The 211981-nt window shown below is 26.5% G+C and overlaps 29 protein-coding genes across 61 annotated transcripts; 12 read left to right on the top strand and 17 right to left on the bottom strand.

The window, feature by feature from the left end:
* Positions 1-7741: 7741 nt before the first annotated feature.
* LOC105259033 (FAD synthase) lies at positions 7742-11156 on the bottom strand. Its single transcript, XM_011270715.3, has 9 exons — positions 10964-11156; positions 10783-10877; positions 10539-10662; positions 10204-10460; positions 10004-10146; positions 9536-9739; positions 9265-9453; positions 8914-9170; positions 7742-8679 (listed from the first exon to the last, which is right to left on the bottom strand). The coding sequence occupies exons 1-8, from the start codon at positions 11070-11072 to the stop codon at positions 8921-8923; spliced, it is 1371 nt and encodes a 456-aa protein (XP_011269017.1). The 5' UTR covers positions 11073-11156; the 3' UTR covers positions 7742-8679; positions 8914-8920.
* A 1650-nt stretch (positions 11157-12806) lies between these two features.
* On the bottom strand, positions 12807-14347 carry LOC105259031 (sugar transporter SWEET1). Its single transcript, XM_011270712.3, has 4 exons — positions 14079-14347; positions 13605-13682; positions 13229-13511; positions 12807-13051 (listed from the first exon to the last, which is right to left on the bottom strand). Exons 1-4 carry the CDS (start codon positions 14153-14155, stop codon positions 12833-12835), a joined length of 657 nt encoding a protein of 218 aa, XP_011269014.1. The 5' UTR covers positions 14156-14347; the 3' UTR covers positions 12807-12832.
* A 43-nt stretch (positions 14348-14390) lies between these two features.
* Positions 14391-16063, top strand: LOC105259032 (hypothetical protein). 2 transcript variants are annotated; one of them, XM_011270714.3, is made up of 4 exons: positions 14391-14506; positions 15018-15294; positions 15370-15639; positions 15725-16063. In XM_011270714.3, the coding sequence occupies exons 2-4, from the start codon at positions 15083-15085 to the stop codon at positions 15933-15935; spliced, it is 693 nt and encodes a 230-aa protein (XP_011269016.1). In that variant the 5' UTR covers positions 14391-14506; positions 15018-15082; the 3' UTR covers positions 15936-16063. The 2 variants fall into 2 exon arrangements, with proteins under 2 accessions (XP_011269016.1, XP_011269015.1); XM_011270713.3 differs by having other exon boundaries at positions 14398-14506; positions 15018-15297; positions 15725-16018.
* A 1138-nt stretch (positions 16064-17201) lies between these two features.
* On the top strand, positions 17202-19065 carry LOC105259030 (ubiA prenyltransferase domain-containing protein 1 homolog). 3 transcript variants are annotated; one of them, XM_020029946.2, is made up of 3 exons: positions 17202-17461; positions 17548-17712; positions 17905-19065. In XM_020029946.2, exon 3 carries the CDS (start codon positions 17920-17922, stop codon positions 18895-18897), a length of 978 nt encoding a protein of 325 aa, XP_019885505.1. In that variant the 5' UTR covers positions 17202-17461; positions 17548-17712; positions 17905-17919; the 3' UTR covers positions 18898-19065. The 3 variants fall into 3 exon arrangements, with proteins under 3 accessions (XP_019885505.1, XP_011269012.1, XP_019885504.1); XM_011270710.3 differs by lacking the exon at positions 17548-17712 and having other exon boundaries at positions 17204-17461; positions 17905-19064; XM_020029945.2 differs by lacking the exons at positions 17202-17461; positions 17548-17712 and adding an exon at positions 17734-17813.
* A 2713-nt stretch (positions 19066-21778) lies between these two features.
* LOC105259029 (Protein xmas-2) lies at positions 21779-27302 on the bottom strand. The gene is made up of 4 exons (XM_011270709.2): positions 27231-27302; positions 23089-27141; positions 22525-22806; positions 21779-22410 (listed from the first exon to the last, which is right to left on the bottom strand). The coding sequence occupies exons 2-4, from the start codon at positions 27120-27122 to the stop codon at positions 21828-21830; spliced, it is 4899 nt and encodes a 1632-aa protein (XP_011269011.1). The 5' UTR covers positions 27123-27141; positions 27231-27302; the 3' UTR covers positions 21779-21827.
* Positions 27303-28700: 1398 nt separating this feature from the next.
* Positions 28701-29956, bottom strand: LOC105259028 (solute carrier family 35 member B1). Its single transcript, XM_011270708.3, has 2 exons — positions 29389-29956; positions 28701-29298 (listed from the first exon to the last, which is right to left on the bottom strand). Exons 1-2 carry the CDS (start codon positions 29773-29775, stop codon positions 28741-28743), a joined length of 945 nt encoding a protein of 314 aa, XP_011269010.1. The 5' UTR covers positions 29776-29956; the 3' UTR covers positions 28701-28740.
* A 2793-nt stretch (positions 29957-32749) lies between these two features.
* On the top strand, positions 32750-43203 carry LOC105259026 (BAG family molecular chaperone regulator 3). Of its 4 annotated transcripts, XM_011270702.3 has the most exons (11): positions 33075-33148; positions 33537-33681; positions 36917-37039; positions 37168-37367; positions 37648-37857; positions 40567-40735; positions 41337-41403; positions 41480-41639; positions 41729-41866; positions 42653-42766; positions 42853-43203. In XM_011270702.3, exons 1-11 carry the CDS (start codon positions 33075-33077, stop codon positions 43073-43075), a joined length of 1623 nt encoding a protein of 540 aa, XP_011269004.1. In that variant the 3' UTR covers positions 43076-43203. The 4 variants fall into 4 exon arrangements, with proteins under 4 accessions (XP_011269005.1, XP_011269008.1, XP_011269006.1 ...); XM_011270703.3 differs by lacking the exon at positions 36917-37039 and having other exon boundaries at positions 32750-33148; XM_011270706.3 differs by lacking the exon at positions 37648-37857 and having other exon boundaries at positions 32750-33148.
* Positions 43204-50287: 7084 nt separating this feature from the next.
* Positions 50288-51933, bottom strand: LOC105259025 (multifunctional methyltransferase subunit TRM112-like protein). Its single transcript, XM_011270701.3, has 3 exons — positions 51753-51933; positions 50631-50732; positions 50288-50513 (listed from the first exon to the last, which is right to left on the bottom strand). Exons 1-3 carry the CDS (start codon positions 51828-51830, stop codon positions 50319-50321), a joined length of 375 nt encoding a protein of 124 aa, XP_011269003.1. The 5' UTR covers positions 51831-51933; the 3' UTR covers positions 50288-50318.
* A 637-nt stretch (positions 51934-52570) lies between these two features.
* On the top strand, positions 52571-58443 carry LOC105259024 (collagen type IV alpha-3-binding protein). Its single transcript, XM_011270699.3, has 8 exons — positions 52571-53126; positions 53253-53372; positions 53977-54214; positions 54776-55059; positions 56113-56280; positions 56630-57061; positions 57486-57618; positions 57826-58443. The coding sequence occupies exons 1-8, from the start codon at positions 52854-52856 to the stop codon at positions 57951-57953; spliced, it is 1776 nt and encodes a 591-aa protein (XP_011269001.1). The 5' UTR covers positions 52571-52853; the 3' UTR covers positions 57954-58443.
* A 1689-nt stretch (positions 58444-60132) lies between these two features.
* LOC105259023 (actin-related protein 2) lies at positions 60133-64241 on the bottom strand. 5 transcript variants are annotated; one of them, XM_011270695.3, is made up of 8 exons: positions 63826-63873; positions 63580-63690; positions 62659-62676; positions 61980-62059; positions 61738-61873; positions 61282-61641; positions 60562-60840; positions 60133-60486 (listed from the first exon to the last, which is right to left on the bottom strand). In XM_011270695.3, exons 1-8 carry the CDS (start codon positions 63871-63873, stop codon positions 60316-60318), a joined length of 1203 nt encoding a protein of 400 aa, XP_011268997.1. In that variant the 3' UTR covers positions 60133-60315. The 5 variants fall into 5 exon arrangements, with proteins under 5 accessions (XP_011268997.1, XP_011269000.1, XP_011268998.1 ...); XM_011270698.2 differs by having other exon boundaries at positions 60316-60486; positions 63580-63703; positions 63826-64239; XM_011270696.3 differs by lacking the exon at positions 62659-62676 and adding an exon at positions 63130-63147 and having other exon boundaries at positions 60316-60486; positions 63826-64239.
* A 791-nt stretch (positions 64242-65032) lies between these two features.
* LOC105259022 lies at positions 65033-68687 on the bottom strand. Of its 3 annotated transcripts, XM_025415424.1 has the most exons (9): positions 68537-68686; positions 67406-67606; positions 67070-67328; positions 66710-66832; positions 66124-66285; positions 65830-66018; positions 65528-65721; positions 65323-65423; positions 65033-65198 (listed from the first exon to the last, which is right to left on the bottom strand). In XM_025415424.1, coding segments are annotated over exons 1-9 (1239 nt in total). In that variant the 5' UTR covers positions 68539-68686; the 3' UTR covers positions 65033-65190. The 3 variants fall into 3 exon arrangements, with proteins under 3 accessions (XP_025271209.1, XP_025271207.1, XP_025271208.1); XM_025415422.1 differs by lacking the exon at positions 65033-65198 and having other exon boundaries at positions 65215-65423; positions 68537-68687; XM_025415423.1 differs by lacking the exons at positions 65033-65198; positions 68537-68686 and adding an exon at positions 68379-68408 and having other exon boundaries at positions 65215-65423.
* Positions 68688-73364: 4677 nt separating this feature from the next.
* LOC105259021 (zinc finger protein 585B) lies at positions 73365-77801 on the bottom strand. 2 transcript variants are annotated; one of them, XM_011270691.3, is made up of 3 exons: positions 77203-77801; positions 75474-75857; positions 73365-75347 (listed from the first exon to the last, which is right to left on the bottom strand). In XM_011270691.3, exons 1-3 carry the CDS (start codon positions 77341-77343, stop codon positions 73728-73730), a joined length of 2145 nt encoding a protein of 714 aa, XP_011268993.1. In that variant the 5' UTR covers positions 77344-77801; the 3' UTR covers positions 73365-73727. The 2 variants fall into 2 exon arrangements, with proteins under 2 accessions (XP_011268993.1, XP_011268994.1); XM_011270692.3 differs by lacking the exon at positions 77203-77801 and having other exon boundaries at positions 75474-75671; positions 75758-75845.
* A 1490-nt stretch (positions 77802-79291) lies between these two features.
* LOC112639939 (HIG1 domain family member 1A, mitochondrial-like) lies at positions 79292-81025 on the bottom strand. 2 transcript variants are annotated; one of them, XM_025415427.1, is made up of 3 exons: positions 80618-80741; positions 79641-79758; positions 79292-79530 (listed from the first exon to the last, which is right to left on the bottom strand). In XM_025415427.1, exons 2-3 carry the CDS (start codon positions 79729-79731, stop codon positions 79343-79345), a joined length of 279 nt encoding a protein of 92 aa, XP_025271212.1. In that variant the 5' UTR covers positions 79732-79758; positions 80618-80741; the 3' UTR covers positions 79292-79342. The 2 variants fall into 2 exon arrangements, with proteins under 2 accessions (XP_025271212.1, XP_025271211.1); XM_025415426.1 differs by lacking the exon at positions 80618-80741 and adding an exon at positions 80769-81025 and having other exon boundaries at positions 79294-79530.
* Positions 81026-81399: 374 nt separating this feature from the next.
* On the top strand, positions 81400-83688 carry LOC105259020 (alkaline ceramidase). The gene is made up of 4 exons (XM_011270690.3): positions 81400-81955; positions 82613-82769; positions 82880-83117; positions 83258-83688. Exons 1-4 carry the CDS (start codon positions 81863-81865, stop codon positions 83577-83579), a joined length of 810 nt encoding a protein of 269 aa, XP_011268992.2. The 5' UTR covers positions 81400-81862; the 3' UTR covers positions 83580-83688.
* A 1320-nt stretch (positions 83689-85008) lies between these two features.
* On the bottom strand, positions 85009-86289 carry LOC105259019 (6-pyruvoyl tetrahydrobiopterin synthase). The gene is made up of 3 exons (XM_011270689.3): positions 86128-86289; positions 85648-85727; positions 85009-85339 (listed from the first exon to the last, which is right to left on the bottom strand). Exons 1-3 carry the CDS (start codon positions 86205-86207, stop codon positions 85044-85046), a joined length of 456 nt encoding a protein of 151 aa, XP_011268991.1. The 5' UTR covers positions 86208-86289; the 3' UTR covers positions 85009-85043.
* A 3219-nt stretch (positions 86290-89508) lies between these two features.
* On the bottom strand, positions 89509-92499 carry LOC105259018 (alpha-soluble NSF attachment protein). Of its 2 annotated transcripts, XM_011270688.3 has the most exons (6): positions 92437-92499; positions 92159-92353; positions 91385-91581; positions 90990-91255; positions 90712-90885; positions 90430-90579 (listed from the first exon to the last, which is right to left on the bottom strand). In XM_011270688.3, exons 2-6 carry the CDS (start codon positions 92248-92250, stop codon positions 90430-90432), a joined length of 879 nt encoding a protein of 292 aa, XP_011268990.1. In that variant the 5' UTR covers positions 92251-92353; positions 92437-92499. The 2 variants fall into 2 exon arrangements, with proteins under 2 accessions (XP_025271194.1, XP_011268990.1); XM_025415409.1 differs by lacking the exon at positions 92437-92499 and having other exon boundaries at positions 89509-90579; positions 92159-92426.
* A 1076-nt stretch (positions 92500-93575) lies between these two features.
* On the top strand, positions 93576-97781 carry LOC105259102 (meiosis-specific with OB domain-containing protein). Of its 2 annotated transcripts, XM_025415369.1 has the most exons (8): positions 93576-93696; positions 94427-94558; positions 95018-95286; positions 95530-95752; positions 96133-96249; positions 96885-97047; positions 97137-97344; positions 97584-97781. In XM_025415369.1, the coding sequence occupies exons 1-8, from the start codon at positions 93576-93578 to the stop codon at positions 97755-97757; spliced, it is 1407 nt and encodes a 468-aa protein (XP_025271154.1). In that variant the 3' UTR covers positions 97758-97781. The 2 variants fall into 2 exon arrangements, with proteins under 2 accessions (XP_025271154.1, XP_025271155.1); XM_025415370.1 differs by lacking the exon at positions 97584-97781 and having other exon boundaries at positions 96885-96956; positions 97137-97268.
* Positions 97782-98699: 918 nt separating this feature from the next.
* Positions 98700-100590, top strand: LOC105259017 (formylglycine-generating enzyme). Of its 2 annotated transcripts, none has more exons than XM_011270686.2 (5): positions 98700-99446; positions 99551-99722; positions 99840-100023; positions 100208-100382; positions 100484-100590. In XM_011270686.2, the coding sequence occupies exons 1-4, from the start codon at positions 98915-98917 to the stop codon at positions 100361-100363; spliced, it is 1044 nt and encodes a 347-aa protein (XP_011268988.1). In that variant the 5' UTR covers positions 98700-98914; the 3' UTR covers positions 100364-100382; positions 100484-100590. The 2 variants fall into 2 exon arrangements, with proteins under 2 accessions (XP_011268988.1, XP_011268986.1); XM_011270684.2 differs by having other exon boundaries at positions 100481-100590.
* A 547-nt stretch (positions 100591-101137) lies between these two features.
* On the top strand, positions 101138-101953 carry LOC105259101 (uncharacterized protein C9orf85 homolog). Its single transcript, XM_011270841.2, has 2 exons — positions 101138-101608; positions 101730-101953. Exons 1-2 carry the CDS (start codon positions 101173-101175, stop codon positions 101951-101953), a joined length of 660 nt encoding a protein of 219 aa, XP_011269143.1. The 5' UTR covers positions 101138-101172.
* Positions 101954-103964: 2011 nt separating this feature from the next.
* Positions 103965-107186, bottom strand: LOC105259015 (potential E3 ubiquitin-protein ligase ariadne-2). 5 transcript variants are annotated; one of them, XM_011270682.3, is made up of 8 exons: positions 106710-106862; positions 105832-106345; positions 105510-105741; positions 105324-105441; positions 105018-105242; positions 104723-104935; positions 104503-104652; positions 103965-104108 (listed from the first exon to the last, which is right to left on the bottom strand). In XM_011270682.3, the coding sequence occupies exons 1-8, from the start codon at positions 106710-106712 to the stop codon at positions 104070-104072; spliced, it is 1494 nt and encodes a 497-aa protein (XP_011268984.1). In that variant the 5' UTR covers positions 106713-106862; the 3' UTR covers positions 103965-104069. The 5 variants fall into 5 exon arrangements, with proteins under 5 accessions (XP_011268984.1, XP_011268983.1, XP_011268982.1 ...); XM_011270681.3 differs by lacking the exons at positions 103965-104108; positions 106710-106862 and adding exons at positions 104232-104342; positions 107132-107186; XM_011270680.3 differs by lacking the exons at positions 103965-104108; positions 106710-106862 and adding exons at positions 104232-104342; positions 106878-107124.
* A 715-nt stretch (positions 107187-107901) lies between these two features.
* On the bottom strand, positions 107902-108955 carry LOC105259014 (transmembrane protein 70 homolog, mitochondrial). Its single transcript, XM_011270678.3, has 3 exons — positions 108721-108955; positions 108205-108564; positions 107902-108135 (listed from the first exon to the last, which is right to left on the bottom strand). The coding sequence occupies exons 1-3, from the start codon at positions 108826-108828 to the stop codon at positions 107902-107904; spliced, it is 702 nt and encodes a 233-aa protein (XP_011268980.1). The 5' UTR covers positions 108829-108955.
* Positions 108956-109398: 443 nt separating this feature from the next.
* Positions 109399-124576, bottom strand: LOC105259013 (ankyrin repeat domain-containing protein 12). Of its 5 annotated transcripts, none has more exons than XM_011270672.3 (8): positions 123975-124576; positions 121574-121861; positions 116424-116551; positions 115262-115768; positions 114612-115129; positions 113089-113629; positions 112218-112670; positions 109399-111595 (listed from the first exon to the last, which is right to left on the bottom strand). In XM_011270672.3, the coding sequence occupies exons 1-8, from the start codon at positions 124096-124098 to the stop codon at positions 111416-111418; spliced, it is 2739 nt and encodes a 912-aa protein (XP_011268974.1). In that variant the 5' UTR covers positions 124099-124576; the 3' UTR covers positions 109399-111415. The 5 variants fall into 5 exon arrangements, with proteins under 5 accessions (XP_011268974.1, XP_011268975.1, XP_011268978.1 ...); XM_011270673.3 differs by having other exon boundaries at positions 121574-121852; positions 123975-124575; XM_011270676.3 differs by lacking the exons at positions 121574-121861; positions 123975-124576 and adding an exon at positions 118509-118823.
* Positions 124577-132797: 8221 nt separating this feature from the next.
* LOC105259011 lies at positions 132798-166024 on the bottom strand. Of its 6 annotated transcripts, XM_025415392.1 has the most exons (15): positions 157612-158809; positions 154502-154507; positions 153847-154388; positions 146141-146204; positions 145327-145583; positions 142100-142163; positions 140925-141020; positions 138674-138774; positions 138429-138560; positions 137757-137930; positions 135796-137691; positions 134874-135012; positions 134521-134643; positions 134066-134458; positions 132798-133013 (listed from the first exon to the last, which is right to left on the bottom strand). In XM_025415392.1, exons 3-15 carry the CDS (start codon positions 154057-154059, stop codon positions 132970-132972), a joined length of 3696 nt encoding a protein of 1231 aa, XP_025271177.1. In that variant the 5' UTR covers positions 154060-154388; positions 154502-154507; positions 157612-158809; the 3' UTR covers positions 132798-132969. The 6 variants fall into 6 exon arrangements, with proteins under 6 accessions (XP_025271177.1, XP_011268969.1, XP_011268967.1 ...); XM_011270667.3 differs by lacking the exon at positions 154502-154507 and having other exon boundaries at positions 134022-134458; positions 157612-158810; XM_011270665.3 differs by lacking the exon at positions 154502-154507.
* Positions 166025-166765: 741 nt separating this feature from the next.
* On the bottom strand, positions 166766-171564 carry LOC105259006 (lanC-like protein 2). The gene is made up of 10 exons (XM_025415395.1): positions 171500-171564; positions 170124-170357; positions 169828-170007; positions 169598-169749; positions 169000-169147; positions 168774-168914; positions 168406-168588; positions 168186-168332; positions 167805-167907; positions 166766-167093 (listed from the first exon to the last, which is right to left on the bottom strand). Exons 2-10 carry the CDS (start codon positions 170205-170207, stop codon positions 167005-167007), a joined length of 1227 nt encoding a protein of 408 aa, XP_025271180.1. The 5' UTR covers positions 170208-170357; positions 171500-171564; the 3' UTR covers positions 166766-167004.
* LOC105259007 (putative tRNA pseudouridine synthase Pus10) lies at positions 170899-174471 on the top strand. 2 transcript variants are annotated; one of them, XM_025415394.1, is made up of 8 exons: positions 170899-171210; positions 171847-172057; positions 172309-172413; positions 172473-172777; positions 172915-173120; positions 173202-173327; positions 173429-173621; positions 173825-174471. In XM_025415394.1, the coding sequence occupies exons 2-8, from the start codon at positions 171914-171916 to the stop codon at positions 174252-174254; spliced, it is 1509 nt and encodes a 502-aa protein (XP_025271179.1). In that variant the 5' UTR covers positions 170899-171210; positions 171847-171913; the 3' UTR covers positions 174255-174471. The 2 variants fall into 2 exon arrangements, with proteins under 2 accessions (XP_025271179.1, XP_011268962.1); XM_011270660.3 differs by lacking the exon at positions 170899-171210 and having other exon boundaries at positions 171698-172057.
* Positions 174472-175034: 563 nt separating this feature from the next.
* Positions 175035-177729, top strand: LOC105259008 (chitinase domain-containing protein 1). The gene is given in 8 exon segments (XM_011270661.3): positions 175035-175499; positions 175501-175533; positions 175611-175763; positions 175862-176042; positions 176138-176247; positions 176384-176538; positions 176836-177168; positions 177273-177729. Coding segments are annotated over 8 exon segments (1140 nt in total). The 5' UTR covers positions 175035-175466; the 3' UTR covers positions 177415-177729.
* On the bottom strand, positions 177549-184365 carry LOC105259009 (estradiol 17-beta-dehydrogenase 11). Its single transcript, XM_020029944.2, has 8 exons — positions 184350-184365; positions 180890-181138; positions 179608-179732; positions 179142-179252; positions 178903-179064; positions 178637-178725; positions 178216-178332; positions 177549-177711 (listed from the first exon to the last, which is right to left on the bottom strand). The coding sequence occupies exons 2-8, from the start codon at positions 181128-181130 to the stop codon at positions 177567-177569; spliced, it is 990 nt and encodes a 329-aa protein (XP_019885503.1). The 5' UTR covers positions 181131-181138; positions 184350-184365; the 3' UTR covers positions 177549-177566.
* Positions 184366-190248: 5883 nt separating this feature from the next.
* On the top strand, positions 190249-204214 carry LOC105259010 (epidermal retinol dehydrogenase 2). Of its 2 annotated transcripts, none has more exons than XM_011270664.3 (8): positions 190249-190355; positions 192767-193206; positions 197621-197745; positions 198673-198783; positions 201707-201868; positions 202039-202121; positions 202921-203037; positions 203100-204214. In XM_011270664.3, the coding sequence occupies exons 2-8, from the start codon at positions 192978-192980 to the stop codon at positions 203302-203304; spliced, it is 1032 nt and encodes a 343-aa protein (XP_011268966.1). In that variant the 5' UTR covers positions 190249-190355; positions 192767-192977; the 3' UTR covers positions 203305-204214. The 2 variants fall into 2 exon arrangements, with proteins under 2 accessions (XP_011268966.1, XP_011268965.1); XM_011270663.3 differs by having other exon boundaries at positions 190249-190445.
* Positions 204215-205894: 1680 nt separating this feature from the next.
* Positions 205895-206739, top strand: LOC112639936 (phosphatidylinositol 4-phosphate 5-kinase 7-like). The gene is made up of 3 exons (XM_025415396.1): positions 205895-206046; positions 206148-206232; positions 206335-206739. The coding sequence occupies exons 1-3, from the start codon at positions 205911-205913 to the stop codon at positions 206561-206563; spliced, it is 450 nt and encodes a 149-aa protein (XP_025271181.1). The 5' UTR covers positions 205895-205910; the 3' UTR covers positions 206564-206739.
* Positions 206740-211981: the final 5242 nt, after the last annotated feature.

Below are 211981 nucleotides of genomic sequence, written 5' to 3'. Positions count from 1 at the left end.
GATATTTTTCCCAAGTATTATTTCAAAATTCTAGATAAACAGAATATTTGAAAGATTTTTCTGGCGTAATTTTAATAAATAATATTTTTATATTGTATGCGTTTTTCTCTAATACTTTTTTTATTCATACAAAATAAAAACACAGAGCCACTTAAAGTCTTTCAAGTGTTAGATTTGTACATGTATTGAAGAAAATTAAATAACTTTTGTAACGTAAACATTTCCACTTATACAACTTTTTTATATTTTTATCACTAAAAATTACAATAAAGAATATGTACCGTATATTCAATATTTTAAGACAATGAATATATAAATGAAAACAGATATATATTTATATTTATATTTTAAATTGCACTTTAATAGTTATTATCGAATCTATAAAATAATTATAAATAAATTGTATTAATAATTGCATTAATAAATTAATTTGCATCACATTCAAATTTATGAAATTATTGTCTTTAAACTAATATTGCGAGCAAATTGTTGTATAATTACAAATTGAATAATTTAAATCGTTTTCTTTTTTCTGTTGTTTCCATCCATATCATCATGTATCTCTTGTAATATCTTCCATCCTATCAGATTATATATAAATTGTTTCCAACAAGCCAAACTTTACCAGCATATTCTACGCAGTATATATTATATAAACATAAATCCATAAATGCTTTACAAATTACAGAGGCCAAAGGTCTCAATTTTAAAAATATCTTACATTTGATAATATCTTTATTATTAACGTGCATGCAAGTTTAATCTTAAAATTACTTGTCATTATAAATCGTAATATTATGGCTATATGGACCCTAATTATATATAACATAATGATACATCATCATTATTAAATTCATAATCAGACAAATTATTCACATTCTTCATCTCCATTAATCATTTAGTGATTGATGTTAATTATTGTCGCTAATTGTTGGAATTCTTGATCAACTTAATATAAATCAATGTCTATATATGGTGTCCTAAAATAGTTAAATATAATTCACGAATCGAAATATTATAACAGAAAAATTGTAGAAAAATTAAGTAATAAAAGTATTTGTAATTTTTTATTAATATTATTAATTATTTTTTATTATTATTTATATTTATTTTTATTATTATTAAGTAGTTTTTTAAATAAAAATTTAAAGCTAGTCACACGCACTATATTCAGACGTCTAATCGTATGAGTCATACTAGTATTAAAAAAGTTTATTCAAAATAAAAATATATATGCGTATAGGAGGAATCCCATGCCAAAGTGAGCAACTTTTTTCCGTTGATGTTGTAAATTTAATGAGCTTGTGGAAGTATTCAAGTGGTAGTATTCAATGATACAAGTAGTAATTTGTGCATCATATCAAGTCTCTGTGTTTGATTATTAAAAGCTATCAAAGGCATTCTTCAAGTGACATTGATATACGATAAAATCTCCAATAACTTCGATTTATAGATTTTTACACATATAGTTATAAAGCTTAAGAAACATGTACTTTCTGACTCAAAATGCCTTTTATAGATGAATGATTTGTTCCGGGTCAAAATACGATTAAAAATATATTTAAAGGAATTTTTATTTTTTTTACAGATCAGGATAATTTTTTTTAAATATGATTAAACTTTATATTCTTTCATAACTTAAAATATCGGTTTAGCATTATTGAAGAGTGCAGGGTCATGCCAGCATTTTATGTAAATGTGCATGTTTTTCTTGCTTTTTATGCTATAGCGATTCTATTTATCTCTACATCATTACAGATATGCAAACAACATTTTCGCATGAAAATAATGCAAGTATTTTCTGTCCTCTTGATAAAATTCCGTACTGCGTTCTTTTTATTAGGCGCACTAACAAATTTATAACACGTATAAACAAAATTTTATGTTTGTATTACTTGCTCCGCATTGCGAATGTTGTTGAATTTACTGTTGTGATCGTCTTATAATACTATTTAAAATAAGTGACAATGATTATTAAATTTATTAATTTATTAATTTATTACTAAATTTTAAACTATGTTTAAAAAAATATTATCTCGATAATCTGAAAAAAATTTCAATATTTTTTTCAACATAATCATATTTTGATTCAAAATCACTCATCGAAAAAAGACATTTTGAGGAAAAAAGTACTTCTTTTAGGCTTCCTACATAAATATTTTTCTATATTTTTAAAAATAAAAATCTGTTTATATATAAACCTATATTATAAACGATTTTATCGATTGCTGTACGCCAACGTCGCTTGATGGAATGTCTATGATAGCTTGACAATCACGAGAGATCTGATATGATGCACAATTATTTGAGCCATTGAATACTGCTCTTCCTGCCACAAGATTATTAAATTCAATGACATCGACGAAAGAAAATTGCTCATTTGGCGTGGAAAATACTCGATAATTATATATAAAATATATCTTTTTTTCTCTTGTATAATCTTTATCTCTCCATATGTATAAAAAGAATAATATGTACATATTAAAAATATAATTAAAATAGTAATGTACATTATCTTTTATATATGTATAAACATTTTATATATAATTATACATATTTTTATATTTAATTATATACAAACTTTTTTCCGAGATTAGTAATGCATATACAATTCAACTATCTAATAAATAGGTAATTGTAATTGACTAACTTAATCTTAATTTTTTAATTTTTATGTCTTAAGAAATGTTTGAAATAAAAAATTGCAAGTACTTCAATAGCTAATTTTTTGAAAAATTGCAAATATTTTTAATAATTAATATTTCTATTATAGTATTTTAATTTATAAATTTTGGAAAACATCCTATGTAATATTAATTACTATCCTATATAATACTAAATTTTATTACGTGGGGAGAAAGAAAGAGAAGAAGAGAAACAGACATAAAAAATATTATGTTAACTGAATTTAAATCTTTATTAGCCAAATTCATTTTATCATCAAACAACTCTTATCATATGGATCATATCATGAATTATTTGTTGGACATTATTTTGGAAGAGACTACAGAAGTGAACGGATCTATAAAAAACAGAAAAATGAGAGATTAATAATCGTAAAAGTCTATGTCTTCTAAGAGCCATAAAGCTGCAGGCAATATTCTTCCATGGGTTCTTTCTATACCCATCGCGCTCTTTCCATCCTCTACCTTACCTCAACCATCTACAACTCCTTCAGAAACTCACCCTCCTTCCAAACCTCTCTTCCTCTCATCGTAACCTATCAAGCTTTCTATCCACCCTGTCTTGTTTCTCTTTGTATTAGGTATACATCGTTGTACATATGTCTGTGTTCTTATATATATTTGGTGCTATCTCTCTTTCTCTTCATTTTTTTCAGTATTTATCGCTTTCTTCTGATTTTATTTCTCTTCTTACTATATTATTTTTTTTTATTTACGGTGATCTTACTTTTAATTATAAATAAGAAGAGAGAAGGGAAGAAGAAAAAAAGAAAAGAAAAAGGAAGGCAAGTAGAGAAAAGAAAGGAAAAAATAGATAAAGCAAGAAAAATGTAAAAAGAGAATGAAAAAGAGAAAGAAGAAAGAAAAAGAAAGAAAAGAGCAAAAAAGTAAAACGAAAAAAATAAGAGGATGGAAAGAAGGGAAAATAAAGGGAGAAAATAAATAGAAATGTTAGGAAAAGAATAGGAAGGAGAAGAGAAGCGAAAGAGGAAAAAAGAAAAAAACAAGAAGGAGAAGAGGAAAAAAGATGCTAGAGATGGAAGAAAAAAAAGAAAACAAAAAATCGTGGATAGTAGAGACAGAAAGAGAAAAGAAAAATCAGAGAAAAAAAAAGAAAAAAAGAAACATAAGAAACGTAAGAAAAAAGGCAATATTGAGGAAGAAAGGAGAGATGAAAAGGAAAGATGAATGAGGAGGACAGAAACGAGAGACAGAAAAGAGGGAATAGGAAGAAAAGATAAAGAAAAAGAGAGAAATAAAAAGAAAGGAAAGGAGAGAAAAAGAAGAAAAATGAAAGAGAAAGGGAATAAAGGGGGGAAGTAAAAAAAATGAAAGACAAGATAAAAAGAGAGGAAAGAAAAGAGAGAAAAAGAGGAAAGAAGAAGAGAGAGAAAGAGAAAAAGTAATTGCCAGTGCTGGTTATTGCAATTTGAAGGCGTCCCGTTGTTTCCGTATTCTTCCCAGAACGCGCCGCTTCATCTCTACCCATCGCGTCCTGCTCCCATCCCACTTTAGCACCCCGTGGGGGTACCTACCCGGGGGAATCAATAACCGACGTGGAAGCGCACGGGGGGTATAGTGGCAGAGCAGAGAATCGCAGGATTGTGGGGTTGAGGGTGGCACGCGGAGCAGTGGAGCTTGGCTCCGCCTCCGGCACGCGACCAGCACGCGACCATCGTCACCATCGTCGTACCTCGTCTCGCCTCGCTTCACCTCGTCTCGTCTCGTCGCCTCACCACCGCCATTCGTGTGGCCACCACCCCTGACCCGGATCCTTTGCTTCCCTTGATGTCTCTTCCTCTCGCTTGTTCTCTAATGACGTGTCATGTTTTTCTTCTATCCTCAGATGAACGTTTCAAAGTCCTTACTATTTGCGTTCTTAGACAGCGAAGTCATCTTTCATTATTGTCATACTTTTCGGCAGAGATAGACGGATTAGACAAAATTGAAAATTTCATAAAATTTGGACGATCAATATTGGTATAGTGACAAGCAATCAAGACGAAATAAAATTTCTCACGTAAATATAAGAAGTGTTATCTCACATTATTTATGTCTAGATTGCGTCTTACGTGTAAATTTTCAAAAAAAGAGATACAATTCTTGTTACTTAACATTATCATATTTTGCCTAAAAAATGCAAGAATTATTTTTCTAATTGTTTTCAATTAGCAATTTGTTATTATTTTTTCTACGTGTAAATATTAAAAGAATATACATGGACATATTTTACATGTATATATATTTATAATAGTAATATATATTTATGTTAATATATATATATATATATATATATATATATATATATATATTGTTTTTTACGAGGTGTGTAATCTGTTATGTTACACGTAAAATTATAAATAAAATTCTGCTTTAAACTTTGTCACGATTTATATATGGATCTTCTAGATCTAATAATCATTTAAAAGATTAATATATTATACACACAAGAATGGTTGATAAAAAATTCTTATACTAATTAATTTCTTGTATTATTATGAATAATTAATTTATTATTATGATTGATTTATTGCATGTCGATGATGAAAATTTGCGTAAAAGGAATTGAACTTGTTATGAAAATTTTTTTTAATGTTTTTATATTCGCAGATAAATTAACACATTATTAAATGATGATTAGTGAGAAATCATTGAGCATCATGTACGAAGGAAATTGGTTGATGATTACGCAAAGACGAGTAATAATAACGTGTAATACTACGTTCCATTTGGCCATCACAATGTTTGCGAGTACCACCTGTCTTTGTTTAACTTTCAGTGACCAACAAAGATGATATAATCCTACAAGCGTTACGATCGCCAAGTGGAACGTAGTCTAAGCGAAGGAGGGAAGGCAAGTGGGAAAATAGGTAGCGGTGAAGAGGGGATAAGAGTGGTAGAAAGGAATCGATAACAGCATGGCACGCGATCAAACCTTCGACTTGACTAAATCGCGTTCAAACCAATTATACTTAAATCCTCGCGCATTTGCTTCTATCAATTGTTTCAATGAAAGTACTTCTGTCTGAGCAAATTTTAATTTGCGCGTTGTAATATTTTCAATTATTATTAAACAATGCGAAGATTGTTTCGATTATACTTATCGATAATGATTCATCATAATTTTTTGATGCAATAATTAATCTCACATCCGCTCACTATTCGCTCGATTTTTTTTTATTGTAATAATTTTTAATTATACGATATTATCACTTAAGATTATTATTATCACTCAAGATAAAAATTTTCGAAATTAATATACATTAAATCAATTAAAATTAATTTTAACATTTTTTTATGATGAAGACAAAAGAAGAAATATCATATATAATATACACTAATATCTGTTTTATATAAAATTTAAGATAAATAAGCAAATAGTTGGATATTCTATATCATAAAGGCATGATAAATATAAAAATGAGCATGATAAATATAAAAATGTAAGCACTAAGGAAATCAATCAATCATAGTCAACATGTATTCATAGATCGATAATAAGACGCAGTAAGCAAATAAAAAAATATCGACTCGCTTACTATCTGTGTATTTTTATATGCCTTTTATATCTTTACACTTGTTTGCAATATTCTAACTAATTATAAAATAAAGCAGAGATAAAAGAAATATGTCTAATAATACTTTCTTTCTCTCATTCACGCCTATGAAATTATTAATTATGTTTTTCCTCTCTTTTTATCTATATTTCAGGCTACATCAAGGCTCGATTTATTGATATTTTATCTGTTATCTGAGATCATTGTTAGTATAATTGATCTAAAGTTTCAAAATATAAATTCTAAAGTATGCAATTTTTAAGTATTATTATATAATGCGGAATCCAAGAAAAGAATAACATATAATTATCTTTCACTCTCGCTCCTCCTACCTCCCCGCGCGCAATCTGTCATTTCATACAAGTGGATATGCCATATTTTTCACACATATATATATATATATATATATATATATATATATATATATATATACGTTACTAAACATACGATCAGATAAACTTTTGATAGATAGGCAATATGCACACGTATCATAGAAAATTTATGAAATCTAAATTTTCCAAGTACGTGTAAGCGCATCCGCATGTTCTCCATATCGCGTGGAAAGCTTATTCACCGAGATCAACGCTGGTAATATATATTCTGAGAAAAATCTCCGTGTTCGGAATATTGTAAATAGCATCAAAATATTCAAGCATTCGACATGAAAGTGTTCGTTACATTCATACATACTTATAAGTTTCTTTTCTTCTTTCTTTCTCTGGTATATTATATTATATTATATTTTGAGATAAATAAACGAATAAACGGCTCGACAGTTGCTCTAAAATTTGTCTGATGAAAGAGCGCAAAATGATAAAGAATAATTAGCAAAATTTGTTGAAATATTGAAGGGATTATTATTGGATTAGACATGGACTTTGGTTGGCTTAGATGAAAAGCTTAGCTGATGTATAATAGCAACTATCGCATCACACGAGGCTTGAAGAGAATCGCGAGAAACTCGAAGTTGGTCTGACTCATAGTTATCAAGATAGAGTATTTTAGCTAATATGAATAAGATATGAGAATAAAAGTTTAAAATAAAAGCCATAATTGAATTAAAAAAAGACTTATAAAAGTAAATGAATTATTTAAAAAATCTTGAATTATTTTATTATTTCTTGAATTACCGAGTCAAGAATAATGAAATAATGAATAAGTTATTAGATACAGTAATAAGTAGATAAATAATTATGTAATATATATACACATACACATACATACAAATTGTAAATCTCAAGAGATGCTAAATTTTAATTGAATAATGTAAATTTCAAAAAATAAATTTATTTTCACATTTTTTGACACATGTAAAAAAAGTATCAATTAAAATTTATAAAACACTCGATTATATATATATATATATATATATATATATATATATATATATATATACATACACACATACATGCATACACACATACATACATAGACACACACACACACAGATATATATATATATATATATATATATATATATATATATATATAATTTCACCTCTCTGCTCATAAAATTTTCCCTTCTCTTCATCTTTTGTCCGCCTACGCAAACGCGAGCACAGAGAATCCGCGAGAGGAAATGTGCAAAAGAGGGGAGAGCTAGTCGAGAGTAAGTGAGTGGTTGGGTGGTTGCTTGAGTGATGGTGGCAAGGGCGAGGGAAGAAGAACAGAGGACTATTGAATCGGAAAGAAAAATACAGTCGCAAATCAAACAGAAAACACATTCTTTTTATACCTATTTTGCGTAAATATTTGTTCTGGAAATATACATTCGTTCCCTTTCTTCTATCTCCAGTACTATCTCGGCATCTCTTTTCTCATTCTGAATATGTACTGCGACGTCTATGCATATGCGCACGCATATATATTAATGCATATTTTACCATTTATCGTTAGAAAGATGTTTTGCATAAAATTATTAATTTTTTACTTTCGTTGTTTCTATGAAACACAAATGATGCCAACAAAATACAAGCTTGAATAAAATGGATTGGGCACTCGCGATGTAACGTGATAGTCATCAATAAAATACCGTAACTTGTTCTATTTTTAAAGCTCTGACAAATAAGAGTGGAAATAATTTAACTCGGAATGAAATTTCAAAAGAATGGAACAAAAATGATAAAAGAGTAATGGAAGAGGCTAAGGATGTTTCTCTTTCCAACCAGCCGGCTTTTCTTCGACTGAAAAATGTGTAATACGAGCTTGTAGTTCGCTCATACCCTCGCGAGATACCTCAGTTTCACCCCACCCCCCCACAATTCTCCCATTCCCTTTTCCTACTTCTCTTTTCCATGTACATTCCAGTTTCGCTCGGATGGCTAAGCAGACATATCGAAAATGCACGTAGACAATACTAAGTTGCTTTTATTCACGTGCATCGTTCTTGCGAATATTATATGATATCCGGTCAGAGACATTTTCAAATTTCGGAAATTCTGAAATCAGATTCATAATATGATTTAATATTTGCTATTAGCGACGTGCAACTCGCACGATGCTCTTATATCATGCTACTAAATTTCGATTACGAGTTGTGTCCCATATATATTTATTATTATATCATTATCGTAATTTTTCTGGATTATGTAACTTGATTAATCATATTTCTGATTATATCGCTCATATATTTTAATTTTTTTTACAGTATTTAAAATATAATTCCCTCTTACCATTTTTTTAAGCCGCCGATTTATATGGCAGATACAAAGACGAAGCTAAAACCCATAAATCTTCGTTTGTCCACTTATGTAAAAGATTACAGATTTGCAATTGGTCATTATTCATGTTAGAATTATAGTTAACTTCATTTTTTTCAACTTCTTTGATTTTGCCGATTAATAGCGTTCGTAACTGCGGTTGCATAAATATTAATTTATCTATCCTTTTATCAGGCGCAGCTTCCACAATATACATTGCTAAATTATATCTAGGAAATACATAATTCAATTTTTATCAAAAATAAAAATGCAGTTATTGTATAATATTGATTTAAATGTTAATTAGATGTTTTCGATTATTACTTATCAATCATTTCCTCGATGAATTCTTCTAGATCAGTTGATTGTTTCTCTTTAAAGTAAACCACTTGTAACTTTTTATTATTGATATGTAACTGAGTTTTACATATGTAAGCAAGATGAATAATGATACTTGATTCTATATTACCATCAATATGTATTGAAACGTGGTTGAAATTCTGATACAATTGTCTATGCACATTTTCATGGAAATTGTTATTCAATGTAACATTATAATATACTTAGATTTAAAATGTATATCAATTTTCTTTACCTAAGCTTTTCGAGCGATTGCTCGTAAATCGATGGACGTAAACAACTTTGAAGAAATTTATTATACTTTGTAATACAATCTATATGTGGCGTCCGGTCAAAATCTACGAAAATATCTGCAGGATTTAACTTGTAGAATCTTTGTTTTGCTTTTTGGACATTGCTTTCATTATCACTCTCTATAGTCACGAACGCTTTAAAATATCTATAATATATCTTATGTTTGTACTTCATTAATATTTCAAAATAAAAATATCTCTCACTAAGAGTTTTGTTAAAAATATACTAGCTTAAATCTATATAAAAAAATATTATATTTATTTGACACATCTATTATATTTTTTAAATTCTAAAAATTAGTCAATATATTTAATATTTCTAAAAATTAATCAATATATTCTTAATATTGAAATATAAAAATAAAATTTTAATGGCTTTATTTATAGTATAATTTTCTATCCTGTATTACCTGCAATTGTTCACAGGATAAGAACCAAAAGTAACATTGGGAAATTCTTTTACTACAGTTGATAAAGCATTTACAAATATATGTTCCCTAGCATTAATAAATAATTCCTCTTTTATGAATTTCTTACTTATTGATAGCAATTCCTAAAACAAATATAAATTAAGAAAAAATTTTTCAATAGTTTTCATTAAAACATTTACCTGATACAAGCTTTGGAAGGACTTTTCAAAAAATACAGGTGAGCCAGGAAAAACATATACATTTTCTAATACAACATATGGATAAGTATTTGGTTTGTCTGTGCTTGGATTCAAACCAAACTTTAAAGATGCTTTCTGAGGAATTTGAGCCATTTTATAAGCGAGGGATGAAGGATCATTAATCCCAAATTGATATTTTATTATATCAACTAATTTGGGATGATAATGTAATTTATCATTGAAAGCTTTAGCAAGACCTATATAAATTATGATACATTAAAATATTTGTACGTAATTGTAATACATTATTATATTTATTTAAATATAATAGTCACCTTCATATGTAACATCATCATGTGTTGGTCCAATTCCACCTGATGTTATGACATAGGTATATTTGTTGGAGATATCTCTAATCTCTTTTGAAATTTCTTCAATATTATCACCTATAACAGAGATCTACAAAAAACAGATTGCTCATATTATAAATTGCTCATATGAAAAATAAATCCTCTTCTGTATATTACAACATTTATAAAATATATCTGATAATATGTTGCAGAAGATTAAATTTGTTACCTTTTTCACTTTAATACCACATTTATATAATAGATTACACATGTAATATGAATTTGTATCTTTTACTTGTCCTTTCAATATTTCATCTCCGATAACTAGAAATGTATAAATGTCATTAGTGAATAATTGTTAAAATGTCAATATTAATGCAGTAATGTTATTATTCTTTTTATATATTCACCTATTATTCCTGCTGTAGGATGATTTACAGTTGTTGCATAAAACTTTGATGACACTTGTGCACACATTATACGTTTTACACGAATGCATAAACACTGGATACTTAACATTATAATTTATTGGCGAGTATTTAATTTGACTAAATTTCAACTTAAATTTCAACAAAAATACGCTTCATTAATATTTTTTTGCAAGAAAATAGATTTAAAAAGTAAAAATGTCGCGTGATAAAACTATACAAAAAATGTTATAAAAAATACAATACAATATGATATATATAATAATAAATAAATATATATATATATATATATATATATAATATATATATAAAATGATAAAAAATTGTATGAAAAGTTATTAAATGTTGAAAATGCTATGCTTCTAAAGGTTAGGAAATCTATTACATTAATGAAATACTGATGTTATAAGCATGCGCAGCATGTCATTCAATATTCTATACTTATATTGAATTTGAATGTACGCCAGGTGTCATTCATAGACATAAGTAGTATAGTATATCTAGACTGGGTCTTTATTGAAAGAGTAAGGATAGAGATGCACATAGAAAAGTAATTCATTTTCTATAGACAAATCGCACGCGCGAGATGTTCCTCTACTTACCGTGACTTATCGCTAGATGGCGAAACATGACAAAATTTTCCGGCATTTAAATTTGCCACCATTTTATTCTGAATAAAAAAAAAAGATATTTAAATTTTTATTATGAATGGTAAAGCCTGAATGAACAGATTCTAAGAGAAAATCCAAGATTAATAATTCTTTTCAGTTTAATTTTTAATATCAATACAATAAATAACAAGAGATTTAGGATATTAAAAATAAATTATTTAAATTGAGCGGAAATGAAAAATTGTCAAATGAGAAACTATTCACTTATATGTTCCTATTTGAGACAAAAGTAAAAATTTAACCTTTGTATAAAAATATATAACAAATATTAGATCTAGAGTTTCATGAATAAAATATAATTTGTTTTATTTATTTATCTTGTTATTTAATTACCTTGAATTAAATAATTATAGTTCTATATGAGATATAACTATGATGATTATGTTATATAATAATATTATTTGGGATATTCTTTCATAAGATCTGATGGAATGTTTTAATGGAAACTAATTTTCTGCTTATTGCATATTTTTGCTAATGTTGAAATATTTTCAATATTGCATAAATATTCATTAATGTATGTGTTTTATTTAGTACAGAAAACATATGTTTATCAACATATGTTTATCAACTTCATTATCAAATGCTAACATTTCTATGCGAGATATTGTCTTTGTTTTAATTTTTTTACGTTATATCAGAAATATCTGATGAAAACTTTACAAGAACGAATATTAAATAATATTGATTTGCAATTTTATTTCAATTTCTGTCTTATAAATAAAACTTAGATTTAAAACATATTTTAGGTTAATATAAATTCATAAGTTCATAAAATAGAATTTAAAAACGATCAAACCTATAGTGAAAATGCTATTGGACTTGTGAAGGTATAAATAAAAAAATATCAAAATTAATAAAGTCAAAAATTTAAGGATTTACTGTATAAATATATATAAAAAAACTTATTTATAATGTAAGAGACATGAACTTAGTATAGGAATAAAATAAAATAAAGATACATACAACCTTATGTGACAAAAGTTATTCATTTATATTTAATTATTTATATAACGGATCTACTGAATAATATATATCTTTAATGTTTAACTGTTTTTAACAATTTCTTATCATATTTTATATATATCATTTAATTGATATATTTTAATTGATTTTTATTGATGTATCTTTTATAGCATTAATATTATTAATTTTCAAAGTAGAAATTATAATAAATATTCTATATAAAATAGGAGGCTTGATCTGTTCGTTTACTTGGATAAATCAAAAACAACGAAAGTTGAAAACCTGATAATACACAGCCCATAAAATTTGGTATTTGTATAAATTGATCACCAAGTAAACATCCATATGCAAACCACTGACAAGACACTATCATAGAAGCTATTATGATTGGAAATGGCAAGCTCTCTGTGCTTTTTACTTTTATTACTTGTACCTATAATAAAATTATAGATTTATTACCATTTTAAAGTTTATATTCTAAATAAATATATAGTATTTAAAACAAAATGAGAATTTTGAATGAATATAAATAATAGAGTTTTATTACTTAATATATTTAATTAGAGATTTTAAAAATGTGAATAAAAAGATTTTATTCCTCTGTACTTACAAGTGAAATCATTGGAGATGCAAAAAATAATACTGTCAGACTGCAACTAAGAAATCCTATATGTTTTGCAGCCAAAACTTTATCTTCTTGATAAATACTATAGAAATATATAAGTAAAACAAAGCATATTGCTACTATAAACTGTTTTACAATAGTCGGTCCCTTTACACTGTACAAGATATAAATTATCATATAGCATATTTGTAATACTGTCCCAAAAATATTTACAGATACAATAAACAAGTCTCCAATAAGTACTCCATATCGTAGCCATAAACTACAACTGTAATAATAAATATATAATTAAAAATTTATTTTGCACACACACACACAGTTGCATAGAAAAATATATATCAATTCTTTTCATTATACATACGACATAAAGCATGTTATAAAGGCCAAACATGAGCTATCTCCAGTTGTACCATTTCTGATATACTTCTTGCACACTAAACTATAAAGAAATTTGTACTATGTTACTATAATATTTGTACTATGTTATTATATCTTAAGATCAGATAACAATAATGCTGTTAAATATTTATAATTACTAATTGAAATTTAATAAAATGCACAGTGTAAATTACATCAAGTAAAAAAAATATAAAAAATATATATAATTGTGTAAAAAACATGAAAAAATGTATAAATACACAGCTTGTTAAAAGACCATTAAATTATACAACAATCATAGATTGATAGCAATATGTAACAATATGGTTAAACACATTTTCAAGCAGAAAAAAAATAAATCATTAATAAAATAAATTCAGCAAAAGAAGCGATTGTAAATTTAATATGATGAGAATATAAATATTAAAGTTATGCATATATGTATTGTATTACTTACACGCCAGCCAGAAATTGTAAAACCGTAAAAATTGAAGCGGATAATGCAAGAACATCTTTAGTCTCCATTAAAGTCATAATTTATAATACGCATTTCACATTGGTTATCATTTGATTATCTCACTTCAAGATTTATTTTGCGCTCGGTTGTGTTCAACACCTGCATCCTGATCATAGATCATAGATTGGAATAGTGAGAGAAACTTATAGATATATTTCTCATGGACCAAATCTATGAAATGGACGAGTATTTTTCCCAGATTTGTGTATTGAATTTTGCGACACCCGGTATGATATTTTGCCAACCCAGAAAATGGCCAAGTCTGACAATGAATCTTAATTTATGTGAGACGCATTAGATACTGAAATTGAGATAATTTCATTATCATTTCAGCACTATTGCATACATACATGACACTGACAATAAGTGTAAAGAGTGCAATATATTTTAAATTATATTTTATAATACGTTATTAATTTACAATTAGTTGAAATTATTCAATACTATTCGTTATTAAATTTATGATCGCTTTTTTACTTAAGGATTTGAGTGATTTGTACTTTCTCTTTGTTTCAAAATGTATTTAATTGTGTGTTTGTTACATATTCATTGGCTATCAATCTAAATTAAATGTCATAATTTTTTTAATTTTTAAATATTAAGCTGTATGTTTATACATTTTTTATTTTTTTTTTACATAATTATATATTTTCTTTTTATTACTTGATATAATTTCGTGATTGTACACTTTATTAAATTTTCATCAGTAATTATAAATATATTTCTTAGTATCATTATCTATTATTTGACTTTTTATTTAAGTTATTGTAATAATATAGCAATAATTTTGAATATTTAAATTATTAGATTTTGAGTGTTAGATAAAATTGAAAAATTTTTTTAATACAATGTTTTATATTAATCTTTATTGCATTGCAGAAAAATTATCAAAAAATATTGTATTAATTTGCCTTATGTATAGCAGTACTAGCATTTTATAAAAAATGGAAAAATTACGTTCCTTGAATAGGGTAGTTGATATATCTGAACCGATATTGGCAGAGGATAGTACATTTTCTATACAAGCATTATCATTAAGTGCAATATTAGAACAATTGGATAAAAATGCTACACATCACGATTATCTTGTTGCCTTACTGTTTGTTTTATTAGCAGAATCTGGATTTTCCATATCATCCACTTCTAACACTTTAAAGTGGTAATATAAATTTATATAAAATACAAAATAACTCTCTTTAGCAATCTGAATTAATATGCATGTTATTTATAGGGAGAAGAATACAAGATTAGTTTATATACCTACAAATTGGAAATTGGCAGAAACAGGGATATATGAAGTATATTTCGTATTGCGTGATTTTGAAAATATTCAATCAAAATTTATTGCAGTACCTTATGGTGATAAAATAATAATTAATATATTCCCGTGCGTGGAAGAGAAAAAGACTTATAGCATGATTATTCAGACATTAAAGTATGTGAATCCATGCACAAATAATCCATGTTTCCGATATCTGAATCTCAGAGAAATATCACATAGGTATGTGTGTGTGTATAAAGAATATATAATTTTATCTATTATGTAATATTTATTTAAAAAATGTAATGTATTCAAAATTTGTTAGGTTTAAAAACAAATTAACCATACCTCTGAGGACAGATATATTAACAGCATCATGTTGGACAGGTTTTGCCAGTCTTCAGTGCTTGCCAATAGAGTTACTATGCAAAATTGTAGCTATGTTACATTCATTAGATATGCAGCATCTGGCAGCATGTTCCAAAAAGTTTTATAATGTTTGCTTAGATTTATTATCGATGGATAAAGATTGTTAAGTTGGAAAAACATTACATTTTTACTTATGAATGCCTAAAAAAAACCTTGTCAGTCTTGGATTATTAACAAAAAAATATATATATATCTATATATTTATTATATATATCTATATGTATTGCTGCCTACAATTATCCACATTTTGCTAAATTTTGTTTCTTTTAGGTTTTAAACCAAGAAATTAAGATATTTTCTAAGATGCATTTTATATATTATAAAAATCCTGCAATTTTTTCATCATTTTTGCAAATACACAATCTTTATCTTGTCATATTTGTTCAATACTACATGTGAATATGTACATCCTATATGAAAAAAGGCATGTAACGCTTGAATTGTTGCCGTTTTTCCGCGATGCCGATTGGTTCCTTTATTGCGCTCAATTCATGTTGTGAGCAGCTGTCATTTGCGATTATTACAAATTTTGACAGCTTGTGTGACAGTGAGAAATGTATATATAATAAAGGGGAATAAATGGCGCGCGCGAAGCGCGCGCTTTGCGTTGTCTAGTATATATATAATTGATTTTATATAAATATATTTATGTATATTAAATTATATGAGAATTATTAACAGACACCTTTATGACAATCTTAATCTTGACATATGTAGAAAGGAAAATACACTGATATATTTACTTAATATTTGCTTATGATAGTTTCATAATTTTAGTTTTTGAAATGTTGATGTACATATCAAAAATATATCTTGCAAGTATATGTTACTATTCAATAATATTATTAGTATTCAATAAATCTAATAAATCATCTTTATTGAAAATAATTTTTCGATTTGAGAAAAAAAACGGCTTTTTCTATTATACATACAATTTTATTCTGGTGATATAATTTTCTCATAGACAATTTTTTCATTAAAAAAAGCATTAACACATTCATAAAAATCAAGTTTTCCCTTGAACATGAATTCTGCTAATAACTTACATCTTTATTGCATATATCAAATCAGAGAGTATTCGTATTTCCTATCACGTTTATATTTACATTATATATACAATATTATTATTTATATTATATTTATATTATTTATTTTTTGTATTGTAAGAATTAAAGCTCATATCAGACTGCTATTGAAAATATTGAGATTAAAGATTTGAAAAAATTGAAATTTGACGAATCAGGACAAAGAAATTTTAGTTCCTTTTGTTCTGATGGGTCAAATCAGAATCTAATCTTTAATGTTCAATTTTCAGTATAATAGTTTGATGTAGGCTTTACGATACAGGCATTTTTATGCAGAATGTAACTAGAAGCAGCTAAAAAGACCAGAATAAACCCAACACCGAACAGATTTAACATGTCCGAATAGGTGCGAACGTTAGAGAAAGTGAAGAAAAAAAGAATAATTCGATTCATATCTACTTCATGATGCTGATTAAACGGATGCTGATGTGTTCCTCGTATAATAAATAATTCTACGATGAACCAATATCGAGGAGTGATACATTTTAATTACCGCAGAGAACATCTTAACCTGTCTTCGTCTGTATCTATCTCGAAAAAGTTCCCAGGTGAGCTTTCGTAGTATAACTTCTATTAAAGAAACTACTCATTTTGTTATTTTATAAATTTGTCTATTTATGCCGTCTCATTTCAGTTTTTATTACCTACATTAATTTTTTTTTGTACAAGAATTTAATTATGCAAGAGTTACGTAAAAACGTATGTGTTAGCGTACGTGTTAAACTAGGATACCGTTAAGTACAATATACCGGATGTATTTTCTCTTTGAATAATATATAATTAAACAATTTATCAATTGGTAATTATTTTTAATATAAAATGTATAATTTTGACAGTTAATTTATAAAGGATGTGTATTATTAATGCCAACACATTGATGATAAGATGATATCTTTTCTCGTAAGAAAAATCAATTTAAAAAAAGGAGTTAAAAAATTGTTATTATCCTTAATAACACATTGTAGCTTATATAAAATAACATTATTTCTAGTGTCGCACACAAAATATGATGTCCAATGGCATTTGGAACCCAACTAAACAAATCGAAGATAACTCTATGGCGAATAATGTACATCATTCGACATCATCAGCTTTGGATTCTCCGCTTATGAAGTTGTCTTCATATTTTCTGGCGGTTCGACCATGGTCACTGAGCGCATCGCTAATGCCAACGCTTCTCGGATCTGCGCTTGCATATCGACTGACAGGTCTAGCAAGTTTCAGTTGGATATCATTGATCGTTATTGTGTTCACGGTACTTTGTGTACATGGTGCTGGTAATGTAGTGAATACCTATTTTGACTATGAGAAAGGTGTTGATAGTCGGCAAAGCGACGATAGAATATTAGTAGATCATTTATTGTCTAAAGATGAATTGGTCTCATTGGGAGCTCTTTTATATACAGTGGGCTCTTTGGGATTTGTCTTATTGACAGCTATTTCCCCTGCCAAGATGGAACACTTGGCTCTTGTATACTTCGCAGGTTTATCTTCTTCTTTTCTCTATACAGGAAGTATAGGATTTAAATACATTGCTTTGGGCGATGTACTTGTCTTAATCATATTTGGTCCAGTCTCAGTTCTATTCGCATTTATGGCACAAACTGGTTACGGTGAATTACAGACGATTTATTACGCTGTACCGCTCGCATTAAACACTGAAGCTATTTTACATAGCAACAACACAAGAGATATGGAGAGCGACAAAAAGGCAGGAATCGTGACATTAGCGATTTTGATAGGTCATACCACGTCCCATGTTTTGTATGCTTTTCTACTATTTACACCATATATAATTCTCATAGTACTGGCATTAAAATATTCAATATGGTTTTTACTACCAGTAATCACTCTGCCGACCGCCTTTAAAATAGAAAAAGATTTCCGAAATCCGTATAAAATTCAAAATGTGCCTAAACGAACAGCCAGATTAAACATGTTTTTAGGTATTTTGTACGTTATCGCTTGCCTGCTTGTGGCTTAACTTCCTCCCTTATAAATTATTTATAAAATTGTGACATTAATCCTGGGTTACTTTTATTTAATAATTTACTAATATTTCGGCAAAATATCAAATTTGCAATTTTATTTACTAATATACAATCGACATAACACTCTCTATCATTTTATAATACTATTTGCTACTACTATCATATAATATAACTACTATTATAATTTATGTAATTTTTTTTAATCATAAAAATCCAGGATTGATGTTACTAATGATAAATCAGAATTCATTAATGTATACATCAGCAGCTAATAAATTTTGTAATTTTATTGCAAAATCTCTCTGAATCCTTGCAAATAATGCAATTATTTTCAAATTATAATTAGCCTAAAAAAATCATTATTATTAAAGATATTTTACCACAAGTACAAATCAATTTATAGGATTTTGAATACGCATATGCGTTTGTCACAAAATTAGATCTGTGTGATATCTTGAATATTATTTTATAGTATATATTGTTATATGATCTTTTGTGATATGATAAACAAAATTCGCAAATATTACAATTTTAAAAAATGGAAGATACTACTTATTTAATTTTTGTTTCCAACATTTAGATCCTCGTAAGTCAATTAATTTTTTTATAAGAATCTTCCAAAATTTAAGTTTTTTTAAAATAAATTCGTCTAAAGATTCCATTCAATTACCTCTGATAAATACGCTAAAATAAGCAAATTTTGCAAATTTTGTTACATAAGTATGTGTAAGATATGTACACATACTTTGTTATAACTTTAAATATGTTTGCATATTATTTTACATGTACTTAACATATATACGTACATACATTCATACATATATTCGCACATAGCGATTCACACATAGAAAGAAAAATTAATGTTAACAAATGATATCAGTGGCTACACTTTCACATTATGAGACAAAAAGTTCATATAAACATATATTTAATATCATATCTGCGTATATCGACATGTATGAAAATATGTGGCAATTTATTAATTCGAATATTATTTACATATTATTTACATAATGTCAAAAATAATAATTGTATTTATATTGCACTACACTCAATTCAACCAATCGATATCGAGGAGGGTTATTTAATGCAAATTATCAGTTTTTGTATCTTATGTTTTTGTAATTACATTGCAAATTAAAATTTATTACAGTAAACTTTATCTGAAATGAACTGAAGAGAGTGTAATTTTGGTATTTTTTGTTTTATCCGAAATTAATTTGTAAGAAGTCTGTTTTCAAATATTTGTATCATGAAAATTATTGACATCGTTATAAAAAAAAATCGATTTAACCAAATGATCTACTGTTAAGAGAACATACAGTGGTTTTAAAACATCCTGTATATGAGAGAAAGAGAGAGCGTGTGTATGTGTGTTGTGTGTTGCGCGCGCGCATGTATAAATGTAACAGTGATATATTACAATATCACTTATAACTATTTAACATGATATATATACATATGTTTTGTACTGACACGGTATATTATATATTTTCATGACATATATAATTTAATATTGTATGATTTAATTTATTTTTTAAACAAAAATTAAACTTTTTATTTCATAATAATTCAAACACATGTACATGTATATGTATCGATAATGCAGCATATTTTTGTGTTAAACATAGAATTATTTTATATTTATTAAATAGATTTTTCTTCCTTCTCTTTATTTCCCTTTTCACTTCCATCCTTTTTTTCTTTTCTTTTTCTAATTGTGAATGAATTAAAAATAGAGAGAAATCAAAGATTTCTAATTTATACTTTTACCTAGATCTATCTCAATTCAATTAATTGATCAAGTTTAAACATAAAATAATTAAATATAAAACATTAAATATAAAACAATTATATAAACATAAAAAAAATTTGATTTTAAAAATCTGAAGAAACACATTTATAAAAAATTGATTTAAGTACTCAGAATTTTTCATATTGCATTTAAATATGCAAAAATTGTTATACAAATTTTCTTACAGAAAATAAAAATTGTTATATATACATATATCCTGTATATAACATTATATTAGTAGATTAAATTTTATATTATATAAATTATTTGATCTCAATTTATTGAAAGTTATACAATTTTTTATTAATATATTAAATATCTCTTTGGAGTCATTTATTTCTACGAAATTAAATATTTTATCATACACCATATGCAATAAAATTGTCATATCAGGAATATCTATATAACGTGAATCAAAGATATATAAATATACGAAAAAAAAGAGTAAATTTATGAATCTAGATTAATAAAACATTTTTTTAATTTTATGCTCTTTCTCTCTTGTTTTTTCTCTACTGTCCCAGTTTCTCCTCGATTTTACCAGAATATTTATGAATTTTTTTTTCTATTTTCTCTATGAGAATTTGCGGAAGAATTTGTACAATATCAAATGACAATACTTTTCAGATTATAGAGAAGCGATGTTTTATTAAAAATATCTCCTGTAATTCTATGAATTATATATTGTATGAAATAATTAAATTATGAAAAATAAATAACCAAATATATATAACATTTATATGCGATACACAGTACTTTCCTGTTTGTTTAATAATTTAATGATATTTAAATAAAGTTATATAGTTGATTTTTTCGAACATTTTATTTACATATTTAAATATTATATATATATATACACATACACACACACACACACACACACACACACACACACACATATATATATATATATATATATATATATATATATATATATATATAAGGATATATTTAACTAGAAATTAATTACAGTTCTAATCTACAATTCTAAAATCTAGCATATAACTCATATGTAAATATAATTATTATATTGTGTATGTGTATGCACATTACGTATATAATATAAAACTTACAAAGTTAAAATACATTATAAATTATGTCACATATAATTGAATGGGAGAAAAAAAATCACATATGTTTCTTTTCCAAGTTCTCTTCATCAAATAAGGCATTCTTCAGTCTTTCTTCCAATAATGTATTCTCTAGTTGTTGTATTTGCAAGCGATTTTCTATCTCTTTAGACACAGAGTGTATTTCTATGACTTGAGCTTTGGTACTTTCACAAAATTCTGCTAATGAACCAAATTTCTCATCTAGTACATTATCATGTAAATCGTTTGCCGATTTATTGAGTTTCTTCCTTTTTACCATCGGTTCACTTGATATGCTATTATCATCAATATCTAATTCATGTGACAGAAATTTTGTTAGTACATTAGATTTAAACCACCATGGTAACGTTTGGAAATGTTTAATGTGATTTCTATTATAAATGACTATTTGATCTTCTTTTAAAAGACGTACTTTTTCTTTAATCATATATAGTAGTACGTGTACAAAATTAGATAGCTGCAAACTTCCCGAAGTGAGATATGAATTACTTAATATATCAAAAAATATAATGTTACAATTTGAATCAGATAGTACTTGTCTACAATACTTTGTAATATATCGTCGTAAGTCTTGTATATCTGTTATTGGCCATGGTGCACTGAAATAAGAAAATAAATATACAAATATTAAAATATTAAAAGAAACAATACAATGATTTTTAATGTATATGTAGATGTATTAATTAATATTACAACATAGATTTTATACTCACTTCCATGATGGTAATATAAAACTATTCATTGTAGTCTCTAGTTCTGCCCTATATTCATCTTGTTTCCAAGATTCGTCGAAATATTCATAACTGCATGGCATTATATTATTATTTTTAAGGAACTTTTTTAACTCGGGTGCAAAATTTGTATATAACATAGATTCTGGGTCTAAAACTATGTCTATCAAATGATTTACAGCTTCATTGTGCAAATCAATTATAAAATTGGGATTTGTTAATGCATTTGACAATTGTTTATTAAACATAGCATCACCCAATATCCTGTATATAAATAATAATAATTAGATAATAATGAAATACACACATGCACACAATACATATTATACAGAGTGTTTATTTAAATTTTGTAGAAAATAATTTCTGGTTTTCGAAATATTGTTATTCAAAATTCTAAATAAAGAGAATATTTAAAAAATGTTTATGATGTAATAATTTTCTAAGTTTTTTTTATTGTATACATTTTCTAATGCTTTCAATCCAGAGAATAGATACCTTATATATATATAACATGAAATATAAAAAAATTGAGAAAAAAGGAATTACCTTAACCATAACTCTTCTGACAAATAATTGTTGTACATATTAGACAAATAATCCATGTCCAATGGATTTGGTGGCGATTTGTTCATTGTCAACCATAAAATTATACTTTGTATCAAATTTAAAATAACTTTTGTAGATAGCTCTTTCTTGTACATAATCGTATATTCCAGTATATAACCAGATTCCAAGAAAGATTCCAAGACAGAGACAATATCCTCATTCTGAATTTTCAAATTTCCATCACCCAAGATTATAAAAGCGAGCGGCATAGGCATCAGCTTGTGTCTTGATAATACCGTTTTTGTTAAACGTTTAGCAACAAATTCATAATTTTCCGAAGCATCAGCAATAAATAGAAGCGCATCAGTACCGATTAAGTTATGCTCACTAATAAAACCTTCGAGGTGTCTTATGCATACATGTAAAGTTTCATAGGGATTTGGTCGATAAACTTTTAGAATAGGATCCATTGTAAAATCTTCAGGATACAAGTACTCATTTATCACTTTTTTATAATGCCATAAGACCGTTCTATTGCTCAAGTCCGGCCAGGAGATCACCAATTTCCAAAATATATTAGTCAAAGGACTAATATCCAATAATCGTAAATTCTCTTTAATACCAGCATACACGATAACTTCGATTGGCGCAAGAGTTTCCGTACTGATTGTGTCTTCCAATTGACGTTGTTTTTCGTGCATATTTTGTATCACTACTTCCTGTTCTTTGGAATATAACATTTTTGCATTTTCCTCCACAGATTGCTTCTGCAACCAGACTGGTGTGCTTTCTAATGCTTCTCTCTGTCGTTTTTTTTTCAATACATACTGTTTCCAAGCATTGAAACATTTGACAATTACTCGATTTTTAATTCTTGATAACATGGCTTGTAACTTCTGCTGATTTTTAATTTCTGCAGTTAATATTGCATCACACATTTCATAAATAACTTCGCCGGTCATATCAAAGAGAATTTTCTCGCTTAATGTATCATACATTTTTATCCTTTCAATGTTCTCCTTTGCAATGGTAGAGCAAAATTCATGTGCGATTTCCTCATATAAGCTGTTGTAAATTTCTTCCGATTGCTCTTTGATTTGTTGCATTTTTCTCGTATACTCCAACTTTTCCAGTTTTTCTTTCTCACCCTTCAACATTTGTACATCTTGGATCTTCTGTTCTTCCTTAAAAGTTTGTACCTCTATTATCTTATTCCCATCACTTGCATTTGTTGAAATTGGTGTAAGAAAATAATTATTAGTGAAAACTGAAGACGTAATATTTTCAGTAAAAATATTTTCTGATCTTATTCCCTCTGAAGCGATTTTTTTATTTATAGCTGTTGCAAAAGACACAGCAGGTTCTACATTACGCGATATTTCCAATTGCTTTGAAAATGTAGTAGAATTGTTTGTAAACATATTATTATTACTAAAAATATTGCTAACAAAAATTTCAGACTGTTTATTTTCAGTCTTAGTGTTTTCTTGATGCATTATGCCGGTTACCACATTTTCATTATTAAATTGTTTATCAAAAGCTATTTTCATTTGTGCAGTTGATTCACATGAAGATTGAGGTTTATACTCAAATATATTTGATATTTTTGGTTTAATTTCACTGGTTGTGTTTGATGTCATTTGGAAAACATTCGATGTGATTGATTCGGAAGCCGATATAAAGTTAGATGTACTTGATACATTATTCATACTAGCTGACGGTTTTTTAATTTGCATAGGATGAACGTCCTTTATGGCTTTCGGATTTTTGTCTCGGATTAATGGCATCTTTTTCGTTTTTCTCTCTGTGAATTCATATGAATGTTCATATTCGTGTTCTATAGAAGAGGTATCAATATTTTGATCCGTGGCGTTGATAGATTCAGGCATCAAATATCCGTGTGCGTCAAAGCTATCATGCGGTTTATGGTTCTTGTAAGTCTTTTCTGGCATTTTACCACCAGCAATACATTGTCCAATACTGAAATTTAAATAGAGTCTCTTAGATTCTATTAGATTATAAGCTCTACCCTGTTGTATACTCGCTGCGGGCATGCTAAAGTTCTGACGATTTAAGAGAATGTGCAACTCATCATTCGATAAGTTCAGGCCTATTCGTTCGCAGAAATATTTAACTTCATTCTCATTTTCGAAGCCAAGGATATCTATTAATTCGTACAACGGAAAAGCTGTCGAAGTACTTCTACAATACGCCTTCAACATTATCGAAAAAGCTTTCAATCTAACTTGATTGAAATATCTTAATAAGATACAAGCGTTCAAGTAAGTCGTCTCTCGAACGAGCTTAAAAAATTTGTAGTAATTATTCGAATCCAGTGCAAAGTATATATTGATTGCAAACTGAATTTCTGGTGAATTTTGCACAGATTTTGGTAATTGTTGCAGATCATATAGAAAATTACCATTGTTTAAATTTAATAAAACAATGTATGCTCTGAATTCTGATTCGTTTTCACAAGTAATACCTTTTACTCTTAAATCGTCGTACATATATTTCAAGGTCTGCAGACATTTCGTTAAATTTTCCGTATTGATTTTCTTGTCAAATACAGATGCGTCTTCTGCGCAAAGTCTCTCTGAACAGACTATGTGAAATCTAGCGCATTGTTCGATCAATTCCACGCTTTCTATGCAACACAGTTCTTGTTGTGTAATATCCTTTCTAATCCCTCTTGTTCTATCCCATAAAAAATGATACCATTCTGCCAGATTTGTGTTTTCTTGCTCACAGAGATCCATTATCTCGTGAAGCAAATAGCTCATAGTCATTTTCAATGATTTCACTGGCCTTAATTCATGGGGCATAGGTTCCTCTTGATCCGCGGAAGATCTTGAATATTGTTTTATAGCTGTCATGTGATTTATTTTGTATTCATTTCCCTCTAGCTGTTCATATGACGCGATTTGTCTCTGCGATTCGCGCATAAGACGTTCTTTTTCTGGACACATATCTGGGCAAGTTCCACTAGTTACTTTAGCTGTTGCAAGTGAAGCTGGTTTGACTCGTTTTAATCTCATGAGACGATCTCTAGCTTCTAAAATCTTGTATTTGTCTTCAGTTGTAAGAGCAACTTGATGTATGATATTTTGTAACTCTTCGATAGAAGTATTAGGTAAAGGTTTAATTATCTGACTTTCATTATCAAGTTTTTCAACCTTTCCAACAATTTTCTCAAGTTTGATTGCTGTTTTCTCATGTGATAATACTGTTTTCCCTAAAGGTGCTCTGACTTTTAATGAAAATAATGTGCCTGTATTATCAGATACTTTAGAAAGAATCTCCTTGTCAGAATGTAAATTATACTCTAAATTTGTCATGGCTTCTAATTCTGATTTAATCTCGTCGTCGGGCGCTTTAAGCAGATTTGTCACTATATTTTTATGTGGAATTTTCCTTTTAGCTGGCATTTTCGACGATTCCAATTTTGTCCATTCTACATGGAACTTCTCACCCATGTAATCGCTACTGCCATAATATGCAGCATTTGCCTCCTGTTTCGTTGTATAGATTACTATGATTGTGCATTTCTTTGGACGAATAGTTATTTTCACTATATTTCCAAATTTTATGAAATATTCTTTTGCTGCCGTTTTAGTCAGCAAAGTTTTTGGAACATTGGTACATGTTATTGAATTGTTTATATTAATTTTGGTATGTGATCTGGAATTCTTTTTCAACTGTTCAAATGCTCCTGTATCCTTAAGAGCACTAGTAAACATATTAAATGTGGGTTTATATGTGGATCTAGAAATTCTTGGTTTATATCTATTGAATTTATTGCCTTGTGGACCTTTATCATAACCTTTATCATACTGCAGTAATGTAGGTACAGCAAAGGTAAATACATTCTTCTGATTGGAATGAGTATCAGGACCATAATCTAATTCTACATCGAAATTAACAATTCTTGAAGGATGAGATATATTACTTGGTTTTGAAAATACAAAGCGATTAGAGACCGTGTTCGCTTCGGAAATGTCTTCCACATCCATTTGATCCATTTGGCCAAACATTTTACTTTATCTTAATTTTCTGCAACATATATAAATGTCATCAAATAAAATTATCTCTGTCAAAAAAAGAAATTGAGTATCTTAGAATTCAATTAAATATATATTTACCTTTAATATTTATTCATAACACGTATAGACAAACTGTTGAATATATATATATCTCAAGATAATTATAATAAATGTGCCTTTTTGTCTGTAATTAATTTAAAATATTTATATAATTAATTTAAACTTAGCAATTAAATCTATTTTTTTTTAACTGAATAATATTTATCACCTGGTAAGATAATATATCCAGTTTATTTTGCTCAGTATATAAAATCTATAACATAGACGTACTAAATACGTAGATGGACCTTTCTTGTTCTTTTTTTACGATAAGAGTGATGGTAGTATCTTTATCGTACGACGAAATAATCAATTGGTTATTAGATAGAGAATTTCTAGGGTTCCGAAAATTCCTTGCAATAACAGCCAATCAAAGCACTACAAATGAAATATCACTAGATACGTCCGAAATATTATCTCTGAAATAAAATAACCTTTTAATTACCAATCAAGATAAAAGAAGCAAAAATATTTTCGTCCTGATTGGTCAAGTCAATACTACTTGATTAATCAGTTAAAAATGTTTCATATTTTTATGTATTATTGTATTTGTAATTATTTACATTTTTAGATTCATTATATCTACAATATATAATATGCAAATTAACATATAAATTATTAATATAGAAATTCCGTATAGCTCTTTAGTCTGTTTTCTGTTTTGTTTATTTTACTATTTGAAAATAGGAGTCTCTTTGCAAATTTTATTTTCTTAATAATATATATATATTTATTGTTATAGTACATATAGTATATAATTATAGTTTTATTATATAGTATTATATAATCATAGTTTCATTATTTAGTTTTTATATTATGTAATACATAATTATAGTTTAACATTTATAATTAAATATTTTATATTATAAAATATATAAATAATAATGCACAAAAAATTAATATCATTTCAATATGTAATGTAAAGAATCTTATATATATAAATGATTTCTTGTTTCTGACATTACAATTTAATATGAAGAATTAAAAAAGCCTTATTATCAAATTATACAATTTATTAAGTAACAGAAATATTGTTTTCAATATTATAATGATTCTTTAATTCATAAACTATTAATAGATAAAATAAAAAAAATTATTCAAAATATTGTAAGATATGCATCTATTTATTTAACATATTTGATATTAGACATTAATTTTTTATGCAAAAAATTATTTATATTTTCAAAAATTTTCCATAAAAATTCTTATACAAAATTATTCTTATCACTTACGAAAATGTAAATGAAGAAAGATAACAATTCCATTTTACTATCAATTAATATATAAATGTATTTGTATATTTATAAATTCTAATATATATGTTCTGGAGTATTTTTAATATACACATATATATGATGAATGTGAAAATATGTGCGTGTATATATATATAATTTATATATGTATACATATGTATATTAGTTCAGTAAACTAAATTGGAAGTATGGATTTAAACAATTATCTAAATAAATATTGAAATAATTATCACAATTTATCTTGCAGAGTACTTTTCTTATCTACCATACATAGCATCCAAAAATAAACCCGAGAATACTATAAATGTACTTAACCATTGTCTAGGCGAAAGATTATTGCCAAAAATTAATATAGAACCTAACACGGTGAAAAATTTCCTAGTAGTGGTTATAATCGAACACGGTAACGGACCAAAGTCAACCACTGTCAGAAATATGAAATATTGTCCAAATGCACCAGCTAGAGAAAATGTCATTATATGCCATATAGTAAAGGGATATCGTTGCAGAAAATGAATGAAATCAAAGAGCTCTCCAGAAATAACAATAACTATGCCACTAAAAATAACAGACCAAAGGTTCATGTTAAGCATCATATGACCCGATTTTGACTTATATTCCGCTCTCATTCGCTCCTGTATTGCACTTGTTATTCCATCCATTGTTAGCGATAGTAGCAACAATAATTCTCCAAATAATTCTCCTGACAGGTATGATTCTGACTGCTTCTTAGAGACAGTGCCATCTTTATACATAAATAACGCAACTCCAATGACAATCAAAAAAATAAATAAGTATTTCCTAACTGGATATATCTGTAAAAGAAAAACGTGACATTTAGAGACAGCGGAAAATTTGATAAATATATAAGAAACTTTTGTATATCAAAAAAATGTCAAACGAACTCTTCTCCCTAACAGGACACCGAGTATCATCACAGGTATAGGCTTGCCAGCTTTGCCGATCACCTGCGTTGGATAACTGACAAATCGCAATGCCATATTACTGCAAACCATAGCAAGTAGATATGTCAGAGCTGACAGGACATAGTACAATGTTGATGTATCATCCTCGCCCTGTCTCATCACTGTCAGTAGAATAAATTTAGCGAATACATAGTTCACCAGGCATTGGACGAAAACCAATGCAAACATATATGTAAATTTCTCTCGGTTCTCTTTGTCGCCGTATTGCCCGCGCGTGATTTTTTCTTGCAACATGCCGAAATAGAAATAACACACAAATATACCGGCCGCGCAGAAAAGTAGCTTGGAATGCTTGTTAATGGGCATTATATTTTTTTTTATCTTCACGGATATAATATCATGCAACTAAGCCGCTTTATCGCTCGATCCACGTGTGCGATGTCCTCGTTGTTTTGACGGCGCGAACACACGACATTTAATTGTAACGTGGCGGGCAACGATAGGACGTAAGAAAAGTTAGGATGTTTATATCACATAATATATAAATTATATAGACCACAGATTTTTATATCACAGAGGCCTGTCATAGTGTCCCTAGAAGATCTTCTAGGGACACTAACCTGTCACAAAGATGCATTACCGACGATGTACTAAAGACGGCTGTGGATAAATTTTCACCGAATGGGCTCGATGGATAATTGAAAAAAACAATGACATTACCAACAGCGTTTTGATTTTACCAAAAATAAAATGGCGAAATGGAGAAAACATTTTATCATATTCTTACGAGTCTTCTTATTAGTGTGAAATAATAATAAATATTCATAATTAATGAAAATTTATGAAAATTGCGACATCAGAGAGAGAAATAAATGTAATTAAAAACAATCCACTCATTATTTTTTGAGAACAATACATCTAACAGCAAAATATCTGACATTCGCTCGAGGGATATAAATATATATACATACATATAGTATATCATTTATATTGAGAGCATTTTATATATTGCTTGTCCTTTTTTCATTTTCTCGATAACGATTCGTATCGTATCCTAATCCTATCATATCGTATCGTATTATCATTATCATATTGTATCCTAATAGGATTAAGAGCAATCGTTTTATATTGGATATAATTACCGAAAACTATTAAACATTTAGTTCCGATAAGTGACCGACGTCGTCTCTTTTGAAATGATTTATTTGTTAATTTTCGATAAAATATAATGTAATAATCGTTAAACTAATGACGGAGCAATAGGGAGCAATTAGAGAGCAATCGTTTTATATCGAATATAATTGCCGAAAACTATTAGAAATATGTTTTTCAGTGAAAATGATAAATTTTACGTTTTTTGGAAATATTAAAAAAACTATTAGTTTTAAAAGGGAGGCAATTGTAGATTCAGACGGCGCAATTAAGGAGCAATCGTTTGAGTTATAATTGTGCACATTACATGTTATCTTCTGACAACATTGGTGGATACTGATTTCATAGTTCCACGTTTTTAATGTGCATAAAGGGCGTATCGCTTTCAGGAATCATCTAAAAGTGGGCGATACCCCTCAGTCGTATCTCTGGTGTGAATAAAGCGGCCTTTTCATTGACGCTACTTTTTAGCGTCAATGAAATTGCACCTAACAGTTGGCAGCCCTACGAGATAGGCTGTGCAGCACTGCGCGTATATAAAATAAATTTGAAATCGCTTCTAGCCTAACCATCTTCATGCGATCGACTTTATTTGAATTGCACGGCATCGCATCGAATTATGATGCGGCGCCGATTTGTTCGAACGTAATTCGGGACATCGCGATGCTGTATAAGCGTCGAATGAGCACGAATTGTCACGCAAATATGATAAATCTACTCACCGTTCACCGGCTGTTCCACAGGCCGCTCCACTCGCTCGCCTCGGGACGTCCAATTCCGATCTTGATGCACACGATATCATCAACGCGAACGCGCGACACTTTATTCGACACTCCCGATATTCGCTCGCATCCGATAATCATCATCAAGGGCGCAAATAACGCGACGCAACTTCGCTCCATCTTCGCGATCGCGCTATCACTGAACTGTGAAAAACAGCTGTCGCGCACTTTCACCGACATATTATGAAAGTCGCGCGATCATCCTTGGACACTTTCGACGCTCTTTCACTCGCGATATTCGTTTAAAAACGGTTAAAAGACGCGAAAAATGCGGACGTACGACGATCCGCGTAACTGCGTATGACTCCGATTCACGTATGACGCGTATGACGTAGTAGCACGCGCTAACATGGCGGCCGAACCAGTGCGCATTCATTTCTGCGCACTGGTTCGGCCGCCATGTTAGCGCGTGACTGCTACGTCATACGCGTCACTGCTACGTCATACGCGTCATACGTGAATCGGAGTCATACGCAGTTACACGGATCGTCGTAGGTCCGCATTTTTCGCGTCTTTTAACCGTTTTTAAACGAATATCGCGAGTGAAAGAGCGTCGAAAGTGTCCAAGGATGATCGCGCGACTTTCATAATATGTCGGTGAAAGTGCGCGACAGCTATTTTTCACAGTTCAGTGATAGCGCGATCGCGAAGATGGAGCGAAGTCGCGTCGCGTTATTTGCGCCCTTGATGATGATTATCGGATGCGAGCGAATATCGGGAGTGTCGAATAAAGTGTCGCGCGTTCGCGTTGATGATATCGTGTGCATCAAGATCGGAATTGGACGTCCCGAGGCGAGCGAGTGGAGCGGCCTGTGGAACAGCCGGTGAACAGTGAGTAGATTTATCATATTTGCGTGACAATTCGTGCTCATTCGACGCTTATACAGCATCGCGATGTCCCGAATTACGTTCGAACAAATCGGCGCCGCATCATAATTCGATGCGATGTCGTGCAATTCAAATAAAGTCGATCGCATGAAGATGGTTAGGCTAGAAGCGATTTCAAATTTATTTTATATACGCCCAGTGCTGCACAGCCTATCTCGTAGGGCTGCCAACTGTTAAGGTGCAATTTCATTGACGCTAAAAAGTAGCGTCAATGAAAAGGCCGCTTTACACACTGAAAAAGTTGAAACTGTTTGAACTTTATTTTGGGTGCTTTCCATTTAGCAACACAAGTCGACACAAGTGTCATTCTATCTTTGGGTCTGTTCTTTTCAGCTGCACTGCTGCACTAGTGCAATTAGTTAGAGTGAAAGAAAACATGTTTGTCTCTTTCTAACTTATTGCACTAGTGCAGCAGTACAGCTGAAAAGAACAGACCCCTTGTTTATTGTTATTCATTGAAAAAAGATAGAATGACGCTTGTGTCGACTTATGTCGCTAAATGGAAAGCACCATTTATTGACGCCATATCTAGAGAAAGTCTAGTGATTTTAATTTGCCGCTGGTTTCTAGCGTCAATGAAATTGCACCTTAAGTTCTTTGGTGGCATTTACATAAACGTAGAAGCGTCAAATCAAACGTAGTTGAATATGTCGTAGACTTCGTTCGGTTTAATTTGTTTTAATTAATTCGCCGCTCAAACGTAAGATCGAGTAAACTTTGGCGCGTAATTAACAATCAGAGAGGAAAGTCTCCTTAGGAAAAATCTCCTTAATATAAAGGAAAAATCTCCTTAATATCATCGCCGCAAATATATATATATATATACCAAAACACATTGGAAAAATGGCGGAGCAGAGTGACAGAAGTCAATTACCGCCCGGTTGGGAATGCAGATATGACATTCGTAGTGGTCGTCCGTACGTATAACAGAATATATATACGATTTTTTATTAGCAAAAAATTCATATAAAGGTCTTAAGATCAAAATCTCGTATCGGTACCAATAATTCATGTTTTTCTAACGTAAAGTACATAGCTTGCATATACGTATATAAAGCATAGATATTTAAAAATTTTAAAAATTAGCATTTTTTTCAAAGATAGATAAATTGTTAACATATTTGTTGTAAAAATAGCGCACATTTATGAAGATGACATTTTGCCTATTAATTGACACATTTTGAGTTCAAGGAGATTTTGTCTTGCGTTAAGTACACTTATCTAAAAATATTTATCGAAAATCGATATGTATAGTATTTCTTAATGTAAGTAATTAAATATAGTTGATATGTTGATGTTTTGTAGATATTTTATAAATCATTTCAATCGCACCACAACATGGGAAGATCCAAGAGTAAGGTACTGGCAGTATTCTCAGTATATTCAATCTCAGAATTCAATGGCTCTGAGTTCAGCTACTACTACTACTTCTCAAGATATTCCTATGCAGGTCAGTTAACAACAATATTGAGAATTAATTAATGTTACTTTTAAAGCTGTTATCATTATTATAACTATTATCGTATTATTTTTTTTATAAATATATAAATTTTATATATGTAAATAGAGGACAAATAACTTTATTGCAATTTTTTTAATAAATAATATTTAAATTATTTTTTAAATTGTTTTAAATTAATTTTATCATTACTCGATATATCTCAGATATATTTAATTTATTCAATTGCCATAATTTCTAAGCAAAGAAATATACCAGTAAAAAGTGCTGAAAGTAATACTACATGTATATGAAAGCTATAAGTCTTCTTTAAAATTCCTAGTTCCTTATTGATATTGAATATTATTATTATTATTATTATTATTTATATTATTATCATTATCATATTATATAATTTTAATTTTTAAACTTATATTGTTTTTTTTGCAAAGAACTTGACTTTAAAAATCATTTAATATATAAATCATTTTTTTGTTTACTTTGAGAACTTGTTTTTTATGTCAGCAATTACAGTTTTAAAATCGAAATATTTAGATTTTTTTATTTTATGGAATATTTTCTTTTCTTTTTTGACTACTTTTCCAAGAATTGAAATGTAATTTTAATGAAGAAACTTTGATTTTTATTTACATTTTATTACATTGTTAATAATGTATCTATTTCTTCATAAGAAATATATATAATTGTGCGATATGTTTCTGCCTTAACTTGATGGAAACTATGAATGTAAATTGCCCGTCTTCGTTTGAAGCGTGCGAAATCGCGTACTTTCGTCACTGAAAAGAGCGTGAAATAAATAAATTAGGATTTCCCTGTCTAAGTGTTCTTACTAATATTAAGTTGGTGGGACTCATTGTGTTTCGGCTGATTATTCGTACATGAATGATCGTAGTTCATATCTTGGAAGGAATTCGAGTGAGGAATTCAATGCAAGGAAGAGGGAATCACAATTGTGTATTATAATTTTCGACCAATTATACATATATATCATGCGGAATATCATGCTTCTTGTATGATTGTAGAAGAACAGGCAAGAAATAGATTAAGAAATTCGCTCATCTCGCGAATCGTTCGCTAACGACCGAAATATTTTATCATGATATGACTATAAAATAATCGCATTGATTTTAAAAAATTTATTTGTATGCCAAACTATCTCCAGAAATAGTACTGTTTATAAAGCTTCAAGTTAGATCTATCAATTGTAAAAGTTTCATTATTGTATACATATCTATGAATCATAAAATATGTCGATTAAAAAATCGATAAAAATTTAATGTCATCACGAAATATTAAAAAAGTTTTTAGGATAATCGCTAATAAGATTTATCCCTTTGATTACCTGCTCATTCACTTGATTTAGCATTCTGTTTCTGTTTCTAAAAATCTTTTGAAAATTCCAGTGAAAAAAATTCATGATAACAGCATTCTAGTGATTCAAGGGATTGCAACTCCTTGAAATAATTTTAAAAGAGGACTTCTAGAAACCAATCAATAATTTGCCCTGTATCGATAAGACATATTTTGAAAAAATAAATTTGTCTTTGTTTTATACAGCTTTAATTCGGTTATTTTATAGCCACATCTCCTATGATTCGTTTTTGTTATATTATTATTCTTTGTAATTTCCATTTGCTTTTCTTTGAACATTGTGGATAACAATTTTATTTTATTAATCCTTTAAAATCATATATGGTTCATTTTGATCTTACCGTTATTTTAACAATAGTATATCACAAGTCTTAATCAATAATAAAAATTTACTTAAAATTTATTTTTTAATATGATCATTTTCTACAGATGTCAAGGAATATATATAAATTTTTGTAGATTTTTTTCAAGCACTTTCAAGCATCTTGAGACAGCTAAAATTGCGACAAGACATTGTGATCCATATGTGACCAGAAACGAAACAAAAAAAATGTGTGATATACAAGAATTAATAATATTCAAGAACTTGCATATTGTTTCCGTTCCTTGCACTTTCCTCGTTTTTTCACATTTCTATTTCCATATTATTTTTACACTACTTCCACACTGCTTTTGCATCCTTTTCGTTTCCGCACTGCTTTTACGTTTTCGCATTATCTGTGTAATATTTCCACAACGTTTCCCCCTTTGCACTGATTTCATATCATTTTTTGTATCATTTCTGTAAGTTTCTATATCATTTCCATATTTCTTTTGCACCGTTTCTGTATTGCTTTTGCAACTGCTTTCATATTTGCACATTCTGCATTTGCATATACACTTTCATCAGCTTTTCGCATTCACATCCCCGTTTCCTCCGCACATATATATGTACATAGTATTCCAGATTATTCCTAAAAGCATCGCTCAATTTTGCATAGAAAATCTTTAAAACATTTATTAGGCTTTTATTAGGCTTTTAAGTTTAATAATTTATAAGTCATTTAATAATAACTAGAAAAATATAATTTTTCGTTAATTTCTAGCAACGATATATAAATTTATGTGTGTATATGTGCGCGTGTGTATGCATATAGTATAGGTGTCGATGTGTGTAAATTTCCATTCTTACAATTAACATTATTTAGGATCAACGACATATTAGCCCGCTGTCAATATAGTGTGATGTCATATTATGCTTAGTTTTGATTTAATTTCTGTTGACATATTGTGTCAATACGCAATATTCAAATTTTATTATTTTATACCAAGGAAGTTTTATTTAATTTTTGTAAAATTTAGATTAAAAAAATATTGTTATCCACATTACAATAGATTTTTTCATTAATGTGTGATTACTCAAATAACGTCTCAAGAATTAAATTTAATGAATTAATATCAAGTAACATTTTTTGTAATGTTGTTACTTACAATATTTATTATTCAAGAAAAAATACATATAAAACATTTTTCAATTTTTATAATAAATATAAATTAATTTAATATATTAAACAAGAGGGTTTTTTTAAATATATTCGACTTTATTTTATTACTGTGAAAGCTAATTATATGAGATAGAAATATGAAACAATAACAATAAATTATTATAATGTTATTATCTAAAAAATAGAATTTTTAATACATTACCATATCTTTGATTTACATCTATGTAATTATGTTGTCTGTTTTATATGTACAAAAATTTCCTATCTCGCACTTAAATTACATCATATCTTGTCACACTTTAAATGTATGTATTCTTGTAATACACACGCTGCATTTGGATAACGCACAAAAATATACCACAAATAAATAGACTGGAGGAAGCGGAAGTGGTGGGCACTTAAGTTATGTAGGTGGTCATAGAGCTCCGCAAATTTATCCGACACCGTCCCCTTATCATAATCCACAACTAGCATTTTTACCTCCCAGTGCACAGGTAAGTAGATATTTATATTGGACCAACCTCTCATTCTCATGAATCATGCATGCATTTATCAGTAAATTATTAATCATAATTTATAATATAATCTGTAACATAATCTCTTTCAATTGTTGTATGTGCAGGAGCTGAAAACACCACTATCATTGAAATCTACCAGTGCAGTAACAACTCGGTTCGGTGATTTAACTTTAGAATCCCCGACTCCAATAAGAAATACAGAGACAAGCTTTACTCAAAACTCCGACTCTGAATCACAAGTGGCAAAAATCAACGCTGTATTTCCAACAGTTTCTGATACACATATTCGTCTTTTACTGAAAAAGTAAGTTTCTTATGCAATTATCTATTAGCAAAATTTTCCATCTGAAATTTAATACTTATATTTAGTACATTTTCATGTCCATAATAAACATTAATATCAATAGTATGAACATGGAAATATGAAATATCAAAATACTAATATTTTAACATAAAACTACCATGTATAGACGAAATTGTAAATATTTCAAGTACATTGGTTGTTTATCCAAGTCCTCAGCTACTATTTCCCTTAATTAGCACTATACAGACTTAGTGCTAAGTCGACAGCCAATGTCTTTCAGATACCATAACAGAGCAGCTTTGGTCATGAGTGCCCTTCAAGTGGAAAAGAATCCTCTTTGCGCCCCAGGACCATGTACGCCTGTAGGAGTGCATTCAAATTATACAATTCCGAGATGGCGTCTACCAGCTCATGCTATACATGCAGCACTAACATTGAGTCCGCCTCGCGGAGTTCGGCCAGCCCCTAACTCCCCAAAAATGAAACTTAGGTTTAATTACATATTCATAATTTCAGTTTCTCATCACCCAGTCTGGATGCTAAATGTTGATATCGTATCTTGTGATAATTTGAAAAAAATATCAGACAAGAAGTATTGTTTTTTTTTGCATTGTTGATATTATTGTCTAGTATATTTCATACATATATATGTGTGTATGTATATATATATATATATATATATATATATATATATATATGTGCATATATACACACGATATTACAATGGAATTTCATAATAGTGCACTTTGAAATAGCACACATTTCTTTTATATGTGCTAGATAATGAGTAATCATGAATGAAAATAACAATTCAACTGTGCAGCAATACATATATCAATAGGTTTCTCCTAGCAGTGTACTTAAAAGGACATATTCGTACAAGTTTCGTATGATTCTGAATTTTACAAAAGTGGGAATAATGTCGTTAAAATATTTCAAAGCTCCGTACAGTATGCTATTATGAAGTTCCATTGTATTAATATTATATAGTGATAGCATGTATGAAATCATAGATATCCTTGAATTATTTTTAGATATTAATTGAAATGCAAACTTTATAGTAGATTAGCCGATTTTTCAATAATTTATGTTATGCACGATAGCAAATATTAATATTAAATAATAATTTACGACAAATTATCCTTATCAATATTGCTATTTTTAATTTGTTATTATCTTACTGTTTTTAAGAAAAAAATTTGAAAAATATTTTATTATATTCATCAATATGCAATTTTAAATATATTTATTATTCTGATTTTATTTTAATTTTTAGTTATTTTTTTCTCTAACTTATATGTAGTACATAGATATTAAATTTTTGTTACTTAGAATAGTTTGATTTGTGTTTTATATTACATATTTTTATCTGTTATTTATATTTTGTTTATTATTTATTTATATTAAATATTATATTTGTCTATTATTTATTTATATTAAATATTATTGTTTTGTATTGTTACAGTTAGATATCTTATAAAAGGAATAAAAGAGTTTTTGCATGCATCTTTTTAATGTTATATCATTTATTATAATAAAATAGAATTATGCATATTTACAAATATATGCCATACACACACACACGCACACGCGCACACACACACACACACACACACACACACACATACATACATATATCTTATTTTATTTCTGAAACATCCTTTTTACGTAATATGACATTAAATAATTTATATAATATATAATAATATAATACACATATAATACATAATATTTTTAATATAATATTTTTTATATAAAATGTGTCGACTCAAAAATTATTTTATATATAGGATGAGAATTTTTTTTCTCTATAAAAATCTAAAAACATCAGTCTTAGCGGAAATTAATTTACGTAAATATTGTATAGTTTTAATAGAGATTTAATTTGAATAAAGTTGTATTGCATAATTAAATTTTTTTCATATATATAATTAAAATATTTGAATTATGCAATATATTATAAATGATCCTATTTAAACTGCAATTTATCTGAAATCATTTTCGCTAAATCAAATTAAAATCTAGAAGAAAACTAGAATAAAATAGTTACAAAGCTGTTGAAATTTAGTTGTGTGCTCCGTCCTATATATACATATATGTATAACATGCTCCAAAATTTCTTGGTTAAAATATTATAGCAAGAAAGTTATTGAAAAATAAAATAATAAAAGTATTGCTACTTTTTATTCTAAGTAACAGTTTTTGAGATATAAAAATTTAAAACTGGCCAATCGCAGATTATGATTAGATAATCTATTGCTAAGATAATAAATGTAACATAACTAAAAAAGAATCGCCTGTCTTTAAAATATTTCAATTTTGTTAATGTCATAATGAAAAGTATTTACATCCGTTTCTATTGTTTGTACGCTATAGCAACAGTATAATATTTATACAATTTGCAAGTCATTAAATATAATTAATGACATTTTATTCGTTGCGTTCTTATTTATTCGCAGTGCATTCATTAAATTACAAATCAATACTGTGCATTGTACATTATCATATGGTAATATTGCAGAAAACGCGCATATAATTTTTTACTTAACATCAATAAATGTGTAAAATGCATAACTGTTGAGTCTATCGTGTGCGTGATTCATGAAATAGTGTTTTAACATAGTCTGTGATTGAACAGCTTTAAACTCTTCCACCTGAAAAATAGCTGCTTGAAAAACAAGTATAAATACTTTTATATAACTATTTAATTTTTCTTATTTGCTATAAGATTTTAACTAATTTTTAAAATTTTTGAGATATCTTATATAAACAAAAAAACTCATTTATTCTAAAATGAGATAAAATTCAAGCATGATAGTATATGTGCATGTATATTATATCCTAAAAAAGTTTAAATAATGATAACTATAGAATAGTTAATCGTTAATTACAATAAAGACAATTTTTACTACATATTTATTTTTAGATATCAGTTGAACATATATTTCAAGTAAAATTAATTATTAATTCTTTATGTATGTTATTAATTTACTAATCTGATGTATACACAAATTATATTTAAATAAGATTATATTAAATCATCTATTTATTTAATATGATGAAAGTTATAATTTGCATATTATAAAAAAAATATATTAAATATATATGATATATACATGCATCATGTTTGTATGTTACGTACACAATGATAACATAATTATATTGAATATTTATATATGTTTGTGAAATATGTGTACAGGTACCTGAAAAGTATATTTCCAAAAGTGGACGAAACAATATTATTGGATATATTAGAACAGAGCGATAATAATGTGCAAAAGGCTTCTGAAAAACTAATTGATTTAGGATATGAAAAACGAAATACTTTTCCTGCCAAGGCTGTAGCAAAAAAGAAAGAAGAGGAAAAGGTAATAAATTTTATGTCATATATAACATATATGCTACACACTGTCTTTCTAATAAAAAAAAATAAATAAATGTTAATAAATAATATATTAACTAATGAAACTACTTCTAATGATTTTGATCTTGATATATATTGTTAAGCTTTTATTAATCTTTAAAAGCAATTGCTCGTTATTTATTAACAAATAAAAATGCATGCAACAGAATAAGCTTATAATGAAAAATTCAAGATCACAATTTATAAGGATATTACTATATTACATATTTATATCAATTTTTGAGATCTTTAAACAGCTTATATAAAGGCTTATATATCTGCCTAAATGTGTTTATATGTATGTACATACGTGTGTGTTAATAGGTAACGATATTTTTATAAACTGTATTATTTTTTATTGTCAGTTTATGTTCAAGCTATTTTTTCACATTTTTTGCATTTTGCACTTTTATTTATAATTTTTTAATAAACAATGAGTGACAATTAAAATTTATTGAAATTTAGTCAATTAGTTCTGATCTGATAATATATGTAAAATCAAGATCATTATAATTAGCTCTATTAATCAACATGATTACCAAAATAAATGAAATTTGTTTTTATAGACAACCAATGAGCAAACTGCACCTACACCACCTCCACGCATGAAAAGTTTAGAAGAAAAGAATTTATGTATGTATTCTACAATTTATATTTCTTTTTTTTACTTATTGATATAAGTATATCATATGAAAAATATATATTATAGTGAAAAAGCGCTTAATGGAAAAATATAAAATGGTACCAGATCGAGTAGTAATGCTTGCCATGGATAGTGTAGATTATGATGAAGAAAGAGCAATACATATATTAGATATAGTAGTAGCAGAGGAAGCTAATCGTCCACTATGTACTTCTAGTAGTCAAAGGTAATATTTTTACAATAATATATTCCGAACTGTATGTCTATATAGATTTCTATTTTCTTTTCTTATTCTGTTCATATGAAATATTGCAGCAGTAAAAGTAATGAACGAAAAGATAGTCCACCAGTAATGGAAGCTATAAAATTGACTGTTTCTCCGATTAAAAAACTTAATAAAGAAGCAGAGACTGAAAAGTCGAAACGGTCCAAAAATAAGACTGAAATACCAAAGTAAGGCACATTGGTTTAATTATGTCTAAAATATTACTATCTTGAGAGAGATATTTTTTCCATTGATTAATTCTGTGAAGTCGTATTCTTATGCTTCAACTTTGACAGATTGTAATTGGTCATACAATCGGGAGGAATAGTGATTTTGCATGAAAAAGATAAATTCAAAATATATAGAATAAAATTTTTTATATACAAGATTTTACTTTAAAAAACAATTTTGAATATTCTATTGCATTATAATAATATACAAGTGATTTATTTTTTATAATAATGATACACAAGTATTAAACATTGGAAAAAAATTTAATTAAACATTTGAAAAAAAATACACAACATGAAGAAAACATATACTTATACATAAAGATAACAGATATTTATAGAAATTTAATGCAAAAGATAGTTGTATTTGTAATAAAATAAGTAATATTATAATAATTTTTTTGTAAATTGATGAAACAAAATTTTTGAAAACATCTTTTCTTGTTGTATATTCTTGAATCTCTCGATATTGACAATCTTTATAAATACAAATGCTAATAGAGGTAATGTACAGTGAATCTAAAATTTTAATACATGTGTGTCTAATCAAAGTTGATTTTTTTTCTTTTTCAAAATAAAGCCTCAGATAAAAAAATTTTATTCTATATCTTCAACTTATTTTTTCATGCTTCTGCATGAATCACTTCCTTTCTGGTTCTACTACAAGTTATAAAACACCTTATAACATTTTATTAATATTATGTATAATATACTTTAGTAATAGTGTTTTTTATGTATTCTTAGAGTTTCACGTGGAACTAGTACTACAGAGGACAAAGAATATAAATCCCCATATTTAATAAAACCAATCGGATCAAACTCTGATTTAGTAAAAGGAGCAAATAATGATCTATTATTGTATGTTAAAAATATTATTTAAAATCTAGTATAACTATTTATCTTATGTAAAATATTTTTAGATATTAAAAAAACAAAAATTTTAGGCCAGATTATGCGCCATGGTCAGGGCCAGATGGAAGTTTGCTGTCCAAACAACCATTTTCAAGATCACTCGCGATAGGACATGATGCGACTTTACTTTCTACAAATAATTGCCTCGCTAAAGGTCCGCAATCTGAATTACGAAAAGGACCACTAAGAGGATTGGCTCAAGGTTCCATTTATTCACAAAGGAATGTAGCTAATACAGAGAGTCGTGGTAAATGAAATATGTGCAATTGTTTTTCTTAATATATTTTTACATCTACTAAATAGTTAAACATATTAGATTTTAATTTGGTGACAATTGTACAATTGTTTTGTTTTTGGGATTATGTATATAATTATGATTTGCATTATTGAGACATGTAATCTATTAATTTTTATGTTATAGATTTAGAATGTTTTCTTAATTTAATCATTAAGAAATCGTGCACGCGTAAGATATTTTTTATTAAATCATAATTTTGTTTAAAAAAATATTATATATGTTTAATATGTCCAAAAAATTTCAAAATATGATATTGATTTGAGATGTTATAATGTCTCACGCGCGTGATGCTGTACAAAATAGAATTTTTTCCAGATTTTTTCGAATTGTGAACGAATTAATACTTATAGATTTTTGGAACAACTAATTACGAATTTAAGATCAAAATTAGAAAATTTAAAATAGTAAATCCTGTATGACTATCCTAAATAATTTTTGTAGCCTTAATTTTACAGTAGAGTCTCATTAATTTTGATCCTAGGAGCAAAAGGAGTGGAAAATTTTTGAAAAATATACATTAAAAGATATATCTTCAGTGCAAAGCTACTCAATCGTTATGTAGATGTGTACGAATTTATTAAAACTATATATAAAATGCATGTGCCTAGTGGGCCCATTATGATATAAAAAGAATAAGATTTATGAAAGTACATATGAAGAGGGAAAATTAATGGGCTTAACTAAATTTAAGAAGACTCTACTGTATATATGTGTCGCGCGATCTGTATCAAACTTGGTATTTATAAGTTTCTAGGTATTAAATAAATTGGTATATAATTCGGCTCTATGTATTTTAAACAACATAATAATTTAGTATCGAGCACTAAGAGCCCATAAACGCGGATGGCAATGCGTAAATTTTTACGAACATTAATTGTTCGCGAAAAAATTTTTAAGACATATGCACATATGCCAGGTTATAGATTCTCTTGGTTTGAGACTTCTATAACAACCCCTTTTTACCCCCCTGGAGAGATGTAGACAGGAAAAATATCGGAGCGAAGTCGCTGAATCGGGAATCGAACCCGAGTCTTTCGCTTGCCGGGCGACTGCTCTTACCACTGAGCTATTCAGCCCCACACCGATACTTCTCCTGTACGTTTTTATTAATCGGTGGAAATAATGAGAACACGATAATTAGCTCAACGTGTAGTTCTAAATAAATTGGTATATAATTCGGCTCTATGTATTTTAAACAACATAATAATTTAGTATCGAGCACTAAGAGCCCATAAACGCGGATGGCAATGCGTAAATTTTTACGAACATTAATTGTTCGCGAAAAAATTTTTAAGACATATGCACATATGCCATGTAAAATTTTTTCGCGAACAATTAATGTTCGTAAAAATTTACGCATTGCCATCCGCGTTTATGGGCTCTTAGTGCTCGATACTAAATTATTATGTTGTTTCTAGGTATTCATAGATTTTCATTGATTATAAATCATAGATCAAAATTACAAAAAAGTAACAAATTTAATATCGGATCAACAATTTTGTAGATCTGCAATTTTTAAATTTGTAATTTTAATCTAAGATTTATAGTCAACAACTTCTATAAAACCTATAAATACCAAGTTTATTGCAGATCATTATGTCATAGACATAATAAGAATAGATAGAAGACTATAGATAGATGTTTCACATGTTTTGATGATGAAAGCAAAAAGAAAGAGATAAAAAAAGAGAAAATATATTTAATAATTTGTAGAATGATTAGCTCGCATGATTAGATATTTAATTCTAATTATTTTCTCTCTCTCTTTCTCTTCTTCCCTCCCTCTCCCTCTCTCTTTTTAATTGTTATTGAAGAGAAATGGAACATGTTTTTTTTCCTTCTTTTATATATTCTATTTCAATTACATTAATCTTCACTCTATTCTTATATGTCTATGATATGTATACAAAAATTAATGATCATTGATATTGGATCTGCCATTTTAAATCTTATAATTCAAACTTAGATATATCTAATCAATCAACAATCTTAAAAATCTCTTGCTTAATTATGCATGAGTTAAGAGAAATTTCTTTTTTTGCAATTAAAAATGTTACAATATCTTTGTGACTCTTTAAAAGTTAACAAAGATTTATTTTATTGATAATTTACACACACATACACATACATATACATATATACATACATACATACATGCATATATATATTATATATATATATATATATATATATATATATATATATATGGATAATGTACACACACACACTATATATATATATATATATATATATATATATATATATATATAGTTTAATAAATTAACATATACTTATTATGACTATAAAACCATAATAAACAAATCTACTTTTTTAACTTTTCGAAACTTAATTCATACTTTATTGCATGAATTATTTATTTCTAATATACTATAAATGAGATTTTTGTGACATTAATGATACACATGGACATATATAAACTGTAATGCATTTCGATTTTATCATTGATACGATTTATCGCATTGAAAATAAACAATTCATATATAAATGCAATCATGTTGTAACTATAGGCTTATGTCAATGTCAAATGAATGTTTATACGACATGAAATTTAAAAAAATGCGACAGTTTATACTTCAATAACAAAATATCTAATCTTTTATATCTCTCTAATCTCTTAGTATAATATCGTATTTTCAGTTAAGAATGAAAACTTTGCAAATAATGGCATGTAAGATTTTGATTCTTTATGTATAAATATTGTATAATGTGCATCTATAGATGTTAATTATTAACATTATTACTGACATATATATGTATATGTTATGTTGCGCGCGCGTGTAGTATATGTAAATTTTTTGTCATTTTATGCAAAAATAATATTTATCATAATGTATTTTCTTTGCCAGTTGATACGTGATTTCAAGAAAATGTTAAAAGACTAAAAAAATATCCTATTTTTATTCATCAATACTTTTTATATTATTAATTGTTGTTTATTAACATGAGACAATTTAAATGTTTTAATATTTGATTCCTAAAGCAAGAATAAATAGATATATTAACAGTATTAGTATAACTCATAAATAGCTGACAACAATGAACAAAAAAACAATTATTGGAATCATTTTGTTCTTTGTCCATATAATAAGATATAAGATTAGATTTTTCTTTTTAACATCTTTTAAATTTAAAAAACACAAAAAATGATTACATACTTATGCCTATTTTAGTTTCTCTATTTTAAATGCTATGATTAGAGTTAGATTCACGATACATTAAGTATTTCTACATTTATATTTCTACAATTAAAAAAAATTATAGCTATCACATAAAATAATCAATGTATATATTTATAACAAACAAACAGCAACTAATTGAAATAAATTGAGACTAAAAGAAAACCTGTAAAGAGAGATGATCGTGAACGCCCAGTTTCAATTTATATTTTGCTTATTTTATAGAGACATTTATTTTTTGCGTTTTTATGACGGATTTTACAACTTTGATTGACTAATCTTGATTGGCTTTAAATTCTTCTTTCTAATTAAGCTAATAGAAATAGATATTATATTTCTAATCTCATTAGTTACAGCTGCACTTTTATATCTATCTGTGACAGAAACTTAAATATGAAATAGATACATATAAAATAACTAGAAAAATATCGATATTACATATCTTATATGATATCGCTATAGTTCTGTTATTCCATGACAACAAATGATGTTGTATTTTCTGCTGTATTTTTATACTATTATTATGACACTATTATGAGACATTTGTTCTACTGCATTTCTACTGCATTTCTATCGTCATAATGTGCTTGCAGATAAACCCAATCTTTCATTATCTAATTTATACTCCATAATATTGTGTTATATTTATTATATGTTAGTTATTTTTATTGCCCGAGATATTATCAATGCTCAAATTCTTTTCTTATCCCAGCAAATTCTGTTCAATTTTTGTGATACTTTTCTAGTACGTTATGACATAAAGTCTGTTCATTTGCTGCATTTTTGCCAGTTTATTAAAATGGCAGATACTCGACGAGCAGAATTATTAAAAAATTCTGTTATAATATATAATATAGTATAACATAATATATAGTATATAATTCAAAATACATACTCTTAACAGATTTAATTATTTGAATAAACCATTTCGAAATCATTTTCCTTTGAATCTATAAGAATATGCAATAAATTGTGAATTGCAATTTAAAAATGTCATAGTGACTTTGATACGATTCTGATACCCATATCCAAAATCAAAGCTCATCATTTTATATCTGCATTAAAACTAAACAATTTGATCAAAAATATTTTTTATAAAAACACTTCATTTTTTAATTGTTTCTTAGCTCGAAATAAATTACCTTACAAGTGTGTATCTCTTATTATCTCTAATAGACGTGTTTTATAGAAAAAAGATAAAAGTCATTTGATTTTTTGAGTAGGATTTTGTGCATCAACATGATTTTCTTAGATGTGTGCTTCCAAAAATTTAATATTATATTTTATTATCTTTTTATATTAATATTTTTTTAAATTTGATATATTTTTGTTCTTTTTTTAATTAAATTTTCTTCGTCATTCATTATATATATAAAAATATTAAAATAGTATTTGTAAATAGTAATATTTTGTACAGTATTTACTTTCTGATCACTTTATTTTATTACTTTTCTACACCTAATAATAAATTTAATTAATTGATAAGAATGAGTAATTGTGTGTTCGTAATAATTGTTCTGAATAAACATGCATCTTGCAAATGCAATGTTACATTTGTATGAAGATAGAATAATGAATCGATTTTATTTATTATTCTGTGGAAAATTTAATAATACTTTAGTAAGAATGAATATTTTACAAGATATATTACATATATTATCTCATTGTTAAATTACAAAATATCTCAAGTTATTGGTTTTTGATGATTCTAAATAATTTTATATTTAGACAGTTAAAAAATCAGTTCATATAAAAAAATATAATTTTGAGAACTTTTTAAAAAAATAAAGAATCGAAAAATAATTCCTATATGATAGTTTTTAAAAATATATATCTTAATATTAATAAATTTCTTAATAGCACATATACATTTTTTTTAGCTATAACTATAATAAGTCATATTCAGAATGAAAATTTTTAGTAAAATTTAAAAGCAAACATATGTATTAAACTATATTTTCATGAAGTGTAGATACATGTGAAAAAAATTCCATTAAATGGATATTTATTATGATATATTTAGAAATATATATTTTATAAGCTTGAAGTATAAAAAATAAAATAAATGGAGATATAAAAAAACTGGCATATCTAAAGCAACATAAAATTTCCATAGATTAATATGCAGAACAGGCATATACATAACTAAAAAATGCAAAAGGAGAGGTTTCTAATAATAAACTATAATAAGAACATTATTTATATATGCTGTAGTAAAATTTTAAAGTAATAAAAATATTTTCATAGCTCAATTCAGGAATAATCCAGTCTCCATTAATACTTAAAAGTAAAAAGATTAATAATAGATGGGCTGTGGCTGAAATGTTAGAGCTATTTTTATAGCTTTTTGACTTTTGAAAATAAATCGCAAAATAATATATTTTGATTATATTTTAAGGATTGCTATTGGTATAGAAGACTAATATATACAAGTCTTTGGCATAGATTGCACATGTCTTTTGATAATATTAGTAATTTTTAATTATTGTAAAAGTACCTTTTGAAATATATTTGTTTATATAAATACTACTTCATAAGAAAATATTATTTAATAACATCAGAAAGATTTGCGCATTTATAAAAATTAAAAAAAAATAGTAATGATGACATTTTTATAATATATTTTAAGAGGTATCTTAATTTTTATAATTCATTTTATAAGAATTTCATAAATGTCCTATAAAAAAATTTAATTAAATGAACGGAAACTAAGTTTCTAACATTTATTTCACACATACAAATTAAATTTCATAAAAAATTCTGTGCATAAATGCCATATTTTGTGCTACTATGTATGAATCTTAAAATTAATCTCAAAAGTATATTCTTGTATTAATTAATTAATCATATTCCTTACATATTTCCTACATATAACATACAAACATAACTGTCTACTTAATAATGAAAATTTAAACTACTAATTTCAGGATAATTGTATTATATGTATAAATATTTTGATCAATACTTATGTGTATAAATATTTTTTGTGTATCAATATATTAATCTCTAATATCCAAGAATATATATTAGATATTTTATTCCACTTATATTTTAGTATATTTCACTGTAATATTACTAACATTGTTTGTGCTATGCTTTATAACTGTGAAAAAATTATTGTATCAAAATGTTACATTTGTAGAAGTTTACTCTGATAATGGAGTAGAAAATACTCGAGCAAATTATATAAGTAGCAATATAAAGATAATGTAAATGAAAGCTGTTATATGTTAAGTATAAAAAATAATATAAGTTTTATCTTATTGTCGCTAAGACATATCTGTGCAATAAAGTATCTGTAATCATATTATACATTCGATAATATAATTTAAATCTCAAATAGTATATTTGAATAATGCACTGCATGTTTGCGATTAATTTTTTCCCTCTCTTAATCTTAAGATGTAGCTAGAAATTTATTTCTCTATTTATCCTTTAAGAAAAGTTTAGATAAAATATACAATTCAATGCCAACGTTAATCTTATTTTTTGAGCGCAATACAGATTTAAAATTTCACTTTCAATTTATAATATGAAATGTATGAATAAAGAAATATGAGAAAACTAATTTATTTTAAGGTATTACACACAAATTATTAGGTAATAAATTCATATAATTTTTCATTTTTATATATATTTTATACATCATAATTCAGTTTGACTGTAATGAACTAAAAAGTTTGACAAAAAAGAATATTATACATTTATGTGATTCTTCTAGCTAAATGGTAATTATTTTGAAGTTATTCGAACTCGTAAAAACCCTTTGTATGCATATATGTAAATATATAAATTTAATATATTTATTACACACATGCACATGTACAAGATATACCTAATTTTTATCTTCAACTATTAACAATTTTATATTAATACAAAAGAGCAAATAAAAAAATTAACTATTAAAAGTATATATAATATATTTAAATAAATGTAATTTCTTAATAATTGTATTTAAAGAAAGTGACAAATAATATTATTAGAAATTATTTGGTTTTATTATTTAAATTTCATCTTCATTTAGAAGCATGTTTGGAATGCCATCATTGATAGGAAATTTTCTACCAGATTCTGGACACAATAGATCTCCATTTATAACTTCAACTTCCAACAGAACATGGTGAACTTTTTTTAGAAAGTCGTCATTCGACTCGAAGTCTTCTATTAAAATCTGAGGTAATTCCCCGACATGTCCTATCTGTAATAAAACTTATGTGAATATATTACCAAACATTTTATTCAATATTTTTTTGTGTATGCATGTGCAAATGTTTGTGAAAAAGCTGTGTGTAAATATATGAGAAGGTAAATTTACGCTCTCTGCAGCTTTCCACAGCACTGTCCAATCTAGTTTTGGGATTATCCTAGCAATATATTCTGGATTGAAATCTACTTCAGATACTCTGATGTCTTTGGCCTACAAATTAAAAATATGTTTTTATAAAACATTTATGCGGAAATGTCATGATGAAAACATACAAGTATATGACAATGGTATTGGTTATAATTAGTCAGATTAATAGACTTTATTCCTAAGTATAATTATATATACATTATATATACATTTTTAATATTAAAAGAGTTATTTTAATTATAATTAAATCATGATTATTTAATGAAAGATAGTATTTTTAAGTTAAAATAAATTTTATAATACAGATATGTATTTAATGCAGATAGAGACAAGCTTTAAAATATTTTCTTTGAGTATTATTTGCAATTTTGCACAGAAACTGATTAATCTTCCTGTGTATTTTTATTATAAATTTTGATTTTTTTGTTTTATAAAAAATTAAAAAAAGAAATGGGAATAACTTAAAAATAAATAATTTATAAAAAATATTATAATAAAAAAATAAGCTCTGTTATTGTTATTGTTGATATAAAACAAAAATATTTTTTAAGTGCAAAGATTTAATATAAATTAAAAACATTCTAACCTTGTCATTTGTAGTCAAAAATTTGTAATCAAAAATTACATTAACAATGTTTATATTCTTAAGGATAATAAATAACAATTCAATGTTATCTAAATAGTAAAATTGAAATATATATATATATATATATATATATATATATATATATATACACGTTATGTTATATATTTTTAAATTTTTAAACATTATTGTTTATAATTGAATATTTTTCTTTATTTTTTTTACACGAGTAATAGTCCATTTGAGATACAGAATTGAGATACGCAAAATTAAATTTAGGACATCAGATAAATTCATTAGTTAAAACAAGAGTTATAAGTCAGTTAAAACATTGATAAAATAATTTTTTATTTTATTTTCTTTAGATCATTATCAATATGAAGCTTATTAACTTCTTATTCACTATAATCAATAATTAAATATCTATTCTGAGACTGAAACTTTGCGAGCGTGAGTTGTAATCTTTTTTTAAATATAATTAAAAGCATAACATAACTTACGATAATTCTGAGAGGATAGCCGACTGTCACACCTCTTATAGCCCTGGACGTCAACATATTATGTGTGAGAAGCTTCATGTTTTCCTATAATAAAAAGCCTTTTCATTAAAGAAATAAAACGATAACATACAGCTCATACAATAAGCGCGTGTATATAAAGTTAGATTGGGTTACATTAGGTTAGGTTAGGTTAATTCATAGACGTATAAAGGCCATTCTACAATGGCCGCAGCATAAGGTGTAAGGCATAAAGGCTGTAGCACACACTTTCCATAAGACATAACAGTAAGCTTTCGACCAATCGCGTTGCTCAATTTGGCCGTCCTTAACCAAATTGAGCAACGCGATTGGTCGAAACCTTACTGTTATGTCTTATGGAAAGTGTGTGCTATAGCCTTAAGACTCAAAAAATTGACCAATCACAGTCGAGTATTCTCTTAATACTCGACTGTGATTGGTCAATTTCTTGAGTCTTACGCCTTACAACCTTATGCTATGGCCATGTAGAATGACCTTAAAATACATACATGGACATTCGCTGCCGATAAAAACAAGAGAGGGTGCGCATAAAATTGGTCCTCGATTTTCTTTCATCATCGTTTGTTCATTTTAGCTAGAATTTTTTGTTTTTCTCTGTCTTTCTCTTTAACGTTTAAAAATTTATGTGAATGTATACATGTATCTTTCTAAATGATTCGCTTGAGTGTGAAAACGTTTGATTGACCAATCAGACAACAAAGATTTGGATTGACCAATCAACACTTCAATTTTATACAAGCTTTAATTACACACCGTAGTACAAGAAATTCAGCTATAAGAGGAACAAATTGATACTGTGTTTGATAAGAAGTGTTTTACGTATAGGTTATGTAGAAAAATTGTCATCGGAAACGATGTTTTGAGATATTTTATTTTGTCGCGATTATTTAGTGGTCATCGCGGATTCGCCGCCGCCGACGTAAAACTATCATATCAAGAAACGTGATTACGCACGATTGTAGCTCCGATTGTTCGCTTCTTTCCAGCAATGTCAAGAAGTGTGCCCGTAAATAAACGTGAATCGTCGTGAGTGATAATCGTGTAATTGAGATAGAGATAAGAATGGCCGATGAGGTGATGGAAACGTTACGGGGCCTCACTAACGAGGACACCGAGTGCATCGTAGATGCCGAGGTCGACGACGACGACGAGGATTCCGATGGGGTCGTAGTTCCAGAACTTCAGGGTACATTATCCAAATGGACAAATTACATACATGGCTGGCAAACTAGATTTATTGTACTCAAAGATGGTACTTTGTCTTATTACAAATCTGAGCAGGACAGCGGATTTGGATGTCGTGGCTCAATTAGTCTGTATAAAGCTAATATCAAGGTAAGATAATTGCACGTGTAATAGTTTTTTCTCTCTCTTTTTATCAAATGTAATAGCATATACATTGTTGTGATATATTTAATTTATTAAATTAATGAATCTGTACTAAGTTATTTGTTTTACTAGGCACATCAATTTGATGAATGCAGATTTGATGTGTCCGTAAACGACTGCTTAGTTTGGTATTTAAGGGCAAGCAGTCCAGAGGAAAAACAGCGATGGGTAGATGTTTTAAAATCATACAAGGTAATTATTTTAAATATTACAATATGTATTTATTTACTTTATTTATTTATTGTATATTATTTTTTATTTATATTATTTATTTATATTTATTTTTAAATAATTTATAAAATATGATTTCAAATATATATATTTTTTATATATATTAATATGTGTTTCTCTAGAGATTTGAAAATTAAATTTATTAATTAAAAAAAAATAGAATTAATATATAGAATTATATAGAATTATATATAATATTTAGTATATAATTTTTTTTAATACATTTTTATTTTGAAAATAACTTGAAAAATCCCTAATAAATGATAAATCCTAATAAATATAAAGAAATCATATGGTTCCATTAGAAAAAAAAAATAATAATCATCAAATTTCAGGAAAACATCTCATATGAACAAAATTGTATAGAGCATGTTTTGATTAAGTTACTCTCTTAAAATTTTACAACTATTGTCCAAAATATTTTTCTATTTTCTATTGTTTTCTAGATACTTTGTGGGATATTTAACACAAAGCACAATGTATATATAATGCAATTAATAATATATTTTTATATTAAAAGTTAAATTAATTTTTTATATTTTTATATAAAATTTTTATATTAAAGTCGGAATCCGGTTATGGAAGTGAAAATAGCCTCAAACGACATGGTAGTGCCATTTCGCTTGTATCAAATACACAATCGACAACGAGCGCTGGTAGTTTTACTAAGCGTGGCATTAGAGGACTGAAAGAAAAGTTAGCTGAAATTGAAACTTTCAGAGACATTCTAATCAAGCAGATCGATACTCTGCAGAAATATTTTGATAACTGTGCAGAAAATGTCAAGAATACTTCCAAAAAAGGTAATAATTTTTATTTTGTATGAAAAGATCTTTTTTTTTTAATTTTATGTTCAACAAATTTATAAAGAGAAAAGAACACAGTCGATATATTTCGTTTCCGAGATTTAGTATTTTAATTTCAGAAAATTCAAAGAATAAAAATATATATTTAATTAAATTTATATTTAGATATATAAATTTGAAAAATTTATACTTGTATAGACATTTACAAATACTATTTTTATCAGATTTGTTAAAATTTGTAAAATTGATTTTTAAAATTATGTATAAATTATATAATATATTCTCATCTACACACACAAAATACCTTTCTACAGAACCATAAGATAAGAATAAGCTTATCAAGATTAAATAAACTGCAATACTCAAATAAGGAATAGATATATATTGATTTAGGAGACCTATCAATTTTTATATCTTTACAGTATTTATAGCTCTAGTATTCTTAAATATATATATGTATGAGAGATTTATGATCATATATATAATTTTAATATCTTTATCATGAAACATATAGAAAAAAGCTTTAAGATATTTTATTAAACCTTATAAAAATTCCAGAAAAGAAAATTGAGACAATGTTTAATCCAGCCGAACAGTCAGTAGATTTTAAAGGAGAAGCAATAACATTTAAAGCCACCAGTGAAGGAGTGTTAGCAACTTTACAACATTGCGTTGAATTAATGATACAGCGAGAGGATGCATGGCGTCGCAGATGGGAAAAAGAAATCGAAAAAAGACGAAAATTACAAGAACTTTATAAAGCTCTGAAAGATCAAGTTGCCATGCATCATAACGACTCTCCCAGACCCAGAGTTCTTATTCATGGAGGTCCTGACTATGAAGTAAGTTTTTTTTTTAATCATAATCTCATTTGTTATGTAGAATTTTTATTTTATAAAGTTCCTATTTTAGAATATTTATATGTACATATATGTTATATTTCAAGTTATACATATGTACATATGTAAATATGTACATATGTACATATTTAAATATGTACATATGTACATATTTAATTCCTGCTATGTTTTACTATAACTATTGTACTTTATTATCTGTTATCATTCAAACATAAGCACCAAAATATTTTTTATATTTTTTTTCTGTATATTAGAAAATCGAATATTATATCTTTTTTCTTAAATTATTTCAACTATCACATTAATTTTTTATCATTCATTCCACGAATATAGTAAATATATTTATAGTTATTTATTTATGATAAATTTTTCTGACCATGATATAGTCTAAACATAATATCCATTTAGAAATTTAGAATTAAATTTAGAAAGAATAATAAAATTGCAAAATGAAAGTTTCTGAAAAATTAAATGATAAAAGTGTCATTTTTACTACTATTTTCTATGAAATAGTTTTTGAGATATAAGAGAGTTTGAAGCCGGTTAATCATAAGCTAGATAGTCGTTTGTGCGTGAGTCTTTCTCACATATGCATTAATATTAGTAATGCATGATAGTGGCGTATATGATTCACGAACAGGCGATTATCTGAACGTATTCTCTAATTTATTTCAAATTATTATATCTAAGAAATTATTGCTAGAAATAAAAAATTGAAAATATTTTTATTGCTTAATTTTTCAAAATCTGTCTTGTTATAATATTTTGATTTATGAATTTCAAGGTATTCTATATAGATCAGAAATTTAATGGCATATTTTTTAAGTATCTCTCACTATCTCTCTCTATCAATCGATCTTTCCTTAACAAAAATTAAATTTATTTTTTTTAAATATGCAATTACTTATAAAATATTTATTTTAGCATATTGTAATACGAAATATATAATATCTTGTAAAATATTCATTTTTTAATGATTTTAATATTTTTATATATAAAATAACGAAATTAAATTTGTTTTATTAACTTTTTAAGGAAGGTCCGCATAGCGCTCTTTGCGATGAAGAATTTTATGATGCTGTCGAGACAGGTCTGGACAAAATTGAAGAAGAAAATCAATTAAGGAATCGCTTGAAACAAAAATCTGTTTCAATTTTAACATCTCCCACTATAACAGCATCTTCACACAAGCTATGGCCTGAGGTAATTACAGTATTTAAAAACGGAGACAAATATTTCTAGAAACATCATCATTATAATCATGTCTCAAAATTACATACATTTGACTTTCATCAATTTTTCTATCAATTCGAAAAACTTTAATTTTGTTGAGAAATGCAGTTACAAACTATTAATAATTACAATTATAATTACAATTATAATTAAATGACAATTATATGCAAAGTTTAAAATATAAAGTATTAAAATATAAAATAATTTTTCCTTAATAATATGAATTCTTAATATGTAATATTAATTGTTTATTATTCATACGTATGTTGCATATACTCTTTGTGACCATATTTTTCGATTTTTTACTACCAATTTATAGATAGAGAAGATTACCATGGAGCAACTCCATTATGCTCGACTCGGCGTAGGTGGAGCAGGCGGATGGCAATTATTCGCTGAAGATGGTGATATGCGAATGTATCGGCGAGAGGAAGAGGCTGACGGATTAGTCGTAGATCCTCTCAAAGCATGTCATGTCGTTAAAGGACTGACCGGTCACGAAGTTTGTAAAATATTTTTCAGTCCCGAATACAGAAGTGGATGGGAAGCCACTTTAGAGGACATGACAATCATCGAAAACATTTCCAAGGATACGCTATTATTTTTGCAAACGCACAAACGTATTTGGCCAGCGAGTCAACGAGATGCGTTGTTTTGGTCGCACATACGTCGAGTATCGGATGATCAGGATCGTGACGCTCATGATCTATGGATAGTCTGCAATCATAGTACTGAACATCCCGATTACCCGGTACATAATACGCTTAATACAAAAAGGATCTAACGAGATAAGTATGATAAAATTGCTTCAAGAAATAATCTGAATCATCTGAAAGTAAATATAATGGATAAATGTATTATACAATCTTTTAGCTCTCTAGCTTTTAGCTTATTTGATGCATTCCTTCATGTATTTTCTTATTTTATTTCATTTTGTCCAACTAATTACGAAATACAAAATAATTCAGTTTTTCAAACGAATCACTTTAATAATAAAGAACTGAAAGATTGTATAATGCATTTATCTACTACTTTAAGATGAATAATATGTTTAGATTATCCTCTGAAGTAATTTTATATCTTATTGAGATATACTTATTCCGCTAGATTGTTTTATTTCTTAAAATAAATTATTTTTAAATTTACATAGTTATTAAGTGAAATTATTATTTTAGCCAAATGCAGGTAAATGTGTGAGAGTTTATTTAACGGTTTGTCTCGTTTGTCAAACCTTTATCGATCCTCCAAAAGACGAAGAGGAAATAAAGAGAGAGAATATTACATGTAAAATAACATACTGTTCAGTTGGTAAGTATTAATTGAATCTTTTTGTAAGTTACTTATGTACATTTAATATAAAACGCTTAAATATACTTATATATCTTTGTTTCCTTATTCAAATTGTTATATAAGAATACTATCTATACTTCTGCTCATTTCTCATTCTCCTTTTCTTTCTTTCTCACTCTCTTTCTTCTTTCTTTATATGAATAAATTTTTTTATTTGAATTTTAGTAAATCCGGGTGGATGGGCCCCAGCATCTGTTTTACGGGCCGTTTACAAAAGAGAATATCCAAAGTTCCTGAAGCGGTTCACTAATTTTTGTATCGATCAGTGCAAAAACAAACCAATCACATTCTGAATGTGATTAATAAAAAATGAAAATCTTTCGTGTTTTCCATCCAATTCCTTATTCACTATCTCAAAGTGTCTTCACGTGATTACTATAAAACAGTTTGTATTTAGTATACATACTGTAAGAATTGCAGAATGATTATTATACAACGTAAGTGAAAGTTTTGTATATCACTTTTGTCTTTTTTTTTTATTATTTGCTTGAGATAATTGACTTATATATAACTTATGAATGGGAAAGATAAATTGTTATAATAAATATTGAAAGCCATTTAGAATATAAATGAGTGTATATAGCAATTGTATACACTTAATAAGCAACTTGATGAAGCGCTACAATGAAGCACGCATGATTAGCACTGTTTGCTGATTATCTTTTCCTCTTCCAATAAGCCTATTATTTGTTACACAGTATTTTATCCAACTGTGTGTACAAATTTTAATCGAGAATTAAATACACAAATCTCGTTACATATATCTAATTAAATGCTGAATTGTATATTATAGATTATATTATTATTTTTAGTTATACATAAATATGTGTGTACATTGCTATGCGATATAAAAATCACTTGGAAAAACTTATATATATAATAAAGACTGTTCTAGATTTATTGCAAAATAACAATCGTTTCCATATCATACCGGATGTTAATTAATTTCGTTTTGCTTTTTTATAATAAGAACTGTTTTAAACACACAGATAGAATATTCTTTTTGTAAAATAAACTTTTCTTTATCAATCACAAGCAAGTTCTCTAAAAAAACTTTTATATTATGTATACATGAAATATTCTCATTTTCTAATTTATACAATCAAACTTTTATTCGAGATACTTTTTCGTTTAATGCATATTTTTCAAAAATTATTTTCAAATGATATTATGTAACTCACATTATGTGTATAATAATAAAAATAATAATACATTAAAATAATGAATAATAAATTTTTAATTTTAAAAACTTATTAATATATTTTATCAATTCTAATCATTTTAATTTTTTGCCAAATCACAGTACTACTATTGTATGATTATAATTTTCATTCGTAAAAAGTACTACAAATTACAAATTGTATTTAATTAAGCTACTGTATTGTATTTAAGTTGTCCTATTGTTACTGTCTATCGAAGAGTCTCCTATTCCTCGATAATTTAACGACAAAATTCATTATTCTATCGATATTTTAATTTTTTGTCGCTTTTTAAAATCATAAAATACGACTCTTCATTACAATGTTGATATGAATATGACACGTAACGATAGTGACATCATCGTCTAAAATCTTACATATTTCATGTATGTGTGTAAGTAATAAGGATAATAAAGTATAATGATATAACAGAAATTTATAAAATTACAGACCTGTTTATATATATATGTACGTATACATAAGATGCAAAAATAAACATATACAAATATAAAAAAAATATACGAAATTTTAACTTTACGGTTTTATATATAATTATATATAATAATTTTTTATATATTATTATATATAATAAAAAATAATATATCTTAGTAGATTCCATATAGGTTCAATTAATTTCAAACATTTTGATTAACAACAGACATTCTCTTTCCTTACGTTACAGATTCATGTATAAAGAGTAACAAAATAACGACTTAAAATATAAAATCGCACATTAATTATGTTCGCAGTAACATGTGTTACCACAATAAAAAGATAGTACCTTACATTGAATATATAATTGTTTTTACAATTTTAATTATATTTACACTTTTTAAAGAAAAATTCGATAAATAAAGGAAGAGAAATAAGATCATTAGATATATTATATAAAAAAGAGAAATATATTAATCGCTATTTTGAATATTTATTCGAGAAATGCACATTAAGTGTGATGTTTTATTTGGTTGGCAAAATATTTTAATTGAATATAGTTGTTTGAGAAATTAATATAGTCCTTTGTATTAAATTAATGCTTAATATTTATATATTCAATAATTAAATTGGAATTAAAAACACATACAACAATGCAACAGTATAGAAAAAATGTTAAAAAAAGACATTATTGTGAGATAAATATGTGGATATGAATAAAAGTTCAGGAATCATTACAAGAATTAAATAAAAAAATTTATTGTGTGAAACCATAGTATATTTTATATATTTCAATTATTTTATCTATTTATTTGAAATTGCATCATATACTTAAAAAAAAAATAAAAAAGTCTGTCTTTTTAAATGCCTCGTTTTTTTTACAATTATGCAATAAATCATTTGCATAAAACTGCTCTGTAAGATCAGCTCTCACAAATAATATATATTTTAGATGTAAACATTTGATAAAAAAAAACATATGATCATGTAAAAAATTTTGTAATCTACTTTACAATGATTTTCTTCATGATTCGTAAGAGCCTAATTTTTTTAATACACTGAGACCCTTTTCTTCATATTCTTCACGCGTTATCCATACAGAATCTCGATCCTTTGTTATTTCTGCTAGTACAGCACCACCCATGAAAACCATGTCTTTACGTCGAGGTGAGTCTTCAATTTTTATTTTAAATTTCTGGGAAAAAATGCATAAAATATAAATATTCGCAATATGTACATTTATATAAATTTTTCTTAAATATGCATTTACATTCAATTTAGTTATATCATTTTTTAGCACTCTTTGAAGATAAAGTTGCTTAATTTCTCGTTCAAGCCTCGACGGAAGCCCTGGATACATTGTACTACCTCCACTCAGAACAATATGTTTGTACAGCTCGCTTCTAATATCGATATCAGCTGCTTGAATTGTGCTAAACACCAACTCAGCTATACCTTGTGCTTCGACATTAATTAAGTGCGGTTGGAAGAGTGCTTCCGGTGCCGCGAATCTCTCACCCCCTACTTTTATCACACGTCCATCAGGAAGCTGAAAATACAATGATTTGTACACCTTAATTCAATATATGTGTGTATGTATATTTATGTGAAATTAGCCACATATAGGATGGGACATTTAAATGTTACAAAGTATTTTCTCCAAAACTTGATGTCGTACAAAAAAATGTTTCAGATCAAATTTATAAAGATTTGAGAAAAAATTAATTGATAACTTTTCGATTATCTTATTTCAATATTTTTATATATAAAATAATGAAAGGAATCAATTAAAAGGAATCAAATAAAAAGAAAAGAATTGTTAAAAAAAATATGTAGCTGGTCGTTCGCAAGTTATATATTTGTGCGACGTTAAGTTTTGAAGAAGAACGCCATATAACATTTTAAATGCTCTTTCTATCCTGTATATAAAATATTAATAAAACTGTATACTGTGTATATATGTGCACACAATACATAATAATGTACCTACAGTATAGGATTCTACCAATACAGTGGTTTCAAGAGCTAGCTTTTCTTCAGTTTCTATATTGTAACCGATATAACACAATTTCTCCTTCAACATTCTAACTGTCTCAAAGTCGGCCGAGTGATTAAATGCATAACCGCGTAGCAACAGCAATTTAATTAGATACATTGTAATGTCGCGTCCGGCTATATCCAGTCGTCTGGTCAAATGTGGCAGAGCATACTCCTCAAACACAGGACAAATGTGCGTAACACCATCACCAGAATCTACGACGACACCGCTAATCAGTCCTTGAGCATATAATGTCAATACTGCCTGAATTGCAATGTATGTTCCAGCAAAACCATACTTTTCAAACATCACCTGAAATCATTGCATGAATACTAAACTTCAATCATATAAATTAATTTTTAATAATTTACAATTTTATTTTTATTAACTTTAGAATTACGATATTACCTCGATCATTTTTTCTCGATTCGTGATAGGATTCATTGGTGGTTCGGTTAATAAAATCTTACATTCTCTAGGATTAATATTCATCTTCTCCTTGCCAAATGTATAATCCCACACATGACACATATCCTCCCAATTTCTATTAATCATATATATTTCAATAATTTTCATATTAAATATGTTATAATTCATATTAAGAGAATTTAATTATATAAGAATATAATATTAAGAGTATAATTATATACCTAACAATTCCATTTTGCATAGGATAACTTATTTCTAACATAGAACGAAGTTTACTCGCTTCATCGCCAACCATCAAATCCTGTGACAATAATATATGTAATAATTAGAATTCTACATATATTATGTATTATGTCCATTGTTTATTTAAAAAAATTAGTTTTAGTGTCAACTGTCATATGATATATTGTATATTTTCTAACAAATATAGAAATTTTAAATAATTATATAAAACTGATTAGCTAAATGTTCAAAAATAATTAATAAATTTGTCTTTTTTATTAGATAATAAACTTCATATAATTTCTAATATTATATTAGACTTTATTTTATTAAATCTTGTAACAAAAAAAATAAACAAAAATATTTAGTTATTGTCCTATATCACAATTTATAGAATTTTATTTTTATAAAGTATTATGATTAATATAATAACTATAATGTATTATATAGTGTACTGAGAAAATCAAGCTACAGAATTCATATCTGAAAAATATTATTTTTAATTTTATTGTTATTAAATTAGGTCCCTCATATATGTATATTTTTAAAAAGTTGGTCTATCAGATTATTTAAGCACACTATTCCAATGTATATATATTTACAATCCAAAGCAACTTCATTAAAACATTAAAGTTATTTAAAAAACAAATAAAAAGCATAAAAATACAATAAACTTACAGGCATGTTAAGCACATCCTATGTGAGAGCAAATATAAACACACAAATACATTAGATAATTATAAAAAGCATGACACATATACAATATATATTCACATATACAAATTACATTTAATTGATAAGTATATAAGTATATATAAATTATAGATATATTGCATGTTATCAAAACATATAATATTTATGTCAATAAAGAACTTTTAAAATTCCGTATTAGAAAAACACATATATGCTGCATGGATTTCAAATGTAAAAGCAATCTATTTAAAAATATTGCAAAACAAAATAATTCCCCTATGAATTTATCTTATATTTCAAGTACTTATTTCTTTCTAGAATTTGTTAGTAAAAATTATTAGCATTTTACAAACTATTTTATTTGCATCACAGTAGACAAATATATAGATTATTTTTAATCAAATTTAAACATTCTGATGAAAGTGTGCAGAATGCAATATTATGTAATAGACTTACACGAATGCAATATTCTTGCTGAAAATATAATTGTTCTTATTAATTATATCTAAATAATAATTAAACACACTCTAATTTAAACCAGAAAATTATATTATTTTTAAAAACTGTTAGCATTAAACATTTTAATTTATAATTTGGTAATTGATAAATTTTAGTGATAAACATGGTTTTTATTTTCCATGTAATTTTATAAATTATAGTTAAAACTACAATTTATATTTATCAATCTAATTGTATAGATAAGTATTATTTATTATATTAAAAACAATGTTGATAAGAAATAATATTCATTACATCAAAAAATTATAGCTATTATAATTTTACAGCATTTATTAAGACAAAGTTGTGATTACAGCATTTATTAAGACAGAGTTGTGATTGCCTTATGTTTTTTCAATATTTTATCTAATGATATCAATGCTATAAATATAAAATAAATCAATATACCTTTACATCAATATCACCAATTTTATTGACAGCTCTGATTATGGGTCGTCCGACAATAGATGGAAATATATGAGCTGGAAAATTTGCACCGGCATATCCACATTTGACAAACTACAATTAAAAACTACATCAATGTTCAAGACATAAATTATTTCATCCAATACATGAAGGAGTTTGAAACATCTTTTGCTTATATCAGCATAAGAAACTTTTCACAAGGAAAAAAAAGAGAAGAACAAGCCTTACCCCAGTACCATTATCGCAAACAATAATCTTCCTCCCCTTGCTGTCCATCTCGATATATTATTCCTTCAAATAATATTTCTTTCCTCCTTTTAAATTGTTGTCTCATATCACCCGCTCCATCAAAGTGATTAATATCTGCGGATATTAGGGCGTTACCGACGAGTGTGACTAAACGGCAAATGCAATTTCGATAAAATTATCGTTGTTTTGTATCACAATCTGGGACTTGTGCAAAAGCACTCTGCGCGAAGCAAATTCAAGGTGCAACAAATTTTTTGTCGTTGAATTTACTTGCTACGGTTAACGACATTGAGCTCTATAACATGCTTTTTTTTATTCTTCTACTATCTTTTACGATTTGGGTTGGCACCAGTTGACACCGAAAGCAAAGCAAGGTCCAATCTCGCTGCCACTATGACATACTAAAGTGTGTTCGAAAATTTAGTCCTAGGAGTAGCTTTCGATTGACTAATCAGGATAAAAGAAACAAAAATTTCTTGCATCTGATTGGTCGATCAAATGCTACTCTACTTCAAGGAGTAAAGAGTTTTCGTAAAAAAGATACTTATATATGAATCACTATCTTTATTAATTCGCTCACTGGTTGATACTATAGTAGTTATAAGTATAGTTTCCGTATGTTCGATTTGGTTTTCAATTTGGAGTAATAAGTATGCGCTCAGTAATTATTGGTTCAACTGGAGCAATGATTGGTTACAATTTTGTACAATGGTCTTAAATACATAAATTTAATTATAAACAATTCTCATTTTCATATAATATATAGTAATAGTTTGAATATTTAAATAAAAATAATATAATACAGCACATGTTGAGCTTAATATCCATTTTATATATTACATCAAATTTTGTTTTTTTAAGTTGACCTTTAACTATGCATCAATATTAATAATATTGTACATAATAATATATATTATTTAATTTTTTTGTTAACAAAAACAATAGTAACAAATGAAAAGCAAAATTCCACAAATATAGTAAATACTACACATATAATTAAAACACAATAATTAAAAAATGTAGAAAGTAGTAATTAATATTGAAAGTAAAATAATAATATCACAATATAATAATTGTAATATTAAATTGCAGGTATTCAAATATAGCAAGATATCAAGAACAAATTTCATACTACTTTATATAGATTATTTATAATATATATTATAATAATTTGTTACATGCAGACTTATATAAAAACAGCAAATAGTGCATTTCACTTCTGTTTAAATAAGTCATACTTAGACAAAATTATTTGCATCTAGAAAATAGTTTGAACACTATAAATTTTAATCTTGAAGCATAAGAGAGAGACGTATGTGTACAAATATCAGTACTTTTTAAGTATTAATTGTCTATAAATAAAGTATTAATAAATATTCATTAATTCCTAATATAATACATATAATCTTAACTATGTCTCATCAAAAGACGAAACAACCTTAACATTAGTTTTTTGTGATTTAAAAGATTCAATACCATCCTTTGTTACAGAAGTACCAGTTACATCCAAGTATTCCAATCTCGATGCATTTAAAGCCAAATGGATAAGACTCGAATTTGTTACACGTGGATAATTTCTAAAAATAAATAAAAAATAAATATCTGTAAAATTGTTCTTTCTCTTCTTATTTTTGTTTTAAATTCTAACTTTTAGTATTTTTTATAATCAATTAGAACTTACCTAACAACTAATATTTTAAGATTTGGATTGTTAGATATTCGTCTATTTTCTTGTAATATTATCATTCCTTGTGGAGAGCTATTTATCACTTTTCTATCACAAGAATCACTTCCAAGCGCACAAATTGCTCTATCCGATATTAAACATCGTTGAAATCCATTATTGTCAAAAGCAAATACATCCTCGATTAAAAACTATAATAAAAATATATTTTTAACAATAAAAAAATATTTTTACAGCATATTAAATTCAAGAAAAAAAAATTAATTTTTGTAATTATAAATTAGCTTTCTGCAGAATACCTGTGCCAGATTATTATCTTCAAATATTGGTAATTGCAAAACTTGTCGTTGCTGCTGTTGCATTATTTCAAGATGCTCTTCATTTCTTAATGTAGAAGGACATTCCAAATAAAGATGTGTCAAAGTTTTAGTGCTGCTAAAACAACCGACCTCGCTATCCCCGAGCGCCGTATCCCGTAAATCTAAAATCTAACATAATATATAAAACATTTTATGATATTTATTTGACGAGACTAGAGATAGAAATAGTAATGAAAATAATATAAATAATCCAAGTAAAAAAATATATCATACCTCCAATGTTTTAAATCCAAATCTAGTTGCTAAACTAGCATATGCAACACATTCGCCTAGACGATGACATGAATTCAATCTAAGTTCCTTAAGTTTGGGTATTTTGCTGATAACTAGTAAGGAATGTGGCGTAAACCATTGACAATTACTTAAAATTAAACACTAAAAATAATATTTAATGTATAAGTAATAATGATTAGTATATGTAGAGAGATTGTAATAATATAAGAAAACAAACAACAAATATATATAATAATAATAATAAAAGAAATAAATGTATATCTATTATAATATGTATATCTATTCATCATTTTCTAAAGTTATATTTCATAGATAGTGTAAATCAATTAAAATTAAAAAGATAAATAATTTGTTATATATATGCTTATTATAAACATTAAATAATATATTTTACAATTATCAACATTAATATAAAATACATAGTCCTATATAATATATAGAACAATTAATTTGTACAATAATAATTCATGTGATATATATGTAAATATAAAAAGATATGAAAGATATGTAAATATAAAAAAATTAATAAACAAAAAAATTGATATCTATTAAAATATCAACTTACTGTCAAATTTGGCATGTGTAAATCCATTTTAAAAAAATAAGATTTATTACTTTGTAGATAATCCACTTGGCAACCTTCTAATGAAAGCTTTTCAATAGTACATGGAAAATCTGTTATTTGAATCTATAAAAATTGTATTATAATAGATTTATTAAATATTCTTTTACAGCATAGAGAAAAAGAGAAAAAGAAGGAAAAAGAGAAAGAGGAAAAAAAGGAAGGAAAAGATATACTATAATATGTTATATCTATATTTTTAAAATATATTTTAAAATAAAATTTACTATATATTAATATATTTAATATATTTTTAAAAATATAGATATAACATATTATAGAAACTTTTATATTAAAATGTACCTTATCTCCATTGATATAATATTCTTCAATGATCAATTCTTTAAGTTGATTGCATAGTGTCTTTACATTTTCAAAAAACCTTTGTGTAAGAGCTGAACATTTGCCATGGAAATTGCCATGTATTGCCAAACTCATTGTTATTGGTTGCAGGAACTTCATGTACCGGTTTAAATCATTTAGAAACATTGGTTTTGTTCGAAAGTCTACTTTTCTCCATAGAGTTCTATCTTGCGTTAACTGTGCAAGTCTGTGACAACATCTATATAATCAAAAGAAAAATTAATTATAGTATGAAAATACTAAGAAATATAATATACAAGTAAATATAAAACTTACAAACTGACTGCCATGAGATCTTGTGGATATAAATATTTCAATATATTGAGTAAAACATCATCTGAAAATTCAAGTATATTTGGAGATGTTACTCTATCTAAATTTGTAGTTTCTTCAAATTTTATACGTTTTGTATCCTTGCTACTGGATGGTTCAGGAGATAAAGATTTACTGCGTTTTATCTTCATTTTTCTTCTGCGCCTACAAGAAACAAGAAAAAGGAAGGAAAAGATAAATTGTCCCATAAAAAAATTCAAAAGTTTAAACACATATAAATCATTGTTATAACTAAAAAAAATTGTATTTTTTATAAATATTTTATAAATATTGATTTCTTTTTATGAAGAAGTTATACTATTTATACATGACAAATAATACTTGCACAAATTAAAAGAGTTATATTATAGAAAAATTAAGCTAATCAAAGCTACTTTTTCTTTACATAAACAAAAAACTAAACAAAAAAATTTAGTTTACTAAGCAGATTGAATTTAACTTCTAAATATTTTCTTATTTGAAATCCAGAGCTTATGTGAAAAATTTCTACCTACTATATGTACAAATAATATTTTTTTATTTTTTTCAATTACATTTTTCCATAAAAGCAATTATATCTTTATTGTCTTGTATAAGATATCTAATAAATATTATAAATAAAAATTGAGAATGTCTTTATTTTCTCTAAACTGTAATATCAATGTGAAAAGCTTTTGTAAATTTATGAAACAACAAAGTATGTGACAGATTTGTTGGCATACACCTTCTAGATCCAGAATTTTGTTATGTAAATGCAATTGCAAGTGAAACTAATTTGGTTTAAATATATATTTAAAATAAGAACTTTGTTTACAATATCTAAAATACAACATATAATATAAATGAAAATTATAGTATGCAACGAAAATATAACCACAAAGTGTTACTCGATAAATAGATTTTCACGTACACCATATATAAATTCTCATATTCTTACCTTGCGAACTTATTAATAATAATGACAAAAATGTGAATTGACGCTTACAATAAAATATCACTTACAAAATCAATTCTTATAATTCATATAACACGATTGATAAGAAAAATCATACATATACGTAGAAAAGTGTATATACTGACTGTGTATATACTAACATTTCTCATAACACAGAATATCGAGGATGAGACATGGGCATGGGGTGCTTTCATTTACTAACACAAGTCGACACAACCTGCTGCCTAGTGTCATTTCTTCCGTTGCCATCCGTGGCTGTCAGATCTTTTGAATTTTCCTTTCTTTATAAGGGGCTCTCTGAAGATAGAATATTATTTTTTTACTTAATTTTAAAAAACTAGAACGTTACAAGACGCGCCCTATATATATTTAATTCTTCCTATTATGTAATATAAGAGAAAATATATATATATATATATATATATTATATATATGCACATAACATCTATAATATATTAAATAAATAATTCTATATATATTATTTATATATATAATTACATACATATGTAGGAAAAGGACGAGTTATTATAATTGTTAAACTTGTCATATTTGATCGCTATCACCACCAGCACTATTGATTTAAAATTTAATAAACAAATTTGAAATTTTAATAGAAATTATTAAATATTATTTTTACTTAGCAAATTTTAACAAATACTATTTATTTAATAAATTTTACGAAAGCCCGTACAGAGAGAATACAGAAAAATTTTAGATATATTATAAAACAATTTCCTAGGAAGATTGCAATATGCAAATCCATTGTGAAATATTGCTGTACAAGGTTTAATGATGTCCGAGTAATAGCAGTATTTATTCAAAATTTAAGTATTATTGTATTACTGTATTACTATTATGTTTTTTTAGAAATAGTAAGTTAATAATGATATTGTTTAAAGCTCATACAGCACAGACATTGCTGCTACATTGCAGCAATATTGCAATGCAACAACACTGGTTTGCACTGTGAGAGATGATTAATGGGACAAAAGGTGTGATATTATCAACGACATGCCAATACTTAAAACAATGGTGTTTAATTCTTTATTAATTCAAAAATGAAAGAATATCACCAATGAAATGCTAAATAATGATGGAATATAAAAATGGAATAGGATTAATGGAATTACTTAGCATACATACTACACATACATTTAAGTTTCAAGTAAAATGTTCAAGATTAGAATATAAAATTTATATCCATCTTTTTCAATAAATATGAAGATGAATTATACATATTTAACAACTACAATTTATCTAAAATGAAATCCTCCTTTGTTATCAATATAACTGTATGTGCTATCTTTTTGATAAGATTCTTAGAAGAGAATAAAATAAAATTCCTTTAAAATTCAAAGAAATTTTAAATTAATACAGGCATGTTTTGCAGAAAATACCATTATTAGAAATAGTATGTTAATAAAATTTAATAAAATTTTCTTGCATCTTATCTGGACTGCGTTATATACATTATTGTACATCTATATACTTTTAACACACACCCAAGTCTAGGTGAGATATAAAGATACAGTCTTGAATTCATCATTTCTGTTTTAATACGTACAAGGACTATATTGCACAAAAAAATCTAAATAAAATTCTTCATCAGAAATATTTATGAAATTATCATCATGCTATCCGGGTTATAATCCATACAGCATAAAATATTGCACCAATATTATTAATATTGTTGTAACATTGCAATGTTGTCGCAATATTATTGTCTGCAATGTTCTGTGCTGTATGGGAACACAAAAACTATTGGTTTCGATAATTTTATAATAGAATTTATGATTCTATTTTATCTCTAGACTATACTATTAATATATTGCACTGAAGTTTTGAAACATCTTGCATACATAAAGAAATACTTAGTTTTACATAAATCATTACATTTAAATTTAAGATTCTTTTTAGTAATTCTTATTTTAACGAAATTTATAAAATTTTCTCAAATATAAAATACATATTTAAAATCTATATAAAATATATTTTTTCTACACTGTTACAGCAATAGTAAAGAGAAACCCTAACAACACGCATGTCCAAAAGATGTCCAGAGATCATCGAGAGGACATCCAGAGGACATAAAATATCCTTTGGTTGTCCTCCAGATATTCTATGGACGTCTTTTGGACATGTATGTTATTAGGGAAAGTGGGAAAGGAAAAAGGCAAGGAAGAAAAAGAGAGGAAGAATGAGAAAGGAGGGAAATAGAGGAATAGAAAAAGTGCACGTACAAATAATTAATATGTTTAATATCTATAAATTTTCCCATTTCACGATATTAATTTAAAAATATTATGGATATATATTTGCATTTCTCTCTCATATCTTTTATTAAATATAATTCCCAACTCATGAGAACATTTAATTATTCTATCAGACAATGGCAATCTTTTTTTCTTAAAATGTGTTTCCAAGAAATATGGCTCGCAAGATTCTCCAAGAACTACATATATTTTACATATATGTTTAATATATATAAATATAAAATAATTATCCAATACCAAATATTAAAAAATTTATTTCTCTAAAGAAATTTAAAAATTATGATATGTATGGATTTGACCTATTCACATAGTATTTTTAATCTTAAAAATAAATAAATGTTAAAATAAATGTTAAATAAATGTTAAAAAAGTGTTTAGAAAATAGAAATTAGAAAGGAGAGACAGTGATAGGAAAGTACAGATATTGCTTAATTATTACTTATCACATATCAACAAATATGAGAATGGGATAAAAAACACAAATTGCTCTTTTTTTACAGTAGCATACTGAAAATCTAATAAATTATGTATATTTATATTTACATATATATTTTTCCCAGAGACCATGCTATGGCACATATTTTTATTAATTAATAATTAAAGCCAAAAAAATAATATCTTGCAAATTATTAATACATACATACATACACACACACACGCGCGCGCGCGCACGCACGCACGCATGTACATTTTCTCTCTCTCTCTCTCTCTCTCTCTCTCTCTCACACACACACACACACACACACACACACACACACACACTCACACACTCACTCACTCACTCTCTCTCTCTCTCTCTCTCACACACACACATACATACACACACACACACACACACACACACACACACTCACTCACTCACTCACTCACTCACTCACTCACTCACTCACTCACTCACTCACTCACTCACTCACTCACTCACTCACTCACTCACTCACATATATATATATATATATATATATATATATGTGTGTGTGTGTGTGTGTGTGTGTGTGTGTGTGTGTGTGTGTGTGTATAATGTTCAAGATATATATATCCAATTTCTTGTTTCACAATACAATTAACTTAGAACAAGTTTTCAGTCCTATCTTATATTCTTTATATATATTTATATTTAATAATTGTTTTTCTATTTTTTATATAAATATAAATAATTTTATATAAACATAATATAAATTTCTTTGGTCTTATTTTTTGTCCTGTATTCGAGAAGTATACATAAGAAAATCATGTTTCTGTTTCTATAACATCTCAAGGCTCCTATGTCCTCATACTATATATAAGTATTATTAATTTGCAAGATGCTATATTGAATTATGTTATTGCAAATTGTATAATGTAATTTTTTTGTGAAATACATCGAAATATAAAGTTTGTTGAACGATCATTTGTATTCAATAATATAGATTAGTAAAATACGCCGAAAATTAAAATTTATTTCCACTGAAAATATAATTCAAATTTATTTCCACTGAAAATATAGTTCAAATATATTTGAGTTCAATATATTCAAATATATTTTGTGATCATCTATTAATGTAGGATAATACAAAAGAGAATTTTTAATGTATTTTACTAATCCTTACTATCAAACACGAGTGATTCAAAGAAATTTAATTATCTCGAGAAATGCACTGCACAAGAAAAAATTTATACAATTTCTCACTGCAATATCATATGATTGCAGATGTCAATATGACTGCTCTCAGGACATAAAAGCCTTAAAACATTTAAGATGGCAATTATTGGTCTAATAAATATAAATTTTATAAAGCTGTTACAATCGAGAATCTGTTACACATAATGACAGTAAGACTTTCATAACTTGGTCCTCAATATAACTCGATACTTTTCTGCACACATATTTTAATAATGCTAATGTCATGTGACGTCATGTCATTTTTGTCATAATAAATAGATCATATATGGCGCGTGTAGACGTACTTATGATTAATTTCGCATGCAAATACATATAGGTATGTAATTTAACAGTTTCATGTTGCCTTTGCGCATTACTATTTTTTTCCAGAAATTTCTAATCCTATACTCGAAAAGTTATGAAAGTCTTACTGTAATTGAGAATTGGTACATCACGAGTTGATTAAATCTTCACATATATATATATAGTCTGCATAACAAAATAACGAAATTGAATTTTTAAAACATTAGCACATCAAAATTGTAAGCTAGTTTAAATCTTACTATAGAATTATGTTTATGTCTTAAAATTAATAATTCACATTAATTTCTATTATTAGAAGTATTAAAAGTATAACTCTTTCTTTATAATTGTTGATTTGTGATAAATTCCATATTCTTTCTAAGAAGTATATCCAATATCTTATAAAAAGATAAAAATCCTTAGTCCTTAGTCTATTTATTTTAACTATATTTTGTAATTCTTTTCTTTTTTTTCTTTAAAGTTTGAGAACATGTATCGATATATTCAAAAAATACAAAAAAAATGTAAATATAAATGTAAGTTAAAATAAGCAAATTTTTATATCAATTATGATTTGTCTTTGTTTCCCATCTTCTCAAAAATGCTATCAAAAAGCTTTCGTTGAAAAGATAGAGTTTGTGTACCAGCAAAATTTCGAAACTCAAAGTAGATTATAATGTCCAATATACCATTTTAAAAAATCAATCTCATTATTTTGACAACAGGCTATATAAATATTAATAATATTAATAGTATTAATACTTTTAAAATGTTATTACAAGTGAGCATTTGTTTCAAAACTATAGCTTGCATTCTATACAACTACTATTTGTTACATGTTTTGTTGGCATGATATATTTACATCATCATATCGAGCAAGCATTCTTAAACCTTTCAACAGATCTATCTTCTGTGCAATGTGTACACACTTAAAATGTTTAATTTATCAGAATAGCCATTTTGATTCTCATTCCTGTAATATTAAACCGTTCATTCAAGAGCAAAACCATATAAGAAAATAGTTTAGCGCGTCAAAGTTTCTCTTGCTTATACAACCACGATCTTATGATTATTACCATTTGGCAAGAGAACATAATAGACACGCTTTCCCTTATCTCATTGAAACTCTTGTATATTAGTATGATACTGACTGTTAGTAAATGACCCATTAGTCTGTTCATTCCGTTCAATAACACTTTGCATTTCAACAGTTGATTCATTACTAGATTGTCCATTATTTAAATGTCCAGTATTATTAACATTATTTGTCACTACATTCACATTATTTGCAGTATCCGCTTGTTGTGATTGTTGTTGCTGATGCCCATTTAAATTATTTTGTGCAGAATTATTGTTTTTTGATCTATGTCTAAGTTTATGTGCAGTAAGATATTGTTTTACAGAGTATGCTTTGTGGCATATATCGCATTTATATGGCAATGGATCTGGACAATTTACATCGTCTGTGAGAGTTGCTGCATGAGTAGTTAAATGCATCATATAATAATGTTTTATAATGAAAGATTTGCCACAAGTTTCGCAAATATAAGGACCAGCTACACCATGCGTTTTTCGATGTTTATGGAGATTATCTTTGCGCGAAAAACTTTTGCCGCACATGTCACATTCGTGCATTTTTTGTCCGGTATGAGATACTGAATGTCTAACCAAGTGTTCTTTACGGCTAAATGCTTTTGCACACGTTGTGCACACATATGGTCGCTCACCAGTATGCAATTTCCGATGTTGAAAGAGATGTTCTTTTCGTTTGAATGGTTTACTACAAATGTCACAACTAAAAGAATTAACATTAGTTTGTAAAGAATCATCTTTGCTTCTAGCATCTGATGGTTCATTTATAAGTATTTCAACACTACAATTATGGTTGCTCATTTGAGTCAATGAGGAAAAACTTTTACCGCAATCGCGGCAGATAGTATTTTTTGTAGTCTGCGAGAGTACTTGAGGATTTACGGTGATTAAAGATGCTGGTTCTGATCCTGATCTAAGCCTCAGAAATTCTCTAATCTGATCAATTGAATTACGAGACATTCCATCATCAGATGAAGTTTTTGTAAATTCTTTAAAATCTTTTATATCATCTCGTACTGCTGTTGGTGTTGTCAGTGTATTTTCTTTAAAACCCAAGTTTAAAAATACTTCTGGCGTTGCTTGTACTGTAGTATAAGTTTGTACACCTGAGTTAGGAGATTCATCTTTTTGGACTTCAGATTGTATTTTCTGTATGACTTGCTGATTAGGTTCTATGTCCGTCTCGGTTTTGAGAACTACATTATTATTTTGATGTACAACTGGTGTCTCTTGTTTCACCGAGAATTCTTGTTGTGTTATAATTTGTGCTTGCTGCTTCTCAAGTTGCTGAAGTTGTCTGTGCTGTTTCTCAAATTCGCGTTGTTGCCTTTGTAATTGTTGAAGCTGCTGTGATATCTGTCCCTGCATTTGTTGATTAACTTGGCTTTGATTCTGAGATAATTGTCCTGCTTGGTTCAATTGCTGAGAAATTGGTCTTTGGGATTGCACTTGCTGATTTATTTGACTATGATTCTGTATTTGGTTCTGCGCTTGTTGGATCGCAGGAGATTGATTCTGCTGCTCACCAATTTGATTTTGCGCTTCATTTGATTGCTGCGATACTTGAGATGTCTGCTGTTGGTAACTATAATGAGTCTCTGCTGTAGCTTCAACAACAGCTGCTGCCATACCACCTGGTTGCATCTAAATTCAACATTATAATATTTTATTATTTCTGATACAGTAATATTTTAAAATAAATATATGAAGAATATTTTTAAAAAATGTATTACATTTAATGTTAGAATATTATTAAGATTTATTACAGACCTGCATAGCACATTTGTATTGCTGTACTCTAGCTTGAACTCCACTGATGATTTGTATATTAGAAGCATTTATATTGCTAACTACAACAGGTTGTTGATGTTGTTGTATTTGTTGATCATTTATTACTTGACTTCTCGGTGACGTTGACACCTTTTCCATTGACTTAAGAATTTCATCCTCTGGTGTTGATGATCTTTCCTTTTCGATATTTTTTACATAAACTTTTCCTTCTTTCAAAAAATCTTCGGACAAATGAAGCGAAGTAAGATAAGACTCCAACATACCCTCGGCATTGACTACAGTTTCCCGAAATTCTATAAAATTTTCCAGCTTTTTGACACATTCGTGGCATACAATTTTTGGTAATGAGTCATTCTCCATAACCTTAAACAAATGCAATCAATTAATATGTGTTTGTAAAAAGGAAAAATTACTATAAATATTTATATAATATTTATATAATTAGATTTATACATCTATATAATATATATGTGCAGATATTTTATTTTAATTTTTTCGCGATAATTAAACATATAATCAAACATTGATTTATACGTATTAATTATATATTAAATAATTTTTAAAAAGTCTTAATAATTTTAAAACTTCATGTGTGTGTATCTATAAATATATTCATGTAATTTGTTATCAAATGAATATTTTATTCATATAAATTAATTTGTTATATATTTGAATTTTCAATATTTTGCATTATTTATAACTTATATAAATAGTGGTAAAATATATTCTTTTTATATTTTAAATAAAATATGTATCACAAATACAAATAGTAAGATGACAGATAATTGAATAATTTCCATACAAGTAAGTCATATTTATACAATAAATAAAATAAAATTAATGTAGCAAATCTAAAAAGTAAAAGTTTACAACTATATATTAGTATACACACAATATAAAATTTAAATTTTATATTATTCATCATATTGATATATTAATATATAATTATTTTTACATAAAAATTTTATATCATTGATAAATAAATAAAAACCAAGATCTTATAATTTAGTAGATAATCAAGCATTGTGTATATTCTTATATTGTTAATTAAATAATATTTATTATATGATATTCAATTCTCATATATATAAATGCATATATACATCAAATATCAATTTAATTGCGAAAAACTATGTAGAATGTATTAATTGTTAGTTTTATTTCCTAAAAACAACAAATTTTAACATTATTTTCACAAATTAGTCTATTATATTGTATCACTCTGCAGATAATATATTAGATAAATCATGCTTTATTATTTTAAATCTTATCAATTTCAAGAGAGATTTTTTCTTATAATAAATAAGAGAGATAATCTTACTATAAATGTATATATATAATAATGCTGTGCATGTATTAAAATGCTACATTAAGTAGAAATTTATGGATATATTAATCATGTAATTCTTTATAATTGAATTACATTAGTCTACTGTTGTTTACTGATTTTCAGATAAATGTGATTTTCATGAACTAAACCGTGTATGGCTCTCGCTTTTTCTCTCTTTCTCTTATTCCGGTAGTATCTCCCCCCACCCCTAAAAAAAGAAAAAAACAAATCTCAAATATCTCTCGTAAATTCTTCGAATGTCTTCTCGACTCTTGCGTTACTTGCGAACACATGTCGAATTAAAAATCGAGCTCGACAGGCAGAAATCGAGAATGCCCGAAACTGTTTGACGTCAGGAGCGAGAGAATGCACGCTTACTTGTATCGCCAAATACGTCTGTATTTTCGTCTGCAATTGTCGTCTGCGTCCCTCCTCGCGAAATATATACATCTTGTTACCCTCGCTGTTGGTACACAATCGGCAAAGCTCGTAATAATTCACCTTGCGGTATCCTGACATCGTTTTTCCCGCGACAAACACACGGATCGCGGCCGCGACCGTAGAACAATCGCGAAACGAGAGGGAGAAGGCTCTTTAGCGTCGATCAGCGGCGGTAAACACACGCGCAAAACCGTCACCACCCCCGCTGCCACCGTCGCCGTCGTCGTCGCCGTCGTCGCCGTCGTCGCCGTCGTCGTCGCCGTCGCCGACGCTGTCACCGCGATCGCTACTGCCACGATATCGCTTGATATCACTGCTTTTGCATCAGCATCGCTGACCATTCTGTTCCGCGCGTCAGACAAAATGATAGCAATCACTGCTGATATTGTATACCACTCATTTCTCTCTCTCTTTCTTTCTAATGCGCGATATATATATAAGGTGTTCTTAGAGTATCCATCTATTTTGCTGAAATTATCACAATTATTTTGGAATTTACCGATACTGCTCATTCGAATTTATTATGTATATGTATATTATAGATACAGGGTGGTTCTAAAGTGATCATTTATTTCAGAAATTGTAAATTATTAAAAATTATTTTGATGAATTTACCGATATGTACACACACCGCTCATTTGTATGCGTGCATACAAGGTGTTCTTAAAAAGACCACTATCTATTTTGTTGAAATTAGAGGTGTTTAAAAAAATTATTATACTGGCATAATAATATGTCCGTAATACAGGAATGATAAAAATTACTTTATATATATAAATATTATTTCGTAAAAATAAATAGTTATCTTAGGAACACCTTGTATATATAATTTCTTTTCGATATTTAATTATATTCTAGATTTCTTTATAGCTGCACTGACATTGGCAAATTCAACACAAAATTTAATGAACGTGCAAAAATACAGTTAGAAATAAAAAATGCAGAAATAAATGGCTGAATTTGCTCATAATTTTTATAGCGAATTCGATCATTCCCGTAATATACTTCACTAGTGCATATTAAGATTGTTATACGAGAAATATTTAAACGCCTTGACACGATATATAAATTCTCTGATAATGATATAATTAATGTACTCATATATTTTATTAAAGATGACGATATATCGATCATTATTAAAATTGGATTTAACTTTAGAACGTCTATATTATCTTTTTTATGCACTAGTGCGAGCGATTCCGACGCACACAAATTTACTATTAGAATTATATGATTTTTTTGAAAAAAATCACGCTTTCATGATACATGCGTGAATATACGTTCTATAATTTTTACAATTCAAATCATTATAAGATGAAAACAAATAAAATATATAGTTTAATGTAACACCAATAAGAATAAAATTAAAATTTTAAAAGACTCGAATCTAATATTTGATTTTTTAGATTGTAGTGATCCACAAATGTATCAAATGATGGGGAAATAGAAAAATATCACATAAGATTAATTTTTTTTTATTTTTTTTTTCACTTTTAAGAAAGGCATATTAAATTATTGCTCTTATTATTGCTCCTTTTCAATATAGTAATTAATATAATAAACATTAAATGCAATTTTAATAACAAATTTCAATTGACAAAATTTCCAAGTATATAACTGATCATTTTTAATTGAATCTTTTCATGCATAAAACATCAAAAATAATCTTTCTATCCATATTAACAAAATATCATAAATTTTAATCTTTGATAAGTTAATCAACATTTTATCGAAATAACTTTTAGTAATGTATTATCAAATATGAAGCATAAAGTGTTTTAAATAAAATTAATAATTTGTGTGGTTGAAATAAAGGTGCAATTTGTATGTATAATATTGTGTGTATGCACATATACCATAGTATTACATACATAATATTGTATATACACACATACTATACTATTATATATATATATATTACATATTTTCATAATTGCTATTATATATATATATATATATACACATATATAAATATACATATATCTCTACATATATATCTATATATATATATATATATGTATATAAAATTTGTCATTCCATATATAGAAGACAATTTGACTATAAACAATCTCTAACATTATGGTTCATTTTCATCATGCAAAACGTGTTTTCTTATCATATGGTAAGCCATTCCTATTGTCAAGCAAGCTATTGCTGTTCCTTGTGCAGCAACTCGTAGTTGTATCAGATACATCTGTGTAGATATCTTCCTGTTCTTGAAAGCATAAGCACCATAGCCACAGATACCCGTCAAACCTATTAAGCCTATTTAAAAAACAATATATATATATATATATATATATATATTTATATAATTTATATTAATGATGTACATGTTATTTATATCTTTACATGTTTTATATATGCATACATACTTGCTACAAGAAATGGTGATTTCCGACCTTTTTCTAATAGTTTGTCTGACAATGTTTGATCCGTATATATATCGTCATCATTAGTGGCCATTTTTGAAAAAATTCAGTTTCCGTTAACCTGAAAAGTAATTGATTTTAAAAATCATTCACTTGATTGCAAAAATTGCATATTAGATTAAATATTTTGAGATTTGACTTCTAGCAAAGCTTATCTTTAAAAAAAAAAAAAAAAAATATATATATATATATATATATATATATATATATATATATATATACATTTACTACTTCTACTCAATTAATTAAATTATAAAAGATAATTTAATAAAATTGAGAACAAAATATAGATTTCTATTTGTATAGATTTTTCTTGTATATCAATATTAATGCACTATAAACAATTAATAACTGTGCATAAATTATCCTTTAAATAAATAAATTCAATTTTGTCATTATATCAGTATTTCATCATCTCCTTGATTACACATATCTCATTGTTAATATATTTAATTTTATTTACTTTTCTTTCTTTTTATATATATGTATAAAAATTGCACACTTATGTGTAAAATATATTATTACATTATATTATTATAGAAATTTAAAATTTATATATATATATATATATATATATATATACACCTGCTCTTATCTAATTCAAGGTCATGACAAAGATCATAGTTCTGTCTTTGTTTTTTTTTCTTTTTTCGACATACAGTGTATAATTAAAATTGATATATAATAATTATTCGCCAACAATAGGTAAAATTGATATCATTTAATTATAAAGCTATAAGTTATTCAAATTGTATTTATCTCAATATTACTGAGATATCTAACCTAAATTCAAATCTAAATTCTTTTAAAAAAAGGACCTATAAAAGTAGAAATTCTCATAACAATCAAAATCCTTCAATAATTCGCATAAATTTTCTCTTAATTTTGTCATATCGAATTTATCGCACTTTGAATCATACCAATATATTAAATATAATTATCGGCGACTACACATTCTTTCTCATTTGTTAATTTACTATATATTCTATCAATGTATTTTTGACAATTCTCTTCGTATAAATAATAAAATCTCCGACAGCTCCTATCGATCGTTAATTACATTCTGCTCACCTTCATATACTCGGTAGAACGTAGAGCATCAATAAAAATGATGTATTCAAAAATCTCAAGTATAGGCTGCGTTCTGTAAAACACATATGTGCGCAGGATGGCGTATGTATCGCGCATATATACGTATCTGTGCGCATACGTGCTTTACGAAACGCAGCTGTAATTACGAAGATTTGTTCTCTGTAACTGAATTTTCTCGTTAGTCAAGAAGAAGAACTGAACCTTTTGCATTAGTGTACATTAAAAATGTTTGCGCTAGATACATATTTGCACATGGAAAGAAAGAGAGGAAGAACAAAAAGTGCAAGTGCTTTCAGCTACAGAGAACATATACAGGAGAGATCTAAATTCTTTGTCCTGATTGGTTAAACGCCATTCTACTTGGAAATACTACCCGCGAGATAAAGATTTTAGTGGCCAATCAGGACAAAGTATTGAAGCTCTCTTTGTTCTGATTGGTCAATTCCATGCTACTATTTCTGAACGCAACTCTTCCAATAAATTTCCGAACACAATCTATGTTTTATATATTCCATGCTACGAAGCTGCCAGATCTCCGCCGCAAGCAATATGCAACACCTTGTGGAGGGGATAACGGGGATGTAGCGTAACATACGTGTGAGCTCCGAACTCACACGTACGTTACGTTCACATCCTCGTTATCCCCTCCACAAGGTGTTGTATGTTGCTTGCGGCGGAGATCTGGCAGCTTTGTGCTACGATAAAATCTGTTCAACCACAAACATTTATTGACACGTGAATTAATCATGAAGATATTTATCTCTCCCTTTATAATGTAAAAGTAACGAGAACAGCTGGTATTTGTGTTTAGACCACCATAAGATCACCGTTTTCCAGAATGATATGTGATATTAAATTAGAAAGAGTGACTTCGAATAACAAACACATCTTTGTATTCTTTCCACGTCATTTTGAGTATGAATCACTCAATGTACGTATGTATGATTACACGACAATGCCTATTGTTTGAGCATTGAAAATGATCTCGTGAGAAATCAAATTGAATCACGTGAAAAGCTTAAGCAATTAAGCCTTAGAGAATCGAGACTTCGTTTTTCAAACGATTTTCAAAAATGTGGAAACCCTTCGAAGCTGGCAGTTCTCCGGTGGACTGGTGTGAGGGAAATTACAGTATTTCACCCAGCATCGCCGAATTTATGAATACAGTTCGTATATATTTATATATTTGATATACATAACTCAAAATTACAAGTCAAATACATGTACCTATCGATGTCACATCAGATCTATTCTGTAAATTTTAATGCATGCATATAACTATAATAAATTTATTTTACATATAACTAAAATCCTATATACCTACTATATACCTTGTAATTATAATAACATATGCATTAATGTTACAGAATAAATGTCAATAATTTGTTATATTATCTCTATATATGCATTGGTATTTACAAATATTACATACATACAAGTTATTTATATCAAAAAGTAATTTATTCTTTAAAAAAATTTAAAATGTTACTTAAAAATTTCAATTTAACAGAATGTTCTACTTTTATATATTAAATATGATTCTCTCTCCCTCTCTCTCTCTTTCTCTCTTTTGTAGAACTGTGTAGATGTTTTTGGAGAAAACCAAAATTTATATTATTATTAAATGGCAATTATAATTGAATTAGATATAAATAAATATTATAGAAGTATGAAAAGATCATGTTTTTACTCTTATTGAGGATTGTCATAATAAAAGAAGCATGGTTTCATTGGTTGTAAGATCAAATTGTCATAAAAGAAGCATGATGTCACTGGTTGTAAGATCAAATTGGTTGTTCACCATTTAACTTTTTATTTTTTAGTTCAGTAATGTGGTCTTCCTGTTACTTCCACCTGTGCTCATGCACTTATTTAGAGATTATGGTCGCTTTGTGAATCCTGGGATTCATATAATTTGGTTCTTATTAATGATAGTGGGACTTAGTAGTGCATATTTTCATGCTACTTTGTCCTTAATTGGTAAGAATCATGAATATATTGATTAATAATTAAGAAATAATGATCCATACTGTAGTTACTATTAAAATAATGTTGGGTTAATTATTGTTGGAAAAATTTATATATAATAGGTCAACTTTTGGACGAATTAGCTATTTTGTGGGTATATATGGCAGGATTTTGCATGTTCTTTCCAAGAAGATATTTTCCAAATATCTTTCGTAACGATAGAAAGCTTTTTTCTATATGTGCAACATTACCGACTTTGATTGCTACTGGTTTGGGTATACTACATCCAGCTGTAAATGCTTTCGCGTTGATGAGTTTGGGTATACCGGCGTTCGGATTTCTGATCATAGAACTAAAAAGGTAATTTAAATAGAAATTTATTAACATAAATATCAATATAGAAATAAATATGTTAGATTATATATATATATATATATATATATATATATATATATATATATAGAATTATACAAATTTTAACAGTCTTATAAATTTTAAAGGACTACATCGATAAGAGTATACAGGCTGGGGCTGCGATGTGGTGCCATGTGGATATTATCGGTGACTTGTTGGTTAAACGATCGTTTATTTTGTGATACATGGCTAAATCTTAATTTTCCTTATCTCCATGCGCTGTGGCATCTGTTTATCTTTATTGCAAGTTACACTGCGGCGGGGCTATTTGCATATTTTGCCGTACAGGATGAAAAGCCGCAACAATTGCCAGTACTTAAATATTGGCCCAGAGATGATTTCGAACTCGGTATACCGTACGTGACTATTCGAAGTTATATGAAATTAAACTACAATTCGAATATATAGCTCTTTTTGTAAAGGCTTTTAGACTAGGCAACTAAAACTATAATGCATTATTATTACAATGAGTTTTTGAGTTTTATACGGTATGAAATATACATATATATGGTTTTGCAATTTATATAAATGTTTATTTTTTAAAAATTAAAGTTAATTTTTTTAAAATATTTTGTAAAAGTAAGTTCTCTCGTTTTACAGAATCACATAAGAATGATGCTAGGGATTAAATACATTATGAAAAATTTTAAAAATAAACATGTACAAAAATACAGTGATATTAAACATTTAAAAAAAGCTTAAAAGTAATAATATTATGATTCATTAAATAAGTATGTGATATTTAATTTGAAAATATATGAGATATAATTTGAAATGAATTTATAATGTAGAATTAAAAAATTATTTATTACATTATTTATTATAATACTTTGAATCTATTTCTTATTGATTTAACAAATCAATTTCTTATTGATTTAACATGTTGAATGAGTGAGTCTCAGAAACTAATAAGTAAATTATTTTTTTTGTAATATTCTAATGAATATTTCTATTTAGAAGTTAATTTTTTCTCTTAGTGATATTATATGTATACAGATGGTAAGATAAGATATCCCTCTTACAAAACAGATCTTATAAAAAAAGCAAATCTAAACCAGATCTTATAAAAAATTTATAAAATATGACATTTATATATTATAACAGATTGTTTTAAGTTGTAGGCAATGTCATTATGTATTTCTGCATATAGATATTGACACTCACAAACAAAATTTCTTCACATGATTTTTAAATGTTAAAAAAATCGATTTTTATTATACGATTATGTATATTAGCAAATTAAAAATAATAGATTGATTATATTGTGATATGTGTAGTCTTGTTAAACTTTTTTACAAAGGACTATTTTTATATGTTGTCTAATCGTTACTTAAAAATGCAGTGTGCAATTTATATTTTAAATACCTATAATGTGAAAATATATAGCATAGATATATTCAACTTACACATGTAATAAATTATATATATGTATGTGTTAAAATTCCTGAATGTATAATAATGTGTGTGTATGTGTGTGCATATATATACACATAGAAAGAGAGCGTGTATATACACATACATATAAATAATATACTCATGATTTTATAGTTATCTACAATTTGAGACTGTATTTATATATGTGCAATAATAAAAAGATATTACGAATAAATAGTTTTCTAGTCATATTGTATATGATATATATGTATATTTATATACTAACTGAGTGAAATTACAATAAAATAGGGATGTGTATATTAACATCTGTATGTTTTACAGCATATAATTTATATATGTACAATAATTTTATTTTATTTTTTTTTGTATCTTATTAAATAAAAATTTAAAAATTTAAAAATATATAAACTTGTATAAATGATATAATTAAAAATCGGAAGATTTTTTATCACATTCGCATTTAAAATATATAACATTTTATTCATTTTCATCATACTCGCCTCTGAAGTACATAACATTTTTGTCAGTTTCGTGGACCTTGACTTCATAAAGTAATTTTGGGTTGGACATATGTTTCTTCAACTGCTCAAAAATGTAAACAGCAATATTTTCAGTGGTAGATATTGTGTTGTTTGTAAAATGTTCTACTTGTTTATCTATATTTTTATGATCCATTTCATCTATCACCACTTTCTGCATGCATTCTTTTAAATCTGATAAATTAAGAACCATGCCTGTTGATGGATCTATGGGTCCGCGGACGGTTACTTCCACTGTAAATGAAACTTAATTAAGTTTCTCAAGAAATCTCAATTTGATATCTAAATGTTAAAATTTATTTAATATAAGAAAGAAGAAAAGGGGAGTTAAGAAAAGAATTCAAAAACTATAATATCTAATCACATTCCACATCATAAGTATTTGCTATCCTTTTCTTGCAAATTTCATATTTATGTATTAAATAATAATGTACTTAAATTTTATTTTAAAGTTATATAACAATTTAATTTATACTTAATGGGAGTATTACTATATGTTTTTCTTAAATACCTTATATAATAAGTTAATAAGTGAAATGTACCTGTATAATTATGTCCATGTCCATAAATGTTATTGCATTTCCCATACACTCTAGCATTATCGTATTCATTTAAAAATGGGCTAAAATATGTTAGAATATTTGAAATTAGTTTAAAGTCCCTCATAGAAAACAATATTTTCTATTTATAAATTCTTCAATCAATTTCAAGTCATTTTATTTTAGGAATAGTTTGAACTTTAACTATATGAATTTTAGTAGAAATTTAACATGTTCTGTGATAGTTAATTAGCAAATCAAGATTATTTATTAAACAAAATATTTCTTATATGTGAAATAGATATGAAATATACAAGCATCATCTTTAATTCTGTTATTATATATTACACTGTATATGTATATATTATATTATTAAATATATTTTCTAATAATACTATTGCACTTATATATTATACCTAGAGCTGTGTGTGTTAGACGTCTAATATAATATATAAAAATCCATTTATTTATTTACTTTCATACCTATTCAAACGATGACAGCAAGATATGTGTTCTTTTCGCGTTAAATAAGCGATTGGTTTTTTCTTAGAGGAAGAATCCATTTTACAACAAGAATATGGAATGTAGATATTATTAAAGGAATGACAGATAAATTAACTTTGGAGATTGGAGAATTGATATTGGAGTCCTCGCGCGGTGACAATACAAAGCTTCAGTTTTAGAATTACCAACAGAGAAAGAATAAAATTTATAGAAATTTAATTTAAAAAAATAAAAAATATAATATAAATTAAAGAAATAAATTTTATTCATAAATGTCTACATATCAAATCTCTAACATATCAGACATTTTGTCTGAAACATTTTTACCTTTTGTACTCGATCTTCGATTTTTGGATAGTATTTTAAAGAGAAGAGGGAAGATTTGGTCTTGAATTTTAAAGTAATTCCTCAGGATCATATAAAGTAGCTGATATTTTTTAAATATTTAGATATATTTTTTATAGATATACTTTATATCTCGTATAAATGTAGAACTCTATGCATATATATATATGCGTATATATATATTTTGTTATAAAAAATAAATTTTCTAGTTTTTATAATTTTGTAGTTCTAAAATAAGCAAAAACAAATTTAAAATTTCGGAAATGCTTATTTAAGTGCTTCGTAATTTATTTGAAACAAAAGTGTATAGATAGTAAAATAAAAAGATATTTTTTTCAAAATCAAGTAATCTGAAATATTTTTTTTTGTAAAATGTATATTTTACACTTAGGGAAACAAATTACTATAATTTTATTAATATACTAGTTTTATATATAAAGCACAAGAATTTTTTTTATATTAGAATTACATTTATATATAAATTATACATATTTTGCTTACATGTGCAACGTTATCTATTTAATTATAGAAGTTATCTATTTAATTATAGAAAAAATCGACAGATTAAATATTAATATATCCAAGTATTAATACATAACAAAAAATGTGTTATCAAAATATTAAATATGTATGTGATATATTACTGATTAAATTCTTTGATAATCTATATTATGTGGAATAATGAATCATGCAAGTGTAATTGTTTGCAAAAACTAAACTGATGTTTCAGCTTTTTAACATTATATTATTTTAATAACAACCCAACAAATTTTAAACAATATATGTGTTTTTCTAATAAATATCGTAATGGCTTATTATATATTGTTTGATTCAGAATGTAAGTATAGAGAAAGTGGAAACAATTAATATTAATGTGCTGATTGTGCTAAGTAAACATATTCCTTGAGATTCGACCAGACTTATTCGCTCCAGAATGAAAAATTCAATGATACTTAAAACGTAAAACAAAGGTACGATATATAAGCAAATTTACAAGATAGAAGCATTATTAACTGTACAAGGTATAACTAGATAAATTTCGATGTATACGATAATCAATCTTCAATTTTTTGTTATTTACAAAAGCGTGCTTACTTAGCGCAAATTACATTAATGCATATAATGGTGCATTGATATTATTAAATCCTGAATAAAGCAACATATAATGTTAAGCAAAGCATGTAAACTATAAATGTAAAATGCATTAGCGATTATAAACTAGTAAATTTTTTTAGCAATAACAATGCATGCATATATATATATATATATATATATATATATATATATATATATATATACCTATATTACATTTTAATTAAAGTATCACCTATCTCATATAAGTTCTTACATTAAAACTACACAAAGATTTTTCATATATTGCTTCCATCTTGTTTCTTTCAGAAAATAATGTACACTATGTGTGTAGAGTTTGAAATTTTTATTATATGTAGCCCCCTTTTATCTCTTGATAAGTATACATATGTTTTGTATGCTAATGCATGTTTCATTATTCATATACATGTAAATAGTTCTACCTATTTCTAATTAACAGCAGAAATTTATTATATATCCTTGAAATATGTATATTGTATTAATATATGATGTGTCTACATAAAATGCAAGATTTTCAATGCAACAATTGTTAAACCAATTTTGGGTGTTATGTTTTCGAGCGTTCCACTAAATAATACATATGCTTGTGTGTACTTTGAAACTACTTTGACAATAATATCGAAGCTTTTATAACATTATGTCAATGTTCTATACTTTTTATAAATATCGTAATAAAATCAATGAATTTTATCATAGCTTGTTGTAAAATTATTGATTATATTATAAAAATGGAAATATCAAAAAAATTATAAAAATATTAAATAATGTAAAAAGATATAAAGAAAAATCTACATTCAAATCTATATCAAATTGTTGCAGTATTCCAACTATAAATATATTTCATATTTTCTATCGATTTCCCTTTTGCTAGATATTTATCTCTATAAGCAAAAAATAGATTAGATTGGATAACACTATATTATTACAGAAAAGTATACACTTTTCGTATCATTGGAAAAAAATATATATCATATCTGCTAATAATATGGCCAATTCAAATTATGTACAAGTTGTAAATTTAGATATATATATAATAGAAAATTTATATATATATATATATATATATATATATAATATATATAAAAGCATTCAAAGTAAAATAAATATAAAACAAAAAATCAGAGGAAAAGAAATAAATAAGTATAAAAAAGGAAAAAATAGAAAAAATAAAATATGCAGTTAGATATATATTAAACATGTTACTTTGATACTTTGGCAGTGCAAGAGTGACAAATAATATCATGTTTTATCATACTTCCTTCACTCTAAAATATGTGAAAAAAACATAACAGTTTTTATAAAGAAACAGAAATAGTTATTTTTTTAATAAATATAATTATATACATTCAAAGTAACATATACAATACTTGCTCTTTGCTATTAAATAAAGAAAAAATATATAATTTGAGAAACTTTTCGTTGTAAAATTATCTAAAAGCTGAAAAAAGTAAATAAGAAATTTATTAATATTTATTGATCTAATATATATATATATGTTATTTATAGTTGCACACTGTAATTTTAAATTTAAAAGACAATAACCTGCTATATATATAATGCTGATTAAAGTAATAAAAATATCAATTTAAAGAGAAATAAAGTGTGTGTGTGTGTGTGTGTGTATGTGTGTGTATATATATGTATATACACATATAATTATAACATTAATTATATAGATAAGCCTCGGGGTGTTTACGACAATTAATCGGATCTTTGATCAGACTGAACAGTGGTACTCAGCGATAGATAGCTTTCTAAATTTCCCTAGACTAATCCGGATGATGTGTCTCTGAAGTAATCGAATTAGATTAACAACTTAGTCTTATTTTATAGAAAACATCTTATTCCAGTAAAATACATTTGTTTATTAATATATATTTGATAAATAAAGATATATTAATTAAAAGAATAATAAAGTATCTTCTATAATTTCTTATGATGTTTTTCACAATTTTTTCGATCAGCTCGACCGCAATTTCTTTCGATGACTGTTAATCTAGTTCGATTACTTCAGAGACACATCATTGATCCGGATTAGTCTAGGGAAATTTAGGAAGTCTATCGCTGAGTACTACTGCTCAGTCCGATCAGAGATCCGATTAATTGTCGTAAACACCCTGTATATTGAAAACAAAAGATTGAAACATACATACACACACATACAATACTGATCAAAAATATTGTATCACTTATAAAAACAGAGAAGTTGTTATTTTAATTAATAAACACATATTGTAGCATGAACTTGGAAGAGAATCCGATAAATCAGATCTATTAATAAAAAATTATAGCATTTACAAATACGCTGGAATCAAATATCACAACGTTAAAATAACTTATCAAGAATGTGTGGTAATATTGAAAGCAAAGGAAGGCTATTTATAAAAATAAAAAATTTTATATTTGTTATATGTTTTAATTTTTTGTCACAATTAAAAGAAGCATAAAATAACAGTAATAAAATCTAATTTGGCAATATTTATATAATGGTAATGTGTTTTTATGATGGATGTAATATTTTTGACCAGTATGTATACACACATATGTATAAAGATATTGGGATGTTCAAAATAATTATCCCCTATATTCTTGTAGACTATAATATTCCACAATTTCGTGGATGGACATAAAGATTTAAAAAAATGTTTACATAAATAATGAAAATTGTCGAGAATGATTATAGCCCAAAAAGATGATATAATGTGTGAGCCATTATATAAAAATGATACTATAGTTTTCATTGAAAGCAGGACGCGACTCAAAAACAAATCTATGTTGAAGTAATATTGTTGCCAGAAAATAACAAATATAAGAAACAACTGATCAGCGTAGATCCGGATTATCGTGAATTTGCTTTTTTATACGTAATAATACTGTTGTATACCACTGATCCAATCTTGAAATTGAATCATATTCCTTAACAGCTTCTGTATAACCTTCAAGATTTTGATCTTCCAAATGTTCTATCAATGTCTGCAAATATACAATAATCATAAATTATTAAGTAAAATATAAATATAAATAAATAAATAAATGTGTGTGTGTACACACACACACACACACACACAAAATATCAATTGATAATTCAGAGACACAAAAGATTACCTTTATTAATTTATATTCTCTAGAATCTTGGAAAGCTGGGTACTGTTCTTGATAACGCTCAATTGCATGTTGGGCATTTAATGAGTCGACGCACAAATGACACAATGCAGCACGGAAGAAATATTCCTTAGCACTATATTTGAGTAAAGAACTTTCTAATGATGCAGATGCAACCTGTTAAATAAATAAGCTTTAAACATTTAAAGTTTATATCAAGTTTACTAAAACTAGAATATTTTCACTAATTTTTTACTACTATAAATATCTCAGGTTTTTACCTGCTCATAGATCTGAATAGCTTTATCATAATTTTCAAGTTGAGCGGCGTATTGTGCAACTTTAAGAAGACACTTATTTGCTGAGGAATTACTTTCTTCACCACGGAAATAATCTGCAGCTTGCTCGTAATGATGTACTGCACGTTCCAAATCGACTGCATCACTTTCGTAAATTTCAGCTATACTTTGATGATGCTTTGCTGCCATTGTGAAACGGCCCATGTCGGTATAAATTTCAATGGCTTTTAACAAACAACTGATCGCTTCTGTAAAGACAGAAACACAAGGATATAAACTTATTATCTTGTTTATTATATACAATATATCTTAAAACATTATTTATACTAAACTTCTTACTAATTAAAAATATTCCTATAAAAAAATTATCATTATACCATTTGTATCCGATTTTTTGAAACAATTGGCAGCATCTACATAATTATTAGCTGCATCATGACGGCCACCTGCTTTTGCATGTAAATCTCCCGCACTGTAAAATGCCTTTCCCGCCGAATTCCATTTTTTTGCCATCTTGAACATATTCGCTGCTCGTTGGTAACATTCTACTGCCTCTTCAACTTTTGATGAGCTTCTGTAAAAGTTTTTAAACGTTGATTTATCAATCTCTTAGGCCTGGTTGCACCAATGTTATTTTAGCTTTAAGCGAGACTTAAATATATGTCTACTTTTATCTTTCTTTCTAAATAAATAAAGACACATATATTTATATATTAAGTTTCTCTTAAAGCTAAAATAATATTGGTGCAACTGGGCCTTAGGGCCATTCTACAATGAGTTATTAATCGATTATTTTTTAAATAATCGATTATGATTAGTCAAGCTGCTTATGACTAGTGATTAATGACTCATTGTAGAATGGACCTTATAACAAAAAGGGTCCTTGTTTCCTATGCAGAACAAAAATATCGTTTATAGATATATACATGTGATACGTATTGACATATACATATATATAATACATACATGTACAGAAATCACATTATAAGAGGTGATCGAAATTTAAATAGTAATATATAATTATTCGTTGAAATAAGAAATTTCTCGCGACTTGCGATAGAATAATGCGCTAGAATAACGTAAAATCGTGAGAAAGCGAGATTTATACGCTCCCAATGAAATGAGTATGAGTGATAAATCGATCAGCTTACCCGAACAGTGCGCCAAAGAAGCCTTTCGACGATGACAGCTTTTTCTCGGCCTCTGCCACCAATTGCAATGCCTTCTGCTCACTATCGGCCATGACGACGTCGCCGAATTCTCGTGGGTTTTTTCAGAAGTCTCGGCTCATCAACTGTGCACTTGCTAAATCTCAACTCCGAATCTCTCTTTATCGCGAGACGTCACTAAAACCGAAAATACGACGAATCGTCAGTGCATCGAGCATCATCACCGTCAGGGTCGCCAATCTGCCAACGAAAATACTTACCTACGTCGAACCTCTCTGGTCGAACAGCGCATTCAAGATTGACACTGCGCATTGAAATCACTGTGTGACCGGAGCTCTATAGTCTTTGATTATATGAATCAGAGAGAAGACTGAGAGGTGTCATGGCCTACTTTTAGGTGATCCCTGAAAGCGATACTCCCTCTATGGATATTGAAAGTGGGCATGAACTATAAAACTAGTGCCCATGAATATTCTCAGAGGATAATATATAATGAGCACAATTTCTGGTTTTGTTCCGTGCTATGTGCACGAAATGCCGGTAGCACCAGTGCTATATAACAAGATATTTATGTATGTAAATTGATAGCAAATAAATTATTCAATCGCGAAAGATACTGTAATATTCAAAAATGAAATAAATATTTTTCTATATTCATTGTCATATTTATATCTTTTTATTTATAAAACACAAAATGCCTGCTGTGAGATAAAAACATTTTTCGTATTTCTAAATCTTCTTAATTAGCAGTAAACTGATCTTTGATATTTATCAATAATTTTTTTAATTTTTTAAAAATTATTGATAAATATCAAAGATCAGTTTACTGCTAATTAAGATGATTTAGAAATACGATTAAAAATATTTTTATCCCACAGCAGGCATTTTGTGTTTTATAAATAAAAAGATATAAATATGGCAATGAATATAGAAAAATATTTATTTCATCTTTGAATATTACAGTATCTTTAGCGATTGAATAATTTATTTGCTATCAATTTACATACATAAATATCTTGTTACTGATGGTGCTACCGGCATTTCGTGCACATAGCACGGAACAAAACCAGAAATTGTGCTCATTATATATTATCCTCTGAGAATATTCATGGAACTAATTTTGTAGTTCATGCCCACTTTCAATATCCATAGAGGGAGTATCGCTTTCAGGGATCACCTAAAAGTAGACCATGACACCTCTCAGTCTTCTCTTTGTATGATATTTAAAAAGGATCTATTCAAAGATATATCAATAATAATATTTCTGTAATGAAATTCAGCAGTTGGTAACATTAGAAGCAATTTAATTTTGTATGCTTTGAGTCACGCGCACAAAAATTTTTCATTTAACGAATTTTTTACTTTATTTCGAATCGATAAGGTTGTTGATCGCGTGACGATGTCTTTTTTATACAGGCAGGAAATAAAATCGCTACAGGAAGGAATGCCAAATACGTTTATAATCGGCATAATTATACATAGTGCAAATGTAAAAACGTTTATTGCCACTCAAGCAAAATGTATGTATTCACATATATACAGTTTTTTCCTATTTTATTTAGATTAACTTATGATCGATATGATAAAAAATTATAAAAATAATGCATTCAATTTACAGAAATATCAAATATTAAAGAGAATTCACGTAATTATCTTCGAAAAATAGAAAACATTTTTTTTTATATTAAATTATTACTATTTATCTATTTATCTTATTTTGATGAATTGAATAAATTGCATGTTTATCGAATTTCTTTTTAAATGAAAAGTTTTATTTTTTAGATAAAATAAAAAATAAGAGAGGTTTTATTCCTTACAAGAATAAAGGATTATATCTATAATGTATATATTAATATATAAAATATATCTATATTATATTTTTTCTGTATATTCTTTATATATGTACAAGAAAAATATTAATGAGAATAATTGAAAAATAATTAGAAGAATAACTTCTGTCTTGTTTTTTTTAAAGTAAAATTTGAAGATTAAAATTTGAAGAAAGTAAAAGAAAAATAGTTTATATGTATATAATCATATACAAATTTTATTTCTTATTTCTTCAAATTTTACTTTAAAAAAACGATATGAAAATTCTTTTCCTAATTGTTTCTTAATTATTCTTATTTTTTTCTTGCCTATACGGACATAAATTATATAGAAGCAAGAAAAAATTTTATATATATGTATATATTTATATTTGATTATATGAACTTTATTTTCGAACTTTTATTTTACCGATTCTTGCAGTTAACAGAGGTGAACGTAGCGTGTGGACATTTACTTTACGGGATACAGAAGAAGATTTTATTAATGTCACAGTATGGGGTAGTACAGAATTTGTAAAAAAAATATCGTCCACATTTAATATCGGATCTGTAGGTACGTAAATATATATATATATTACAAAGTTTACTTTAAAAAAATACTATTTTTCTAAATACTATTTTATTATTTTTTCTCTATATATAGATACAGATTGTATAAGAAAAAAAAACATATATAATCATATTTTATATATAATTATATATACCCTAACAGGTATCCCGATCTCCTATGGATATCCTTTGGATATCTTTCGGACATGTGTGCTGTTAGGGTATATATATATATATATATATATATATATATGTGGTCCTTTTTTCTAAGTTTATATAATATTATACATTTTAAATATTTTCGGAAATTTATTTAAAATATAAATTGTATTTAATTATCATGTAAATTATTATCATAATAATAATTTTAATATGGCTATATTAATTTTTATAATTAAAATAGAATTGTGATATTTTTTTAATATAAACAAATCTTATGTTAATAAGATTATTTGTTTTACAGTGGAAGTGATAAGTGCAAAAATCATGAAACGCCAGCCTAATGATAAAAATGAATTATTCGTACCATCGGTAACCAGTCCTTTCACTCTAATCGTAAACGAAGGTACAGCTCTGATACATAATCACGATGCGCCTACTCGTGAACAATATAAAAACTTGCTAATGCGACCTGTCAAAAGTGTGACTTTCGCGAAAAACTTGAAAGATGTTTTGGATAATATCGATGCTTTATGTAATCGCTCAGTTGATCTTCTCGTCGTCGTCACGTTTGTAAGTTTTATAAATAATATTAATTATTAAATTGTATTATATTTCTTAAACTAATAACAAATAATTTATTTAATGACGATTATTAATAAATAAATAAATAAATAAGTGTATTTGTAATATGAAAACTGTAAGTATTTTTTATTAAAATAATATTAATGTTAAAGTTTCACTTTATCAATAAAACCATTGTCTTTATACTCATATAAATATTAATTTGTATCTATTAATTAAATTATATTGTAGATCGGCGATACACGTAATATAATAACTCGGATTGGACGAGCTTTAACATGTCGCAGTTTCGAAGTCACAGATGGATCGACGGATAATACAGTATCGTTGATATTATGGGACAAGGATTGGGTGGAGAGATCCGCTTTATGGGAACCGAAACAAACGATATTATTCTTGGTTGACGTTCGCATTGCATACGATGAATATAAAAAGAAAATGGCATTAAGTATTTGTATGTTGAAGATCTAACATTTTTTTAACTCAAATTTTATACAATCTTTTAAAATTCTATATGAATATGTATATTATTAGATATATATATATTAATAATATATATATATATATATATATATTATAATATATATATTATTAGACATTTATAGTGATATATATATATATATATATATATATATATATATACATATGTATATATATCACATTAGATATATCACAACACATTAAAATTATTTATAAATAGATAATTTTAAAAATATTTAGATAAAATTTAACATAACTAAATATATATTTGTACAATAGTATGCATCGCTAATCAATGTATAAACGAAAGAAATTATTATTATATTTGCTACATTATTTTTATTGTACATACAGCAAGAAGAACGCTAATTACAGAATGTCCGGATGTACCTCAAGCCGCAAGCATTATAAGTGCGATACAGCATTATGATCCTGATTCCATATGCAGTGACTCGTTCACTATTCCAAATCGTAAGAACAGCAATCAATTTATATTGAGTTTAATATATTTTTAATGTAAAAATAACTTTACAATGTATTTATATAGACTTATATATCATTTAAATTTTAATATGTTTGCTACTGTATTTTTAAAATGCACATGAAAACCATCTGCTCCATACAGAGATATATTTTAAGTTTTATTTGATAAAACAAATATTTTTAATAATATATAAAAAATTAATTATTAAAAAATTATTGTTGTCACACATATGTAACATATAATAGTGTTTGTGATTACTTATAAACATTTATACTAATCTGATTTTTAGTAATTAAATGATTATAAGTATTAAAACTATTTAAAATATATTATATATAAACGGTTACGCTGATGCTATAATATTGGCGTAAATTAGCTTATACGATTTTAAGTTAATATTATAGTTAATTATATAGCTATGCTATTAAATCATTAATGGAAGCCTGCAAATGTAAAGCATCTCAATTTTATGTATATTTGCATAAATTATTTTATATTGTATAATAAGTATGGTAATGATAAAAATGTGTCTTTTTCTTTAATTATGAACATAAAATTTGCGCAATTAATTTTTGTGTAATTTTGTTATTATTAATTTATATTATTAATTGTATATTAATAGCAAACACTATCACGACTGTAATGACAATACAACAAATCACGGAGAAGTTACAGAAAAATTCGAATATGGAAGGTGAGAGATTTCAATTCGCAACAATTGTGAAAGCTTCGGTGACTGAAATGAATTTGGATGGTTTACTTAAAGATTTGATATCTATAAAATGGTATTTTAATATATCATAAGATTCCATTCATAAGATAACAGTAATTTAAAAAATCGACAATACTATCACATTTACTACTATATTTTTAGCGCTCTATGTAAAAAGATTGTTCCGGATGTGAAAGAGTCTTGTATGAATTTGAATTGCCCATCAGGCAACGGAATCCAGGCACCACTAAATACCGTAAAATTTAACATAAAAATCAATTTGAAGGATGACACTGGATATCTCATCGGATGTCGTTTGACTGGTGATATTGCAGAGCGAGTTGTTGGATGTACAGTTGATGAATTTAAGGTAATCAATTTAAATTAATTAATGTTAAAAACAGTTGTTTCCAACTATATTCATACAAAATGTGATAATTCTTAATTTTTTTTATTAATTAAAGGACAGTAAAAGAAATAAATTGAATTAAAATTAAAGCATATATAAAATAATTATGTATGATTTCTAAATATTTTAATTTTTTGTATTCGTCTTAGCTTTAAAATTGTTTTAATACAGTATAAAAAAAGAAATTATTATTATTATAGGCAATGACAGTAGAAGAACGCGCTAAATTGAAATGGTCATATTTATTAGAAGAGTGCAACATTCGTCTGCATATTATCGGGTCGACATCTGCCTTTCCATATGTTTTATATAACATTTTATCTATTCAACATTGTCTCGACGAGGCAACTGAACAACTTATGCTTGAAGTTTAAACATTAATATATCTTCTTTTAGTTGCTCCGATTTGATATAAATAATTCGTCATAATTTGTGATAAAGATTACACACATTACTGTGTATAACTCTTCATTTTATATACTTAAGATTATTAATATGATTTCATTTAATATGATTTTATTTATTTGTTATAATATTTGTTCATTTGTTTATTACTTATTTAATACATGTATAAAATTTATTCGTACAATTGTTTTATCTACATTTATCATTTAAATAATAAGTTAAATTTATGTGTCAAGTATATATAAATGCATACGCATATATATATATATATATATATATATATATATATATATATATGTATATATAAAGATAAAAGAAAATTACAAATAAATTCCAATTTAAAAAATATATTTTGTTTATATTTTTATTATATATAGTTTCAACGTAATAGTATAAATTTAATGTTATATGTCACAAAAAATTGACAAAGAAGTCAACAAATTGAATTTTATAATGATAAAAAAAGGAAATAAATACATTATAATATTATACAAATATTATACTTTATAGTTTATAATATAATTACTGTTTCTTGCATTCTAAAATTTAATTTTTAATAGTTTATGTGAAAAAAGTTCATGTAAACATTATATAGATACGTAAACAAATTATGTAATTTTGAAGCTAAGTGAACTACGAAAAAAACTCATCCTATTGTAGGTAAATAAATCTTTGCATATGATAAAACAGTAATTTGATGTAAACAAAGCGTTTATTTTATTATTTTTAACAGCTATAAGATCTATAAATTTTCAATAATAAAATTGGATAAGCTCAAATATTGAGATGATTAAAATAATTGATGTAATTATAATATATTTAATGCAGTCAAAACGGTCGATAATGTCGATCTTCAATTATCCTCGGATCAATTATCATTGAATCATATGATGGTGACGCAAATTTTAATGACTTCATTCACTGCACCACTGATATACCAGTTCAGTGACTGCAGCACCTTGCATTGCATCTTGTCCTTGACGTTATCTTGTTGATAATTTAATCAAAAGTTTTATCGTTACTGCCAGCTGCTTACGTTTTTTCCTAATGAAAAGAAATCCATAAAAAAAGAAAGAAAAACAAAAGTCTATTGAATCAAAAGTGCAATATCTCGTCTTCCAAAAAAATGACACTCTTTTATTATGTTTACAAAATACAAATAATAATCGGATATTATTACTTATGTGTAAATGCTTTAAAAAATAACAGTGGCTGTCAATGCGGAAACAGATTGAATCGTCAGGCAATTTTCAATCCGCAAGCAGGATATTGTGTCATAGATAATTCTAAATTTGATGCGATTGACATAAACGAGGAGAAAACGAAAAAAATGATTAAGATAAATGCTGGGACATATTTTATAGGAACGAATAATCCAGTTATTGTAGCTGATGGGGAAGGACCAAAACGTGAAGTGATATTAGATAGTTTTTATATAGACAAATTCGAAGTAAGTAATGAAGAGTTTGCAACTTTTGTAAAAAACACTGGATATGTAACGGAAGCAGAAAATTTTGGAGATTCTTTTGTCTTTGAAGATCTTTTAACACAAGATATGAAAAACAAAATCACCAAAACAGTTGCACAAGCTCCTTGGTGGATGCCTGTGAAACAAGCTTCATGGCAACATCCAGAAGGACCTGATTCAAATATCACTTGTAAGTATAAAAGAAAGAAAAATTTGAACATTTTGTTTATTGAATTTTTATAGGATTCATAATACTGTCTTTATTAATCTAATTATTAATTAGAAAATATTTAGACAGAATGGACCATCCTGTTATTCATGTCTCCTGGAATGATGCAATTGCTTATTGTAACTGGATGAAAAAGAGATTGCCAACTGAAGCAGAATGGGAAGTCGCATGTCGTGGTGGACTTACAGATAGGCTATACCCTTGGGGAAATAAATTTATGCCAAACAATCAGCACAAGTAAACTTTTTAAATTTCTATTTACAAATATTATATTATTCACATATATCATTGTGTATATGGATCTTTTATTCTAATAATACATAATAAAAAATTTGTTTTATTCTTATCTTGTAGAGCCAATATTTGGCAAGGCAATTTTCCTACAAAAAACACTGAAAAAGATGGGTACAAAGGTACATCGCCAGTTACAATGTTTCCACAAAATAAATATGGTTTACATAATATTGTTGGAAATGTTTGGGAATGGACAGCTGATTGGTGGATAACAAGGCATTCAAGTGATCAACAAACAAATCCTGTAAATAATATGATATAATAAAAAAATTTATAAGTGTGATATGATATATAAAGATTTATTAAGTTTATGTAATAAGTTTTTTTATAATGAAGTATACATATGTATATGATATGTATATGATATGCAGGATTTGTATTGTGAAATAGTTTTTATATGTATTGTGTTTTATTTATTATATTTTTAGGTTGGTCCATCTAGTGGTAATGATAAAGTAAAAAAAGGTGGCTCTTATCTTTGTCACAAGAGTTATTGCTATAGATATAGATGTGCTGCACGTAGTCAAAATACACCTGATACATCAGCTGGGAACTTAGGCTTTAGATGTGCTACATCAGCATAACTAAAATAAGGAACTTTCTGTAATTATTGTTTTTTCCTTTTTTAAAAACCTGTAATTTATTTAATTTTCACATAATTAATATGTATTTCTTGTATTTCTCTTTCTTATATTTTTAAGAAGAAACTTCTAGATAGTGGGCAAATTGTTTTTGAAGCTTGGAAAATTCTAAGGCATAAGTGACATTTGCCTGATAACTTTCCATCTGAAATTATATATCCATAAATTTATCTGATAATGATTATTTACTTATCACATGATATTTTTATGTTTTTTCTCTTATACTTTCGAATGATAACTTGTAATTTAATCTTCTTCCCGCCTAAACACTTAAAGCTGTCAAACTGATAGACATGAAATAACGTTATTGGTTCTTTCGTGAATTAGTAAGTTCATTTAGTGACTTATACTCGATGTTCATTGGTCCAAATTGGGTTTTGTTATGCACGCATGTACAGCATGTCAATTTATGTGCGATAGCCTTTATGTTGACTGTACAAAGCAAAAGATTCTTAACCTCATATCAAGCATGTTAAAAATTGAATTTTTATAATTTTTATTTAAGAATACGGTAAATAATCAAACATTTTTTAATGTTTATTTTTTATATATAATTATCTTTTTACTGCTCAATTACTTTTTATAAGAATGTTAAACATGATTTGAATGCTAAAATAGAAAATAGATATTTAATATATTAGTTTAATGTTATTTTTTTATATTTGCAGATATTAAAATTATTATTCATAATTTATAAAGAAGAGTTTCATATATTATTTTCAATCTTTAAAAAATATTAAAATACATGAAACATGAGTTGTCAAAAAGGAAATACTAGTCGATCAAGGTCTCAGAAATATCAGAATCATACAGCTTTCAAAAATAATTTGCATGATAACTCTAAGAAAATAAAGTTTATTAATAATATTGAAGTCGCCAATGTTTGTGAACGCTGTAAAAAGATAATAGAATGGAAGATCAAGTATAAGAAATACAAAGCACTTAAAGCTCCAGTAAAATGCATAAAGTGTGAACAAAAAGCTGTGAAACACTCTTATCATAATATCTGCTTACCTTGTGCCAAGCAGAACGAAATTTGCCCAAAATGTGGAAAGAAGAAAGAAATTGTAGAAGGAAAACCTAGTAAAGAAGAACAAATTAAATTGGATGAAGAATTTAAAATAATTTTAAAAACAATGTCAGAGAGAAAACGAAGAACATTTTTACGTTACATGAATCAACAATTGAGTATGTATTTTATATCTTGAGTGTTAAATTATTTAATAGAAAATCTAATTTTTACATAAATAATAATATATGAAAATAATATAGTTCCAAACATATAATTTTTATCCCATTTTATTTTTAGCAAAAAACACAAAAAATAATAATAAACAACATATGTCTGGATTAGATATAGATACAAATGGAGATGATAGAGAAAATAAAAGTGAGGATAAAATAGATCTCAAAAGAAGAGAAGATTTACTAACAAAACTGAAATCATTAGCTTTTACAGAAGAGGAAAATGATTTTGATAGTGATAGTGATATTGAAAGTGAAGATAATAGTTCTAATAATGATATCGATTGATTATGTAATAAAAATTTTATTACAATTTTTTAATAAAAAACAATTTTTTGAATTTTTATTGAAATTTAATCATATTAAAAAGGAATTAAATGAATAATATTTCAATATATGATATAGTATTATTTCAATATGATTTCATTATAATTTCCATCAGAGATGTTATATATAGTTATAATATACATTAAAAAATATCTTTCTTTAAAAAACAACTTTAAAAAAAGTAAATTTCTCAAAATTGTAATATAATGCAGCAATTTGGAAATCAAAATCTTATTTAGCATCAAAAACTATACAAAGACTACTTTTTTTCTTTTTTTGTCTCATGTTAGTTGTTCAAACAATATTATTCTCAGACAACAATTTGTGTGCAGTCGTATATATTTTCTGCAAGAAACAGGCTAAATATAAATATTTATACTTAATATGTAATCTTTATTTAACGGGATTCATGTATTCAGACACACGAATATATATACACACATCACACTTTAGTATAAAATTAAATTTTCTCTTAAGGTTCTTCACTGTAGCCATATTAACTTATGATATCAAAAGCAAAAACTATTTTTCCTGCAAGATTTATCAAAATTAACTTTTTAAAGCTTATAATTCTTAATAGCTATTTATATTTGAGAATATGGATTAGAAAAATATGTCAAAGATCTCTTTTCCTTTTTAATTCATAAATTAATAAATAATTATAAAATAACTGTATCTTGAACAACCATTATAAGGTCAATTTAACTAAAAATATAGAATACAGACAATTCATTATTTATTTATTACGCAGGATAATAAAAAAGAGCTTTCAATGTATCTTATTAAATTATCAAACATGAATGATAACATTAAAAAAAATTTATTTATTTTGAAATATTTTGGAAAAAAAAATTCATGTAATTTATCGCTTTTAATATAATCACATTCAATATTTAATATTCGATGTTAATAAGAAATCAGGGGTCTTAATAAATAATAAATAAAATTATAAATTCAATAAATTTTGTTTGGATTTATATGTGATTATTATTATTAATATTAATTTACAAACATTTTAATATTCTTATACAATAGTGATTACTTCCCATTGCACATTTGAGAAGTTATACATATAAAGAGAGACAAATATTTGTGAGACTGTTTTCTCATTCAATTGTCTTCTGATTCTCGAAAATCATCTTATCATCACATTATTCTACTTTGTGCAGCAACTTTTTTAGTTGCATGCAATTTCAATTTCTTTAAAAAGTTTTCATTTTTCTTATTGTGACAAACATAATTATCTTATAATATTCCAGAATCTGTAGAATTTTAATATTCTGGCTTTTGGATAATCATCTATTTCTTTGCATTTATAATGGGGTAAAAGTTATAATAGTACAGTAAATCCTATTTCCCTTTTTTTAAATAGCTTAAAAAATGTAAGTTCAATTACAGCTAGATGTGTCACAGATATCTTTGATCGTTGCACATGTATTCCTTAAAATCTAATTTAATAAAAAACATGTCGCATCCCTCTTTATTTATCTTCACATACACATTTACTTTTATCATTATGTACACAGCAAATTGGTACCATCATTTCTTGGCACCGGAGTACTTAAATTAGGCGTTTCTTTTTTAATCATTGGGCACATGAACATACTTTAAATATTAACAATACTTTGAATAAAATTTGGAAAAAGGCAAACAGCAGTGAAGACATATGATTTTCTGATTGATTGATACTTTCTATGATTTTTTTTCAATGATTTTTATCAAAGTGCATTATTAGCATTAAATGTATTTTACTACTACTGAATATGAAATCAGAAAAGAAAGAGAACATTTTAAAAAAGTTGTTTTTTGTTTTGGAAGATATTTTTAAATCCACATTGTAAAAAAAAAATACACATCAAAATATTGATAACTCAATGATATGATTAATATTTTCCTCATTGATTTTACCTATGTGAAATAATATTATTAGAATTTAAGTGAAGATGTAATATCTTGTAGTAATCTTAATTATGATTAATTATTTTAGTGAAACCCGAAAACATTTTTTGACAAATCAATGCTAATATACAATGACATTTTTGATAATTCTTAGATTTTCATAATTTTTCTATTTAAATTATGATGTAAAGCACGTGACATCATTTTCTATATCGATCTAAGAGAAAAAAAATCACACTTTTTTAATAATCGTTATAGTTATACTTCACATTGTCTTATTATAAATATAAAACAAAAATATTCTCATAACTATGATCCATAATTATGATCATTTTTTATTTATGTATGATGTAACAAATTTTTTTTATATTGTAGAAATATTTTATATTAAACAATTCTACACAATTTAAAATTTTGTGGCACTGTGCGTATATAGAGTGTAAGATAGGATCTGTAATATAAAGTGTGCATATGTAAGCGCACAGGTATGTTTTGCACCTTGCAATCAGATAGATAGATAGCACTTGAAATAAAAAAGATCACTGTAATCCAATTTTGTTAGATTTTATAGATTGAGACTGGAAACAAAATTAGTATTCAGATAATTATACCTCGAGGAAATCCTTCAGTAAAGTAACACGACGCTTTTCCGCAATATCCATTTGATTTTCTAGATCTCCCCGATCTGTTGTTTCGGCTCGTTCAATTTTCCACGAAAGATTCTCTATTTCTGCCTCTAATTGAGCTTGTTGATACTCGAACTATTATTAGGATAATTCAGCTCTCAGTTTTTATCATAATCGTATCATATCATTTATTGAGAGTTCTTACCAATTCTTTCCGTGGACTGGATTCCATATAATAAGCGTATGGATATGTATATTGCAAAGTGTAACGGCAACGCGCTAAGAGTGATGCTGCCTCGAAAAGATGTTGCCAATCTATCCATGTGCCACTTGCATTCATCACTTTATTATTGATTCTCATCTTTATACCCTCTAATGTTTGCTCCTCCAATTTTAACGATTTGCTGTGATTCTCCCACTGACCAAACATAAACACAACATTTATAAAATATCAAGATGAAATAAAGTTTGAGAGAGAACGCTCGTTATGTGAAATTTACTCGCTCATAATAATGAAGATATTTCTTGAGAGCTTCCCTCGCTTGCGCATGAACGCTTTCATGTGCGATGTTTGGATTTTCTTTGTATCGTGAACACTCGTAATATTCGCTACCATGTGCTTTCCAATCTCCAAGGCACATCCAGCAGAAATCATGTTTACAGTTGTAACATTGCATGTGGTTGCAGCCACCATTTTTTTCTATACAGATATGACATTTTGGACACTGAAAAATAATTTTACAATTGAGTGTTTTCTACATTTCTACATTTTTTGACATTGTAAAATCATTTGTTTGAATACTCACATCTTTGGTATGAGCACTAATATAATTAGCTGTCTCGGAATCATCTGCACATTTTGTCAACCATTTTTTAATTGTATTGCAATCGGTTGGTGCATGGTAATCCATACCACATCGGAAGCTAAAATTATGACGCGTTTTTATTGCTCAATATGATAAATTATGCATATAATATATCTATTTATTTACCAAAATATAGTTTTGCATGATGAACACATGACTCGTTTTGCTCGTTGTTCCTTTGAACGCAAAACTATTTGGCAATTTGGACCAGGACAAAATCGTAATTGTGGATGAGATTTGACATAATCACAAAAGGCAAATTGCTGATATCTTTCCCTCATGTTAGGCTTAGCGAGTAAAGAAAGAACAAAGTCTTCTGGAGCTAAAACATCGCAATCTTGTGCCATGCAACTTATACCTATACAAGAAAAGAAAATCGATAAATCTTGACAAAAATTAGAATTTGACTTGCATAATATAAATGACAATAAATTGTGATATTACTTACTGGTAGATATACCTTGAGTTATTTGTACTTCAAAATGCATACACCAACAGTCTTTGCAAAATGAATGTCCACATGTAAGTGTAGAAAACCTATCTGCAGGAGAAATCGTAACACAAACAGAACACAGACCACCTTTCTGACTTTTTGATCCTGGCACTTGTTCCAGAGTAGGTTTAATTTTTGAATTAATCAATAAACTGGAAGCATTGCTACGGTACTTTGTGACAATATCTTGTAACGCCCAATTATGTGCATGTAACAATACTTTGGCTAGGGATGGCGTTATATGAAGGCTATTACTTAATACTTCTACACTCTCATTCAACAGTCGCTCTACCTCTTCGACTCGCAAACAGTCACAAACTGCATATTCTGGATCTCTTCTATTTTGTTCAGGATCCACATCGTTATCCACTTCTCCACCCCATGGCTGAATATTGTAATAATCTTCATAACCCGGATCACCACAATCGGAGTCCGAACAATCCATTTCACTGTCATTTTCACTCGACATCTGTATGGAAAATATTTTGCTCGTAGTGAAACTTGGTAAATCTTATCATATAATTAAACATTAAACATCGCTATGCTAATATCTTAAATATTACACAAAAATAAATATTGACAGGGTCATCTTTAAGCTAAATTCAACTTGGATAAAATGATATTATGAAAATTTATCAAGAAGTTAAAAGGAACGATTGGATGTTACAAAAAAAAATACAAGAGAGTAATTATTCATATATGATAATATATACGATATTGCGTTATAATGCTTATAAGCAAAACTAAAATACAATGTGTTGCTCTAAACGTATCCCTGGCATTTCGCTCATAAGGAAAAAGTTTTTGGGGATTTGTGCACATGATTGGCCCACCATTTACACGTCTTAGCGGGCCTAGGAAGCAATTCCTCGAAAGTTTTTTCTCGCTAAACCCTTTAACTTTGACAAACAATGCCACGATGCGGTACAAAATATGAAACGATCGCGTGGTAACAATTGCAGACAGTTCGTCAGACAGGGATCGTTTCGCAAGCGACCCACCTTTGGTCGGCTAGGCCTTCCCGATTATCAAGAGGAATGCATTTATGCGCGTATCTCGATTCTGCGAGACGTTCGTGTGCGCGGCTGTCAAAAGAGCTCTTTCGAGTCTCTTTTTATATCCTTCTTTTCGTAAAATTGGACTTGCACCGGGTTAATGGTATATCGAGGGCCTACCCACACGACCATAAACAAGTGAAACAGCATATGGTGCTGCGTACACACACAACACACACACACACATCATATATACATACATTGACGCAGCCTATTTTTCGACGAGTGGAGGACGCGGAGGATTTACGTTAAGATAGGGGGATATGATGAGAGGGGGGAGAGAGGATACCAACACTTTGATGTGCGTCGACGCACTCGGAACACTATCCACCAATCACAAATCCAACCGAGCTTATCCGAAAATGATTCCTTCCCTCTTCGATTTGAAAATGGAATCTACTTCATTATAATTTTTCCATAGTTTTGACTGTAATTTTTTATTTTCTAAGGAGATTTAATCATCAGCAACGTTGATTAATTTATTCATAATTGTATATGGTCATCTGTTTAACACATCTTTCCTAAACGCTGCCTAATTTTCTGCTGCTACACATTTATATATACATATGAAGGTTAAAAAAAAAAATTTATGAAATGCAAATTAATGTATATCTACTAATAAACATATTTTTCTCCATTTTTTTTCTTATTTCTATCTATAATACACACTGATACAATTTGTAAAATCTGGAATTCTAATATCTTAAACTTTATACCATACATACAAGTATTTAATATAGTTTGCAATGCAAATAAAATTAAAAATTTGTGATATTTTGTTTCTAATGCTGACAAATTCACATGTTTTGCATTACCATTAACCATTCTGATATTCTGTATTTTTTAGTACACAATTTTAGTATATTATATAAATACTTTTTTAATTAGGTTGTAAGAAATAAATTGTAATTATAAATTTTTCATGCAAAAATCTGAGGAATAAATAAAAGTATATCTTTAAATATCATAATTATTTTTTATTTATATGATCTTTATATTCAGCATCCATTGTAACTGTTTGATTAAGGGTATTCTTATTGTTTAATTTCAAATCTACTGGCTTATCATATCCCATTATTCGTATATAATGAGTAGAATCATAGAAAAATTTTTGTTCTAAAAATAAAGGAATACCTTTTATAATACAACTTGTGAACATGCCAGTTACACTTGGTACTACTACATCATTTGGTGTAAATACAAGCTGAAATATAATTTATATTATATTATCCAAGATATTATAGATTATATCATATATATAATTTATAAATACCTCTTTTGTTTGAACAAATAAATTATAAGTGTTTGCAATATATTTATCTTCTTTTGCATCGTAATACAAGTGTGTCACATATTTTTTTGTTATTATATGTATTAATAAAGGAGTAGTTATAGTCAAGAATCCAATAAAAGCAAATATTCCTAAAACAGCTCCAGTATTACCACTTTCTATAGCTTTTGAATAAAGAAATGGCTGAGCCAATAAACCACCAGTGGATGTCAATAATGAAAAAATTTTTAGAGTTTTAATTTGTCCTGTTAAAGTTCCATAATAAATTTCAGTTTTTCCGACAGAATTTTCCTGGTAATTGTTTGTTGACAAATATTTCACATTATATGCTGCAGAAAACTTCTATAAAATCATAAATTTAGATTAATATGAGAAAATCATTTCCATTATAATAACTACTTCATTTTTATAAAATTTGATAAAAAATCTTAGAAATAAATACACACATTTTAATTTATTAAATATACATGTATATTTACGGATTTACTAATTTCTAACCTCAACGGTGCAATCATTATACATAATATAGATTAGAGCACGTCTCAAATTACCAAAATTTTCAAAGAAAAATCTTTTTTGAGCACAAACACTTAAAATTAATGCCATATTCAAAAAATATAAAGCAACGTATTTATATATTATATTTTACAACTTTTATATGTACATTATATCTATCAACGAACTCTTATTTTACTGGATCACAACAATAAATCTGTTCGAGTGCACGCTCCCTAAAAGTTTCTGCATTTAAAACGAGATAAATATATATTTGAGTGTGAAAAAGAAAGAGAAAGGAGGAGCTTTGAGTGTAGAAAGTGCAAATAACGCGAACAAACCTTATTAGGCTATGGTAAATATTGTACAGTAGTGACACTTCATTGTTTTCGATAGAATATTTTAATGCGCATGCGTTAGTTTAGCTGAATATACGCGGCCTATTCAAACAAGTTTGGCATAGACGCATGAAGCTCGTCTCAAATTATATATTAAAAATGAAAATTGAAATTAAAAGTTGATATCAGGACAAAGAAATAAAGATCATAATTTAAAATTAATTCATCATAATGTCTATCATATCTATATGACAGATCTGAGCACGCGAATTTTAGGCAATATCATTGAACTTTGATTACTTATAATTAAAAAACTATTGATAATATATTTCGATAATATATATCGTATTAGGTTTTTTTATTCTATCTTCAAAATACATGATTAAAGTATTATACAGTAATTTTTGAGACATCTTGTTTTCAAATAGCTAAATCTGCTAGATGTATCAAAAAATGTGCTCTACATATTATGTTAGCAGAGTTCTGGCAACAATCAAGCATGGTTGTCTGTTATTCAATTTATCATAAAAAAAAATAATAATCGTATCTTCGGTTGCTTGCAATCTCTATCAGCTAAATGATTATATTTTGCAGACTGCTTACAGATTGCTTATTAACTCCACCATAATAACAGCAATTTCTTAATATTGCCATTACACTAATAATAGTACATTAAAAATAGTACACTAATAATTTCTGTTAAAGTACTAATATTTAAAAAAACTTATCAGCTTATCAAGAGGCTTATATTTTACATATGCTTTTAGTAAAAAAAATTTAACAAGTATCTTGTTTGAAAACACATTCAAATTATAGAATTTTATTTATCTTTTTTATATCATACCAAAGTCGCACATGTCACACTGGTCTATTTTGACGCGATAACTGAGAAAGCAATACTAGTTTTCAAGCCTAATGGGCACCTGTACTTTATCAATGTTTGAATACATATTTTTCAATCTGTTATATTTATCTATTCATATTTATTATAAATCAATATTAAAACACAATTTTTAGTTACAATTCATATATATGTATAAATGAGCATATACAAATATAATATTTATAAAAAATGAATATTTACTAGACTTGTTGTACTGCTTTCTATTACAAGAGACTTAAAAACTCTTCGAATTAAATAGAATAACACACTTCGACTGATTGTTATTGATGTTTCATTGGCGCAATAAAAAGAGAGATACATCATTCTTATTCTTTCTTATTTAACATTAGCTTCCAGCGATTACAATTCTATATGTATAGTATATTGATTTGTACTTGCACAAATGCTACATTTACATACACTGTGCAAGAGATGAGTGATAAAAGATATTGTAATTATTTTTTTTCGTCAAGCAATTAATATAAAACTACGGGAATCTTCGAATGATTTGTATTTAATTAGTTGCACATTATTACAGATCTAATAACATATTTAACATTTTTTTATTTTCAGAAAAATTAAATTTTCTGATTTTGAAACTTTTTTGATATTTTTTTTACATAGAAGTGTGGTATAAAATTGAATTTTATAATTTAGCTCTTGTAATAAATAAAATGAGTTTTTAATCAAGTGCACTTTGATCTGCGGCCAGCTATACGTCGTTTACCAATTAGCGAATTATTTTGATCTCTTTAAAAAAAAAATTTATGCACATGTAATATATGTACACTATGCTGATTATAAATATCACACAATTATAATACAGTTCTCTCTTTTAATTGTAAAATAAAAATGATATTTCATAATTTATAGCTATTATATAGTCTCAGATTTTCAGTCTTCATAGTTGACCTTTAAAAACATATGTAGCAAAGCCGCATCGTCAAAGATAGTATATATGATCACTACAAATTTATTAATATTTTGACTACTCCTAATTTAATGAAAAATTCAAGGCACATGAATATTTTTTTTCCATACAAGTAAATTGATGTTATTCTATTTTAATTGTCTCAACTATATAAAATGAAAGAGTATTCTTCTAAATTTTTGGCATAGTGTAGTCTAATCTCACTGATATTGTCAAAAGTTAAACTGCAAATATAAAGCTATATGTCTATTTAAAAAAAATCTTACTAATTCCAATTTTAGCCTCTTTTAATTCTTCTTTCTGTTTAAAATCAAAATCTTGATTTAAGTGCAATGATTTATTAATTTACCCATCTTTTGAAGGAATTTGTTTCAATCACAATATTGTAGAATTACATATGTGTTCGCATTTCTGTTGTGTCATGAAAATTAGTTTACAGTGCATACATTAATAGAGATCACAGATTAAAATTATCTTTGAAGTTGTTTCAAAGACATGAAAAATGAATAGCTCAAATACCAGTTTAAATTGTATGGATATTGTACACTAAGCTGGTAACAAATCGAAATCGTCTGAAACATGTACCATTGGAACATGAACATCTTCTATTTGAGGAGTCACTTTGGATTCACAGAGCCCCACTTCTTTCAATTTCCATTCCCAATGCATTTGTTGAACAGCATGTAATGATTCTGCTTCATTATGATGTCTCAGCAACATACCTTCCTAAAATTAACTATTGATTACAAACAAAAATAAAAGCAAAAATAAAATACATATACTAAAATTTGATTTCTGTTTTGGGGTAGCAAAGGATAGAAGGCAAAAGAAAATATAAAATGGCCTTCTGGAATGTGATAAGGCTTGGAAAGGGCTAAAGAAAGGGATTTTTAAAGAGAAGCGAAGAATTAAGATATAATGATAATGTGTGGTTAGTGAAAATATGATTAGAAGAGAAAAAGTAAAACCAGATTGTTCAAACCAAAGAGAGAGGAAGAGATGGAATTAAAAGGAGTGAACATATGTGGCGAAGTAGACTCGAGAGAGCTCCTGAAGTCCATGCTATCCGAGTTGTGCTTATTTTATTGAGATATTTATCTTATATTCAAGTTTTTATCATGGATAGATATAAATATTGCATAGCTACTGAAATTAAAAGTGGAAAATTTGATTTTATTAATTTAATTTTTGTTAAAAAATTTTATTAGAGGAATCAGAAGTTAGTTTTAGTGAAATCGTAATGAAAAGGGATCAATTTATTGATATATAATTCATTACTATTTTAAAATAGATGTGATTTCATTATAATTTCTGTAAACTATTTCCATCAGGATATTTCATTCTTTACCTTAATTTTTTCCCATTTGTCATCTACATCTTGAAGCCAGCTTAAGAATAATCTACCATTGTATCTACTCCTTGCATTTCTATCTTTTTCTTCCTGTTCGGGAGTGATGACGTTATAAACTTCTTCGTCTTTGAGAATTGTACAAACAGAAAAGGGAAGAGACTGATTAGCAAGCGCTCTAGCTGCTCTACCGTGAACTCTAAGGATTTCCTGTTCCACTGACAAAACTAATTTCTCTTTTTCAACCACATGTTGCATTCTAAGACGATATCGCTCTTTTTCTTGTTCAATGTATAAATCTTTCATAGCTCCATGCAAACCAGCTGGTGGGTTAACATTTGGCTCTTTTGCATTACTAGCTAATACATATGTACAGCGATTCATCAAATAATCCTTAAAACCCTGAGGAGGTTTTGGTTGAACAGGAAATAAGCTCTTTCGTCTTCTTTCAATCTGTAATAAATATTAAAAATTTGTGTACTGAACTCTATAATTTTTTACATATCAGGAGCAATTTTTTCATTTTTTCTTTTTTTAGCTATTCACATTCTAATACATATATTTGGAATGAAAATCTATGTGCAATCAAATGAAGAAGTGAATGAAAGATAAATCATATGTAAATATTTTCATTTTATGATGTATAGGCAAATGACAAATGTGCAGAAGTAATAAAAAAGCAAAAAGAAATAAATTTACAAAAGTTTAATTAGTAAAGAATAAGAAGTAATGATATAAAAAAATATGAAAGTATTTTTTAAGCCAATATAAATATAATTAATTATAATTAACTTTAAAAAAAACATAATAAGATAAAAATATTAAATGAGCTCGATAAAAGTTTACATTAAAAATTTGAGCAATTTTTTACCTGCTTTCTAATATTAAGGTATAATTGATAACAATTAGTAATTGGTTGATCATGTGGATGAATTTCTGGTCCCGTATTAATTGCTTCAGCTGCTTCACTGGCAGCAGCTGTAGCCGCAGCTTGTTGTGCTTCTTTGTTAGGTTTCATTTTTCTCTTTCTAGGATGAAGTTCTACAGTTGGTGCCGGTGTACCGGCATTAGACATCGTAGAGGAGGTAGTTACCGAGATATTCTCCAAATTTTCTGTACTATTATCTTTTTGATTTTTTCCTGTACCATCCATATTTTTATCCAACTTCTCCACGGTTGTATTAGATTTTGAGACAGTCCCTACATTTGTCGATTCCGACGAAGTAGCTTTATTAACATCAGATCCAATTATTTCAGGTGTTGGAGAATGATGTCTTTGTTGCGGTGAGGAATTATTCGAACGATCCATGGAAGTATTAATTGGTAATGGCGACGAATTGGAATAATTTCCATTACCTGACGAAGGAGCGGTTTCTTTTGACGCTGTGGAACCATTACTACCATTTCCAGTTCTGCAATAATATGATTTGTGAGAATTGTTTATAACTAAATAACCAATTATAACTTTTTTTTATTATGTACTGATTACATATATATCTATTTTGTTCCAGTCAATATAATTTGTTTCATAATATTTAAACCAAAGTTGATAATAAATTTAATCAAAGTTGCATAAATAAAAAGATATAAGTTATTTTATTAAGAAAAATATATGAAAATTTAATATTTAATATAGAAGAATTTAGTATTAATTTATATTTATTTATTTATTTATATTATTAAATTTATACTGATAAATTTAATAGTATAAATAAATTTATAAATAAATTATAAATATATTTATAACAAATAATTATATTTAAAATTACAATAAAGAATTTTATTTTATACGATTAAAAAATAGCATATTACAATGATTTAACTACGTTTAGTAACTATGCACATTGCACTTATTTCATTTTATTGATAGTCAAATTTTTATCAAGTTTGACATTTAATTATTACTATAAAATCAAATCAATGTGTTGATTTATTTTGTGTTCTTTAAAAAATATAACAATTAAATAATATAATGTTTCAATGAATTATTTGGAATGTATGTTTTCCATTAACACCTATTTACACAAAATATTTCGCGAAAAAAAGATAATATATACAAAAGCTAATATAAGATAAGATAGATAAAATAGATAAGATAAAATCTATATCTTAGAATAAAAGATAATATAGATATGTGTATGTGCGCGTATTTTTATATAAATTAATTTAAAATTAAAATAAAATTATTTTTATATAAATACATATATACATACATACGTATATACATATATATACATATACATAAGCGCTTCCTTCTATGGCTGCGTTCCAAAATTCACTGCTAGTACTGAAAATCTATAGTTTACGTGACGTACACTATAGATTTTCAGTACTGGCAGTGAATTTTGGAACACAGCCTATATTTAAAAATATATAAATTAGCAATATTCCTACCTATGTGAACTTCTCAATACTCTTTGATGATGTGTTGATCTTTCCTCTCCATGTAAAGTTGTAGCAAAATCCTTCTTATCTTCCCCTTTTGTATTAGTGCCACTTTCTGTAGGACTAGTTGTTCCACTAGCTGACTGATTTTGGTCTTTTTCAGTTGAATCGTTGCTGTTCGAGCTAGCAACTACATAAGGTAATTGATGACTTCTATTTGCAATATTTTTACCGTTTCTATTGCCTTGCTCTTGTTCTGATGCCGTACTTTGTGGAATAACTATCTTCAGAGGTGGTACTTTAGGAGCAATATTAGAATCGGAACACTTTGATCGATCTTCTTCGCCATCAGATTCAAGTGCTGGGATACTAGTTTTCACATTCGTCGAATTAGAAGTATTCAAAGGTTTTGGGCTACTGGCCATTGAAGAAGTACTAGGACTCTTTCTATCTGCATTGATAGAACTCGTATTTTGACTTCCTTTGCCGGACGTCACTCCAGATCCTTGTTTACCTGATTTAACACACTGTAAATAAATTATATATTATTATATGATTATCATTTATATACATATCATATATATATATATATATATATATATATATATATATATATATATATCGCCATAAAAAGTATGTGATCAAATAATACCAATTACCTTTTCTCCAGCACTAACAGCATTCCTATTGATATTTTGCCTTCCTAATGTGTTATTCTTTGCGGTCTCTTTCACGTTCTCGGAATCTTTTCGTTTCTTCCGACGATTTTCCTCATCTTGCTCTTCCGCATTATCGCTCTCAAAGGTACGCTTCGATGATGGCGACATTGAAGCAGTCGAGACTTCATCAGAAGTTAATGGCGTCGTTATTGCTTCATTTGCAGATATTGATGAACCACTGGCAGTGGATGCATTATTATCACTACTGTGGTTATTCTGACCATTTGAAGATTTACCGCCACCATCCTTATCTTTGTCTGGATTAGGATTCGGAGATGAGCTTGCGCCTCTCACCGGTGTCGGTTCTTTCGAGCTCTTAAACTCGTATATGTCACCGCTATCAGTAGATGGTGCATTGCCGGATGTGCTAGTACCTGAAACTGCATTTGCGCTTGTTGACGATGTATTGGCTGGTGTCTTCGCCGAAGTCTCCATGGAGCTTTGACCCTGCATTATTTATTAATAAAATTTTTTATTAGAATTAATATACAAATAAAATTTAAAAATTATGATTGTTAAATCTGTTATTTTTTAACGAATATTTCTTTTATAAATTTTTAATATTAAGACGCTGATAAATAAACTGCAGATTAAAATTGGCTTAATATAACATTCATTTTATATTACATAAAAAATATAATTTGATGTATATTTGTATTTTTAAAGATAATCCTAGAAAAAAGTATTTAGACATTTAGTTATTTATTATTCTTATATTAGAATTAATAATATTAAATAGTAGACACAAAAGCTACAGTTTAAAAAATTATATGAAGCCAATATAATATTTTATACTTTTAAACAGCTCTTCTATTTAATTAATAGCTGAAGCTATATAAAATTCCATCGTTTCAACAACACTTCTAATAAATAAATAAATAAATATATATATGTATATATATATATATATATTTATTTATTTATTTATTTATTATGCAAAAAAATATCAATGAATGTGCTGATTAAATATTAGACAATAATTAACGATTAATATGAATATTGCAAGATTATATTATCTTTCTTGAAATTAATTTTTTTTATATTATCTATCAATCAATTTATATCAATATCAATCAATTTATACAATCGTTAGTATATATACCTGTGTACTCATGATGCCCTGACGGGAATTTGATGCCCCTTTCTTTTCATCCCTCGCTCCTCGCACCTGGTTAAGTCGAAGCGTCACCCTCGGCGAGCTTCCAGACTGCCCAGTTCCCGATCTATCGACTGCAAAAAGAACAAAATATTAATTATCAAGCAAATAATAATTATATATCATAAAACAAATTTTCGCATAAATAATACAAACATAACATTTTCACAATGTTATATAAAAAAGAAATACGAGAAAAAAGAGAGACATAGATGTGAAAAAAAAAGGGAAAAGAGAATAGAAAAAAATTCAGAGGAAAATATTCTATAGTTACAATTATTAACAGAGAACTATTATGTTTTAATCTCTTCATTTTAAGCAATTCATGTGAATTTAGAATATAAATGTATGAATAAAATGTTATATACAAAAAATATGATATAACTGAAATTATGATAATTTCCATATGTTTGCACAGCTTTAGCAATAATTAATTTAAAAATCCATATATTAGAAATAAAATATCAAAAATATTAAGTTCTCAGCACAGGATTTGAAAATTGTAGCAATACTATTTTTATTATATTATATAAGAAAAATATATCAAAAGTTTAATAATTTATCTTCTCTAAATTATATATTATAATATTGCTTTTTTAAATTATCATCTTTCTTAAAATTTATTCTTTTATTTATAAGAACTCTACGTGCAAGTTTTTTAAGTGTTACTAAAGTAATTATAATTATATATTAATTAATAGGTCGAAAAATAATGTAAACATAATAAAATAATATAAAAATTATCCAAAATGTCTTATTTTATTTTATATTTCTTGTTTCAAATGCAAATTGTTCTATTATTTATGAAACAATAATGATGTGATAATAACCATATTGTTCAAATCTTTATGAAACTTTATATAATTACAGAATATTTTTATGTGTATGATATTGTAATTATTACTGAATAAATATAGTCTTTTATATTAATGCAGCGATTGTGAGATTGTCTGAGAGCATAAACAAGCACAGTTAACAAGACATTATCAAAATCAAAGTAATCGAGTTTTTTTTATCAATATAGTTTTTACCGATAGCAGCAAAATAAATATATATATCGCTAAAAGTACATAGCATCGTTATATAAATCATTAATCAGCGTATGATAAAATGCGTTATAATAAGAATTAAAGCTGAATGAGATATCTCTTTGTAAAAAGCTATGCTACTTTCTCTTACAATATTATCGACATGAGAATCACAAGAAATTAACATATCATTTAAACTAAAGCTATTAAAGATACCGTCCAGAGGATATATGTCACGGATAAGTTTCTTTCGTATGCTAAAGGCGTCAAATTGCGCTGCTGCGTCTAACACGTGTACAATTAATTCCTGGAATAATGCCGAGATTATTCTGAATACTACAATCACAAAAAAATGTCTTATTGCCAATTGTGTTGTTTTAATTAAATAGACATAACAATTATTTTAATATAATTAATTTTTTTGTAACAAAAAATGTAAAATATATATAAAATAAAAAATATAAAAAATATAAAATAAACAATTTTGGAAGAATAAAACACAATTTTTTTAAATTTTGAATATTGAATAATTTGAATATGTATATAAAATTAATATTATATATATGTGTGTGATATAAAATTAAATTATTAATTATTTAAGTGTGTATATAAAATTAATATTATTTATATGTATAAGTGTATATGTATGTGCATAACCATTACAGAACTCACTAAACAGCACTCTTAATCGTTGATGAAAGTTGTAAATCCTATCCGCAATCTGGATCATTTATCTAATTATCTTATTATTATCTTATATGATTCGTGAGAAAATTTATATTCACTTTTCACATAATTGCTCGTCCATATTCGTGCGAGTATCACTCTAAGTCACATAATATTCATTTACATTGAGCTCCGAAAACATACACGTGACTGAGTGTCAAAAGATTGATGGATATCGCATACAATAGTTTAAATCGATGAATCAATGCTCGATCGTAGCGCGGATTTCGCAACGATACGCGATAAGACGATCGTTAGGTACCAAGCATATTCGTACACTTGCCAATGCAAGACGTGTTATTTCACTATCGTTGAGTTTAGACCTCTTCTGGAGGTACGATCACCCTACTGGTGTCGATGGACGCAACCAAACGGGTCCCACGTACTTGCCAGTCAGCATTCTCCCTCTCCCTGATTCTTCCTCCTCTACCTATCCTTCCTCCTTCCTCGATTCGTGTGTTTTCTTTCTCTTCTTATCCAATGCTACTCTTCTTCTTACATGCTATTTGCATCTTTGTATTATCTCATTTCTTCTTGTCCTCGCCACTTAAGGCTAGAAAGTAGGCTTCTCCAAACTTTACCTTCAATTTAAGTATTGAGGCTAACGTAACAGCGACACACGATGATTGTGAAATAAATCGAAGATATATACCAAGCCACATGATCGATTTATTGTCGAGAATCGTGGTTGTTTCCTTTTTCGTAATTATTATGGGAGCACCCAGAAAAAGAATACCTCAGATCTTGGTCAACGATTCAATCAAATTCTTAGTATGTTTAATCGATAGCTTAGGCCTCTCAATTACAGAATTAGAAAAAAATATATTATTGCTCTATGTATATTGAGAACAAAGATATTAAAATGTTTATTAACAAAGATATTAGAGTGCTAATGTCTCATATTAAAATGTCTCATATTAAAATATTAATTTAAAATATTCATTTAAAATATATACCTTGGAAGGAGAAACATTGTAAAAATAGTCTCTAAATCGGTCTCTAACGGATGATGCAGTTTCTATCTCTATAATATGTTCTGTCTCTTTAAATATCTATTTCTTTATCTCTCCAATGTAGAAATAGAAACAGCATCGCCTCCTAGCAACAATCTTTCTCGAGGTCAGTGGATGAAATTCTTACTTATGCGCCTTCTAATATATTATATATGTGTACTGCAATATCTTTAATTAATCATCGCTCGTTTCTGTATCGTATGCTATTATTATCGATTTGTACATCGATTGTTCGTATACTCTTACTAAATGTATTAATCCTATTATTTTTATTAACGTCAGAGAAAAGAGGATATTGCGATATTCAAGTAGCATAAAATCTAATCAAATATTTCGTATATCGATTTTTTGATACAGAATATCAGTTGATATCACAACAACATATTAATATTTTTATATATAAATATGTATGTAATATTAAGAAGACATCAATACTAAATATTTCCAGTAATATCTAAGTAATGTCGTTAATTAATTGTGATTCTATTGATAAAACTAGTTAATAGATAATAAAAACTCCGAACTCTTTCCATATCCCGAACGTCAAGGTAACACATCTTGCTAAAAATAATCGGGATATATTTTACACTTTTTAATATAAATATATAATTTGTTAATACACACTTTAGAAAAAAAGTTCATATATATAATTATATATAAAATATGCACATACATATATCTTGTCTTTTTCTTGGACAGTTTTTGTCCGTATATAACAAACAAAAAAAATTCTATTATTACATAACATGTGTACAAATTTAAAATTATCTTTTTGTCTCTAATAGTCACTTACTTCTCTACATGTGTAGTTTTTATGATATATGTATGCTCAAGTCATTGTTTAGTAATCAACGTTTTTATTTGTGGAGTTAAATTGCTGATCTGTGGTCTTAGGTCAAGTATTATAAAGTAATATGATAATAATTGTTGGAGTCATTTTCTCGAAATTAATAAACGTCATTGAATTTAATTCTATATATAGAAAAAATCAAATAAAGAACAATATTCAAAGAAATATTTGTAGACAAAATTTTCTTAAATTTTAGTTTGAAGTTTTTCTTAATTTTTAGTATATTAAACTTGGAATTATACATAAAACCTTAATTTTATTATCATTGAACATCTTATTCAATATATAATATTTAAAATAAATAAATAATTAATTGAATTGAATAAATTAATTTTAACATTGATTAATTTATTAACAAATATTGAAATAAATTTATTAATTCAACATTTACTTTCGAACATTATATTATGTTTAGAATTAGAAAAGATCTATCATTGGATAAATTAGATCTTTAATTATATAATTTTTGCAATATAAACCCATGTATGTTTTTCTTGTAAATTATATAATATTAACTCTATTGAACTATTTGAATTATATTTGAATTATATTGAGACTCTTCATTAGAGAACATATCTTATTTGTTCTATACAATTATATTAATATATATACAAATACTTAAATAAAATACATAATCATGCATTTTATTTAATAAAATAATTTTAATGTTATATAAATAATAAAAAATATAATAATTAAGAAAAATTTAAATTTTATAACCTGTATAATTTTCCCACACAGTTAGTTTATATAAATATTTATGATTTTTATTTGTCACATATGCTTTAATATATACATTTAAATATTAGTGAGATTATGTATTTGGTCGAAATTAGTTAGTTTCCTTAATTAAAAAAGAAACATTATTGAGTTTCTTAATTAGGAAATTATATTTTGTAAATTGTCTTCATAGAATTTTAAATGTTAGTGTATATTACATAAAATAATTTTAACATCAATTATAAACAATCCATAAGTAACTCTAATGCTCTAATGAAATAAATTCCACATGTTTATTGCATAAAGATTAACCATTAAAACATTAAAATTGAGATGTTAAATTATATACATACACATACATACATGCATATATATATATATATATATATATATATATATATATATATATAGAGAGAGAGAGAGAGAGAGAGAGAGAGAATAAAAATTATTATTTATTTTTATTTATTGATATTTTATATCTTTCTTACTCTCTTGATTTTGCCAATCTTAATCCCTTATCTTTATAACTTTACTCGTATCTATAATCATGTTAATAACAAGATTATATAGGAACTTTCGTCATTTTTGCAAAGATATGAAGAAAAGGAAAAAGCTCCGGAACAAAGGTCTGTATTAATCGCAATTTGTATATTTTCCTTTCATTTTGTTGTTCTAAAAATTTCCTTTTTCTCATACAGACAGTACGAACAAAATGAAAAAATCTTTAGTTTTTGGAAAAAGAGGGAGAAATTTTTTTACCTTTATTTTGTGGTGGTGTCCTCCGCATCTCACAGGAGGCTCCACTATCGTCAGCAACGTGCGATGCAGCGGCTGCGGTATTTCCGGCTGCGCGTTGCTGCTGTTGCTGTTGGTACTGCGTGTGGTATTGATAAGAGAGCGGTTGCTGCTCCTCTTGTTCGCTCGACGGCGCTGCTGCTGCTGCTGTCGCTGTTGTTGCCCCTGGTGTGCTCGTCTCGGAAGGAGAGCACGGTTTGTCGAGAGTAGTCGTTGCACTCTTGTCGGGTAAACCAGCGGTGCCTGCAACGTCTGTTCCTATGAATGAATTCGAAAAAGGGCCTCCGCGTAGCGAGTTTCTCCGGGGAGGGGGTCTCTCCCACGGAATAGCCGAGCGTCGTTGACGTTTACGAGCGCTTACGATATGGCGGATCTATCGGGTGCCCTTTAACGTGGCACAATGGCGTATCGGCATAAGGTTAGGACACCGTTTCTCATTGATCGATTCGCTTAACGGCATCGACACGATATAAATGTCGAGCAAATGTCGATTTCTGACAATTTCAACGATTTTCTTCTCGACAATTCGACGAAGAGGTTTGTTCTCAGTGCGAATCCATAGCTCCGACGAAGGCTGAATCACTTTGCGCTATCATCGCAGCCATCAATCCCGTCCGTGGAATTGCACGGGTTCCACGTGTGCGCTTCGATCTGTCATTTTCCGGAGGAGTCTTACGATTGTCAATCGATTGACGATTTAATTGGCGGAAGTCGATCGAATGACACGAACACCGTGGAAATATCGCGATATTCGATGATGATAGATCGTCGTGTCGATAAATGCATATAATGTATATATCAAAATTCGGGGCCAGTGATACGGCTCCTTCGTTCCACGCGCATTCGATCGATGTCACAATCACTCTTCCCCCCCTCCCCCCTAAAGGCTACCCCTTTCCCCCTACCCCCGGCCACGCTAGTGGCCGTATGTCATCGACGTTACGGCGAATCGAATCTTCCTCTTGACTCTTGCGAAAACTAACGAGAAAATCGCCATGCGACGCGGGGGAAAATTCAACGCGGGTTACAGGACGTACGGCGACATTTGACGATTCGTCGATTCGGGATAAGTCCGTGACATGAAACGCGTCGCGATTCCGATACGCACGCGAACGCGGCCTCTCGCAAACTGATGGCCATGTTGCTCGTGCGGTGCACGATGACGCTCGATTCGGGCAGCAGACACTGCCTTTTTCCGCCTCCCCTCCTCACCGCGAATCGCGATGCTGCTGTGTCGCACGCGCACGTCGAGGCACAGCAGGTTTCTGTCGCGAAACGTGCGCCGTCTAATCAATTTTATCTTGTTATTAGTGCAGGATTATTAATATAGGATTACGCAAAAAAATTTGATCAATATTATTCGAATATATAATAATTATATAATTTATATATATTTATAAATATTTATAAAATATATATTTTTTTCTTTTAACAAAAATAATATATAAATATATATTATATAAATATTATTAAAAAATATAAAAGTAATATATAAATATATATTAATTATATTAATTACATAAATATTATTAATCGAATATATAATAATATATATTCGAATAATATATATATTATTCGAATTTTTTTGCATAATCCTATATTAATCAGAAAAAAAAAACATTTTTTTCTTTAATTAATTTATGCAGTATTTTCTTATAAAATATATAGTTATTAATAATAAAATTACATGCCAGGTGAGTTATTATTATAATCGAGACTAGCTCCAAGTGCTACGGAACAATAATATTATTAGAACTTCATTTAAAAAGTATGCAAATTTTAAAAATGCTCTACTGTAAAATTTACACAAAGTAACTTGTACGTTTTTTCCGTGGAATTTTCGCACGTCAATAGCGTAGCTTTAACATTTGTTTCCTCTCTTTCAAGGTTGGACATTTACTCGTAAATACTTTCTACGCTACGCGTAAACTATATAAACCCTAATTAACATGACATTTATATCAACATTGAAATCATTCACGAAATATAGCTTATCAAAGATGTTTTGTTTACGTTATGCACGGCTTAAACACAACAATGAGAAGAATTTAGATATTTTATGACGTCGCGCGAAAAAATCAACAAAGCATTTAAAGAACTGGACTTCATACTATAATAAAAGAAAATAAATATATATTATATTACATAAATATATTACATATATTATACATTGTTTCCTTGCGTTTTAAATTGACGTTTAATTTGCAATAGCTTACACAGCTTACGTGAAAAAAGTCCACGTAAATAAACATGACGCAGACGATACAAACAATTGGTGTAACCGTAATTTTGAAATCTATCTTCGCTCGCGCACAACCCCGCTCCCTTCCCTTCTCGCTCTCATTCTCATTCATCTATTCCTTACCTGACACCATTTCCTGAGATGTCATTTGCAAAAGTAGCGCGAGCTGCTGCCGTTCGGACATCCGCGCTGGGTAACCGCGGAAACGACTGTTACCGCCTGCGGGCATTCCGTCCTCATAATTCATATAACACGCAGCACGGAAAACGTGGACGTAAAGCGCGAGGGACGGGCATGGAACGCGCGCACTTGCACCAGAGGATGCACGGACAGGACTACGAACGTAGGCTACGGATGCATTCGCGTTGTACGCGCTGGGAAACCGCCACGAGCGAGGATAACCTTAAAAGTGCGCGGTCGGTTCACTATTTTCCCTATCTTGACCCACCGAGTTCGCGTGAACGCGCACGGAATCATCACAACAACGGCACGGCTACGACGAGCGCGATGATAATGACGCAGTCGCGAATGCCGCGGCAATCGTGGCCGTTAATCGTGCACATCGCGCCCGAGACGAGATCGCTCGCGTAGCGCGCACTTCCGTAACTGTCACTCGTCGGGCCGATGCTTTGATCTCGCGATGCGACATGTGCGCGGGCTCTCGGCTTTGAAAACGAGATTCGCAACACTGACTCTAGGACACGGTGCACAATATGACGCAACACACGCGTTAACGTATATTTTGCTTCCGTGCGTTGGCATGACTGCGTCGCGTCAGAAAAATTCAACATGGCGGGACATTCGAATGCGTCATGTCGATCGGTGCAAGAAATTTTATTTGTTAAAATTTATTTCACTCTTTTACTTATTTATTTATTTATTTATTCATAAATTTCATTTTATTATTAATATAGGATTATTAACATAGGATTACGCAAAAAAATTTGAATAATATTATTCGAATATATATTATTATATATAATAATGTAAAATTATTATATAATTATTATATAATTGTATATAATAATTATATAATAATTTATATATATTTAAAAATATTTATAAAATATATTTTTATTTATTTTTCATTGATTTATTATTATATATAATATTTATCTATTTTTTCATTAAAATTTATTATTTATTTTTCGTTTATTTATTAAAACTTATTTTTTTATTTATTTATTAAAATTTACTGCTTATATTTATGTGAGATTGACGAGTATGATTTGTATACATATATATGTTTGCTTATTGATTCTTGCAATATGACATATTTGAAGCCAAAAGAATCAATATAATACGTCACTATCAATTGCGCATTCGACATAATTGCTATTGTATTAATTTGTTCATTTGCATTATCGTATATTAAATAAATTCAATGTAGTATAAATATAGTATTTAAATTGCGTAGACATTTATTGTACATATATTTGTTTTCTGTGATCAGTTACATGAACTTGCGGTGTAAAAAAAATTTCACATTCGGGGAATATTATTTACATATAAAACAATAACAGTAAGAACCAAAATTATTTATTGTTTATGTCTTTTTAAAATATTTCAAAACATTAGTAACAATATTAAAAATGTACATATATAACAAAACATTATTTTGTTTATTATTTCGAAATATCAACAAATAAGGTACCAATTCTAACATATTACATATGATTTATAATCACTATAAAAAAATAATTATTATTCCAGAGTTTTACATGTATGTGTGAGGACTTATTTTACATAAAGATCTGTTTTGTGAGATTAACTCATTTGTAGACGATATATGTCATTATAAGTATAATTTATGAAGAAGTTTATAGTAATTAAATGATTATATTATATACGAGGACTATACAAAAGAAAAATCAGTCCAATATTATTACGTTCACCTAAATAAAGAAAAATATAGATGTTCGAAGTGACATCCAAAAAGATGTTTACATTATTTATTACATATTATACTCATACGACAAGCATGGCTATATAATAATATTATAAATATAAATTACAATGAGATTTCATTATAATGCATGTCAATAAAACGCTATTTTCAACATAATAAAATTCAATTGAATCCTAATCAAGTTCCTGTATGATAGCTCGATAATTCAGTATAACGAAATTTCACAATTTGGATCTTATTATTACATTTCATTATTCTTTTACATTTCTCTGGAAATACAATCACAATTTTGAAAATTGTATACGATACGTAGTATTTGAAAATCGGAAGAGGAAAAATATGTTTTTTTCGAAGATCTTTTGTTTGTCTATTCATTTTTCTCAAAAACATCAATTATTAAGCCTTAGTAGAGCAATGAGGTAATTCGACAAAAGGGAACATGTATGTTATTCTACAGGTGCAATAAATTTTTCAAAAAGTGTTTGGACAGCGTGGTCATGTATAGAAATATTGAGAAGTTGTGTTTGTTCCAGGTAAGCTTAAGTCAATTATAATTTTCACAAAAAGTTTCTTGTTTAGTCCCATTTGCTTGGTCTATTTGATAAAGATAAGTTCCTTAAGAAGTTATATATTAAATTAATTTGTGAATTAAATTTCCTTGTTTTTTCTTGTTTTAATATTTGTAATGATGTATAGCGCATATGTGTATACCTTTTTTTATAAAATCAAAAAAGTAGGAAATTTTATGCTAATCTATTAACGTTTTATAATGTTTATTATCACGCAAGTATCACGTGTCCTGTAATAGATTGTAAAAACATAATTATTCATTTTGGATGTTCCAGCCATAGGAAATATCGATATATATTCATCATATGTGCATTATTAAAAAGATGTGACATCGTAAAATAAGTTAGTTCTAATAAAAAAAAAAAAAAATAAAATATATACAAAGTGTTGTTTGCTTGAATTACTGGATCGAGATTTTAGAAAATCAACAAGAAAAAGATTCTGCTAGTGTTCGCAAATATTCTTTGAAAATCTATAAAGTCGACATAGATATCGATAATTATTTTTGATTAATTGTAAAACTTATATTTGATATTTTTTATCCTTCCTACGAATTCCTATAAGACTTATTGTTAGTAATATATTATTTACTTTACTTTCGGGGATTATCTGACATGAGTACGACAGATTATAACAGTACGTGAAGTATTAATAAACTGCGAACGAGATGAAAGTCTAATTCGCTCTTTGTGCTTTTGAATGTAAATAACAATATCAAAATTCGGTGCAGATAATAATTCCAATAACGTACAAATATCATTAAAAATTCTGAATTCACATTAGCTATCGTATTTAAGGACAAAGGCAGTTTAATAATATTTATATTGAAAATATGTTCACGCATTAATACAATTTTTGTTATACATTATACGCATCTTGTAGCTTTTGATTTATTTTAATTCACGTACTATAAATCTACGTATGGCAACTGTCAATAATAAATAATAATTATATAATTAAACAACATTTTGCTAACTAATTAACTCGAAGATAAACCGCACATAGCGTATATGTATATCATTATAATTGCTATCTAATCGTAAAAACGTCTACTTATTTGAACATTGTTATAATTATAACAACGACGACAATGATAATGATGATAACAATGCTGATGATTACGGAATTATGAATGATAATAAAAGTAGTAATAGTATAACAACTTTATTGTTGCTATTATGGTTGTTATTTTTAGCATTATTACTATTTTATTATTGTTTTATTATTATTATTATTATTATTATTATTATTATTATTATTATTATTATTATTATTATTATTTGTCAGGTTTTTGCTCGTCAGGTCCATCCTGTGACTTCTGAATTCACAGAATAGACGTAAGCAATATCCTGTAATAGAATCTCGCACCATAAAAATTATTCACCTTGATGGAAATATTCTGTTGAAATTATAATAAATCACTTGAAGATGCAAATAAAAATGACTAAATTAATTTAAACATTATATTGTTGTAAAATTGTAAAATTTTATTAAAGATTGCGAAATTTTCAAAGAATATTTAATTGAAATTTATTAAAACACCATGAAAATTAATAAAGTTATTGGATAACTTTTAGAATAAAACTAAAGAGAACAAAAAAATATATAAAAAAACTTTACAATACAATAACAACAAATTTGTAATATATTATAAATTAGTGTATAAAATTTAATATATAATATTACATATTAATATTACAATCTAATATATATTAATATTTTGATTTCTACTGAACTGTTATAACTATTGTAATATATATAACTGTTAGAACTATTATACTAGTTTTTAAATGTAAGAAGCAATAAAAATCTTTAAAGCAAAATTAAATTAATGTATTATGTTAAAATGTAGTTCTGTACTGCATTAAAAATAAAATGTAATAAAATATATACATTTATAGTTTTTATTAACTTTTAAAATTAATTTTAATTAATTTTTAAAATAATTAGCAGAAATTATTAGTATCAGTAATTAATCATATCATAAACTATAATATAATATTATTTTTATTTATTGTTAATCATTTTTAATAGGAAGCAAAATGTTTCTAATTGCTTTTATAATATTTGATTGTAAGATTGTAATAGAATATAATTGATTGTAATTAATTTATAAAATCGAAGTTTAACCAAATCTTATTTGTCATAAATTTAAATTATATTCTTTTTTTTGTGCAGAAATTATATATAATCAGAGTTGGGAAATAATGTTGTTATCGTTATAGTTACTTTTTGGATAATTATAATTTCTAAAGTAAAATATTTCCATCAAGAAGCCTACGTAGAAATTTAAAAACAGTCCAACATCGAATGAATATCATGCCAATAATGTTATTAAAATCAGACAAGTAGAAATTCTTTATAATAGTGCATTCACAATAATTATTTTCTGATTAATTGCGTAAAATTAATAAAAAAATTTATAAAATTATTTTAATATTCTGAGTACCTTCTATATAGAGTTTAAGTCAAATATTAAGATATGATAAATATAGAATAATTATATTTTTTATCTTCGTTATTCATGCTTTCTTCACGGATTTTATTTAACATATTAGAAGCTTGAATACGAGATAGTAGTGATATGCCATATAAATGAAAAAAACTATTAATACTATTGGCATAGCACTGCAATATTATCTTGCATTGGAAATTGTTTTTTAAATTGAAATATTATAAACCCGATTGTTAATCGATATTTTAGTTAATAAATATCGAGAACAAAATTGAATACAAATAGCTTAAAGCAACGTGCTTTATGATGTATCAAATCAAGGTTGGACCCATTTAACTCAACAATTTCTACATAGAAAATCTTCTCGTGCAATTATTATTATTATTATTATTATTTAACTAATTTTTATTTTACATTATATATTACTGTTCTCTCGTGGAATGCTTGTTTATTTTTATAATTGATTTTTATAATTGATAAGATATTAAAGAAAACCACTTTTTCGAATATATTTATTTTAGATTCAACTAAATAGTCTCTGCTTTTGGTATTTTAAATTATTATTCTCGATTTAAAAATAAAATAATAATAATAATCTTTGATTAATTTTCGTATATATACGTTCAATGTAAATATATGTAATATATATGATTATTAAATTATGAAAAGATCAATGTCAAAGATTAATTTATAAATTTAACATTAAAACATGTATCGCGAGTCATTAATTAATGGCCTGATGTTATTCTGCTGTAAATCTCTCGAAAATCGTAATTTTTGCCTAGCTGTGAGCAAATGTTATTTCGTTTTTTTTCAATCTACGTCTCTTTCAGCATATAAGTATATAGCGGCGAATGTCCTCTACCAGTCTTTTTTCCTTCTCCATTCATAAGCATTTTATTATTAAAAAATCGTCATATTATAAATTCTATGCATATGACCATATTTTTCCCTCTCTCTTTTTATCTTTTAGTGAGCTTGATTACTAAATTTAATATGAACCATGGTTAAATATATTTTGTTTTCTGAATATCGCATTCTGAATAACTTTCATGTATGTGGCACAAATAGAGAAATGTAAAGTTTACCTTGGTGGGTTTTTTACTTCTCCCACACGGACACATGAATTGCAAGGAAGACATTAGCATATAATTCTTATACAGTATATAATGCTTATATAATATCTCAATATATGAGATACATTTCATGAGAGTTTTTAACATAAAAAGAATAAACGATTTATATAAATATATGATCTATGTTACTTTGTTTCTAAATTATAGTTAATTTTATGTTTTAATAAATTCATGAAATATTTTATTTTGTGAATTATATTAAATGACTTCATTAAAATGTTTACAATGCTTTATATTTTATATACAACTTTGAATGATGGAAAGTATTTACCTTTACATAATCAGATTTAAAAATCTTCCAACTGACATATATACATATATATATATATATATATATATATATATATATATATATATATATATTGTCAAAGTTATGTCTTTGAATAAGATCTCCGCAAAAGTCATTGTTTATTGTTTATTATAAAATTTTAAATAAATGGAAATCATGCAAAAGGAGACTTAAACATAAATTGATAATGAAAAAATTGCAAATCTATGAAACCATGAAATTATACATATATTTTATAAGTTTATAAGTTTTTATTTTTTATTCATTAAAAAATACTTTAATAATCAACTTTTATTTTTTTAATAATTTTTTTAACAACAATATATGAGCAATAGCTAAAATCGTATCAATATTAATTCTTAAGATTATGGTTTAGACAACATATGTCAATCGGAAATTTTTCGGACTTGTGTGATTATGTAAAGGTAAATATTCATTGGAAAAGCATCCCAGATAGTAAAATGCTAGCAGTGTCAACAGTCAATTATGATTTCTTAATATGTTGTGTCCTTATTAAATTGAGTTTCTGACAACATGGCTTGCTGATAAAGTATAATAAATGTAAGAAAAATCAACCGTTGTGCCTATTATTATATTATAACAGCAAAGTCTGTCGACAAAGAGGCAGGAAAAATCAAGCAGAAATCGACATGCTAGCATAATGATGTGAATAAAACTGCGACGACCTGTCAAACACAAATAACAGAAATGCATCAGAAATTGAAGAAAGTGTACGTCGTGATATAACGGTAAAAAAAATTAACAAAAAATTAAAACATCTAATACTATTAACAAGAAATTAAAACATCTAATACTATTAAATTCATATAACATATAGATATAACAAAATTGAATATTACAAATATTTTTATATAATTTTTATCAAAATTTTTAAAAAATCATTAATTATTTATAATTTTCCATTCATAAATATAACTTGTAATAAAACATATGATTATGTCGTAATTTTATCTTATATAGTACAAATATTGACCTAAATTAAATAAGGTCAAATAAAAATAATTAAATATTTAAACAATTAATTTATTTAATTCTAAAAATCAGGATTTTACTTATATAAAACCTTAATTCTTATTTCTTAAATAGGCAGAGAATTTTTCATTGATCCACATTCGGCTTTTAATAAATTCCCAGATAACATTCCTTGCGCGCAAAGTTTGCGCGTCTTATGTATATAAACTGTGTACGCGGTTTGCGTGAGTTTTGCCCGCAAGTTGGTTAAGCTCATGTACACCAGCGAATCACATGCAAATGGATACCATATGCTAGCGTTTTGCGTACATATCGCTTATTGAGTTCACGCGCAAAATGTGCTAGCGTTTTACTACCGCTATGACGACGCACTGGGATAGGGTTTTGCTTGCGCGATATGAACCATATTTGTGCGCGACTTGCTAGATATTTACGCGCAAAATGTTTTCTGGGTTAATATTCTAAAGTGTGATTTCTAATTATATTCTATCAGCATGCCATAATATTATGTCATACTTATAATTAATTTTGGTTTATTTTTTGTTGAAATATTGTGTGCCACAATGAATGTGCAATGCTCAAATTATTTTTATACTAGCAAGTTCCATTCAGCTTTTTTTTACATAATGCACAGTACATTATATATCATGATAATAGGATTTGCTCATATTCTGTTTCATTTCTACCGATATCAGCTAAAACAGCAGAATATACTTGACTATTGTTAGAATTTTGTCAATATAATATAAACAAATTTGTAATATGCGCTTAGCAAATTTAACTATCTGGAATAATTTATTGAAGTACCGAATACTTTTCTATCATTTTTTTTAATTTTTGAAATAATATATAGTAAAAATTTCCAACAAATATTTAAGATTTACGAATAAATAAAATCATAGATGAAATGTTTGCAGGCTCTAAATCAAATACATACAAGACATTCATTTTGAGCATTTATAAACATAAATAAAATATAAATTATTTTGAATATAACAAATAATTATAATTTGGAAACGAAATAAATCAGACTATATGTTTATCTGAGATTCTTTTCTTGTTTTTCAATGAATCTATTCTTAAAGTATGTCTTATATATTAAGATATACTTCATATATTTCTTCATTGATTTATATTGACTACATGATTTAATATCTTGATGTTCTGCAAAGTAGAGTCTCCTTAAATTTGACCCCTTTAATTTTGGTACTCCTCCGCGAATATTTTCGCGAATATTAATATTACGTCCGTTTATAGACGAATTACACATGCAGATAAAAGTTCGCAATTTCTTTCGCAATTGCAAATACACATCGATTGAATAGATTATATAGTGGAAGTAATATTTATTTTTCAAGAATTTTTTGTCTCTATTTCGTCAAAGGGCCAAAATTAACGAGATTTTACTATATATTAATATAAGTTTGCAACATTTCCTCGATTAATAATAAAAAGTAAAACTGATTAATTTCGATTTGTATAGTATAGGCAAGAATATGCTGTTGCAATTATATAAATCCTCTTAACCAGAGGTTTGAGATTCAAATTAGTTTATCGTCATCGTAATGTATCTAACAATTAAAACCATCGAAAATATAATTACAATATTTATTCGTTTATGTTCACAATCGATGAAAAAATCTTCAATATCGATAATCTTGAAATTCAGTCATCAATCGTCACTGATATTATCCCTGATAACTCAAGGAAAAATTGTTGTCAATGTTTACTAGTATCATGGACGGTCCTCATGTTTCTACAGAATGCTAAAGCCGCCACAGGCTAGATCTATGTGGTGCCGATGTTGATCCTATAGCAAACAAGCAAAAATTTTATCAGATCGATTTTAAAAATAATATTCTGCTATTATCACAATCCTTATACATACAGGATTTGTTTAATATATATACATTACGATTTTATTGTCATTCTAATGATGAAAGTAGATAAAAAAATGCGGCATGTATAAATACATTTAGATAATACAACGTACAATTAAAAATTTTGAAAGTTACATTTTTGTAATTTTTCAGTTAAATTTTTATTTCTCTCACAAGGAAAGAATCGGAATTGTCCCAGTTTTAATGAGCTTTGTATATATTATAAATAAATATCTATTAATGAAGTCAGGTTCCCATGAGATTTTGATCTTGATATATATCAAAATCATGATTCTAAGTAATTTCCAAAAAATTTTTGTTTATTTTTATTAAAAAATTATAAATAAGTAAAACTTGTAAAAATAAAGTTTAAACGTAAATTGTTAATAAAACACAGTTTATAAGCAGTCACTGCTATTCATAAACATATGCATTTTATAAACATATGCACGTACGTGTAAAGTTATTCAAAATCAAGACCTTGACAACATATATCATGATCAAAATTATTGAAATTGCTTTCATTCCGACATATCAAGAATTTATAGAAACATAATCTTTTCATTTGCTGGAATATCAAATATGTCCAAAATAGTCGAAATTGTTCAAAAAAATTGTTCATTGATCACTTTGACTCCTTAACAAGGCTACCAGATTGCATACGCTGCGTCCAGCGGCGACACGATATGTATCCCCATCACTTTCACGGACACAAAAGCATAAGCGCTCGTTAAACGTTAGATACTTTTGTATTCGAAAGTAGTGGGGATACAAATCGTGCCGCCGGTGGACACAGCGTGTGCAATCTGGTAGCCTTGACCCTTAATGAGTATTTATTTATATTAAAATTATGTTTCTCGAATATAGTTATTTTTTATGAAACAGAAAAAAATAATACAATAAAAAATGACGTGTATTTTTGGAAAACGTATTTGTACCCGTTCATATTACGATATCCTCCTTTATCTATGGTTGTACCGACCAGCATGTGAAACAGCCACCATTTCTATGGGTAGAGATCCTCTTCGTTTGACAAGCGTTTCGGGGACAGGATCGCGCTTTCCTGTTTCTCTCTTCCACTTGAGCCATGTGCCATTATCGTTTCCGTCAGTGGATTCCCCGGTGAACATTTCTGGACCCCCACTACTTCGTCTTTTCAAAATCTTCTTGCGGCTTCGTGATTTGTTATTTACGCTATTTCTACTGAACATATCGTGGCGTAACTCGGATATGTCTGCTGGTACTGACCCTCGTCTCGGGGAAAACATTCCAGAAACGCTGCTGTCAAATAATTTACTAATGCCATTGTTGTTGCTGTTATTAGTATTATTGTTGTTATTATTATTGTTGTTGATTGAAAAGCTTTCACGATCGCCTAAAATAATTCAATGTAAAATTATATTTTTGTTTTATGATATTATTAAAAGATATACTTACTAGTTAAAGTCAAGACATTTCCAAAAAGATTTCCCAATGCGATCTCTTGCGGAAGACTAGCTCTTCTTAGGGCCAAAAAATTGTTTTCTCGAGGTCCTAAAGCGAGCCGATTACAACCTCCGACTAACATATAAAGAAAAATATATTTATGTACCATATTCTATATAAGTATAGAAATATTACAAATTTATATTACAAATTTAGGTTTGATTTCTCTCTTCAATTAAAGTAGTTATAAACTGAATAAATGATCATATTTGTCTTTAGATACACCAAATATAACGAGCAAAAAAAAAAAAAAAAAAATATATATATATATATATATATATATATATATATATATATATATATACCTTGATGTCTAGTCATGTCTGACGGGACAGATCCACGTCTACAATTATGATCAATTTTGGTAGGTACAGAAGTTGGAGTAGAATCCTCGAATTTCGATAGAAGACCGACCGGAGCTGATCCGCGCCTTCTTGCCCATCCCTGAGAAAATGTTATTACAATATAAATATTAATAATATAAAATGGATATTGATAATATAAAAGACAAAAATATTGAAGGAGAGAATAGAAAAAAATATAACTATTAATCTTAGCTATACTATATCAGCACAATATTTTAAAATCGTAAATCAGATAGTTTGATTGAGAGAAGTAGTTAATGTAAAGGTATGATGGCAGATTGACAGTAGAAACTGAATAATCTTAGCTATTTAATCGATAATAATAACTCTTGTAACAAATTTGTAATGATATTTGTCTTTCTAATGATAATTTGTAGGAGATACTTGACAAGATCTATTCAAACAATCTTGGCTATGTATATTCGATAAATTAAACATAAATATACATATCTATGAAAAAACTATATTTAACTATATATTTATATATTGAATATTCCTTTTTTGACTTATCGATTAATAAATGGTACAAATTTTAGTCAATTATAATCAATTTCTACATAAAATAGATAGAATAGGTAGAATAGATTGAATTTAACGATAAACAATTAAGAAACGAATATATGTTAAATAAACGTGTACATGTATTAATTAATGAATAATAATTAAGAAGACAATATTCGACATATTTTACAAATCTATACTATTGAATATAAATGACACATTTAAAAAATATAAAGCATGTAAAGAATATAAAATATATATGAAACTATGTGATTTATTTCAATAAAAAATTTACATTTTTTAGCAATATAACTATATAGTGTAGTCAGAAATCTTTGAAAATAAATCATTTTTATATTACCTGACTTCCTCTACGGGACAACGCTAGTGTTTTGATGAAATCGTCATTTGTACGAGGATCAACATTTTCCTTCATCTGCGCATCAGAATTCAATTTCACGATCTTCGAATTCTTTTCTTTCGTGCAATCCAATTCCCTTTTACTGCCAATAATAACAGCTTCGTTATTTGAATCATCAATATTTTTCTTTGGCTCACTACTACTATCACTCGATGAAGACACACTATGATTACGAGGCGGTGAATCGGGAGGACTACCGATAAAGAACACTTTATGAGTGCTAAACTCAGAAGACACTGGTATTGTGGTGTATCGTCTACCTGCATGGTCGATCATTGTTCTATACTCTGTGATAGGGGTTGAATATCTTCGTGGCTCTTGATCAAATGCACTTTTAGCCGATGAAGTACATTGATCTAATTTTTTAGATGATAATGTAGTCCGTAGTTCTTGAACCATTAATTTTGCACTATGACGATTAAGTTTGACATTGCAATCCGAATTCAGTTTAGGTTTCACAATAGACATATCAGAAACATTGTTCTTATCACCGTGTGAGCCCGTTAACGTAGCATAGAACACCTGCGTGGAATCAGAATCTTGAGCAGAAGAAGATCTTTTGCGTCGATGTTTAGAAAAAGAATCATCGGTGCGTATAGTTTGCATAGAATGACGGCGCTCTGAGCTGAGAGCATGCTTTTGTTTAATCGTATTCGACAAAGTAGAGCCTCTTCTTTTGGTATCTACCGTTAGTAATTTTTGGGAGACTTTCAAGGTATCGGATTTCTTTTGGTAGCATGTATCAGGATCATGCAAAGATGGTGGTGAACAACATTGGCCGCTTGAACACGATTTACTCTTCGTAGGAGTTGAACAACTGGAAGAACTGTCGGCTTCTATTAAAATTTGAGTGTAACATTGTGACATCTCCGCGGTTGCAGACATATATCTTGTTCTTGTATATGGTTGCAACGGAGGGAAGGTCTGTTGCCGTGTGAGTTGCTTAATTTGTGCATTGGGTTGTTCATCCGATTGCAAAACTGTATTTAATTTTGATGCCTCGGTACTGCTGGTAATACTGGCTATACTCGTCTCTGGTAAGAGATCCTCCGCACTAACTGGTCTTTCACTAGCGCTAACATTCGATGATCCAGCTATGCTGCTTTTGGAGGATAACAAAGAGAACGAGCTTGGCTCCAACAGACTTTGATTTTCTAATTTCTGGAAGGAACTCTTTACTTTGATTTGTTCAGTCGGTAGACTCTCTCTCCTAGAGGTCTGACGTAAAGGTATACTCAATGGTTTCGATATACTTAGAGGTACAGAATGACGTCTACCAACGCGATCGAGTCCAATTCGTCCTGGCAGCGTTGGCATTCGCGTTGTTTGTGCGTAAGCGGCTGGTATTAATAAATCGATACTGCCTGAATCATCATTGGCAGCTGTTTCATCGTCTGAACTTATAGCGCCTTCAGGTTCATCCAGTTCAGAAATTTCGATTTCTGTTTGTTCACGGTCCACTGTCTCTTGATTGATTAATGCCTCCCATTTTTTTTGATTCGTCTTCAAGTATTCCATTAATGATACACTTAGGCCATCGCCAAGAAAACGGTGCCATTCCATATAAAGAGGAGTGACGACGTGCTTAAAGAAACCAGCCTGAATCTTTGGAATACTAGTGGTGTGTCGATCGCACAATGGTGTTACCGGGAGATTTAGACGACGCTCGTAATCGCCCTGTCTGAAGAATTCCTCGCAAACTTTGTAAGACCATTTTCTTGATATATCCCACGGTCTACAAGGGTTGGAAATATCGGCGCACTTTAGAGCAATTTGCAAAATAAAATGACGATCTTCCGCGCGTTTCATCTCGAGTGAATTATTGCTTAAATAATCCTGTAACATGCAACAAGATGATTAATTCAGTTAATCAAAATGGAAACTGATTTAATGGATCTTACCCTAAAACGTGTAAGAAACTCCTGTTGTCTCGTAATATCTGTTGCTAAAATCAATGAACTGATATGCCGTTGAAGTTCCGGTCTCACGTCGGCCGGTAATTCTGCCGAAACTCCGCTGTCTAAGAGACATCCTATAGCTGATCTCCAGTGATGATTTTCGAGAACAGAAGTATTCTGAAAATAGTCAAGCTTTTATTTATACTAGTAAAAACTTCAAGATTGGGCAAAACATGATCATTTTATCTCTCTCTTTGTTTCTTTTTCTTTTCCTTATTCTCCTTTTCCCCTTTCCCTCTTTTTATCTCTATCGAGGACGGTATTTGCGTTTTATTATATAAGATTATATATAATAATATAATTATAACCTTATAATCTTGTTTTTTTCCTTATTTTTTTATTTTTTAAACAAATATATAATAAAATGAAAATATATATATTCTAAATAATATTAGCAATATCATTTTGTAAATATAATATATAAATATAATATATAATTCTCACATCTGAGATAAATAATAGAATTAATTTTGTTCAATAGGATGGATATAATATTCGGTATATTTAGTATATCAAATAGAAAGAATATATCTTAGCTAAACAAGATATAGTTATTTGATTGTTATTTTTAAATCTTTAATTATTTATGTAATAATTTATTGAAAATACTTCTACCTGATAGAGTGCAGCTAAATGATTACTCGTTGCAACCAAAAATGGCTGATTGACACCAGGATGATCTAAGTCATGTGTTACAGCCGCTATCAAGGAAGCCATAATTTCTAAACTGGTTAGATGAGGTTTAATCTGCAAATTTATAACTTTCAGTTACATTCTATTTCATTGAAGAATAAAATTATCAAATGTCTAAATAATATCCGTTTACACTTGTCTGTGAATCTACAAATATAAGTAATTACCTTTTCTTCTTGGAGAAAACAATGCATTGCTTGAGTGACATCTGTGGCATGTATACTGTTGTGGTAAGGATTTGTACTGTGATAACCCTCCTCGATAAAAGCTTCAATTAAATAATTGCATAAATTATTTTAACAGAACAATCAATATTTTCAAAGAACTTCACTTATTTTTGTTTTATTTTTATATTTTATCTTTTTAATTTTTCTCTTAATTATATCTTATCTCTCTTAATCTATTCTTAAAAAAGACTTAAAATTATTGTATAATTGAAAATATTAAAGATAATTTCGAAAATATCGAAAATTATTATTTTCAGTGTCGAATAGTTTTTTTGCTATGATGATTTCATGAATTGTTATCGAGTATTTTAAAGAGAAGAGTTTAATATATTTTTGAAGAATAAAAGAAATTATAATATATTTTTTAAAAATATACAATAATATGTTCAATATTATTATATATTTTAACAGTTCAAAATTGTTCACTCTGCAGTAAATAATTTTACTGCAGAGTGATTTTGTTAGGTATAAATTTTATATCAAATCTTCATAACATGAAAAAGATCATAACATATTTATTTTAAATGATATTGTCTTAAATTATCCAGTTAGAATTATCCAGTCAAAATCTATTTGAACATTTTACCATTTGTCTGTTCAAATTATTGTCATTCAAGAAGGTTACAAATTTGGTGCACTATTATTATCATTAGTCAGTAGATTGGCGGCGGAAATCAAACAGATTTGTTAATTTGACTTGATGCCAATTGATGGTAGAAATCGGACAGGATGACTGTTACGATATGTTTAGGCTGTACCTCCTTTTACTATATATATCGCTGTTTATTATTTGAAGCTTTCATAAATACTGATTTACTATTCTATTTAAATGACTAGAAACAGCAAATCCTGTTCGGTTCTACCATCAGATTATATTTATTAAATTTTTAATCAAATTTGCATAATTATTTTTAAAACAAATAACTTATATTTAAAATATGTTATATTCTTGTATTTGTATGTTGATAGTATATGTTTGTTTCAGTAGTTACTTTTGTTTCAATATTCGTATTTCGATTAACTTCGTTATCCTCGTCGCTTATCAAGAATATACTTACCTATTTTGAGAAATCTATTAATAAATATTAAATCATTTATTCTATTTTTCCACTTATTATTAAATAAAAATAAGAAAAAGGGGGATGCTGATATGAATCTAATGTTAAACTTAATAAAAAATAAATTATAAATTTAAAATCTAATTTACTTATTCTTATTTGTGTATTTCGAAAAATAATTCTTTTTCAAATGAAAATATTTGATAGAAGAAAATTGAAATATATCTTATCGGCATTGGTCACACATTTTTTAACTTTAAATGTTTTTTGCTTTTTCTTTGGTTTAATTGAAAAGACAATATAGGAAAATAACAAAGTGCAAACTCTGTCGTAAATTTTTATTTTTTATAAATAAAAATATAAAAAAACAATAATAAATGAAAAATATAATAATAACTAAAAATATCTAACTAGTAATATATTTATAAAATAAGCCATGTTTGTATCCATTATACAAATATAGTGCTTCGTGCAAAGCTAAAATTAGATAAATTGTATTTATGACATTGCGTGCGTTGTATATTATTGATTGTGCAATACAATTGATAGCATAACTTCATTTTAATAATAAATGATCTTGTTTACAACACGAAGTGAACACAATATTTCTTGCCAATATTGAAAAAAAAAATTAAATAGACTTATATAGACTTATTATATATTATATAATAATATATATCGTATATTGTGTATTAAATAATCTTTTTGAGTACAAGAGAGTCAAAATTGAATACAAATTTGAACAAAAAAGCCTTATGTTAATATTTATATTCTGCATATATTTAATATCCATTTGTATTGAACATTCAATATTGAAACTAACATAAATAATACGAAATTGTTGAAGAATATTGCATATTATACTATATTTTATATTCATTTAGATATTTGAATATTTTAAGAATGTCAAAGTATCAAACTTTACCATTAAAATTACAGTAAAAATCGATAAGTATATATTGCAACATATGATATATAACATTATGGTACATTTATAATCTTATATCACTTTATAAACACTTTGTGTAATACATTTCTGGATATTTTTCGTTCATATTAATGCTTCAGATTTGATTAATACGTAAATTATTAAAATTTTATAATTTTAAAATAATTATAATCCCTATACTTACCGAATAATTTCCACACTGTTACAACATCTAAGCTGAAATATTGTAAAAGCCCATACCAATGAAAGAGATGGACACATAATACTGGCAACGAACGACCTGGAAATCAAATTAAAATAAAAAATTATGACGAATATAGATACAAATAAAATAATATACAAATAAAATAATTCATTTGTATTCATGTACATGTTTTCACACTTTATTTTATCATATCTTATAGTATATTTATAGTTAATACTAATTATCGTATTTTACTTTGACTAATTTGTTTTAATTTATTTTTTATCACATTGAACATAATATTCCTATAAAAGGGTAATTTCTCGTAGATAAAAGCTATAATAATTCCATAGTAAGTTTCCATAATAAGTTTCCATACAATTTTAGATTATTTTTGACATATTAAGAAGATTTAAAATAGATCGAAAATAATTCTCTATTATTATATTTGCCCGTAATAGAAATTTGGCCACGAGATAGATGCGTTGTAGCGGTAAATGAAAAAGTTATATAACCCGATTACTATATATATTTTATATAATGTCGGTGTGTTTCTGCCATTTCATGATAACAAACCATATTGCGTTTCTACTGTTTTTGTTATCTTTTAAAACAGCAGTTCAATTTTTTTAAATGTGGTCGACCTATTCTTATTTTAACATACATATAATATATTAACAATAGAAATATATCTTTTATTATTTCTGTAATATTCTACATTTACTTTTAAGAAATTCTAGATTATTTTTGAATGAAATTTCTATGAACTATATTTATATAATATTTTTTTCTTAAGTCTATTCATATAGAATATACTAATATATAGTTTTGTTATTATTGAGTAATTTTTCGAAAAAAAACGTTCTATAATAATTATGCATATTTATAAATGCAGATTAATTTTAATTTATTCTTATCTAAGATTAAATTTATAGATTTTTCCACGAATGCATTCCTAGGAATGCATAAAAATATATCGCAGAAATTAAACAAATGCACAGAAAAATATTTCAAGTGTGTATCATTATTGTAAAATATTTATCGTTTATTTTAAACAAAGTCAAATAAGAAAAAGTAAAAAATATAATTTTACAATCTAAAATAATATAAATTAAATGTTTCATGTATCGTTAGGAAGAAATTTGCACACAATAAATGATTCTCATAATACTTACCACCTGTTACTGTTTCTAATGTGAAAGCGTTAAATCGCCAATTTCCAGCCCTTTGTAAGACGCACTGTAACACACATTACAAATTCGAATGTAATAAATCGAGTATAATGGATGTAACATTGTCTGAAGATAATATTTAATAAGTATTTATTTTATATAATTATATTTTAATAAGTTACTAAGTAACTTATTAAAATATAATTATATAGTAATAAGTATAATTATATAGTAAGTAATAAGTATATTATACTTAATAAATAAAAAAATATGAAAAATAGATATTTAATAAAATTATATTAAGAAATAAAAGAATGTTTCGTTTTTTTTATGTTTGAATATTTCTCTCTCTTTCTCTTTTTCATCCTTTCTCTAAAAAAAAGAATTTTACAGAATGCAGCGAAATTTTGAGCAAATGACTTTGAATAGCTCTGAATTTAGTGACCGACTAAGTTCTTTATGTGCGAGTTTACAGTTAATTTTAATAGATTTAAGGTAAAAATTTTGTGCGAGGTCACTGTGAATACACTGAAATTCACTTCTTTTCAGTATCATATGATAAGAATGCGAATAAATGTGATTTTTTGCGGGCAACCAGAGAGCCTCAGGTATATAAAGCACTCAGGTCATCTAATTATGCACTCAAAATTAAAAATTATCTCTAATACGTGTTATGTCTTGCTGACTCCTTTATTCTGCAGAATATTGCAACATTGATCGTCCATTAGTAATAAAACATAAAAAAAGTTATTAATAAATTCTCTTGCAACATGATAGTTCTCTAACTCATTTTACAATCCATCGATAAAGAATTCAATACTTTAAGTTCGACCAATTTAATTTCGTTACAGGCCATATCTTATTTTTTTTTTAACTTTAAAATTTTAAATGGACATCTATTTTGAATAGGATATTCTTGTAGCTAATATCAAAATCTTTCTAAATTAACTATAAAATTGATTATGAAATTAACACTATAATAAAGATCTTGTTCCATGAAGTATTTTTTGAGTTATAAGATTTGAAAATTATAGTATGGCTTATTACAATAGTATTATTCAAGGTGTACCAAAAATTATTCGGTCAGATTTATCTCTTGTATGTGTGTATGTATGATAGAAAAGAAATCAGGACCCATCACTCGTACAATATTTAATAATTTTAAACTCCTTTTCTATTTACATGTGAATATGACGGACAGGTCCAGAAAGAATTTAAATATTGCTAATTATTTTATCAGATTGATGTCCTTCTACTGTTTGACAGTGCGCTAAGCGAATGAAAATGCATATTTAAAAACTTCCGATATATAATATAATTTGAAACATCACTGTAAATATCCTGTCTTTCAATTTCAAATCTTTCATTCATCGAAGTTTTCAGGTTTTCTCTCTTAGATTTTTTCAATTCTTCAAATATTCCCAGTAGAAAAAGAAAGTTCTAGAGAGTTCATGTCAGGAAATTTCGTCATTCAATCGTACCTCTTTTATAGATCCATTATCTTTTTCAGTTAAACCATTTTTAACCCGTTTTGAATTTAAAAAAATAAATATCAACATAAGAATTAATAAAATCTTTGAATCTTCAAATCGGATAAGAAAGATTGAAAACTGTTTCTACTTATAATGAAATAATGGATAATACATAAATTTTTATGATTATTTTATATCTTACAGATATTAGCGGGTCACTCATATATGTGTATATATATATATATTTACATATATGTATATGTGTGTATGCATGCGTGCACATATATGTGTACAAGTTATTCCATTTTACTTTACTCAGACGAATTATACAAAGCTTCAAAAAAATACGAAAATAATTTTTTAAATCAAAATTGTTTGGTTTTAAAAGAAAAAAGAAATAGTGAACTTGATTTGATCCAAAATTAAATCAAGTTCACTCTCTCTTTTTTTTTAACCAAACGACAAATTGATTATTGAGGTCAATTTTATTTTCTTAAATAGAAAATTTTTTTCTACTTTTTCTTGTTAATTAGTTAAATGAATATTTATTGTCTCTTAACATTTTTATCTTAAAAGTAAATATTTTATTTTAAAAACTAATGACTTAATTAGGCACTGTACATAAGTTTAACGACTACCGTAAAATACTTATCGCATTTCGATAGTTTCCGTAAACTGAATAATTTTCAAAACTTATAAAAGGATAAATCAAATCAAGCATTTTTTATAAAAGATTTAATTTTAAGTTTTTATCTTTCTTTTTTTTTTGGTTTTCATATATTTTCATCAATTTGAACAATTTTTTTATTATCCTAGCATTAATAATGTCAGGTACTGATTATATTTCACAAAAGATTATAGATATATATTAATTTGCATTGCTGATAAATATTTGGTAATTACCAATTGACAGCACGACAGCACTTTATGCATAGCGATATCCCGAAAAAAGACATACAGATCATAAAATTATTATAAAATGTATTCAAAAAACAAGATCTGTACATCTAAAACAACGTCCTTCATAAATTTCTAAAACAACATCCTTTGTCAAATTTCTTCTATTTAGGGAATCGAATTAAGAGATATTGCAATGAATTCTCATCAAAGTGTTAGATAAATTAAACTTTATAATATACTACATACAACTATATCACGATATTTGAGAAGCCTCAAATTTCATCTAAAACACATTACTTTGCATCAAAAATTAAATAATGATGATTATCTTCATAAAATGCGTGTTTGTTTATGGGCTCGTCGAAAAATGAATCAGGACCTAAATTCTTTTTCTAAATGAAATTTCTTAATTTTTATTGCATATTTTTATAGATGACATCAAAATGTTTTTATTATAAGTCATTTTCTTTATGAAATATTTATGAGTCCGAGACAAAGTTCAAAACTTTCAAACTCTTACATATAATGGTTCTGTAGTAATAAATAACTTAAAAGTTTCAAGATTAACGAAATAAAAAAATATTTAGAAAATGTGCACACAAATATAAAGAAAATGACAATAAAAAAATATTTAAAATGTATATTTAAAATATACATATTTGATTAAAATAATTATCTAAAAAAATTAAAAAAAAAACATGTTTGATATTAATGATTATAATATTTTTGTAACCTTGAGAGAAACAATAAATACATATGTATACATATGTATATATACAAATATATATGTATACATATATAATAGATAAAAACATATGTTTTAAAAAAACATTTTTATTTGATTTTAATATAAATCACCTGTACTAGTCCGTGGAAAATATCGTCTAGCATGCCAGGTTCTTGACTTAAGGATCTAGTGGTAAGCTTCTTACGCCGTCTCTTGTGTACTGTCAAAAATCGACCAGTTTGCCTAGGTCTGCATTGATTGAGGTTCAAGTTTTCCAGCAGAATTCGGTCCGAATCAGATAAATGCCTGAATATAGCTTCCCTTGTAGATCCATCACGGATTTTTGATAATGTGACCGATGTGCCAGAATCACTGCATAAGCTGCTATCTATAAAATAATAAACATTTTCGATATCTTCGCAAACAAAAAATTATTTTTTCAAACAATATAAGGATTTGAATAAAAATTTCTTTCGTACATATATATATATATATATCCCGATCTTTTAAATTATTTTACTATTTTTAAGAAATATAAATTATACATGTATATAATTACAAGTATAAAATAAAAATATATAATTATAAAAATAATAAATAACTATAAATTAATATGTCATTAAAAGTATATATTTATGAATAAAAAAATTTAACACTATATGCTTCTATATTTTTTTATTTTCACTGAATGATTATAATTTTATAAGTTTTTAGTAATTTATTAGAAATTGAAAAATGCTATAGCATTAAATCTTTGTATACAAATAAAGTAAAATAAAATAAAATGTGATATAAAAACAAATATAAATAATATCTATTAAATTAATATATAAAAAATATAATATAAAAAATATAATATAAAATAATATAATACAATATAATATAAAAAATTAATATATAAAAATTAATATATAAAAAATTTAAAACAGATAAATAATTGCTCACCAAAGATACGCACGAACATCACATTTTGCTGCTCGTTGTCTATCGCTATTTCAGCAGTCCGTCCCTATAATAATGATAAGCAAAGAATTAGCTTTCATTGTAATTATTATAAGTGCAAATTGTTAATAAGAATATACACTGTTATATTACATTATATAATTTATTATTCATTATATTATTACTGTGTATAGATTACAAAATAAGTAAAGTGAAATGACACTTTATAATTAAATTTTTGTTTACTCAAATGAAACATTACAAATATTAGATTAAATGACATATTTTTTATTGATTTATTTATTATATGAAACAAGAAATATTTTTAGAACTAAAATTGAGAAAAAAAGTAAATTGAAATGGAATAATTGGAAATTAAATCGAAATAGGTAATTATATTAAATGGAATAACAAGACTTGCATGTATGAAAACTATCATGTATACGAGAAAAAATGCAATTACTTACAGATATACATAAAAATTGCGATTAAGAAACAGTGACTTTTTTCAGTAAAAATTTTTTTATTATTATATGTCCTATTAAATAGTATTTGAATATATATTTTTTTCACGGAAACAATATATATAGAACATATATACGGAAACTACTTATTTCAAATAAAATAAAAAAATATTAATTAAAATATTTTTAAAAAACTGAAAAAATTATTATTTTAAATAATATTTGATAATATTTTAGATAGTGTTATTTTCAATCTTGCATAACTATTTTAAAAATATTATATTAAATAAATAATAACTAATAAAGAAAATGAAAAAATAGCAAGAGAGAAATTCGTATTTATTTATAAAAAATAACTCTTGTTTATAAATTATATTACAAAAACAATTAATATATAAATTCAGATTATATGTATGTAAAATCTGAACAAGAATGGATTTGCATATATTATTATTACTTTTATTTAATTATTGTTTTCACTTCAATTACTCGTTAAACAAATTATAAGATCATGAAATATAGAATTTTCCTTTTTTGGTAATTTTTACACATTATGTGAAACGAGTTCTATTTTACATCATTCAGTGCTTTTGCTGCAAAGTAAAATTTATAATTGTATAGTTTTATATGAATTTCTGGTATAGTTTTATATGAATTACAAATAAGATCCTTCATATAATATAATTGCTATCGGTGTGAAACATATCTATAATTGTATACAATTTGATATAAATTTACAACTTTCCAGACAAAACAAATATATTGTATGTCTTCGAATATAATTGCCAATTTCGATTTAATTTCCAATTATTCCATTTAAATTTACTTTTCTTCGCGCATGAAACTGTAAAGACATGATAAACAATTATAAATTTATTATACAATTCTAAATTTTTTTTACGCGCACAGAAAGCAATAGGGCAATATGGAAGATGAACCTCGTATAAATTTATGGACTGTATACTTATAGATTTCATTATACAACATGAGGTATTGCAATGTTCAATTGTAATGTGATGAACATGGATAATCACAACAGGTCACCATTGGTCAAATAGTAATGTATTCAAGTGTAAACAATTGCAACATGGCCAATCGCAATGTGATCAATTATAACGTGGGTAATAACAATGCAACCGCAAAGTGGCCAATTGCAACGAATGGGCAATAACAATGTGATCAAATGCAACGCAATTATAATGTGACCAATCGCAACATGATCATTATTAACATGATTAATCGAAAATTGTAATGCATCACGAATTTTTCTGTAACGACGTTTTCTGGTACTACATCTGTTAAAGATTCCAACATCGCATTGTATATTATATTATTGTGTTATAATTCGCATAAAGTGTAAAGTGTGAATAACTCAGTGATAAAATTATACATAATTGGCCTATAAAGCAAAGCACTCAACTCGACTCCTACCACTCGCATATTTCTTTAGTTTATAAATATTTTCTAGTGATTATTTAAATTGAAAAGGAGATGCAAATACCTATATAGATACGTCAGTAACGTTTATGGATAATTGTTACGAGTGTGCTTGGGCTCGTGCCATTCTTCATTACATATATTTCTATTTATTACTTGAGTTCGAGTATCATCAGTTCAGCCACGATTTATCTTACACGTAAGAGTAGTTATATATATATATATATATATATATATATGTGTGTGTGTGTGTGTGTGTGTGTGTGTGTGTGTGTGTGTGTGTGTGTGTGTGTACATGTGTATATGTATATATGTATATGTGTATTTATTATGATTCTCTTTCCAAGTTATAGAAATTACACGTACTTTTTAAGTTTTCTCTTTCTGCTTATATTAATTCAAGAAAATTATACCTTTTTTTTACTTAAAATATGTTATTTCTCGGAATTTTTTTAACGAAATTATAAACTCTATTCTAAACTCTATTAACTCTATTAACTCTTTCTAAACTTCATATATATTTTTACTGCACTTTTAATTAATTTTAAAAAAATTTATTATTCCATATCGCGTCTATTGTAAGCCGCAATTCGAGATAAAACATGATATGCCTTGGCTGTTGGTTAGTATATCTTCAGTCCAAATAATCTGAAATAAGAAATCACAAACGATGTTTTATTTCAAATAAACGTAGTTATTATTCGATGAAAATTTGAAAAAAATTAAAATTCATATAATGATGATATTTTTTTAAGTGCAAAATATATAATTTTTTGTTAAAATATAATATTATTGTACCAACAATGACATTTTTTTCAAAAAAGAAAAAAAAACATCAAAAGTCATATCGCATTTTCCGTTCATCAAAAGGGATATTTATTTTATAAAGAATAAAACTTTTTGAAGCAAATCAATATATTAGTTTTCGAAATATCATGCATCAATAACAAAAAAACACATTAATAATAAGAAAAATATTTACAAAAACACATTTAAAATTTGAAGTATAATTTAAAAAGATGTATGAAGTACTTACAATATTTAATCACTAATCAGCTACTGAAACCATACAGTTCATCTTCCTTCTCTTCATAATATTTATTTTAAGCTATTTTTTTTCTCCACGTTCCATTCAAGCTTTTTTAGAGGCATTCAGATTTCGTTTCGCCGATTTTTGTTGGTTGTGAAAGATACGAAATATTTTGTTTTACTAGCAAATGATTGTCATCGTCATTATTTCGAAAATAGTATAATCATTTATTAAAAGTGCAGCTAAGTAAGCTGAAATTTTTTGAAAATAATTTTTACACAACAATAAATATTTAGGCGCGAATCACTAGATCGCTAGTCTCTAGATTGAATTGAAATTTTTATATTGTTTAAGATTTTTCTATCCAAATATGTATCTTTTTAACAAATCTTTCGATGATAAATCCTCGTAAATGAGTTTTATAGCTTTCACAACTTCATAAAGTGGTCTATTATGTTAGAAATATTGTAGGTTTCCCTCAACTTCTCAGCACAATACCATTTACACTGGTTATCTCACCTCACAAGATAATACACTACAGGTTTCATCTGTCGAGCATTTATGATAAAACGTGATCCATATTATATTATACATATTATCAATGGAATCCATTTCTTTAGATTGCCAAACTATAGAAAAAATTCCTTTATCAATTTATCAACCTTTTTCCTCCGAGTTTTTCATTCTTCTTCATATTTCGCAACCGTGTATATCATATGTTTTTCAACATAATTTACGTACTTTTTTTGTTACAAAAATACCCCAAAAATAATATTACTATCGATGAATTAAATTATATAAAATATATGTTTTATATCCAATTGGTGCAATTTTCTGATAGCATGATTTTTGTAAGAAAGCAGATTAAGAAATAATATATACATTGAATCAATATTTCTTTATATAACTATTTTTTAAATAATAGAGTAGTTCTCTATATTAAAAAAGCACTTCTCTCTATATCAGTTTTAACGATATAGAATAATATATGATTTGAACTCTCAAATGAATAACACATCTGGTATAAATAACACATTTTCACAAGGATACTTTAATTATTCAAAATACATATCATATAAAAAAATACATATCATATAAAAAAATTTCTCTCAATATTGTTAATATTTAGTAGGTAGTATATATAATATTTAAAATGTTCTCGCTTGTAAAAAATACAAACTCTTAGGTTGGATATTTTCTAAACCCAATGATCTGAGAAACATGAGGGTAAACAGCCTACTATATCTTGTTAAGAATTGTAGACTAGGGTTGCTATCTTGACCTCAAGCCACCAATGGGAAGTCACAGAGGAACGTTTTCGATCCAGGTGACATTGAAAGCTATTCTAGCACCACCCGCCTCTCTTATTATTACTACTACTACTACTACTACTACTATTACTATTATTACTACTATAATCGCTAATATTGATTTTTAACTTGATTTGAACTTGAGTTAATATATTGATTGATTTTAACATAAATGTGATATTACAATAATCAAATTTTAATATATCGTCATATACTTTTGCGCATTGCTATTTTTCTTACATCACTATCGATTGCATAATACGCATCAAATTGACGTCAAATATATAAATCAAATTCTTTCGTTCTTTCTCTTTAAATGTTTCCAACAATGTTTCCACTGAACATTTATTTGGCGAGTTTAAGTTAAGAGTGTTAATGATGACAGCTACTATATCAGACATTAGAGGTCTAATTTTAAATATCTCAAGCAAAGTAATGCAACGTTTATATAAGTTTTTAAAAATTGTTTCCTTTTCTCATATAAAAATATTTGCATTTCTGCAATACCATTTTAAAAAAATAAAAAAAAATTACATAATATTTATATAATTAAAACGTTTATATGAAAATCTAATATTCGATATTAAATAACGAGATTATGCAATATTTTGTCTGTTTAAATTATTTATTTAATTTATAAATGAATGTATATATTGATTCTGTTATAAATATATCTATTTATTTAATATATACCTATAAAAGATGTTTATATCAATAAAATAAAGAAAGAAAAAGAGAGAAACAGAATAGAAACAGATAAGAGGGATAGAAGCAAAAGAAGAAAAAAGAAAAAGAAAAAAGGACAGATGAAGACAGAGAAAGGAGAAAATGTCAATTTTTTTTTATATTTTTTGATATAGAAGCAAAGTTCTCTTTTTTCTTCAGATATTATTATACTCAATATGTTTTATAACTGAAACGAACTTATTAATTATAATTTATTAATAAATACAAACTTTTTGTTTATAGTTTCTTATATCTATAATAGTATCATGTTAAAACAATATATAGATATTATAAATCCTTGACAAATATTTACAAAAGATTTGTCTCATGAATTAAAACTTGATTATTGCGTGTAATTTATTTAAAAATCGAACTTACTAAAAAAAAGAAATTTTATTTTATTTAGTCATTATATGTATGTATAACTATATAAAAATAATGTTAGATGTGTAGTGTTATAAATATTTAGTTCATTTTCTTCTAAAATAATATCCAAATTATATATGTGACAAGGCTTTAACATAATATTGTCTCATATTTTAACTTGCTCTCTCTTTTTCTATTTTTATCTATTTATTTCTTTTTAAATTATTATATTTTTAAAATAATAAATTTTTTTAGATAAATTTAAATTTTAAAAAAGTTACTTAGTACCGGATTTCTAAAACAATCTATCCAGCAAATGCCTTATTTTAAATACCTTTACAACCATTTTCCTAAACAAGAATAGAAAAATTTGATACACTCATTGAAAGATGAAAAGGTTATCATCTATCTTAAATAAACTGTAACTCATCTATCTACCTCTCGACTGTTTGTACTGCTGTTTAGAAATAATCACGAGAAAGATATACATCAAATCTCATATTTAGAACTCTTATTCTTGGCACTTACTTTTAGTATTCTTAACTTTTATATTCTTTTTCTGTACTACAGCTGTTTTATATTTAACTATGCAAGTGTAAAATGAAATTGTGAGCACAATCAAAATGATGTTTCTATTCTGCACATTTATACGATTGAAATAAAATAGAGATACAAGAAAAATTTAAGAATAGAAAGTTTATTTTTTTCTCCTCCGAAAAATAAAAATAAAACGTTTCATGTTGTAGTTAGAGTAATATAATTATTCTCATTTATGGCAGATATTTTTAGAAAACATGTATATGTGTGCGTGCATGTGCGTGCGCATGTGTACATGTATACAGGGTAATATCCAAGGCAGCAATCATCGTCTATTTGACGTCAATAGTTAGTCTCTTTAGGTTTTCGACGTCACATTACAGCATAAAACGTAACAATGACGTCATTTTTTAAAATCAATTAATGATATTCGTTATTTTTTTTTATTTTACGACGTACTTATAACATCGAACCTTTTATCAATTATTAACGTTAATTAACTGATCATTCGATGACGTGTTAATAAGGTTACATCAGTGATTAAACACTGACGTTAATTATAATCTGGTGCATACCTGCGCAGTAAATTGTTGCTAGAATAATGTAAGATAATAATAACAAAACAATATAATATAATATTACATAAGTTAGTTCGGACAATTAATAAAATAGCCCGTACAATTTTCAGTCTAGTCTAAATGAGATACAATCTTTAATTGAATTTAATTTTTAGTTGCTTATCTATGAAAATTGTCCTATGAAATAGGAAGAGATACAACTTTTCAAATAAAAGTCCCTGATAAAAATCACTCGATAAATCTTGAAAAGACAAATCCAATGATCTATGATGTTATGAGTCTATCTTCGATATTATAGTCGGAATAATTTAAACTTAAATAATTATAAAATTTAATTTAAAATTTGGTTTTTTCCTTAAAATCTGGTTAGAATTTTTATTTATGATTTTTATTTATTTGTTTGTGAAAAACTTATTTGTTTGTACAGCTAGCATTAATGTTGTCCAATATGTAGCACGTGTAAATTATCGGTTCGATTTACAGTGCATGTGCGCACACATACACGAGGTACCTCCAAATGACGCCATTTGACGTCAAAATGACGTGCGCTTGCTACCTGGATTCATATATAACAATCTTTAGTATGCATTAATGCGGTGCAATGCGGGTGACCGAGTTCGTTGTAAAATATAGCATTTAAAACCGATATATTTTGATTTGAATTTTTGACATCTGTATTTCAGATTCGAGACTCTCGAATCAAGCCTATCCATCTTATCCAGATTAATTGATTGAAAGTCGATCGGTTATATTATCAGTTATATTATAAAAATTGTTATGTTAGATTTTTATAATTATTTACATTAGAGTTCTTAATATATTTTATATAAAATAAAATTGTAAATATAAAATATGATAAAGAAAAATAGTAACGATAGTAGACAAAAATATGATGTTAGACATGATTTCACTGCCTGCCATTACTTTTCTATATTTTTGATATTGAGACTGTTTCTTGACTTATACATATCTCTTTTTTAAAGTAGTCAACACTATTGTATGGCTAAGTTTAAAATTGCACTCCACACTTGTAAACACCTTTTGAATGTTGATTTATTTTTAAAGCATAAATAAAAAGATAATATTTTTAGATATATTTAGATGCACAATTACGATGCATATTATATACACATAGTGTAGCCAAGTTTCGAAAAATCTGAAAAATAAGAAATAAAGAGATTCGCTAATCTCTCATCCTTCCTCTCCTTAATTTTCTTGAGCACGAAACAAACGAACGGCTTGAAAACAACTAATCTCTCACCTCTTCCATCTGAATGACATTTTTCACTCTCTCCGCGATCTCGCTCGCTTTCATGAGTTCGGTCTCCACGTGCTCCGTCTGCGAGTGTCGTCTCTCTTGCACGTCCATGGCCAGCTCCTGATAACAGGACTCCCCGGAACCGCGACGGCTACCTGCGATGCACATGGCCCGGCGAAACAGGCCGGCGACGACAGCACATAAGCCGCACTGCATCCCCGTAGCGGTATCGCGACTGGAAAGTGACCCACCATTGGCCCTGCAGCGGGTCCGAGACCCACGAGAGCCGCTGTCACGTGCGTGGGTCGCCAGCTTCGCGTATCCGTCTCTATGCACACTTTTCCTATTTAAATCTTCGTCTCCGTCTTCGTCTTGGAATCCACTTTTTCTTCTCTTTTCGTCTTCCTCTCACATCGTTACATCGTTATCTTCGATGTGCATTTTCATGTTCCTAACTTTCGTCGAGCTCGCGAATGCTTATTATCGCGCCTTTTTATTTCGATAATTCGCACTCTCAATGACACTACATCAATATTGTATATCACCTGGATGACAGCGTTAATCGAGAGATCGTTGAAAGGTAAACGAGAAATTGAATAATTGCAAATGCATAGGAAGCGAGAATTGAAAAGAGAAAAGAGAGCAAAGTACAATATACTTCACGCTAGAAGTCGAAAATTCGTTTTAGAATATTGCATAAAATTCGAAAATAAACATATATAAGTAGTAACTAGTTAGTGTAATATTGATTAATACCATAAATTTTTAAAACAATATATGTAGAGATAAGAGAGATTCTAATAATTCTTACACATAGCATGCAACAATATGTCTCGCATGTAAGACAAGCGTTCTTGTGTAAGAGAATATACAAAATTATTTAAAAATTATAATAGAATATGATGCAAAATCAAAATTTAATTTGAATAAAAAATAAAATCACATTTGCATAAAAAAATTAAAAAAAACTAATTTATTATTCTCTGCAATTAAATATAAAAATTATAATAATCAAAACTAAATTATATATTTGTATATTAAAGACGTAACGAATATAATATAACAATACAGGTAATTAACACAGATGATTATAAACAAAATATTTAACAAAAATGATGTGATAAAACACACACACACACACATAAAAATTATGATAAACATATTTAAAATAGTCTAAATAACAGCACAAATTAATTTATATTGTTCACAAAGAACAGCAATAAAAATATATCATTTATAACAATATTGATATCTTTCTATATTCTCATGAAAAACTCAATTTTGAAAGTACTTAAAAAATATATAGTTATGTGTGAAAATACATCATATTTAGTCACTCTTCTTAATAGATTCAATCTAGATTATATGTATATGTGTTTGAAATGATTTTCGAAAAAGAGAAGGAAAAAAGAAGGAAAAAGAAAAAATGAAAAGAGATATCATCGAATAGGAAAGAAAGAAAAATCATAAAAAAGATGAGAAAAAAAAGAGAGTATATAGAAAATTTAATTTAACATTTTTATATTTGTTTTTAAATCCGAAAAATATATATATTCTAAAAAATAATAGGACTCGAAGGGAAAGAGGAGGATATGATTCGATGAAGCGATGAGAATAAAACGATCCATGTATAATCGATCCATCAAAAGAGACAAATTCAAATATTGCAATTTATATGTGACGAAGAGAAATTATTATAAATAATTATTATGTTGTGATATTTAAGTATGCTATGAGTATAAATATGCAATCGCAATAATAAAAATCGTAATTAAACATTATCGATTTATTTTTTAAGCAGAAAATAAATTTGTAATCTGTTTACATTTATATTATATTAGTTTGATTATTATAGAATAACGTTTAAAATGGAAAGTTAATGAAATTATTATGTAATGCCACACAATAACATTTGTGATAATATTTTAATAATTTTTCTGCTAAAAAATTCTTGGCTGTTATTGGTTTTTACCTCTACAGTAAGTATTTTCAATCTTATTGAATAATAACTTGTAAAAATCACAGTTTTTTTCTCTTTCTCTCGAAAATAATAAGCAAAGAGTAATTTTCATTAATATACTTGTGATTTTCCTACCCTAAAAATGATTATTTTCTTTCTCTTATTTTCCTACCCTAAATTATTACGCAATAATATAATAAAAATGAAATCTTTACGATTGTTCTGTTATAACAATTGCCTTTTTTCTCTTGCTCCTCTTCCGTTCCTTTTTTTATTCTGTTCTCCTTCCTTCTTTCTGTCACTCTTTACAGACTGTGTAGGTACAAAATGTTTTATGCTGGATATTAGCAATATCAATCAAATTTAATTAGGAGATTATATAATATAATACCTTTGGAGCAATCTGTCAAAGTGTTGGACATTATGGTCTCTTCTTGGTCTTATCATGGACAAAACATATCAATAATATCTGAAGCAAAATCAACAGAGCATTGTATAATAACTTAAAGCGTATAAAAAGCTTTTTAATGCTAATGTACGTTTTAAACATTTGAAACATTTTACGTTAAAATTTTTTAATATCCATACATTTTGATTATTGCTCTGTAGTATATCACTCAATTATTAGTTAAAATGCATTTTTAATTCATTACTCGTGTGATATGATAACAATAATTCACTAAAAAAACATAAGAACAGAATTAATTAATTTGAAAACCTCATAAATAGATTTAATGTCAAAAAAAGTACTGTATTAAAAAATGACTAGTTTTATTCTTATTAGATTATTTTGTTCTAAAAAAACACGTTCTTTCCTATTTAACTGTATAATCATGTTCCTCAATTCAAAGCTGTATGGACGTATATAAGTGTGTATATACATGTGTCAATGTGTGTATATAAGTGGGATTGAATTTTAAAAACAAGCAACTCTATTAAAATTCAGTTCTCTCTCTCTCTCTCTCTCTCTCTCTCTCTCTCTCTCTCCTCTCTCTCTCTCTCTCCTCTCTCTCTCTCTCTCTCTCTCTCTTTCTAGCTTTGATGCTCCATATTAATAAGAAACCTCTTACTTTCATAATTTCTCTGCTTTGTCGTTATCAATGTTAAAAATACTATGTGTCACGAATGTAAAAATCGCTATATCTTTTTTTCAAATTGAAATCTATAAATTTTTCACTATAATTATGTTTTATCTCTGACTGAAACTTTCTGTCTAATAAAATCATCAATAAATGAACCTAATATTGACTTTCCAATAGCTATTTTATACGTCATTAATTAATTATAAAAAAATAATTTAAAGATAAATGCTTTCATAAAATAATTTTAAAGTGTATAGATTTAATATATGTTTTTCTTTCATTATTTTATTATCATTGTTGTTTTTTTCATCTTTCTTTCTTATTTACTTTCTTTTCAATTATTATTTTCTTAGTAAATAGTGTAAATGTTATATTAATATTATTGGTTCTTTCTATAATTAAACACTATGCCTCATTGCAAGCATTGTCTCTGCACTATTAAATTCTACATGCCTGAAAAGATTATTATAATTTAAAGAAATGAAATTTAAAAAAATCTCTTTTTATCTCTCTCTCTCTCTCTCTCTCTCTGTCTCTCTCTTTCTTTCTTTATTTTATTTATTAGTTCTCATTTCTATAATTTTGTGTATGAGAATAATATTATAGCGCAAATTATTCAAGAGTAATAACTGAAATATGTATTTTGTACTAATTCCATACGATAACAACCTAAAATGCATATAATTTCTCGAGCTTTTTCAAGTACCCACTCTCAAATTACTCTACCTAGGACTTTTAATCTGCTGCCTTGCAATGCCATTTCGACACGACTTGACCCTTTGATACGATGACGTTTTGTATATCTTTCTCTCTCTCTCTCCTCTCTCCTTCTCGCTTTCTCTTTCTCTCTTTCTCTCTCCCTCCTTTCTCCCTTTCTAACATTCTATCTCGTGCCTCCCTTTTTCGAAGATATACCTCCGTCGATAGAGGTAGCGGTGCCTCTCGTCGTGCAATGACTCGCGATGACTATTAGTAAAGCGACTCGTCGATGATTAACGCTTGCACGGACATCGCGGTCGGTTCCTCTCCGAGACGAGCCTGCGAGCTCCATCGCTGCGTGCTTCCCGGGGTCGATCTGGGCGGAAATGAGAGCGACCGGGCCCTGGGGCCCGGCGCTGCTCAAGGCACGAGCACGACGTCGTTAAATTTGGCACACACACACGGGCAGCTTCGTATGCACGTCGATAAAAATAGCACGATAGAAAAGTGATATTCTAAACGCCAAGAGCGTTTTGCTCCGACACAACACGACACTGTTAACAGGGACTATGCACGCCGGCCGGCCGATGTGCATACACTGAAGTACTGGCTCCGAACGAGCGCCGAGTGAAGAGAGAACGCGCGTGTAAAGAGAGAGAGAAAGAGGGAGCGAGAGAGAGACAGAGACGCGTTCGGTCGACGTTCGCGACCTCGGTTATGTTCGGCTACATCGGAGCTGTCAGCTTCGGCACTGCTCGCCGCGCAGCCACGCTGCTTCCCGGCGATTTTCTCTCCCTCTTAGCCGCTCGCGATCGCTATATATTACGTGACAAGGGCTGCCAACGAGAGAGAGACTCTCACTATGTCGCGAGCTCTCGCCGCGGAAAGCTGGTAGCTGCTATTCGATGCGTTACCATCGCATCGCGTGGAGGGAGAGCACCGGCGCGTGAGGAAGCGCAGGATCAATAACAGATCTCTCCCTACTCTCGTAAAGCACGATGCGAGGCGAACGAGGCGAACGCGCACGCATTTACACGCACACACACGTACACACGGGACGCAGACTTGCTCCACAAATTTTTACAACCCATAAGCGGTCTCGCCTCTTGAATGTAATTTTGCGATCATAAGGCACGCGTTATGCTATCTCGAATCAATTTTATGGAAGCGTGAGAATGAGCTGTCATCGCCACATTAATCATTGACATGTTGTAAATTATAACTCTATGGTGGATGATGAGTTTTTATTTTTGTTGACACTTTGGAGCGAGTCACACAAATATTACTTGTGATATTTTTCATCGTTTATGACAGTTTTAATCGTTTATATTTTATAATTCTATACTAAAAAGAATTCAATCCAGAATAAGAAATCTTTTCTATATTTTACGTTCTTCTTTCGAACGATTCATAATATCAGTTACTTTATTATTTTTATGATCTTTAATTTATTAAAATTATCGTGAATTGTTTATAATTTTTTAATTGAATATATTGCACGCACATTATTTGCCCTTTGAGCTGTTCTTTTACATATTTTGAGTATAATTTATATTAAATTCATGTGCAAAGAATTTTAAAATAATATAAATTATAATAAATTAAAATAAATATTTTTTTCTAAATAAAGATAATTATTTAACAGTTTTTATAGAAATATTTATACAAGATATAAGGATATACTTATAAAAAAACAAATGAATGAATGGAATCGATACTAAATAGAAAAATTATTTGATGGGTCAAAATATTCTTAATGTTACAGTATGCTTAAAGTCTTAGATTGTGGCAGTTTTTTTTTATTTGTAGTGACTTTGAAGAATTTTGTTAAGCAAAAATGCATATAAAACATATTGAAACAGTTATCGGTTCTTTGCAGGCCAATGGCCAGGCTGAGGCTGAGCGCGTTAATCGTGTGATAGCTCCGCTTATCATCAAGCTCATTGTCAGTGACCGTATGAACAAAACACAGTGGTATAAAAGACACTCGGAGAAATAGAATATTGTTTTATAATAATATTATTAATAAATCGATCGGAAGAATCTTAGTTAATTAGTTTTTGGCATGCGAGATTTATGCATTGACCTTATTAAAAAATTCATTGTATTCAATATAAACTATGTGACTCGCAATGTCGAAGGTATTCATAATAATCAATTGATTGTACATTGCAATCATAGTGGAAGCAAAAAGCCATTTTAATAAAAAACATAAAACTTCTGGAAACTGTAACGTGAACAATCGGGAACTTTGACAGCACTCCCATAAAATGAATATCATAATTTCGTGATTTATATGAAATAAAAAAGATATTAGGAAATAACCGTTATTTATTAATCAATTTTCCCGATTTTCAAAGTATCCAAAAACTGTATACAATACTTGGACTGCTAATATAATAATATGCGCTCTTGATTAGATTTAAAAAGTGACAATAATGCTTAAAATGCATTCTTGTCTACTTATTTTTATTTTATGTACCATATATATTGTGTATATAAAATAAAAGTGAAAATGTAATTTAATATCAGTTTATAGTCACGGAATGCATTATTCGTATGATTTTAGTAATTTTTTATATAATCTATAAAATATTTTTTAAATACATTCTTATTTAGCATTTAATTATGTTCTCAATATTTTTTCGTATAATAGGATTTCGCTTATATATGAAATAAAATAGACTCAGCATTAATACATCTGATGTTTCAATTCGGCATTCTTATGACAAGTTATATATCAGCAGAACAGCTGATGATAGGAATTTGACACATCCAATCGATATCATGATTAACCTGCAAATAAAAATAATTAATAGCATATGTAAAAATATAATTAATTTAATATTTTTGAAATAAATATATTTAGCATCTAATGTACCGAATTTCCAGTTTGCTTATGATAAGCAAGTTTATATAAATATATACGAAAATATTTCACTTTGATAGAGAGAGAAGTTAAAATATCCTTTGCTTGATAGAAAAAGAAATCACAATAGATTTTCTAATGATAATGTAATAAGAACAATTATAATCAATATTCAAGTTTTTAAAATCAAATGTCGTGTTTAGCAAATAATGCTATTTTTGTATCAATCACCAAAGAGAGATTTATTGAATTATTAATTATTCAATTATTCAATATATTATCGTGAATTAAACGTACAATCATACATTCAATATAAAGAATACTTTTACGTTTGAAATTTACTATTATGACATCAAAATCTCTCTTAAAATTTTTACTCTCGTGACATCCACTGAAATTTTTCGTAGTATTTAATATAATGTATGACATCACCAAGTATTTTGCATTTTAAATTTTTTCTTTTTAATTATGTTAATCGTTTTTATTGATATATAACCAAATGTTTTATTTTAAATATTTTAAAAATAAAATATTTTTTCGATAAGTATTTTAGACAATTATTAATTTCGAAGGAAATAAAAAGGAAATATTTAATTTCGAAGGAAATAAAATGTAAATCAAAATAATCGGTGAAGTATAATCTTTTTGTAATTTTACCAAAATAATCTTGAGTATATACATATAAAGATGTTAAAACCATATTAAGACTTTACTCTGAAACTTTTGAATTGGAATATATTTTTATTGCATATTCTTACTATAGTTTTTTACTATTTATTCATTTATATTTTTATTATTCTTATGACTTATTAGTCATCGAAATGTTTTCGAAATGATGATTATATATTTTTTATGTCATGTAATTAAAAAGATTTGAATATTAAAAATTAAAGTATTGCTTTTATAATATTATATGTGCGTAGTATAGATAGTATAGTTTATATAATATAAAATTATTACAAGTATACAATATATGTCAAAGGTTCTTTGACAAGTGTGTTATGTATGTATATGTGCATGTAAGTATGCGTATATGTGTGTGTACGCGCGCACCCATACATAGAAGTCAATCTTCGATCGTTACTGGCTTTATTACCTTCGTTATTTATGGCTAAAATTTATTTTTTTAGTTTGTGCATCTATGAATGAGTGATATATAATATAATGTATATATATATATATATATAAAGTTCATGTTAAATAAACGCCTCGAATACTTTTGACCATGTCATTGAATCTGGGCAATAATCGAAAATATAATTGTTCGTACGTACATGCACATAGAGATACATGTACACACACGTATATACATACATACATGCACAATTATCAAGGAATTTTTAAAATAAATGCAATGATTTTATGTTATGTAGAGATATAGTGTGTAATCTTTAATTTCTAAGATGCATTTCAAAACTATGTTGATGTATATGCGATAAAAAAATGAATATTCATCAAAAATTTTTAAATAATCTTAATATAATTTTAACACTTTCCTCCTTCCTTTAACACTTTCCTAAAGTATAAGATCATCGTTTTATGTCTTCCTTGAAACGAAATTTTATCTACAATATTATGTTGCTTAATTTTTTTTATATTTTATATTTTTCTTAGAATTAGTTTTTATAATAATTATTTATTACTTACAGTGTGCTAGATTAAATTTTAATAAAATGTATAATTATATTAATGGTATTTTTTTGCTTGTGTGTACATATTTAATTAAAATGATTTTTTGCCATTATAGCCAAATCATTAGTGTGCGTTAAAAGAAGCTAATGCAAATAATAAAAAATGTAGAGAGAGAGAGAGAGAAATGTATCTTTAAAATAATTATTTATACGTTTATATACATATTTCTGCATATTCCTCATATTATGTTACATTAATTTTCCTTATTGTAGCTATATTAATGGAGAATGATTTGCTGCTTAAGATTTTCTTAAATATTAAAAGAAGATGTATCCATTGTTTCTGCAATCGCTATTACTCCTTCGATCATTGCTGCCGCTATTCTTGCAGTTACCACTGTTCTATATCTGCTCTTCTTATTATTTTTCATCTCGTTCCTTCTGCCATTATTACTATTCTTGATTGAATCGTTTCCTCTCATGCTGTTCTTTTTGTCATTGTCATTTTTGCTTCCGTTCTTATTCCTGTTGCTATTCTTGTAACTCCTATCGCTCATCTTGATGTATTCATATATCTGCCGATAATGCTTCAAATAATATGTTTTTTTGATATAATTAAAAATATTTTTTATTGGATTTCTGTTCTTTAGAGAATGCAATAGTCCCATATTTTCCTACGTATTGTAAAAATTTATATTCTTTGTACTAACTAGTTTTAAAGAGATATAAATTCCATTTTAAATATAATCTTAATCTATAAGATGGCATATAAATCAGGCTCCAACTCGAATCTATTGATTATCAGGCGATCGCTTTATCTACCGACAATGAGAGAGAGAGAGAGAGTAACTCAGTTCTCTTATTTTTTCTAAAAATAATTTTATTTTATATAAAATAATTTTATTTTTTGACAATTACAAATTGGAAGTAGAAAAGAAGTAGGTTAGCATTCGATGTCAAGAAAAAGAGATATGTAAAGTTTTCGTAAGACCTTTTCTTACTACTATTGGGAGCATCGACAGAGCGGTAGAAAAAGATCAATTAATTAAATAATAATCTAATAATTATATGTATAATAATGTAATAAAATATAATATATAAAATTTACAAGAGAAAAGAATTAATAATCTATTATTTATCACATATACACGCGTAAAATATATTATATATGTAATATATGTATATGTATTTAATTATATAATAATTATATAATTTTAATTATATAATGCCTCATGTATAATTAGTAAACATAATATTAAATAGAATCCAAATATTTCGACGAATGAGAACACTGTCACATTTTTAATATGTTGAAAATTTATAGCATTTCCATCTCTGAAAATTTTCAAAATGACTATAAAGAGGGAAATTCACAAGCAACCGATGTTGTTTTTTGTGCTACAGTACATACAGTCTATTTGCAACTGTACTGATATATTTATCGCATTTTTTTCATGTATACTTTCGATTTGATTTAATACACACAGTTTTGTGGAAATTACATTATTCGCGTCATGCAATCTCGCTATTGATTCTATTGAAAATTGTGTCAAGAAGAAAATTGCTAATTTTTTAAAAATTGTATGGCGCATCTAAATTATTTTCTCAAAATTTTAACTACTATAATAGATTAATTTATTTAATAGTAATTAACTTGGTCTTTCGTCATATATTTAAAATTGTATATAGGGGGTAAGATAACGAAATTAATTGTTTTTAAAAAACCTGAATTTTCCTGAGTTTTATAAAATTCTAATTTATCAATTTTTCAACTTTTACATATGATAAGCAAGACTTTAATAAATCCGAAAAAATAGGTTCTTATTTTTATGTAGAAATTAAAAAAAGATTAACGTCATTTTACCACCTTTTTCTTACTCCTTAATATTAATATTCTCTTATTGTTAGATCATAGCTCTATTACTTTATTTAGATATTTTCTCAATGATTGGATGCTTACGTATTTTATATCTTTGAAAAATATTGATAATCGATAATCGAATATATGTAAATTTTTTGAATTTAAAATCATTTGAAAATCATATTAATTTAAATTACCAAATTCATCATAATGTTGGCAACTGTATAAAAAAATAAATCATGATAAAACAATACCAATGATTTTAAAATTTTTAATTAAAAACATTCTACCAATCATGTTTTTTTGAATTGAATAATTTTGTCTCCAGATATTTTATCCTATTTTTATAAACAACGGAAATATGCAAGTGAAAACATAAATTATTATGTTTCATTATATGTTCCCTACCAGCACACATATCCAAAAGACGTTTAGAGGACATCTAGAGGACAGTCAAAGGATTTTATGTCCTCTGGATGTCTTCCCAATGATTTCTGGACGTCTATGTGTATTCTGTTGGGGTATTATCTGTTGAGTTATATCTATATCAATATTATCTATATCGATAAATATTCGATTCTGTTTTATTAAATATAAAATAAAAAATTTAAAATATCTTACAAAATTTTTATTTTTTAATTTATATAATCATACATACATATATATTTTTATAGAAAAATTGATTCGTGCAAATCACAGAGTGAATGAATTCATTTAAAAGAGATACAATAGTATTTTTCTGCAATATTGTACTTAAGAAAAAAAATAATGTTAAAAAGTTACAAAATCATCATTATGCTATTTAATTTTTTCTTTTATTATTTTCTTTTTATTGTATACAACCATTCTGAAAAAATAAATAATACCATCTTTGACATCACCACACTGTGGACCATTCTATACGTATGCATATTTATACACACACACACACACACACACACACACACACACACACACATATATATATATATATATATATATATATATATATATATATATATATTTATAATGTACGAAAAAAACCACTCAACATCTCTCAATTTTTTAAAATCCAGACTTGCTTTATTTTTTTTAATGGAATCAAAGCAATTATAACAAATAAATTTTTACAAACAACATAAAAATATAAGCTATTCAAAAAGTAAAAACTTTGCAAGATATTTTAAATTTTTCATTTAAAAAGATATTAAAATCATTCATCGAATTCTGTAGAAAATGCGATGAAAGCATATTTATAACACGTGTATTCTTACTGAGCACAGTTTATGTCTGTAAATGCCTTATGAATAGCAATATAGGCTTGTATATATGTACGTTTGAGTGCTTATGTTTGCATGATACTTAACGACTCACCGAGTAGAAAGAGACTTCATCATATAGAACTACCCAGCCACGGGCGTCGCGACGACCACCGAAAGACAAGCACGTGGTGTACGGGATCATGATGGCCAAGAAAAAAAGAGAAGGAGAGAGAGGGAGGAAATGAAAATGAGGAAAGATAAAAAGGTAGAGAAGAAACAAGGGAAAGACAAAGAGAAAATAGCGGCTGCTTCAGCCACTGTTGCTGTGGATAGGGATGTAACGTCACACTTCTTTAATTTAGTTTAAACGATGATAACAACAATGACAATAATGACAGTGACGGCGAAAGCGGCAATGATACTGTCAAGTACGATGATGACAATCGCGACGATATTCCGTCAACAGTAATCGCGCTAAATCGAAATTTCAATTAAATTATTTATGAAGAGAAATAAGGATGAATTGTAACGCCGGTAACAACAAATCACCATGAGACTCGGCGCAACCAGAGAATCGCAACCATGTATTGTACTATTATTACACGGTCACATGTCGACGCGCAAACGCGTCCTGGAGATCAATGAAAATAGCCGAAGACGCGCGACGAATGCAGTGCAACGCACCGACGATAACCGAATGAAGGGGGGAATAAACGAGAACTCAATTGAATCGAAATTTATAAAAATATAGTTGTCTGCCTATTGCCTATTAATTATAGCTCGATTTTGTGCAATAGAGTTAGTTTAATTCAACAATTTGAAAAAATACAAAAACCCATTGAAACAATATTATAAATCATGCATAATTATTAATTTATATTATTTGTGTTAAAAAAATAAAAGAATTTATGAAAATATTTATTTTAATCATTTTAGCAAGATTTTAACAATTTTTGTTTCTAAAAAGTTTAGTATTTTTTGTTATAAGTACAAGATGTACCGAATTAAAATTTTGGAAGCATGGGTGATCGATAAACCAAGAAAAAAATTCTTTAGAGATCTGCTTCTTCTGAGAAAAATCACAAAAAAAAAAACAAGAAAAAGCTTTCATTTTTATTACTTTTTATTACTTTTATTTCATTTATTTGTTACTCTTCTTCAATTCTTTTTTGTTCTACTCTTATTTATTCACTCTTATTTGTTTTTACTTTCTTAATGAAAATATTATTCAAAATATAATTGCATAAATGCATAAACATAAACCAACTAAAAATAAAATAATAATTATAATTCGAAATATAATATGATATATAATATAATAATAATGCTGCGTTATCATGTATTTACTTATAATCCTTTAATTTTACTCCAGAAAGATTTTAATTCATTCTTTTCTCTTAATTTCGTACTTTAAAATTTTTCTCATAGTATTTTCCAATAAGCTTAATAATTTTAGTGTCGTTTTACATATTTTTGGTGAATATTTTTTTTGTGATTTTCTTCAAAATGAAATAAAAAACGAGCAAATCTCTAAAGGATCTTTTCCCTGTGTATAATTGATAATAATTTATATATTTATCATGAGACAATGTAATGTAAATATAAGTTGTAATAATCCCAAAACTATTTGAGATGTAGATCTAAACATGTAAGAAGAAAGATACTGATATCAAGAAAGAATAGTATTCTTACTTCATTGAGCTCTATTATGAAGCAAATCTTCTCAATACTATTTTATAGAAAGTCAGAGCCAGAATTAGAAAGATATATATTCTTGGATGAATCTGTCTTTTTCATTTATCATTTTCTTGGACAAATCTATTGCTCAATTGTGATATCATATGTTGGAAATTTAGCCAAATGTGGTTGTTGTACATCTAACAGAAAATATATAACACCAGCAAGACCTGTAAATATGAATAATACATAAATATTATCATAGTAATATTTCTGATTGATAATACATGACACATATAAAATCTTATCATCTTTAAGAAATTTTTTCTTCGAATTTATTTTGCAAAGTCACATTAAAATAGGCAATACTCAATTAAAACACAATTAAAAATATGTTAGAATACAGAATTTAAACATATATTAAAATAATCAAAATAATCAAATTTAATAAAACACAATTATATCACAATTATATCACAATTTATTGTATGTAATAAATCTTTAATATCAAAATATAGTAAACAAAGTACATACTTCTAATATGCATAATATTTTAATTAATCAACATAATTCTCAAATATCAACAAAAACAAAAACCTTTGATAAAAAGATAATATCTTAATAATAATCTTTGATCAAAAGATAGTAATAATAAAATTAAAAATTTAAACTTGCACCAAGTTAAAAGAACATAACAAGATGGATTATGTATTTATATGAAAATCGCCTAATCGAAAGAAAATATGAAATTATCGAATCTCAGGGACAACTAAATTTGGTAACCTAAGATGCTTTTAAAATGGGTCATAAGGGTTCATTTTAATGATATTTTTGACTATATTTTGCTACAAAAATTATGACTATATCTTTTGATTATGTATAATTGCATTATATAAAATATTAGTGACATAATGTAAATTTAATTTATATTATTGAGTTACCTTCAAACAAAGAAAAAGGTCTATCAGGACATCGATTTTGATGTGAACCATAATGAAAACACCATTCAGCAAACTTGCAGGCCCGATATAAATACTTAACATCCTAAAATAATCAAAATAATTGATATTAATTTTTTAACTGGTTATGAATTATTTTAATGATTTCTATATTCTCATTTTTTTATAATACAAATAGATATGTAATATGAATAAAAATATCGAAAAACTTCAAATAGAATAATTTTAATACATTATAACAATGTTAAACTTTTGTTGTATCGATATATCTAGATATGATAAATTGGATATAAATGAATTGAATTGATTTCTCTTAAATATTTATATATCATATTTTATCTATCTTCAAGAAATGAACCAAACCTTTGTTTGTTGAAATAAATATATAAAAGTATAACCGTTTCCAGCAACACCATGACAGATGCTATATCCCTTTTTTAATAATCCTCTTTCCCATGTCACTTCTCCACACCGTATTGCAGTCTCTAAAAATGTATTATCCTCAAATACCTAATTATAATAATGATAATATAAGTTATTTGAATAATTATTAATTTATTAAACTTTGTATAGAATTAATGACCTTATAAGCCAAACAAAATAATATAGATATTCCAGGTGCTCCATGACACCATTGTATTAATTTGTCAGAAGGATTTCCTGTTGAAGAAGGGAAATTTCCAGAAGAAAATTGTAATCTTTGAAGATAGTATAATGAGGGTTTCAAATAATTATCAATTTGTACTTGTGTTAAATAATGTCGTGCCTAAGAGGAAAAAATACATAATAATAATAATACTACTAATTTTATGTATTTTAAAGTAGTAATCTAAGATGATAAAATAGCAAACAGTAAACAATAAAATAATGCAAACAGAATAATTCAACAAATAATCTGCAAATTAAATAATATATCATATTCCAAATTACATAATTTTTGTAATATAATACCTGCAATAATAAATATAGTACACCAGCTAATCCATGAGCACCACCAATATATTCTTTATCATGCCAAGAATACATTAAAGGTGATTGACAGTGATTTGATGAAGAATATGATACACCACTTTTTATTATATAAGAAATAACCTATGGATACAATTTTAATGTAAAAATTTTATATTTTAATAGATATAAATAATATATAAAATTATATTTATAAAAATAATGATACCTTTTTGATGAGATCTGCTTCTATAGGAGCTGGAGATATATTTGCATTTACATAAAGCAAACTAGCTAAATATCCAGCTCTTCCATATAGTAATTCATCAGGAACATCATTATGTTTGTCCAAAACATTAGTAGATAAAGATTTTAATCTGTAAATTTTTAAATTAAATTGTTTCTATTTTTTATATATAAATTTTAAAGAAAAATTTATTAAAATTTTTATTAAAACTTAACTTATTACTTTATTCAAACATTGAGATATTTTTCTATAAAAAAAAGAATTAATCTAAATTTAATAAACAGAATTCTTCTAAATTTAAATTTTATTTCTTTAATAAAAAAATTATTTTATTTTATTATTTTTCAATCCTACATTTATTAATATTTTACTTCTGCTATATTTACATATTACTACTAATTTACTACTGATTTATATATGATTATATTATGATTTTTTTTCCTCTTTTTCTCACTAAAGTCTACTTAAATAAAACTTTACTAGATGTAAATAAACTCTCTATGTGTAGTCTTAATTAAATAAATAAAAATTCATAATTTCAAAATGTATTTTTAATTTAAATATTTAAAAAAATATATACTTAAAAATTAATTGTTCCATTTCTTCTTTCTTTCCTTGAGAATATAATATTACAGCTGCCAATGCTAATGGACCTACAACTCCAGTCAAAAATGTTACTTTATGCTTGCTTTTGAAATTTGTAGCACATTTTTTTAATATATCTGTTGCTGTCTAGAAAATTAATTGTGTTAATTATAAAATCACATTTAATTTTTAATTGGAAAATAGTATCTAAATTTTCATAAATACCTTGATATATGCAGAATCATTATAATATTTTCCATAGTAATATAATGTAAATGCAATTCCTGCTGATCCAGTGTATACAGAATAATCATCATTGTTATACCATTTTTTTTCATTTTCTTTTAATGTTTTCATTAACTTTTTTATTTCTAATGTCAATAATGATTTAAATTCATCATGAATCTGAAAGATATTTTTTTTTGTATAAAACTATAAAATAATTTTGGATATTTATATACATTATACAGAATATTACATTATCTAAAATTTTGGATTTCATAATAACATGTAATACATACCATACAATTATTCTCAATTATATTATGACTGACAGAAGTGGAATAATCTTCAAAATGATTTTTATAATGCCTCGTGGTGTCCATGATTTTCCACAAATTTTATTTCTTTCCAAGATGTTATAAAACTATAGACATAATAAACCCTAGATACTCTAAGCTTTATTGATAGAAATGGAAAAGAGCCTGTCAGCGGCCATATTGTTTGTTTTCGTAAACGATGCATCGATGCGTCCTCTGTCAACATTAAAAACGTAGATATGAACTACGAAGCCAAGTCCATGAATGTTCTCAGAGGGTAAGGGCTCCTGCACACAGGACGCGGCAACACTTGCCGCGCGGCGGAAGCCGACGCGATAGCCAATCAGCAGATTACGTAACATCTACCGCGCGTCAAAGTTGAATTCAATCCAACTTTTGTATTGGATTATCGCGTCGGTTTCCGCCGCGCGGCAAGTGTTGCCGCGTCCTGGAGCCCTATTCTTGAAATCGTGCGAAAAATTATCGTATGCGAAAGTGACGCTGCGCGATCTTTAATTGGTGTATATTTTTAGATCTAAGAGTATACACCAATCAAAGATCGCGCAGCGTCACTTTCGCATACGATAATTTTTCGCACGATTTCAAGAATAGGGCCCCTGGACTGCGTTCGGAAACATCACCCGAATGCCCCCGGGTATCATTTTATCCTTGTGGTTCACCGAATGTTAAACAAGGATAAAATGATACCCGAGTACACTCGAATGATGTTTCCGAATGCAGCTCTATGTGCAGGAGCCTTAGATATAGGGTCTGTTCGTTTTAGTTGCACTGCTGCACTAGTGCAATAAGTTAGAAAAAGACATTAGGTTTGTTTTTTATTCCTGCACTGGCTGCACTAGTTCAAAAAGTGTACACTAAAGCGTTCGTTATTCCAGAACTGGTGTAACCGATACCGTTCGTTATTCCAGTGCAGGAAAACTTAGTGCACGAGTTCACTGAACTGGCTGCACTAGGTCTGGAGGTAGTGCAAGCAGTGTAGAGCAACCAAGGAGGTGTTTTTTATTCCTGCACTGAATATAGCCGGCAATTTCAAAACTTAAAGGTTAATGTAAGTATAAAAATAGAAGTTTTTTAGATCAAAAAAAATTTTACAAAATTTATATTTCAATATATATATATATGTATATATATAATGTTCACAATTTATAAAGTAAAAATCGTTACCAGTTACTGTTGAGTAAAATATAAAATTTGTAAGGTTAGAAAATCTTAATCTGTGAAATCTAATAAGAGTAATTTTAATAATTTTATTTGAAATATATGTATGTATAATATTATGTATAACATTATGTATAATGTGACGCGCCATATTTTTGCACTGCTTTACACTAGTTTACACTGTATCGTTTTCTATTCCCGTCTGCACTCTCAGTTCTCGCTTGCACTGGCTCAGTTCTAGTGCAGAACTAGTTCAATTCAGTGTAGGAATAAAAAACAAACCTAAACATACTTTCTTTCACTCTACTAATTGCACTAGTGCAGCAGTGCAGCTAAAACGAACAGACCCATAATGTGCACAATTTTTGGTTTTGTTCCGTGCTATGTGCATGAAATATAGTTCATGTTTTATGAACACGAGGGCGTCTCAAATATGATTAGGTTAAGTTAGATTTAACCTAAATCGAGAATGGTTGTTTTAATCATTTCTCTACTATATAACAAATCTAGATTATTTGAATTCTAGTATCGTAAATACAAGACTTTAGAGAGAGAGAGAGATACAAAACAAAAAATTAGATATTTTGATTATTATGATGTATACTATTTCGACGGAGGAAGAAAAAAAGATTTTTCACTTTTTAAAATCGCAAGGCTGCTGTTTAAGATGTTGTTTACGATTTATTGGATATCGTACATCAGAATGTTATTGCAAGCCTTTTGAATTTGCAGTACGAGTAAGTTTGTTTTTAATTTAAAAAAAGATAAATAATGTATACATCGTATATATATATTGATATTGTTATCAGTTATCTCAATAAAAATAATTTAATTTGTAATATCAATTTTCTTATCATATGGAGATACTTGCATTTGGAGAAATTATTTTGTAAGAATATAAGGGAGGGTGGATCAACAACATGTGAATTTATGTGAAGCATTGATATAAAAAATAATCTTTTTACATATAGATTTAATTTAATTATAGATGAACTGTTTTGACACAAAAGATTATATTTCTTCCAAAGAAACACCTTGTATTGTATGTTTAGGAGTGCTTCAAGATAAGACACAAGAAGAAGTAATTAAAAAGGTAAAATATAACAATAAATATATATTTGACTTGATATCTAACATCTTTTAATTATGCAGGTAATAGAGGAAGTAAATAAAAAAGGTTACGATTGTACAACTTTTACTTGTGCATTGACTGTTCCTGTATCAGTGAAACTCAGAGAACATATATTGTATGCTCATATCTCTAAAGAATTGGATATTCATAAATCTGTTGTAGATGTTCTTAAAACAAGATTACAAAATATCAAAGATATCTGGAAATTATTTATGATTCCAAAACTTGAACAAGCTATGAAAAAATGTGCAGATCTTTTAACATCCCCTTTTCTCATTGAAGTTTTCTTAACATATACCAATGATGAGGTGATATTTAAAGAATTGTAAGCATCTCTTTTAAAATTTTATGTAATCTAAGACAAGATGAATGTAATTATTAATGATAAAATAAATTTAAATATTAAATTGTTTCTTTGTGTAATAAAGATATCTACAGATATTTTTCTATTTATATTTTCAGAATGAATAAACATAAAGAAGGCAATAATAAACAGAACAAAAGAAAATACAATGATAATACATTTAGTAGGAAAAATATTGAAACTTTACTCCTTGAAACAACAGATGAACAACTTTTGCAACATTTTACAATCCCTCAACTTGTAATAAAAATGTTTGTTTCTGTAGAAAATATTTTGTGTTCTCATAACAGTATTTTTATAGGAGGTATCGACATAATTAAAATATATTAAACTTAATTACTAATATTTGGCATAATACATTTTTTATACAGTTTCACAATTTCAGGATGTTACAACAAATTCTCAAGAAAGCTTAGTCAAACTCCATGGTTTATAAATGGTGAGAAAAAAGTGGATACCTCAGTACAAGACTTGCTGTGCAATCTTATTGCTGAAACTGTGAAGGCAGAATGTACGATTTGGTTGTATTTATATTATTATTGTCTATATTTTATATTTTCAACAAAGCTATAATATATATGTATATGTAACAAAGCTATTATATTTGCACAGCAATAAAATTTTTATCATCAGGAAGAGAAGATGTCGATGTACGAAACATATATAGTGGTCGACCATTTGCGGTTGAGTTGCTAAATCCTCGTATGACAAATATTACAAATGAACTCTTGAGACATTTAGTTGTCAATATCAATCAGTCAACTAAACAAGTTCAAATAACATCAGGCTTAAAAGTTCTCTCAAAGTATGTTTCTTTAAAACAATTCTTTTAAAAAATATTTAAAATAAATCCAATTAATATAATAAATGAAATAGGTGAGTGTTAACAAAAAGAACATATATATACATATATATATGTATGTATGTATAATTTAAATTAAATATATATTATGTATATAATTTAAATTTAACTAAATTCAATTAAATAAGCAATATACATGTTTTCAGACTTGATTTGAAAAAACTTAAAGAAGGTGAAAATGTCAAAACGAAGTTTTATCGAGCGCTCTGCGTTTGTAAAAGCGCGAACAGTTTATCACAATTGGAAACTTTAAATGAATTGAAAAATATCAAAATCATTCAGAAAACACCAATAAGAGTGTTGCATAGACGACCTTTAAGTCCACGAACGCGCACTATTTACGAAATGCGCGTACGCTGGGCAAAACCGCACGAACTGAAGAAATTATTACAAGTCTCCGCCGAAAGTACCGATAAGTTTTTCATTCTTGATGTCAAAACTCAAGCAGGTACATACGTGAAAGAATTCGTACATGGTGATTTTGGTAGGACTAAACCAAGTTTATGTGATTTTCTCAATACTGAAGTAGATATTGTAGCATTAGATGTCACGGGTATTAATTTGCAATGGCCATAACAATGAAGTAATTGATATTTCCAATCTTACATCTGATTAAAAAAATTCAATCAAATATGAAATGTGTATTATAAAATTGAATAAATAATAATAATATATATTATATACGTGTGTGCATGCGATTAAATGACGGCTATATTTACGCACATGCACATCTAGATTTTATAATTGGTTTGCTGATTTTGAACGTTGAAACAAAAATTTTTTAAATTATGTTTTTCTATCTTTCTGTTTTCAAACAATCATGGAAATAAAAATCCATTTACACGCATGCACAAAAAAATCATATATCTATCCATAATCCATCCGTTTATTCAACCACATATTTATATATAACATACATCAAGTACAATTTCAATCATGTTTCTCTTTTCTTAGTCTTTAGTTGTATACCTAGAATAATGATTATATTATACATTATGGATTTTTATTGAAAAAGCTAAAAAAGGCATTGATCATTTTAATTAGCGATTAATAAAAAATCGCGGATTAATTTCTAAAATAATGTATTTTAAGGAAACTAAACTTTTAAATTGATTAAAGTAAAAAAAAACAATGTTTCTGCGTGAGTAATTTAACAGCTTTTTTAATTCATTTTTCGAAATTGCGAAAATAATGCAATCTAGAAGAGTCATTAAGAAGAGAGTTTGATAGTGTTTGGAAGCACTAACATTTTTATTTCTAATTGATACATTTTTTTATATCATTATTTTTATAAAAAATAGGAAAATTAATAATGTATAGCAAGCATATTAAAATTATATTCTGCCCAATTAAAAATGGCTGCCTTTGCATCACGGTTAGTGTTGTTGTCTCAGCTGTCTAATATAATATCTAGAAGCGAAAATGTAGACTTATTTTGGTTTATTATTTAAGTTCGTTTTGCAAGTTCCAAAAATTTTTACTTTTCAACGAGATAAGTATATTCAGATATGACAGTAAGTCTAGTTCCTACAAAAACTCAAATTGCCTCAAAACCATAAAAACTCAAAACCATAAAAATATATTCATTGAAGTCATTGAAAGGATAAAAGACGAAGGATCTAAAAATCTAAATATATAGAAAGTGTAACACAAATAAATTTTACGTTTAATCATTCATTTAAGGAATATTTTAAATATGATTTGAAATATTTTGTCATTGTAACTAAATCTATAATAACATACTATGAATGCAGTTACTCTGATTATAATATTATTTCTTGGAGAATTATGTTGTGCTACTCTATCACCTCCAGTAAAAAGAAATGAAAAAGAGAAAAAAAAGACTAACAATAAGGTAAATATTATAAAAAGAGAATGTATATTTTTTTTCTATAAACATAAATATTTATTTAATAAATATTGTACTTTAAGTTACATCAGGGTCCTGTAAATCGAGATGTTTTTCAAAGAAACTTAGTAGTAGAAAATCCTAAACAGCAAGATATTCTTCATGAATCTGGTCGATATTTTCAAGATACAAAGCATAGAAGATTTAAAAAAGATGTGTTAGGGTATTGTACTCCTGTAAGTAATTGCAATATTATGTATAGCTTTATAGAATTGTAGGAGTTATATATTAATATATTTAATATCTATGCATTGAATATAATCCATTTTTACAGTGGAATACGGATGGATTTAAAGTTTCTAAAACATTTCATGGCAAATTCACAATGATATCACCAGTATGGTTGTCTTTGTCTTTTGGTAACATGTCAACTTATCAATTGGCTACTGATTCTGTACAGACTAAATGGATAAAGGAAATGAGAATTAATAATAATGCTAATCATAGTGTGAAGCGTAAGTAAAAGATCGAAAAAAACCATACAAAATACAACCATATTCTACTCTTTTTTTCAGTGATTAATTATTTATTGAATTATTATTTTCCTTAGTTGTACCTCGAGTATTATTTGAACGTTGGTCAATTGATGATATTATTAGGATATATAATAATACAGAAAGCAAAACACAATTAATAATATCACTTGTGGATGCTGCCCAGGTATAAAACCTTTTTCTTAGAAAAATATAGATATATAATTATATATTTAATTATTGTTTATTCTTATATAAATTTATAATTATTACTTATTCTAAATATCAAAATGTGATAAACAGAAATCTTATCTTGTTTACAGACTTTCCATTTTGATGGATATGTTTTAGAAATATGGAATCAATTCATATTTGCAGGTGCAAACTTATCAATTGTTACTTCTATAGTTAGATTCATTGCACAGAAGTTAAAAAAACATGATTTGGATATTATATTAGCAATACCACCATTTAGAGGGTACTTAATAATAATATTTTTGAAAAGTATTTTTACAAGAAAGCCTTTGTATTAAGTTAAATAACTATGTTATATGACTTATGTTATATGACTATGTTATATGACTTGTATTAAGTTATATGACTAACTATCATGTATTATTTAGTTATGCAAATGTGAAATAGTGAAAATAACAGAAAAAGAGGCATGATAAACAACATGGAATCAGAAAATACAAAGGCTTATCTTTATATGTATATGATATAAATAGTATATTTTCTTATTTATTTCTTTAATTATATTTTTTCAATTTTTTAGTGCACAAGTTGAATTATTTTCGAAACAACAATTTGATGACTTAGCATCATATGTAAATGCCTTTTCTCTAATGACTTATGATTATTCGAGTATTCAAAGACCAGGCCCAAATAGTCCTATAAATTGGGCCAGGCAATGTGTCGAACTATTAGTTCCAAAGAAAGATGATCCGAAACGATCTCAGATTTTATTAGGTATTAATTTCTATGGTTACATTTATACATCAGAAGGTGGTAAAGCAATTCTTGCATCCGAATATTTGGATATATTGAAATCATTTAAAGGAAAAATCCAATGGGATGATAGCAGCAAGGAGCATTTTTTTAAATCAAAGTAAGTTTTTTCTGACTTATCAAGTATTATTTATTGGGTTTATAATTAATAAAAATTAATGGTTTTTAATATTATATAGATATATAAATATATTTATATTTCAGATTATCTGTGGATAATGGGTATGTTTTTTATCCTACATTATATTCGATTAAAGAAAGATTGGATCTCGCTAATGAATTAGGTACAGGGATCTCAATATGGGAATTAGGCCAAGGATTGAATTATTTTTATGATTTACTGTGAATTGTCTATTATTTTCACTTGAATGGAGTTTGTTAAATAAAACATGTGCAGAAATGCATATATGTAAGAGACTAAAAGAATATATATACTTCAATGTTTATAAAAAAATTTGATATTGATAAAAATATAATCTATTTTAGTTTTGTGTAACTTTACTGCTCGCATATATATTTATAATTTGTTATACTATCATCACTTGAGGTCTTCCTTGATTCCCGACCTTTGAATGTCATCATAATTTGTGGTCCTTTTACAATGTGATATATTAATGCCCAGTTCATTTTAACTGGTAATAAACTGAAACATTAAATTTTATGTATTAAGGCTCTTTAGAATTTTTATGTATTAAGATTTTGTAAGTATTATATTTTAATTATATGTATATGGGTGTGTGTGTGAATTTTTTTCTTTTGAAATATATATTGAGATAAATAAATGTTTTTTTAATGCTTATGTTTGATATGAATTGGTAAAATATGCTAAAAACTTTTCTATTATTCTACATCAATAAATTATTGTGTAATTCATCTGCATTTGTTCTATGTTATCAGCGGAAACAGATTTTACAACAAATGATAAAAATTTATTTATTAATTTATAAATCAAAAAGAGTTTCCGATATATACTAATCCATATCGAACACAGTCATATCCACAAACAAATTTACTTATTTTGATATATTTTTTAAGAAAAATTCATAATTTCTTTGCTTTTAACGTTATTTTATTATTTATAAATAAAAGAGATTATTTTTAAAATTTTCTATGTATAGTATGTATTTTCTATGTATTTTGAACTTACTATTTAAATGGCAATAAATATTTTATGATGTTAGGTAACACTATGAACATCTCATTCGTTAATATACCTGCAATCACTCGTTCAGCAACATATTCTGGTTCAAGTATCGGCATAAATCTATTTTGTAAGAATTATTTTTATAAATTTTTATAAATGTATATGTATAGATATATAGACATATTTTTATATGTGTATATGATATCGGCATTTCTGACACTGATCTTATACATAATTTCACAAAATTGTATGTAAATGCGATAATAAGTAAAGATCGCCTAACTCGATTATTAATAGAAAAATATTAGGAATATAGTGTTAAGAATATATATATATATATATATATATATATATATATATATATATATATATAAGTTAAACCGTATAATTTTTACTTTGGCACTTATATTATACTTTTACAAACCTACTAACTGATTTTACTCCATTGAACATTCCCGTATTTATGAGATAAGGACAAACCAAAGTCATGTGAATTCCATCGTATCCATGCACCTTAGAACACATAAAAAAATAATATAATTTAATGAGAAATTAATATATAAAGAAAAGTCATTTTTTTTCTTGTGTTGAAAATAATTTCTAAATATCATATCTTCTAAATATCACATTACAAAAATCTACCTCTATCATCTGATAATTATTTGTTTTAATCAATAATTTTTTACGTACTTTTAGCTCGTTAAAAAGACTTTCGTGGCATCCAATGGCTGCGAATTTTGTCGCAGAATAATCCGTGCATTTATAAGTTCCTACAAATCCGGTGACACTTGCTATTGTTACTATATGACCGTGATTATTTTTCATCATGTCTTTCAAAAATGATTTTGTAATCTGTGATAATATTAAATGAAATGTGATTTGATGAAAATTAATGACTTCCACAAAATGGAAATTTAATTTAGACTCACCCAATAATGCGATAGAATATTTACTTTAAATGTTCGTTCAATTTCGCAATCTGGCAATTCCATAAAAGTTCTTCCATAGACATATCCTGCGTTATTCACTAATATACTTACCTTAAATAATTATGTATAAATTTTAATTTCTTTTTGCTTTGGATTTTTAAAAAATATCTTTTAAAAATAGAATTTAAATTATCTTTTATACATATAATCGAATATTCGTACTTCATAATAAAATAAAAATCAATATAATAAAAACATTATTTGGTCCAAAAATTTAATAATTTCTTTCTCTTTCTCTCTTTCTCTCTTTCTCTTTCTCTTTCTCTCTTTCTCTTTCTCTCTTTCTCTTTCTCTCTTTCTCTTTCTCTCTTTCTCTTTCTCTCTTTCTCACACAATACAAATAATAAATTATAGTTTATAAAATTCATACAAATATATTTATAAATTTATTTATATTTTTACCCACATGTCCGACTTCGATTTGTACTACTTTCGCAATACGATATACTTCTTCTTTGTTAGCGATATCGCAATAATATGTATAACATTTTCCACCGATTTTCCTTATTTCTTCCGCAATTTCTATAAGACCTATATGTCATTTACATATATATAATTATATAGTTACACTTTATTTGTACATATACATATATATATATATATATATATATATATATATATATAATTATACTTTATCGATATTCATATATCTTCAAATTTATATAACTATGTTTGTATGTGATTTAAAGAGTTAAACACAATTAGATACATAAGAATATACATATATTCACATGTTTTTTATTTAGTGCAAGATATACATTTTTAGGTTCGTTAATTAGAAGATATACATTTTTAGATTCATTAATTAGAAAAATAATAATAACATCATTAATTTATATTTGAATTACTTTACATTCTCTCATTTTTTAATAGCTTTTTAATAAACAACAAACTAGAACGTTTTGTAGATTACTATTTGCAACTATTTGACAACTATCTGTTCCATACATTCGAAACATTTCCTTCATGAATATATTTATTGCAAGCATTATGATATATAGGATATTTCAAAATTAAACCTAACTTAAAATATTTAGAACCTGAAAAAAAAATAAGAAGGATTTAAAATAGATGCCCGCAAATGATTTAGTCGAAAAATATGACATCTAATATTTTGAATGTAGAATGTTTTAAAATTATTTATTTACAAGTTACACAATGCATTAATATGTTTCATTTCTATTTTTATTATTAAAAACATGAAAATTCTTGATTTGTATTCTTGAATTGTAAATTTTGTTCAAAACAACAATTTTATAAATAGGCTTGAAATTTTTCTCTCGCAACAATATTCAATATTTAATATTCTTTTACAGCATGCAGAGTCATACTAGACAGCTTTGTTTTACATGTTTGAATTCTTCTATGTAAAAAAATAATGTCATTCACTGGATGCAGTTTTGCAGATTTTTTTATTTAATAACATCTCCTATGTTTGCGTGCAAAAACTTAATAATATTAAATTGGGAAAACATAAATTAACCATAAAGCATTTGCGGGTATACCTTTAAAGAAACTTTTTTGTTTATTTTAAGATTGTAAACTCATATTTTAAAACGTGTTTAATTCTGAAACACCCTGCATAATTTATTTTTAATTTTTTAAATATATATTTAAAACAATTTAAATATGATTTATTTGAATACAAAGAAAAAGAATTATTCATTTAAAATGAAATAATTTCTTACCATTTTTGTTGATATCCCAGACAATTACGTTCGCACCAAGTTTGGCAAGTTTAATTGCGATTAATTTACCAATTCCACTCGCACCACCCGTAACGAGAGCAATTTCATTTTTGATTGACTTCTCTCGATATCGATGAGGAATTAGCGTTAACATTATGGTCTCAGTAACATAAATAATCGTCATACCGATTGATAGAAATAAATTGTAGATCATATATATGCCTTCTTTCAGATTCATCATTTTGCGATCTAAGCAATTCATTGAAAAATATTATAAAATACAAAAAAAATCTTTTATATGTATTTATGTATATATTTGTGTTTGTGTGTGTGTGTAAAATTATATGTGGCTCCAACTGCGATTTATAAACATATTACATGCGCACGCGCATTGTTTTTACAACAATTTTTGAGAGAGATTAAAATAAATTAATGCACGATCTTCAAATTATATATTTTTTTGACTCGTTATACAATTATTTTAACATTATTTATATATTTTTGTAACACATGTGTCACAGTAAGAAATTATTAAAAGTGATATAATATAATGTATAAAGCATTTCATGAGATGTTATATAGACATCAAATATGTCAAGAATTTTTTTGAAAATAAACGTGACGTATTAATTATACAATACAAATTTGAAAATACAAATTTTTATATTTTTTATTGCATTTCTTTTAAATGTGATTTTACTGGAGATTGATTTTTATGCATAAAATAATGTGAAAAATAATATTTCGGAAAATTTTTAATTTATATAAGATAAAAATTTTTATTATTTATCTAATTAAAATGATAAATTATATTGTTGATGTCATTTTAATCGCAAAATTCTTATTAAATTGTTAAAATTAGTTTTCAAAAAGATAAAATCTAAGTTATAGTTCTAGTATTTATATTTATTAAATGTTTACAAAAAAATGTTCGTGAATTGCTATGGATGAAGAAAATTTTTTAAAAGGGAACTTCTTAGATGATAAGTATTTTGCTTGCTTTTTACTTTTTCTTGCTGTTACACTCGACGAAACTCGTGTTAGATAGTTCAGAAAGATAAGCGGCAAATTGAGAGCGAGAAATCACTGAGATGACCTTCATCAAGTTTCGAAGTTTTTCACAATGAACTTTCCCCATGCATAATAAATCACAAATATAAATATCTTATAAAATAAAATTGAAACTTTTATTTTTTATTTTATCCTTTTGGAAGTAATTTTAATGGATTAAAGCTTTTGCAGTTAAAATAATAGGTATAAAACAATATAATTCAAATAATTTTTGTTAAATTGATTTATATCTATGGATTTATATTTGTTTTTAAATACAAAAATTTCATTAATTCAGTAAATTAATTATGTTTAAAAATGAAATAAAAATATAAAGAAATAAAAAATATAAAAATAAAAAAATCTTAGTTTTTACATAAGCAATATTATGTTTATTTTCAAAATAATGTTATGTTACATATCAATTTGCTTTCAAATGGCATATTCTGTAAATTGTCTAAATATATATTATACCATTTTCAATAATTTTTTACTATGACAAATATGTATGACAAAAATATGTAAAATATGTAAAATTATATGTCAAGAAGCTATTTGAGATATATAGCTTATATATAGCTATAATATGATATGTTGTGTGTATCCTTTATATATACATTTACAAGCTTTCATATATACACGAATGTTATAGATTCATATATTTATATATACATATATATCTTAACATGTAAGATAAATTAATGATATATAAATAGAAAATAATTTAAATATTTTTGATTATTATTAAAAATTATTTGTTCTATATGTATATGTGTGTATATACTTATAACACACACACATATCTTTTCGATTGTAACTTGGAATATTTCCAGCAAGGCTTTTTTACCATTGCGGTCGCCGAGAATATCCCGGCACGAGCATACGACATTCATTCAACCCTTTCGTATTTCCAGCTTTTGCCAAAAGAGATGCGTTTCATTTGAAGACAGTTTTATAGGTTTATGAGGGTGCTGATTCCAAATTTATTATTAACATTTAAATTAAAAATGGCAGCCATAAGAAATATTAATATATTTAAAATATAAGCTTGAATTTTATTTTTTTAAATATATATTATGTTTTTTCTAAATATATACACACATGGTCCACTCGCGGCTTTGTTACACTTTTTTTGCAAGTATATAATTAGCGCATCAATGCTATGATTTTTCGACATAATATACAGTTATTCTTCACTATCGAAGAGTTTGATTTTTTGTAAAGTTTAAGTAACAATATTTTATTGCAAACATTGCATTTCGAAATGCGTAATTTTTTACATGTAGCTTGAACTTTTTTCCTTAAAAAAATCAAAGTAAAATTCGATAGAATTATTTGTTTAAAAGTTATGATTTTTTTTATAGGTGATACACATATGTGCCGAAGGTACGAAGTGTTATGCAATGAAACTACCTTGCTTATTTTATCACACTACACATAAAATCAAATACCAAGATAATAAAAAAAAGCTTAAAATATACTTAGTTTAAATAAATTTATATAATAAAATTTATATATATTTTAGACAATAATTGACAGAGCGATCACGTGATTTAAAAGTAATTTTCAGTCGCGACATCCATGTCTACATAAAAATTCGATTGGAAAGATATATATATATATATATATATATATATATATATATAAAAGTATGTATATACGCATAACACACATATACAGGGAATAGACAAAATAATGTGAACATCTAAAAAATAAACATTATATTTGTTTATTAATAAGATATTGTACTATTTGCCTTTAATATAGTTTCGATTCTCCTTGGAATAGAATCATACAATTTTTGAATAATTTCCAATGGAATATTGTTTCATTCTTCTATTAAATATATATTTAATTTTTCAAGATGTGTAAACACTCATACACACAGCTAGAAAAATTAAATCTTGATTTGAAGCATCAAAATGAACTTTAACATCTTTTCTGACCAATGCTTATCCGATTTAAATATAATCGAACCACTATAGGCAGTTTTGGAAAAGAAAGTGAGAAGCAGATTTTTTTCTCTAAAGCAGTTAACAGATATTTTGATAAAAGAATGAAACAATATGCCACTGGAGATTATTCAAAAATTATATAGTTCTATTCCAAAGAAACTTGAAACTGTATTAAAGGCAAATGGTGGCACAACATCTTATTAATAAACAAATATAGTATATTTTTCAGGTATTCACATTATTTTGTCTACCTCTTGTATATATACGCACACACGCACACACACATACACACCAGATATTTATCTAGATCATGTTTTATTTATTTATTTTAAATTTATTTTATGTTTTTAATTTTTTACTTGTATGTATTATATATATATATATATATATATATATATATATATATTTATATTCTATTTATTTTAATTATTTATCAATTTCATAATTTTTGTTACCTTTCGTTTCTCGAAAAATTCCGTGCTTGATTTATCAGCGATTTGCAAAGTTTTTAAGAAATTACACAGTTTACACTTTAAACAGAATTTAATACCAAAATTGTAAAGGAATATAAATATCCTGCAGTGTAGTCGCAGTGTGCACAAGATGATCAGCAAATGTTGACTGTACAACTACTTCCAGTTCGCTCGGTAATTCGAGCGTACTATAGAAGTGTTGGATGCAGTCTTCACCATAGTATAAGTAGTCCGCTAGGATTATGAACACAAGAAGATAAGTCATAGAGTGAAAGGTCCCATTTTGATTAAGAAAGTAGAGAATGAAAATTCGCAAAGAGAAAGAAAAGACGACATAATATAAATTTGATTAGCTTTGTTATAATTATGTCGTAATTTTTGAATGAATTATGATATACTTTAGCCTTACATAAATAAAATATGTCAAAATATATTTTTGTAAAATATTTATTGTGTTGTTTTTGTATGTAGAAACATCAGCTATGTTAAAACAAAATATTATAGCAAGAAATATTACAAGAGATATTTTAATGATCATATATAATAACATACTTTATATAAGCTTTTATTACTATTTATATAAACTTTATATTTCTCCAATTATATCTTCATGGTCAGGGTCAACAAGATATATTATGTTACCAATTTCGTATACTATTCCTAAGGATCATTAGTTTTAAGAATTATTAGGGACAGAAAGAGAGAGAGAGAGAGAGAGAGAGAGAGAGAGAGAGAGAGAGAGAGAGAGAGAGAGAGAGAAAGAGAGAGAGATTTACTTCTTGTTTAATACCATGCACACACACACAGTTAAGTTTTTCTTTCTATTTAAAATATAGAGACATATGTGTATTATTCTATATAGTTTTATTTCAAATACAGATAGTGTAAGAAAATGCGGTTAAAACGAGTAAAGTGAAACTCTGTTCCGGTGTATGACCTGTGATTACATTGCACGCAATAACGGCAATATATATACGTTATAAACTTTCTTCCACGACAAATCTTTTAAACTGCATTTTCTTGAAAGAATGGAACGTTTTAAAAATTATTCTCAACGTTTGCATTCCTTTTCTTGATTTAATAAATTAAACGCTTTTTATTTCAAATTTACTATAGGTAGAGTTTGATTGAATATTAAAAAAAAGTATATAAATTATTAAAATATATTACATTATATATTTATAATGTAATACATAGTAAAATTTTATTATTGAGTTACACAGCATTATATTAAATCCGATAAGATTAAGAGTGAACGTTAAATCTAGTCATTGCTTCCGTTATAATCGCGTTGAAATTTTTGCATAAATACCGCAAGAAATTATCTCTAAAGTGATAAAAGCTATTAATTTTTTTGGTAAGCTGTTAATTGTTTTGTACATAAGTTCCGACTATTTTTAAATACTTTATACATACACACAAACACACGCCTACACTTCTCAACACGTGCGCGTTCACAAAAGAAAATATGTGTAAAACTAAAATATATGTATTTGTACAAGTAGCAAGTGTGTCTGTGTGTGTGTGTGTGTGTGTGTGTCTTATAATTCAAGAAGAAAATCTAATTAAAAACGAAAGAAATAGATAGCTTTTCTATCATTAGAAGTATGTCTAATTGAAATAACAGCCTAATAAATTTATGTAAAATTTGAATAAAATTTAAATCTTTTTATTATTTCTTATCGATTTTTTAAAGCAGAAATATTAATAAAATTTATTCAACTTTATGTATTTTTTTTAAATAATTCTGCAATCTTAATAATTTTTTCTTTGCTCTCATTAGTTAGTGTTATTTATTTAACTAAAGTTTTTATTTTTATTACATTAGTTAAAAATAGTGTGTTAAGGATGCTTTAAACTTTAAACAATCTATAATTCAGGATTAAATTTAAGACAAAATTCTATATATCTTCTTTTAATACATATATATTTATTGTATGCATTGTAACATATGTATATGACAGATGTATATATATTTTGATCTATATGCATTTTATATATTTAATAATTTGTAATAATTTTAAAAATTTGTAATAATTTTTGTAATGTGTATATTCTTGTTATGTGTATATTTTAAATCGTTTATATAAAAGGCTTTTATAACAGTACATTACACACATATAATAAAAAGATAAAATATATTTTCAAAAAACATTGCACAAGTTTCTATCAGCTAAATTTTTTATCATAATAATTTTACATTATTTTTTGTCATTTGATATTACGCTAAGTTAAGCTGTTTTTGGTGAATATTGAGTGTATGGTTAATAATCTCTTCCCTAGAAAACTAGTCTTCTAATTAAATACGAAAAATACATTGACCACCTTCTCCACAAATTATGATAGACTAAATTATATTTCATATATTTTTATGTTTGAACATACATATATTAAATTTGCTGAAAGGAATATTATCTATGAGATGTTTTGAAAAATAATATATTTTTTCAAGATAAATCGAAGAATTATTGAAATTAATTTTAATATGTAACATTTTATAATTTCATCTTAAACATTGAAAAAGTACGTAAATTGAAAATAGAAATATTCCTTTGCCTGAAATTGGTGAAAGGATTGCCAAACGAGGTCACAATTGATTCAAGAAGAGAAGACAAAAGTATAAGAACAATGTTATATTAATGTTATGAAAATATATGCAATATTATGTTGTCATATACAATGAGCTTAAAGAATATGAAATAAAGAAAAGAAGGAGGGAACCTTCATTTACACGATAAACTTTTTGTCACGTAGTCGTTAATTATTTCAAAACACTATAATGAGCAAGCCTGCCATGAATACATATGACATAATTATGGAGAACGATACGAACAATATCAAAATCTTTATTGCGTATGTTAAAAAAAATTGTACAACAGAGAATTATATTTACTATATATACTTTGGCACGCTTGTTCGATATCTTTTTTTAAGAATTAAATATCAAGCTAATCAAAAGGTTAAAAACTATAATTCTTATGTATTAAATTTTAATATGAGTTACGTGATGAGAATAATAATATCCTATCCTTAGAAATATGACAATATTGGATGTTACATTTACATATATATGCTTTTTTATATATGCTGGGAAAAACATTGCTATTATTTTATATAAATATTCGTTTAATAAATATTTTCAGCAAAACTATCAGTAAAATAACAAAACTCACTAAGATTTATAACTATAACAATTTATTTACTTTATAATTCATATATACATTATAACGTTTTTTATAATTACATATAAAGCAAATAAATTAAATAAAATATTATACATATATATGCATGATTTTATACATGCATGATTTGTTGTGTCTGTGTGTATACAGAAATCAATAAAAAAAAAGAAAAGTAAAAAAATTAAATTAGCATCTTTAATATTTTAGAAACTATAAGAATTAGAGAAAAATTTCTTGAAAAGTTGCATAATAGAAAATATTGTATTTTATATAATAATTTTTCTATAGACACATTTAAAGTAAAAAAAATTAAGATCTCACTACGATCCTGAATTTAACAAAAATGAAGATAGCTTCATTATAGTATATCAAACCCCTGCATAGTGTGCTATTTCACTACATGACTTGAATAATTCAATTATTTAATTCATAAAACAAAATTAATCTACTAAACATTTTTATTTGGAATCATTTTTATTTGGAATTTTTATTTGGAAAGTTTACTTACAAAGAAATAAAAAATTTATTTATTAATTTTTTCTTTGAAATAATAGTTGAAATAATAGTTTTTGAGTTATAACCCTAACAGCATATGATATCATTCGAATATTCTATACTCATATTATAAATATACGTTACAGATGTAATATACTGAGAATAATCCTATAACATCTCTTGTTGTGTATTATTTTTCATATATTCTCAGAATATACTTTGAATATCTCGTATTAATATATTCTTTCTCGTATATTTTCAAGATATTCTATAATATTGCATGTGTTTTCTCATTTTGCCGTTACGCGCGCTACCAAACTCGTATTTAATTTTTGGTGAAATAGAAATAAAGGACTGGTACTAACATGAGTTACAAAGTTTCTTCTTTTTTCTCTTTTAGTCAATTTAATTTATAATAAACTGACTTAATTTAAAATTGTTTAGAAGTTTAGTTGTTCTGGATTCCTGGTTGGGATTCAGAATATTAAAAAGATTATTTAGTATATCCGTAGAATGTCTTGAGTATATTATACGTATATTATACATATATCATATGTGTACTAATAACATACTTAAAATATTCTGTGGATATACTTCTTATGTACTAAAAGATTATCCTCAGTATGTACTAAGAAGTAAGAAAATTTGGACATAGTCAGTAGTATTCTTAGTACGTACTTAATATATCGCAGTACATATTTCGAATATTCCTAGAATATACGCAATATATTTTTTTGTTATTCTTAGAATATTCTCAGAATCTACATGTGCTGTGTGGGAAACGTTTAAAGCCAATTATAAACTATATTTAGACGATAATTTATTTATGAGTCGTGTGTTAATAATGATGCACGAAAGCATAAACAAGAGATTGTATGTATTCTATGAAATTAATTAATTTTAAATTTTTATATCTCAAGTACAGCTACTTGGAGTAAAAAATCTCTTGGAAATAACTCTTGTATTTAATTTTCAAGGACTTTGCTATAATATCTTTAGTTGCGAATTTTAGGACACTCTATATGTGTACGTATACATGGTGTCTCATTTTAATGAAAATGGTTATATCTTTTAAACTTAATCGTACAAAAATTTTGAGACAAAATTTAATTAAGATTTTGAGAGGAAAAAAGTTATGAGCTTGAATTTTAACTAAAGCCATTTTCAAGATCAACCTAATTTTTTTATATATTAACCTTAACTTTGTCATATACTATAAATAAATTTCTTGCAATATTCGACGCAAAAAGTTATAAAGATATGATGATCAAAAATTATATTTTATCAGATATTTTATATATGTATTTACTTTAATTTTACACACATATATATATATACTTTAATTTTACATATGTACATGTATATACTTTAATTTTACATAATTTTACATAACCATGACATATTTTGTAAAATTATTTATTTTCGAATAATTTTACTTCAATGCACAAAATAAAGAAAAGAATCAATTGGTGTAAAAAAATACATATTTGGTTAAAAAAAATGTGTAGTTTTTGCAACTACATATGTACACAAAAATATAAAATTTAAGACTTTAAAGTCAATTATAAATTATTTTAGATAATCGTTTATTCACGTCGCATGTATAGAATAACAACGCACATACATCGTAGCATAAATGTATTTTATAATATATATATATATTTTATAATATATTTTATATCGAAACACAAAAATATAAAATATTTTATATTTATTCCGTTTGATTATCTTATTTTAACATTTTAATATGCAGGATAACTTGAGACAACAATATAAAAATTTATATGACTATATTATATAAAAATTTATATATGATATATTACATAGTTCTCATAGGCAACTAATATCCTTTATTTTAAAACTACGAGTAATTTCGCGACATTAATTCTTTTTTTTATTATAACTCAAGAGTATAACTCACTTTATTATATCTCAAGGTTGTATATATTGCTGTTATTTATTTTTATGTAACATTTATTTTTATTCTTTTAATACTAATAAATTTTTTATTGATATTAAAATCAATACGAACATACAAAAAGACTACTTTCTTGTGCATTTTATTTTATGTATTAGTTATTGTGTAGCAATACAATAATGACACACACATATCTTGCTATCACTAGGGTACGGGGGTACGCATAATACACATACATATACACGCACACGATTTGCAATGAGATACGTTCTCGTTGGCTCGGCGATCAGTCCAAAGTGAAGGCGCAACCGAAGCAACACGTTCCATTTAGTATACCAACGACCGTTGGACGACGTACCGGGAAGACTCGCTATCTTTTACGTCTTGTATCGTGTAAATATGTTCATATACATGCGTACGAATTAACATTATTTTGATGGTTCTATTTTAATGTGATTTTGCATATGTGGTTATTATCAATAGGTGAGAATATGTACCATTAGAATTATTAATTTGAATTAAATCATTAAATTTTTTACGTAATCTTATTTTTTACATTTAATTCTTGTAATCATTATTGTAATTCTTATTTTCAATATGAAGCAGATAATAATTTCTTTTATCCGGACAAAGTTAGTTATAATTTAAAATTATATATGCAATATGTACATATTAAATATAATATATAAATGAATCTCGTTATATATATATAATTAAAAATTATATATATATATATATATATATATATATATATATATAAAATTATGCGATATACAATCATTGCACATTTATTACTTTAAATTGCAACTCCTTTTATCTATTTTTACAATATGATTATGAATATAATTATAGAAATTAATGTTATAAGTAAAATTAGTTAATAGTTAGTAAATCTCACTTCATCATTAATCTATAACTAAGAAAACATAATGCAGAAAATATTGTAGCATCGAAAATAAGGAATTTATATAATGAAAATCAATTAAGTATATATAATAAAACTTAAACAATTATCATTTGATATTTCAATAAGTAAAAAGATTTATTTATTTACTATTCACAGCAGGTGTAGAATGTGAATATGCTCTGTATACGTGATTCAAAATATTTAATTTATACAAATCAATTATAGCAAATCAATTTGCTCTAATCTTTTCTATATTTATAATTTGCAAAAGAAAAATTCTTAGTAATTTTGATTTATTGTGCATTTGATTTTACGCAATATTATAAAAAATATTACATATTTTTTTAGTTATTAATTATATATTAATTAATATAATGGTTAATTAAACTTTGAAGTTCTAAGCCTATTTGAAGAAATTAATTTTAAAGTTAAAAAATTAATTTTAAAGTCAAAAAATTTTATATAAAAAAGATATGATTCTAAATGCTATCTATATAATATAATATAATAATGATCAATAAAAAAAATACGTAGCGGAAAATAAATAAAAATGTGTTATGTCAATAAGATAAGGAAAAAATTGCTGTAGGCGATATAATAATTTTTATACATACACACACATATGTCTTGTCGTATTTCTATCATTATCATTATTCATTAATCATTATTTTTTTATTATACTATTCAACACTAATGACGTGAATGATAATGATATGTTTATTAGAATGTTTTGAGTGTTTTGTATGTTACGTAATCTGAAATTTTTTTGAGTACGTATTGCTAATGTATTGCTTGATATCACATTAAGCATTAATATATTATTAATTTGCATTTGCAATTATTATCATTTGGACTTGTATATGTTAAAATTAAAAAATTAAAATACAATCAAAATAAAAAATAATTTTTTTTAATTTGCATTTTTTTTGTAGAAGAAACATACTGTTTATTTCTACTCAGTTTTTGTGATATTTAAAATTATTTGATATTTTCAAATTCTATATACCATTTTAAAAAGAATTTTTAGTGAATAGAAAAAATATTCTTTTATCAATAAAAACATATATTTTTTAATATGTATAGCGAGAAATGTTTTTTCTCTGGAAAATGACTTATATTAAATTGTGTATCTTAAAAAGATGTGATTATGATATGTATATTTTATATAACTATAAAATAATATGTATATATATTATACATTGTAGATAAAAAAATTAATTTTGTTTTACAATGTTAATCAATATTAATAATTAAATTCTTTTAATAGTTTAATATTATTTTCATACTCTTCTTGATTTATTAGCAAAACGCTCATCATAATTAGTTTAATAATTCATTTTTTTTAGACTATATAATGCTGGATTTACATAATAGATAAAAAGATGAAACTGTTCATAACTATTTGATTAGTTCAATGTCGAGGAAGTTATATAAAGTGTTCAAAATTATTACGATTAATGATATGAGTGTGTATGTTAAAATTTAAATAAAATATTACATATATTAATTTTCCCTAAATTAATATATGTATTAAAAAAATATTTTTTTCCTATATACTATATAAATTATAATTATAAAATATAAAATATAAAAAATATAAAAAGCTATTTTAGGATAATTAATAATCTGTTAGATATCATTTATCATTCCAAAACATAATAATAATGTCATAACATAATAATGTCGAATTTTAATTGTTTAATGTTTTAATGTAATGTAATGTTTAGTTTTTAATGTTTTTAATATTAATGTAATGTTTTTTAGATATCATTTTACTATCTGAGATTATTCAAATATCATATTGAATATCATGAATATAAATGAGGATTTAATTTAGTTTTTTGTTGTAATTATCTTAAAGAAATTATCATAAAGATTATATGTTTTTATGTTTCAGATATGTGCTTCTCAATAAATCAGCATGATTATCGGTGGTTATTGCGTAAACTCTAAATCGATCTCTATATAAAAATATCAGTTTGAGAAATGTGTCCTGAGTGATCAGTCGTTCACAGAAAAGCTGCGTCAAAAATTCGATAAGTTCACTATTCAAGTCGGATTTACGCGACTCTATACACGCGCATAGGATACACGTATACAGCATCATTATGACGTATTTACGTTCAATCGGGGAAGTGATTGTTTTCTTAGTATTGTCTGGTATTGCAATATTGGAGGGTATTATTAGGTCATTTATACCCAAAAGATACAAGATGAAAAGCATAGATGGCGAAATCGCTCTTGTGACAGGGGGTGGTGGTGGATTAGGCAGGCTTCTCTCTCTCAGGCTGGCCAACCTCGGTGCTATTGTCATCGTTTGGGATATAAATAAAAGCGGTGAGATTAAAAAACAAATTAGTAAATCGAAAAAAATTCTAAAATTTTAAATATTTAATTTATAGAACATGAGAATTCTATATATTTCAAATTCTATATATTTGATTCGAGATTCTTGAAAAGTTCAATGAAATATATATTTAATTATGTGCACGCCACATTATAAATAATATTTAAGCCAATGAAATTTTAGTCTTTTAATTATATAAAATTAAAATATATTTCTTATTTAATAATAATTATACACATATGCGTATGCATGCGTGTGTGTGTATGTGTGTGTGTTCCTTAAAAAATTTGATGCAATAAGATAAAAATCTGTCTGTATATTATTATGAGATATATGATCGAGTGTATTGAGAAAATTTACACGCAATTTTAATAATTCCACAAAGAAAATATATTTGAACTGAATGATATAGTATGTGATGTCAATACAGATATACAATGAATAACAAGAATATTGCTTCTATTATGACAAAAAGTTAAGTAAAATTAATAATATAACACGTAAACACTTTTTTACTTTAATATTATGTAATAATATTATATTATATATTATATAAAAAATTTAATCAATATATATCATGAATTAACAATGAAAATTATGAATATTTAATATATCTATTTTCAATTTTTTGTAAAGAACAAATTCTTTTGTTACAAGCTTTTTTATGCCATATTATAAAAAATATGATTTAGTAAGTATAAGTAATCGATGTTCTAAATCTTATCAGTTTCTAAAGTCTCATATCTTTTTTAAAAATAATACTTTTAAATGTTCAATAAAATCAACATTTAAAATGTTAAAAGCTGTAGAAACATTACTGAGCAATACACTTCAAATAATGTTGTAATAAATCAAATATGTATTTAAGTAAAATAAATTGTTAATACGAAACTTATAAGTTATTATTGATAATATTGCTTGATATAAAAAATCATTTCACGTATACGTACGCATAATGACGAAATCATAATGAAGGCCACAAAATTGAAAGTATTCAGGAAGTATTGATGATCAATAAAAACTGAACAGTGAAGATGTGACCGAAGGCCTCACTATAAATGCAAGGCCCATTGAGCTTCCGAATTTCATGGTCACTGTGAAACGCGAGCAGATTATTAATATCACTTACATGTTTCTCAGATTATAGTTTATAAAATTATTATTTTCGAAGCATACGATTTTAAAAATATATACATGAAAGGAATATAAGAAGTAGTAGATAAATATGCATACAGAATAATCCCTAATAAGTCCTAATATTGATTTTAACATATACTATCAAAATCATTATTTTGAGTAATCTCCAAATCAATAGAAATGTGCGTATGTGCATCTTGTATATGTATGCGTGTAAATTGTCACGTGTTTAATTGCCGAGTTTTTATATTTTTATCACATTAATTATAAATATTACATTATTCATATAATATTAATAAAAATTAATAATTATTTATAATATTAATGACACGAGTACATTCATAAATGTGTTCGTGTTGTTATGTAAAAAAATATTTTTAATATTTTTATATTTATTAATAAAGTTTGTAGAATAGTGATACAATCGAAAATTTCAATACAAAAATATTAAAATTATAAAAGCTTTATAATTTTAAAAATAATTAATCGTTATTAAAATTAATCGTTATTATATAAGAAAGATACCTGTTGTTAATATTCTCAATTTGCGTTCTATGATTTCTTTATGCATATCGATCAATCATATATTATTAATTTTTATCAATCTTTATCAATTTCACTTTTAAATCATAGTATAGTATTAATTATATTTTTTGATTATATGACTAACGCGCGTAAAAAATTGAAAGTTATAATTTTGTATGATTACATGTTATATGATTACATGTATATCATTTCTATTACATTATACAAAGTTTAAAACATACATTTCATGAAGCATCAAACAATCAAGCAGAAAATTTATGTCGCTTAAATCCAAAAGCCAATCCTAATAATTTGGTACATATTATTATATAATGTGTCATCAAAAAAATTAATGTAATTCGTCTATAACTAATAGAAACATTCACATAGTTAAATAAAATTAAAAAGCAGAAGTATCTTTATCGATGTATAAAAATATAATCGTATGCCGATATATATATATATATATATATATATATATATATATATATATACATAAACATGACATTTCATTTAGTCTACGGAATTACAAAATTAAATTTAAGGCAATCATTAAAAATAAGCGTGTTATGATGTTTTTTATCCCTCAAAATTTGATATAAAAATTTATAGTTAAGAAACACAAAATCTGGAATTATTTACTTAGAATTATTTATACTAAGACTCTGAATATTTGAGCAGTCAACAATAACAGCCATTGTTATTGTTAATGCAGTAATATGTTGATGTAAACATGATAAGAATATATTAAAAGCATACGATACGAAAATTAAAAGCATATGATAAGAATATATTAAAAGCATTTTCTTTGTTTGTTAAAATTAAATTAAGGGGTTTACTAAATTCACGTTAAATGAATAAAATATATTTACTCTACTTTTAAATACTTTAAATTGTTAAATATATACTGCTTTGACAGAGAGTTATTCATGAATAAATATAATGAAATAATCAGTTACTAGCGAAAGTGACAGAAACTTTGATACTTTCAATAATTGATTTTACATGCCATTTTTAAAAGTGAGTGCTTTGAAAATGCATAGGAATAACATTTTTGTGCAATTAATTAAATGCGCAATATATTAACAGAATTTTTAAAGTAGAAAAATTATGTGTGTATATTACATTTTTGATATTAATATTCATGGAGCTTTTTATTTGGAAACAATTAATTAATATATACATATACATATACATACATATATATATATATATATATATATATATATATATAAAATTACTAATTATGTTGACTAATTATTTACTACTAGGTATATTCATCAAATATATACGTGAATCTGTACTAATTATAAATAACTATTTAATATAATAATTATAGTTATATTGTACTTGAAATATGTATTCGCTTTATTATAATAAGATGCAATTGTGTATTTGATACTATTATATTTAACTTCCATATTTAATTTTAAGCGTTCCTATTTATCAATTAAGTTGCCTTAAACAAAATTAAATTTTCATTTTTTAACATCTGTTTTAATAAAAAACTATGTAAAGGATAGTACAATTCTGTTTCCTGTTTCGATAATAAAAGTGGCATAATATTCAAGGTCTACAGGTATACCTGATCTGCTGAATTAAATTTGCAAACTGGTTAACCGTCACAAACATCAAATATCAAATGAGTATGCCCTATGTAACACAATATTATTTCAGATTTATCACGAATTTTGGATATATTTATATACATAGCAAATGCAAATTTAACTTTCTCTTCATTTATCTTCGTTATTTTGAAAGCAGATATATTGCAAATTTATTTATTAACGCAGATAATCATTTTTATCCTTTTTTACCTTTATATTTTAGATATAAACAAAATGTCTCTTAGTGTAAATGCTCATATATTTTAAATATTATTAAGAGAAATCGATTGTATAGGAGTGAAAGTATCAGTGGCAAATGATTGCATTAGCATTTTTTATCTAACAGATGTGTGTGAAGAGAGCAGTTGCTATTTAGGCGAGCAATCAGACGAAAAAGAAGCTATAAGGACAGTACTTTCTATCTAGAAATTTTTGCATATATATATATATATATATATATATATATATTTAAAAAAAGTCAAATTATATTCAAATTTTATATATACTATATTTTAAAAAGAATATTGATATGCTCTTTGATGAGCTTTTATTGTAATAATTATTTAATTATAAAAAGTCTTAATATCAATATATATTATAGTTTAAAGAAATGTTTTAAATTTTATAATTAAATAATTATTATATTTTTATATATTTTTTTAGAACAATTGCAAAAATTATGAATCCTCACAAAATTCCATAAATAATTATTATTATGAGTTTTACAATCTTGTGGATATTTGTAGGATATCATTATTTTTTAATGTAAGAGATATAATTGCATTTATGCAATATATAATTAAAAATGTTTTGAAAAGATCGTAATGAGATGTATTGCTATTTTTTGTAAAATAAGATAATGTTAATGAAGTCACGCTTGTGTATTATGTATATAATAATAGAACACAGATCTAAATTAAGAAAGTAATGATTTCGCGAGAGATAAAAATGCCTTTCTCTTTTTCTTCTGCATATATAACTTGCAAGTGCAGAAGAAAAGTCTTAATATTTTATTTATATTTCACAATATAAATTTTTTTTTCTAAGCACAGTACATACAATGTATAATCGTTGTTGAAATATATCAAACAAAAAGTGTAAGATCGCAGTATTAAAAATTTCTATTTTGTTACAGGCATCGAGGAAACTATTAAACTCGTGCGGGCGGTCGGAGGTACGTGTTACGGTTATGTCTGCGACTTATGCGATCGAGAGGATGTATATAAAAAAGCCAAAATTATCGAGGAAGAAATTGGCAAGGTAATAACATAATTAAAAAAAAAGAATTTTTCATAATCTTTTTGATGCTGAATAGAAATACAAAGATAGATTCAGTATGCTGCGCATTATGTATGTATATATGTATGTATGTATAGATGTATGTATGTGTGTGTACATATATTTATCAATCCCTTACTAATGCAATAGTTTAATAATTGTTTTGTATATATACATACACATGTGCGCGCACGCGCGCGCGTGCGCGTGTGTGTGTAATACATAAGAAATTGAAACTAATATAATTTTGTTGAATTTAGATGTAAATGTGTGCATCAAAAATATATGAAAATGGATATCTTCATATATATTTACAAATAAATAATAAAAATTGATATTTTTTTCATTTATATACAATCTTGACGAAAATAAAACTCACTGAAATTATTATTATTTTAAACTAAGGTAGTAAGAAAGATCAATGTGTAAGAATCTAAAATTCTTTTTGTCTAAAATTCGCCTATTATTGTAATTTTATATAATTTAGAGAGCATTTTCTTTTCATGTATTTTTTAATTCTTAATGCGAAGTATAGGATTTGTACTTATACATATATTAACCTTGGCAATCTAAATAGATCGCAAATACTTGACGAAACGCAAAAAAAGATTCTTAAAAGTCAAATAGTGCATGATTCAACGAAGCACTCACAACAAGTATTTCTCTGTGGATGATATTATGAAAGTTTATATTACTTCATAACGTTGTGATATGTTAGGCCGATATATGGATTTTAAAAATTGCGAGAAAAAAAATTTTATTCGTTCTCTCTGTTCAATGATAAAATATAATATTATATATATATGATTATTTATTTTCCGTTTTTACACTAACTTTTATTGTGAAATGCAAAATGATAATTACTTTGTTTTAGGTAAGAATAAATAATTTTTGTGCTTTTATTTTTAGGTAACGATACTAATTAATAATGCAGGCATTGTTACGGGAATGAAATTTCTGGACACTCCGGACAAACTTATTATTAGAACAATGGATGTTAACATCATGAGCCATTTTTGGGTAAATAAAAATATTAATTTAAAATTAATCCATCACTAAAAGTTTAAATAATATATTATATTGTTTATATTTCAAAATATTAAAAATATTACATCTTATTAACGTATATTATTTCATCTTTAGAAACTTTTATACACACAGAAATGCATTAACTGTTTAAAAGATATTGATAATTTGAAAATCTTTTTACGATGAAAAGAGACATATCGAATCGAAATATCGTTTAGAAATGAAATTCGTGAAAAGAAGTCTCGCATGTCTTAATTCCCTTGTTCATAGATTTTGTAATATGATTTTGCAATTCATTTCGAAATGATGTGACTCAACCGTGATATCATAAGCGATGATGTTTTGAATTATCCAACTTGCTGCAAATTTGAGATTTTGGTTTAAATTGAAGAATCTTGAATATAATTCAAAGACAAATTGTTTCATCCACATACATACATAAACGCACACACACAGAAATATATTTGTATACACACACATACATACATATTGAAACATGTGTGTGTGTGTGTTTTTCAATGTGTGTATATATATTGCGGAGAATTGGCGGTGAGAGGCATTCCATTTCGTCCCTCCTATTTGTTGCCGCTGGTCAGGTGCAAGAACCGGTCAGATAGGTGCAAGCCATGTTGTAGTCTCTGTATGTTATAGTCTCTTGCAACATACACCAGTTAATGATATGCTTGCCAAATAATTTAAATTCCTTAATATTTGATACGCTTACAAATTTTTATTTGCTTCGAAATTTTAGCAGAAAGGAATTCCATTGATTTTATTCCTATATATTTTATTAGAATATCTTATTGTTGCCTATTCGAATTAGTAGAATAAAATAATTTTGTCAAGATAACATATTTCTCTCTCTCTCTCTCTCTTTCTCTCTCTCTCTCTCTCTCTCTCTCTCTCTCTCTATATATATATATATATATATATATATATATGTATGTATATATATGACATAATAATATGAGATAATAATTTGTTTGTTTTCAAGATTTGTTTCAAGATAATTAGTTTTTTTCAGGATAATTAGTTTATTTTAAGATTTTTAATGAGAGCTTCGTAAAGCTGCATAATAATATGAAAACATAAAAACATTTATAAATAATAGCGCTATTATGTTCACAACCTGCATGTTATTAAGAGATTTTAATGTGTATACATATATATGTATATATATATATCCATGTATGTATGTATGTATGTATATGTGCATTTGTATACGTACATATACATATATATAGATATCTCGGTTTAATATGTAAATTATTTGATAAGATTAAAAAAAATGTATATCTGTGTTGATAATTCATTCGTAATAATATTTGTTATATCTTTGTATTATAATCTTAATGTTAGATCAATGATGATTAAATATGAGATTTACCTGCAGCGTCAGAAACAAAATAGCTTATCATGTTGTTAGATGATGTTAAAAAAAAATTTAATTTATAAAGTCATATGAATTAATGTTTAATCTGTTTATAATAAAAAAAAAGAAGATGACCGTGACTTTTAATGCAAGTATTTTTCCTAGTTTTTTATGTAAAAAAATAGAAAATGATATAGCAAATTGTGTTTTTATTCCTCATATTATTTTCTAAACTTCATCATTTTACATTTTAATGTAGGTCAGAATGCTTGAAGTCCCATTTATGAATTTTAATTTCTAACTTAAATCTCAAATTATGTTGTATAATTTTAGATATTTTTTAACAATTTTAGCAAATAATTAAAGAAAATAATTATACTGTCAAAGAATTTACTAATTAATAGCGATATTATTACTTTTTAAAAATCTCAGTTCTCTTAAGAAATTTTATAATCAATGATAAAATTATATTTTTTTATTTCCATTATTGTAATAAAATATTAATATAAATAGACAATATTCAGAAATTTGATTTCTAATTTCTTTTATGGATTTCTAATCCGGTTTAATTCTCAAGATTGACAAGAGAAAGAAATTAAAATAAATATTTATATTAAATAAATAAAAAATAAATAAAATTAAGATGTGAACAAAAATTAATACTGAATAAAGGCATGACATATTCGGCATAATAAAGCAAACGTAAAAGTGGGTTAACAACATCGTGAAGGAAACTCCGCGCGGCAGTTATAGTAGACTTTTACATCTCGATGTCATGGTCATTTCTGTTGGATCTTGCCATCCACTTTCCAATGCTCTTCCCTACTTCACTGGCGATTCCATTCGCTTGTATGTCATATTATCGTGCAAATTTCAATGAATTCATATATTACTAGTTTTATCTCTTTTTCTCTCACTTAACCAAATAATGAAAAACTATATTAGTGATCTGAGAACTCAATTTTTAACTAAAATTTTTTATTTTTTATGAAAATAAATTTTGCAACTTAGAAACACTATTTAAAACACAAAGGAAAAAATTAAACATACTTATATTCTGATATTCCTCTACAAATTTTATATAGAAAGAAGGCATTTCTGTCTCCATCTGTACGTTTGGTTCTAATATTAATGTTAGTACTATACTTGATGTTATTTCTTTGATTAGAGAATCTGGATAATTTAAAAATATATGTTTTTTATCTTTTATCAGTTTGTCGTTGATCATTTTCATTTGATTTCCACATTGTGATTTTCACATATTTGCATTTTTTAATTTAAGTTAATAATATAAAAATTTCCATAATCTTTGAATCACATTTAAAATGTTTACTTAAATAATCGCAACATGTTATTTTTATTTTCCTTTTAAAATCTTAAACTTAAATTTAAAGAAAATAATTTTTATAAGTTTCAAATTTATATATCAAAAGTCATGGTAAATGTCATGGACAATAAAGTTAATAAAAAGTTAATAAAGTTAATAAATGCTGTGAAAATTATTAATTATAATAACAATATTTTTTCATAATGCAATTTTAGACTGTAAAGGCCTTTCTTCCAACAATGTTAAAGAATAATAAAGGGCATATCGTGAGCGTGGCGAGTTTGGCTGGGCAATGTGGAGTTCCTAAATTGGTAGATTATTGTACATCAAAATTTGCGGCTATGGGATTTGACGAGGCTCTTCGAATGGAACTTGAGGTAGACATAATTTGTCTATTGATAATGAGTCGAACTCAAGCCTATTATGTAACTGTTAACACATGAGTTATAATTGTAATGCATAGATTAAGACTTTAGCTATATAATTATGTAAAAAAATACTTTATTTATAATTTTAAATAACTAATCAATTATTTATATTCTTTTAGTATGAAGGATACGATATCAATACAACAGTCATTTGTCCTTATTTCATTCGTAGTACCGGTATGTTCGAAGATGTTCAATCAAGGTAAATAATATATTATGATTTTTTATGATTTAATGCAAGGGCTCACAAATTAAGTGCTTTGACAATTTCGGAAATTTATTTAAAAATTATATTTTATAAAAATATATTATTTTTTTACACACACATGTACAGAATATCTCTCTGTATAACATTTTAACATTATATTCCAAAAATAAAATAGAATCAAAAATCCTAATACAAAAATTTCAAAGTTGTAATACAATAGTTTTCGAATTATCATTGATAAAAGTATGTCAATGATATCGCGTAGAACGCGTGCTCTCGGATCTATAACTACATTTACATGCATAACAATGCATAAATCGATTTCTGATTTAGTATTAATTTTTATAAATCAGATAGTGATATTTATTGCAGCTAATTTTATCATTTTTTGTCTGTGTTTACTGTATATGGTAGTTAGTTAATATTAAGTTATAAATGTTATATGCAAAATATTTAATTCTTTTTTAATAACAATTTAGTTAGTTGATTAATTATTATATTTAAATAAAATTATATTTTTGCACACTAGAAAAACAAGGTTCATTTTTGTTATGCTGCCAGAAATTAAATTTAATAAATACGCAGCATATCAAAATCATAGTCATAATTGAATTTGCTAGCATTTTGATATTTATAATGTATATACTTTTTCTTTTCTCTTTATATTTAAATACATTATGGAATATTTTATATATTTTTTAATTATTTTTAATCGAATAAATGTATTTTTCGCGCATAAATATATTTGACGTAATTAGTTTAAAAAGATTGTTATATTTGAAATATAATGTAGATATGTTCCAACTCTGAGCCCAAACGTCGTAGCTGACAAAATTATAACTGCAATGAGATGCAATGAGAAATATGTCATTATTCCAAGCTACTTACAAGTTCTGCTAGCTTTAAAATGGTAAGTAGTTTATTACATATTATTGCGCACATATGGATCAAATTGTATAATTTCAAACACAGGCTATTTCCGTGGTCTTGTTCTGCTATGCTGCTTCGTGGATTGGTCAAAGATGCTTCACCGAACCATGTTGATAGCGAACCATGTGTATCTACAGATACAATTATAACAGAAAAACCGTGTGCTGTTTCATCATCGAAAGATCAAAATGGTAAAACCATCCATCAACAATTAGCCAGACGTATCTCCAGCGAAAGAAAACCTTAAACTTTTTCGGTCTGTTTGATTTTAATATTAGTTTAAAATATTTTTTGTCAAATTCATTTCTGCTTTATGAAGTATTAGTGTATTGGCCTTTAGTTTTATCTTTTCTGATCTTACAAGTTATATTTTAGCGGTCAGAAAATAAATATTGTGAGATCGATTGATTTAATCATTTAATGCAAATGTAGAAAAGCTTCCATATATACGATGATTTCGTATCGATTATATCGGTAAATTATTTCAAAATCGTGTCTATCTATCTTGGAACGTTTTGTTTAATATTTGCACAAAATTAAAATGTCATTAGACAATTGCGATAGATTCGTTATAATTCTGTTAAAGATTCGTCATTAGATAATTGCGATAGATTCATTATAATTCTGTTAAAAATTTGGACAATACAATATATATGTTCATTTCCTAGCAATTCTACATTATATCTATGAAATTTTATAATAATTTCGTATTCTGAATGTGATTTTAGTAAAAAAATCGATGACTAAATTTAAAATTATTTGTGGGATTCTTGTCATGCATTGTTATTGTATGACATCCTTTTTTACTTCTATTTTTTCATTGTAAAATATAGTAAGAAAAATAGGTGAATATATTCTTAAAAAAATGTGATACTGAATCTAGTAACATCAGTAGTAGATATATAAGAATAATATAGTCGAATGTTCGTTTTCTTAACTCAATACTTTAATATTTTTTTCTGTGCCACTTTGTCACTACTTCACTGGTTATTTGGTACATTTGTGATTACGTGACCATGACATCATCAAATAAGTGAGTAAAATTGTTCTTAATTTTACATATGCAATTAATGCATAATACATATTCGTCCTATATACATCATTAAGTCTATTTGTTTTGTTCGCACTCTCTATAATTTTTTGCCACAAAATATATATACATATATATATATATATATATATATATATATATATATATTAGAGAAAGAGAGAGAGAAAGAGCGAACGAAGAATCTAAATGTAGAAAGTATAAATAAAATAAATAGACTTAATGCAGAGTAAATTAGGGGTAAAAAATAAGCAAATGCATTGAAAGGAAATTGGCATATTAAGGATATGTAAGTTCGACTATATTAGAGCGAGAATATCTAATTTGATACTATGTATAGAATTGCAGAAGCGTACTTGTACCATAACTATAATACAAATGTTTGACAATTCTACATAATTTGTAAAGATCACTACTCTTATTATTGTCCTATGTATGTAGAAAATATTTACATATATAAGAATGAATGGTATTATTGTATGCCAAATTTAACGAACGATATATAATAAAGATTGCACGCGGCTTTATGCTTCAATTCTCCAAAGTATAGTTTTAAATAATAAACTAATCGTAATATAATATGTTACATTGATATAAAGGCATTAGGAAAATGTGACATTAGTAATATATATAAATGTACATTTTTTATAGCAAATATTTAGAATATATAATTTCTAATAGAGGGAAATTTTCAGATAAATATTTATATTATATATTATATATATATATATATATATGTATTTGTGTTTGTAAACGAAACTATATAAAAACTACGTACAATCTCACTTCATTTTTAATATCAATTAAGGACACATATTGAGAAATATTTTTAAACAATAGTTTTATCATATGGAATAATATAGAAATATTTGTTCTTTTATAGTAATCGTAACAATTTTAAGTAAGTAGTGATCAACGAATTTTTTTGTGTATATAATCCTTATTCTTTTAAATAACGTTTTTTTTTAAACAACAGAGGATTTGGAGATAAACTTTTATTAGAAAAAATTAATCTAGCTTTTATACAGTGTGCCATAACTTATATTTGCAAAAAAATATGAAAGAGCAATTAAAATTACACATTATGTTATATTGTATAACATTTTTTGTATTTTATAACATGAAACATGTAATAAACTGTGCATTTAGTCTATTAAATTTTTCTGATATATTATATGTGATTTAAGAAAAATTTGAGAAAATATTTCGTTAAGAAACAATTTTGCTTTTTATCAGAATTATTAAAATTAATTCTTTTTCTGTATATACTTTTTGTCTTTTTTTCTATTATATATGATACTTTCCTATTGTACACACATGTAGTTTCTTCTTATGACAATTAATTAAATCTCTCACATTATGATTTAATAACTTTTAAAAATAGAAATTCTTTGAGTATTTGTACACACATAGCATAATTTTTCATGCGTGAACATCAACGATATAAAAAGACTAGAATAATACAAAGCTACAATACTTGCGAAAATCGATTTAACATGTCTTTTTAAAGAGCAGATTAATTTTTACTTTGATCGTTTTTTGTTTCGCGATATATTAAAAAAAGCTTCATATTTCTTGAAAAAATTTTCATATAATATACTTTTTAAGATAAGAGAAATAATAACTAATATTATTATAGTATAATAATATTTTTGGTAAAACTACTGTTTAGGGAACTCATATTTTTATATATATGATATGAATTGATATGTACAAAAAAAAGTTTTTACATAAAATATGTACAAAAAAAAAGTTTTTACATAAAATAAAATAATAAAAGAAAGAAAAAGAGAAATCCTTAAAATATGAAAGATTCAAGTGAAATTTCTAAAGCTGAGTCGAACGTAAGAATCGGTATTGCAAAATTTACTTTTGAAAATGGGGACAACTACGAAGGAAAATATCAAGTGGATTTTGACAAATGTACCTTAGTTAAACAAGGTTATAACATTTCTGGTATATATTTAATAATTATGAATATATATTATCTAAATAGAAAAATGATCATCAGTATTTGTATTTATATTTGTTATTTAATTTAGATCAAGGAGTATATGTAACCGATAACTTTGATGTATATAATGGTACATGGCACGACGATAAGTTTGCCGGTAAATTTCACATTCGGTAAATAATACGTTATATTATATATAACATATATTATAGATGATATCTCATGAAATACTATTTAATAACTCTAAGAATACCTTCATGTTAATTTTTTAAAAGATACAACAATAATGCGCAATATAAGGGTAACATTGATAGAAACGGAGCGATGAATGGTATAGGAACATATATATTTCCCGATGATTCCTCCTTGATGGCTTTATGGTCGCAAAATAAACCTATTTCAGATGTCATTTATCAAAAACCACTTGGATATAAATGGAAAACTGAATCAGTTTCAAATAATGTTTGTATATCAACTTGTAATATAAAATTACAAATTGATTAGTTAGATGAGATTATATTTTGTTATATAAATTTATAATTTTGTTAAAATTACATTCCTATTATCTGTAACATAGCAAATTTTATTTACAACTGGAAATCATTTTTGGAATGAAATATGTCAAAGATCTTTCAAAGAAGAAAGTTCGCGTCATCTTCCTAATATTAATAAAGTATAAATGTGAAATATAATTATAATTACATCACTATAAAATACTTATAAATTAATGTATACATGCGTTACTTTATTATAAATATTCATAAATTTTAAATATAATTGTGATTAACAGCAAAATAAAATGATTAGCCGTAATTTAATATGATTAATAGTACCAATTCACATAGCATATAAAAATCAAATCTTTATTTTCTGAGTGAACTTTATCAAGATTGACAAGGACTTCGACAATATCACTTGGAATCAAAACTTCTATTATTATATCTAGGTCGTTAACATCCATGTAACAATTATTGGGCATAGGTTGGGTTAATATGTTAACTTATATATTTTGATACAGAGTCATATTTCAATCATATTTTTTCGGCAATTATTAAAATATAAGCTATTTTTATGTATAGAAAGTATTTATTGATATTTTATCTATTAATACAGTAATTATATTCTGCCAATTGTAAATGATTATATTATCATGAATAACATCACGGTAAATTTCATATTCGGTAAATAATATATTTGTTTATATTATATATACATACATATATATATATATATATATATATATATATATATATACACAGTAATCTGAGCTCGCAAGAGTTCGTCATCAATAAATATTTTAACAATTAAATTTATCTATGTAAATATATTATGACTGTATTAAATGATGACTAGATCTCAAAGGCTAATCGGGATTTAGAATTATTTAAATTAATTTGACTTTATGTATGTATATGTGTGTGTGTGTGTGTGTGTGTGTGTGTGTGTAAAGATGTATGACATTCGTCGTTGAATTACGAAACTAATGCTTTCGAGGAATTGTTCGTTTGCATTATTATTAACAGTTTAAATGCATTTAAATTGAAAAAGGAGAGACTTTTTTGCCATCTAATCACCGTCATCAATAAATACTTCACGCTTATTAACGTGTGATTTTATGTTTAGATGTTCATTTGAGTGTAACTTTATTTTAACTTTTAACTTTAACTGAAATAAAGCCAAGCCATCAATTAAAATCGATTAATTAAAATTGGTATATATAGTAATATATTTATAATAAAAAAATTATGTGTAACATTTATATTTATATTTCATATTACAGGTAATTTCATTAATTAATCATTTGGTTTTATATTAGTTAAAGCAGAGTTTAAAATCTATGTTTACAAACAAATTTTACAATATGGATGAGCTATGTCAAAAATTAGAATAAGATCGGTATGTATTATAAGAATAAGATAGCATCATTTTACCCGTCATTAATTTATCAATATAATTGATAAAATTACTAATTCTTTAATCAATAAATTAGATAAAATTTATACAAATTAAAAAAATCTTTTCTATAATCTTCCTTCTCTAGTTAATATTTCATTTAGTTCATAATTTAGTTAATAATTTATTCTTGCAATAGATACAATACATATCAAAATAATTTATTTAACTTAAAAGTTATTTAACTTAATTTGTTCTAGCTCATCCATTTTAAGGCAACGGATCTATCTACAATTTACAATCTATCGTCTCTACAAATCCGTTACCTTAAGATTAAATAAAAGTTTTTATCACTCACCGATGCGTAACAGTGAAGTTGTTGAAGCTGCACATTGTCTGTAACATACAAAAATAAAATTCACAAATTATAGAAACATTCAAAATTTTATTCAATCAAAGATTTCATCAAAATAAAATTAATATTTCAAAAAATTATTATTTTATCAATTTTTATATCCAACGTGTAAAATAAAAAGCAGATATATATACATATGAAAAAAATTTAAATTTTAAAACTATTTTTTAGATAGATACTTTTATACGATTTTTTAAACAATTTTCTTTTCTAATGTTTTCTGCATTATTTCATTTAAATAATCAAATCAAATTATTATGCATACGATTTATAACTAATATACAAATAATAAATATTCACCTTAAAGTTGCACCGATACAGGATACCTCTTCTGGATCTCCTCCTTCTCCTCATTTCAGATTGTCAGGACCATCGGTTACATAGATCTGTAAAATACGAAGAAAATCCAAATTGTAGTTATATTAAAAAAAAACAACATTTCAAAAAATTATTGTATACATTTAATTTTATATTATTCAACGTATATAATAAGCAAATTAATGAAGCAATTTTTTTAAATTTAAAAAAGTTCTATTAACAATTGTCTAGTAAGTTTATTAAAATCTATAAAAATAGAAATTTTTACAGGATTATAATTTTTATGTAAACCTTTTGCTCTAATTTTTTCTTGTTAAGTTATAAAAATAAAAAATCAATTACACGATTAATTAAACTTAATTTAAATCGCGCGTACAAATTAATAAATAATTATACATGAATAATGAATTATTTACTATAGGATTGCTCCAGTGCCCGATGTCTGTCCTAGGTCCTAGGTCTCTTTCTCTTCTCAGATTGTTAAAGTCATCTGTTGTTTCACACGCGGGATACTTTTATGACACTCCCGTACTTGTAAGTGCGATATTTTTATTGCCATTTGCGCACTTACGCGCGATACTTTAAACGGCACTCCCGATTTCGGTGCAAGCGAAAATCTTATTTCATTTGGACATGTTCGAGTTTGGACATGTTCGATTTGAACATGTTCAACAAATCGGGAATTCGACGTTACTTTCGTACAAAGATTAAACTAAAAATGCTACAACGCGAAAACGAAACACTGTCATCCGCGGCACGTAGACGGCACTGACGACGGAAAGTCGATGGGTACTTAGCTTCTCCTTCAGGCTCTTTAAGATTTATTTTAAATAAAAAAATTTAAAATAAACCTCAAAGCACCATCCAGGTACTAAGCCCTCCCACCTCGTCAAGGTGTACCCATGGGGGGGAGAGTTATATTATATATAATTTTATAATATAATATAATATATAATTTAAAAAATATATATTTATTTGAAAATTAAGAGATTATATACTGTATTCCTCTTTTTCCTCGACTAAAAAAAATGCAATGTATATACATTTTTAACAACAAGCATCAAGTACTGATCAATTTGCTTCTTTAATCAAAGAATAAATTGAGTCTTGAAGAATTAAAGAATAATTGAGAATTGAGAATTAAAGAATAATTAAGATACATTATAAAATTATATAATATAAATGTTAAACACTTGAAGCATTCCAAGAAATATAAGTATTATAAGAAATTAATTGTCATTCGATCGATTGTTACTCGCAGTGAGAGATTATATTCGAATATAGGAAATATACACAAGAATCATTAAAAAAATAATTATTATTTGTAAATATATACGTTAAAGTACAAGCGTTAAATAAAATCGTGTATTAATTTTATTATCGTTGTAATCCTATATTTTATTACACATATATTTTACTTTTTAAGGTATTTGTATTATATTGTGATCTTATGCAGAATATTTTAGAAATAATTTTTAAACTTGAAAAAAATGTGGTGAATAAAACATATATTTATTCTAATTTTTATATATAGTATATCTGAATAATTATATTATTAAGAAACATTTTATAAATAAAATATTAATTAATATAAAAATATTCTGTTATAAATATTTTAAAATATTTTTATATTTTATATTTGAGTATTTTAAAATATAGATCAATTTTATTTATTAAATGATTTTGAGATGTATTACGGAGCTTTTCGTTAGTTAATTATTTTTTGGATCTACGATTCAATTGTTTTATTGCGCCTTTTTCTATCATAATCCAAATTATATTTAGATCAATTGTCGAATAGAACAATAAAACAACGTAGATAAAATTTAATATATTCAACATTCAAGTATCAATAAAACAATAATTATCCGTAAAGATCGCAACGAAACGATTCTTTATTATGTTAGATTTCCGTTATTTCGAATCTTAGTTATTGTATGTATTAATTGTACACATCTCACGAAACACGCGCTTTGAGTTCTGTTGACGCGATATAAAAAAATTTTACGTATTACTTAACATAAAGATAAATTTTAAGTATCAAGTATTAATTATATCAAATTATTTTCCCATATATTTGTCGCAATCGCATTTAGAGAAGGAATTTGACGGAGCGGCTCGCGTTACTATTTTACTGTTCGAATGTTGATGTGTGAATGATAATAAGATTATGGCATGTTAATAATAGTGTGCTATTATTTACATCGCCAAGGGCAAATACTATGACATTGACAATTCGTTGGAGAAATATTTTATATCCCTTAAAAAAATGATCAATATATTGAAACAGTCTCAGTTACTCATGCAAAAACTCATCAATTGACCAGTGGTATATATACCAGTGGTATGTATAAAATGTTTCCATATACTGATTATTTTTTTTAAGAGGTACTATGCGAAAAATATCAAATTATAGAAATATTTTAATTTACAGATTAATACATTAAAAGATTATTTATTAAATAATTGATATTGAAGTCTTTTGTTTCGTATTTAACTCGATTTATTCGATTATTTTACTGCGTTTTTAATTCGAACATATATATATATATATTTATATTTATTGATTTTTTTTTTCGAATATATATAATATTTTTTATTTAAAAACAAGGTTATTTTACATACATTTACATAACTTATTTAAATATATTTAACATTTGTGCTTCTTTTCTATATATATATATATATATATATATATATATATATATATATATATATAAAAGTTATGTAAATGTATGTAAAATAATCTTGTTTTTAAATAAAAAATATTACATGTCTTTTATCAATAAAATATCACAATTATATAAATCTTAATAATTAATTGTACAATAATTATAAATTAATTATATTAATATTAAATGTGTAAAATTAATATGTGACATTACCTATTTTCTTTCTCTCTTTTTCATTCCTTTTTTCTACTATTAATATTACATATTAATCACACATCATCTCCATCATTACCGCCACTGTGAGCAATCGATCTCGGTCGAAATATAGTCAATTAATGTGCTGCTTTTAAGGAAAAGCGACAATTTTATTAGCTTACCCAACTTATTCTGTCGAATTGAAAATGGTCCTTGCTTCATTTTTTATCGAAGTTAGCAGTCTGTATATAATATCCTTTTATTATTTAATCTTTTATTTAATTTTTAGTCATTAAACTCTGATGTCACTCATCCTTTCTGAATACAGGCGATTTATATTTACAATCACAGATTATAGAGCTCAATAAGACAATTTGCTTACAACAAATTTTGAAATAATAAAAATAATTCTGAATTTATAGATATATT

The sequence above is a fragment of the Camponotus floridanus genome, unplaced genomic scaffold, assembly GCF_003227725.1.
Source record: "Camponotus floridanus strain SB8 unplaced genomic scaffold, Cflo_v7.5 scaffold12, whole genome shotgun sequence".
Lineage (NCBI taxonomy): Eukaryota > Metazoa > Arthropoda > Insecta > Hymenoptera > Formicidae > Camponotus > Camponotus floridanus.
This window is presented reverse-complemented; position numbering and strand designations above follow the sequence as displayed.

What these genes read in the sequence shown, in the direction of transcription:
- LOC105259033 (XM_011270715.3), bottom strand. Translation starts at nt 11,072, where the DNA reads ATGTTAAGTATCCAGTGTTTATGCATTCGTGTAAAACGTATAATGTGT. An exon ending in GTGGTATTAAAGTGAAAAAG is followed by an intron (nt 10,663 to 10,782) that starts GTAACAAATTTA and finishes TGTTTTTTGTAG; the next exon opens with ATCTCTGTTATAGGTGATAA. An exon ending in CCTTCCAAAGCTTGTATCAG is followed by an intron (nt 10,147 to 10,203) that starts GTAAATGTTTTA and finishes TATTTGTTTTAG; the next exon opens with GAATTGCTATCAATAAGTAA.
- LOC105259031 (XM_011270712.3), bottom strand. Translation starts at nt 14,155, where the DNA reads ATGACTTTAATGGAGACTAAAGATGTTCTTGCATTATCCGCTTCAATT. An exon ending in TTACAATTTCTGGCTGGCGT is followed by an intron (nt 13,683 to 14,078) that starts GTAAGTAATACA and finishes ATTTCTTTATAG; the next exon opens with TTTAGTGTGCAAGAAGTATA. An exon ending in CATCTCCAATGATTTCACTT is followed by an intron (nt 13,052 to 13,228) that starts GTAAGTACAGAG and finishes ATTTTATTATAG; the next exon opens with GTACAAGTAATAAAAGTAAA.
- LOC105259032 (XM_011270713.3), top strand. Translation starts at nt 15,083, where the DNA reads ATGGAAAAATTACGTTCCTTGAATAGGGTAGTTGATATATCTGAACCG. An exon ending in ACTTCTAACACTTTAAAGTG is followed by an intron (nt 15,298 to 15,369) that starts GTAATATAAATT and finishes TGTTATTTATAG; the next exon opens with GGAGAAGAATACAAGATTAG. An exon ending in CTCAGAGAAATATCACATAG is followed by an intron (nt 15,640 to 15,724) that starts GTATGTGTGTGT and finishes AAAATTTGTTAG; the next exon opens with GTTTAAAAACAAATTAACCA.
- LOC105259029 (XM_011270709.2), bottom strand. Translation starts at nt 27,122, where the DNA reads ATGTTTGGCCAAATGGATCAAATGGATGTGGAAGACATTTCCGAAGCG. An exon ending in TCAGAAGAGTTATGGTTAAG is followed by an intron (nt 22,807 to 23,088) that starts GTAATTCCTTTT and finishes ATTTATATACAG; the next exon opens with GATATTGGGTGATGCTATGT. An exon ending in TTTATATTACCATCATGGAA is followed by an intron (nt 22,411 to 22,524) that starts GTGAGTATAAAA and finishes TTCTTATTTCAG; the next exon opens with TGCACCATGGCCAATAACAG.
- LOC105259028 (XM_011270708.3), bottom strand. Translation starts at nt 29,775, where the DNA reads ATGCCCATTAACAAGCATTCCAAGCTACTTTTCTGCGCGGCCGGTATA. An exon ending in GTGTCCTGTTAGGGAGAAGA is followed by an intron (nt 29,299 to 29,388) that starts GTTCGTTTGACA and finishes TTTCTTTTACAG; the next exon opens with ATATATCCAGTTAGGAAATA.
- LOC105259026 (XM_011270702.3), top strand. Translation starts at nt 33,075, where the DNA reads ATGGCGGAGCAGAGTGACAGAAGTCAATTACCGCCCGGTTGGGAATGC. An exon ending in ATTCGTCTTTTACTGAAAAA is followed by an intron (nt 37,368 to 37,647) that starts GTAAGTTTCTTA and finishes AATGTCTTTCAG; the next exon opens with ATACCATAACAGAGCAGCTT. An exon ending in TCCCCAAAAATGAAACTTAG is followed by an intron (nt 37,858 to 40,566) that starts GTTTAATTACAT and finishes ATATGTGTACAG; the next exon opens with GTACCTGAAAAGTATATTTC.
- LOC105259025 (XM_011270701.3), bottom strand. Translation starts at nt 51,830, where the DNA reads ATGAAGCTTCTCACACATAATATGTTGACGTCCAGGGCTATAAGAGGT. An exon ending in GCTATCCTCTCAGAATTATC is followed by an intron (nt 50,733 to 51,752) that starts GTAAGTTATGTT and finishes TTTAATTTGTAG; the next exon opens with GCCAAAGACATCAGAGTATC. An exon ending in TGTGGAAAGCTGCAGAGAGC is followed by an intron (nt 50,514 to 50,630) that starts GTAAATTTACCT and finishes GTTTTATTACAG; the next exon opens with ATAGGACATGTCGGGGAATT.
- LOC105259024 (XM_011270699.3), top strand. Translation starts at nt 52,854, where the DNA reads ATGGCCGATGAGGTGATGGAAACGTTACGGGGCCTCACTAACGAGGAC. An exon ending in ATGTTTTAAAATCATACAAG is followed by an intron (nt 53,373 to 53,976) that starts GTAATTATTTTA and finishes TTTATATTAAAG; the next exon opens with TCGGAATCCGGTTATGGAAG. An exon ending in CAAGAATACTTCCAAAAAAG is followed by an intron (nt 54,215 to 54,775) that starts GTAATAATTTTT and finishes TAAAAATTCCAG; the next exon opens with AAAAGAAAATTGAGACAATG.
- LOC105259023 (XM_011270696.3), bottom strand. Translation starts at nt 63,873, where the DNA reads ATGGACAGCAAGGGGAGGAAGATTATTGTTTGCGATAATGGTACTGGG. An exon ending in ATGCAAAATGGAATTGTTAG is followed by an intron (nt 61,874 to 61,979) that starts GTATATAATTAT and finishes TATGATTAATAG; the next exon opens with AAATTGGGAGGATATGTGTC. An exon ending in ATCGAGAAAAAATGATCGAG is followed by an intron (nt 61,642 to 61,737) that starts GTAATATCGTAA and finishes CAATGATTTCAG; the next exon opens with GTGATGTTTGAAAAGTATGG.
- LOC105259022 (XM_025415422.1), bottom strand. An exon ending in GATCTCATGGCAGTCAGTTT is followed by an intron (nt 67,329 to 67,405) that starts GTAAGTTTTATA and finishes TTGATTATATAG; the next exon opens with ATGTTGTCACAGACTTGCAC. An exon ending in TACACATGCCAAATTTGACA is followed by an intron (nt 66,286 to 66,709) that starts GTAAGTTGATAT and finishes TATTATTTTTAG; the next exon opens with TGTTTAATTTTAAGTAATTG.
- LOC105259021 (XM_011270691.3), bottom strand. Translation starts at nt 77,343, where the DNA reads ATGTCAGGATACCGCAAGGTGAATTATTACGAGCTTTGCCGATTGTGT. An exon ending in AGACGTATTTGGCGATACAA is followed by an intron (nt 75,858 to 77,202) that starts GTAAGCGTGCAT and finishes CATTTGTTTAAG; the next exon opens with GTTATGGAGAATGACTCATT. An exon ending in AATACAAATGTGCTATGCAG is followed by an intron (nt 75,348 to 75,473) that starts GTCTGTAATAAA and finishes TGTTGAATTTAG; the next exon opens with ATGCAACCAGGTGGTATGGC.
- LOC112639939 (XM_025415426.1), bottom strand. Translation starts at nt 79,731, where the DNA reads ATGGCCACTAATGATGACGATATATATACGGATCAAACATTGTCAGAC. An exon ending in ATCACCATTTCTTGTAGCAA is followed by an intron (nt 79,531 to 79,640) that starts GTATGTATGCAT and finishes TTTTTTAAATAG; the next exon opens with GCTTAATAGGTTTGACGGGT.
- LOC105259020 (XM_011270690.3), top strand. Translation starts at nt 81,863, where the DNA reads ATGTGGAAACCCTTCGAAGCTGGCAGTTCTCCGGTGGACTGGTGTGAG. An exon ending in TGCTACTTTGTCCTTAATTG is followed by an intron (nt 82,770 to 82,879) that starts GTAAGAATCATG and finishes TATATATAATAG; the next exon opens with GTCAACTTTTGGACGAATTA. An exon ending in CTGATCATAGAACTAAAAAG is followed by an intron (nt 83,118 to 83,257) that starts GTAATTTAAATA and finishes TAAATTTTAAAG; the next exon opens with GACTACATCGATAAGAGTAT.
- LOC105259019 (XM_011270689.3), bottom strand. Translation starts at nt 86,207, where the DNA reads ATGGATTCTTCCTCTAAGAAAAAACCAATCGCTTATTTAACGCGAAAA. An exon ending in TGCTGTCATCGTTTGAATAG is followed by an intron (nt 85,728 to 86,127) that starts GTATGAAAGTAA and finishes AACATATTTTAG; the next exon opens with CCCATTTTTAAATGAATACG. An exon ending in ACATGGACATAATTATACAG is followed by an intron (nt 85,340 to 85,647) that starts GTACATTTCACT and finishes TTTCATTTACAG; the next exon opens with TGGAAGTAACCGTCCGCGGA.
- LOC105259018 (XM_011270688.3), bottom strand. Translation starts at nt 92,250, where the DNA reads ATGGCCGATAGTGAGCAGAAGGCATTGCAATTGGTGGCAGAGGCCGAG. An exon ending in TTCTTTGGCGCACTGTTCGG is followed by an intron (nt 91,582 to 92,158) that starts GTAAGCTGATCG and finishes AAACTTTTACAG; the next exon opens with AAGCTCATCAAAAGTTGAAG. An exon ending in CAAAAAATCGGATACAAATG is followed by an intron (nt 91,256 to 91,384) that starts GTATAATGATAA and finishes CTGTCTTTACAG; the next exon opens with AAGCGATCAGTTGTTTGTTA.
- LOC105259102 (XM_025415369.1), top strand. Translation starts at nt 93,576, where the DNA reads ATGTCTTTTTTATACAGGCAGGAAATAAAATCGCTACAGGAAGGAATG. An exon ending in CTCGTTCACTATTCCAAATC is followed by an intron (nt 96,250 to 96,884) that starts GTAAGAACAGCA and finishes GTATATTAATAG; the next exon opens with CAAACACTATCACGACTGTA. An exon ending in GTACAGTTGATGAATTTAAG is followed by an intron (nt 97,345 to 97,583) that starts GTAATCAATTTA and finishes TTATTATTATAG; the next exon opens with GCAATGACAGTAGAAGAACG.
- LOC105259017 (XM_011270686.2), top strand. Translation starts at nt 98,915, where the DNA reads ATGACACTCTTTTATTATGTTTACAAAATACAAATAATAATCGGATAT. An exon ending in ACCTGATTCAAATATCACTT is followed by an intron (nt 99,447 to 99,550) that starts GTAAGTATAAAA and finishes GAAAATATTTAG; the next exon opens with ACAGAATGGACCATCCTGTT. An exon ending in ATGCCAAACAATCAGCACAA is followed by an intron (nt 99,723 to 99,839) that starts GTAAACTTTTTA and finishes CTTATCTTGTAG; the next exon opens with AGCCAATATTTGGCAAGGCA.
- LOC105259101 (XM_011270841.2), top strand. Translation starts at nt 101,173, where the DNA reads ATGAGTTGTCAAAAAGGAAATACTAGTCGATCAAGGTCTCAGAAATAT. An exon ending in TTACATGAATCAACAATTGA is followed by an intron (nt 101,609 to 101,729) that starts GTATGTATTTTA and finishes TTTTATTTTTAG; the next exon opens with CAAAAAACACAAAAAATAAT.
- LOC105259015 (XM_011270679.3), bottom strand. An exon ending in TTAGTGCTCATACCAAAGAT is followed by an intron (nt 105,243 to 105,323) that starts GTGAGTATTCAA and finishes ATTATTTTTCAG; the next exon opens with TGTCCAAAATGTCATATCTG. An exon ending in TACTGAAGGATTTCCTCGAG is followed by an intron (nt 104,343 to 104,502) that starts GTATAATTATCT and finishes TTTATATTACAG; the next exon opens with ATCCTATCTTACACTCTATA.
- LOC105259014 (XM_011270678.3), bottom strand. Translation starts at nt 108,828, where the DNA reads ATGGCATTAATTTTAAGTGTTTGTGCTCAAAAAAGATTTTTCTTTGAA. An exon ending in ATAATGATTGCACCGTTGAG is followed by an intron (nt 108,565 to 108,720) that starts GTTAGAAATTAG and finishes ATGATTTTATAG; the next exon opens with AAGTTTTCTGCAGCATATAA. An exon ending in TATTTGTTCAAACAAAAGAG is followed by an intron (nt 108,136 to 108,204) that starts GTATTTATAAAT and finishes ATTATATTTCAG; the next exon opens with CTTGTATTTACACCAAATGA.
- LOC105259013 (XM_011270672.3), bottom strand. Translation starts at nt 124,098, where the DNA reads ATGAATTATGAGGACGGAATGCCCGCAGGCGGTAACAGTCGTTTCCGC. An exon ending in GTATTGAGAAGTTCACATAG is followed by an intron (nt 113,630 to 114,611) that starts GTAGGAATATTG and finishes ATATTATTGCAG; the next exon opens with AACTGGAAATGGTAGTAATG. An exon ending in ACAAATGGGAAAAAATTAAG is followed by an intron (nt 111,596 to 112,217) that starts GTAAAGAATGAA and finishes AGTTAATTTTAG; the next exon opens with GAAGGTATGTTGCTGAGACA.
- LOC105259011 (XM_025415392.1), bottom strand. Translation starts at nt 154,059, where the DNA reads ATGCAGTGCGGCTTATGTGCTGTCGTCGCCGGCCTGTTTCGCCGGGCC. An exon ending in ATTAGAAACAGTAACAGGTG is followed by an intron (nt 141,021 to 142,099) that starts GTAAGTATTATG and finishes TTTGATTTCCAG; the next exon opens with GTCGTTCGTTGCCAGTATTA. An exon ending in GGTGGCTGTTTCACATGCTG is followed by an intron (nt 133,014 to 134,065) that starts GTCGGTACAACC and finishes TGTTTGCTATAG; the next exon opens with GATCAACATCGGCACCACAT.
- LOC105259006 (XM_025415395.1), bottom strand. Translation starts at nt 170,207, where the DNA reads ATGGACACCACGAGGCATTATAAAAATCATTTTGAAGATTATTCCACT. An exon ending in TAATTGAGAATAATTGTATG is followed by an intron (nt 170,008 to 170,123) that starts GTATGTATTACA and finishes AATATCTTTCAG; the next exon opens with ATTCATGATGAATTTAAATC. An exon ending in AAGCAGATCTCATCAAAAAG is followed by an intron (nt 168,915 to 168,999) that starts GTATCATTATTT and finishes TTGTATCCATAG; the next exon opens with GTTATTTCTTATATAATAAA.
- LOC105259007 (XM_025415394.1), top strand. Translation starts at nt 171,914, where the DNA reads ATGATGTATACTATTTCGACGGAGGAAGAAAAAAAGATTTTTCACTTT. An exon ending in CTTTTGAATTTGCAGTACGA is followed by an intron (nt 172,058 to 172,308) that starts GTAAGTTTGTTT and finishes ATTTAATTATAG; the next exon opens with ATGAACTGTTTTGACACAAA. An exon ending in AAGAAGAAGTAATTAAAAAG is followed by an intron (nt 172,414 to 172,472) that starts GTAAAATATAAC and finishes TTAATTATGCAG; the next exon opens with GTAATAGAGGAAGTAAATAA.
- LOC105259009 (XM_020029944.2), bottom strand. Translation starts at nt 181,130, where the DNA reads ATGATGAATCTGAAAGAAGGCATATATATGATCTACAATTTATTTCTA. An exon ending in GTCTTTTTAACGAGCTAAAA is followed by an intron (nt 178,726 to 178,902) that starts GTACGTAAAAAA and finishes ATGTGTTCTAAG; the next exon opens with GTGCATGGATACGATGGAAT. An exon ending in TATTTATTGCCATTTAAATA is followed by an intron (nt 177,712 to 178,215) that starts GTAAGTTCAAAA and finishes TTAATGTTTCAG; the next exon opens with TTTATTACCAGTTAAAATGA.
- LOC105259010 (XM_011270664.3), top strand. Translation starts at nt 192,978, where the DNA reads ATGACGTATTTACGTTCAATCGGGGAAGTGATTGTTTTCTTAGTATTG. An exon ending in TTGGGATATAAATAAAAGCG is followed by an intron (nt 193,207 to 197,620) that starts GTGAGATTAAAA and finishes ATTTTGTTACAG; the next exon opens with GCATCGAGGAAACTATTAAA. An exon ending in CTCTTCGAATGGAACTTGAG is followed by an intron (nt 201,869 to 202,038) that starts GTAGACATAATT and finishes ATATTCTTTTAG; the next exon opens with TATGAAGGATACGATATCAA.
- LOC112639936 (XM_025415396.1), top strand. Translation starts at nt 205,911, where the DNA reads ATGAAAGATTCAAGTGAAATTTCTAAAGCTGAGTCGAACGTAAGAATC. An exon ending in ATGTACCTTAGTTAAACAAG is followed by an intron (nt 206,047 to 206,147) that starts GTTATAACATTT and finishes TATTTAATTTAG; the next exon opens with ATCAAGGAGTATATGTAACC. An exon ending in GCCGGTAAATTTCACATTCG is followed by an intron (nt 206,233 to 206,334) that starts GTAAATAATACG and finishes ATTTTTTAAAAG; the next exon opens with ATACAACAATAATGCGCAAT.